General features: G+C 38.1%; 65 protein-coding genes across 65 annotated transcripts; 37 read left to right on the top strand and 28 right to left on the bottom strand.

The window, feature by feature from the left end:
- Positions 1–21,934: 21,934 nt before the first annotated feature.
- Positions 21,935–22,405, top strand: HO173_003343 (uncharacterized protein; the record flags this gene model as incomplete). Its single annotated transcript, XM_037305270.1, has 1 exon — positions 21,935–22,405. The coding sequence occupies one exon, from the start codon at positions 21,935–21,937 to the stop codon at positions 22,403–22,405; it is 471 nt and encodes a 156-aa protein (XP_037168135.1).
- Positions 22,406–39,173: 16,768 nt separating this feature from the next.
- HO173_003342 (uncharacterized protein) lies at positions 39,174–39,524 on the bottom strand (the record flags this gene model as incomplete). Its single annotated transcript, XM_037305269.1, has 1 exon — positions 39,174–39,524. One exon carries the CDS (start codon positions 39,522–39,524, stop codon positions 39,174–39,176), a length of 351 nt encoding a protein of 116 aa, XP_037168134.1.
- An 850-nt stretch (positions 39,525–40,374) lies between these two features.
- HO173_003341 (uncharacterized protein) lies at positions 40,375–41,004 on the bottom strand (the record flags this gene model as incomplete). The annotated part of the gene is made up of 1 exon (XM_037305268.1): positions 40,375–41,004. One exon carries the CDS (start codon positions 41,002–41,004, stop codon positions 40,375–40,377), a length of 630 nt encoding a protein of 209 aa, XP_037168133.1.
- A 968-nt stretch (positions 41,005–41,972) lies between these two features.
- HO173_003340 (uncharacterized protein) lies at positions 41,973–42,410 on the bottom strand (the record flags this gene model as incomplete). Its single annotated transcript, XM_037305267.1, has 1 exon — positions 41,973–42,410. One exon carries the CDS (start codon positions 42,408–42,410, stop codon positions 41,973–41,975), a length of 438 nt encoding a protein of 145 aa, XP_037168132.1.
- Positions 42,411–44,660: 2,250 nt separating this feature from the next.
- HO173_003339 (uncharacterized protein) lies at positions 44,661–45,011 on the bottom strand (the record flags this gene model as incomplete). The annotated part of the gene is made up of 1 exon (XM_037305266.1): positions 44,661–45,011. One exon carries the CDS (start codon positions 45,009–45,011, stop codon positions 44,661–44,663), a length of 351 nt encoding a protein of 116 aa, XP_037168131.1.
- A 5,274-nt stretch (positions 45,012–50,285) lies between these two features.
- Positions 50,286–51,554, top strand: HO173_003338 (uncharacterized protein; the record flags this gene model as incomplete). The annotated part of the gene is made up of 1 exon (XM_037305265.1): positions 50,286–51,554. One exon carries the CDS (start codon positions 50,286–50,288, stop codon positions 51,552–51,554), a length of 1,269 nt encoding a protein of 422 aa, XP_037168130.1.
- A 392-nt stretch (positions 51,555–51,946) lies between these two features.
- Positions 51,947–52,129, top strand: HO173_003337 (uncharacterized protein; the record flags this gene model as incomplete). Its single annotated transcript, XM_037305264.1, has 1 exon — positions 51,947–52,129. The coding sequence occupies one exon, from the start codon at positions 51,947–51,949 to the stop codon at positions 52,127–52,129; it is 183 nt and encodes a 60-aa protein (XP_037168129.1).
- A 716-nt stretch (positions 52,130–52,845) lies between these two features.
- On the top strand, positions 52,846–54,066 carry HO173_003336 (uncharacterized protein; the record flags this gene model as incomplete). Its single annotated transcript, XM_037305263.1, has 6 exons — positions 52,846–52,981; positions 53,039–53,269; positions 53,436–53,649; positions 53,703–53,766; positions 53,814–53,974; positions 54,021–54,066. 6 exons carry the CDS (start codon positions 52,846–52,848, stop codon positions 54,064–54,066), a joined length of 852 nt encoding a protein of 283 aa, XP_037168128.1.
- A 315-nt stretch (positions 54,067–54,381) lies between these two features.
- Positions 54,382–55,653, top strand: HO173_003335 (uncharacterized protein; the record flags this gene model as incomplete). Its single annotated transcript, XM_037305262.1, has 4 exons — positions 54,382–54,933; positions 55,020–55,056; positions 55,109–55,331; positions 55,380–55,653. 4 exons carry the CDS (start codon positions 54,382–54,384, stop codon positions 55,651–55,653), a joined length of 1,086 nt encoding a protein of 361 aa, XP_037168127.1.
- Positions 55,654–56,067: 414 nt separating this feature from the next.
- Positions 56,068–56,244, top strand: HO173_003334 (uncharacterized protein; the record flags this gene model as incomplete). Its single annotated transcript, XM_037305261.1, has 1 exon — positions 56,068–56,244. The coding sequence occupies one exon, from the start codon at positions 56,068–56,070 to the stop codon at positions 56,242–56,244; it is 177 nt and encodes a 58-aa protein (XP_037168126.1).
- An 11,547-nt stretch (positions 56,245–67,791) lies between these two features.
- Positions 67,792–70,514, bottom strand: HO173_003333 (uncharacterized protein; the record flags this gene model as incomplete). The annotated part of the gene is made up of 2 exons (XM_037305260.1): positions 67,792–69,875; positions 69,926–70,514. 2 exons carry the CDS (start codon positions 70,512–70,514, stop codon positions 67,792–67,794), a joined length of 2,673 nt encoding a protein of 890 aa, XP_037168125.1.
- A 15,731-nt stretch (positions 70,515–86,245) lies between these two features.
- Positions 86,246–86,591, bottom strand: HO173_003332 (uncharacterized protein; the record flags this gene model as incomplete). Its single annotated transcript, XM_037305259.1, has 2 exons — positions 86,246–86,502; positions 86,558–86,591. The coding sequence occupies 2 exons, from the start codon at positions 86,589–86,591 to the stop codon at positions 86,246–86,248; spliced, it is 291 nt and encodes a 96-aa protein (XP_037168124.1).
- A 1,706-nt stretch (positions 86,592–88,297) lies between these two features.
- On the bottom strand, positions 88,298–88,954 carry HO173_003331 (uncharacterized protein; the record flags this gene model as incomplete). Its single annotated transcript, XM_037305258.1, has 1 exon — positions 88,298–88,954. One exon carries the CDS (start codon positions 88,952–88,954, stop codon positions 88,298–88,300), a length of 657 nt encoding a protein of 218 aa, XP_037168123.1.
- A 4,484-nt stretch (positions 88,955–93,438) lies between these two features.
- On the bottom strand, positions 93,439–95,102 carry HO173_003330 (uncharacterized protein; the record flags this gene model as incomplete). The annotated part of the gene is made up of 3 exons (XM_037305257.1): positions 93,439–94,749; positions 94,819–94,996; positions 95,065–95,102. 3 exons carry the CDS (start codon positions 95,100–95,102, stop codon positions 93,439–93,441), a joined length of 1,527 nt encoding a protein of 508 aa, XP_037168122.1.
- Positions 95,103–102,155: 7,053 nt separating this feature from the next.
- Positions 102,156–102,617, bottom strand: HO173_003329 (uncharacterized protein; the record flags this gene model as incomplete). The annotated part of the gene is made up of 1 exon (XM_037305256.1): positions 102,156–102,617. One exon carries the CDS (start codon positions 102,615–102,617, stop codon positions 102,156–102,158), a length of 462 nt encoding a protein of 153 aa, XP_037168121.1.
- A 330-nt stretch (positions 102,618–102,947) lies between these two features.
- On the bottom strand, positions 102,948–103,739 carry HO173_003328 (uncharacterized protein; the record flags this gene model as incomplete). Its single annotated transcript, XM_037305255.1, has 1 exon — positions 102,948–103,739. One exon carries the CDS (start codon positions 103,737–103,739, stop codon positions 102,948–102,950), a length of 792 nt encoding a protein of 263 aa, XP_037168120.1.
- Positions 103,740–105,301: 1,562 nt separating this feature from the next.
- Positions 105,302–106,094, top strand: HO173_003327 (uncharacterized protein; the record flags this gene model as incomplete). Its single annotated transcript, XM_037305254.1, has 3 exons — positions 105,302–105,485; positions 105,548–105,900; positions 105,972–106,094. The coding sequence occupies 3 exons, from the start codon at positions 105,302–105,304 to the stop codon at positions 106,092–106,094; spliced, it is 660 nt and encodes a 219-aa protein (XP_037168119.1).
- Positions 106,095–110,337: 4,243 nt separating this feature from the next.
- Positions 110,338–111,441, bottom strand: HO173_003326 (uncharacterized protein; the record flags this gene model as incomplete). Its single annotated transcript, XM_037305253.1, has 1 exon — positions 110,338–111,441. The coding sequence occupies one exon, from the start codon at positions 111,439–111,441 to the stop codon at positions 110,338–110,340; it is 1,104 nt and encodes a 367-aa protein (XP_037168118.1).
- Positions 111,442–113,203: 1,762 nt separating this feature from the next.
- HO173_003325 (uncharacterized protein) lies at positions 113,204–113,566 on the top strand (the record flags this gene model as incomplete). Its single annotated transcript, XM_037305252.1, has 2 exons — positions 113,204–113,302; positions 113,456–113,566. 2 exons carry the CDS (start codon positions 113,204–113,206, stop codon positions 113,564–113,566), a joined length of 210 nt encoding a protein of 69 aa, XP_037168117.1.
- Positions 113,567–113,804: 238 nt separating this feature from the next.
- Positions 113,805–114,898, top strand: HO173_003324 (uncharacterized protein; the record flags this gene model as incomplete). Its single annotated transcript, XM_037305251.1, has 2 exons — positions 113,805–113,918; positions 113,975–114,898. The coding sequence occupies 2 exons, from the start codon at positions 113,805–113,807 to the stop codon at positions 114,896–114,898; spliced, it is 1,038 nt and encodes a 345-aa protein (XP_037168116.1).
- Positions 114,899–114,946: 48 nt separating this feature from the next.
- On the top strand, positions 114,947–115,494 carry HO173_003323 (uncharacterized protein; the record flags this gene model as incomplete). The annotated part of the gene is made up of 3 exons (XM_037305250.1): positions 114,947–115,119; positions 115,174–115,287; positions 115,353–115,494. 3 exons carry the CDS (start codon positions 114,947–114,949, stop codon positions 115,492–115,494), a joined length of 429 nt encoding a protein of 142 aa, XP_037168115.1.
- A 6,370-nt stretch (positions 115,495–121,864) lies between these two features.
- HO173_003322 (uncharacterized protein) lies at positions 121,865–122,740 on the bottom strand (the record flags this gene model as incomplete). The annotated part of the gene is made up of 1 exon (XM_037305249.1): positions 121,865–122,740. One exon carries the CDS (start codon positions 122,738–122,740, stop codon positions 121,865–121,867), a length of 876 nt encoding a protein of 291 aa, XP_037168114.1.
- Positions 122,741–124,655: 1,915 nt separating this feature from the next.
- Positions 124,656–124,997, bottom strand: HO173_003321 (uncharacterized protein; the record flags this gene model as incomplete). The annotated part of the gene is made up of 1 exon (XM_037305248.1): positions 124,656–124,997. One exon carries the CDS (start codon positions 124,995–124,997, stop codon positions 124,656–124,658), a length of 342 nt encoding a protein of 113 aa, XP_037168113.1.
- A 767-nt stretch (positions 124,998–125,764) lies between these two features.
- On the bottom strand, positions 125,765–127,741 carry HO173_003320 (uncharacterized protein; the record flags this gene model as incomplete). The annotated part of the gene is made up of 1 exon (XM_037305247.1): positions 125,765–127,741. One exon carries the CDS (start codon positions 127,739–127,741, stop codon positions 125,765–125,767), a length of 1,977 nt encoding a protein of 658 aa, XP_037168112.1.
- Positions 127,742–127,982: 241 nt separating this feature from the next.
- Positions 127,983–128,414, bottom strand: HO173_003319 (uncharacterized protein; the record flags this gene model as incomplete). The annotated part of the gene is made up of 1 exon (XM_037305246.1): positions 127,983–128,414. One exon carries the CDS (start codon positions 128,412–128,414, stop codon positions 127,983–127,985), a length of 432 nt encoding a protein of 143 aa, XP_037168111.1.
- Positions 128,415–131,556: 3,142 nt separating this feature from the next.
- HO173_003318 (uncharacterized protein) lies at positions 131,557–132,054 on the top strand (the record flags this gene model as incomplete). The annotated part of the gene is made up of 1 exon (XM_037305245.1): positions 131,557–132,054. One exon carries the CDS (start codon positions 131,557–131,559, stop codon positions 132,052–132,054), a length of 498 nt encoding a protein of 165 aa, XP_037168110.1.
- Positions 132,055–138,092: 6,038 nt separating this feature from the next.
- On the bottom strand, positions 138,093–138,968 carry HO173_003317 (uncharacterized protein; the record flags this gene model as incomplete). The annotated part of the gene is made up of 1 exon (XM_037305244.1): positions 138,093–138,968. One exon carries the CDS (start codon positions 138,966–138,968, stop codon positions 138,093–138,095), a length of 876 nt encoding a protein of 291 aa, XP_037168109.1.
- Positions 138,969–139,022: 54 nt separating this feature from the next.
- HO173_003316 (uncharacterized protein) lies at positions 139,023–140,484 on the bottom strand (the record flags this gene model as incomplete). The annotated part of the gene is made up of 6 exons (XM_037305243.1): positions 139,023–139,129; positions 139,186–139,325; positions 139,593–139,918; positions 139,975–140,182; positions 140,247–140,413; positions 140,464–140,484. The coding sequence occupies 6 exons, from the start codon at positions 140,482–140,484 to the stop codon at positions 139,023–139,025; spliced, it is 969 nt and encodes a 322-aa protein (XP_037168108.1).
- Positions 140,485–141,043: 559 nt separating this feature from the next.
- HO173_003315 (uncharacterized protein) lies at positions 141,044–141,250 on the bottom strand (the record flags this gene model as incomplete). The annotated part of the gene is made up of 1 exon (XM_037305242.1): positions 141,044–141,250. The coding sequence occupies one exon, from the start codon at positions 141,248–141,250 to the stop codon at positions 141,044–141,046; it is 207 nt and encodes a 68-aa protein (XP_037168107.1).
- Positions 141,251–142,418: 1,168 nt separating this feature from the next.
- HO173_003314 (uncharacterized protein) lies at positions 142,419–144,613 on the top strand (the record flags this gene model as incomplete). The annotated part of the gene is made up of 2 exons (XM_037305241.1): positions 142,419–143,113; positions 144,163–144,613. The coding sequence occupies 2 exons, from the start codon at positions 142,419–142,421 to the stop codon at positions 144,611–144,613; spliced, it is 1,146 nt and encodes a 381-aa protein (XP_037168106.1).
- A 609-nt stretch (positions 144,614–145,222) lies between these two features.
- On the top strand, positions 145,223–146,123 carry HO173_003313 (uncharacterized protein; the record flags this gene model as incomplete). Its single annotated transcript, XM_037305240.1, has 2 exons — positions 145,223–145,635; positions 145,691–146,123. The coding sequence occupies 2 exons, from the start codon at positions 145,223–145,225 to the stop codon at positions 146,121–146,123; spliced, it is 846 nt and encodes a 281-aa protein (XP_037168105.1).
- A 218-nt stretch (positions 146,124–146,341) lies between these two features.
- HO173_003312 (uncharacterized protein) lies at positions 146,342–146,821 on the bottom strand (the record flags this gene model as incomplete). Its single annotated transcript, XM_037305239.1, has 1 exon — positions 146,342–146,821. One exon carries the CDS (start codon positions 146,819–146,821, stop codon positions 146,342–146,344), a length of 480 nt encoding a protein of 159 aa, XP_037168104.1.
- A 318-nt stretch (positions 146,822–147,139) lies between these two features.
- Positions 147,140–147,562, bottom strand: HO173_003311 (uncharacterized protein; the record flags this gene model as incomplete). Its single annotated transcript, XM_037305238.1, has 1 exon — positions 147,140–147,562. The coding sequence occupies one exon, from the start codon at positions 147,560–147,562 to the stop codon at positions 147,140–147,142; it is 423 nt and encodes a 140-aa protein (XP_037168103.1).
- Positions 147,563–153,011: 5,449 nt separating this feature from the next.
- Positions 153,012–155,611, top strand: HO173_003310 (uncharacterized protein; the record flags this gene model as incomplete). Its single annotated transcript, XM_037305237.1, has 2 exons — positions 153,012–153,186; positions 153,234–155,611. 2 exons carry the CDS (start codon positions 153,012–153,014, stop codon positions 155,609–155,611), a joined length of 2,553 nt encoding a protein of 850 aa, XP_037168102.1.
- Positions 155,612–159,202: 3,591 nt separating this feature from the next.
- HO173_003309 (uncharacterized protein) lies at positions 159,203–160,124 on the bottom strand (the record flags this gene model as incomplete). Its single annotated transcript, XM_037305236.1, has 3 exons — positions 159,203–159,412; positions 159,714–159,831; positions 160,012–160,124. 3 exons carry the CDS (start codon positions 160,122–160,124, stop codon positions 159,203–159,205), a joined length of 441 nt encoding a protein of 146 aa, XP_037168101.1.
- Positions 160,125–160,797: 673 nt separating this feature from the next.
- Positions 160,798–161,139, top strand: HO173_003308 (uncharacterized protein; the record flags this gene model as incomplete). Its single annotated transcript, XM_037305235.1, has 2 exons — positions 160,798–160,905; positions 160,963–161,139. 2 exons carry the CDS (start codon positions 160,798–160,800, stop codon positions 161,137–161,139), a joined length of 285 nt encoding a protein of 94 aa, XP_037168100.1.
- Positions 161,140–161,416: 277 nt separating this feature from the next.
- HO173_003307 (uncharacterized protein) lies at positions 161,417–162,130 on the top strand (the record flags this gene model as incomplete). The annotated part of the gene is made up of 2 exons (XM_037305234.1): positions 161,417–161,768; positions 161,817–162,130. 2 exons carry the CDS (start codon positions 161,417–161,419, stop codon positions 162,128–162,130), a joined length of 666 nt encoding a protein of 221 aa, XP_037168099.1.
- A 198-nt stretch (positions 162,131–162,328) lies between these two features.
- On the top strand, positions 162,329–163,246 carry HO173_003306 (uncharacterized protein; the record flags this gene model as incomplete). The annotated part of the gene is made up of 2 exons (XM_037305233.1): positions 162,329–163,025; positions 163,077–163,246. The coding sequence occupies 2 exons, from the start codon at positions 162,329–162,331 to the stop codon at positions 163,244–163,246; spliced, it is 867 nt and encodes a 288-aa protein (XP_037168098.1).
- Positions 163,247–166,936: 3,690 nt separating this feature from the next.
- Positions 166,937–167,451, top strand: HO173_003305 (uncharacterized protein; the record flags this gene model as incomplete). Its single annotated transcript, XM_037305232.1, has 2 exons — positions 166,937–166,950; positions 166,998–167,451. The coding sequence occupies 2 exons, from the start codon at positions 166,937–166,939 to the stop codon at positions 167,449–167,451; spliced, it is 468 nt and encodes a 155-aa protein (XP_037168097.1).
- A 248-nt stretch (positions 167,452–167,699) lies between these two features.
- HO173_003304 (uncharacterized protein) lies at positions 167,700–168,290 on the bottom strand (the record flags this gene model as incomplete). The annotated part of the gene is made up of 1 exon (XM_037305231.1): positions 167,700–168,290. One exon carries the CDS (start codon positions 168,288–168,290, stop codon positions 167,700–167,702), a length of 591 nt encoding a protein of 196 aa, XP_037168096.1.
- A 187-nt stretch (positions 168,291–168,477) lies between these two features.
- Positions 168,478–170,643, top strand: HO173_003303 (uncharacterized protein; the record flags this gene model as incomplete). The annotated part of the gene is made up of 2 exons (XM_037305230.1): positions 168,478–170,119; positions 170,258–170,643. The coding sequence occupies 2 exons, from the start codon at positions 168,478–168,480 to the stop codon at positions 170,641–170,643; spliced, it is 2,028 nt and encodes a 675-aa protein (XP_037168095.1).
- Positions 170,644–171,971: 1,328 nt separating this feature from the next.
- On the top strand, positions 171,972–173,337 carry HO173_003302 (uncharacterized protein; the record flags this gene model as incomplete). The annotated part of the gene is made up of 2 exons (XM_037305229.1): positions 171,972–172,923; positions 173,027–173,337. The coding sequence occupies 2 exons, from the start codon at positions 171,972–171,974 to the stop codon at positions 173,335–173,337; spliced, it is 1,263 nt and encodes a 420-aa protein (XP_037168094.1).
- Positions 173,338–174,307: 970 nt separating this feature from the next.
- HO173_003301 (uncharacterized protein) lies at positions 174,308–174,823 on the top strand (the record flags this gene model as incomplete). The annotated part of the gene is made up of 1 exon (XM_037305228.1): positions 174,308–174,823. One exon carries the CDS (start codon positions 174,308–174,310, stop codon positions 174,821–174,823), a length of 516 nt encoding a protein of 171 aa, XP_037168093.1.
- A 493-nt stretch (positions 174,824–175,316) lies between these two features.
- On the top strand, positions 175,317–175,610 carry HO173_003300 (uncharacterized protein; the record flags this gene model as incomplete). Its single annotated transcript, XM_037305227.1, has 1 exon — positions 175,317–175,610. One exon carries the CDS (start codon positions 175,317–175,319, stop codon positions 175,608–175,610), a length of 294 nt encoding a protein of 97 aa, XP_037168092.1.
- Positions 175,611–183,314: 7,704 nt separating this feature from the next.
- Positions 183,315–184,013, top strand: HO173_003299 (uncharacterized protein; the record flags this gene model as incomplete). Its single annotated transcript, XM_037305226.1, has 1 exon — positions 183,315–184,013. The coding sequence occupies one exon, from the start codon at positions 183,315–183,317 to the stop codon at positions 184,011–184,013; it is 699 nt and encodes a 232-aa protein (XP_037168091.1).
- A 1,343-nt stretch (positions 184,014–185,356) lies between these two features.
- Positions 185,357–185,920, bottom strand: HO173_003298 (uncharacterized protein; the record flags this gene model as incomplete). The annotated part of the gene is made up of 1 exon (XM_037305225.1): positions 185,357–185,920. One exon carries the CDS (start codon positions 185,918–185,920, stop codon positions 185,357–185,359), a length of 564 nt encoding a protein of 187 aa, XP_037168090.1.
- Positions 185,921–190,184: 4,264 nt separating this feature from the next.
- Positions 190,185–192,056, top strand: HO173_003297 (uncharacterized protein; the record flags this gene model as incomplete). The annotated part of the gene is made up of 5 exons (XM_037305224.1): positions 190,185–190,392; positions 190,442–190,712; positions 190,771–191,212; positions 191,256–191,424; positions 191,494–192,056. The coding sequence occupies 5 exons, from the start codon at positions 190,185–190,187 to the stop codon at positions 192,054–192,056; spliced, it is 1,653 nt and encodes a 550-aa protein (XP_037168089.1).
- A 655-nt stretch (positions 192,057–192,711) lies between these two features.
- Positions 192,712–194,766, bottom strand: HO173_003296 (uncharacterized protein; the record flags this gene model as incomplete). Its single annotated transcript, XM_037305223.1, has 1 exon — positions 192,712–194,766. The coding sequence occupies one exon, from the start codon at positions 194,764–194,766 to the stop codon at positions 192,712–192,714; it is 2,055 nt and encodes a 684-aa protein (XP_037168088.1).
- A 5,085-nt stretch (positions 194,767–199,851) lies between these two features.
- Positions 199,852–200,373, top strand: HO173_003295 (uncharacterized protein; the record flags this gene model as incomplete). Its single annotated transcript, XM_037305222.1, has 2 exons — positions 199,852–200,049; positions 200,095–200,373. 2 exons carry the CDS (start codon positions 199,852–199,854, stop codon positions 200,371–200,373), a joined length of 477 nt encoding a protein of 158 aa, XP_037168087.1.
- A 3,222-nt stretch (positions 200,374–203,595) lies between these two features.
- On the top strand, positions 203,596–207,457 carry HO173_003294 (uncharacterized protein; the record flags this gene model as incomplete). The annotated part of the gene is made up of 6 exons (XM_037305221.1): positions 203,596–204,414; positions 204,467–205,592; positions 205,668–205,798; positions 205,859–205,909; positions 206,003–206,212; positions 206,267–207,457. The coding sequence occupies 6 exons, from the start codon at positions 203,596–203,598 to the stop codon at positions 207,455–207,457; spliced, it is 3,528 nt and encodes a 1,175-aa protein (XP_037168086.1).
- A 4,828-nt stretch (positions 207,458–212,285) lies between these two features.
- On the top strand, positions 212,286–214,136 carry HO173_003293 (uncharacterized protein; the record flags this gene model as incomplete). Its single annotated transcript, XM_037305220.1, has 3 exons — positions 212,286–212,355; positions 212,403–212,566; positions 212,628–214,136. 3 exons carry the CDS (start codon positions 212,286–212,288, stop codon positions 214,134–214,136), a joined length of 1,743 nt encoding a protein of 580 aa, XP_037168085.1.
- A 2,524-nt stretch (positions 214,137–216,660) lies between these two features.
- HO173_003292 (uncharacterized protein) lies at positions 216,661–217,845 on the bottom strand (the record flags this gene model as incomplete). Its single annotated transcript, XM_037305219.1, has 1 exon — positions 216,661–217,845. One exon carries the CDS (start codon positions 217,843–217,845, stop codon positions 216,661–216,663), a length of 1,185 nt encoding a protein of 394 aa, XP_037168084.1.
- Positions 217,846–220,781: 2,936 nt separating this feature from the next.
- HO173_003291 (uncharacterized protein) lies at positions 220,782–221,588 on the top strand (the record flags this gene model as incomplete). The annotated part of the gene is made up of 2 exons (XM_037305218.1): positions 220,782–220,953; positions 221,218–221,588. 2 exons carry the CDS (start codon positions 220,782–220,784, stop codon positions 221,586–221,588), a joined length of 543 nt encoding a protein of 180 aa, XP_037168083.1.
- A 1,115-nt stretch (positions 221,589–222,703) lies between these two features.
- On the bottom strand, positions 222,704–223,913 carry HO173_003290 (uncharacterized protein; the record flags this gene model as incomplete). The annotated part of the gene is made up of 3 exons (XM_037305217.1): positions 222,704–223,161; positions 223,214–223,804; positions 223,898–223,913. The coding sequence occupies 3 exons, from the start codon at positions 223,911–223,913 to the stop codon at positions 222,704–222,706; spliced, it is 1,065 nt and encodes a 354-aa protein (XP_037168082.1).
- Positions 223,914–224,184: 271 nt separating this feature from the next.
- Positions 224,185–226,535, top strand: HO173_003289 (uncharacterized protein; the record flags this gene model as incomplete). The annotated part of the gene is made up of 5 exons (XM_037305216.1): positions 224,185–224,487; positions 224,536–225,595; positions 225,744–225,893; positions 225,945–226,138; positions 226,350–226,535. 5 exons carry the CDS (start codon positions 224,185–224,187, stop codon positions 226,533–226,535), a joined length of 1,893 nt encoding a protein of 630 aa, XP_037168081.1.
- A 3,280-nt stretch (positions 226,536–229,815) lies between these two features.
- HO173_003288 (uncharacterized protein) lies at positions 229,816–232,203 on the top strand (the record flags this gene model as incomplete). The annotated part of the gene is made up of 2 exons (XM_037305215.1): positions 229,816–230,719; positions 231,929–232,203. The coding sequence occupies 2 exons, from the start codon at positions 229,816–229,818 to the stop codon at positions 232,201–232,203; spliced, it is 1,179 nt and encodes a 392-aa protein (XP_037168080.1).
- A 7,837-nt stretch (positions 232,204–240,040) lies between these two features.
- Positions 240,041–240,292, top strand: HO173_003287 (uncharacterized protein; the record flags this gene model as incomplete). The annotated part of the gene is made up of 1 exon (XM_037305214.1): positions 240,041–240,292. The coding sequence occupies one exon, from the start codon at positions 240,041–240,043 to the stop codon at positions 240,290–240,292; it is 252 nt and encodes an 83-aa protein (XP_037168079.1).
- A 228-nt stretch (positions 240,293–240,520) lies between these two features.
- On the top strand, positions 240,521–241,122 carry HO173_003286 (uncharacterized protein; the record flags this gene model as incomplete). The annotated part of the gene is made up of 2 exons (XM_037305213.1): positions 240,521–240,926; positions 241,055–241,122. The coding sequence occupies 2 exons, from the start codon at positions 240,521–240,523 to the stop codon at positions 241,120–241,122; spliced, it is 474 nt and encodes a 157-aa protein (XP_037168078.1).
- A 354-nt stretch (positions 241,123–241,476) lies between these two features.
- Positions 241,477–242,991, top strand: HO173_003285 (uncharacterized protein; the record flags this gene model as incomplete). Its single annotated transcript, XM_037305212.1, has 1 exon — positions 241,477–242,991. The coding sequence occupies one exon, from the start codon at positions 241,477–241,479 to the stop codon at positions 242,989–242,991; it is 1,515 nt and encodes a 504-aa protein (XP_037168077.1).
- Positions 242,992–244,138: 1,147 nt separating this feature from the next.
- Positions 244,139–244,957, top strand: HO173_003284 (uncharacterized protein; the record flags this gene model as incomplete). The annotated part of the gene is made up of 3 exons (XM_037305211.1): positions 244,139–244,181; positions 244,337–244,471; positions 244,635–244,957. 3 exons carry the CDS (start codon positions 244,139–244,141, stop codon positions 244,955–244,957), a joined length of 501 nt encoding a protein of 166 aa, XP_037168076.1.
- A 5,275-nt stretch (positions 244,958–250,232) lies between these two features.
- Positions 250,233–250,914, top strand: HO173_003283 (uncharacterized protein; the record flags this gene model as incomplete). The annotated part of the gene is made up of 2 exons (XM_037305210.1): positions 250,233–250,681; positions 250,731–250,914. 2 exons carry the CDS (start codon positions 250,233–250,235, stop codon positions 250,912–250,914), a joined length of 633 nt encoding a protein of 210 aa, XP_037168075.1.
- Positions 250,915–261,881: 10,967 nt separating this feature from the next.
- HO173_003282 (uncharacterized protein) lies at positions 261,882–262,451 on the top strand (the record flags this gene model as incomplete). The annotated part of the gene is made up of 1 exon (XM_037305209.1): positions 261,882–262,451. One exon carries the CDS (start codon positions 261,882–261,884, stop codon positions 262,449–262,451), a length of 570 nt encoding a protein of 189 aa, XP_037168074.1.
- Positions 262,452–267,805: 5,354 nt separating this feature from the next.
- HO173_003281 (uncharacterized protein) lies at positions 267,806–269,709 on the top strand (the record flags this gene model as incomplete). The annotated part of the gene is made up of 2 exons (XM_037305208.1): positions 267,806–267,838; positions 267,901–269,709. The coding sequence occupies 2 exons, from the start codon at positions 267,806–267,808 to the stop codon at positions 269,707–269,709; spliced, it is 1,842 nt and encodes a 613-aa protein (XP_037168073.1).
- A 4,471-nt stretch (positions 269,710–274,180) lies between these two features.
- HO173_003280 (uncharacterized protein) lies at positions 274,181–275,423 on the bottom strand (the record flags this gene model as incomplete). The annotated part of the gene is made up of 2 exons (XM_037305207.1): positions 274,181–274,861; positions 274,911–275,423. The coding sequence occupies 2 exons, from the start codon at positions 275,421–275,423 to the stop codon at positions 274,181–274,183; spliced, it is 1,194 nt and encodes a 397-aa protein (XP_037168072.1).
- A 229-nt stretch (positions 275,424–275,652) lies between these two features.
- Positions 275,653–276,607, bottom strand: HO173_003279 (uncharacterized protein; the record flags this gene model as incomplete). Its single annotated transcript, XM_037305206.1, has 3 exons — positions 275,653–276,269; positions 276,332–276,502; positions 276,571–276,607. The coding sequence occupies 3 exons, from the start codon at positions 276,605–276,607 to the stop codon at positions 275,653–275,655; spliced, it is 825 nt and encodes a 274-aa protein (XP_037168071.1).
- Between the last annotated feature and the right edge of the window lie 9,966 nt (positions 276,608–286,573).

Genomic DNA, 286,573 nt, shown 5'->3' with positions numbered 1-286,573 from the left:
GTATATATATTATAATTATTATACTCGAAATTATAATTACTATAAAATCTAATATAAATATAATTTTTATATTCGATTTAATTTAGAAAAGACTTAAACGTTATAAGAATTATAAGATTATTTTTATTAGAAAATAAGAATATAGTAAAATAAAGCGTTTTATCGTTTAGAAAGATTACTATTTATTTATAATTATTATAAGAAATAAAGAAAGACTCTTAAAGATTATTATAGATTAGATTATTCTCTTAATAATCTAATATTATATAATACTTATATAATTTAACTTTTATATTAATAATACTATATAATTTATATATATTCTTAAAAAATAAAATAAATATATTTATTTCGATATATATTTTAATAATTTTTTTTAGATTTTAATATTCTAAGTAGTTATAACGAGCGTATTATATATATAAGATTTTTTTATTAATTTAAGAATCTAAGATATTAGCGAATAAGAATAAGAATTTAAATTTAAATATAGATATAGATATAATAAACTTATTATAGATAGAAATATTTTTATTAATAATTATTAAGTATATAAGAGTTTCTATTTATATATCTAGCGTATAAAGACGATTACGCTGGTATCTAAAAATAATATTATACTTCTCTACTTTAATATCTTCGAGTATAAATTAAAAAGAATAGTTTAAATCTTCGAGTTATTTTTAAAAAATTAAATTAAAATTACTATTAGAGATATATTAGATATCTTTTATATATAGAGTTTATTTATCTTCGAGACCTTTATATTTAAGTTTAATATACTCGAAATTAATAGCTATAGCTAAGCTATTAACTTTATTAATTAAATAATTTAATTTAAATAAAATAAAGATTTAAAAGATTAAGAAGTTACGGGTAATATATTAAATATAAATAAGTAAAGGCCTATGAATTAAATTCATAGAGTTGAATTTTTCTAAGTTAAATCGAACTCTAATCGCTTACTATGCGTTTTTAACCTATATATAGATATATATATACGAAGAGAGGCGCGCTAAGGTCTAATTGAAAAGGTATATTAAGTGTAAAGAATTAATCCGTAATAATTACCTATAAAAAATAGAGAAAGGCTATATCCTTATGGTAAGAAGTATTGAAATATCGGAAAGAAATGAAGACAACATGTCAATTAGTGGTGTGAATCCCATATTATCTCCTACCGCAGTGAAATCTTTCGAATAATAAAATAGCTGTTAGAGCAAGATATCGGACGATTTCAATTCGTCTAAATATGTATCGTTCCGGAGTGATGATTTAATATAGAACCGTGGAGAGTATATAACGTGAGATCTTGAAGAGTTAAGCCGTATTCTTAACGATAATAGCCTTATTGCCGCTTAATTTCTCCGCAGTATTCTCCGCATTTACCTATTATAGTTCCTTCTCTTACTTCTTAATATAGTAGAGATAATAGACTAAGTTATAGTAATATTCTTCGCTTACTAAGTAATAATTTAATATAGAATCGTAGAGAGTATATAATATAGGATTTTGAAGAGTTAAGCCGTATTCTTAGTGCTGAGAGCCTTATTACCGCTTAATTTCTCCGTAATATTCTTTATAGTATTCTCCGCAGTATTCTCCGCATTTATCTATTATAGTTTCTTCTCTTACTTCTTAATATAGTAAGAATAATAGACTAAGTTATAGTAGTATTCTCCGCTTATTAAGTAATAATTTAATATAAAATCATACTTAGTATTAAGAGTCTTATTACCGCTTAGTTTCTTCGTAATATTCTCCGCATTCGCTTACTATAGTAACTTCTCTTATATTAGCTAAGTAAATTAATATAAGATCGTAAAGAGTAGATTTATTATATTACTACTACTAATAACTATCTTTATAATATTCTTCGCATTTATCTACTATAGTAATTTCTTCTCTTACTAAGTATCGAACTAGTATAAGATCGTAGAGAGTAGATCTATTATATTACTACTACTAATAACTATCTTCGTAATATTCTTCGTAGTATTCTTCGTATTCGTCTATTATAGATTCTTCTCTTATTTAACTAAGTGCGAGAATATCGAGAGTAAATATATTTATATTAAAATTAATAGAATTAATAGAATTAATAGAATAGTAAAAGAAGAATAATTATATAAATAGGTGGAAGGATTATTATCCGATTCCGAACGCGTCTAATATAATTATTATATTTTTAGAAGCTTCTTCTTAACGATATTTAGGATCTAATACGCGTTAAGAGGCTTCAAAATAGAGTTAAAAAGGAAAACGCGTCTTAAGAGATAGTATCGCTGGGTTGAAAGACACTATCGCTGGCTTGAGAGGAGTATATAGAGGAGAACGTATTCGTTCGAACTCTTTTTAAAGGTCTTTCAACGCGTTTATGAGTAGTAGTAGGTAGCTATTAAGCTCGCTTACGGCCTCGATTGCCAGTAGTAGCGAATTCGCTAAGAAGTAGTCTGAGGGCGTTAGTAGAGGCTCTAAAAGGGGGGCAGAAGGGGTGTATGTGCCTTACAGACCTGGCAATATAAGAGCGAGGGGTAGAGAGGGTGAATGTATTCATATCGGTGGAATTAATAGAATTAGTAGAGTAGTAGAGAAATAATAGTTATATAAATAGATGAAAGGATTATTATCTAATCTCGTTCCGAACGCATTTAATATAACTACGATATTTGAATATTAGTTTAACTTATTAATAGTAGATTAAACTTTATTATTTTTATAGCGTTAGAAAGCGTATATTAAGCTTTATAATTTACGAAATTATAAAGTAATAGTATACGTAGAAAGCTAGTTATTTTAGAGGGGAAGACTTCTATATATAGATTTTTATAGATTTTTAATAATTATAGACGCTAATTTATTTATCTACGATATCTAATTAAAAAGCGTAGATCTAACGAATTTATAATTAACTATATATATAAATTCAAGGTTTTCTAGTTTAGTTCTATCTTATTCTATTATATATACTAATATTATTAATAAATTATAAATACGATAGTACGGCGGCTATAGATACTAAAGAAGTTTAAATTATAATCTTTAAGTCTTTTTTAGTAAAGAAATAATAAATTTAAATTTTATAAGAATTAAGAATTAGTAATAAGATATATAATATTCTTTAAGTTAAAATTAATATATATTATAAAACTATACGCTATCGCTAATTAAATATATATAATAATAATTTTAATATTACTAGACTAGCGATCGATAGTAAATTTATTATTTTAAATATTTTTATCTTTATTATTTAAGTTAAAGAAATTATTACTATTACTATTTTTATTATAATCTTCGTAATTATTATAATCTCCTCTATTATTATTATTATCTTATTTCTTAAATTCGAGATATAAAATAATATATTTAATATTATTATATTAATTCTTTTTATAATAATTATAATATTTATAAATCTAAATATAAATATAAGAGTTATTAATATAAACTTTTTATTAAATTTTATATTTAATAGCTTTATCGATAATAATTAATATAATAACGCTTTATAAGTTATATATAAAGAATTTATTAATTAGCGTAATTAATATATAGACTTTAATATTAATCGAGTTAATAAAATTAATTATAATATTAATAAATCGAGTAATTATATAATTTAAATTAAACTTTACGATATTATTATTCTTAAAGACGTCGTAATTTTAATTATATTATTTATAACGAGTAAAGATTTATAAATTAAATTTATAGTTATTTTTTTAATTAGAGTTTAATAGGCTATCGAGTAACTAGATAAGCGATCTTTAATAAGCGAACTTTAGTGAGCGATATTTAAATTCCTTGCGCTTTAATAATTATAGGATAAATTTTTTAAATTCTTAAAATTTCGAAAAGCTTAAATAGCGTTTTAAAAAAAATAAAAAAAAATTCTTTTAATAGAAAATAAAAAAGTTATTACTATTATAAATAATATATATCTATAATTTAATAAGAGAAGCGCGAGAGAACGAGATTTTAATAATTATAAATATTAATTTATCTATTCGCGATAATTTAGCGAGTTTAATTAAAGAGCGTAGTAATTCTAAATTAATAATTAGCTATATATATAAATTTAAGATTTTCTAATTTAGCTCTATCTTACTCTTTTATATATATTAATATAAATTATATAAAGAAATAAATCTAAATAAAAGCGATAAATCTTTTAATTCTTATTAAACTTTAGCTTTAAGAATAAGTTATTAAACTTATTTAAAATCTTTATAAATCTATTAATATAGAATTAGAAATTATTATTACACTTTATAAGAATAACGTTATTTATTTTTTTAAATATAGAATTAAGAATATTTAAACTTTAAAATTTAAATTTATTTAAAGTCTCTTAGATTTCTTTAATATTAATCTTATTTTTAATTTTAAAATATAAGTTTTTTTTAGCGTAATTTTAATATAATATAGATTTGATTTTATATTTATAATTAGCTATCGATTTAAGCTTTAATAATAATAATATTAATTATTAGTTTCAAATAGTTTTTTTTTAATATAACGCTATAATCTAAATAGTTCTAATTTATTTTTAATTTATTAATATTATTAAGACGATTTAAAGAAATCGAGATTTTAGATTTTTTAAAAGATATAATACTTAAAGGCTTAATAAGCTTTCTTTATTAGAGAATAAACTAAATAAACTCGCTTTATTAAAATCTAAATTTAAAAATAGAGTTTATATATTAATAAGGCTTAAAGATAATTAAGATAAGTAATATTAGCGAAATTAAACGCGCTTAAAAATTAAAAAGATCTTTATTAAAGATTAATTTTAATAAAGATTTAGAGATTAATTATTTTAATATCGAGTTAAAATTAATAAGAGAGCTTAATATATACTTACTCTCGCTATTAAAATATTCTCTATAATATATTAAAGATTTAAATATATAAGAGAAGTTTTATTAAACTTTAAGATTAATTTAATATAGTTTAAATCTTTATTTATAAAGATTTATTATTTATTAATACTCGAAATAGTGAATAATATTCTATTAAAAAATTAAAAAATTAAATTTTTTTAAAGATATTAAAATAGTTTAAAAATATCGCAACGATAAGAATCTATCTCTTATACGTAGATATAATATTATATTATTAAGATTATATTAATTATCTTAATAACTAAAAGCTTTATTTATCTTCTCTAAAATTAATTTAATTAAAGTTTAAAACCGAGATTGATTATAAGATTATTTACTTATTATTAAGATATTTTATCTCTAAAGTGAGTACTCGCGTTAAGACTTCTTTATAATAATAAAAATTTCTTTTTTCTTTTACTTTTAAGATTAAAATTCTTACTTTTTTAATTAATATATCTCTATTAGCGATAGCTAAAAACTATATAATTAACGTTAAAACTAATTTTTTTTTTTAAATTATACTTCTTCTAGCGATAGTTAAGATAATTAATTTTTAATCTTTATTATAAATATTTTATAATTAAATAAATATAAAGTCTAAATACTCGCTATTTAATTCTTTAATATTTACGATATATAAATAAGAGTAATTTACTTCTTTATTTAGCGTATCTTATATAGAAAAGCTAATAATATTTTAAAAATCTTAATAATAATATAATTTAATTAATTATATAGCGATTTTAATAATCTTAATTAGATATAATATATTTTAACTCGCTTTATATTATCTTAAATAAAAAGTAAAAATATCTAAGCGATAACTTTTAGCTCTTAAATTATAAGCGAATTATAACTATTTAAATTTAGAATAATTATTTTAAAATAGAAATTTTCTATATTAAGAAGATTAATAAAGTCTTTTATAGTTATAATTATCTTTATTATAATAAATATAAATATTTAAAAATAATTATAACTATAGCGATAAGTTATATTATTACTAAAATAGTTATTAAATATAGCTTAAATTTATAATCTATTAAAATATAAAGATAGAATACTTAGTTATATTAACTATAGAGTTACTATAAAGAAAAGAGCGATTAAATATAAATACGCTAAGACGTACTACGTAATTATATTACGTAATCGTTAAGAGTTACGTAATCTGAATTTTAATAGTCTTCTTTATTATAATAAACTACTATAGTATTTCATCTACGATACTTATATAGTTATCGAAAGTAATAAACTTTATTAAATTAAAAATAAATTGAAAAATTATTTAAGCTAATATCTATTAAGTAATAATTAATATTTATATTAATAAAGTTATTATAGATAATTAGACTAATAAATAATATATTATTCTCTCTTTCTTCTATTAAGAAAACTTATAATTTATAAAATAACTCGATTAAATTTTTTTTTTTTATTAAGTTTAATAAAATCTAAATATCTTTATAACTTTTCTCTATAATCTAAAATAAATTAAGATTATTAAAAATCTTCTACTCGATGAATATACTATTAATCGATTTAATTTAATTATTAAAATATTTAAATTAAAGCTAAAGATTTTTATAAATAATATTCTAAAGAAGAAGATACTAGATATACTTCTATTCTTCTTATCTTTTATTATAATATAGTAGCTCTTCTTCTTTCTATTTAATAGAAGAATCTTTTAAACGATAAACTAATTAGATAATTAATATAAATAATAATCTTTAAGAGTATTTCTAATATAATCTAATTTCTATTAATTAGCCTTATAATATCGTCTAATTTTTTTTTTATTCTTATAAAGACGAAATATAATTAATTAAAATATCGATTAGTTTTATATCTAATTAATCGAGTTTTTATCTATATTTATATTATAGAATTTTAAAAACGAGATCTATTATATACTTATATTCTTATTATATTATATTTTAAAAATTAATTCTTTAATATCGCTAAGATAGATATCGCTATTAATATTAAAATCTCTAATTAAAATCTATTTCTTAATCTCTATATAGTTATTATTAGATATATATTTTATAAAAACTATAATTAATATATTATTAATAAAACGATTAAAGGCCTATAAATTAAATTTATAACTATTTTTTTTAATTAAAACTATCGAGTAAATTTAATAAGCGATCTTTAATAAGCGAACTTTAATAGACGATATTTAAATTCCTTACGCTTTAATAATTATAAGACTAAATTTAGATATTCTTTTTTTATCTAAAAGCCTACATTTTATTCTATAATTTAAAAAAGAAATCTCTAAAATTTAATAGAAAACTAAAAAGTTATTCTATGTGTTAATAATGTATATCTATTTTTAATAAGAGAGATACGAGAGAGGGAGATTTTAATGGTTGCGGACGCTAATTTATTTACTCGCGATAATTTAGTCGATTTAATCGAAGAGCGTAGATTTAATAAATTAATAATTAGCTATATATATAAATTTAAAATTTTTAAGCTTAGCTCTATCTTATTCTATTATATATATTAATAGATATTATTTTATATTATTAAAACTTAGATAAAAAAATATATAATAAGTAATTTTCGAAGAACTTTAGCGACTATATCGTCTTTAAACTAGACTTTAAATATTTTATATATTATTAATATAGATCTATTAAGATATTAGATAATAAATCTAAATAGAATTATTAGATAATATTTTATAATCTTTATTTATTAATTAAATATAACGCTTATATTAATATAGAGATTTATATTAATATTAAAATCTATAAATATATTTTTAAATATATTTATAAAAATAGCGATTAAGTTAGTTTTTAAATAAAGTATAAAAGCGATATAAATTAAGATAATATAGACTTAAATTAAATAAACGAGATTTAAGAATATTAAGATATAAAATACATAGACTCTATAAAAGTCTATTAGAGAATTTTTAGCTTTAAATTATATAATTATAATTCTTTTATTAAATAATTATCTATTTATCTCTTAAATTAATATAACGTAATATTTAATAATAATAATAATCTAAATTAAATAATCGATATAGTATATAAACGCTAGATTAAGCTAATAGCTTTCTTTTAACTAAATTAATAAAGTCGATAGCGAAGATAAATAGAAGATCTCTTCTATATTAATCTATTAATATAATATATCTAAAAAAAGAATAAGCGAGATATATTTAAATAAAGTCTATATTAGAGGCGTAGAGATATTATTAAAAGAATATATTATATTAAATTAAATATTTAAAAACTCTTCTATCTATAATATCTTCTTTTAAATACATTAAGTTTCGTATTCTTTAAAAACTTATATATAGTAATTTTTTTTACTATAATATCTATATAGTAAGAGATTTACTTTATAATAATATTAAATAAAATTAAATATTAAATAAAGTAGCGATTTAAAAGAGAGAATATTACTTATAAAGTCTCTTTATAATAATTCTATTATAATATAAATTTAATAATTCTCTAAATTTATAAAATAATTATAAATTAAGATATATAGATAATTTCTTTTTTATTAAATAGAAATACTTTAAATATAATATAAATAGCTTATCGCGCTAATAATAATATTAAAATATTATAACTTTTTTTAATATAATATTTCTTTTTTTATATATTAAAACTTTTCGCGTTAGATATATTTTTTCTTAATAATTTTTTTAATAAATTAAAGTACTTTAAATTATAGAATAAGAAGATTATCGCGCTAACGATAATTTTAAAATATCGCGATATTTTTTAATATAGTATTCTTTTTTTAGCTATTAAAACTTTTCGCGTTAGATATATTTTTTATTTTTTTATTTATAAATAATTTAATTCTCTATTTATACTTTATATATATCTCTTAATTAATACTTATTATTTTTTATTTAAATTATTTAATAATCTTATTTATATTCTTTAGACTTAGTATTATACTCTTTCTTTATTAAATAATATATAATATAAATAAATTATCGCTAAAGACTTCTATCTTTATTTAATTTAAATTCGCTTAAAAAAATACTAGCTCTATAAAGAATATTAATCTTATTATTAAATTTAATTTACTCGTAATTTAATAAAATTATAAATAGTATTATATTAATAATTAAAATTAACTTCTACGTAAAGTATATAGCTATTAAACTAATATCTAAAATTAGATATAAACGAGTTTTAATAATAATTAAATTATTATAGCTAACGCTATTTAGAACGCGATCTCTTATTTTAATAATTAACTCTTCTTTTTTAATAATTATAAAAATATTAATAAGATTATATTTTAAAATATTATATTATAAAGAATATAAAATAACTCTAAAATAGCTATTATTATAGCTTTATCTAATATTACCTCTATTTTTTTTTAAAATAATATTATTATTTATTCTCGCTTTAAGATTTCTCTTAATATTATTATTTAATTTAATTATAATATATCGATAGAATTTAATTTAACTTAATTATTAAAGATAATTAAGCTTATTTTCTAGAATAAGATCTTTATATAAAATTATTATAATATTAAAATTATTAATTATATATTTTAAGATATTTAAAAAAGTCTTATTCCTTTAATAATATAATTATATACTTTTATAATAACTTTTATTAAATTCTTTTAATTATTAAGAGTATTAAGTTAAATTATATCGCTTAAACTATATTAAAAATATTTTATCTTTAAAATTATATTTAAATCTTTAAATTAATAGAAAATATAAGACTTTAAAACTCTAATTTTATTAATTAAAGTCGAATTAATATAAAGAAATTCGCTTAAAGATTATTAGATATAAATAATAATATCTTAATAAGCTTTAAAGAATAAAAAGCGATTAATTAATCTATTAGATAATTATTAAATAACTTTATTATTTAATTAATTAATATTATTTATAATAATCTTAATCTATATTAAATAATTAATTTCTATATATCTAAAATAATTCTTTATATTCTTAATAAAAATATTATCTAATTTAATAGTTAAATTCTTAATAGATTTTCTAAAATTAAAATTATCTATAACTAATAATAAAAATTAAATTATTAATAAGAAAAATAGTTTTCTTCTATTTACTAAGATAATAAATACCTTTAAATTAATCTCGCTTTTATCTTATTACTTGAAATTAAAATAAAATTATATAATAATATTATTAAAGAATTTTAAGTAATATATAGATTTATATAATAAGATATATCTATAAATTAAATATATTAAATCTAAAATACTTAATTATTATATTCTTAAAAGCGAATATAATAATAAATAATATTATATATTATATATCTCTTTAATTTCGCCTAATTTAAATAATCTATATACTCTTTTTCGATATATTTAATTTTTAATTTAATTAGTCTTTAATATAACGATTAATAAATTCTAAAACTAGTTATTATAGTAAATCGATTTATATTTATACTTCGAGGTCTTTATTTATAATTAACTATATATAACTCTAAATTAAATTATTAATAAGATTAATCTATTAATTATAATTCTAGATAATCTATTAAGAAAGTAACTTACTCGATTAACGAGATATATTAAAAATAAGATTATTAAATAAATACTTTTTTTTTAAATAAGAATATAATTAATTAGCGATTTATAATAATAGAAGTAAATTAAATAAGTTAAATATTATATAAAAAGTAAGTAAAGTTTAATTTAATTTAGAGTTAAAGCTTTTATCTTCTTTATCGATTTTATAATAATAAAAATAGATTAAAAACGTATAGTAAGCGATTAGAGTTCGATTTATACTTAGAACTAAGACTAAAATTTAATTTAACTTAGAAAAATCTAACTTTATAAATTTAATTTATAGATCTTTACTTATATAAAAGAATAAGATAGTCTTAAATTTATATATATAGTAAATTATTAATTCGAGGTTATTACGTCTTTTAGCTAGATCGACTAAATTACCGCGAATAAATAAATTAGCGTTCGCAATTATTAAAATCTCACTCTTTTACGTCTCTTCTATAAAAAAAATAGACGTATATTATTAACATATAGAATAATCTTTTTATTTTCTATTAAAATTTTAAAATTCTTTGTTAAATTTTAAAGCGCTATTTATACTTTTCAATTTTTTAGAATTTTAGAAATTAAGTCTTATAATTATTAAAGCGCAAGGAGTTCAAATATCGCTTATCAAAGTTCGCTCGATAGTCGAATAGCCCTAATTAGATATACATTATTTAATTTTAAAATAACATTTTTATTTTCTATTAAAATTTTAAGATTTTTATTTTAAATTATAGAACGAAATATAGGCTTTAAGAAGGAAAAAATATTATTAAATTTAGTTCTATAATTATTAAAGTGCAAGGAATTCAAATATCGCTCACCAAAGTTCGCTTATTAAAGATCGCTTACCTACTTACTCGATAGCCCTAATTAAAAAAAAAATTATAAATTTAATTTATAGACCTTTACTCTTATTTATTAAAAGAATAATATATTATTAATAAAATTTTATATATCTTTATTTATATCTATATATTATTGAATTATAATTTAAAATTATAAATTAATTAAAAAATTAATTGAGATAATAATTAAGATAAATGAATTTTAAATAAAAACTTAATAAATATTAATATATAAAATCTAGCTTAAAGAATACTATAATAATATTCTTAAATATTTATATAAGTATAACGAGTATTATAATATTATTTCTAGAGACTAGAAAAATATAATATTTAATATAATATTAGAAAAGAGACTTATAGATTCTAAGTAAGAGGATTCTAGATTGCTTAACTTATTCGATAATCGTCGAGCCGAGATAACATTTTAGGTTCAAAAATTGCGTCTTTTAAGAATACGACTTTTTTATATTCTTTTTTACTATTTTACTAAATCTAGTCTAATATAGCTAAAATTATTACTCTATCTTAATTTAATAAGAATAAATTATATAAGATTTAGAAATATTAAAAAAAAGAGGTTATAATCGAGATAAAAAGAAAGAACTTAAATAATATAATATTCTTCTTTAATGTATATCTATATTATCTAAGTATTAATTATTATAAACTAAGTATTATATACTTATTAATTACTTTTTAAATAACTTTATAATTCTTTTTTATATAGTATTTTATTTTATATAAACTAATATTATTTAGAATATACTTTATAAAAATATAAATTTATATACTTTTCGATAGAGTTTTTTAGATTTTTATTAAGTATTTATTTATATTTCGAAGCTAAAAGTCTTCGTTATTATTATAATCTATATAGAAATCTATCGCTTTTTTACTATTTATAATTATTAGAGTATTAATAATATTACTTCGATTTCTTTAATTCTTATTAGAGAAGTATTATATAATTACTATATACTTCTTCGAAGAATAATTTATTACTTAAATTCTAACGAAGAGAATTCTTTTATTATTAAAAAGAATAAATATAAAAAATCTATATAATATAAGAAGATATCTTTACTTATCGATAAGATATAAACTAATTAAAAGAAATTATATAGTTTAAGTAATTACTATATAATCGATAAATAAATAATTAAAAAGATAAGATATATTTATTATTTTACTATAACTTTAAATAAGTTAATTAAGAAGAAATATAAGATTTTTATAATTAGCGATAAGAATTATCTTTATAATTATATATAATATTTATCTAAATAAAATCTTAAATATAGATTTAAAATTAAAGATCTTGAAGATATAAGCGTTATAGTCTTTAAATTAGCTATTAATATATTACTCTCTAATTTTATTCTCTTTATAGATAATTATTATATTAGATTAAAGTTTAGCTAATTAGAAAGTTAAAGATTATAAAAATAGTTATATATAAGACTATAAAGTTAAATTTAATAAATCTTCTAAAATTACTTATAAAGATAAAATAGCGATTTATTAAGAATATCTTATATAATACTCTTACTATAGTAATTTAAAATAATATTTTTATAATAGTCTAATAGAATAATAATCTTATTTTAATTTTTATTATTATCTAGAATATTAGAGAGATTAATAATATTATTATTAAAGAAAGAAAGCGTTTTAATAGAATAAGTATTAATAATTATATTATTTTATCTACTTTTAAAAGAGAATAGAAATAATATTTAATAAAAGATTTTTAATATTTCGAAGATTTCTTTCTATTATAATAAATATATAGAGGAGATTAATTAATTTAATATATTAATAACTATATATTCTTCTTATAAATCTTATAATCAAATATAAATACTCTTATTTTATTAGAAATTAAATAAAAGTTTTTCGAATATTTTTAAACTCTATAAATCTATAGAAATATTCTATTAGAAATATTAGATATTTCTTAAATAGATAATAATAGAAATATTTAAAAAAGATAAAAAAGATAAGCGATCTAAAGAATCTTTTACTCTATCTGATCTCTACTCTATTAAAACTAATATAAAATATTTATAAATAATAAAACTTAAAGATTATTTAATAATATCTTATATATTATTTAAATTATTAGAGAAAAGAATTTTAAAGATTTAATAAAGAAATAAGTAGTAATAATAAGATAGTATAAAAGATTAGAGAAGAATACGCTATTTATAAAATCTCTATATATAAAAAAAAAACTTATATAAAATGATTTTATTATAAAAAGAATTAGAGAAAGTTTATATAATAAATTATAATTATTTAATATAAATTATATAGAAGTTTTATAGTAATAATATAGATAAGAATAATAGAGTTCTTAAATGTTATCTTTTAACGATTATCGAATATATATCTAATATATATTTAGTAAAGTCTTAGCGAATAAGTTTAAATAAATATTTTCCCTCGAGTTTTCTTTATTTTTTTAAAAATTAATTTTATTATTAAATTAATATATAAATATATCTATTTTTCTAATTTTATATTTCAAAGCTCTTTAAATTTAATAATTCTAATTCTTTTACTCTTTTTAAAAATAGTTATTTAAAATTAATATAATAATTATAACTAAAATATAATTATAACGTTTATAAAATAGATTATCGTTAATTAATATAATATTAAAATAAAATATAATTATAATATAATTAGAGATATTAAAGCGTATTATAAATCTTAATAAAAAAGATAATTTAATAAAAAAATTAAGTAATATTAGAAATAATAATAATAATATTTATAATTAAGAAAGTATCTTTAGTAAAAAGCGAGATATTAATAAATAGATTAATTAATCTATTTATATTCTAATTAATAGAATAGAGTATATTATTCGCTATTAATATATATTTATATAAACATATAATCTTTAATTTCTAAAAATAAATATATTTTATTTATATAAGATAAAATATTTATAATTTATAATTATAATAGTAATAATAATATATTAAAATTAGTAATAATTTTAAAAATAAAGAGAGTTATATATAAGATTATTTTTAAGTATAATAATATTATCTAAAAGTTTTAAAAGAAAATTTAAATAAAGAGATTATTAATTTATTATAAAAAGAGTATTTATAAATATTAAGTTTTAATATAAAAGATAAACGAGATATTTCTTTTAATTTTAAAAAACTTTTTTGTTAAAGAAAATAAGATTCTTTAAATTCTTAAATTTTTTAATAATTATTAGAAAAAAAAATTAATAAGAAGAATAGATTTTTAAATTATAACTATATATAAGAGAAATTTATTAACTTTTTATTAATTAAATTAAAGATTTAATAAATTATAAATTTAATATTATCTAAATATATATAAATATTAATTAAAAATAGAAATAAATTATATACTAATTTAATAACTATTTTTAATTATTAAAAATTTAAATAAATCTCTATATAGAGAATTAATAAATATATTATTTATTTATAAAGCTTTATATAAATTTTCGCTATTAATTAATTAATATTTAATTTATATTAATTAAGCGAGATAAGCTTTTAATATTAATAATATATCTAAAAAAATAATAAAAATACGTAAGATTTTTTTAGAAAATATAAAATAAGTATTAGTCGAAAAGATATAATATGATATGAGATATTAATCTACTATATTATACTCTAGTATAATATAGATTATTAAGATTTATATAATTCTATATCTAATATAATATAGAATCTTAATAATATATATTACGATATAATATATCTATGAGATTATATTATAATATAATATATATATAGAATATCTTAATTAAGATTTCTATATTTAGAAGTAACTATTTTAAGTATTATTCTAGTTAATAATTACGCTAAATTAATAAGATATAAAATTAAATACGATTATATTTTATTACTCTATATATATAAAAAGAGAGTAAGCTATATCTATTAATAATAAAAAAAGTTTATCTTTCTCTAGTATTAGCTATACGAAATTCGCTAATACTTTATAATTAAAATTATTAATAATAATTTTATATATCTATTATATATTTTCGATATTACTATCTAATATAAAATTATATATATTATAATTATAGCCTTTTTATTAAATCGTTAATTTAGAAAAGTTAATATATTTCTTAATATTCTTTTAAAAGTATCGTAGTTTAATATAATAAGTTATATTTCTCTAAGCTATCTTCTTATAATATATAAAAAAAGATTAAATATAGAAAGTATATAAAAGTATATTTAATGATTCTAAAATGAATTAACGATATCTATAATAATAATTAAAATTAAGAATTAGATATACTTAAATAAGAGATAACTTTATATTATTTATATAATAGCGATAGTAGTAGTTAAGATTAAAATATTAATTTAGATAATATAGCTTTCGTAGTAGACTTTTTATAGTTATATATTAAATTAATTATATATAAATAAAGATTTATAATTTTATCTTTTAGATATAATTATATTTAATATTTTGAGATTTCTATAATAGCTTACTACTTATTAGTTAACGCGTTAATACTATTATATCTAAGCTACGATAGCGCTTATCGTTAAGTTCTATATTACGCTTTTAAGTAATTTAAAAAATAGAATTTACTTAATTATTAGCGTATATAATAAAATTATTCTTAATATTTATATCTTATTTAACTTCGATATTATTTATTTTCTCTTAATTCGAGCTTTTATCTTTATCTATATATATAATAATTCGCGCGATAAGCGAAACTTTAAACTTCTTCGTAATTACGCTTATATACTTTTTTTATATAATATTATTAAAATATAAGTTTATTAGAATAATAATTAGAATTAGAAATTATTTATCGCTTATTTATTATATTTTATCTAATTTACTTAAAAGCTTACTTTTATTTTAATAACGATATATTAATATATTTAATTTTATACTTTTTAATAATTATAGCGTAATTAATAATTAAGATATCGATTTTCTTTACTTTCTTAATTAATTTCTTCTTAAATATAAATATATTTATTCGCTATCGCGATTTCTTAATATTTTTATTTTAATTAAATTTATTCTTCGCTTTTTATTTTAATTAAGAATCTAATTATCGTTTAATTAATTTATATTAAGACTCTTTAATATTACTATTATTATTAATATTTAATATTTATTATAATAAATTATTAAATTTAATTTTTTTTACTTTAATCGCTATAAAAATATAGATTAGTAGATATATATAAAAGAATTAAAGAGTTTATATAAATATCTATAAATATTAAGCTATTCTTAATTTTAATTAAAGCTCGTTTTATTAAAAAGTGCGTTAATTCTAATAAGTATCGATATTAGAAATAAAGAGGATATATATTATATACTATTTTAAGTATATTATTATAGAAATTAACTTAAAGAATAATGATTTCTATAAAGATAATAAGACTTAAAAAAAGAAAGTAAGAATAAAATATATGAAAATTTTAATAAGTTATAATAAGTTAATATTAGCTAAATTAGATAAAAATAATTACTTATTAACTCGCTCTTTTAAATCTTTTATCTTTTAATTTATATAGATTATAATAATAATTATAATTATTATAGAAGTAATTAAGATTATATTAGATAATAGCGCTTAATAAACGTAATTCGCTTAAGCTTAAATCTTTAAAATTAAAAAGAAAATATTTTATTAATATCTAATTTAAGCTAGATAATTTAAAATAATTTAAAAATTTAGTATACGCGATAGATATCTAAACTTTTCTTTCTCTTTAAGACTTTCTTTTTTATATTAATTCTTCTTATTATAAGATTATCTTTTTTATATATTAGACTTCTATTTAAATAACTTAATATTATTATAATAATATTAAAAGTATAACGTAGTTATTAAGTCGTATATTTATTTTTTATCTTTTAATAACTTTAAGCTAATATATAGATAAATTACGCGAAGAGCTTAATTTATATATACTTAATTTATTATTAATAGCTCTTTAAAAAAGCTAATATTATTCTAAAGTATTAAATATAATATTAAAATAAAGAATTTATTAGATATTATTATCGCTTCTATCGCCGTTATCTCTACTTTAATAAATATCGCCTTTATTTTAATAGATATTACTTTTATTTTAGTAATATTAAAGCGTTAATAGAAACTAGATAATACGTTTTTCTAATTATTATTATATTTATTATATATAATTAACGTAAACTATAACTTAAGCTTTACGCGAGATTTATTATTATTAAAAATTAACTAATTTTATAATCTTAAAGCTTCTCTTTTAGTATTTAGTTTATTAGATTATCCTTAATTAAGATCTATTAAAACGCTATTATATTTAAAGATTTACTTTTAAAGTATTATATAAGATAATAGAAGTTTTTCTAATTCGTTAATTTAAGAGTAAATCTTTTATTATTATACTTTATAATTAACTCTAATAATCTCTATTTAAATAGATATTTATCTTTATACGATATATAAAAAGTAAATTATATTATAAAAAAAGAATCTAGATCTCGCGATTATTTTAGCTAAGTCGTTTAAAGTAAAGAGAAGAGTATATTTATTTTTAATTATTAAATTAGTTAATTATTATATATATAATTATAAGATATAACTATATATTATCGATTATTCTAATAATTATAAAAAGTATAAAAGAAATAAAATTATATAATTAAGTATTTATAAACTTTTTTCTTCTAAGTATTTATTTTAATTTAGAGTTTAATCGTTATTTAATTAAAAAAAGAGTGAGATATAGAAAGTATATAAAAGTATATTTAATAATTTTAGAATAAATTAACGATGTCTATAATAATAATTAAAATTAAAAATTAAATATACTCGAATAAGAGATAATTTTATATTACTTATATAATAGTAAGAATAATAATTAAGATTAAAATATTAATCTAGATAGCGTAGCTTTCGTAGTAAACTTTTTATTATTATATATTAAATTAATTATATATTAATAAAGATTTATAATTTTATCTTCTAGATATAATTTTATTTAATATTTTAAGATTTTTATAATAGCTCGATATTTATTAGTTAGCGTATTAATATTATTATATCTAAATTATAATTAAGTTTATTATTAAATTTTATATTATACTTTTAAGTAGCTTAAAAGATAAAGTTTATTTAATTATTAGCGCGTATAATAGAATTATTTTTAATACTTATATTTTATTTGATTTTAATATTATCTATACTCTTATAATCTAAAGCTTTTATCTTTATTTATATATATAATAATTTATATAAAGAGTAAAACTCTAGACTTTCTCTAAACTACGCTTATATTTTTTTTATATAATATTATTAAAATATAAATTTATTTATTAGAATAATAATTAGACTTAAAAGATATTTATCGCTTCTCTATTATATTTTATCTAATCTATTTAAAAGCTTATTTCTATTTTCTTATTAAGTCTATTAGTTAAATTAAAATTTATATCTTATTTTTATATAAATATTTAATCGCGTATTAAATAATATTTTATTATTTAAGACTTTTAAATATAATTTAGCTAAGAAAAGAATTTATTATATAAAAAATTATAAATTATAATATATATTTTTATAGCGATAAAGAATTCTAATTATCTTTTTAATTATTATTATTTAAAGATAATTATAATAGCGAAAAATATTTTTATTTTTATTTTTAATTTAGAATTAGAATTATATAACTAGCTTATTAAGATTTTAGATTTAGATAATTTATACTTTTATAGAAACGCTTAAATCGCTTAAGTATATTAGCGATATTCTTATATATTAATTTAATATTAATAAGCTTAAAAGTCTCTTATATCTCTTCGCTCGCTTTATTAGATATAAATCTATATCTTACTATATTATAATTTTTAAATTATTATCTAGCTAGTTTTAATAACAATATTTATTCTTTTTTATTCTTAAGTATCTATATTATATAGTTTCTAAGAATTATATATTTTATTCTAATAAAAAATATATATAAGAGAAGAAGATAGTAAACTTTCTTAGACTTTATAATCTAAGATAATTAATAAGTAAGTTTAATATAAGTAAGATTAGTATATAAATAATAAATCTATTTAAATATAAATTAGAATATTAAAATTAAAATTAATATAGAAAAGAACTTATATTAATAAATATTATTTTAATAATTCTTTTTTTTTAATTCTTTTATAAGTTATACGAGACTCCTACGTAATAAAAATAAATATTCTTTTAAGAGTTTACTATATCTTCGAAAATTTCTAGATATTTAATTTTTTTTCTAATAGATTTAATTATAGTTTATTATACTCGTTATTATAATAAAAAAATATCGACGAATATTTAATTTTTTTATACTTATATCTTATCTACTAACGTTATTAAAAAATTTATATTCTCTAAAAAAAATTAAGAATTTTTAAATTACTTAATCTTTTAATTAATAATATTTAATTATATATCGATAATTATATATTTATTTTCTTCTTTTATATTAAGTTACTTATCGCGCTTTATATTAATATTCTTAATAAAATTTAGAATTAAAATTATATCTAATAAATTTAATTATTTATAAAATTTATTATCTTTAATATAATATATAAAATATTACGCGTAAATACTAGTTATAATATTAGAAAAATATTAAAATAATTAAAATAATAATTAGAATTTATAATAAGTAAGTTAATTATATATAATATATTCGATAATTCTCTCTTCTATTTTCTTCTTTTCTTTAAAAATAACTTTTTAATATTTTAAGAAAGCTAGAAGTCTTTTTTTAGCTATAGATTTCGCTATTATATTCATATTATTTTATTTTCTTAAAATTACTCTTAATAGTTTATATATATTTAAACTTATTAAATATTAACGCGACTTTACTATATTCTTATTTCTAAAATATTTATCTATTATTTTTTATATTTTACTATTACTTAAATCTTTAAAATATTTTTATTTTTTTAGAGGTAATATAATAAAGCGAATTAGAGATATTATCTTTATTAATAATATTAATTTTTATAATATTAAGAAATAATAGAAAATTTATAAATTTATTTATTTAATTAAATTCTTATTTAAAATAATTATAATAATAATTTTCATATAAAAAGCTTATTATAAGATATTAAAGAATATATTATAAAGAGTATATTAGTATTATAATAGAAATAATAAGAAAATTTAAATAGAATTATATTACTATCAGTATATATAATAGAATAAGGTAGGGCTGAACTAGAAAACCTTGAATTTGTATGTGCAGCCAATCATCAATTCGTCAGGTCTACGCTTTTTGGTTAGACACCGCGGGTAAATAAATTAGCGTCCGCAACCATCAAAAATCTACAAAAATCTATGTGCAGAAGTCTTATCCTCTGAAATAACCAGCTCCCTACGAATGCTGTTTCTTCATAATTCCTCAAATTGTAGAGCTCGCTTTGCGCTTTCTAACGCTGTAAAAATTATGAAGTTTGGCCTACTATTAGTGGATTAAATGGACATTCAAATATGGTAGTCATGGTAGTCACACCAGACGCGTCCGGGATCGGATAATAATAATCCTTCCACCTGTTTGTGTAACCATTCTTCTTCCACCATTCTATCAATTTACCAATATGAACACAATCGTCCTCGATACCCCTCGCGGAAACGTTACTAAACGCTTCAGGCACGTATCCCTTCCGCCCGTCTTTTGAACCCCTTACTAACGCCCCCAGGCCACCCCTCGACAAATCCGCTACTGCTGGCAATCGAGGCCGCAAGCGAGCCCAACAGCTACCTACTACTGCTCAAAACGCGTTAAAAGACCCTCAAAAAGAGCCCGAACAGCCGCTCAGTCAATACTACCTACCCTATCAGCTCAGCAATCCACTCAGTCAGATCGTCAACCAGTCACTCAGTTATCCACTCAGTCAGCCACTCAGCTAGCCACTCAGTCTGATACTCTACAGGAGGAGGAGTAAGAGGAGGAACTACAACAGGCAAATGCGGAGAACACTGCGGAGAAACTAAGCGGCAACAAGGCCACCATCGTCAAGAACACGGCTCAGCTCTCCAAGATCCCACGTCACATGCTCTCCACGGTTCCACATCAAATCATCACTCAGCAAGCGGAGAACACCACTGCAACTTGGCCTGTCATCCCCACTGCATTGAGGAGCAAGAGGAGGAACTACAACAGGCAAATGCGGAGAACACTGCGGAGAAACCAAGCGGCAACATGGCCACCATCGTCAAGAACACGGCTCAGCTCTCCAAGATCCCACGTCACATGCTCTCCACGGTTCCACATCAAATCATCACTCAGCAAGCGGAGAACACCACTGCAACTTGGCCTGTCATCCCCACTGCATTGAGGAGCAAGAGGAGGAACTACAACAGGCAAATGCGGAGAACACTGCGGAGAAACCAAGCGGCAACATGGCCACCATCGTCAAGAACACGGCTCAGCTCTCCAAGATCCCACGTCACATGCTCTCCACGGTTCCACATCAAATCATCACTCAGCAAGCGGAGAACACCACTGCAACTTGGCCTGTCATCCCCACTGCATTGAGGAGCAAGAGGAGGAACTACAACAGGCAAATGCGGAGAACACTGCGGAGAAACCAAGCGGCAACATGGCCACCATCGTCAAGAACACGGCTCAGCTCTCCAAGATCCCACGTCACATGCTCTCCACGGTTCCACATCAAATCATCACTCAGCAAGCGGAGAACACCACTGCAACTTGGCCTGTCATCCCCACTGCATTAAGAAGCAAGAGGAGGAACTACAACAGGCAAATGCGGAGAACACTGCGGAGAAACCAAGCGGCAACAAGGCCACTATCGTCCAGAACACGGCTCAGCTCTCCAAGATCCCACGTCATATCAGTCATCCACGGTTCCACATCAAATCATCACTCAGCAAGCGGAGAACACCACTGCAACTTGGCCTGTCATCCCTACTACATTAATATGGTATATCACTGCAATGACGTCACAAGAGGAGGATCTACTGCGACGATCACAGCCAATTGGGCCTCTGCAGGAGGAACATCGGACGATACATATTTGGACGAATTGAAACCGTCCGATGTCTTGCTCTGACAGCTATTTCATTATTCGAAAGATTTCACTGCGGCAGGAGATAATGTGGGATTCACATCACTAATTGGCATGTTATCTCCATTTCTTTCCGGTATTTCGATACTTCTTGCCATAAGGACATGGCCTTTCTCTGTTTTTTGTGGGCAATTATTACGGATCAATTCTCTACACTCGATACACCTTCCTAATTAGGCCTTAGCGCGCCTCTCTCCGCACATATATATCTATATGTAGGTTAAAAACGCACAGCAAGCGATTAGAGTTCGATTTAACTTAGGGCTAGGGCTAAAATTCGATTCGACTTAGAAAAATCCAACTCCATGAATTTAATTCATGGGCCTTTACTTGTAGAAGATAATATAATTAAAAAAAGTATTAGAAAAGATTAAAATATAAAAAAATATAAGAATACGCTAATTAAAAAACAGGCTAGTTTACTAGCGCGTTTTCGCGTTTTTTCAAATTCTTATTTATAAAGAAATTTAACGCTAATTTTTAATATTATAAAGCTAGCTTTTAATCGATTTTTTTTAAATTTAATAATCTAATTAGAATAGTTAAGGATTATTATTAATAATAAACTTTTCTTAGCTTTTATATAATAATAAATATTTATTTTAAGCTTTTAAGAATTTAAATCTAAGAATCCTATAAAATAAATTTATCTTTTTTTAGATTTTATTTTACGCTTTCGATTTATTATACGCGTTTTCTCTTTTAAAGAATAATTAGAAAGATAATTAGAATATTAATTAAGCCGCTTACTTTTAGAATATTATTTATTTTATACTTATATTTAAAAAGATATAATAATAAATATAGAATTAATAAACTCTTAACTAGCTATCTAATTTCTTAATAATAAAAAAATATCGAATAAATTAGAAAGTTCTAAAGATAATTAATTAGAAAGTTCTCGAAGTAGTTAATTAGAAAGTTCTAGAGATAATTAATAAGAAAGTTTTAAAAGTAGTTAGTTATAAAGTTCTAGAGATATTTAATTAAGAAATTCTAAAAGTAATTAATTATAAAGTTCTAAAAGTAATTAATTAGTAGATTTAGATAGTAATTCGTTAATAAATTTAATTATATTAAAAAAAGAAGAGATAGACTTTATTATAAAAGAAGCCTAAGATTAAAAACTTCGAATATATAATAAAAATAATAATATTACGATCTAGCGATAAGTTTTATAATATATTTATATAAATTTACTAATTTTAATATATAAGTAATTGATATAACTAGAAGAAGAAGAAATAACATTTATAATTCTAATTATTATAATAAAAAAGGGTTTAAATATAATCTTCTCTTTTTTAATTATTATTTTAATTATCTAACTTTCTAAATTAGATAAATTTAGAAATAGATTAATAAGAATAAAGAGTTAATATATATATTCGATAACGATATATTTAATAATAATAATATAACTCTATTTTAAGATTAGACTATCTCTTAAAATCGAGATATTATTTATAAAAATAGAAATTTTAATAATATATATAATGAAAATATTAAAATTATAATAGTTAAAGAATATTTATCTACGAGTAAATTATTAAAAAAAAAAAAAAAAAAAAAATTAGAAAGAGAAAATCTATTATATTTTCCGCGGTAGTTATAATAGATAAAAGAGTATCTTAAATACTATTAATAGTAAAAGTAATTAGAAAGTTAAGTAATAAGATTTCTAAAAAATCTATTATAAGCGAAAAGAGTATAAATAAGAGAAAAAGTATCGCTAATTATATATTTAAAGTAAGAAAATTATATAGATTTTATCTAGATAATAAATTTAGCTTTATATATATTTCTAATTATCTTTCTAATTATAATTTACTAGCTATTATCTTTCGCGAAATTAAATATTTTTATAAATCGATTACGCTATTAATTTTAAAAGCTTTATTTTAAAAACTTATTTAAGAAATTTTATTAAGTATAATAAATAAATTTAAGAATAATATTAAGTATTATTAATAGAATTCTACTATCGAGACGATATAGAAGACGATAAAATCTTTTCTATCTAATAATTTTTTAAATAAAACTTTTTATTATTTTTATATAAAATTTACTAATAATAGAATATAGATATTTAATTAATAACAATTTATAATAAACGCGTAATATTATAAATTAAGAATATACTATTTTTATATAGACTTCTAAAATTATTTAATATTAAATTATATATAAGTATAATAATAAGTTAAAAGCTTATAGTTTAATTTAGATAGATTTTTAAACTACTATAAATAATAAAATAGAAAACTTTATAACTAAATTATTAACTTCTTTAATTTATAATATAACTTTTCATTATAATATTACTTATAAAATTATATTCTACTTCGAATTCTAATTATCTTTAAAATTAATATTATATAATATATTTAATTTATAATTTAAAAGATTTATATTATATTAAAGAATTAAAGTTATTTATTATTATAAAATTATTTATATTATAATTATAGTTTTAATATAAATATATATTATATTTTCTTATCTAATTAATAATAATTATATATTTTAATAAATTCTTATTATTATCTTAAAAATAAAAGATTTTATTAAAATCTATATATATTTAATTATTATATTAATTCTCGACTTAGAATTCTAATTATCTTTATAATTAATATTATATAAGATAATTAATTTATAATTCTAAAAAATTATATTATATTAAAAAATAAAAATAAGCTATTATTATAAAATTATCTCTATTATAATTATAGTTTTAATATAAATATATATTATACTTACTTATTTAATTAATAAATACTTTATTTATATAATAGATTCTTATTATTATCTTAGAAAATAAATTTTTTTAATTAAAATCTATAAGATATTTATTTATTATATTAATCTTAGATTCGTATTTAATTTAGAATTCTAATTATCTTTATAATTAATACTATATAAAGTATTTAATTTATACTTTTAGAAAATTATATTATATTAAAAATTATATTCTATTAAATTATAAAAAAAATCTATTATTATAAAATTATAAGTATTATAAGTATAGTTTAAATATTTTATTTTCTTATTTAATTAATAAGTATTATATTTAATAATAGATTTCTATTATTATCTTGAAAAATAAAAAATTCTATTAAAATCTATAAGATATTATATTTTTTACGAGTAAAGGTTTATATATTAAATTTATAATTATTTTTTTAATTAAGACTATTAAGTAAATATATAAGTAATCTTTAATAAGTAAACTTTAATAAGCGAGCTATTCGACTATCGAGCGAACTTTAATAAGCGATATTTAAATTTCTTATACTTTAATAATTATCAGATTAAATTTAGAAATTCTTTTTTTATCTAAAAGTTCTTATTTCGTTCTATAATTTTAAAAAAAAATCTTAAAATTTTAATAGAAAATAAAAAAGTTATTCTAAAATTAAATAATATATATCTATTTTTTAATTAAGACTATTTAATTATATTTTTTTTATAATTATAAATATTAATTTATTTACTCGCGATAATTTAATTAATCTAATTAAAGAGCGTTGTTACGAGCGTACCCTTGACACACCACTCAGCCCTATGGCTAGCGGGCCTTGGCGGAGGCATCCCCTATCATATCATGCCTCCTTCCCACATACATAGTTCGGTAGCCTTATTATCCTAGTTCTACCTCACCCATACTGGTATCGTACCTATGCTGGTCCTGACATTATAATAAGGCTCCTTCGTACACCCGGCGAAGAGAAACACATACGGGCCAATCAACGCACACTCACGCCCATTCGGATTAGCGGACGAATGGTTAATAAACAAACGCGCTGGCAAGGGCTTTGTCAAGATACTAACTTGAGATCAAGACACCACGACCGGTTGAGGTCAAGACAGGAACTTGAGGCATCGTATCCTTGGGTCAGCCCACCAAACGGGTAATTCGTTTCGGCATGACGGAACGGCCTCTGGACAGCAGGAGGGATAAAGCACCGCTGGACCATTCGTACTGCAAGCGAATCAGAAAGAAATTGACAGACAAACACCACCCCCCACACCATAGTGAGCCTGCTACAATGGCGACGGGAACAGCCCCGAAACGACTACGATTCGACCTCTTCACTGAGCATGTCGGCAACACACATAGTGAGCCTGCTACCAAATGGCATTCACCACATTCAATTCTTTCCCTACCTCCCTACAGACCTACGAATCGACAAGTGCGTTGAGACAAAGGATGGAATGGAGGATGGATTTTTGATGGCAAGAGTATGGGAGACACAGGGCAAATCTACAGTGAAGCTCCCAGGCCAGGCTGCCAACTGGTGTTGAGGGGGTTTCATAACACATGCATGCGTTGGATTTTCTTCAATTCTATCGAAGGACTATGGCAAGAAGACTGGGCAAGGAGAAGAACTCGGAGAATCTTGCTGGTACGCAGGCAAGATATAGCTATATCTCCAGGATCTCTAAAGGACAATGTGGGCATGGTACAGTCAAGACCAATGCGATCCGGCAAAAATCGCCAAGACTCGGATTTCGACTACTACCGCTACACCTCGGCAAATCTTCTCCAGTCAAGGCCTGCAGGGACTATAGATGTTTGGAGAAACAGGGCAAGCAATGGGCGTGCATCTCCGGTCTACCAGCCATGGGGGCCATGGCTATTTGAGAGGGGGGGGTAGTGTTACGAGCGTACCCTTGACACACCACTCAGCCCTATGGCTAGCGGGCCTTGGCGGAGGCATCCCCTACCATATCATGCCTCCTTCCCACCTACATAGTTCGGTAGCCTTATTATCCTTAATCTACCTCACCTATACTAGTATCGCATCTATGCTAGTTCTGACAAGCGTAATAACTCTAAATTTATAATTAGCTATATATATAAATTTTAAAATTTAAAATTTTATTTTATTTTATTTTATTATATATATTAATAGAATTAATTATTAATTACTAATTAACTTATTAGCGTATAATTAAACTCGCGAACTTTTCTTTAAATTTAAACTTAAATTCTTTTTTAAATTTTTTATTATATCTATTTTATTCTTCTTTATCTAAAAATCTTATAATTTTATATTATTAATTATTATCTTAAATTTTACGCGAGCGCTACGAATTAAGATAAAAATAATAAGCTTTTTATATACTACTTCTTTATTTTTTTTTTTTTATATTTTTTTATTATAATATTATAATAATTAGAAAAATACTTAGAATTTATATTTCATTTTCTTCTTATAGAGTATCTTTTAAATACTATCGTTTATAGATTTAATAAATATATATACTATAAAATTAATATAATAGTAATTTTATATAGTAAGAAGATAAATAATAATAGAATTATAAATAATTTATTATTAAGAATAAAAGATAAGATTCTTTATTATTATAAAGTAAAATTAAATTTATAATTTTAATTATATATATAGAAGTAAATAATATAAATAATCTTTAGCGAATACTTCGCGATAATAATCTTTTAATAAAATTCTTCTTATTTTTATCGCTATTAAAATCTCGTAATTATTTAATTAATATTAAAAATTATAAGTGTAAAGCGATAGAAGAGCTCTTATAGAATTTTTATATTATTAAATCTCGTTAATATACGATAGCTTTCGAAGTATATAACTTATTTAAAGCTCGCTTATAAAAGTTATTTATTATTAATCTTAATATAATATTAATTATAAGAGATAAAGTTAAAAATATAGATAGATTTAAAAGTATAAATTTAGAGGAGTAGAAAAAGATATTATAAGAGATTAAAGATATATACTTCTATAAATAATAAGATCGATTATATTATAGTATTATTAGATATTAATATATATAATTTTTTTATTTAATATTCTAAAGAGAAAGTATATATCTATATTAGCTATATAATTAAGTCTAAATAATTAAAAATAAAAAAGCGCTATTAATAATAATAAGAGTATAAATTTATAATAAAAAGATTTAATAGAGGAGGAAATATTAAATAATCTTATCTATCTTATAATTTTAAAATAAATAAAAAAAGAGAAAGAATAAGAGATAAGTATATTATTAGATAATAACTCGAAGCTATTAGTTAGATTATTTAATATAATTAAATAATCTTATAAATAGAGATTACTTTTTATTTTTATAATAATTTAAAAGTTTTAATAAAGGGCTTATTAATCTCTATAAGCGAAAATAACGTATATCGACTCTTATAATTACGAATTTTATTATATAATTAAAAAATATAAATATAGAGATTTTACGATATAAGACTATTCTTCTAAAATCGATTATACAATACGCTATTATTATTTCTCGCGTATATAAAATTATTAACTTATAATTTTTAGATTAAAAAAATATATAGTTATATATAGACGAATTCTATAATAAATACTCTTTTTATTTATTACTCTCTCTTTAATAAAAGTATACTAAAAATTATTTAAACTAATTAATTAAAATTCGATTTATTATCTTTATATATTTATTTTAATAAGATTAAGTATATAGTATAAAGAAATTTAGTAGTATAATAAATTAATATAAATAATAATAATTTTCTAGATTTATTAGGCTCGACTAAATAGTAATTAAAGAATTATAATTATACGCTAAATAAATAAGAGTTAAATAAAGATAATAATAGAGTAGAAAAGACTTTTTAAATAATAGCTAATAACTATAATAGTAAAGTTTTAAATCGCTTTTTATTTTTATTATTAAAATATAAATATTTAGATATAAAAGCTTAAAAGAAGAGATTATAATAGATTTCGCTATCTATTAATTAAAAAGATACTTAAAATTCTATATTATAAATTCTTTCCTCTTATATTAAACGCTAATTCTTATATTATATATTATACTCTTTATTCGAAATCTAAATTATTTTAACGCTATAATAGATTTAGAGTTTAGATAAAAAAATAAATTATAGCGTTAAAGAAAATTAGAATTCGTAATAAATATAAGAGAAGATAAATTTTTTTTAAATAATTATATTAGCTAGAAAAGATATCTACTATTAAATAAAATAGATATTTATAAGTTATATATAAATACTAAAAAGCTATATAATAAGAATCGCGAATAAATTTTTTTATTAATAATATTAATTTTATAGTTATTAAATAATATAATAGCTTAGATTTATATATTCTAATAATATTTTTTATCGAGAGATAGCGGATTAGCTAGTATTATTAAAGAGGTATTAATTAACGCTCTTTATAGACGAAATTAATAGAGAATAAAAAAAATCTAATTAATAGTAAAAGGGCTATTATCTATTTTTAATTAAATCGATTATTATTAGAGTCTTATTAAGATCTATAGCGTTCCCCTTTAGAGTTTTAGAGTTTATAAATCTTTTTTAAGATAATTAAGAGATAGTAGACTTACTAATATACTATCTAATAACTCTTTATTATTAATCTCTTAATTCTTTATAAAAGCTATTTTTTATACTTAGTAATAGTAAAGCGATAACTTTATATTATTAAATTTTTAATCGTTTACGCTATCTATCTTATAAGCTCCTTTAATATTTCTATTAAAAATTATAATCAATTTTAAAATATAGTTCTTTTCGACTATAACATCTTTTTTATATAATAAGTATTTTTTATTTATAGATATATCTAGAAATAGATAATACTAATTAAAGAGCGTAGCGAACTCGAATTTATAATTGACTATATATATAAATTCAAGATTTTTAAGCTTAATTCTATCTTATTCTATTATATATACTAATTATTATACTAATTAATATAGATTTTATTTTAATATATTTAAATATTTTTATACTTATCGAAGCGACTTAAGCGAGCGTTATAGAATTTAGAATTATATTTAAAAGTATAATAAATATTCTTCTCGAGAGAAGATAGAAGATAAGTAGAATATATAATAATTAACTACTAAGCGAGCTATAAACGCGTTAAAAATACCTCTATAATCTTAACTATTATATTTATAAGAATAGCGAAAACTTAAATTTAATAATATACGAAGAGAATATAAAAAGATAATATTATTTATACGCTTTAAATTAACGAAATAAATAATTAATATAATATCTAACGAAGTATTAATAAAAGAAAAACTTTAAATAAAATAAAGAAATTATATTTAATAATATTTATAAACTCTAATAACTATAATCTTTAGATATTTATAAACGTACTCTACGCGATAATATTATTATATACGCTACGTAACGAGACGAGATAGAGCGAGGTTGAAGATACTTAACATTATCTCGCTTCGAATAAAGATTTTAACGAGATAGAATTAAGATAAAGTAAGATTTTTCTACGAGAGTAATAAGAGTATCTCGTTACTTTCGTTAAGTTTATTAATTAGATTAGCTCGAGACTATTATCTTCGTAATATTTTTATAACGTCTTTATAATACCTCGTAAATATAATCTTATATATCTTCTAATTATCTTTTTAAATATCTATATCTTATACTTTAACGATATTAAATTCTATATTATATCTTATCTTAGTTCTCTATATATAATATTAAAATTTAGAGAGATTACTTAGAGATACTTAGAGTTTATCGAGATAATAGAATATACCTCGAAATCTCGCTCTTAGATCGAAGTAGGGTCGAGGTTTCGAGCTAGCTCGAAACCCCGCCTCGAAATTCTATCTCGATCTCGACTCTCGTTACATAGCGTAATAATTAGTATATATAAAAGAATAAGATAGAGCTAAGCTATAAAATCTTGAATTTGTATATATAGTTAATTATAAATTTAGAATTATTATACTCTTTAATTAGATCGACTAAGTTAGCCCGCTAGTTCTTTCGCGCCTCTCTTATTAAAAAAATAGATATATATTATTTACATATAGAATAACTTTTTTATTTTCTATTAAAATTTAATTTTTTTTTTAATTATAGAGCGCGACTTACGCTTCTCAGTTTCGAAAAATTTTAAAATTTAATCTTATAAATATTTAAAGATAAGAAATTTAAATATAACTTATTAAAGTTCGCTTATTAAATTTACTCGATAGTCGATAGCTCTAATTAAAAAATAGATATATATTATTTAATTTTAGAATAGCTTTTTTATTTTCTATTAAAATCTTTCGATTTTTTTAAAGAATTATAGATCGTAACTTAGGTATTTTAATATTTAAGAATTTTAAAATTTAGTCTTATAATTATTTAAAGATAAAGAATTTAAATATCGCTTATTAAATTTACTCGATAGCTTTAATTTAAAAAAAAATTATAAATTTAATTTATAGGTCTAAACTCGTATAATATAATTTAATAAAAATAATAATTAATTTTAATAAAAATAATAAATGAATTTTAATAATAATAATAAATAAATTATTAATAATAGACTCTATATAAACGATTACTCTATAATATTTTATAGAAGAAAATTAAAATTATATATATTATATAATCTTTATACTTTAAATTTTAATATTTTAATATTTTAAGAATAGAATTTAATATTTAAAAAAAGTATAAGTTATATTATATTACTACGAGTTTATTATAAGATATCTTAGAGATACTTATAGGGCTACTAGCGTAGGCTTGACATTATATATATATCTACTCTATAGATTACATAGATAATTAATAACTTTACGCTATATTAATATTATAATATTAAGAACTATTTCTTAATAAATAATAGCAACACCTAAAGATTACTTAATAGAAGTCTATTAATTTATTTCCGCTCATTTATAGTACTAGCCAGTCACGCTACGCCTCTATCTACCTCAATACTTATATCGCTCACCTATCAGCAACTTAGCTCGTTACGCAGAGTCACTACACGTAAAACAAGCACATAAGCAAGTAAACCTTTCAATAGGCCATCACTATGTCTACTTTCAGCTCACTTATCCCCGACATCTCAAACGATCAGCTTTAGAGTATAATGGCTCTATTTCAAGGCATAATAAGAACTGAAATGGGTATGCTAAGGACTGGAATGGATCAACTACGTAATGAGTTTCGTCAGCAAGCCACTCAGTCAGTCACTCAGTCAGCCACTCAGCCAGTCACTCAGTCAGCCACTCAGTCATTCACTTAGTTAGCTACTCAGCTAGCCACTCAGTCTAATACTCTATAAGAGAAGGAATAAGAGGAGGAGTTACTATAGGAAGGTTTAGCAAAGTGATTCAAAAGAATGATTCAGAACGAAAAGGGTAATAATTCAATAGGCTAACCATATAGAGTAGTTATTAGCCTCGTCGATCACTCATAAACTAAATTACTATTTTATATTATGAAATAGTAATTTAATTGCAAAGTTACCCTATACGGCGTTAGCGTAACTGCTTATTTAGACATATAAAATTGAGAGAATATTACGGAGATAGTAGACAGGTTTAGCAATGTGATTTAAAAGAATAATTCAAAACGAAAAGGGTAATAATCTAATAGGCTAACCATATAAAGTAGTTATTAGCCTCGTCGATCACCTATAAATTAAATCACTATTTTATATTATAAAATAGTAATTTAATTGCAAAGTTGCCCTATACGGCGTTAGCGTAACTGCTTATTTAGACATACAAAATTGAAAGAATATTGCGGAGACAGTTCAGCAGCAGCAGTGACACAACAGATCTGCTCTCCACGGTCTCACACCAATCTACTTAGTCAGCTACTTAGCCAGTCACTCAGTCTGATATTCTGCAAGAGGAGGAATAATGCACTACGGAGAGAATTGCGGAGACAGTCAGCAGCAGCAGTGACACAACAGACCTGCTCTCCACGATCTCACATCAGCCCGATACTCAGTAAGAGGAGGAACCACTGCAGCAGGCAAATGCGGAGAACATTGCGGAGATAGTCAGCAGCAGCAGTGATACAACAAGTCTACTCTCCACAGTCTCACATTAATCCACTCAGTTATCCACTCAGTCAGCCACTTAGCCAGAGCACTCAGTTAAGCAAGAGGAGGGACCACCGCAGCAGGCAAATGCGGAGAACACTGCGGAGAGACCAAGCGACAATAAGGCCACCATCATCAAGAATACGGCTCAGCTCTCCAAAATCCCACGCAGGGCTGGCAACGGTGGAAATAGTTGGTTTTGGAGGGCAAACTGCACTAACTACTAGATTTGGAAATCGAAACTGCACCAACTACCATATATTGAAAACCAACTACTCCACTATCAGTGCACTGATAGTGGAGCAGTTGTAATAAAAGCTAAAATATCGCTCAGTGGGGGGGGGGGATAATACCTATATCAAGTGTTAAGCCCTATCAGCCCTATCAGCCCTATCTCAGCCCTATAAATGTTGGCCTATTAGCTCTTTTAACTCAAAAAACCGACTTTTTAAAAAGATTATTATAAACTACTCCACTATCAGTTGAACCAGTTGGTTTTGCGGTCAGAACTACACCAACTATCAACCGGTAGACCCCAAACTACACCATCAACTACGAGAAACTAACGGTTCCACTGGTAGTGGACCAGTTAGTTGGTCCACCATTGCCAGCCCTGATCCCACGTCATATGCTCTCCACAATCCCACGTCAAATCACCACTCAGCAGGCGGAGAACGACACTACAATTTGACCTGCTATCTCCGCGTGCCTAGGCAATATCACATTATGATACATAACTGCAATAAGCACACAAGAGAAGGATCTACTGCGTCGATCACAGCCAATTGAACCTCTGCAGACAAGGGTCACCTACCGAACGATGCATATTTGGACGAATTGAGACCGTCCGATATCTTGTCCCGACAGCCATTTTAGCTATTTGAACTATCGCAGATATAGAGACGTCCCAGTTACTTCAGCTACTTGGGCTACCGCAGCCGTGGGGATGTCTCAGTGATTTCAGCTATTGGAGCTATCGCAGCCACAAGGATATCTCAGCTATCGAATTATATAAATAGAAAGAAGATATAATATAGTAGAAGATATCTTCGCTAAGATATTAGATTATAGAATTAAATAGTATATTAAGAATACGTTTATAATAAATATCTCTAATTAAATATTACTTTTACTTATATAATCTATTTTATAAGTTATAATAATAATTAATATATAAGATATATTTATATATAAATTAGTATTAAATATATTTAATTTATTATATAAGAAATAAGTAATCTTAACTTTAAGAGTTTAAATCTTTAATAGATTTTCGATAGATCTTTAATAGATTATAAATAGATTCTTAATTTTTAATTAAAAGATTAATTACTATTAGTTAAATATTTTATTTTATTAAATATATATTTTTATAGAATAAATTACTACGTTAAGCGATTTATTATATTTAATATAAAGTTTTTTTAATAATATTTTCAACTCTTTAATTATAATAATATATATTTATCGAAATAATCTATTAATTAATTAATAAAATATCTATTATAATTAAATAATTAGAATAATATATATGAGAAATTAATTATTTACGCTATATTCTAATTTATAATTAAATATAAAAGAAATATCGTTAATATAGCTACGACTCTTACTTATTTAAGAAAAGTAACATTATAAATAGAGATTAAGAAATACAAATTTAATATCGAGAAGATCGTATTCTTAGAAGTTATAATATAAATTATATTTATAAATAAATCTTAAAACGATTATATTAATTATTAACTAGACTATATTTATTAATTTAAAAAATATTTAAGACTTAATAAATTTTAATAAATTTTATTAAAATTTTATTAATAAGTTTTTTTAAATAGTAAAAACGTTAATAAATCTTATTAAAAAGAATATTTAATTTCTATAAAATAAGATCTATATTAAATTATTCGAAAATCTTAAATAGTAAATTATAATAGTATTAATCTTAAAGTACTTTATCTTAAAATAATAGATTATTCTTATAATAAAAGTAATTTACTATATAAAAAAGATATTCTATTTTAATAATTTAATAAAAGAGTTTTTTATTTAATAGCTTTCTATAATAAGATTATATTTCTTATTAGATATAACTATTATATTTATAGTAAAAAATTACTCGCTATTATTTACTACTTCGAGTATATATATTTTAAATTATTTTAAATTAATTATTTATTTAAGTCTTTATTAATAATTAAACTTTTAAACTCTTTATAAAAGATAAGAAGCTTATTCGATAATAGGCTCGATATTTAAATATTCTATGTAATTTTAATTTTCAAATAATTAGTATATATAAAAGAATAAGATAGAATTAAGCTTGAAAATCTTAAATTTATATATATAGTTAATTATTAATTCGAGGTTATTACGTCTTTTAGCTAGATCGACTAAGTTACCGCGAGTAAATAAATTAGCGTCCGTAACTATTAAAATCTCTTACTCTACTTTTAACCCTTTAATAACTTTACTATTTTCTATTAAAATCTTAAGATTATTTTTTTAAATTATAGAACGAAATGTGGGCTTTCAGATAAAAAAAGGATTTTCAAATTCAGTCTTATATTTATTAAAGCGTAAGGAATATCAAATATCGCTTATTAAAGTTCGCTCGGCAGCCGGATAGCTCTAATCAAAAAATAGATATACATTATTTAATTTTAGAATAACTTTTTTATTTTCTATTAAAATTTTAAGATTTTTTTTTTAAATTATAGAACGAAATATAGGCTTATAAAAAAATAATTTTTTTTAAATTTAGTCTTATAATTATTAAAGCGTAAGGAATTTAAATATCGCTTATTAAAGTTCGCTTACTAAAGTTCGCTCACCTATTTACTCGATAGTTCTAATTAAAAAAATAATTATAAATTTAATTTATAGGCCTTTACTCGTCTTATAAGAAAATAAGAAGAATATTAAAGTAGACGCTTTAACTCGAAAATCTAATACTTATTCTACTAACGTAAATAAAAGATTAACTCGTTAATAATATTAGATTATTCTTATATCGAATATAGTATTAATCTTTATATTAATATATATAAAAGAATAAGATAGAGTTAAATTAGAAAATCTTAAATTTATATATATAGCTAATTATTAATTCGAGGTTATTACGCCTTTTAGCTAGATCGGCTAAGTTATCGCGAATAAATAAATTAGTATTCGTAATCATTAAAATCTCTTATTCTACTTTTAACCCTTTAATAACTTTACTATTTTCTATTAAAATTTTAAGATTATTTTTTTAAATTATAGAGCGAAGATTGCGCTTTTCAATAACGTAAAAACTTTAAAATTTGATCTTATAGTTATTAAAGAATAAGAATCTCAAATATCGCTTATTAAAGTTCGCTTACTCGCTCGACAGCTCTAATTAAAAAACAGATGCATATTATTTAATTTTAGAATAACATCTTTATTTTCTATTATAATTTGTTAATTCTATTTTTTAATTATAGAACGAACTGTAGGCTTTTAAATAAAAAGGAATTCTTAAATTTAGTCTAGTAAATATTATAGCGTAAGGAATTTAAATATCGCTCATTAAAGATCGCTTATTAAATTTACTCGACAGCCCTAATTAAAAAAAAAATTATGAATTTAATTTATAGACCTTTACTCGTAATTAATATTAAGATAATTCTTTTACTTATATTTACGAAGTTAATATAAAAAACTCGATTTATAATAAATATTATATTATAATTATTAAAAAACAACTAAATTATATAAAATAAGTTTAGGCTTATAAATTAAATTCATAAAAAGTAATTAATTCTTAAATCTAATTTCGAGACTGAATTCGACTCTCGAAGAGTGAATTTTTTTAATTTAATATTTATTTAGAATTATAATATTAAATTTAATAATTCTTAAATTATTTAAAAGTATAAATTACGTTCTATAACTTAAAAGAAAATTAAAAGCTTTTAATAGAAAAAAGAGAAGTTATATAAATAATAAGTTTTTAAAGAATTAATTAACTTTAAATTAATTTAAATTTAATTAATAAGAAGTTAATTTTAATATTAGTAATAGTTCTTTTATATTAATTATTATAATTTTTAATTTTACGAATTTTACGAATTTTATAATTTTATAATTTTATAATTTTACAATTTTACGATTTTACGATTTTACGATTTTTATATTTTAGCGAGGGAGATTCATGAATTCGAATCGAGAACGGAGCGAAATAGATCCGAATATTAGTATATATAACAGAATAAGGTAGGGCTAAGCTTGAAAACCTTGAATTTGTATATGTAGCTAATTATAAATTTAGGGTTACTACGCTCTTTGATTAGACCGGCTAAGTTATCGCGGGTAAATAAATTAGCGTTCGCAACTATCAAAAAAATGTAGTCGGACAGCCCTAACCAAAAAATAGGTACACATTATTTGATTTTAGAATAACCTTTTTATTTTCTATTAAAATTTTGAGATTTTTTTTTTAAATTATAGAATAAATTGTGAGCTTTCAGATAAAAAAAGAATTCTTAAATTTAGTCTTATAATTATTAAAGCGCAAGGAATTCAAATATCGCTCACCAAAGTTCGCTCGACAGCCGAACAGCCCACCAAAGTTCGCTCACCAAAGATCGCTCACCTATTTACTCGATAGCCCTAATCAAAAAAAAAAATTATGAATTTAATTCATAGACCTTTACTCGTTATAACTACTCGACTATCTAAGCTTATATAAAAGAGTATTCTTAATAAAGTAAATAAATTTTTAATAAGCGATATTTAAATCCTCTATTATTAAATATTTATAAGACTAAATTTAGAAAACTCTTTTTTCATTTAAAAGCCTATATTTATTTCGTTCTATAATTTAAAAAAGATATCTCAAAATTTTAATAGAAAATAAAAATGTTATTCTAAAATCAAATAATGTATACCTAATTAGAGCTGTCCGACCATCGAGCGAACTTTGATAAGCGATATTTAAATTCCTTACGCTTTAACAATTATGAGACTAAATTTAGAAACTATTTTTTTATCTGAAAGCTCATATTTCATTTTATAATTTAAAAAAAAATCTTAAAATTTTAATAGAAAATAAAAAAGTTATTCTATGTGTTAATAACGTACATCTAATTTTTTAATAAGAAAGCTCGAGAGGGCTATCGGGCTGACTTAGCCGGTCTAATCAAAGAGCGTAGCGAACCCGAATTTATAATTAACTATATATACAAATTCAAGGTTTTATAGCTCAGCTCTATCTTATTCTATTATATTGTGAGGATGGTTCGGCTACCACTAGGCCATAAGGCCAAAAGGATCGGGGGTATCGCGCTTCATGGCCGATACGCCCTATTTGGCTCTATAAGAGCCTGCTATACCCCCGCTGTAGATTGTCGAGCGATTACGCCCTGACATATATATACTAATAAGAAATTTATAGATAGAGCTGAGGCGATCTCTTATCTGACTCGAGAGTTGAAAGCTTAATGTAGATCGTGCGCGGGAGGCTGCATTAGTGTGGACGGGGAACTGTCGGAGGGGGATTGTCCGAAGATAAGTTGGTGTGTGTAGCTCACAATAATTGTTTGTTTAGATTGTTTGTTTACTGGACTTAAGCCGAGGCAAGTCCGAAATTATGAGGCTACCTAGAATAGGATAAGTGTCCAAAGATTAAAAACCGCCCTGAGTATGGTATGACGTGACATAATATCTCCTTGCACATCGAAGACCAACGTTTTCCGTGGCACTGACTAAAAAAGTATCTGATCCCGAACTCGTTTACGATGAAATCTACAAACCCTTCTGCGTCAAATCCCTTGTCGTCTTATCTAAGGAACAATCTATGGTGCCATATTATAATCAGGCCATCCGGGATAGGCTAGTAGATCAATCCTCTGTGTTCAAATACTGGTAGCACGGCGGACAACATCTAGCGCGGCAACTTTGGCAGTATAGAAATCTCGTGGGCCGAACTCCAGAGCAATCAAATATGTCTGCCTTGCCTCCGGCGAGAACCAGAATATGTCTTGAGCTGTGGCTATAGCGCGTGTGAGATGTGTGTTAGGATCTTTGGTCGCCCAGTATTGGGAGTCGGAGTATACGTATGAGCTTGAGAGTTGCCTGCTCTGCTTCTCTGGGTGGCTTACGTTTGCTTCGAAGCCGCCCACGGCCGGCGTGCGAATATTGAGTATTGATGGGGGTGGAATCCGCGGATTCGTGCTACTTGAATTTTTGAGAATCCTGTAAAACATCGTCGGGCCCAACTATCCGATCCGAGACCTGTTCGACCTTGCTTTTGGGACAAGTTCCGGTGAGCTGTCTCGGTTCATGAAATGATTGTCGCTGACGGCTTTAACAGGTGGATTCATTGTACTAGGTCTCTTCCACCATCAATGGGGCATTTCTCAGTGTATTCAGACGTTTGACAGTCTGACCCGCAAGTTCTTCGGTACCCGCCTTCGTGCTGGAGGAAGTCCTTGGTAATTCTTTCGCTACCTACTACGATGCTGATATCGGATGGCTATTCTGATGCCGTCGTTCTAGAAGCCACACTGAAGAGATACTTTGGTCTCCGACAACGAATGTTCAAATACCTGCCCGTGAAAATTGCAACAAAAACAGCCGTGACAGCTACTACGATCTCGGATGCTTCACTAGGGTTTTTATCCAACTACAACGGTGTTGGTGTCCGGCAGGCCGGTTGCGGTAAGCTGATTCGAAGGACACTGTAGCTCGGCGCTGACACTATGTAGGCTACCGGCATCTTCGTCCGGTGGAGGTTGCTGACGAGCCTTACGTGTGGGAAGCGGATGTTCAACGCATGCTGCTAGGGGAAGGGCAACTTCGGCGGCGCCAATGTAGCGTCTTTCTATGACATACACGTGCACCCTCACTGATGTGTCGTAGGCTTTTCAACCGCTTCAGATATCCACATTAGGTACCTTTCAGGACGGAGGTTTAAAGCACAGCAATCCGGTTAGGGTTCGCACTTTGCAACTATCCATGCTTCCTACAGCCAGGTTATAAACTAATAACAAGATCGAGCGTGGCACTACTCTGTATTATCTTCCCGTCACTGCCCGCTTTATGTAATCTAGCCATCTATTCTGGAGAGGTTGTCTTTTGGCCCTTATCCTCTAGCTGCTGACGCGCCTTGAGCAAACACCCCGCCTCGCCATCCAAGTGCACCTGCCATTTCTTCTGCCGAGCCATTTCGCATATCAATCGCCACGCCTCCTGGGTGAGCATAGCCTCACTAACCTTTTTACCAACGATAAGATGCAACTCCTTCAGCCCCGTGGCCCTGTTCTGTAATGCGCGGATTCCCTTCGTAATCGCCTTTATGCCACCTGTATAACCACCTTTCCAAACGACCTGGATCTTGTTGATCATGTGAACATGTCTGACATCTTGTAAGAAATTCTCCAGGTCGTCGAAGTCCAAGCACCGAAAGAAGTTCATGCTAAAAAAATAGCAGATCGCCGTGTTGTAGATTGCCCTCGACACCATGCAGAATCCCACATTCCTGAAATTGTAGACATCACGCTGCATTCCATTCAGGTTGACGCTTCCATACCAACGCTCCTCGTCCTCAAATAGTTCCTCCATGTCAGCGTCCTTCGTGTCGTCCGGGGCAACTGGGCCGAGAGTGTATGCAGTCGAAAGTGTATGGTTCTTGAAGCGAAGGAGCAGCACCCCATGCTCCTCCTTTAGGACCAAGTGGTAGATCATTTTCAGAATGTCGTATGGCAGCTCAGAGATAAGATTAGGAATGAGTTCGCGCTCGCCTACAGTGCTAGGAAAGTCAGTAAATCCATCAGAAATTGCTCGAGGTACGGCTTAGATTCATCTTACTCCAAAGACCGTTCGTCTAGTCTTGTCTTCGAGTTCACCGTACTGGATGGATCTCTTCTCTTCGCACGTCGGGCCATGTCCTCGGATCGAGCTGGCTGGATATATTTGGTATCGACTTGCTGTAGCTATCTGCTGAAAATGGCTAGAAATCTACGCCAAGAGTTTCAGACACGCTAATTTCGGTCAATTGAACCGAAGATTAGCCGAGCATTGAACTAATCGTACTTTAAGGTCGGCAGGGGGGTTTTACTAATCATACCTGGAGAGTGTTAGCAAAATTGTAGGCGGGGAATATTTCGACCCGCATTAACAAGGCTTAGGGTAATATGTGCTGGGGCGCGGGCTACCCAGTAGTGAAAAGCTAGCCAAGCATTGTGGGAACACTGAGAACATCGCTACAATTAAACATGTTTACGGTACTGCATTTGATTGATTCTCCGGATCGTTCCTATAACGATATCTAAGAAATAGATTATATCGTCGGTTAATCTTAGAATATATAAGACTCTTTATAGCCTTATGATCACCGTATCGAATTATAGTAGATATTGTCGAGTAGATATATATGTTACGATTAAATGCTAATCGTTCTAAGAAGGCTAAGCGAGACTCGTTTTATATTTAAGAGTATATATCGTCGAGAGCGTTAAGTAACTGCTCGTAATATACGTCGTCGTTGTCCTCGTCGTCCTTATCCTCGTAGTCGTCGTCCTCGTCGTCCTTATCCTCGTAGTCGTCGTCCTCGTCGTCCTTATCTTCACTCGTAGTAACGATATCGATAATATCGTTATATAGCTTTAGAACAGTATTGTGTTCGTAGAGAATCCGAGTATCTTCCAGCTATTCTACCGTACCCCGAAGCTCTTTATCTCGCTCTGCTTATTGAATACGAATAGAATTCTCCGGATAATAAGTATCGTAGTCTTGTTAAGTGGGAAGACTGTGATCTCGATGTAAATCCTATACGTCAAAGGTTGAACGTTATGTAGGATCTTGACAGCGAAATTGGAGATTATCGTATCGATGAGGAGGATTGGGGAGAATTCTAGTAGATGATTTGTTAAAGCCTTCGAATGTGTATTGAGGAGGTCTATGAGGTGTTGCAGGCTGAGGTTGACAGCGTATTGTTTTGTTGTAGAGTGTGGAATCTCGACGTTGGCATGGATTTTATTGATTTCTCTAAAATTGTAGCTGATTTTGGGAGCGTAATTGCGAGAGGGCTGGATTTTGTTGATTTCTCTGGAATTGTAGCTGATTTTGGGAGCGTAATTGCGAGAGGGCATGCTTATTTTCCTGTTGTTGACGCTTTTTTTGATGACGATTCGCAGTACGTATGGCAGCAGAAGAAGAGGTACTATAATCGAAAAGAGTTAACTGAGATATAATTTGTAGAGACAGAATTCTTTTGGAGAAGAAATGGAGAGAGACGGAGATAAAGTTGAGATTACTAACAAAATTTGATGTTCGTAGCCAAGAAATTTAGTTACTTCCCGAATAGGTACCTGGCTTTCTCGATTCAGATCTTGGCAGTACTTTTCAAAACTTGTCGATAGGAAGAAAGCTAGCTTTCCAATAAGTAGCTATAGTGTAAAATAATATCGTATTTTACAGAGATTCTAGGAGTGTTTTTAAAAATTAGAAGAATTTTCGCTTAGGATATCCCTAAATCAGGAGATCTTCTCAGTTCTACCACTAATGACTAAGCCGTATTTTACACTTTAACGTAATACTACTTTACAGCCTACACCCCATCCCATCACACCCCATCCCATCACACCCCATCCCATCACACCCCGTTTCATTACATTCCATCACCCCCCATCACCCCCCGTAAGACCTCGAGAATATTACCCCTACGAGAACTTTAGCTAAATCGCTTAAATCTAAAGTCAGAAATTAAAAAGCGTGAATATAATTTACAGTAGCCAGATCCCGAAAACGAGGCTTAGTATTCGTATTTACGGAAATAATTATAGAAGACTCGCTTTCTCAGAAGACTCCCGGAAGGAATCTTAAATCACGATATCATGAGATTGAAAAATAATTGATAGGAAAAGATTCTTTAAGAGGATTTAAGAGTAGATACGTTAAATCGTGTAATAAATCTTTATTTATAAATAATACTTATAATATTCTTATTATCTAACTAGCCTATATAGATTATTATAAAAAACCCCCTACCGACCTTAATATATCTATCTCATTTACATCTTTTTCAATAAGTTTCGATAGATATACATCTTCTTAAACTACATGTATACCCTCTTTTAGATTTAAAGATAAGTCTTTCTAATAAATAGAAGTTATTAATTATTTTATAAAGTAGAAAGATATAGCCCTACTAAGTAAAGTAGCTATACTATATATAAACAAGCTATAAAAGCCTATAAAGAAGTTATTAAGAAGCTCTACCGCATTAAGCTACCTTACTAACCTCCTAAGCGAGAACTCGAAGAAATAAGTTAGTCGGAGGGTTAATTAATAGATAAGAAAGTGACTAAATAAAAGGGTTAGAAGAGAGGGTAGAAGTAGCTTCATGAGTGATTTCATGAGTAGAAAGTAGGAGGTCCGCGTAGAATATGAATTTGACTATCTAAGTGCCCTAGATAAGAAAAAACGATAGAGCGACCGTCGTATGTAATTCTCCGGCTTTGTCTCCATCGTCACCTTTCAGAAATCGGGTAGAACCTCGGTGTCTAAGGCTAGATGAGAAAAATTAGATATGGAATATAACGACGGCGATGCTCTATAATTACACTCCCTGTACGTTACGCGTTAGACGGTCGAACTATGCCAGAAACACGCCCTAATCGACTTATTAACAGATCTTTATATACGAGACTTATTTAGAGGTAATATAATATAATAAGATTAAGGTTTCGCCTAATGCCCGTAACTTAGTCTCTATCCTACTCTTACTAGCCCACGCTATCCAATATATCTAAAGAAAGAGAAGAATAATGAGGAGAAAGATAAGGTGAAAGACGAGGTAAACGGTCGAATATAGAAGGGTTATTGCTAAAGGACGGTTGGCCGTAGAGTAAAAGAAAGAAAGAATTATATACTTAAATAACTTAAAAACGCTACTCGTATTCACTAGAATTTGCAATCTCTAAAACTTAATCATTATAATTTATTATTTCATAATATTACGAGTAAAGGTCTATAAATTAAATTCATAATCATTTTTTTTAATTAGAGCTATCGAGTAAATTTAATAAGCGATCTTTAATAAGCGAACTTTAATAAGCGATATTTAAGCTCCTTAGTTAGTTTTATAAGAAAACGCGAAATACTAGAAAATGCGAAATTTTTAAAATCGATAAATTCGATTTAATACTTAAATGTCTACTTCTTATTAAAATTATATGACAACACCGCATAATAAAGATAAAAAATTCTAGTTCTTTCTTACTATTAAGGCTTCTATATCGAAAAACTAATTTATCGTTTTTTAAACCTTATCGATCTATTACTTCGTAAAAATCGTATCTCTTCTTCTTCTACCTCTTCTTCTACTACCTCTTCTTCTACTACCTTATCTCTTCCACCTCGTCTACCTCGTCCACCTCGTCTACCTTATCCACCTCGTCTACCTCATTCACCGCTTCCACCTTTACCACCGCTTCCATCTCTTCCACCTTGCTATTGTTGCTGCGGTGAAGCCTGCGGGGGAGCCTACGGGGAGCCTCCGGTACAGCGAAGGACAGTGATCTTAATAGGCCTGGTGTAGGAGGTGCAGTAGCCTTTTTTTTGACTGGACTTCTACCTCTCTTTGTGTCTTCAAAAATAGCTGGTCCGAGGTGACACATGCTTCGAAATTGCTGTTCAAACTGCTTTGCAGCGAATTGATCCTTTCGCTGCTGGACAACATCAAGATTCATGATCTGTGCTTCGCCCCAGTGTGCTTGTCCACGCTTAATCTTATGCTTTTTTCGTTCATCTATCTTGATAAGATCGTTGTTGATAGTCTTGAGTAAGGTGTTAGCAGCGAGAGCTGAGCTGGCTGCTTTACCAAGCTTTTCTGATATTGTAGGGCAGGGACACCTACTATGCTAGGCCTATAGGCGGCGACTATGGTACCGTAGCATTGGCCATTATAGTAGACTATAGTAGTAGACCATTTGAATGAGTGGTAGTGATAGCCATGATAGTAGTAGCCATCTAAGTCGGATTTATCGGATTTAAAAATTTCGCATTTCCTAGTATTTCGCGTTTCCTCATGAAACTAGCTACTTCTTAATAATTATAAGACCGAATTTTATAACTCTTTCAGCATTGGACAGCGTAAACTACCCTTCATGTTTTAAAAAAGAAATCTCAAAATTTTAATAGAAAACAAAAAGGTTATTTCATTTGTGAATAACGTATATTGTTACGAGCGTACCCTTGACACACCACTCAGCCCTCAGCCCTATGGCTAGCGGGCCTTGGCGGAGGCATCTCCTACTATATCATGCCTCCTTCCTACCTACATAGTTCGGTAGCCTTATTATCCTCGTTCTACCTCACCCATACTGGTATCGCACCTATGCTGGTCCTGACATTATAATAAGGCTCCTTCGTACACCCCCCGGCGAAGAGAATTGACGGGTTTTCACTTTCTGCTCGGAGCAAGCGACCGAGCCTGATAAAGAAAACGCTGGGTATTTCTACCATACAGAAGCCCCACCACACATTCAAATCATCAAATACCTACATCATTCGAAAGAACCTACATCAAACAACTTACATCATCAACGGTAGCCCAATCCATCAAAAAACGAGTCCCCTACATCGAATACAAGAAATCCTTCTCCGCTCCACTCCGTTATTACCTACATTCAACACATCATGAATTCCGACTCAAATCCACCTACATCAACACCAAGATACCTCCCTCCGCATCGCCGATCACCTACACACCGCGGCCAGCCCTACCTTACATACGACGACCTACATAACAAACAAACACCTCCACACACACAGTGAGCCTGCTACAAGGGCAGCAAACGTATGACCTCTTTACTGAGCATGTCGGCAACATCATAGTGAGCCTGCTACAATGGCGACGGGAACCGGCAAACGACTACGATTCGACCTCTTCACTGAGCATGTCGACAACACACATAGTGAAGCCTGCTACCAAATGGCATTCAACACATTCGATTCTTTCCCTACCTCCCTACCAGACCCTACGAATCGACGAGTGCATGAGTTTACGGAAGTGGTCCATGTCAGTCAGGTCATTGGCTGCTGAGTACTCGCTATGGCAGCTTAGGACGGGTAGGCCTACGGGGTACCGGCAGTCGAAGCGGTAGGCTTACAAGGCGGATGGATGCAATAGATAGCACTACGGAGCAAGATGGCTATGAGTCAAGGCAAAGGAGATGGAACGGAGGATGGATTTTTGATGGCAAGAGCATGGGAGACACAGGGCAAATCTACAGTGAAGCTCCCAGGCCAGGCTGCCAACGGGTGTTGGAGGTGATTAAGACACATGCATGCGTTGGATTTTCTTCAATTCTACCGAAGGACTATGGCAAGGAGAAGAACTTGGGGAATCTTGCTGGCACGCAGGCAAGATATGGCCAATATCTCCAGGATCTCTGCAGGACAATACCACGTACACCTCTGCAAATCGTCTCCGGTCGAGGCCTACACGGACTATGGATGTTTGGAGACACAGGGCAAGCAATGGGCGTGGATCTCCGGTCTATCAGCCATGGGGGCCATGGCTCTTTGAGAGGGGGGAGTAGTGTTACGAGCGTACCCTTGACACACCACTCAGCCCTATGGCTAGCGGGCCTTGGCGGAGGCATCCCCTACCATATCATGCCTCCTTCCCACATACATAGTTCGGTAGCCTTATTATCCTCGTTCTACCTCACCCATACTGGTATCGTACCTATGCTAGTCCTGACAATTTAAACAAAGCAAAAAATTATCCTACCCTAAGGAAACAGCCAGCCAGTCAACCAGACAATACCCCACTCGCCTCGCTTCAGAAATAAATGACACAAATGATAGAAATGATGAGATTCATGTGTATAAGACTAGAAGCATTGGAAGCTCGATCTAGGCCTACTCAGCCAGCCGCTCAGTCAGCACTACCTACCCTATCAGCTCAGCAATCCACTCAGCCAGCCACTCAGCCAGCCACTCACTCAGCCACTCAGTCTGATATTCTATAAGAGAAGGAGCAATGCAGTACGGAGAACATTGCGGAGACAGTCAGCAGCAGCAGTGACACAACAGACCTGCTCTCCACGATCTCACACCAGCCCGATACTCAGTAAGAGGAGGAACCACTGCAGCAGGCAAATGCGGAGAACACCACTGCAACTTGGCCTTATGGTACATCACTGCAATAACGACATAAGAGGAGGATCTACTGCGACGATCACAGCCAATTGGGCCTCTGCAGGAGGACATCGGACGATACATATTTGGACGAATTGAAACCGTCTGATGTCTTGTCTCGACAGCCATTTCATTATTCGAAAGCTTTCACTGCGGTAGGAGAAATTGTGGGATTCACACTACTAATCGGTCCGGCATCTCCATTCCTTTCCGGTTTTTCGAAAAACACACATGCATGCATACTTCTTGCCATAAGGACATGGCATTTCTCTGTTTTTTGTGGGCAATTGTCATGAGATGCCTTAGGGACACTCATAAGGCCACTAGCGTAGGCTTGGCACCGCATATATCTGCCCTGCAGGTATATAGAATAATCAACAACTTTACACCACACACATATATGAGGTAAACCATAATGATTCCTTAATAATTGATAGTGTGTGTGTGTAATTCCTACATCGGAGGGCCGTGCCTCTGTTCGTACCCCTTCCCATTGAAAGGCGTAGCCCAGAGTGCAACCGTTTTTACCCACTCGGCCTTACGGCCATGTCCGGCATCCGTACCCCATTTGAGGTACGGCAGATAATCGTGGTCCCGTAGAACCACGGCTATGTACATTATGTTGGGAATTCCAAAGCCTCCATTGCAACCAGACACCATTACACTCTGCAATGTACCCCAAAGCTTTTTCCTCGTTTCTCCGGGCCGAGCTCTAGCCTCTCTGTTCTATATACCCTCAGACACCCAGTACTCCATTGTATATCGTCACGTAAGAGAGAGAATAGTAACATTTGTCAAACCGAAGCCGGGAATACCCGAATTAAGCTCTCCTCCGATTCCCGTAGGGATACGAGACCTAATCAGGCCTATTCGCACGTCGATAGCTGGCTGGGAGGTATACGGCCATCACTTATTGCTCACTGACTCCGCTGTCAAGGGGGTATTTTCCAAGCACATTAGATTCAGCTCTCTTGTCTGGTCTCTTTCCTCTAGAAAACCTCTATACAATTCTCGTAAACGAGCTCGACTCGTCTGTGGCCGGAGTCGGGTACTTGTAGTATTTAGGGAAGAGTTACCGATCAGCGAGGGAGGGAGGTATCATCCGACCGAGAGGGGTGGGGCTCGCCGTCATGTCGATAATACCGAATTCTTCGAGGGGGACGCGTTAACCCTCGATCTGACGCGTCTCGTTGTCCGATTTTCGCTCGTACGTAGTTGACCGTTGTCGTAATCGAAGAATCCGATCGTACACCCATGTGTAAATGTACGCTCCCTTGAGATCTCTTGGCTCCTCATCTGCAAATCTGAAAAGTTCCTGCAAAATTTGAAATTGCTGATCGCGCGTTTGTCGCGGAAATCACAAAATCCGCCGGATCAGCAAATCTGATTAGAATCCGCCCAAATTCTGCCGGTTCAGCAAATCTGATTAGAATCCGCCCAAATTCCGCCGGTTCAGCAACTGTCCCAACCTTTTCCGCCAGTTCTGCTAGTTTAGTAGCAATACGCACGAAAAAAGAAAAGTTCTAATAATCGACGTTGCGACGGTAAGGTTCTACGGCGACGAGTATTAACGCCAACTCAAATTTGGTTACGGAATTAGACGATTTAATGAAATTAGTCGCGTGGGTGATGCTCTGGTATGGCGCATAATGATGCGTATGTTGATAATAATATATATTGATGCCATATATATACCAGTGTAGAATAGTACTTATAGTGTATTAGAGTGCATTGCGTAAAAATTTTTAAGTTGTTGAAATTTTTTGAAGTTGCTAAACTGATAGAACTGGCGGAAAGGGTTGGGATAGTTGTTGAACTGGCGGAAAGGGTTGGATATAGGTAAAGTCTGCTGAATAGGCTAAATCGTGCTAAATCGTGCTTATGGTGCGGACCCGGCGGAAATCGTGCGGAAAGGAACTTTTCAGATTTGCAGATGCTCTGACATGCCGGACCGTAAGTTTACGCCCACTGCAGCTGACGAGTTGGGACCCAATCAACGCGTAGCAGCTGCTAAACAGGTGCAGAGCAGACTCCCGAAGGCATAGGAATCTTTGTCAGAGGGTTCGTAGCCGGCACCACGTATAGGTGGATCTCGTTGCCAGCCAATTGGTAGCGTATAGTGGCGATCACAGCCCAATAGCCTAGCAATATAACTATAAAGATCGTTATAACGAGATCCCCATCATTAAAGGAGTTCATGATATATATATGTGGTGAAAGAAGAAGAATAAGTGAAATTCAAAGAGATTTGTGACTCTTCGGCGTGATATTGCCCAATCGGGTTAGCGGTAGAAGGGTAGGGCTGTTCCCGCTTTGAATCATTCTTTTGAAATTCGTTGCTAAACCTGTCTAATGAGGCGGTGAAAGCTATTGAACGTGTGAAGCATCGACTTCACACTTGTAGTACGAGTGAATCAATATACTGAGTGATGCAATCCTGTCATCGATATCATACTTCACCGAGCGATGAAGTATCATCAAAAATGAGATGCAGTAGTATTGAGATCACGACGGGGAGAACACTTCACATCGAGCAAATCAAGTGTTTCACTTTCTCTAGAGTGAACTAAAGCGTTGAGCACCGTCAGTACAACTAAACGACCAAAGACCAATTGGCTACCGAGCGACTACACACACACGGCTTGTAACCCAAATTCTTTTCCAGATTCTCATCTCACGACCCCAACCTTCTTCACCTTTCTCCATCCTTCATACCCAAGATTTACGCTCTGATACTTCATACATCCCTTAAAGCTCTCTCTAAATACCTCAAACATATTCATATCAACAAGTCACGTACGGCTTGATACCAGGGAATGGTATCTCCTTCGCGTCTCGAGACCTCTTCGGTCACCAAGAAGACGGCATCGCCCCCTTCTGTCGGCAGCTCTCCGAAGCAGCTGGCCGCTTCATCTTCTCCTGTCTCAAACCGTCGTTTGGGAACTGCTGCCATGTTGCTTCCCAACTGTGATGGTACGGTCGAGGCATCAAGGGATGATACCCCTCTACCAACACCTCCAGCACGCGTCTCACCGGAGCACATCTTGAGCCCTGAGGACAACAACCATAGTGATTCGGATTCAGCAGACTCCAGCTTCTCGGTCGCTCAAGGCCTCGTCGAGGGTGGCACCAATTCGGGCTCCACGTCTGCATCTGTCAAGGCTAGCAACTCCAATGGAGTCCCTCTGCGTCCAAAGGCCAAAGCACCAAAGAAGACACTCGGCAAGCGTCTCCGTGGCGACTCGAATGCCAGCTCGACTAATTCAAATGGATCTGCTGTTGTACCAACCAAAAAGCGCGTCCGTAGTAACGCGTTGATGAGATCAGCACCTCGTGCAACCTCTACCACCACACCCGGCGGACTGGCTGGCAACTCGGGTTTTATGAACTTCACATCCACCATCTTCATCATCCAGCTCGGCCCAGGCGGCCCTCAGTTCCACGCCCACGAGTCAGTCCTCAAGCGCTCCCCCAAGCTCGCAGAAGAGATCGACAAAGCCAAAGCAAACAAGCGTGCCACCAAGCAGAATACTCTTCCCCTAATGACCCACGACGCCATTGCCTTCGAGCAGATGCTTCAATTTCTCTACAAAGACCAATTCTTGATGTCCAACACCAAGAACAACCCTCTTGCACGCCTCGAAGAAATCAAAGAACTCATGAGCCTAGCCAAGCATTATATCCTGCCCGGCTTGCAGAAGCAGGTCGTCACGCTCTTCTCGAGCTCTAAGATCTTGTCTAGTATCCCGCCTGGCAAATTCTTCGATTGGGCTGAGGACATGTACTACGAGGAACTTGACCATGAGAATGGACCATTCAAGGTGTATTTTTCCAAGGTAGCGCCGACGTTCATGAAGGGAGTGGATGAGGCGATTAGGAAAGATCTGGTTCGTATGGTCAAGCAGGGAGGCGGGTTCGCTGAGCAGATTTTCGTTGCTGCCACTACTGCATTAGATATGCAGAAAGATTTCATTGCAGTCAAGAAAGAAGAGGTGGGGGAGGAGTCCACTCCCGCTCGTCGTCGTACTGTCAAAAACAAGAGCAAGGAGCCTGTGCGTCAGACTGCCCCTGAGGAAGCCGCCTGAGGACGATCTTATGGAGGATAACGAGCACATCTCCGTTGAGAACTAATCCCAGTCCCTTCAATTCACGAATGGCAACATTGTTGGCTCATCATTATTCTTAGTCACCAAACTCAAGTGGTATGAACCTTCAACATGCTCCTGTCACTTGGATCCTTGACACAAACTTGCCACCAACATAAGATTAGGGTTTCGCGATTCGTACTTTTTCAATTTTATCACCAAATGGCATTCAACACATTCGATTTTTATCACCTACCTCCTTACTAAACCCTACGAAACAAAGGATGGAATGGAGGATGGACTTGATGGCAAGAGCATGGGAGACACAGGGCAAATCTACAGTGAAGCTCCCAAGCCAGGCTGCCAATAGGTGTTAGGGGTGAATAACACAAATGGAGGACTATGGCAAGAAGACTGGACAAGGAGAAGAAGTCGGAGAATCTTGCTGGCACGCAGGCAAGATACGGCCTACATCTCCAGGATCTCTGAAGGACAATGTGGGTATGGCAGGTGTGGATGGCATAGTCAAGACCAGCATGCGATCCGGCAAAACCTCGGACATGATGCACCGATAGTCAAAGGCTTAGAGATGCTGGTCTCTTAGCTGGTCTCTTAGGACATTATACTTTACTTTATGAATCCCTAACTAGTCTATCTCGTATGTATAACCAGACTGATCACGTCGTTTCGATGTTACCGCACTTGATCGATCTGCATTTGAATATGGCGTAAATTTAGAGACCACCGCGGAGTATTTAACTGATGCACTTACGTTTTAGTATTGCTCCATTGCCTTGTGATAACCTTCCCACTTTTCATTTCTTGAGACATTGAGATGAAACCTAGCAATATTGTATTATGTTCTCCATCGTCGCCCCCTTGTCTCGATGCTTGATTTTCATATTTGGAGGTACTCTACTCACGCGGTTCGATCGTTAAAGAGTTTCATAAGTAACCGGGCAATGATTAGTAGAACAATAACTTTCATGAATCTCGAGTTATTGTTAATATGCGTTTCGTAATAGATTCATTTATTTATTGTCGTGACATCTAGATTATAAAGGTTTACTCCTCATTGAAGCAAATGCTAGATTTTCCACGAACTATGCGTAGCCAATAAGGTATCAAATGAGCTTACTTTGCTTCACTTCACTTCACTTCAGTGTACTTCACTTCACTTCAGCCTAATGGGCAGCCGCGCTAGTTCTAATCAATCTGTATGACTTTAGTTTTCAACTTACAACACCCACCAAAATCCACTAATCAACATCACTCAACTATAGAGTCAGCTATGACAGGCCTCTGCGAGACCATCAAACTGCTCCAACTCGCCCGGCTCCCATGGTCATGTGCATTACAAGAAATGAAATCCAAGACTGCGGGACTCCGAGATGCCGCCGTACAGGCAGCCTTTGAGGCAGAGCTGAGTGAGCGCTAATGCTGATGCGTAGTTTCCACAGCGAGTGACTGACTATCGGCTACAGCTGAATTGACATCTCTATTGGAAGCTCGCACACCCGAAACCATTGTAGGCCTTTTTGGAGGAACGGGCCATGGCAAGAGTGAGGCCTTGGTCGACCACTCCGCGGCGCTGCTTACAAGTTGGTCAATAGGCACAACACTCAACGCGCTGTTCCCCAGCATACGACTCCCAGCCTCGGACTCTAATGCATGCACACCTATCCCGATCAAAATCCGGGGAAATGGCGGGGAAGGTATTGATGTTCGCGTGGTCTTCCTCGACGAGGCAGAATTCGCGGCAGAAAGAAAAGCAGTACTGGAACATTGTTTCTCGGTCAAAGAACAAGGGTACAGCAAGGAGACCGGACCAGCAAGCCACGGCTCGATCTAGACTCACTGCGCTGCACCCGAAATTAAAAGTGGAGGACTTTGATCGCACGTCGGATGAATTGGAAAGGGAGCTCTCGCGTCTCGACGTCGAATGTGGCATTGACAAACATATTAGAGATGGTGAGTTGAGTTTTTTCTGCCATACGGCGGTTGAATTCGCGGAGAAAGCTCAGAAATACGGGGCAAGCGCGGAGTTGGAGAATGAGGACGCGGTAGTCCTTTGGCCAATAACCAAGGAGATGCAGTAAGTTGGCTGGCGGCCCTGCTCATGTAGATGGCTTTGACTCACGGGATTAGTGTGCAAGTCAACAGCAGTATCTTGAAGCAAGGGTTTGTGCTTGTTGACATTCCCGGAACAATGGTACCTCAACCCCCTCTCCTAGAACGAAGCAATTGCCCTGCTTTTAGGACACAGAAGTAGCGAGAGCCGATGTTGCCAAGGGTTGGATGCGCAGGCGTACCTCACCAGTGATTGTGGCAGGCTGTGATAGAGCGGTTGATAGTCCTGACGTATGGGATCGTGTTGGAGACATTATTTGGGATAACCAAACGACCGGCAACAACTCCAGGTAAGTAGTCCGTCAGCATTTCAAATTTGCTGCTAAACAGTCACAGGTTCACGATAGTTCTTACCCAAATCGACAAGGGTCTTAAAATGTAGGCCGAGAGACATGTTGCAGGCAATCAGACCTACGCGTCCTTGAGTTCCGATCTCGCCATCGCAGAGATAGAGCTAGCCCAGCTATATGAGCAAGAAAAGATCCAGGAAGCAAAGTCTCAACGAATTCAACGCGCATGCCAAGCTTGCTCAGAACTCCTAATTGTTGCGATAGAGGGTCCCGTCAAGGAGCCATCCTGGTGGTCGCAAATCCAAAACCAGGGATGGGCGGATGGTTCACCTGTTATATTCGATACGAACACCATCGAGGACATAGACCAAAATAATCGACTTGACAGCAGGGTTGTCGCGGATTAGATGAAGCAACTCTCTGCCTCATTGAAGGAGATATTAGTCCTATCTGAGTCTTCAGATCTAGTCAAAAAGGAGATTCAACGACTGAAACGAGAAATGCATAGATTTCGGACGGACGCGAAAGTGGCTGCAATACGTTCCAAGATAGTCGACAAGGTTGCGGATAAGATGGCCGAGCAAGCGTTAACACGGTCTCAGGCTCGCGGAGACAATGACTTCGACTCCGAGAAATTCCAGACAGCAGCACTCGGAGAGTTAGCTAGAGAGTTAACCACTCTAGTGGGTGTATACGGTCCGGCTGCAATAGCTATGCTGGCTAGAGACTCTCGGAAGGATATGGACGAGCGCTATCACGTGTGGCCAGATAGGGAGTCCACGGGCTTGGTGACACAGGAACGTTTTTTCGCGCAATTGGTGAACGAGACGGTAGCGCCGCATGAGAAGAGCTGGTTCAACGGAACAAAAGAGAACCTTCTCAGACTCCAAATCATGAGCTCATATGATCAGGAGCTGGTGAAAGGGAATGGCATAAGGTTCTGCGCCACTATATATAAAGTGGGTCTAACCTTGATCTATCGGCCGATGTATCGACTAAATATAGTTGCAGTCAACACGGAAGGAGCTCACTATACGTACGGAAGAGCTTGAAAAGACCCTTCAGGGTATCAATGACTCCGCGTATGATTAAAAGAACTTCATCTAGCAACGAACGGAAGCTGACAGCGGGTAGATAAGGGTATCAAAGATACGTTACTGGGGGTCCAGAAAGCAAAACGGAAGGATGATGTTATACTGTTGGACCCAGAGTATATCGTTGAACCCCTCCAGCTCAAGGTCGAAGAACTACAAGATCTAAATTCGGCAACTCTTCGCGCAATCCTTAGGCATCGCGGAGTCCACCTGGCGAAACGCAAGAAAAAGACTTCTCAAGCGTACAATCTCAATACTGATCTGTGAGTGCCGCGCATCAGGCGAGGTTGATCTACCATTGACATCTACAGGGGAGCTCATATTAGAGAGGTCGCCGAAGGATTTCTCGAGTGTGATTTAAGGAAACAGGTCTACATTGCTCGCAACCATATCGTCAAATGCATCAAAGACTCCTTCTCACAGCTCCATCAGAACGTTCAGAATACGTGTACTACCCCTAAGACCCGCAACAACCAGGTACTCCAACTATGTTACACGGCCAACAAACGTGAACAGGAGCGGTGCATCCTCCACATCGACAGTTTATTCAAGGCTCTCATTGGGGAAGCCGCACGCTTACCTTAAGGAATCATTCAATCCGGTATCAAAAGCTACATGAGCCAATTCTACGATGAAATCCAGCTCTATTTCGCGGATCGGAAGGCCACCCAATCCCGAGGGGAGAAAGTTCCAGGTCGAGTCACTGAGATCGTGCGAGGAAAACTCGAAAGCTTTTTAGCTAAAGAGGCATCGACTATGCTTCGTCACGCCCCAAACGCTCTTAAGACTGCATTATCTACAGTGGTTACTGATACTATCAGTCGCGCGACCTCAACAGACAGGGAAAGCACGCTCGATAAAGCTATCTCAAACCTACAACGAATATACTAACAAGCATTCAATTCCGGTCAACGCAGTGGTCGCACCTCACCGAAGGACATAGTACAGCTCAGAGCCATCTATGTAGATGCGACAACGGAGTTAGCCCGACTCCAAGACATGAAATTGCAGATCGAACAGAAACCGGTTCTTGGGCTGAAAAGAGCCGCGGATATGGGGTTGCATCCGCAGCAGAAGATTATGAAGATGAGTAAGGACTCTCAGGCTGAGCAAAAGCGCTCTCTATTCCAGACGATGGATCTCACTGAGTTCGATTGGCGACGGGGACTTCAATAGTTCATATTTCAATCACACTATCGGCGTGAGGAAGGAGAACTGCAAAAAGCTGTCGAACTTGGCTCAAATAGCAATCTATCATGTAGGAACGATAGCATAGAAAGACAGTGAAGCTCAAGAATTGACAAAGTCATCTCTGTCGTGCCTTCATATGCCTTGGCCTCTTATTATGCTACTGATGCCGTAGTAAAGCCTATAACTTGGAAGGACCTGCTCGACGGGACGGTACCTCGACGGTTCATATTATGCTGAAGACGGTATCTCTGTATATCGGGTAGGGCACGATTGATAGATACACGACCCGAAGCCCGAGTCGGGGAATTCAAGGGCTTTCATTTGGATCAAAGGCATACAATACAGACCTTCCAGCCCTGCGAATCCCCATCACGTGCGGAGCTTGCTTTTGAAAAATCTGCACGCGAAAATCGTATTTTCAGTCTCTATGTTAATATCATCATCTATCAAAGGTCGATCTGATGAGCATCGTCGCGCATTTCCGGACGATATAAGACTCCCGGTGACACAAGCAGAGAATTTCTTGCGCTCAAAAGGAGCTGGCTTCATTTTGGATATAGCGTGATCCAAAATTCAAAGACAAATTTATCATCAGATCTGGCATCTTTCAGCACCTCGAGATAATCTTCCTACACTCATTGCACCACACATTAAGTACGTCGCAACAACGACCAAGTAAGTAGCCTACCCTCTGATCGCTTAAGATAACTACCGAACGCAGGCTGACTGCGAATTACCAAGGAACACTGGTGGTGTCTCTTCCCAAGCACGTCCGGACGCCTCCACCAATAAAGTTTCTAGAGCCCCGAAGCCTGTGGTCCGAGCGCACTCTAGGTCTCCAACACCAAGCTACTTTATATTTGCTAGCGAAAGCATTCAAGCAGCCGTCCACGGCCAATGGAGCCACGCCATTCATATGCATACATGAGATCAAGTCGACTGTGCAGGTAGCATCCTTGTGTCCAATTCTCGTCAAATCTGAGCATCCCTACCCACTAAGACCTCTTCCCAATATCCCATTCACAACCGCCCAATCAAATTGGCCTTCAGCATCGTCAATGGCACTAAAGAAGCATACTGGCAATGCTCTCTATGCCTCCTCAGAGCGAACGAGATTGCCTGCAGTCACACAGTGAGAATCTCAGACCTTTGAAGCTCCAGTTAATTGCAGACCTCCAACAGCCGGATTTACTCCTTCCGTCGACTGTGGGCCCAAAAAAGATCATCAGATACGCCCGGATCGGATGGTGGAGTGTTGGGGGCTACCAGACGAGACCTAGAAGATTTAGAAGATGATCGTTCTCCTTCTACGTTCTTCTTACACCGTTCAACTACTCACTCGTCACCAAGCCAACTCCTCATTTTTTCAGCCAGTCACGGCTCCTTTCTCTTCCTTCATCTTCCTGTCCAGCATCGATTGAAGTCACCACGGGCACCATGAGCTGGCAAGAGAGGCCTAGCGACAACGACAGCTAGCCATTACAGTAAGCCAGGTAGCTGAAGAGGAGGAAATTGCTACAGCGGACGCATTCTTTAGAGCTACACGAGGCGATGAGGCTGGACCAGACGAGGCTGCTGGTACTGACGCTGCGCCGAGGGTTGCACGGCCTCTACAGCAGCCGGCCGGACGGCGGGGTGAACGTGGAGGGGCTACATCAAGGGCTACAGCTAAACCAGGGGCGACAGCTACAGCTGCATGGGGTGGACGTGTACGTGCTACACCAGCATTCATGCAAGGACACAAGGCGATGTTTGGTTCTTTCCGGCTGTAGAATGGCCATCTAGCTATACAGTGGTGGAGTAGCAACGAGATGCCTGTGGGATGGCTTGAAGATGGTAGGGCTCTGAGGAAAGCTTCGAGAGCAGTGTGCCACGACTTCGTCTAGTGCAGAAGAACGGCGTGTGCTAGACTTCAGGATATGAATGAAGACTTAAAACGGGGGACGTGAGGGTTTTCGTAGCAGGCTTCGGATTGGCATGAAGAAGTGGTGTAAAATTGAGTTACAGGAACAAGCCAAAAAGCCACGTTCTCAAAGAATGGTACTGGAATAGGCTTCATCAGAATCACGAACGAACGAACGAATCGATCACTTGTAAGGCCACAGGATCCGGGCAAGACCTCCAAATGTATGGTGGTGCACAGTTCTGGCGGAGAAAGTGGCAACAATGCACTGGAAAAGCGCATTGCCGAACTACTTTATCATCAACTCTAGATGTCGGGCCTTATGTACCTCAGATCTGCCAGCTCCCTCTCCCAGCGCTTATCGAAACGAGCAGATTCCTTTGCTTTCGCCTGCTCATATTGGGGCCTTCGCGCTTTTGACTTCGCAATTGCCGGGCCCACCAGTACCTCAATGATAGCCCTTACTGCCTCGCTCAGGCGTTCTGCGCGTCCCTCATTCTCCTTATCCTTCTTCTTCATTTGAATTTCCCCTTTTACCCAGGTCATGATCTCCTCGAGATTCTGCATCTCTTCCTTCCGTCATGGAAACCGCGGTTTTGGGGGCGTTGTGATCACGGCGTCAACATTTGGTAGCGGTGACGGAAGTGCTCTCGGCTGAGAGGGAGATAGGGTGAGTATGGAGTGTACGGGAACCCTCCTGCTATCGAAGACAGCGTCAACCGTACCCTCAACCGTACCAGCAAGGCTGGCGGAGGGCGAGGGAGTCATGCTGCTGTTGTGACTCGGTTTCCGAGCGGCAAGATATGGGCAGGCGATAGTGAGTCGTGACCTCGAGGACATGCGGTGGCAAGTACTGCTGATATACGGAGTAGACGTGTTTACAGTTGCAGTGTTCGAACGTGCAGCGGCCAATACCGAAATTCGTGCTGAATAAAAGCACTTGGAAGGACCACTGAAATAGTTATTGGCGGACGATCTCGTGGCATTTTGGTCAGGGACCTTATAGACGAGAATGGCAGTATGTTCTGTCTCCTCTGCGAAGTACGTGATTCGGATGTCGTAACCGGCGTTGATGCGAGTGGTTATGAAGGAGTACAGATACTCTCAAATGGACTCGAAACTGTGATGGACTGGTGCGTCTGACCGATGCATCAGGAAGGTCGCGAAGGCTTCTTAGAGCATCAGAGCTACCGTCCAAAGGGCATGGAAATAAATGGTCTGGCCGTAGACCCTTAAAGCAACGGAGAAGCTTATGGTCTGAGACGATGTCGTCCCTTGTTCTTAGCCTTGTCGACACTAAAGTACGATCGAGGCATTGGGTAGTGAATTTATGGGCTAGCCTCAGGAGATATTAGGGCCTAAAGGTCCCTTGGCAGATCTGCTAGAAGATCACGGTTTATTGTGTATAGATTGATAGCTACATGTACATGTAGGCTGCCTTTCGTCGTAGACTCTGCGGATATAACTCTTAAACGTTTACTTCAATTCCTAGGAGCTTGCCAGATTATATGAAAAAGAGTGAAATGATGTGTCCGTTGTCCCTGTTACACCTCTCAACAGCGCCTTCTAGATGGGTACGCAATCATCTCGGTATGTGGTAGAAGAACGCAATTGGAGTAGCATGGAGCACCAGCAGCATCGGCATCCAGCTTTGAGAATGTGATGAAGAGTTGTTGAGAGATGACTTGTCCATTGAATCTAGGTTACACGTGCTGGAGCCTAATGAACATGCGCCCCACAGTGATCAAACAAGTCTCATCACTTCTCCACAATAGGTCTGATGCATTTCCCAGTGGCCACCACCTGTACCGCTGCATCGGAAGGCAGTATGTTAGATCGCGGCTGGAAACCCCTGATTGGATGCTGCGTAACGAGTCCAGAGATGAAGAACATGGGCGAGCGAACAGGGTGCTATAGCTGACGTTAGCACTGAATACGCGTAGCGGGGAGTTGACATACCTTATAGAATCTCTACCTCGATTCCAAGGCCTTGGATCGCGCACGTGTCATGTGTCTAGATTGGGCCGGTCGCTGCACCCTTTCACGGATGAGTTTTTGTCGGCAAGAGAGGGGCCTGGTAAGAAGTTTGAGGTTGCGCTTGAAGTCTGGCAGGTCCGGGTATGCATTTTTATAAATTCGGCACATAGCACTGCGACATTGAAAGGTCAAGTTGACGAGACTTAGACCGCGGAGCAGAAATAGGTTCCTAGCGCCCTGGAGGCGCATTAAACAGTTACTGTACATTTTCGGAAGTAGGTAGACAGAGGCTGGAGCCAGGATGAGTTCCAAGGTTCGCAGGTTGATTTTCACTGCAGCTTTCCATGCTTGCGCAGGAGCAACCCCAGAAAAGACGACCGTGACGTGGTGAGGATGCTGGAGTGTGAGTGATGTTCGGGTCTCGATATATTGCTTGAACTGGTCAAGGGATTGAAACGAGACTTCAGAGACTTTTGAGCGGTAGAACCGGACTTCTGCATATGCCTGGCTGCAAGTCGCTGAAAGACTCTGGATGGCAATATCGTCTGACTGGAGCTCTTCGTACACTTGCAGCCTTAATTCTGGAGGAAGCCACGAGAAGAACATCGTCTGCGATGATTGAGTGGTACTTCACTAGAGGAGGCTTCTCTCAGCTTCAGATATTCAAACAGACGAGTAAAGCTTACCTCAGTGTAGGTACGCGAGTCGATCAGTGCTGCATGTTGACCAGTCCTTCCTGACCTCGTGAGTTCACATATTTTGTTGTTGCTCGAGACTGAGGTCACAAAAAGTTAAAATTTAAGGTTGACCAATCAGATCTTTAGTTTCCATTTCATGATTTCGACGCTATAACTCACCTAAATTCTTCGATACCAAGCTAAACACGGGTATGAGCGGGTACGTCCCAGAGAGGAAGCTGGAAAAGAACTACATTATAAACGCCAGCGACGAGATCAACCTGTACGTAGTGCTGGCTACGAACTTTTCATCTTGCGATGAGACAGCTAATAGATCTCAACCCGACGCAGTTCGAACGAGTTCGAGACGTTGCGTGGTGGTGAAGCTCCGGTGCAGAATTTTCACGACCGTGCGACAACACCCACCTCGAGCCCATTTCGGCTTCAGTACAACGGGCAACGGTTACTGGGTTAAGAGATGGAAGACATATCAGTGGAAAAGTCTGAGAGATTGACGTAATCAATGTTCAAAGGTGACTGCGAGTAGGTAGTAACTCCACACTCTGCGTAAGACTAAGGACGGTACGGGCTTCGTCCACCTGTACCTTACTGTATGACCGGCGGCATGTGCACCATCCGCCTTCTCCTACGAGCAATTGGTTACACGATTGACGACGACGACAGTGATAACGCGATAACGGCGATTGCATCCTCATATCGACCGTGTTCTCCTCATGTCGACGGTGTTTTCCTCTCTCCCCTAATCAAGCTCCCCTGACACTCTTCGCCCAATGTCTTCCTACGAAATCCCACGAGAGACAACAAAAGAGAAACCGACAGGGTTGTAGCCACGGGCACAGCCATACATGAGAGAAGGGAAGATTCTACAGCTACAGACAGCTACGGGCCATAGGGTGGATGAACGACTTGGAGCCATGTGATGTCAACTACGAATAGCGGAGGGCGTACGAGACGGCAATAAGACAACACAAATAACAGTCCTCAACGTGCACACAGCAGAAAGTACCCAACTGGGGAACGAATGTGGCACCGCAAATCATATCTGCAAATCTGAAAAGTTCCTTTCCGCACGATTTCCGCCGGGTCCGCACCATAAGCACGATTTAGCCTATTCAGCAGACTTTGCCTATATCCAACCCTTTCCGCCGGTTCAACAACTATCCCAACCCTTTCCGCCAGTTCTACCAGTTTAGCAACTTTAAAAATTTTCAGCAACTTCAAAAATTTTACGCAATGCACTCTAATACACTCTAAGTACTATTCTATATATATATGGCATCAATATATATTATTATCAACATACGCATCATTATGCGCTATACCAGAGCATCACCCACGCGACTAATTTCATTAAATCGTCTAATTCCGTAGCCAAATTTGAGTTGGCGTTGATACTCGTCGCCGTAGAACCTTACCGTCGCAACGTCGATTATTAGAACTTTTCTTTTTTCGTGCGTATTGCTACTAAACTGGCAGAACTGGCGGAAAAGGTTGAGACAGTTGCTGAACCGGCGGAATTTGGGCGGATTCTAATCAGATTTGCTGAACCGGCAGAATTTGGGCGGATTCTAATCAGATTTGCTGATCCGGCGGATTTTGTGATTTCCGCGACACACGCGCGATCAGCAATTTCAAATTTTGCAGGAACTTTTCAGATTTGCAGATATGATTAGGGAGGTTTAGCAACTGATTTAAAAGACTGATTTAAAACCAAAAAGGGTAATAACGCCACCAACTAACCATATGGGGTAGTGCTTAGTCTGCAACTTAACCGAGCTTTTAAATCAGTGATTTATAATTTAAATCACTGATTTAAAAGCTCGATTACCTGATTAGGTCTTAGTGTAACTGCTTATTTGAACATAGCAAAAATGAAGAAATAATCTACCCACCTATCTAGATGTCATTATACATACCTCTCGGAGGCCTTACAAGCCACTCAGCCAGCTCACCAATCCACTCAGTCATCCACTCAGCCAGAGCACTCAGTTAAGCAAGAGGAGGAACAATACACTGCGGAGAACATTGCGAAGGAACCACTGCAGCAGGCACATGCGGAGAACACTACAAGGCCACCATCGTCAAGAACACGGCTCAGCTCTCCAAGATCCCACGTCACATGCTCTCCACGGTTCCACATCAAATCATCACTCAGCAAGCGGAGAACACCACTGCAACTTGGCCTGTCATCCCCACTACATTAATATGGTATATCACTGCAATGACGTCACAAGAGGAGGATCTACTGCGACGATCACAGCCAATTAGGCCTCTGCAGGAGGAACATCGGACGATACATATTTGGACGAATTGAAACCATCCGATGTCTTGCTCTGATAGCTATTTCATTATTCGAAAGATTTCACTGCGGCAGGAGATAATGTGGGATTCACACCACTAATTGGCATGTTGTCTCCATTTCTTTCCGGTATTTCGATACTTCTTGCCATAAGAACAAGGCCTTTCTCTGTTTTTGGTGGGCAATTATTACGGATCAATCCTTCACACTCGATACACCTTCCTAATTAGGCCTTAGCGCGCTTCTCTCCGTATATATATGCCTATATGTAGGTCAAAAACGCACAGCAAGCGATTAGAGTTCGATTTGACTTAGGGCTAGGGCTAAAATTCGATTTGACTTAGAAAAATCCAACTCCATGAATTTAATTCATGAGCTTTTACTTGTTATTTATAGAAAGATTATTATTATAATTCTTATAACTTTCTATAATTTTATTAATTTTATTTATTTTCTAATAAGTAATTAAGAGAGATTAATAAATTAAACTTAAACTTAAAATTAAAGTAAAATAGTTTTAAATCTTATAAAAAAACTTATTATTCGATTATTTAAATTTATATTAAAAGAATATCTTTAATTAAATAAATAAATACTTAATTAAGTAATATATAATTTTTTTATCTATAGAAAAAAATATAAGGTTAAATTTTATATATTTTATAATCTAAAAAACAACTTTAATAGAAAATAAAATCGTTATTTTAATCTTAAATGAAATATAATAATTCTTTTAATTAAAGCTATTAAGCGAGTTTAATTAATAATATAAATTTTCTTATCTTTAAAAAACTAGAAAGTTAACTCTTATAGATTTTACTTTATTATTTAAATTCTTTTCAAAAGTATATAGAAAACTTTTTATTTTTTTTTTTTTTATCTTTTATTTTTTTATTTTTTTAAAAAGAAAGCTTAAAAGAGCTATCGAGTTAATTTAAATACTTCAATTAAGTTATAATTAATTATATTTCTAAAAAGTTTAACTTAGATTTATCTTATTTCTTTTTATATATTAATAGAATAAAATATAAAAAATCTTTATTATATACTAACTATTAATTATAAAATCTATAATAATATTTATTATAGTTAAACTATTAAAGAAAATAAACTCTTAACTTATATTAGTATTTTTTAAAATAGTTATTACGTATATAATTTATTTTTACTATATATATAATTTTAACTAATAAATATATAGCTTTATATTTACTAGAAATATAATCTCTTTAATTAAACTAATATTTATTAATATTTAATTAATTTTAATTATTTATTTAAGATTATTACGTATTATATTATAGTAAATAATATTTAAATAAATTAAATTCTTATAACTATTAATACTAGTCGAAAAGATATAATATAATATAATATATTAACTTATTATACTATACTCTAATAAGATATAGAATATTAATATTTATATAATTTTATATTAGTATATATAATAGAATAAGGTAGGGCTGAGCTTGAAAACCTTGAATTTATATGTGCAGCCAATCATAAATTCGGGTTCGCTACGCTCTTTGGTTAGATCGGCTAAGTCATCGCGGGTAAATAAATTAGCGTCCGCAACCATCAAAATCTCCCCCTCCCGCGTCTCCCTCATCAAAAAATAGGTGTACGTTATTAACTTTTTTGTTTTCTATTAAATTTTAGAGATTTTTTTTTTAAATTATAGAACGAAATGTGGGCTTTCAGATAAAAAAAGAATTTCTAAATTTAGTCTTATAATTATTAAAGCGCAAGGAATTCAAATATCGCTCACCAAAGTTCGCTCACCAAATTTACTCGACAGCCCTAATCAAAAAAAATGGTTATGAATTTAATTCATAGGCCTTTACTCGTCTAATATAATATAAGATCTTAATAATATATATTATAATATAATATATCTATAGTATTATATTATAAAATAGTATATATATAAGATATCCCGTTAGAATTTCTATATTTAGAAGTATAAAGTAGCTATTTTAATTATTATTCTAGTTAACAATTAATCGTATTTACTCTTATTCGATAAATTCGATATAATAGCTATTACTATTATAACTGTTATTATTATAACTACTACTATTATAACTACTATTATTATAACTATTATATTATTATAATAGATTACTTTTATTTAAAGTATTTAAACGAGTTTAGATCTATAAATTAGATTTATAATCTATTTTTTTAAATTAGATCTATCGAGTAACTTTAATAAGCGAACTTTAATCAGCGATCTTAAACTAAGACTAATTTTTTAAATTATTAAATTATTAAAATGTATAATCTATATTCTATAATTTAAAAAAAAAAAAATTTTAATAGAAAATAGTAAAGTTATTAAAGGGTTAAAAGTAGAGTAAGAGATTTTAATAGTTAAGAACGTTAGTTTATTTATCCGCGATATCTAACTAAAAAGCGTAGTAATCTCAAATTTATAATTAACTATATATATAGATTTAAGATTTTTTAACTTAATTCTATCTTATTCTATTATATATATTAATAAATAAATTTTAAAGTTTTATTAAAATAGATTATTATTTTCTTATAATTTAATTTAATTAAAAAAACGTTATTTTAAAGTTATATAATATCTATAAAATTAAAATTAAAAACTAAAATAATATATTTAAATCTTTATCTTTCATATAAGTTTTATTATAATAGTTATATATATAAGAGAATTAATTTATATATATAAATAGAAATTAGCGAATATAATAAATTAAGTCTCTCTTCTTTAATAAAAGATTATTATAGTAAATTTTATAGTATAATTTAAAGATATTAACCTTAAAGGCGATATATAAAATTATTACGAGTTTCTTTATTAGATTTTTTAATTAAACTTAATATCTTAATATCTTAATACTATAAAAACTTCTTTTACTATAAATCTATATAATTTATTAATTATTATATTATATATATACGAGTAAAGATCTATAAATTAAATTTATAATTTTTTTTTAATTAGAGCTACTTAAGGCGATTTTTAATATTAGATTACTAAGCTACTTTCGTTTAGATATGCGACGCTATTTAGAAAAGAATAAGTAGCCTAATATTAAAAACTGACTTGAGTATCGTTGGTGAGCGAACTTTGGTGAGCGATGTTTGAATTCCTTACGCTTTAAAAATTTTGAAATTTTAATCTTATAATTATTAAACGATAAGAATCTTAAATATCGCTTATTAAAGTTTCATAGCTTTAATTAAAAGATAGATACATATTAATCATATAGAATATACGCTATACTTATTTAATTTTAGAATAACATTTTTATTTTCTATTTAAATTTCGAAACTTTTCTTTTAAATTATAGAGTATAATGTAAGCTTTTAAATAAATAAAAAATCTTAAAATTTAATCTTATAGTTCTTTAAAGATAAGGAATTCAAATATCGCTTATTAAAGATCGCTTATTAAAGATCGCTTATTAAATTTACTCGATAGCTCTAATTAAAAAAAACGATTATAAATTTAATTTATAAATCTTTACTCGTATATTAATAATTAATTATAAAAAAGTTAATAGTATAATTAATTAAATCGAAAATCTAATATTAATAAGTTTATCTTATAATTAGAGAAAGTTTTTAGATCTAGTAACTAAGATTAAGAACATCTTTAATTAATTAAGAAGCTAGCTTAAATATTATAATATTATTAATTATCGAAATTTATTAATAAAGATAATAAAAAGAAATTAAAAGAATATTAAGAAATTAAAGAATTCTCGAAGAAAAGTATAATATTACTTAAGCTTTCTAAAATAGAAGATACAGCGAGATTATTAATTTGGAAAGTTCGAAAAACTCTCTTAAATAGAATTAAGATTCTTTAAATAAGATTTAAAGATAATAGCGAGATTATTATTATAAAAAGTTAACGAATTTTTAAAAAGAAGAGAGATTCTTAGAATAAAGAAATGGTTATTTTAAAGAAAGATACTTCTTAATCAATAAACGACTTTTAATAATATAGAAAAAGATTTTCTAGAAAAATTTAGATTCGACTATTAAAGACTAATACTTATAAAAGAATAATTAATTAATTATTAAATTTAGTTATTAAATAAGAGATAATATTAATATTAATATAACGTCGCTAGAGGAGTAACTCCTTTTCGGTTACCGTGTCTTAATTGTAAAGCTATCGATTATGAATGAATATAATAGAGTGGGAGTTGAAAACGCAAAGGGATCGTGAAGCGGTCGTAAGGAAGGATGTTGGAGCATCACCAGGCTTCATGAATGAATGAGGGACTTACTTTACAGCAGGAGGTAAAGCTTGAGATAGATGTAGGGTGAAGGATCTCTCCGAGAGCCGCGGGGTCGTATCAAGGCGCAATAGCCTATCTTGATCGGAGACTGCCACTCATTTCACAGGCTTTGTGACTGACTTTCCATTTACCCATCTGCTTCATAGAAAGGAGTTAATTTCTAAGCGGTATGAGGAATGGTGTCCCTGATGGTTATGCAACAAGTCACCAGGGATTACAGAGCTTCTTTCCGAGTTCTTCCATCACTTTGCGGGCGACGTAGTATGAATCTATGGCGTACTTCAATATTTTACTTTACAAGTTGAGTGAAAGCTTGAGCTACAGGGTAGATAAACACAAGTAGACTCTATGGGCTCTTTAGCTCCGTCAGTCGTATGTAATGTCATCACTGTCTCCTAGGTCTGCCGATAACGCTCGGAATCTCCTGATGATATTCTCTTTCTGTATGCAGAAGGCTCGAATCTTACCAGCCGTATCCTTTATCGCGGCACTTTTCAAAGCCTCCTGCTCCCTTCTACGGGCTTGCTCTTTATCGCAAAACATCTTCGTGCGCTCCCACCTCGCGACGAAATGCTTATGTTTGGCGACCTTGCCGGCAAAACGCTGATAATCCCTCTCGAGGCAGCTTACTGCAGCATTGAGACCGTCGATGGCGCTTTGTATAGTGAAGTCCAGTTTGCTATAGTCGTCCAAGATCCTCCTGTGTGCATCGAGGCGTGTCTGCAGGAGATCTTGGCCGGCCTGCGCTTGTGAGATCATTTCGCGACTTTGCGACAGCAGAGCGGCCACTATGGCTGCGGTCTCCTGCGCGACTGATGCGCTCCTCTCTGCGGCAAGCTGTTGCTTACGCTGAGAACGAATCAGTTCTTGTGTATCTGCAAAAAAAGACTCTTCATCTCGCATTTCGTCTGTAAAGATGTCCACTCCTTGTGGGCCTGGACTTTGGAGATACAGACGGCTTCTGCAAGCTTTTTGAGAATTTGCTGGTACTTTCGTGTCTCGATCTTCCATCTGAGCCTCGATGTCAATTTGATTCGATAACTTTCCATCGTCGTCCAGTGAACAGCTCAAGGCTTTCCTCCACAACACAAGATCAAGGGAAACAGGAATCGGCAGGTTGAGTACCCTACAATAAGCGAACACGACAGTGTAGACCCCACAGTCATATCCATTGGACTGTTCTGGACACGGCATGCCGCGGAACTCCCATTCCGAAAGATCTTTGAATCCGCTGGTTTCTTCCTTCTCTGCCAGAGATGTGATGAAGTTCTCCAGTGCCTCTAAGCGGTTGTAGACACCCGGAGAGAGTGGATCGTAGTGATCAACGATAGCAGCCTCAGTGTCCAGAATGGCGAGTGTCCAATGCTTATTGTAGTGGTTCAGGGGGCAGAGCAAGATGCGCTCCCCGCGAAGCCGTAGTCTGCGCTTAGTCAACATTTCCTTGGGATTTTCAATGGTAATGTAGCTGCAGTCAACCAAGCGGACCCCGGACGGACAACCCGCCTCGAGTAGCGTCCATAGGGCGATGCTGCCGACCCATTGTTTGTCTCCAAGGGTCTCTAGGGCGGCCTGTATCTGATTCACTGACTCATGCGCCTCCCCTCCTTGGAATACGGCTTCTTGGTCACTGTTGGGCCCCGAATCTGTGGTTCCGTCGAGCCGGGCGCGAGAGGGTAGGTCGTCCGTTAGTAGGTCGAGAGGCTCTTTCATAGTAGCCATGTCTTGAGAATTAGATATAAGATCTAGCGGAGGCAGGGATGACGAAGAGGCAGGTTCTGAGACGGCAGGTGTTGAAGCACAGGCAGTGTTCGCGGATTTTGGCGGACGCGGCAACACAACTTTTGGAGTATTAGAGCGCATCTCCCTCGATACGGTAACATTTTCCTTGGATGACTTTGACTGAGGTTGCTGCTGATGCGGAGGACCATTCCCTGAACGCAGCTGCTGTAGCGTCTTTGGCGACAGAGATTCAGTATCTTTTGTGTCCATGAGCTGCTCAGGTGATGTATGAGAGAACTCGGGCCGACACGACACCCATTGGCGACCACTGAGTGTGGCAACAGCGCCTAGAAGATCACTATCGGGTGCCATTCTCTTGTGGGTATCTACAGATTCAGGAGATTCCTCTTCGTGAGTTTGGGTACCGTTGTCGAAGTCATCATGAATCCTATGCTCGAAGTCTGCTTTAAGATAAAATGACGTGTCCAATTGACCTGGTGATTGGTTGTTAGATGTGCGAGTCGAGAGGACGTCCGTCCCATGTTGTGTTAAATCAGACACTTGACTAAGTGCTAGGGCGGATGGAGAGCGGATTGTATCGTCTGGATAGTTGTTACCAAGTCCACGTCCAAGTTCAGGACTCCTGTTCGGGGATACTGTCAAAGGCATTGCTAGTTTTGGCTTCACCCTTCTAGGTGCACCACCCTGAGGCCCCTTACGCTTCTTAGTAGCTAATAAAGCGTTAGCGCAGAACTCAAAAGCCGAGCGCAAGAGCTATTACACGTCGAGAACTCGCATTCAGCACTTGACTCGGTGTACTTCTCCAGGGCATTGGTAACATCTGATTTCGTAAGGACGTCCTCCCTGGTTGTACCCAAGCGACGATCACTATAGTCGCGGCAGGCTCGATCAATTCGCGCTTGAGCTAAAAGATCCGTAGCCTTGGTCTGCTCGCAGCCCGTTTTGGCTAGACGAAGGATTCCATCGAGAATTCCCTTAGACCAGCAGTGTGGTTGATGTTGGTCCTCGACCAGTTGCCATGGCCATACTCCCCATGCTTGGTGGATCTTACTCGAAAGGTCCATGCATTTTCCTTTATGGGCTCGCGATTGGTCAACGGCAGCAGTTGTGTCAGGGCCCAGGCTCTTAAGCCATGCTCGATGGCTGAGGTGTTGCACGATGTAGAGCTTGTTCGAGGTGACCATATCGATGAGTGCATCAAGACGGAGATAGTGATGCTCTAGATTATCACAGGCGACTCGTATTTCCTTTTCGACAAGCGCTAGCTTCTCCTTGGGTTGAAGCTTGTCGCACTGCCCTCTTATTTCCGCAACGTATGAAGCATCTGCCAAGGGAATGGGCAATGACATTTCGTTGGCACTACTGGCACGTAGCAAAAGTGGCTTTGACTTGCAGCAAAGACAGGCCTCGTAGCTATACTGGCAGTGCAGACTTTGCGAAGGACACTCAGTTTAGGTGCTCCTAGGAGTGGAAAAGGCGAGAACGACAACTCCGAGAGGTCTGAAGCGTTTCGGTATGCCGTGAGGAAATGATGGAAGAGTGAAAGCAGGGAGCAAGTATATCCTTGAAGTGCCATGGCGAGTTTCATCAACGAACCAAAGCGCTGCTCTTGCCTAATTCTGTCAAGGTTAGGTCCATCGATGTCTTACGTAATACCCTAAACATGTGAGTACACGGCCCTGGCGTCGCTGCGTCGTTGCACCTGCTTCATTTGGATCGCTTGCGTTGTTGCGCCTGCTCTGCTTCGATGGGGCCGTGGTACTACATCGGACATCGGACATCCCTCAGCGGCTGAGCTACCCATCCCGCCATCTTCAACAAAATCAAACTTCTGAGGTGCGAAGGGCTGCGTTGATGTGTTGAAGTTTCGGAATCAGGCAGCCTCGCAGCGGAGAAGAAGAATGTCTGATAGAAGCAGTTGGATCCCTGGAGGATTGATGATCTATCATGAGGTAACCAAAAGTCCTGCACCATGCCAAGAAAAGGGTCCACATGTCGGATATCACCCGCTTCGAGGGTTGCCGGGACAATGCGCTTGAAACTGTGTCGGAAATGCACCTAGTTCTCGCCCATCGTGGGGTCTAAGGAGCCTATCGCACCCACAAAGCTCCCTAAAGTGCAGCGTATGGGCTCCCAAAAGGTAATCCTAGGGTTCCCCACTACAGGGTAACCTATCGAAAGTAGGGTTAGGGCTTGTGCTAACGCGGGTATAAGACTTTCAAAAGTAGTAGTAGCTAGTAACTTGATACTAGTATCTTTCTTCTCAGATAAACTAATAATAACTATTACTTACTATACTTTAATATATAATAATTATTCTATAATATTATAATTATATTATAATTATATAAATTTACGTATATAAGTTAAACTTATTAAAAGTAAATAACTTTTAAATCTAATTTTAAGATTAGATATATCTCTTAAAAAGTAAAAATACTTTAACTTAAGATTTATTTAAACTTATAAGATTAAATTTTATAAACTTTACGTTATTAAAAAGTAAAAGTTATATTTTATAATTTAAAAAATTAATATATATAAAAGAATAAGATAGAATTAAGCTTGAAAATCTTAAATTTATATATATAGTTAATTATAAATTCGAGGTTATTACGCCTTTTAATTAGATCGACTAAGTTATCGCGAATAAATAAATTAGCGTTCGTAATTATTAAAATCTCTTACTCTATATTTAACCCTTTAATAACTTTACTATTTTCTATTAAAATTTTAAGATTTTTTTTTTAAATTATAGAACGAAGTATAAGCTTTTAGATAAAAAAATAATTTCTAAATTTAGTCTTATAATTATTAAAGCGTAAGGAATTCAAATATCGCTTATTAAAGTTCGCTTACTAAAGATCGCTTATTAAATTTACTCGATAGCTCTAATTAAAAGAAATAATTATAAATTTAATTTATAGGCCTTTACTCGTTAATCTATTAAAATCTTAATAAGTAATTAAGATATTCTTATTCTTTACGTCGATTATTAAGATCTTAATTTTCTTTAAAATAATAAAGATTATATTAGATAAGAGATTTAAGATTTATAATATTAATATTAATAGATTAGGAATTAATAAGTAACTCGATATTAATATTAGCGAATTAGAGATTAATAAATAACTCGATATTAATATTAATAGAGATAGTATTAATATTAATAAATTAGAAGTTAGTAAGTAATATAGTATTTATAACGCTAATATTACTAGATTAAACGATAATAAAGAATATAATTTAAAGTTATTTTATTTTAAATTCTAGTTAATATATAATAGTTTCTCTAGACTATATTAGACGTATTAAAGTACTTTATTTATTTTTTTAAAAATAATTTATTAAAAACTTAAAAATTAATATAGCTAAAAGCGATTCTCGAAGTAATATTAATTATTTCTCTAGAGTAATTCGAGTCTTAATCTATTTTTAAAATTAAGATCGATAGTACTTTATAGCGAATTTTTAGATAATTATTATAATTTAAAAATAAGAAGTTCTTATCCTCGTTTTATAGATTAATATCTCTCTAGCGATTTCTTAAATAATAAATATAAAAAGCTTTTAAAGTTTTTAGTTACTTTAATACTTTTATACGAGTTTTAATTTAAATTAGCTAAAAAGTATTAAATAGAGAATAATTATTATAGTTAAAAGTGTAAATAAGTAAAAAGATAAAAGAATAATAATTAACGTCTTTCTTTATCTAGTAAAGATTTTCGCTAAAATTTAAAAGTTTAATAATATTATTAATAATTGATTAAGATATTTCGTTTATAGTATAATAAAGTAATTCTTAAATTAATAGTTATAAAGTATTTTAGATTAAAAAGTAGAGATATCGATTATTTAATATTATAAAGATTCTATTATAAGTTTAAAAAGGTTTTTAAATTTAGATCTAGCGAGATAATTAAGAAATATTATATTACTATATTATATAATTAATATTAAAAATTCTTTTCTATTATTTATATAAGAAATATTAGTTATAATATTTATCTAAATATCGAAGAGTATAAAAATATTAAAAAGATATTTTTAAATTTCTTTTTAAATAAATTTTAAATAGTATTAATCTATAGTAGAAAAATATTAATTTAAACTTTTAATAGATAATATTAATAAAAAATTGCGGAAATATCGTTACTTTTATAATAATATCTATTTATATAATATTTATATATTAATAAAATAAAATTAAAATAAAATAATATAAATTTAAATAAGATATAAATTTAATATAAGTAAATATAAAAGTATAATAATAATATAGTAAATATAAGTTTAAATAGTTTAAATTTATCTTAGTTTATTTTTATTTAATAAGTATAAATTAAATTACTTAGAAAGTAAGGATTTAAAATCTTATTTTCGAGTTCTTAACTTTTCGAATTTCTTAATTATTTCTAATATATTCTCTTAAAATATATTTATAGATTTCTAAGTAATTTCGAAGTATCCTTTTTAGCGTACTCGATATCTATTCTTTTTCTCTTATTTTTCTCGATATATAATCTTCTCTATTATATACTTCTCTTATCTCTTAATAACTATAGATATAAAAAAAGATATCTCTCTATTAAAAGAGTTTAATTTAATTTACTTTAAATAAATAATTAAAATAATTAAATAGACTTTAGATATATTAGATAAAAATTTAAGCTTATAAATTAAAGCGCTAATCTTTTTAAAGATTCTATATAAATTAACTTTCTTAATAAATAATAAGAAATTCTTAGAGATATAATAGTTTACTTCTTTAATTCTAGCTAATTTAAGATATATATTATTAATTAGATTTAAGATTTTATATTTAATATTATATTTAATAATTATCTTAATTTATATAAGCTTAATAATATTAAAAATAGTTTTTTAAATTATTTTTTAAATTTTAATAAAGTTCGTAGATATCGAGTCTCTATCTAAAATTATACTTATTAGAAAATTTCTAGATTTAACTTTATAGAGGGCTTCGAAAGAGATAATAAAAGTCGAGATATTCTTTATAATATTTAGAGAATATTTAACTATCTTAACTCTAATATATAATTAAAGTTAATATTTATTATAAAGAATTAATTAATAAAAAAAGCTATAAAGCTAGAAGTAAAATTATTAAAGAATTTATTAATTAATAATATTAAAGTCTCTCTAATTTTAAATTATTAATTATCTTATAACTATTAATTATTTATAATAATTCTAATCTTTTTTATTAATATTAATTAATAATAATATAAGATTCTTATAAATTTTAAATATATTAAAGATAAATATATTAGCTAAAAATTTATAAATATTATTAATCTAATTCTTATAGAATATAAGATTTAAATTTATATATTTAGATTTATAATTAATAACGCTAGTAATAATAATATACTCTTCGATAATTTAATTAATTATTTTTTTATTTCTATAATAAATAACTCGCTTAATATTAGAGAATTTAAGTCTTTAGATTATTTATAATATATTCTTTATATAGCGTATATTATTTAACTAGTCTTAAAAGAACTTTTAAATAATATTAGAATTATTTTAATAAATAATTTTTTTTAGAGAAGCTAAGATAATAAAGAAGATAAAAATTAAATTTGAATAAGTATAATTAATTTATCGATAATCTTAATAAAGATATAATATTTCTTATTATTATTCTAGTTATTATATTATTAATTATATTAAAATTTAAAAAATCGTTATATATATTAATATTAGCGGCTAGCGTAAAAAGATTTTTTTTATATTATAAATTAAACGACTTTAAAATAAAAACGTTTTAATATTAGATAAATATTAATCTTTTAAAAAAGAGTAATATTATTAAAAACGCTTTTTTAAGCTCTTTTAGAATATTAAGACTCGTTAAAATTTAATTTATTAGATATTAATCCGCGCTCTACTTCTTTATATTAATATTATACGCTTTTTAAAGAATAAATTAGCTATCTATTTAAGATTAAATATTAAAAAATAATTATAAATAAGAATTATAATCTAGGCGTTTAAATAATTTTCAATTAATTTCTAATAGATTTAATTTTCAATTTAATTTATTAGATTTTTTTATAAAATTATAAAATTAATAAATAGAGAAAAGAAGGCTATAATTTACTATATTTTTAATATTTATAATTATCTATTTAACTATATAGATAAAAAACTCGGAAAATTAAGAAAAAAGATAGTTTTTTAATTTTTTTTTAAAGCTTTTAAAATAACTCGCGAGAAATTAACTATCTATTATAATTAAACTTAATTAAATTTAAGCTATCTATATAAATAAACTATACTTTTATATTTAAATTATAATAATATAAAATAAATTAAATTAAATTAAAAGATTAATATTAAGAAGAAGCTATAGATAAAGATCTATTAGAAAGCGCTTAAAAAGATATTTTAAAATTATTAAAATATTAATATAAGTAGTTAATTATAAAAAGCTAAGCGAATAAATTAATTAAATAAAAATACGTTTAATTAAATAATAGAATCTAAGATTAAAAATTTAGATAATAAAAATAAATATAATTAGCTTTAATAGTATAGAAGAAATAATAAATCTTCTAATTATTATTCTAATTATAATCTTTATAAAGCTTTTTTTAATAATTTAGCGAATCTCTTAATTCTAGAGTAATAGAAGAAATTAAAATCTAAATATATTATAGTCGCTTAAATAACTTATAATATTCTTTATTCTCTCGCGGAGGTTATTACGTATAAGCGATATTTTTTAATAATTAAAAAATATTATAATACTTAAAAGTATTATATATTAGCGATATTCTATACTCTAATAATAATTTTTTATATAAAGTATTAAGAAAATAAGCTTAAATAGAGTAGATTTAATGTTAAAGAAGATCTTAATATATTAAATTAAATTAAAAGAGTTAATAATACTTTATATAAAAACTTACTTAATATTTATAATAGCTATATTAGTAAATATAATAAACTTATAAAAAGTATTTTAATAAGTTTAATATTTATAAGTTTATTAAAATATATTATTAATACTCTATAATATATATAAAAATAATCGATAAGCTTATAATTAGAGATGATTAATAATAATAAATTTAATCTTAAAGAAGAGATCTAAGATAATTTAAAAAGCGAATTTATCTATAAATGATTAATAAGTTTAATTAGATAGAGATAAATTTAGAGTATTTAAAAGAATTAAGATAAAGTAGAATAGAAGAGTAAATTAGAATTCGAGAGAAGAATAAATATAAAATCTATTAAGCTTATCTAACGCGTTAAGATAAATATATAAATAAAGATAATTATAGAATTTTATTCTTATAATATTTAAAGATTTAAAATTTAGAATATTCTTTTATATTATAATTTTAAAAAAAAAGAATAGAGACGCTTATAGTTCTAATTATTATTTTAATTATTACTATTAATAAGAAGATAAATAGCTATATTAGATTACTTTTTATATTCTCTCTCTCTTAATAAAAAAGAATAAATATATTCTATATATCTTAGTTCGATTATTCTATAAATATAGAAATCTTAATCGAGATATTTTATATATATATTATACTATAATATAATATTATAGATATATTATATCGTAAGATATCTCGCTAAGATTTCGAATCTATATTAAAAAAATAAAATAGTATTTAATTCTATTTATATTATATTTAAGTATAGTATAATATTACTTAATATGAAATATCCTATAAAATATATTATATCTTTCCGGCCAGTAGCTAGATCTTAATAATTTTTAAACTTATTATCGTTCGTCTTATACTAGACGAGATTATTATCGAGATCTTTTTACTTAACTTTATACTTAAGACGACTATAAATTAACTTAAAGATAAATATTTCTTTAATAACTTATTTAATCTAATTGTCAATAGTAACGTATTTTAGCGAAGAGTTTATCTATTTTAATAAGGGGTTATTTATCGCGAGATTTAAGAGATTAGAATAAAAGATATCGTAGATTCTTATACTTAATAGAAGTTTTAGATAATATAAGATTTTTATAAAGCCTATAATCTTAAATAAGCTAAGTCTCTTATAGTTTAATTTATAAAAAGAGCGATTAAAGATAATATTCTTTTTATTTACAAAGATTTTATCGTCTATCTAAAAGATAATCTTTTATTAATACTTATTAATTTATATAATTATAACCTTCTAAATATAATCTATATTACTTCTAATATACTTAAGAATCTATTCTATATAATTTATAATATTCTCTATTTAAATAGTATTAAGATATATATAAATAGTTTTATAGTTAATAATATTCGAGTAGAAACTTATTTAAGAGTGAAATCTCTTATTTATAAGAAAAGATAGAATATTAATAATCGCTGAGATAGTATTATTATCGACGAACTCGATAATAGATAGCTATTTTATCTAGTTATTCTATATATAATTATAGTATATTTAAAGATAACGCTTTATATTCTAATTTACTCGCTTAATTTATTTATTAATTTTAAAGTAAAAGACTATTAATAGCTTAACTATAATATTTAATCTTTTATAAAAAGATATCTATATAATAGCTATAAATTAAGAGTTTTAATTCGATATTATTAAGATCGATAGATTATATAAATAAAATACTTTTTTAAATAATAAATTAATTATCTTCTTAGTAGTAATATTTTTATTAATATCGAAATAGATTACGTAGTAATATTTCTTAATAAATTAATTAATTACTATTTAAATAGCGTTATAGTTATTAAATATAAATAAGTTTATAATAAAGTCGACTAATATATTCTATTATTATTTCTATAAAATTAATAGAGATTAAAGTAAATTATATTCTCGATTATAAGATAACTTAACTCTTTAATAGATATAGTAATTTTAAATATAAATAACTATTATCGCCCTTATTTCTCGCTAGTAATATTCTCTTTTAAGTAATTTATAAATATATATTACTCTAAAATAGTCGTAGAATAATTAATTATATATTTCTCGAATAATATCGATATATATATTATTGAATATCTATAAACGATTCTTATAGTAAAGTACTTTATCTTAGATAAAGTACTTATTAAGAGTAATCTCTTAAAACTTATTCTTATTTTCGGCGATAGCGTTACGAATTTCTATATAGTAGTTATTCTTCTTATTAGTCTTTATTATTTTATAGTAGATAGAGTTATTAATTATATATATATTAATACTTTCGCTATTTAATTTCAATCGATTAAGAATAAGAATTATTTAATATTATTAATATAATCGTTTATTATCGAGATTAATTAATTTATATCTAGCTATTTATATAAATATATTTACTTTAATATTCTAAGATCTAGATTAATAAATAATCTTTATATTAAATTTAAATAGTATATCTAAATAGCGGGCCTAGCGATAGCTAAGATCTCTTTTTTTAATAAAGTATATTAAATCTTTATAATTCGTAGAGATCTTAGTAGAGATATTAATATATTCTAATTTAAGATATTAATATTTAAAATAGCGAATAATAGTTAGTAACTTCTTATTATAGATTTAATAGTTATACTTAATTAGAGTAAAGTTTTTACTATAAAAGATTATTAAATAAAGTACTCTCTTATTATTATATTAAGAAAAAATATCTTTATTAACGTAGTTAAAAGAGTTAATCTCTAGAATAATCTTCTTTATTCTATCGAAATATTATAAAATTAAGATTTCTATAATAACGACTTTTAGAAAATAGAAGATCTCTTAATATACTGAGAATTAATTAAATATAGTTTCTTTTACGATAAATTTTATTATAAATTTAATTATTTTAGAGAAATCTCTAATAAATCGTCGATAAAAATTATAAAATTTAATAAAGGCTTATATTTTTTTAAGGTTAGTAGATATAATTTATTTAATAATAATCTAAATTTTAATAGAATTTATTTATAACTTATCTATAAATACTAGTAAATCTAGAAACTTAATTTTTTAAATATAGAATTCGCATTTAAAGATATTTATCTAAAGGTTAGCGTTTTTTAATTTCTAGAGAATTTATCTAATATATTAAATATATTTCTTTTTTATTTTATTATAAATAAGTATATTATTGAAATAGATTTAGTAGAAGTTATTTAGATATTTTAATAGAATATTATTTATATATTATTAATATATAATTAATTTATTAATTAGATCGAAGGAGAGAATTCGATATTTATATATTTTAAGAAAGATAATAAAAGTAGTAAAATTCTCGCTATTAAAATATATATATAGTTTATTAAATATGACTATAATATTTAATCGAGTAAGATATTTATATTTCTAGATTTTTATTAAAATCTTATCTATTAATAAGATTAGATATTAATTTCTTTTAATAATAGCGTTTAACTTTTAATAGTCTATATAAAAACGTAATTCTTTATTTAGTTTCTTCGCGAATAGAATAGATGAGGCGAATAGTATATAGTTTAATATTATAAAATCCTTCTTTAGATATTAATCTAAATACTTCTTTATCTATTCTAGTTTATATTCTAATATTAAATAGATTCTACTTTTAAAAAGTTTCGTTTTATTAAAGCTATTATTAAATTTTAATTTATAATTATAAGAATAGTATAAGAAAAGTATATTCGTCTTAGTTCTATCGAAAATATTTAGATAGTTATAATACTTCGTAAATAGTTTATATTTTATCTTCTTAGAATTAATCTTATTAGTGCTATTAATCTAAATAGAATAATTAAAATTATAAAAATTTTTATATTTCTTTTCTAAGTTATAGAGATAGGATTTATTAATTAATATATAGAGATCGCGAGATATTCGAGTAATAAGAGATATATATAATATTAACTAGTTATTATAGATCTTATTTATTATTAATATAAATAATTTATTATTATTTTTATAAGCTAGTTAATATATAATCGCTGTATTAATCTTAGTAATATTAATAAATTTAGACTTCTTACTATTCTTATTCTTATTTAATAAAAGAATATTCGAATTAGTTTTATTATTATAAGTAGATAGAGAAGAGCTTTATTATTTTAATATAATAGATAAGAAAGTAGGTAATATAAGTGATTAAAGCTTCGGAGTTAATAGAAAGAGAAGTTCGTTTATTATTAATATTTAGTTATTATTATAATTATATCGATTAGATAGAAAGAGTATCTTATCTTAATAATAAATTAAGAATTACCTCGTATTTATATATTTAAGACTTTTTAATTATTATATTATATTTTAATAATATAATTAATATTAGATATATCTCTTCTTAATAATCTTTTACTATTATTATTAGAAGTAAATAGTATATAATTAGTTATTTTATAATCTAATTATTATAACTTCTTAGTAGTTTAGATTATAATAGTAGAAGTAATTCTAGATATAAGGCCTTATATATCGCTAAAACTAAGAACTTATTTATAACTATATAAATATCGATATATCTATTATCTATAAGAAAATTATTAAGTAAGTAGATTCTCTTTTATAAAGATAGCGTAATTTATATATGAAAAGAATAACGTACTAGAGCGTTATTAGAAGTATCTATTAGATATACTTTATAAGTACCTCTTATCGTAACTTTAAAAGAGGCTATTCGTTTCTTAAATTTAAAGAAGAATCGTCGCTATCTATAGTATCGATATTATTAATTTCAAATTCTTCGTTTATTTCTATCACGTAGAGTCGCGCTTTCTTAGAGATTTTTTTATTAGTCTCGATTTAAATAATTATTATATAGATACTTTAATAATAGTCTTTTTTATTATAATTATAGTATATTAATTTTTTTAATTTTAAATTAATCTTAATATCTAGAGATATAGCGATCGTAGTCTTAATAATAGATATAAGATATATATTAATTGTAATTTATATTATAATTAATTTAATAGTAGTCTTTATAAACTCTATATCTTTATATCTAATACGATATAAATTATTTAATTTTTAAAGATATTCCTTTATAGCCTTTAAGATATTAAATCTTTTTATAATTTTCTATAAATCTCTAAAGTTCTTTCTTAATTTATTTAAAAGATAATACTCTATTCTAATAGTTTTATTAATATTAAAAATAATATCTAATCGAATATAGTCTAAATAGAAGTTAATAAAGAGCTAGATTTCTTATTATAGAGTATATATATTATAATAAAAATTATTATATTAATTTAAGTTCTTATAGATATCGATTAATTTATCTATAATTTTAATAATAGATTAATATAGAGTAATAGAGTTTCGAAGTCTTCTATATATAGTATACTATATAATTTTATTACTAAATTATAAGACTATATAAACTATCTTAAAGTTTTTAATAAGATAATAATCGCTATTAGCTCTAAATTTCTATTCTATTCTAAAGAACTAGTCGTTTTAGATAAAATCGCTATTATTAATAAATAGAGATAAATCTAGAATCTTAACTAATTTCTCTTTTAAATATCTAGATATATATTCTTTCTCGATTAAAAATAGCTATAAATTCTTTATTAATAATAAATTAAAATTATTAACTTTTCGCTATAAAGAAATTATATTCTTTTAGAAGTCTTAAGCTAGTTAATTTATCTTCTCGATTATTCTATAAATCTAATAAATATCGTTTATAATTAGATTCTTTTTTATTATAATAGCGTAATATTAAGTAATAATCTCTTAGAAATCGTCTCGCTTCTAATAAATTTTATTTAATATAATTATAAATTTATTAAGTTAATACTTAGTCTAATATTATAATTATAAATTATTAGCGATATTTTAAAATATTTTTATTAAGTTTATTTTATTAACTATATTATCTAATAGAATTAATATTTATTAAAACTTAATTTACTTAAATAAAGTTTTAATTTAATCTTAAATTTAATTAATAAGAAGTTTATTTTAATATCTATTATAGTTTTTTCGTTCTAATTATTATTATTATTATTTTTATAATTTATAGAATTCTTCTTAACTTTTACGATTTTTACGATTTTTACGATTTCTACGATTTCTACGATTTTTATAGTTTTACGATTTTTTAGCGAGGGAGATTAATAAATTCGAATCGAGGACGAAGCGAAATAACTTCGAATTTTATTAAAATTGTTATTACTCGACGATATAAGCTTGTATAAAAGAGTATTCTTAATAAAGTAAATAAGTTTTTAATAAGCGATATTTAAATTCTCTACTTTTAGTCTTTTAAATAATTATAAGATTAAATTTAATAACTTTATCTTTATTTAAAAGCGTAAATTACGTTCTATAATTAAAAAGAAATCTTAAAATTTTAGTAGAAAATAAAAAATTTTAAGCGTTTTAAAAAAAAAAATTTCTAAAATTAAATAATATACATCTGTTTTTTAATTAGAGCTGTCGAGCGAACTTTAATAAGCGATATTTAATTTTCTTACGCTTTAATAATTATAAGACTAAATTTGAGATTTTTATTTATTTAATAGCGTAAACTACGTTCTATAATTTAAAGAAAAATCTTAAAATCTTAATAGAGAATAAAAAAGTTATTCTATATGTAAATAACGTATATTTACTTTTTTAATAATAGGTCTTAAGAGAGCTAGCGAGCTAACTTAGTTAATTTAATTAAAGAGCTTAATAACTCTAAACTTATAATTAATTATATATATAATTTTTTTTTTACTTAGTTCTATTTTATTCTTTTATATATACTAATTAAAAAGACTTATAGAAGAACTATATTTATTTCGAATAATTTAATTCTTTAATAGAAGAAGTAAATAGTCTCTTAAATTAATTAATATCTATATTTTATAAATTAAAATACTTCGCGAGAGAATTTAAATAATAATAAGCTTAATTATAATACGTAATAAGATAAGATATCTCGATAAGATTTCTAGAGAAAATAAAAATAAGATAGAGTTTCGAAATAGAGTCTTTAATTTTCTAAAAGTCTTATTTTATCTCAATCTCGAGATAATATTTTAAGATATATATTATTATTTTATTAAGTTTATTAAGTAGAATAATATTAAGAAAATAGTTTTAAGTGAAATCATATATATGAATAATATATATATGTGATATAATAATAATGATAAAATATAGAAGGTCTATAGTAGAAGAAGTCTCTATAGTATCGTAGTATTAAGGTACTAAGCTTAATCGAAACGCCTAGTAAAGAAATTCGTAATAAATAATTTAGAACTATTATTATTATAATTTTTTTTAAATATAATCTATTATATCTCTTTCAATATTATTTTAAATATCTATACTCTAAGATTTTTTTTAAATATAATATTATAATTTAAAGTTTATTTTATATAATTTTCTATACTTAATATATAAATTATTAAAATTATTTAAATTAAATTTCTTATAAAATAATAAAATAATCTTATTATTTTACTAAGAAAATCTTATTTTAATTCTATCTTATCTTTCTTAAATCTCGCTTTGAATTAAGATAAGAGAATATATCTTAAATCTCGTTCTATATTATCTTATTATATAGCGTAAGCTTAAAAATTATTTATATAATTTATCTATTAATAAAATTACTTCTACTTTATATAATAAATTAATAAATTAATAAAAAAGTACTATTAATAAATTAAAGATTATTATAAAAATTATTAATTTAATATTTATAATTTAATATTTAAACTATAATATTACATTTAATAATAATAAAATATATCTTTCTATTCTTATTAAAAACTTTATTTTTTAAATTTATATATTAAGTTATTATATATATATAAATATTATAGAGTATTATATATTAAAGAGAATAAAGATATTATTATTTTAAGATATTTACTCTTATTAATAAGTTAAATAATTAATAAATCTATTTATACGCGTAACGCGATATTATAAAAATTAAAATAATTATAATTATTACGAGCGTATTCTATATTCTTAATATATTACTTCGCTCTCTTATCTATTCGAGTCTAGTATATCTAAATAGAGATATTTATCTATTACTTAATATCTCTCTTCTATCTATATAGTTCGATATCTTAATTATCTTATTTAATATATCTATATTAATATTATATCTATATTAATTTTAATACTATAATAAAGATTAATCTACTTATTTTATTTAAATTAGCGAATAAATTTAAAGAAACGCGCTAGTAAGAAATTAAATTAAGCTATTATACTTTTAAATAAGTCTATTAAATAGATAACTCGATTTTAAAAAGTCTAAACGAAATAACGAAACGGCTTTAATGAATAGTACTTAAGAAATAAAGAAGATATTAGATTATTCTTATAACCAGCGAATCGAAAGAAATCGCTACTATTATTTTATTTTCATTTATATTTTTATATTTAAAATATATATTAGTAATATTATTTATAATCTTAGTTATTAAGTTATTATAACGTTTAAGATTTAAATAAGATCTTAATTAGATAAGAAATAGTCGAGTTATAGTTAATTAAAGATACTCTTACTTATAGCTAATTATTAAGTATTCTTATATAAACTTCGTAATAAAATAAGAGACCCTCTAAGGAAAGTAAGTATACTCGAAAAATAACTATTTAAAGTACTTATAATCTTCTTAATATCTTAAACGATTAAAGAATAAGTATATTAGACTCTTATAAAGAATTAACTCTATTTTAGACTTTATAGTAAAGAAAAATTCTTAATATTAACTACTATTAATATATTTTAAAGAGATTTTATTATTCTCTAATTAGTTTCATATTTTTAATATCTAATCTTTCGAAATATTTAAACTTCTCTTTATTCTCTTTTAAATCTTCTTTTTTCTTTTACTATAATAAAGTTTAATATTAAGAAAATAGATTAAGTTAAGATCTTACTAGATCGAATTAAATCTCGATAAATATTAATACTTGAAATTATATTCTAGATAAGATAGACTCTATAAATATATTTTAAAAGTCTTTAATAGTTTATAGCTATAATATTAGACTATTAACTAACTCGATAAATTTATATTTATATTAAACGGAATCTATTAGAAATAAGACGAGTTTTAGAAAATTATTATTCGATATTACGCTATTATAATAAAAAAGAATTAAGCTATAAATTATTTACTTTAAGTAAATAAATTAATCGAGAAGATAAGTTAGCTAGCTCGAGAGTTTTAAAAGAATATAACTTTATTATAGCGAAAGATTAATAATCTTACTTTATAACCTATAAAGAATTTATAAATATTCTTAATCGAAGAAGAATATATATCTAGATATTTAAAAGAGAAGTTAATAAAGAGCTTTAATTTATCGATATTTATCGATAGTAGTAACTCTATTTAAGATAATTAATTCTCTAGAATAAAATAAAATTTAAGATTAATAGTAATTATTATCTTATCGAAAACTCTAAGATAGTCTATATAGTCTCGCGATTTAGCGATAAGACTATATAATATACGAGTAAAGGCCTATGAATTAAATTCATAATCATTTTTTTAATTAGGGCTATCGAGTAAGTAGGTGAGCGATATTTGAATTCCTTGCACTTTAATAATTATAGAACTAAATTAAATAATTCTTTTTTTTCTGAAAGTTCATGTTTTTTTCTACAATTTAAAAAAAAAATCTTAAAATTTTAATAGAAAATAAAAAAGTTATTCTAAAATCAAATAATGTGTACCTGATTAGGGCTGTCCGACTGTCGAGCGAACTTTGGTGAGCGATATTTGAATTCCTTGCGCTTTAATAATTATAAGACTAAATTTCAAAATTCTTAAAAATTCGGAAAGCACAAACAGCGTTTCAAAATTTTAAAAAAAAAATTCCAAAATTTTAATAGAAAATAAAAAAGTTATTCTATATGTTAATAATGTACACCTATTTTTTTGATGAGGGAGGCGCGCTCGCGCGGGAGGGCGAGATTTTGATGGTTGCGGACGCTAATTTATTTACCCGCGATGAGTTAGCCGGTCTAGCCAAAAAGCGTAGAGGACCCGAATTTATGATTGGCTGCATATACAAATTCAAGCTCAGCTCTATCTTATTCTATTATATATACTAATTATATATAAAAGACTTTAAAACTTTATTAATTTATATTTATCTACTCAAGCCGGTTTTTAATATTTGGCCACCTTACTACTTTGAGAATGCCTCGGCTACCGACTAGTCCGGATTCTTCTCCATCAAGGCTTCGAATTGCATTGAGATCTCCGGCACGTATCCAGCCTAGGAAAAGATCCTGGGCTTCAAGAGCGTATCCACCACCCTGTTTCATAGTATCGGACTGTCTGTACTGAATTATGACGTTGTCATTGAGTTGGGGACGGCGGTGCGCGAGAGGAAAGTTATTTGGAGCGTCTGAGAGTGTATTTAGTTCTGAATAGCTTCATAATTTCCGAATCGAGACACTTACAGATGAAATGGACAGTGATGGTATTCTCGGTCATGACTTGCAGGATATAGAGTGAGGATTGTATGTAGAACAGGTGTGTGTGGGGCTTGAAAGTGTGCCGAGGCGTTTTCAAAGTAGTAAGGTGGCTAAATATTAAAAACCGACTTGAGTATTAATAAGATAATAAACGAGTTAGCTAATATTTATATAAATTTAAATTAATATAATAACGTTATATATAAGTTTAATACTTTATAATAGAAAACTCGAGTCTTTATTAACTTATATTTAAACTTTATTCGAGTAAGATCTATTCTTAGTATTAAGAAAACTTTTCTATTAAAAAATTATTTTTCTTAGAAACTAAGAAAGAGCTTAAATAAGATATAAGATATTTAAAAAGAATTTATTAAGTTATATATCGTTTATCTTACTTATTCTATTTACGATAAATTTAAATAGAGAATTATATTTTTATATAAACTATTAAAAATTAAATATTATTATTAAAAAAAATTAATATCTAATCTTATTAAAAGATAAGACTTTAGTAAAGATTTAAAAATATAAATATCTAAGTTAATAAGAACTTAACTCTTTGTCAGGACCAGCATAGAGGCATATTATATGGGTGAGGTAGAATAGGATAATAAGGCTACCGAACTATGTATGTGGGAAGGAGGCATGATATGGTAGGGGATGCCTCCGCCAAGGCACTAGGCCATAGGGCTGAGTGGTGTGTCAAGGGTACGCTCGTAACAGTACTCCCCCCTCTCAAAGAGCCATGGCCCCCATGGCTGGTAGACCGGAGATGCAGGCCCATTGCTTGCCTTGTATCTCCAAACATCCATAGTCCGTGTAGGCCTTGGCTGGAGATGATTGAGATCCCGGAGATGTAGCCACATCTTGCCTGCGTATCGGCAAGATTCTCCAAGTTCTTCTCCCGTCCAGCCTGCCTGCCATAGGCCTTCGAAAGAACTAAATAATTCCATCGCATGCATATGTGTTGTGCTCGCTGAAAAATCCATAAATCCATAAAAACAAAGAACTTTTGGTGTTAGTATGCCAGGCCAAATTAGTACCTTTCTCCGGCGGCGACGGCGGCAGCAATATCGCGTCCCGGAGATTCCGCTAGCGCGTCGTCGATAGCACTTTATTATAGCGTCAAGGGGCTCCCAATTTGATGAGAATCCATGAAGAATTGAATGGATAATGACCGAAAAAGGATTTGCTATGCAATGGCCACCTGATATGGCGGAGAAGAAATCGATGAAATGATGCAATCTGATTGGTCGATGCCTCCCGAACCGAACCGAGCCGCAGGCGCTAAAACTTTAAATCCAATATCAAGTGGATTTGGTGTGAGCCTCTCCATGGAATGCCACATAGCCGATATCGATCGAGGCTACCAACGGCGACAGTGAGGTCCATAGGTGACGCACCATGGCTTCGGAAGACCTTGAGACACATGACAACAAGGGGAGCCTGGTTGGTGGGCCTGACATGAGGTTATTGTTCAGCAACATGAGTCTGAGGAATCGATTTGCGAATGTGAAAAAATGAGGCCTTTCTGAAGACATCGGATGGTTTCAATTCGTTCAAAAACACGATGTCCGAGGATTTGCCGGTGCCCATGCTGATTTCGACTGCATTTGCAGGGCTGCTGCGTCCTTGACTGCATTCGCCTGCTGCGTTCTCATGACCATATCGTTCGTAGGTCTGATGCGTCCACATGGCCCATGCAGGCCTGGTGCGTCCGGCCTATCGCCTATATTCCTCTGGATCAGGGCGAGGAATAATAGCATATTTGCCACGTGGTTTGCTTGCATCTTCGAGTCTCGCCTTGGCATACTGTTTAGCAAATACCTTTGCTTTCTTGTCTGCCAGCCGTTCGGCATACATCAGATCACGGTATTCTAACATAATGAGGTGTTCCTTCAGGTCTGGCAATGTCCACTTTCTTCCGTACATAGCATATTCGTCCAGGAGACGGAGGTTTGCCCTGTTCCTCAAGTCGATTATGAGATCTGGCTGAATGACATTGATCTGATATTCTTTATCGCCATACTCCTGCATGTACGCGGCATGTTTCATGAACTCTGTGTAATACTCGGAAAATGACTGACTATCACGTCTTCTGAAGGTTGAATAGTCATAAACATTCCTTTGTCGAATAACGTCTGCTGGAGTCTCATAAAGATCACTTAGTTGATCCAGGAGGTCGTCGACTGAGAGATAAGGATTTTTTGTAGTCTTTCGGCGTCTAGGTACCGTGTGCTCGACAGTCTTCCCTCCAAGGCGTGATACGACGTAGTTTATCTGAAAAGCGTGGGTAGGATAGTGATCTTTGTTGAGGCTGATTTTGTCCATGATTCTCATTTTCCAGTCCTCAAATTTGGATCTGTCACCGTTGAACATAGGTGGATCCGGTAGCCTCGGGCTAAGTGGCTGTCTGACTGGCTGTGGCGAGATTGGTCGATGTCGATTTGCTCTGAGTGCCTCGAAATCTCGTGACTTGGGTGGAGGTGGGGATAGGGGTGGAAGGGCAGAGACGCTAGCCGAGTTTTAGCCCTGCGTCTCCTCTCGCTGTCCTGGTATCTCCTCTTGGTTGATGTGGAATCGCTGGTAAAGATCCTCAGCAGATAGAGATCGCTGCACACGTGGCATACGAAGTCGTGGCGAATGTGGAGGTGAATATCTCGCATGTAGGTCTTCGTATGTGAGATATGGCTGGCCACGGTGTGTAGGAGATCGTGGTCTAGAGGAGGAGGAAGTGTTCTCATAACGACGGTGTGGAGGGCGATATCTTGGTGTTGATGTAGGTGGATTTGAGGAATTCATGATGTGTTGAATGTAGGTAAGAACGGAGCGGAGAAGATAGGCGTAAAAATGGCGATTTTGGCTGGGCTTCCCCGTCGAGGGTTACTGCAAATATCGATAGAATGGAGAGATCTCTGTGTTGAGTGTTGATATTTGGCTGTGACGCCCGAAATACTCGTTTCTTGACCGATGAAGTCGTCGTAAAGACTATGAGTACTCTGAATGGTGTCCTTTCGAATGGTAGGAAGTCCGCCGGGGGTCTGTTGGCCGGTGATAGATTTTTTGCGGGGAACGGAGCGGAGAAGAATTTCTTGTATTCGATGTAGGGAACTCGTTTTTTGATGGATTGGGCTACCGTTGATGGTGTAGATTGTTTGATGTAGGTTCTTTCGAATGATGTAGGTGTCTGATGATTTGAATGTGTGGTGGGGTTTCTGTATGGTAGAAATACCCAGCGTTTTCTTTATCAGGCTCGGTCGCTTGCTCCGAGCAGAAAGTGAAAAACCCGTCAATTCTCTTCGCCGGGGGGTGTACGAAGGAGCCTTATTATAATGTCAGGACCAGCATAGAGGCATATCATATGGGTGAGGTAGAATAGGATAATAAGGCTACCGAACTATGTATGTGGGAAGGAGGCATGATATGGTAGGGGATGCCTCCGCCAAGGCACTAGGCCATAGGGCTGAGTGGTGTGTCAAGGGTACGCTCGTAACACTCTTATTAAATATAATTCTTAGATCTATAATAAGAAACTATTAATAATTATTTATTATCTAGAATATTAATATCTTAAATTAAAATATATAAATGTTTCTATTAAAATCTTTATCGATTATAAAAATCTAGATATTTTATTAAAAGAAGAAATCTTAATCGATATTAAACTCGATATTTAAATATATTATTAAAATTTAATATAAAGATTATTTATTAATTTAGATCTTAAAATATTAAGATAAATATATTTATATATATAACTAGATATAAATTGATTAATTTTAAAAATTAATAATTACTCTAATAATATTAAACGATCTTTATTTTTAATTAATAGAAATTAAATAATAAAGATCTCGTTATATTTATAATTAATAATCTTATCTTTTATAAAGTAGTAGAGGCTAATAAGAAAGATAACTGCTATATAAATATTTATAAGACTATCGTTAAAGATAAGAATAAGTTTAAAGAAATTACTCTTAGTAAATAATTTATATAATACGATATAGTTTATTATAAGAATTATTTATAGATATCTAATAATATATATATTAATATTATTTATAAAGTATACGATTAATTATTCTACGACTATCTTAAGATAATATATATCTATAAACTATTTAATAGAAAATACTATTAGCCAGATATAAGAATAAAGATAACTATCTACGTTTAGAATTACTATATATATTAAAAGATTAGAATATCTTATAATTAAAAGTATAATTTACTTTAGTCTTTATTAATTTTATAGAAATAATAATAAGATATAGTAGTTAATTTTATAGTAGATTTATCTTTATTTAATAGCTATAATACTATCTAGATAATAATCGATTAATCTATAAAGAAACGTTACTATATAATCTATTTCGATATTAATAGAGATACTATCGATAAAAAATAATTAATCGCAACAGTGGGACTGTGGGTTAGTGGGTCCATTATGAGGCCATAGCGTTGGTGGCTTTTGATCAGCCGTCCCATTACTATGCGATATCCGATATGCGATATCCGATATGCGATATGCGGGAGACAGGGGGACATGGCGAGTACTATTTGTATGGCCGCTGCACCTATAGTGGGCTCTTCATTCGAATTATTCTCCTTAGAGCTATATCATTGTTCTCTCTCCCACTCACACCTATATATAGCTATAGCTTTATTTTCACTTCAGGGTATGTCGCTTAGATATGGGAGTTTTCTAGCGCTGAGGGGCCTTTTTTTGGATTATTTGTATGTCCAAAAAGGTCTTAGCTACCCCAGTGTTGGATATGCCCAATCATCTATCTACATATCTACTTGTGCATACGTTATTTTATATATGACCTCACTGTTTGCGAGCACTAATTTATTATTTATAAAAGTATTTTATTTATACGACTTATTAATATTAATAATATCGAATTAGAGTTCTTAATTTATAGCTATTATATATGAATCTTTTTATAAATAACTCGATATTACGACTAAGTTATTATTAATCTTTTATTCTAAAATTAATAGATAAATTAAGCGAGTAAATTAGAATATAAGACGTTATTTTTAAATATATTATAATTATATATAAGACGATTAAATAAGATAATTATTAATTATTAAGTTTATTAATAATAATATTACTTTAATAATTATTAATATCTTATCTTTTCTCGCGAATAAGAGATTTTTTTAAGTTCTTTAAATAAATTTTAATCTAAATATTATTAATTATAAGATTACTTATAAATATCTCGATTAGATAAGATAGATTAAGAATAATAAGACTATCGAACTATATAGGTGGGAAGAAGATATAATATCACCTCGTGAGGTAGTAAGTCACATCCTCGGGCACTAAGCCCTATAGGACTATATAGACAAAAAAGTAGCATTTCATTATTCTTCGGCTTCCACTACTGTTAACTATAATATCCACACAATTCTATATAAACGTCTTTCTACACTATACGCGTCGACGAGTATAAGATTAAGGGACTCTCGGACGATATCAAGTGGACTAAAGACCAGAAAGCGGCCTATGGGAAGCGTTCGCTACTAGAAGCGATTAATTGTAGGCCAAATGTAGGCCAAAGGTCATGATATTGAATGTTTTTCCCCGGGCTAAATGGGTTATCTCTGATTTAGATTATTTGCATGGAGGATTAGAATAGGTTGCTATAGTGGTACCTAAATTTGTAGATAAATTGCTTTATTTGTTATGTATCTATGTAGCTATATAATAAGATCATCTCCGTTCGCTTAGCTGACCCTTAGTGTGAGAATCGAGGAGTAGCGTCGGAAGTCGGTATTTATGTAGGATTTATACTATATTAGGCTTAGTGCCCGAGGGTATAACTTACTACCTCACGAGGTGATAGTAGAAGATTTATATTTAATATAATTAGTATATATAAAAGAATAAGATAGAGCTAAGCTTGTAAATCTTGAATTTATATATGTAGCCAATTATAAATTTAGAGTTACTACGCTCTTTAATTAAATCAACTAAGTTATCGCGAATAATAAATTAGCGTTTATAATTATCAAAAAAATGTAGTCGAATAGCCCTAATTAAAAAACAGGTGCACATTATTTGATTTTAGAATAACTTTTTTATTTTCTATTAAAATTTTAAGATTTCTTTTTTAAATTATAGAATAAAATATAGGCTTTTAGATAAAAAGAATTCTTAAATTTAGTCTTATAATTATTAAAGTGCAAGGAATTCAAATATCGCTTATTAAAGTTCGCTCACCTATTTACTCGATAGCCCTAATTAAAAAAAAAATTATGAATTTAATTTATAGGTCTTTACTCGTTTAATTATAAAAAGATTAACTAGTTTAAAAATTAAAAATTATAAATAATTAAATATAATAGATATATTTTTAATAATAAATAAAGAGAATAAGTAATTAATAAACTATTATAATAAATAGATAAAATAATAAATTTATTAACTATTGAATTAAAATTATTTAAAATTATAGATTTATAAAGAGAAGAAGAGACTAGATTAACTACTATTAAGTGTTTTTATATAATTCTCTTTAAATTCTTCTTAAACTCTTTATTATTTTAAGTTAAAACTCGTTAGCTTTTAAACGACTATTAATTTAATTAAAAGAACTATACGTTTATTAAATAAAAGCTGTACGCGTAATAGCTATCTATTTTGAATAATAGTATCTCATAGATAGGTTAATAGCAATGTGATAGTAAAGTAGTAAGAAGGTGTCTATAGCAAGATGCGTGGGCATGCTACTATATGCTTGACTCATCGTTTCTAATATCGTAGCGAAGACAATCTAACGTACAACGACCATGTGTGGCATTTTCTCCCTCCAATTCGGCCCTTCTACTACCCGGTCATATTATCAGCAGAGAGCAAGAGCTTCCTTGATATGCCCCGTTCTTTTTCCACAATCTTCACAACCACTAAGCGCCACGATGTATTCTTCTAGCGCAGAGTGGAACTCACTTGCCAGCATTTCACTTTCGCGTCTCATTTGCACCATCCCGACCTCCGCGCCTTCGATCTTGTTTAAATATACTTTTAAGCCCTCCAGACTGTCGCCTGGGAGTTGTGACCCTGTTGTGGGAGACATATCCAGGGCTTCGCGAAGGTGTTGGTCAGCTCTCCTACATGCGGTGGCGGCTGCCTGGTATTTCAACTTGGCGTTGTTTAGAGTAGATTCTAGGTCTTGAACTTTGATCTCAGATGCCGTGAGAGCGAGCTGTAGGTGTTCTTCTATCGACATAGTTTCGTTGCTAGGGACTTCGGCTCGGAGCCGTCTGGAGCCCATTCTTTGTACCGTGGCACGTAGTCCGTTGAATTCACTATTGAAGCTGTCGTCGCTAAGGTGATCGCTTAGGTTCGGTTGTCTTAACCGAGGGGTTGTAATGAGAAGGGAGTCGTCGTCAGACTGATCGCTTAGGTCCGGTTGCCTTGACCGAGTGTCTTCGATGGAAGGGGAGTCGTTGTCAAAGTGATCACTTAGGTTTGGTTCTCTTGACCGAGGGTTCTCGATGGATGGGGAGTCCTCGTCAAAGTGGTGGCTCAGGTCCGGTTGCCTTGACCGTGGGTTTTCGAAGGAAGGGGAGTCCTCGTCAAAGTGATCACTTGGGTTTGGTTGCCTTGGCCGAGGGTTTTCAATGGGAGGATAAGAGTCGAGAGTTTTGCGTCTCTTCCTTGGTTGAGTCTCAGCGTAATTTGCTTGAAGATGCTTTGCTGTACGCTGGGGAAGCCGTTGAGGATTTGCGGGTTGCGTATCACTGGCATCGAGCGACGAGCTGGCGGTATCCTTGTTTTTGAGCTGCTGGAGGAAGGCTTTCAACTTTGCCTGAGTAGGCTTTGTGCCCCGGAGACCAGTAGATGCTTTGTACCGATCCTGCAGAGGGCCGTTAACGGCGAGATCCAACTGTTCTCTGATTTCGCGCGTCGGCTGGCCCTCGAGATACTGTACAAACTCTTCAATGGTAGACAAAGTGCCTACAGCCAGGGTTGTGATAGTCGCTGTGGACCACTGTTCGAAGATCTCGCCGATATCACAGCCTAGTTTCGCTTTAATGCGTGTCACAGCCCTTCTCTGTCGCTCCTCGGTGGTGTATGTTACAAATCGTCTATTGCAGAGATTGATACTGTCCAGCGTGGAGGGTTCGGAGATTTTGGCGGTCAAGTCTATGGACTGTCGCCGGTACAAGTCAGTACGATGCTACTGCTTCAGACAGTGCAATCTTATGACACGATTACGAACCTTTGAGTGCAGCCACGCGGTGGTGCCATAGAGCTGTCCTGATGTCTTACGGTCTTCTTCGTGAAGAGTCGTGAGTCTGGTCAAAGCAAATTCGATAGCTTGGGTGGCGTTCTGATGGTATCTCTCATTCAATCGATCATACTCTGGCTGCGCGATACTTCGCTCCGGATGTTCAAGCCTATCGAGTGAGCAGAAGTCGACGGAAGGAGCTTTTAAAGGTTGTTGCGCAGCCACCATCCCATCTACCGTAGATATTCGCTGCTGCTAGTGTGATACTGCTTCATATTGTTGTAGTGCTTATATTGAACGCGCTTCCGAAGTGCTGTAAGTAGCGACGGGAGAGCCAAACTGGAAATTCGGTGCAGTGTCAACTGTCAAGATTTTGTATTTTTAGCGTCGCAGCTTACTTGGAAAGAAGCAAGTGAGGCCGTGATTTGCTTCCAGAAGCACAGTCGTGATCTGAGCGAGCCGATGAGGGTATAGGTACTAAGGGACTCGTCTTCGGTGAAGGAATGACTTTGGTCACTGTGAAGTCTTCAGACTTCTGGAAACGAGTGATACCTTAGTTCGTAGGACGAATCATTCTTTAGTGTCTGCCGTCTGGAAGAAGTTAAGCCTCCTCATCCTAGCGCCATTGTGCCGGCATATCTTGGCTAGGACATTGATTTTCTCCGTTCCGTCGGCACATTTGTTACGAGCGTACCCTTAACACACCACTCAGCCCTATGGCCTAGTGCCTTGGCGGAGACATCTTCTACTATATTATACCTCCTTTCCATCTATATAGTTTAATAGTCTTATTATTCTTATTCTATCTCACTTATATTAATATTACATCTATACTAGTTCTAATAAATTTCTTAATTTATTTTAATTTATAATTAAAATATTTAGATTATATTAAGTAAATACTTAAAAGATTTAAGAGATTTAACTTATATATAAATCTAAAGAAATATAAATTCTTTATTACTAAAGTCGAATTCCTAGACTTTATAGTTTATAATATCTATTATTAACGTTTTAATAAATAAATATAAATAGAAATAATTCGAGATTAGTTAAAGTTTAAGATCTATTATAAAATATAGATCTTCTTAAAATTTATAAACTTCTATTAAAGATTTATTTATTATTATTCTTAGATTACTAAATCTCTAATAAAGTTATTAAAAGAAAGTATTAAGAATATTAAATATATATTTATATAATTATATAATATTTTTGTAGATATATTTATCTTATAATACTTTAATTTTAAAATTTTAATTTAAGTTAAGATAAACGTCTTAGAATTTATCTTAGCGAGTATTTTAATTTAACTTTAGATAAATAATAAGTAATAATATTTAATAATCTTTTATTTTAGAAAGATAATAGACTTAATAGTAATAGAGCGAAATTATAAAATTTATAATTAAAAACTTCTCGCTATTATAATAATATTTAAATATTAATATTACTAAATTTAAAAGAAAGTTTATATTTTATAAAAGTATTAACGAATTATAATAATTTAAAATACTTTATAGAATTATTTAATTTAAATAGTTATTATAGAGGTCTATATCGAAAGTCCTACACCTATACTAGTATAGCCCTAATTCTACTTTCGAAAAGCGACCCTATAGAGGGGAAGCCTAAAAATATCTTCTTATAGCGTATAATAGGACTTAAGATACTTCTTTTAGCCTTAATAGAGGCAGTAAGCCCCGAAACTTGACTAGGGCTAGGTGCGATTTCGAAGAACTTTAGACGTATTATTTAGGTAACTCTTTAGATAGGGCGTTATTCGAAGTCTGAGCGTAAGAGTCTTAGCGGGTATAGAACTTTCGGTATAGACCTCTATAAATTAGATAGATAATAAAGTTATTAATATTCGACTTTATTATTATATATAAATCTAATAAGATAAACTTATTAATATATTATTAAGATATCTTAATTATAAGAATAAGAATAAATTATTAAATCGATTTTTATCTATATTATAGTAAAAGCTATTAATAATAAAAAGTCTAATAAATTTTATTTTTATCTTTATCAGTATATATAATAGAATAAGATAGGGCTGAGCTTGGAAACCTTGAATTTATATGTGCAGCCAATTATAAATTCGTTAGGTCTACGTATTTTGGTTAGACACCGCGGGTAAACAAATTAGCGTCCGCAACTATTAAAATCTCTTATCCTATCTTTCACCCTTTAATAACTTTACTATTTTCTATTGAAATTTTTAGGGTTTTCTTTTAAATTATAGACCGCAATTTGCGCTTTTTAAATCTTAAATTTTTTTAAAATTTGATCTTATGATTCTTCAAAGGCAAGGAATTCAAATATCGCTCACCAAAGATCGTGTTAGCAGCAGCCCTACGGGGGATCTGCGACAGCCCTACGGCAGGTACGGGGGCCCTACGGGCAGGTATTTAGGTCTCACTCATCGAATTTTCTCGACAGCCCTAATTAAAAGAAATGATTATGAATTTAATTTATACGCCTTTACTCGTTATTATTAATATAATATATAAGTAAATTAGAAGTTATAAGAATACGAAGTATATCTCTAGCGAAGAATATTCTTTATTATTATATAGTCTAGACGAGTACGGAGGTCGATATTAAAAGTCCTGAACAGCGCTAAAATACTTGGCACTCTTAATATTCTTGGCACTTTCTATATAGTTATATTTATTTAACGATAATACTTTATATAATTACGTATATACTTATTAGCTCGCTCGACGAAGTCGTATAATTATATATTACCTCTCTTACGATCTTTTCTATACTTATTATTATCTTTAAGACGTATTATCTTCGTAATATATCTCGATATTTACTCTATTTACTTCTAAATTCTCTTTTAAATAAGCTTATAATTTTAATAATATAGCTATTATCTTTTAACTTTATTATAAATTCTTAATATATCTTTTTAAGTAGTATAGAGGTCTGCACCGAAAGTCCTGCACCCGCCAAGACTCTTGCGCTCAGACTTCGGATAACGCCCCACCTAAAGGGCTACCTGGGACAGTGCGTCTGGAGTTCTTCGGAATCGCACCTAGCCCTAGCCAGGTTTCGGGGCTTAATGCCCCTATCAAGCCAAAAGAAGTACCTAAAGTCCCATCCGTGCGCTGTGAGAAGATATTTCTAGGCTTCCCCTCTATAGGGCCGCTTTCCGGAAGTAGGGTTAGGGCTGCACTAGCGCATGTGCAGGACTTTCGGTGCAGACCTCTATATAACGTTTTATTTATAATTAATAAGACTTAGTAAATACTTAAATTCGAGTTTTATTATTATAATTAATACTTTAAGTATTAAATATATTAATAAAATATAATTAAAATAGAGAATAATAAGAAGATTTCTATTTATTATATTATATAAATAAGACTTATATATTAGAAGTCTTTATACTCTTTCTCTATTTCTTTACGCTATAATTAATACTTTAATATTATTACTATTATATATTCTATTAATATCGCTATTATATATATACTTCGCATATTTATACTTCGTATATATATACTACGTCGCTATTATATAGAGTACTAGTACTTATTAAAATAAAGAATAATAATACTATTCATGAAATTTGAAAGTATGCCAAGCACTCAGCCCTACCTGAACCCTTGTCTTGGCATGTTTAGGACTTTTAGTGCCGACCTCCGTAAAGGCCTATGAATTAAATTCATAATCATTTTTTTTGATTAGGGCTATCGAGTAAGTAGGTGAGCGATCTTTGATGAGCGAACTTTGGTGAAGCGATATTTGGTGAGCGATATTTGAATTCCTTGCGCTTTAATAATTATAAGACTAAATTTCAAAATTCTTAAAAATTCGGAAAGCACAAACAGCGCTTCAAAATTTAAAAAAAAAATCTCAAAATTTTAATAGAAAACAAAAAAGTTATTCCATGTGTCAATAATGTACACCTATTTTTTTGATGAGGGAGGCGCGCACTGCCAGGCTGGCTGTCAGAGGCTAAGTCAACAATGAAAGGATTTATAAACTTACTTTTACTTGTAGGAATATAGGTAATACTAATCGTACCAACTTTGTAATTGAAATAATCTTCTTGAAACCTCTTCTTGTTGAGTTCTCGTCGATAACTCGAAGCGCCAAGACTGCCACTTATTCTGACAGCCAGCCTGCTGCGCGGGTAGCGATGTGACCAAAAGCCTTGCAGTAATTACACTTTCAGTAATTACACGTGAAATTACTGCAAAGCAATTGGTCTGACGGTCACGCTAGTAGGGCACTAGTAGGTACTTAAAATTTGGCCTGGAATCCACCTGTTGAGAGGTACCATTTCCGTGTAATCTAGTCCTACTGAGGGTACTCTTGCGAGTCAAGAAATGAGGCTATACAGATCCGAGGTACGTGCAGGAGCCATGGGAGGTAAAGGCCCTCCAGACCGTATGGTCTCTTTGGCTATGTGTTCTGATAGGAGGCATGCTTGGTGGGAGGTCAATTGATGAAGAAACGGTAGGTTTTGAAGAATTTTCTCCGCAAGATATTGCTAAGACTATGGATTTGGCCAATCAGAAGGCCTACATTTGGATTACTAAGCGCATTTCACGAATTACATGCTGTAATGCTCTAGAGGCCTGACATACGGTAATTACTGTAAAGCATTTGCTTTGCATGTAATATCACATCGCTATGCGCGGGAGGGCGAGATTTTGATGGTTGCGGACGCTAATTTATTTACCCGCGATGAGTCAGCCGGTCTAGCCAAAAAGCGTACAGGACCCGAATTTATGATTGGCTGCACATACAAATTTAAGGTTTTCAAGCTCAGCTCTATCTTATTCTATTATATATATTAATAATACTCTCTAGATATTAATAAAATAAAAGAAGTAATCGCTTAAAGAGTAATATTTATAAGTTTAATAATGATAGCGATATAAAAGATATATTTAAATTTAATCTATTTTTTAAGACTTAGAGAATCTTAATTTGAAAATCTAGAGAGTTTAAGCGAAATATTTATTTATTATTATTATAATATAGTTAAAAAGTAGTTTAACTCTATTACTAAGACTATTAGTTATAAATAATTTATTCTATATTTAATCGTCTAGATAGCGATAACTAATAAAATAATATATAATTTAAATAATAAATTTATATTTAATAATAACGCGATAACGTAATATAGAATAAGTAAAAGAGAAATATCGAAGTTTAAATAATAGATAGCTAGAGATTATTAAAGTATAAGAATATATTATATATCTTTAAAGAGGTTTTTATTCGCGAAAAGCTATTAAGACTTTATTATAATAACTTCTAGCGAAATATTTTAAACGAGTTTTAAATCTAAGAGTTAAATTTATAGTCTATTTTTTTAATTAGAACTATCGAGTAAATTTAATAAGCGAACTTTAATAAGCGTTATTTGAAATCTTTATCTTTAGATAATTATAAGCTTAAATTCTAATATTTTAAACTATTAAAATATATAAGTTACGCTTTATAATTTATAAAAAAAATCGAAAGATTTTAATAGAAATTAAAAATAGCTATTTTAAATTTAAATAATATACTTATTTTTTCGATTAGAGCTATCGAGCGAACTTTAATAAGTAATATTTAAACTTCTTATCGTTTAATAATTATAAGATTAAATTTTATAATTCTTAAATTAGAAAATTTAATAGAAAATAGTAAAGTTACTAAAGGATTAAAAGTAGAGTAAGAGATTTTAATAGTTACGAATGCTAATTTATTTACTCGAGATATCTAATTAAAAAGCGTAGTAATTTTAAATTTATAAAGATAGATATAAAGTTATATATTAATATATATAACATCTATTAGCGAATAAAGATAAAAAGATATTACTCTTATAGTAAGTTAAATATACTTTCTTAATCTAGCGAACCTTAAAAAGAAATTATAATAAATTTTATTATCGATCTATCGCTAAGTAAGCGTAATAAATCAGTATATATAATAGAATAAGGTAGGGCTGAACTAGAAAACCTTGAATTTGTATGTGCAGCCAATCATCAATTCGTCAGGTCTACGCTTTTTGGTTAGACACCGCGGGTAAACAAATTAGCGTCCGCAACCATCAAAAAAATAGGTGTACGTTATTGACATATAGAATAACTTTTTTGTTTTCTATTAACTTTTTGAGATTTTAAATTTTAAATTTTGGAGCGCAGTCTGCGCTTTCCGAATTTTTAAGAATTTTGAAATTTCGTCTTATAATTATTAAAGCGCAAGGAATTCAAATATCGCTCACCAAAGTCCGCTCACCAAAATCCGCTCGACAGCCCTAATCAAAAAACAGGTGTACATTATTTGATTTTAGAATAACTTTTTTGTTTTCTATTAAAATTTTAGAATTTTTGGTTTAAACTATAGAGTATAATGTGGGCTTTTAGAAAAAAAAGAATTACTAAATTTAATCTTATAGATATTTAAAGGTAACGAATTTAGATATCGCTTACCAAATATCGCTTACCAAAATTTACTCGACAGCCCCGATCAAAAAAAAATGATTATGAATTTAATTCATAGGCCTTTACTCGTATATTTATAATATAATATTTATTATAATAAATTAATATATATAGATAATAAGATAGACTAATAATTTTAAAAATAACTCGAAGAATTATAAATAGTAAGATTTAATATACTCGAAGATATAGTAATAATAAATATATATAAAAAATTATAAATTTAAAGATTTAATATAGTTATTAAAAATAATTACTAATAACTTCGAATTTATAATTAACTATATATATGAATTCAAGATTTTTAAGCTTATTTCTATTCTATTCTTTTATATATATTAATTATAGATAGTAGATAAACTTAGTAATATAATTTAAAAGAATAATTTAAAATAAAAAAGATAATAATTTAATAGACTAATTATATAGAATAATACTTAGCGTCGTCGATTACTTATAAATTAAATTACTATATTATATTATAAAATAGTAATTTAAATATATAGTTATCTAATTAGATTTTTATATTATAAATTTAAGAAATATTATCTCTAATTACGTTAATAGATTTTTAAGTTAAGAGAGATTTCTTCGAAATATAATCCTTTAAAATTCTCGAAAGTTTATTTATTAGATAATTACGTATAATATTCTTTAAAGTAATTTACTTTCTTATCTTATTAAGTAAAGTCGTAGAGCTATAAGACTATTCCCGCTTTAAATTATTTTATTAAATCACATTGCTAAACCTGTCTAGTACTACGCTTCTTTTTGCAAGGTCTCCTCCAGCCTCTGTAGCTCCTATATCTTCTGCAAAAGGGCCTCGAAGCCTACTACAATCTCTGCTCCCTGATCCTATATCATCCTCCGTTGCTTGTACAGTTCCAGCGCTTTTTGTTTCTCCTTCCTCTTTAGCTCTATATCGCGTATTAATTCTTCAGTACGCCTGTCCTGTGCATCAGCACAGTCCTTGCGCTTCTTTACGTCGATGAATGATGGCGGGTTGGATGACTGAGGGTGAGTTTCGAACTCCTCGGCAACCCTTCTGATAGCGGTCTGGTGCTCGGACTCTTTTAACAAATTCGCTTTCCATTCCTTTTGGAGCTCTGTTTGACGCCCCAGGATCATAGCGTTCAATTGGTCAATGGTTTTGCGAAGGTCATTCTCAAGATCCTGATGGTATGTACCTTGCCAGTCCGACATTGTCTGGGGAGAGGAGTCGTATGTGGCGTCGGTCTCAGGGAAGGAGACGAAAGGGACAGTGCTAGACTGACGGCTGCTCGGAGGTGCGATTAACTCATCGGTACCGGTCGTCATTTCATAGCCGGCCAATCGATCAAAGTGACGGTCTTTAGGAGCCTTCTCCAAGTCACTGGTGACAAGCCGATGTGTGGGATATTGAGTGTCAGGGTCCTCGCCCTCGACCAAATCCAAAGGGCTATCGCATTCGCCCAGACCGGTCACATTATCCCAGTGACCGTGCGCACCTGTGTTCTCGTCGTCCTCATCGAATGATCCGCAAGTTAGATGTCGATCGGGTGAACGGTCCGATAGTGTAGTTACCGCGTAGCGGCCCCGCTCTGGAGAGGGCGATTCGTGGGAGGGCGAGTCGTGGGTGGAAGTACACTGTCTCTTGCTTACTGGGGTTCACGGTGACGAAGAAGTCTGACGTTTTTGCCTCAAAAAACGTTGGAGGCGGGGATTGACTTCTCGCGCGTTGCTGTCAATGGGCGTACGAGTTGAGGTGGTCTGTAGTTGGTGGCAGAGTGCTAGAATTAGAGTCTGACTAGGCTTCTCACCCAGCTGGTCAGTGGTGATACCCGGACCATTTACTGCTGTGTTGAGAGCGATTGAAACCTCGTCGGGTGTCAAATGTGGGGAGAGTGCGACGGCACGTTCAATAGCGGCAAGCGTACCAACCGCCAGCTGTGAATGATCTGAGGGCCCTTCGGGCGTCCAGCAATTGAAGACGTCCGCAAGAGGTCTCTGAAGCGACTTCTCAATTCGGTCGAGATGGTTCCTTTTCCTGTCTTCAGTCTTGTAAGCCTTCTTGGCTTCTTTTGCGGAGGCAATCAGACGCTTGTTGCTGTCGTTGATAGCTTGTAGTGTGGAGTCGGGGCAGACGGAGGAGATATCGAGACCCTTAATCACGAGTTGTAAGTTAACTGATGGCGTAGTCCGTAGTAAGGTAGTAATGTGACGTACCTTTGCCTGAAGCCAAGCAGTCGCGGCGAATACTTTTGAAGGTGCGTATAAAAGCTGTTCGCTTAGGAAGTCGACGATAAAAGCTGAATCACATATTTGGGATCGAGTTCGGCGCTGCTGCGAGCCAGATGGGAGGGTATTTTCCAGGTGCTGGAAGACGTTGTGTACAATCCCACCTGCTTCGTGTGCGTCAATGACAGCTTCGACGTGGCAGGGAATTAGTTCTATAGGCATTGGCGGAAGATCTTCATCATCGATGTAGAAGCCATAGATAATGTCCGTCTAGCATTTACTGAAGAGCAAAGATCTGAAGTGAAAATTGGAAGTGAAAACGGAAGGCGCATTGTTTTCGGGCAACTTATAGTAGAGAGACCATTCGAAGAGGGTAATATCGTGGAGTAATCTGCGCGATAGAATATTACAACCTAATAAGAACGTCGTTATAGAGCATTAGGGCCAGCGTCGTTGTATAGCCGATATAAAATGTAGTTGTTGAAAGAGATGTAGAGAGTCCAACTCTGAAGCTATCCCTCAGCTTAGACCCTGCCAAGCTGGCCAAGCTCACCCCTACGGCGCTAAGCCCTTTTCAATCCTGCATGTGCAGAAACATTCCTTATAACGCGCCCGGAACCCTAGAGACCCCCAGCCGCCGCCGTGAGGGCGAGCGTAATAGAAAGGCAAACGGCAGCAGAGTCAGCACCGCCTCCATACGGCGCTGAGAGGCAATTCGGCCTCCGTGCCCCGGGAGCCTCCGTATTTGTTCCCCTATTGCCGAGACGCAGGAGGCTGAGAATTCTCTCTTACAACTGCTATAGATTAAAGGACCTGGTCATGGCAGACTTGCTTCGCAACTCCAAAGTGTGCGACTACGATCTAATCGCTATTTAGCGTATTCAAAAACGTCTGGAATGCTTGGCACCGGAGATCTTTTCACACCACACACCCAAATTCGTACTGTAGCATAGAAATCTCACAGCAAAATCATTCAAATCAAGTGCAAACAGTCGCATCTAATCAATTTTGAAGCTATACAAATCTCAGCTATATCTTCTAAACGCACCAATAACGCTTAATTACTTGCGAAGGCTTTTGATAGAAATAAAGAAGATGCTTAGCCTTCGCCTGAGTAGAAGTACTAAGGGAAAGAGGCATAGCGATTAAGAGGCTAAGGAACATATCAAGACTTCAGTATAACTTCATCTTTTTCATCTGGGACCTATACTAACGATAGCAGTGTTATTAAATGATTTTTCGGAGAGATTTCTATGCTACAGTACGAATTTGGGTGTGTGGTGTGAAAAGATCTCCGGTGCCAAGCATTCCAGACGTTTTTGAATACGCTAATTCCGTCAGCAATTTTAAAGTTTTGTCCACCTTTTACGCAAGGGTGCGTCTGAACTACTCACATAAGCCAGCATCTAAATCTCCGTTGATATTTCATCCATCTCCAACGCAAGCACAACGCTTACGCTGTTTGTCGGGATAGTCGCTATTCTCACATGAAACTTTAAGGATCTCATCAACTTAGTCTCGGACCATTATCAGGATTGGGTTGACATCGGCAGCCGGCGTGGTGGAGTTTATATCCGAGCCAGATGCCGAGCTTCAGATCTTCGCACTGAGGAAATTGAACGAAGAGATCGACTTACTATGGACAGAAGTCGTTGGATCCGTGGGCGATTGGATCCGTGGGCGAGGTCGAGGCTTTATACGAGGATCCTCAGTTTCCAGAGTGGGAACTGGCCGCTCTTGTCGCGGCGAAAGTCTACTACAACCTCCAGGAATATAATGAGAGCATGGTACTTGCCCTCGGAGCCGGCAAGCTATTCGACCTAGACCACGAGGGTGAACTCGAGGATACTATCGTATCTAAATGCGTGGATACCTACATCGCTCTCTCTGATGCAGCTCTCACAAGCGATGTAAATCAGCCAACTCAGCTCAACACTGCCTTTCCTTCGACAGCAAATGGAGCCACAAGTACATCAGCTTGTCTCGCTTCCCCTACGATGCCATTCTCACAGGCAACCCTCCCGTCGAAGTCCCTATTTTCACGCCAAGACAGTACAAATACGTTCGATCCGGCGGGTGCCCCGCCCCCACGACCGCTCTACCTCCGTCATTCGCACAGCAACGAGGGATCCAGAAACCTTTGCAAGCGGTAATAGACCAGTTGTTCGAGCGATGTTTCCGGGACAGGCGTTATCGCCCAATGGTAGGAGCCGCGGTAGAAGCACGCGAGTTCGATGTCATTCGACGGGCTGTACTCCGTGCGAGCGACGATGAGAAGGGCAACAAGCCGGCCAAGGATGGCATTGGACAAGTTGACGAGCTGCTGGAGTATCTACTGGGTATCTGTATGGACGTAGTCCAGGAGCGCGGATTGCGCCAGGAGGTAGGAAGCTCACCTTTCCTTCGTCAGATTTAAGGCCACATTTCCTAGCTAACATCGGGTTTTCAATCAAGCTACTGCGTCTCATCCTCTGTCTACTACGATGTTCCTCTCCAGATGTCTTTTCGATAGCAAAATGCATCGTTTATCTAAATGAGCATTCGATGGCATCGAAGCTACTGGCTGTGGAAATATGAGGTAAGACACTTAGTTTTTAACTATAGAGTTACTATGAAGGAAAGAGCGACTAGATACGGACACGCTAAGGCGTGTCACGTGACCAAGTCACGTGACCGCCAAGACGCCAAGAGTCACGTGATCCGAATTTCAACACTCCCCTTCGCACGTATCCTCTCATAAGCGAAACCCAGTGGACACGAAGTTCAACGCTGACGGGGTCCAAAACCGGGTAGCCAAGGTGAGTTAGTGCCGGGTAGCTAGCGTGAAAAGCACACCCCCCCCACCCCTACCCCCCCCCTGCGGACGAGATTGAAAAACACGAGATTCAAAGTTCGCGACGTCCAAAACAGGGTAGGTAAAGTGAAAAGTCGAAATCTGAAAACGACTATGTCAGACCAGGCCCCTACCAAAATTCGACCCAAATTCCACTTTTTGTCAAAAAGCGGTTTTTTGGAAATTTTATTTCCAGGCCATCTGGTGCACACCAAAAATCGATCGATTCGAGGCCGGAGGATATTTGTGGGGGTGACTGAATGGAATGATTGGAAGAAATCCTCCTAGCTGTATATCGCCGGCTGCAAGGTCTCTGCGGGGCCGTTTTAGGTAACTGGTCCTTGGCAATAGTGGCTGCGGCAGCGGCAATTTAGAGGTGCAATATCCGAGGCATTGGTGACGAATAGGTATGGGTCCCCCGAAAGAGCCCTAGAAGTTTGGTAGCGATAGCGGCAATAGCGCTGAAGAAATAGCTGTTCCGATATAAAATGGCGAGTCCGCAGAGTGCCAAGTCTGATATGGCGGCTCGGCGGGCGGCTCGGGTAGATCACCCGTAGTATAGGGACTAATAAAATGGCTCCCCTGGAGTAGTCGGTAGCAGGCGGCTCCCCTGGATCCAGGTGGCTCCCCTGCAAAATGAGGCTATACTGAGGTAGCAGTGAGATTAGCGGCTGCCGGGGGGTGAGTAGGTGCAGCTTCCACCCCAAGGGCGTCCCGAAAAGCAACGAATTTGTCCAAGCAAAGGGCCTTGGTAAGCCCATCGGCTACCTGTTTATCAGTGGGAACATACCGCATGTCCACAGTGCCATCATTGACCTTTTCGCGCACGAAATGGTGGGCAATGTCAATGTGTTTGGTGCGAGCATGGAACTGAGCGTTCTTTGCGAGGGCGATTGCGCCCTGATTGTCACCGAAAATGACGGTGGCTTTGGGGTCCACATCGTCGGGGCGAAGGAGTTGATTAAGCAGGTTCTTCAGCCAGATCGCTTCTTTGGTAGCCTGCGTCTGACCGATATACTCTGCCTCACAAGTGGACAATGCCACGGTGGCTTGACGCTTAGATGACCAACTGATCGCGCCGCTCCCCACATTGAAGAGGTAGCCAGATGTAGACCTTCGGGTCGTGTCGCCAGCCCAATCAGAATCGGTGTAACCGGTGAGTTCTTGAAGGGAGCCTTTGTACACGAGTTCGTAGTGAACTGTGCCCCTCAGGTACCGGAAGATTCGAATAACCGCATTCCAGTGTGCTGGAGTCGGGTTGGCTGAGTAGCGGCTGACCAATGATACCGCGTAGGCGATGTCGGGACGGGTGCCGAGCATGGCATACATGAGAGATCCGACCGCGGATTGGTAGTCCTCTTGCAATTTCCTTGGGGCGACATAGCCCTCTTCGGCGGGAGCCAGTTTGCGGCTGGTTTCGAGGGGCGTCGATGCCGGGGTGAGGTTCCAACAGTTGAAATGGTTCAAGAACCGAGTGACGTAGGCCTCTTGTCCCAGGCGAAGGACACCGCTACGGCGATCCCTCTTGACAGTCATACCCAAGTAGTAGGCACATGGTCCCAAGTCCGACATATGAAACTTCGCGTTGAGACCCTTCTTGATCCGCTGAATCCCGGCTTTACTGGGGCCGGTGATCAAGACATCGTCGACATAGAGCGCCACAATAGTACCCTCCTTGGGGTCCATGAACACGCTGTCGTCCGATTCGATAGGGAGGAGGCCCAGCTCCTTCATGTACTCCGAGAAATGCTGATACCAGACTCGAGGGGACTGCTTCAGGCCATAGAGTGCCTTATTGAGCTTACAGACCTTGGTACCGTCTTTGCTGAAGCCATCGGGTTGGCGCACGTAAATCTCTTCCTTCACGTTGCCGTACAGAAAGGCAGTTTTGACGTCCATTTGCTCCAGGTCCCAATCCAGGGCGGCCGCAAGCGCGAAGATCGCCTTGTAGCTCATGGGCTTTACCACCGACGCGAAAGTGTCATGGTAGTCACGGCCCTCCTGCTGTTCGAATCCTCGGACAACCCAGCGTGCCTTGTAGCGGGTGATTTCCCCATCGGGGCCCCGTTTCAAGGTGTAGACCCATCTGCCTCTTAGGACATGAGCTCCGGGAGGCGCCTGGATAAGGCATTAAGTGTTGTTGTTCATAAGAGATTTGTACTTATCCTTCATGGAAAGTTCCTAATTTATTCGGGACAGCTGGTTAGATATGGCCTGCTCGTAAGTGGTAGGCTCGAAAACATCCGGCTTATTGGTATGGTCAGCAAGCAGGGCGAATGCCGCAAAGGCCCCCGAAAGAGGGTTAGGGGATAGGTCCCGTAGATCCGGAACTGTGAGATCCGGGTGATCGTGTAGCACCCTTTGAATAGCGCTTAACTTACGGTCTTCGCGGATAGCTTGTATAACTTCGATAATAGTGGATGGTGAATCTGAGCCTGAGGAAATTTCCCGCATAGGTGGCGTAGGTCGAACTACCGGTGTAGGTGCAGGTGCAGTATTTGATCGAGTAGCCCGTATTGGGGGCGCTTGAGCTGAGGGCTCTCGCGTAGTTGATTGGGTTCGCCGTATTGGAGGCTCTTGCGTAGGTCTCCGCGAAGGCGCTTTCTTATTAGCTGGTCAGGGGAAATTTGGCCTTGGCCTTATAGGTGCTGGAGGTCTTGAAGCCGCCGAAGGTTTAGTGGCTGTTTTAGTTATAGGTGCAACGTCTTTAGGTTTAACGTCTTCCGAAATGTTAGTGATACGCTGCTTATTCAGTGCCTCCCCTGCAGCGGATGCTGGTACTGTCAGACGTTGCCGTTTGTTCGAGGGCTCGTGGGCCTCGGTTTCTTCTTCCGGGTCTACGACTAGGGGCCGTTTTTTTACGAAGTGTACGCTATTAGCGCGAACAACTATCTTCTTGGTGAGATTGTACAGCCGGAAGATGTGCTCCCCTTCGTACCCCAGCAGTACACACTTTTCGCTTCGATCCACAAGCTTCTTCTGAATTCGTTTTATCGCGTAAGCGATGAAACCGACTATGCGCAAGTGGGAAAGAATAGGCTTTCGTTGATAGAAGGCCTCGAAAGGGGTTGCGATGGTCCTGACGTTAGGCGATCGCATCGTTAAATAGTTAGCGGTGGCAACGATTTCAGGCTAAAAGGATTTGTTAAGGTTGAAGCTTAACAGGATGGGATGCATCTTATGTAGCAGGGTTTGCCTAAAACGCTTAGCCGCACCGTTTATCTGGGGGTTACCAGGGACGATAGATTCCTATTTGATATTCGACAGAGCGAGATAGTTAAGAAAGGCTTTAAACATGTACTCGCCTCTATTATCGAGGCGAATACGAGAGATCTTATAGCTATACGACTTAAGACGGGTTTTAAATCGTAAGAATATAGTAAAGGTCTTACTCTTATAGCGGATGCAGTAGACTTTAGAGTAGAAGGTGAAATCATCCTTGAATGTCACAAAGTATTTATAGCTATTGAAATTAGTAGGGGACAGAGGCCTTACGAGATCGCTATAAATGAATTCGCCCGGTCGTGTGTCGGGCGCAGTGGGACTGGTATGGGGGACAGCCTTCTGGCGCCCTATAACACAGCACTCGTAAGTATACTCATCCGCGATATCCTTGGTGAAATTTATATCTACCGCTATGGCGGGGAGCCTATTTAGGTTTTGCTGACTTAAATGGTTTATGCGAGTATGCCAGAGTTGATGAATCGGGTTCGAAGGAACACTGTATGTCGTTAAGGCACTATTTGGACTGTCCTAGAGGTCGAGGAAGAACAGATCTCGATTGCGAGTGCTTGTAAGCTTTAGGTCGTCTTTGGTTAGAGCGTAGCCAGTCTTGTGGAAGGCGACTGCGATATCGGAGTTCAAGAGTTTGCCGACGGAAAGAAGGTTGACGCCTATATCGGGTATATGTAAGACGTTGAGTAAAGTGATATTCACACGCTTGCCTTGAACGGAGCAGTTTAAGCTGATGGTATCGCGGCCGAGGGGTTAAACTTGACTGCCTTCGATACCGCGGATAGGGCGAGAGTAGATCTTTTCGTAGGTGATAAACATCGAACGATTGGCGAAGGAATAGCGAGAGTAGCTAGAGTCTATTACTATATGAGAGTATAGGTCGGCGGAGTCAGTAGCTATCAGGTTGTGCTCCAGGCTAGAATCGACGGCTATCAAGTTAATAACTTCCTCATTATCAGCCGTATCGAGGATATTAAAATCGTCGGGGCTGAGATCCATATAATACATGGTCGAATCCAGTTCTTCCAAAAAGGCATAGTTGGCATTAAAATACTCATCCTCCCCTAGAGCAGAGGCATTAAAGAGCGCCTCTTCGATACGCTTGCGCTTAGTGCTGGGGCCCTCCCCTACATTATTAAAATTGATCGCGGCGATTTGAGCCTTCTTCTTCTTTTCCTCATCCGACATAAACTTTTCGGGCTTCAGGTAAGAGAACTTGGTCCAGCATTTGGCGGGAGGATGCCTGAACTTGCGTCCGGCGGCCTTGCATAAAAAGCAAGTTTCGCGATTGGCTTCTGAGCCGCCGGTTTTATGGTGTCTGGCGGACTGCTTGCCTTTACCCTTGTCGCTGCCGTTGCGGGCAGTGTATATAGCGATATCGCCGTCTTTGGATGAGAGCAGGCGGGTTTTTTTATTTACCGCGGTATAGATGACCTCATCGAATTTGACGGCCTTGTCGTCGTATAGTTCGTGGGTCTGGATATAAGTAGTCACGAAGATATTAAAAGAGTCCCCGAGTCCTATGAGGAAGAGCTGAATTAGGAAAGGTTCTGGTAGAGCGAGCGACTTGTGTAGGCTGGCGATTTCGGCAGTGATCTTGCGAAAGTCCTTTTCGTATTGGCGAACGCCTCCCTCGGAAGTAAGGGTGATGCTGAGTAGTTGGCGAATCAGCTCCGTGTAGAGCCCGGAGCCCTTAGGCTTATAGTATTTGGCGATGGCGTCCAGTATCGCCTGAGGATCCTCGTTATCGTAATTGGTCTCGGTGAGCTGGCGACCACTATACCCGAGGCGTTGGAAAATAGTTATATAAGCCTTGAGCTTCGTGGTTCCGGTAAAGGGCAAAAGGTTGTTGAGCATTAATCAGCCCTTGATGTCTTGCCTTCATCTGGTATATCTTATGCTGGATTCCAGAATGGCGATGGAGGTCAGAGGGAAACTGTTTTCGCTAGACTGGGACTGATTAAGAGCATCAGCCGCAGGGCGCTGTAATTGATTATTCGGATCTATCGTCGGTGGAAGATAGTCTAGACGGAGGTACGTAAGATGCTGATAGAGAGGGCGATGGCGGCGATAGTGACGGTAATTTAGCTACTGTTTCAGGCGAAGTAGTGGAGTCAGAGAAAGATTCTAAGAGTGGCTCCGAAGCGAGTATAATAGGCTCTTTAGCACGAAGGCCGAATAGTTCGGTATCGCTTAAAGGGCTAAAAGTATCTTCGCTGGCTTCGGATTCGAGATCGATAAGACTATCGTCCGGTGAAGCAGCGGGAGTAGAATAGATACTCTGATCGTCGTCAAAGTCCTCGAAGGTCTTACCGGTACTGGTTAACTGTCGCCTTTAAGCTTCGAGTTCTTACACAAGAAATGGGAAGTGCTTATATATAGAGCTGCGATAGATACGGGCGATATAATTAAAATGAAAGGTACTTAGTGGTAAGGATGACTTATAGACGAAGGCTGGTTTCTGATAGAATTATACGAAGTGCAGTTGTAGGCGTGCGGACCTCCTTCTTGGAGGGGGATTGGCACCCTTCTTATGCTGCTCGTTCAGGGACTTAGACCCAGAATATCCACGTCGCTGGCTACTACCATAAGACTTCGAAGATCGTTCTGGCTCTATAATCACGGTGGCAGGACACAGGCGAACACGGAAAAAGAATTCGGTGGCAGGGCCCCAACCCCCTTCTTCAAGGGGCTTCTGGAGGCCTAGAAGCCAATATCAACAAGGTATCCTTATTATTTTAGTCTCAACAGACTTATAGGCGCACTGGGAGATAGTAGTGCCAGCTCTAAAATGCTCTGGACTGCGGTCAGACTGTTGGTGCTGACATCCAGCCACTTTCAGTTAATAGCCATTAATCCGGCAGTTAATATATAATTTTAAAGTTGATGTTGGTATAAAATGGCTCCACTTTTAATAAAGTCAAGTGTCCTAACTCAGCGGAAGCTGGCAAGATTCAGAGGGGCCTTAGCGGTGTAACTCAATCGCACGGCGATACGGTCGTATGCTTAACATACTTAGCGAGTTCGGCGTTTCGGCTAGAGGCGGTATACCTCGGCTCGCTTAGGGCAAAGGCGATAGCGGCTCCCAGCCCCTCACATTGTTGACGAATCATACTCGCTTAGGCCCACGACCATTTTGAGAGGGGGAAATACCCCCATCGAGAAGGTTGAAAGAATGCCTTCACAGCTGCTGCTGTCTTTATATAATGGGCTTCAGATATTATAAGATAGGTGCTGAAAGCCTGAGGGCAGTCGTAGTTATAGAGGCGAATAGTAGATATGATGTAATAGTTGCCGGGCAGAGCCCGGGCTTATAACCTGTGGAAATATGAGGTAAGACACTTAGTTGTTAATTATGGAAAAAAAAAAAAAAAAAAAAAACCGAAAGGGTTTTTTTTTAACAAAATAAGGTGACCCCAAAAACCCAAAGAGTCACGTGATCCGTATTTCAACACTGGAGATTTAGTCGAGACTGGCGGGCCACGCCGCCTACGAAGCCTACCAAATTGCCTTCGACCTGTACGACAACAGCTCCCAAGAATTTTTGAAGAAAGTTCGGGAAGGCCTTCCGAAAAACCCAGAGCCCACAGCCGCTCAGACTACTGATGGCGTAGACAAGATGGATGAAGACAAAGTCAATGATGCTCAAGAGACTGATAAGCTCTTGTCAAAGTCGGACGGCAATGCTGCTGCTCCTAGTTCTTCGCTGGATAACTCTGTGGAAAACCCCCAGCCATCAGTCCAGAGGCGGAGAAAGCATTTGACTCGATACGCGAGATTCTATCAGGGACAAAAAAATTCAACTGAACCTCGAATTCCTCTACCGAAACAACCATGCCAATGTTGCCATACTCAACAAGCTCAAGGATAGTCTGGTAGCACGGAACTCGATTTTCCATACCCAGTTACCTTGTCGTGTGGGTTCATGAACACCAACTTCTTCCGCGACAATCTGGACTGGCTCGATAAAGCGGTCAACTAGTCAAAATTCACCGCCACTGCTGTCCTTGGAGTTATACATCGCGGTGATCTTGGCAATGGGCAGAGACTATTAAAGCCATACCTGCCAAAGGATACTGTCGAGGGTGCAAACACTGGCTCTGTCTACAGTCAGGGAGGCTCACTTTATGCCATGAGTCTCATCTACGCTAACCACGAGACGTTTGCGCTGGAACTTATTCGTGACCATTTCAAGAGGGCCACGGAGGAAGTCGTGCAACATGGTGGGTGGTGGCCTAGGCTTAGGCGTCGCTGGCATGGCTACTGGCGATGAGGGCATCTACGATGACCTCAAAGGTGTTCTCTACACGGACTTAGCTCTGAACGTTGAGGCTGTAGGCATCAGAATGGGCTTGATAAGCTGGGGACTGGCAACATTAAGACCCTCGAGGATATGATCCAATACGCTAATGACACACAACACGAGAAGATCGTCCGTGGCCTCGGTCTTGGAATGGCACTCATAATGTACGGCCGGCAAGAGGGAGCTGATGAATTGGTGAATGGCCTTTTGGATGACCCTGATCCAATTCTCCGATACGGAGGCATCCAGACTCTCGCGCTTGCTTATTGCGGCACTGGCAGCAACAAGGCTGTTCGCAAGCTGCTTCATGTGGCCGTCGGCGATGTTAGTGATGACGTACGGAGATACGCCGTCATGAGTCTCGGCTTCATCCTCTTCAGAAAGCCCAAGAGTGTACCGCGTATGGTTGAGCTACTGTCAGAGTCGTACAACCCACACGTCCGATACGGCGCAGCAATGGCACTGGGTATACCTTGTGCAGGTATTGGTCTGGACAAAGCCATCGACATTCTGGAGCCAATGATCAAGGACCCAACTGACTTCGTGCGCCAAGGAGCACTCATTGCCCTTTCCATGATCATGGTACAGCAAAACGAGGCCATGAACCCAAAGGTTGGCACTATTCGAAAGACACTGCAAAAAGCCATCGGTGACCGGCATGAAGATGCCATGACCAAGTTTGGCAGTGCCATCTCCTTGGGTATTGTCGATGCTGGTGGCCGCAACTGCATGATAAGCCTCCAGACCCAGACAGGTAACTTGAACATGGCTGGTATTGTCGGAATGGCAGTGTTCACTCAATACTGGTACTGGTTTCGTCTGACACACTTCCTGTCCCTGAGCTTCACTCCAACGTCAGTCGTTGGTCTTGACCAGGACCTTGAGGTTCCCAGCTTCAAGTTTCACAGCGCGACTCGACCTAGTCTGTTCGACTATCCTCCGGAGCAAGAAGCCAAGACGGAGGATGCTCCAGAGAAGGTCAACACCGCCGTACTCTCGACAACTGCCTAAGCAAAGCGTAGAGTGCAGAGAAAAGAAAAGCTGCAGAGACGCGAGAGCATGGACATCGACCAGACCCCTACCGCGCCAAAGGCAGACGCTGGGGACAAGATGGACACTGACGAGTCCGCTGTCAAGACCGAAGGTGACGGCGAGAAAAAAGCTGAAGAAGAAGCAAAAGCATTAGATAAGCCTGAAGGCTTGAAGAGGAAGATGGAGAAAGAGAAAGTGGGGTACGGTCTCGAAAAAATGTCGCGAGTACTACCGGCATAGCTGAAATTCGTCAGCTTCCCAGATGAATGCTACGAGCCTGTTAAGAAGCCCACAGTTGGCTTGATACTGCTGAATGACACCAAGCCTTCAGAGTCAAAGACGCTCTTGGAGATGAAGGAAGCCAAAAAGTCCGCTCAGTCCGCTGTCCTACCAGGTTCATTACAAGATCATGTTGAAGCTGCGATGGCTCAAGGGGGGCGACTAGGGAGGCGAATAGGGAGGCAAGCGGTGTAGCCGACGCAGCCGGGGTTTTGACCGCGCTTGATGAGGGTGGTGAAGGGGAGAAGGACGCAGAGGTGCCGCATGAATTTGAAAATCAGTCTGACAATGAGTGAGCATGGCGATGATTAGGAAACGCTCTTGACCGCCATCTCCTCGTTTTATTACCATCAAATACCCAGCTGTTGATGGCCACCGGCTGTTGTATTATTATATTATAGCAATAATTACAGAAGTATCAGCCTTATCCCATACAACTGACCATTCACCTGGGTCCCTTGAAGTAGAGACACTTGGTAAGCGTTATCTTCAGATTAATTGGCAAGTACCGCATATCAAGTTTCCCATTTCAACCAGTGAATAATGAAAAATACAGTTACCACGAGAAATGCTTTACAGTATTCCTCACTCAACCACTCCTCAATCACTCCTCACTCATTCGGAACTCGCACGCGCATAGCCCAGATTGAGATCAGTTATCAAGTATATATCCAGAAGCGGTCCGCAAAACTGTCCTTCGGTAACCTTTTAAAACGCCAATTCGCAACAGTGGGACTGTGGGTTAGTGGGTCCATTATGAGGCCATAGCGTTGGTGGCTGTTTGATCAGCCGTTCCATCATTATGCGATATGCGATAGTAGGGAGACAGGTGGACATGGCGAGTACTATTTGTATGGCCACTGCACCAGTAGTGGGCTCTTCATTCGAATTGTTCTCTTTCAGAGCCACATCATTGTTCTCCCTCCCACCCACACCTATGTATAGCTTCATTTTCACTCGAGGGCATATCGCTCAGACATGGAAGTTTTTCTAGCGCTGGGGGGCCTTTTCTGGGCTATTTGCATGTCCAGAAAAGGTCTTAGCTGCCCCAGTGTTGGATATGCCCAATCATATATCTACATACCTATCTACTTGTGCATGCGTTATTTCTGTATGGCCTCACTGTTTGCGAGTACTAACCCGGGTTTGAGGGTTCTAGCTGTGGCAGTCAATGTAATGCAATGCGTCAATACCTTTGGAATCAGTCTTTAGAACATAAGCTGCTAAAATTCGCTGGCATCTTTCTTTCTAGTATCAGCACTGCCTGCGACTGCGCCTGCCACTGCGGCGATGGTGTGGTATGGCGGTGGCGGCGCGGAAGGATGAAAGATCTCCACAGTATTTGCGTGCTGGTATATCGTCTCATATCCATTTGTATGCCTTTCTGTTGTTCCGTACTTCAGCAGCAAAGCAATAGATGCAGGGTTATCACCACGTCTTCCTTCCCACTTGTCAATACAATCTGGAGCTTGGAAGATGTCCAATTCCCTCCATGGCTGGGTGGATCAGCCAAATAACCGCGGGACTTTTGACATCATTTCGAGTTGCTCTCTAACCGTACATTGGTGCACATGGACGTGCCTCCATCTTAATGTCCCCGCTTCAAAAGAGGGCACTTGGAGACCCGTCTTGAGGAAGTTTCGCTGGATGGTGTTGACCATACTTGAACCCGAGTTCGCCGTTGCCTTCGCGGCAGGGCAACGAGCCAACGCAAAACGCGCACTTGACACTATGAGAGGGATGGGTTACTCCGAATAGACTCTACGTCACGGCTTTTATGCCAACATGGGTGGATTTATTCTGCAAGCACATGACAGCGCACCATTTCCCATCCATGGGTTACACCTTATTTACCTACTAAAAGAGGGTCATTTGGATCTCCCAGAGATCGCTTCGGAGGAGATCTCGGATAAGAGCAAGGCCAATTCACTTGCTAAAGTTCTGGTGTGTCTGCAAACTGGCTGGTTCGTGGTGCAGTGCCTCGGTCGTCTGGCTCAACGCCTTCCATTAACAACACTGCAACTCGTGACAACGAGTTACGTATGGTGCACATCGGCTATCTATGCACAATAGCTCAAGAAAACTCTGGACGTCACAGCGCCTACCGTTCTCAGGATCCAAGCGAGTACCGCAGGAATTCTGCTCATGGCCGGTCCTGCAGCTTCCGAGCCATATCGTCAAACTCCCCTCGACTTTGTCTGGGACGGTCGCGTATCGTGGACTCTGGATGTGCAACCGTTCCTTCATTTCCGTGTTGATCATCGCAAGAGACCTATGCCACGTATACTGAACGATAGCATTCCATGGTTTGACACAGCTGTTGATGCTACAGTGTGCATTTTCGTGATTGTGTTCTATGGTGCCATCCACATGTTTGGCTGGAATCTGCCTTTCCCAACTCGAACGGAGAAGACTCTGTGGCGTCTAGCCGCGCTCGTTCTCTTACGCATTACAGTGATATTGTGCATATGGGAAGTACTATAGGGTATCTTTCGTACGGCGTATCTTCCACAAATCAATAAAAGAAATTTTACTTTTAGGTCTGTCTAGTATATCTACGCGGACAAGGTCGAGAAGATTAGCGGAGCGGACCGATTGCCTATCCATGACAAGGACTTCGACGAAGGCGTCATTACGTATTGGCACAGGGGGGTTTATGTCCCCCTAGGGGTGTTGTACGTGTTCTCTCGACAATACATAATTGCGGAAGCTCTTGCTTCACTTCGAGCTCTTCCCAGCGGTTCCTTCTAAGATGTACACTGGACAACTCTCATTCCGCACTTTTAGGGGCAAAATCTTGCATTCGGAAAGCTTATTTGCTTCATTGCTTCATTGCTTCTTCGCCTTCCTACATCGTCCTGCTTGTAAAGATTGTGAAGATATGAACGGTCATGATAGGTTAGTGCTCGCAAACAGTGAGGCCATACAGAAATGACGTATGCACAAGCGGATATATAGATAGATGATTAAGCATATCCAACACTGGGGCAGCTAAGACCTTCCTGGACATGCAAATAGCCTAGGGAGGCCCCTCAGCGCTAGAAAAACTCCCAAAACAACCCAAGACGTCATCTAAAGAGGGCGAAGGTCTCGAAGAGGACTCCTGACGGTACCTACTGCAGCAAGCAGGGGGTACTGACAGCACTAGTGCGGACGGGCGGGAAGGTACTGGTGCCGTAGTGATGCTCTGAGTATGTGGGCTGGGTGAGTGACGATGTAGAGGCGGTAGGAATCTGACTTCCAACGGCCTAGCAATTGGATCTCGTCATTGCTAAGGCCGGCGTCACGTGCTGACGTTGCAGCCCCTCTGCGGAAGGAATGGCCTGAATAATGGCCCTCAACACCAAGTGACGTCAGCACCTCGCGGAGGTTGCTGGTGACGGCCTTCCTAGTGAAGGAGGAGCCCCCCAGCTGGAACAGCGGCGCATCAGGTGGGGCTTCCCACCTGAAGAGGTGACGTATGGCTTTGATTGCGCATGCGTCATCGCCAGATGCGGCCACCGTGAGTGTGATCCCACGGCGAAATGGGTCCGTTTTGGACGCTGGAAGCGTGAGTTCCAGGTGATCGTCGAATAGCCTCACCGAGCGACGTGTGAGGAACCATTCGCCGAAGTCCTCCTGTTGAAGGTCCCGCTTGCTGTAAGTAAACTCACCTACGCGTAGGAATGCTGCGAAGGCGAGGCAAAAGGAGGCATGTAGAGTCGCCCCGGCGTGGGTCGACTTATCGAAATAAGGAAGGATTTGAAGCAATAGATCCTTGGTGATTGGACGTCTTTCTTTGGTGTCAGCTTCGCCACGAAGACGGCGACTACCTGCAAAAATGCGTTGTAACTGGGGGCGATGAAACACTGAAAGATCATCGAACCCCATATCCACATGGGCTGACCTAAGGCCGGTGAGGTATGCCTTCATAGACTTCGACTTGACGCGGTGAGTGCTCAAGTCAGCAATCCAGCCCGTGAGGGCATTCATAGTTGCTGGAAAGGGAGGTTGGACCCCCCTAAGTGCGCAATAGCTAGTGTAGAATCTCGCTGGAGTCGCGTATGTCTTCCTGGTTTTGGTAGCAAGCCCCCACCAGAGAAGTCGTGCGGCCTCTCGCAGCAGTGCGGTCTGATTGTACCAATATCCTGGTGGGTCTCGCCCTATTTCAGCGGAGACACGAGACCTCTCAGCTGTAAATATGCGTCAGCGATTTTTCGGTACCGAAAACGTGAAAGGTCATCGGCCAGCTGGTTAGCCTTCGTAGAGATCCAAGTAAGAACCCCTATGATGTCATGAGTAGCTGCCAGCATAGCTATATCGCGCAACTGGGCCATGGCTGGCCCATGCATGGAGGATTTACGTAGTCCATTGACGCATGCGTCGTTATCGTAGTAGAGAACCAAGCGAGATCCTCACTGATCTAGCCACAGCTCCATCGCGTGATGGACGGCCTTCATTTCTTTGAATTGTATGTCTTTGGAACGATGACGTGTGGCTGTTTTGGTGCTGAAAACGTCCTTAGGTAGAACCGATTGGATGTGGTCGGGATGGTCTAGAACGTAGCCTCCCATACCGAATTTTCCAGACGCATCAGTCCATATGTGCCACGTGACCCGACTGTCGACGTGGCGTATCAAGGCGACGCCATCCCAGTGCTTCAGGAAGGTGTCCCACCATAGCAAGTCTGCCCTCATATTGCCTGTGATCCGCACGATCACCGCAGGCCTTCGAAGGGCATCAAAAAGTCGCCTCAAGGATGCTCTTCCTGGAATTACGACTTTGGCAGCGAAAGAGAGGAAGCCGACCGCTGACTCGAGCTCCTGATGTGAGATAGTTGTTCTTTTTAGGAGGTCTTCCAGCGTGGTTCTCGCCCTGGCCAGCTTGTCCGGGGGGAGTCTCGCCTGCATGCGAATACTATCAAATTCGATTCCTAGGAACTCGGCTATGAAACCCAAAACATCCTTCGTGTGATTGATCTGAAGGCCCAATCCGCCACATAGGTGGTTGAATTGCTGGGTGTATGCAGTTGCGTCATCGCCTGGTGAGAGGATTGCGAAGGAATCGTCCAAGTAGTGGAGCACTACTCCCCATAGAAAGATCGCGATCAAGATCCAAGTGAGGGCCTTTGCGAAGAGATCGAATAGGAACGGTGACATGCGTAGTCCGAATGGTAGATATCGTTCTTTCCAATAGCGTCCATCGCAGTTCAAACCAAATAGCCATTGATCAGATGTAGCGACCGGTATGTGCCTGAAGGCGTCTTTGAGGTCTCTTTTGACGAATTGGGCCCCTGGGCCTTTCTGTAGCAGTGCTCCTACTGCGCCATCGTATGTAGCATATTCCAGTGCGCCCCAATCCTCCTGGATACCGTCATTGACTGAGTGGCCGTGTGGGAATGAGAGGTCGTGAATTCGCCTCCAACCTCCATCGTGTTTCGGTACCAAACCGAGCGGCGACCGGACGTACTGGGGCTCGTTTTGAGGGACAAACGGGTCAGGCGATGCTGTTGTAGCTGTTTTTGGAGGTCCGCCGGTAGTATTTGGGGTGCTTGACGTGCTGATAGGTGATAGTGGTTGCGGTAGGCTGGGATATGGCCTCGAAAACCTATTTATATGATAATGTGCTCCTCTTGTTAGCTTAAAATTGTAGAGTACTACTCTTGTAAAGGTCATAGAAGGTAAGGTTTGTTGTTTACGTAGTATTTCATTGTAATCTTTTATCAAGTCAATGCTAATCCGTTCAAATACCTAAATTTCCGTCAAATATAGCCTGCAGTGCTCTAAACATCAAATCTATCAGCACTAATCGTTGCATGTAGAAATCCTTAATCGTTCATAGACCGCCATTGTCATAAGCCACGGCTTTACCTGGTATAAGAAGAGCGTCTAAACACAGGTGGCTCATCCTATAATACCTGTCGAGAAATCCGGTGCTAATACGTTGATCATACGCCGTATGAAAGGTCACTAGTTCAGGTCGATGAATGAGCAAAGTTAGCCGCGGCGTAAAGGATTTATGGATGTATCGGGGCTGGGTGGGCTATTAACGTAGGTCAGAGCAAAACATTAAGTGTTACCATTAGCTTGATTAGAATGTCCAACATTAGAAACAGTGCTATTGCAAGAGTGGCATTACGTTCTCTACAATTTTCTTGAATGACGCTAACAAAGTCGGAGGCGGAGTGAATCAGCTTTCAACATCTTATTTAATTTGCAATCCATAAATCTTGGCGCCCTTCCGAAGAATAGCCGAAAGCGTCTTGGCAAAATTCAGGTCCGGATGATCCTTCAACCATTTGGACCAACCATTGACTATCAACGGTCCTTGATAGAGCAGACCCGGGTCCAGTGGATCGTACAGCGCGTATGGGAACCCCTCAGATATGCACTGCACTTGGAAACACGATTGCCCAGTGGCAATTGATTGGAGCTACTCACAGCTGAGTTTTGGGCCTTAGGGCACTTATCTGACGAGTGATTTTGCTGACAGATTCAACAGATATGTGAGTAGATGCAACGCTCGCGAAAACAGCTACCTCTATTGGAATTCTTGCAAATGCCAGTTCCTTCGGCTGCAGCGGGCTTGTTGGGGCCAGACCCACCGGAATTTGGCTTGCTATTGCCCGCATGAGTCCTTTTGGGCACGAGAAGGTCTCTGCAGCTCGGATCGTCCGCTTCCCAGGCCTTAGGATCGTCCTGGCCACCCTGAATGCGTGCAGTAACAAAGGCGAGGTGAAGTTACGAGGATGGAGTCAAATCTATAGGTGATGGGCAACCGCAATAGGCGAATAGCATACGAATGAAGGGCCTCATTCAAGTCTTCCTTCACGCTCACGTGCGCAAAGCGGCCAGCGGCTACAGAGTACACATGGAAGCAGTGCATCATGTGGTTATGGCCATTGACGTCCTTATCCTCCTTGGCCGGGGTAGTATGCATGTGGGCCAGTTTGGCGAAGTTTTTGGTCTTGAAGGTCCCGAAGAAAACTTGCTTGAAGTACTTGACGTCCACACTTCGGAACCTTTCAGCAATACTAAGAAAGGGCTTCTTACCTTCCGAGTGACGAAATGGGACCCCTCTTCTTTCCTCCCAGCCCGACTCAGAGTCGGACGAGTCCGAATCCGATGTGTCCGAGTGACGATGACGATGGCTGCGGCTGTAACGGTGGTGGTGGCGGCGTGACTTATGAACCCGGCCCTCGTGACGATGGCGATGATCTCGCTCCTCTTGGACCTTGGATAGCTGGGCTATCAATTCCTGAAAATCTACTTTGGCAGTAGGCGGGGGCGTTTTTTCGATCTCGTCCGGGCTAATGGTACTCGGTGACGTTTCGTGTACGACGATCTCCTCGCGGGGGGGAGGTGTTTCGGCCTTGGGGGCCTTGTTGGCCGCCTTGGAGGTCTTCTTGGTGACCTTGGAGGCGGGGGTGACTCGTTTGGCCGCGTTCTTGGACCTGGGAGCAGCCGCGGGAGCCATTATGAAGTATGTAAGAGTATGGAGTGTGTTTGTGGTAATTGGATAGTGCGCTTGTGGTAGTTGAATAAAGGCTAATGTGTATCCCATCGGCTGGCAGCGTGTAAAATCAGGGGTTCTGCCCGAACATCAAAAAGTCCCTTCTTACAACCTATCGCAACTCAACAACGAGGACACCCACGAAAAAATTTATAGTTTCGCAATTGTTAAGCTTATCATTAAAAAGTTAATGCGTTGCAAAGGTATGGCATTTTTGATGTTCTGCCAAGACATTTTACACGCAGCTTGCCAGACGATGGGATAGACTCAACTACGAAAAGAAGAACAATGATATGGCTCTGAAAGAGAACAATTCGAATGAAGAGCCCACTACTGGTGCAGTGGCCATACAAATAGTACTCGCCATGGCCACCTGTCTCCCTACTATCGCATATCGCATATTGATGGAACGGTTGATCAAACAACCACCAACGCTATGGCCTTATAATGGACCCACTAACCCACAGTCCCAGTGTTGCGAATAGGAATATTTCGGTTTCTCATCAAAATCAAGAGAACCGATGTAGTCGAAATAAACCGCAAATTCCTGAGGGAGATCCTCGCACAGATCCTCTGTATTGATCCTTCTCTTTTCCTCTAAGATAAGTTCTTCCTTTTGCGTCTGATCTGTGGCCGTGAGACCTTGCCATGGGAGAGAGCCCCGGAGGAAGTAGAGAAGCATGTACAGCAAAGATCTACCCAGCAATCTAAACCAACAGGCCCCAGTAGCACTCTTCCCTTCGTCAATGTTTGGACCCACTATTTCACGGTCGTACGTTGTCCGTGGGATTTTCTCATCGGCTCCCGACAAAGAGTACGACGCTTTCTGAGTTCAAGTTAGCGATGATCGATATGTTTAGTTTCCTAGATTTATCGACTGACAGCATTTTGGAAACTAGCTGGGGAAAGCAATACTGTACTGCTTTTTTACTAGGTATGATTTCCTTCTGGTGAATTGTTGCGTCTTCGCTTTTGCCGTTTTGGCTATTATGAGATTCCTAGCCCTAAACATCAATATAGAAATTTAGTTGGATGAGGAATCCAAGCGATTGAACGAAAATAACCTTGCCTCAGTATCAGGAATGACTCTGCTTGTTGCTAGGTATCTGCTTGGGAATATTCTGCTTGGTTTCAGCTTTGAGAATTGCTTGGGAATATCAATGATACGATAGCATTAGCTTCAGCGTAGATAAATTCAAGTATTCCAACCGGCCACGAATAATTTATTCTTCAACTACGCATGACCTTATGGATAGTCAGTGAATCGCCAGAGCTGCAATTAGCCACAAGAGTGTTGTATCGCTGATGGTGTGAGCCACTGCCCGTGGTGTGAGCCATTTTTGGTGTACCCCATTACTCATGGGGTGGACCACTTTTGGTACACACCACATCTCGAGGTGTGGACCGTCCCTCATGATTTAAACCACTTTCATTCAGGTAGGAATCTGGATCTGAACCTATCCTCCGACATAATGTCACCTCCCTATAGCTGCTCTGAGCGCTCATGCAGGCCACCATATAGGGATACTTGGGCCGGACCACATCTTCGGATCGTTCGGAGACGGGAACTCCATTGCGTTGATTTTATCAGATGTCTTATTTGATGCACATTTCGCTTGATCTTGTTTGACATCGAGAACCCTGTCGCATCATTACAAGTTCATAGGTACCATCAAGCGACTGAAAGCGCGACTCCAAATCGACCTTGCCATCAAGACCTCCTACATTATACCCATTGTCTGTTTAAGTTCTTTCAGTCATTTACGCCACTGCGGCCTTTGTCCCTCCTGCGCGAAGGCAAAACCTACCTCTTCAGCATCGACGTTCATGGGATTCTTCGCTTCCGAATTGCTCTTGGATCTTGCCCTCTCACTTCGCTTATGAGCCTTGACATTAATCTAACTGAGGCTCACAAGATAGCAAGATGCCGTCTTCCCTTCTACGGGTTCGCAAATTATTACTCACCTCAACGGTACCACCAGACCTCACTTTCGATTGTGAGGAATATGATGTTGGATCTGATTCTTCTTTTGACGACCACCTGGCCCTTCTGAAATTGCCAGAGACTGTCGGCCATAACCCTTTCGAGCTTGAAGAGATCCGCACGACGCCACTTTTCTCGATGTCTGTGAGGCATCATGACAGGGAAAATAACTGGATTTCCTCTCCCGGAAAGCTCATTATTGTTGACCTTAGCTGTCCGTTCGTGGATGCTGATACAGCATGTGCGTTGTTTGATATATGTCTGGGAGTGTTTCTCGAGCAGAAGATGGACACCCGGCGAGTTGTCGCTCTTGATGAGGCGCATAAGGTAGGCGACACTCTTGACCCGAGCCGGATGTTAAATTCTAATATGTGATATGATTTCAGTTTTTGAGAGAATCGCCCGCGGCGCAGAGGCTGACAGAATCGTTGATTACGGCTGTTCGCCTCAAAGGCATCTGGCTTGTCGCGTAATCGTTGCCACTCAGGAGCCCACCATATCTCCGAGGCTCCTCGACCTCTGATCCTTCACTTTAGTTCATCGATTCACCTCTCCGGACTGGCTAAAGGTTCTTAGAAATCATCTGGTAGCCGCCTCATTGGAGACATCCACGAAGACCGCTAGCGAGGTCCTCGAACGAATACTCGTCCAAATTATTAACTTGAATGCAGGAGAGGCCTTGCTTTTTGCACCTTCGGCCATCCTTGATGTTGAGAACGTGGCTGATCGAGGTGAGACGGCCAAATGGAGACTCGGAAGATTAGGAATTTCGTATCTCAAAGTCCGCATTCGACATCGATTGACATCCAATGGAGGAAAAAGTGTTTTGGCTATCTGACCTCATACATTATATATATTCTTATTGGCCTAGGTGCCAGTGTGAATGCTCAAGGCGGAGTATATGAAAACGCCTTTGCGTCAGCGAAGCAAAGAGGTTATGATCACGATCCAGCCTTCTCACTTCGGTCAATGTCCAGACCTTTGTCAGGGAAGGGAGGCGAGTAGTAATAAGCAGAGAGGGATGTCAGCGGGTGAAAAGATTAATAACACGCGTGTGATGTCCACAACTGCTCAGACTTCATCATATCTCCTTAAGATCTCTTTGAGGTCGTGGATTCGGAACTTGTCTGCACCACTTGATCATGACCTCCTTGTGACGCTGCGTATAGAGCGTTGTCATAGTCTCCACCCTGAGCGTTGACATCAGCCCCTTTGTCGAGTAGCATCTGCACCACATGATCGTAACCTCCTTGTGAGGCTGCCTGCAGAGCGTTGCCATAGCCTCCACCCTGAGCGTTGACATCAGCCCCTTTGTCGAGCAGCATCTGCACCACTTGATCGTAACCTCCTTGTGACGCTGCCTGCAGAGCGTTGCCATAATATCCACTCTGAACGTTGACATCAGCCCCTTTGCCGAGCAGCATCTGCACCACATGATCATGACCTCCTTGTAACGCTGCGTATAGAGCGTTGTCATAGTCTCCACCCTGAGCGTTGACATCAGCCCCTTTGTCGAGCAGCATCTGCACCACTTGACCATGACCTCCTTGTGACGCTGCCTGCAGAGCGTTGCCATAATATCTACCCTGAGCGTTGACATCAGCCCCTTTGTCGAGCAGCATCTGCATCACATGATCATGACCTCCTTGTAACGCTGCGTATAGAGCGTTGTCATAGTCTCCACCCTGAGCGTTGACATCAGCCACTTTGTCGAGCAGCATCTGCACCACTTGATCATGACCTCCTTGTGACGCTGCCTGCAGAGCGTTGCCATAATATCCACCCTGAGCGTTGACATCAGCCCCTTTGTCGAGCAGCATCTGCACCACATGATCGTAACCTCCTTGTGAGGCTGCCTGCAGAGCGTTGCCATAGCCTCCACCCTGAGCGTTGACATCAGCCCCTTTGTCGAGCAGCATCTGCACCACTTGATCGTAACCTCCTTGTGACGCTGCCTGCAGAGCGTTGCCATAATATCCACCCTGAGCGTTGACATCAGCCCCTTTGTCGAGCAGCATCTGCACCACTTGATCGTAACCTCCTTGTGACGCTGCCTGCAGAGCGTTGCCATAATATCCACCCTGAGCGTTGACATCAGCCCCTTTGCCGAGCAGCATCTGCACCACTTGACCATGACCCTCTTCCGCAGCAACGAGCAGAAACGTATACTCATTTCTTCCCACTTTTCGGCTGCGATTCAATTCCATAATGGAAAGCGCGTGTTCTTTCAGAAATTTTGAAAGCCCAAAAGCACACGCTACACTGATATGTGTTTCAGGTGTAGATGCTGCAAAAAGTAGTTTATAGCCGAGACGATCGCCCCAAGCAAGCCCCAGAGCCTGATTTAGAAAAGACCCATTCTCGTTGTCAGGTTTTGATCGGATACCTGACGCCCATTGTATATAAAAATGTGACGTTCTTGATCCTTTCATCAAGAAATGCGACACCTTTTCTTGGATTTCTTGGATTTCTTGGATTTCGTGGAACTCACAATCCTCTATATACTTGTAATGTACTGGCCAGTACGCGTCGGCATAATCTTTTAGAATATTTCTCTGCGGTACAGTCCTTGGAACCCTAGAGCTCGATGATGGCTCGGTCAGATACACGTCGAGGCATCTCTTCGTGGCTAGAGCATGCTGTCCCATGACGGTGTATTCCGACTTCCCTAAAAGGTACTCTCGAACCGATTGGTGCGCAAATCGGAACGTCTTCTGTTCAGAATCAAGGACGACTAGATTGCGGCAAAGTCGAAGAATATCGTTCTCTGGAGAGCCTGCTTTCCCATTGTCGTCGTCCTCGTCCGACTCTGATGACGGTTCGATGTCGACGGCATAAACCGCGGCCAGAAGTTCCTCTGCTCTCAGTAGACGCTGGGCACATAGCAACCATGTCAGTGTCATGATAGCCACACTCCGTCCGTAGGTCTCAGTCTGATGGATCTGTGTATGGATGATATCATACAGACCAGATAGCTTGACAGGGAGTTGACCGAGGGTTTCCTTGAAATCTGGCGCATACTTGATCCGGCTTAAGGCCTCGAGCGACATTTCCACCCACCGAAACATACCCTGAGCACCCTTGATGAGAGTCTCAAGTATTCTCTCTTTGAGCTTCTTGGAAACATTGCCGTCTAGAAGTAATCGTTTCGAAATCAGACGGTCCACCTCGGACTTAATAAATCGTGTAATGTCGGCGCTATTCTTTTCCACACTAATAGAGATGTTTCTCGGACCTTCCAGATGCAGTTTCTGGAGGAGAAATATTCGTTAGCGGACATGACTTCGCTCAGGTGCGTTTGTGGAAATCCTAAGAACTAATATGACAGAAGGTACTCACGATATCGATATCATCGCGACTGGAAACGAATATTTTCACGACGTTCGCAGACTTGCTAATTATACTATCAAATGCTTCTAGAAGCTCAGGACGTGTGCCCTCGTCACACTCGTCGAGAGCATCGAGAATAATGGTGGCCGGATGATCTTTGGTAAGCTCGACAATCAATCTGGTGCAGTCTTCAACTGTCAACCTCTTAATTGTGGAACAATCTTCTTCCGCCTTCTTCTTCCGAGCCTCATATTCCCTGGCGACAGGGTTCTTGACAGGTTGATCTGGGTTCGAAGTGCAAAGCTGTCTGAGCAGGGCGCACAAAACTTCAACAGGTCTCGCTCGTGCTGGCTCCGCCGTGCTTCGTGCACAGTAGAAGAAAGCGGCCGAAGCGGAGTCTGCATTAAGCATTAGATCGATGACGGTTGACCTAATCCATTAGTCCGATATCAGCGTAGGCAACCTTGTGAGCTGCAACAGGATTTGGAAAAGCGATCATGTTCTCAGGATATTGATAGCGAAACACTCACGTAAGTCTTGTCTTTCCCGATCCAGCTATGCAAAAGTCATCTATAAAATCCCTGAATTACAGCGTGATTACTTACGTATGCCGTGGAGCCAGAGAATAGAAGACACACTCGATTGACCCCATTCAATGAAGTCCTGGCTGTCGAGTAACCATCGCCCGGAATTATCAAGTAAACCTTTAGAAAGGTCCTCATGGTGGCTTCTGTACTCGATCTCCGACATCCAGCGGAATATCCTTTTCCGCTCTTCTCCTAACAAGAGATGGGGATCAACGAGTAAGGCATGGAGATAGAATAGATCTTACTGTTAAAGGTGTCGTGGATGATCGATATCTGATCGCTCATCTGTGTAATAGGGTTTTTGAATTCAGCAAGGGTTTGTCTGAGCCTTTGGTCGTGCTCAGTAAAGTCTTCTCTCGCTCTCTCGCGAACTTTCATTTCGTAAGCTGAAGCTCATACGATTAACAAATAAACATGCTCACGCTCTTCTTCGACCAATTTGATCCATCGTTCAACGTCAGTCTCTGAAACTTTTTCCAATAATCCTATGTACTCATTTCGCATCGTGTCGACAAACGCCCGACCGAGACGTTCTTGATGCATACATCAGTAAAAATCAAACGCCATTGATCAAACGCAGTTAAGTACTTACTCAAAGTACTGCCTGTGAAGTAAGCCTTGACTCTTGCTAGGTAAGTGAGAATGTTTGCGTAGAGGTTTCCGATAGCTTTCTGCAGTCCGGGTGCTGCTTCACACTCATAGCGTAGATATAGTTTTTCGACGATGACATATCGTGCCACAAGGCTAGCACTAGATTCAATGCCTTCAACAAGACTGCTGAACACATCAATATCTGAGATGCCAATCTGTATTCTCTAGTATTAGTAGGCTTGGGGACTCTAACCGCATGATCTCTTACCGTCGTGAGATATTTGACGATTCCCCACGGTAAAGCTGCGTGACCACTCTGATCGAAAGAAACCCCTATATCAACAATGTTGATAATTCCTTTTACCCATACAGAAATATTTTTCAAGGACATGTCGGAGCTTGACTTCTTCACCCTGCTTGTTTCGATAAACTTTCCACCTTTCAAAACACAATCTTGCTTCTTGCTCTCCGTGGCTTCTTGAACCTTATAAATAAATCAAATGTTAACAGACTCGGTCCTAGACGAAAATAATGCACATTCGCATGATTAAGCGATAGTCGCATACCGTACCTGCTTCAAGACGTCAAGCATACTTGAGGAGCTCGTATTGCTTTTGATCCTCGGCGCTGAGAGTGGCCAAAGCTTGTTTCTACAAGTCTGGCTTAACGGCTTCCTTAGTCTGCATAGGAGTAGGCGTTGTGGAGGCCATAATAGCAGGGATAGGTACGAATGTTCTTCACTTAATAGGGGCTATCAAAGTTACTTCTGCTATTGCAAATAGTAACTATTTGACCCCATTTGCCACCCGTCAGCCCTACGAATAGTAGATAGCAAATAATTTTGAAGTAGCAGGTCCGGACCTGCTATTTCACTCAATAGTTACTATTGCGTCTTAAAAAACACGCTCTAACGTAGTGTTATATACATATATCGCGCTATCGTTAAGTCCTTCCTCCTGTTAAGTCCTTTCTCTCTATCGCCATGGCTAGAAAGAGCTTTCTTGCGAGACGTCTTTGGGGTAGATATGATGACGGTGATGAGAAATAGCGATAGTAATATTAATGGCTATGGGAAGAGGCAGTGGCTATAGTGCATAGATATAGGCATGCGCATGTGTTAGCAGCAGCCCCCACGGGGGCCCTGCGACGTCCCTACGGGGCCCTATTTAGGTCCAAATAGGGGTGTCTGGCTGTCAAGCAGACACCCCCGGGATTAGGCATGGCATTTGTGCGGAGAAGATTTCTCCGTCGCCAAGGCCCTATGCATCAAAACGGTTAATAGGTATTTATGATTACGAATCAGATTTGAATAGTTACTATCTAATAGTAAGGTGCTATCAAGGAACTAGTAACTACTTGCAATATCAGATAGTTACTATTTGCAATAGCAGAAGTAACTTTGATAGCCCCTATTAAACGCACCCGCAGGGACTGGTATCTGCGTACTGACCTGCACGCCGGGCCTTCTCCAACCTGTGTACACCTTCTCCGCCCTCGTTCAAACCTGCACTGTCTGCTGTGCGCTTGGAGGAGCCTCGAATGTCGGTGGAGTCCATGGCTATCACAGGCTCAACGTCTGTAGGGCTCATTGGGCTCCACATCCATGCGGAGCCAGCCGGATCTGCCACTGATCCTACGGCGTCTTCTCGGAGCGGAGACCGCCACGAAACCAGTGGTGGTTCAGGATTTGGCGACGCAATAGGCGATCGGAGAGAGTATGGGATGATGTTGTCTGTACTGTAGCTCGCCTCTTTGTCCACTTTCTCTCTCCCCCACAAAAGTGACAAGGCTTGATATTTTTGAAGCTGATTTCTTTATCTTTTGTCGACGAGGAGAGGGTAGTAGGGAGTGGAGGAGGACCAGAGACGGGATCTTCTGTCTTCTCGCGGAGGATGGAACATCTAGATAGGCGCTATCTATTAGTACTAAGATCTGCTAACGGGGTTATAAGGGTCGTACCCAGCCTCTTAGCCTGCTACAGAAGTCCGTAGAGTGTTGAGGGAGTAGTGCCAAGGAGTAGTTGCCTCCCGCCTTGCTCAGAAGTCGAGCCGTCGCTTTTAATTAATGACTAGAAAGACGCGATCGTGATCGACAAGATAGATAATATCGATGATAACTTAAGCGATCTCGATTTCGCACGGATCTGATCGCAATCTAAGTCTGTCTTCAAACGGCCTCCCTTTTCGCGGAAATTCCAGCAACACAAGAAAACAACAAGCTCAAGTCGATCCAGTGAAGTTGGTGACAGTCACGGTGTGCCCCCCAGTGCATTTCTGACCAGCACCCGGGATTTCTTCTAACATATTTCAGATGACCCTCTCGTGGTGGAGGATAACGACGAAAAGACAGGCGAACTTGACGCTTCTACCAGGGCCATGAGCATAGAGTCTAAGATTGATATTATACACCTCCAACGATCCCACCCAAAGAAACAGCCAGAGAGACACGGTTGCTTGAGTCCTAGTACCACTGGACCTACTACCGAACCTACTACCGAACCCTTCGATCGCCTCATCTCTCTCAGTATCGCACTATCCCATAATCGAATGAAGCAGGCTACCTGTGGAGGTAATCGCGGAGCAGCAGTGACCGTTCATCCCCCTCACGCCATCACCGTCCCCTCATCACTTGCTAAGCGGCCTCAGGATCAAGGAGGTTCAGCATTGGATGAAGAGGAGTGGGAGATCGTAAAGATCGTTGACAAGAGACGGACCGGAAGGGGCTATGAATACAAGGTGTGCTGGCAGAAAACATGGCTGCTTGAAAGCGAGTTAGGAAATACGCAGGAACTGTTGCGGGAGTTTGAGGCGAAACACCAGGCGCAGCAGGGAGGCAAACGGGGAAGACCGGCACGTGCAGACAAGGGTCGGTGATCGCTGATTACTTTTGTGTTCGTAGAAGGAGTCTGTATGTTCTTAAAATTGTAGGAATTAAGATTATTCTAGTAAATTTGAGACACTACTGCCATTTGCTACGTCTTTTCATTTCATTAAATTGATATGCTTAAGGAGACAAACACCACAGCCAGCGGCGCACGGTTCTGACGGACGTATGGAATGATTCTGTGCATCACCCACTCCGCCCTTGGCTGTTAGTCCTCCATGTTAGTCTCCAGGCCTTCAAACAGCTGCTCCACAATTCTATCAGGAGATTGTTCTTCAATAGATATATCTGCCTGAGACCAAACTTTGTGTAATCCTTGCTCGCTAGCTCCTTTAAGGCGGGAGCAATCTTTCGAAGTCCAAATGCAATGGGCAGAAAGGCTGATTCGACAGTTAAGTATTTCTGGCAAAGGTGTTGCCTTTTCTGGGTTCACTGGTAGAGGCTCTGTCTTCGTCTAGTACCTTCGTTGGACCCACGCAAGGTTTCTTCTTTGGGACCGACGAAAAAAAGTGCAACGTCCAGCTACTGGAAAAATCAGACCCAGACAAAAACAACAAATACGGGATAAGTAGACAGCATTTTCGCATCGACTTCAAACCGGGAATCTGGATTCTTGAGATTGAACAACATGTCGTCAACGAATGGTACCGGGGTGAGTGCTCCTTCGTTCAAGAATGGTTTTCAGTCGCTCAAGTACAATAACATGCACATGTTACACTCGGCGGAGCAAACCGAGATCCATGTTGGCACACTTGTATTCGAAGTCTTTCCATTCCGAGGACAGTGTCAGCAGTGTTTCTGAGTATAAAGACTCAATCGTCCGCGTTGCCACAATTGCTTCATCATTTCCTTTGTATGGAATTCGGGTCAATACAACAACAGGTTAAACTCAAATCAACAGATATTAGTGAAACTCTCGTACGGCGACGCTGTCCCACTACGCGACTTCAAGTCCGGTTTGAGCAATGACAACCGCGAATGTTGAGGCTGATAGTCCCGACTGTTATAGAATGAGATTATGGCGGGTGGTGACTGAGGCTCTGTTTCCTTGAGGGAATACTGTGTATGCTATTGTAATGGAGCGGCTTTCGTTCCAAGGCGGATGGATGAGGGCTCGCTTTCCCGTTCTATCGAGGTTTCACTTGAGTTGGTGCTAGATTCTAAGGCTGCGTTCGAGATTGGATATTCCTCTCGAATATCATCATCTGAATCGGAACTGCTAGATGGGACCTCGACTCGATCCGTTAACTGTCTCTCCGCTCTCGTGGCAAGGCCGAGTCTAGTCTCATTGACTCACGGATTTGGCCGGCGGCATCGCTAGGATGCACTTCGAAATTTGTTCTTTCAGGAATTGTCCTTTGGAAAACCTGCTACTCTTTCAAACGGAATCCGCGATTCCAGTTCGGCTAGACCGTACTTGCGATATAGATGAATTGCTATAAATTTCAGCCGGGAAGCAGTGCACGTGGAATAGGCAAAAGGGCTTAGGGAATGAGCAACGCTTGGAGTTGAAGAAGAAATCCAGGAGTCGTGCTGAGAATTCACTTGCAAAAGGAACTTATGCACCGTTATGTGGTTCATGAAAACGACGGCACTCAAGAGTGTTGGTGACAGAACTCAGGAAATCAGCGGGTGTTCCCCACTCTTAGTGCTCGCAAACAGTGAGGCCATACACAAAACAACGCATGCACAAGTAGATATGTAGATAGATGATTGGGCATATCCAACACTGGGGCAGCTAAGACCTTTTTGGACATGCAAATAGTCCAAAAAAGGCCCCCCAGCGCTAGAAAACTCCCATGTCTGAGCGACATGCCCTGGAGTGAAATGAGGCTATATACAGGTGTGGGTGGGTGGGAGAAAAATGATATGGCTCTGAAAGAGACGAAATCGAATGAAGAGCCGTTGACAGGTGCAAAACAGGTGGCTATATAGCTCGTACTGGACACCTGTCCCCAACCCCTTGCCGGGGTACCAACAGGGGTACCAACAAGGGTACCAACAGCACCCCCAGTCCCACTGTGGCGAACGGCTGATCAAACAGCCACCAACGCTATGGCCTCATAATGGACCCACTAACCCACAGTCCCACTGTTGCGATTAGTGCTCGCAAACAGTGAGGCCATACACAAAACAACGCATGCACAAGTAGATATGTAGATAGATGATTGGGCATATCCAACACTGGGGCAGCTAAGACCTTTTTGGACATGCAAATAGTCCAAAAAAGGCCCCCCAGCGCTAGAAAACTCCCAAAATCTAAGACGTCGTCCAAAGAGGGTGAAGGTCTCGAGGAGGACTCCTGACGGTACCTACTGCAGCAAGCAGTAGGGACCGGCAGCACTAGCGCGGACGGGCTGGAAGGTGCTGGTGCCGTAGTGAATGATAGGTAGGCTGGGTGAGTGACGAAAAGGCGGTAGGAATCGCCGGCGTCACGTGCTGATATTGGAGCCCCTCTGCGGAAGGACTGGCCTGAATAATGATCCTCAACACCAAGATGCAGCCCCTCTGCGGAAGAACTGGTGTGCATAATGGCCCTCAACACCAAGTTGCAGCCCCTCTGCGGAAGGACTGGCCTGAATAATGGCCCTCAACACCAGGTTGCAGCCCCTCTGCGGAAGGACTGGCCTGAATAATGGCCCTCAATAATGACCCTTAATACCAAGATGCAGCCCCTCTGCGGAAGGACTGGTGTGAATAATGGCCCTTAACACCAGGTTGTAGCCCCTCTGCGGAAGGACTGGCCTGAATAATGACCCTCAATAATGACACTCAATACCAAGATGCAGCCCCTCTGCGGAAGGACTGGTGTGAATAATGGCCCTCAACACCAAGTTGCAGCCCCTCTGCGGAAGGACTGGCCTGAATCATGGCCCCCGGTGGGGCTTCACACCTGATGTAAGGCTTTGACGCGTATGCGTCATCGCCCGATGCAACAGCCCAAATGGCTGGAATAGATGAAACATCTTCATGGCTGCGGTAGCCCAAATAGTCGGAGTGACAAGGACGTCCCATAGCTGCGATAGTTCAATTAGCTGGAATGGCTGGGATATTCCAATGGCTGCGGTAGCCCAGTTAGCTGGAATATGGCAGTGATAGTTCGACTGAGATATCCCCATGGCTGCGATAGCTGAGATATCCCTGTGGCTGCGATAGCCCAAATGGCTGGAATAGGTGAAAATCTCCATGGCTGCGATAGCCGAGATATCCCCAGGGCTGCGATAGCCCAAATGGCTGGAATGGCTAAGACATCTTCATGGCTGCGGTAGCTCAAATAGCTGGGATAGCTGAAATATCCCCATGGCCGCGGTAGCTCAAGTAGCTGAAATAACTAGGACATCCCCATGTCTGCGATAGTCCAAGTAGCTGAAATAGCTGGGACATCTCCTTGGTTGCGATAGCCCGAATAGCTGAATTGGCTGGGACCTCTTCAAGGCTGCGATAGCCCAAATAGCTGAAGTAACTGAGACATCTCCATGGCTGCGGTAGCCCAAGTAGCTGAATTAACTGGGACATCCCCATGTCTGCGATAGGTCAAGTAGCTGAAATAGCTGGGACATCTCCGTGGTTGCGATAGCCCGAATAGCTGAATTGGCTGGGACATCTCCAAGGTTGCGGTAGCCCAAATAGCTGAAGTAACTGAGACATCTCCATGGCTGCGGAGCCAATTAGCTGAAGTAACTGAGACATCTCCATGGCTGCGGTAGCCCAATTAGCTGGACTAGCTGAAATTCCCCCTGGCTGCGATAGCTTAACCAGCTGAAATAACTGAGACATCTCCATGGCTGCGGTAGCCCAATTAGCTGGAATCGTTGAGACCTCTCCATGGCTGCGGTAGCCCGATTAGCTGAAATCCTGAGACATCTCCATGGCTGCGATAGCTGAGATACCCTTGTAGCTGCGATAGCCCAAATAGCTGAAGTAACTGAGACATCTCCATGGCTGCGATAGCCCAAACGGCTGGAATAGCTGAGACATCTCCATGGCTGCGATAGCCCAAATGGCTGAAATAACTGGGACATCCCCATGTCTGCGATATTCCAAATAGCTGAAATGGCTGGGACATCTCTATGGTTGCGGTAGCCCGGACAGCTGAAATGGCTGGGACATCTCCATGGTTGCGATAGCCCGAATAGCTGGAATGACTGAAACATCCCCGTGGTTGCGATAGCCCGGACAGCTGAAATGGCTGGGACATCTCCATGGTTGCGATAGCCCGAATAGCTGGAATGACTGAAACATCCCCGTGGCTGCGATAGCTGAAGTAGCTGGATATGACTGCGGTAGTTCAAATAGCTGAAATGACTGGGATAGCCCAAATAGCTGGAATAGCTGAGACATCTCCAAGGCTGCGGTAGCCCAAATAGCTGGAATAGCTGAGACATCTCCAAGGCTGCAGTAGCCCAAATAGCTGACTGACTGCAATAGCCACATGGCTGCAATAGCTCAAATAGCTGAAATAGCTGAAATAGCCACATGGCTGCAATAGCTCAAATAGCTGACATGGCTGCAATAGCTGACATAGCTGAAATAGCCACATGGCTGCAATAGCTCAAATGGCTGAAATAGCTGAAATATCCACATGGCTGCAATAGCCCACATAGCTGCAATAGCTTAAATAGCTGAAATAGCAAATACTCAATAGCCCTCATAGCTGCAATAGCTGACATAGCTGAAATAGCCACATGGATGCAATAGCTCAAATAGCTGACATGGCTGCAATAGCCCAAATAGCTGAAATAGCCGCATGGCTGCAATAGCTCAAATAGCTGAAATAGCTGAAATATCCACATGGCTGCAATAGCACACATAGCTGCAATAGCTGAAATAGCTGAAATAGCCACATGGCTGCAATAGCCCACATAGCTGCAATAGCTGACATAGCTGAAATAGCAAATAGCTGAAATAGCTGACATAGCTGAAATAGCTGAAATAGCCACATGGCTGCAATAGCTCAAATAGCTGAAATAGCCACATGGCTGCAATAGCTCAAATAGCTGACATAGCTGAAATAGCCACATGGCTGCGATAGCCGAAATAGCTGAAATAGCTGCAATGATTGAAAACATCCACATGGCTGCAATAGCCCAAATAGCTGAAATAGCCACATGGCTGCGATAGCCGAAATAGCTGAAATAGCTGAAATAGCTGAAATAGCTGAAATAGCTGAAATAGCGACATGGCTGCGAGAGCCGAAATGGCTGAAATAGCTGCAATGATTGAAAACATCCACATGGCTGCAAAAGCCTAGATAGCTGAAGTGACTGAAATATCAATGTAGCTGCGATAGCTGAGGTGAATAGTTACAGGTGGAATGGCTGAAGTGTGTATCCAAATGGTAGTTGCATGGTCGCATGGCCGTACGGCTGCAATGGCTGGAATGGCTCCAATGGCTGGCATGGCTCCAATGGGTGAATAGCTGCATGATCTCTATGTGACTGCAATAGCCTCAAATAGCTGGTATGCTGGACAATTCCATATGGCTGATATGGCTGGAAATGGCTGAGTAGCCTCATGGCCGCATGGCTGCAATAGGGCTGAAATAGGGCTGAAACAGGGCTGAAATTTCTATGTGACTGCAGTGGCCTCAAATAGCTGGAATGGCTGAATAGCTTCATGGCCGCATGGCTGAAATAGTCCAAATATCCTTTCGCAATGACAGAAAAATGATATGGCTCTGACAGAGACGAAATCGAATGAAGAGCCGTTGACAGGTGCAAAACAGGTGGCTATATAGCTCGTACTGGACACCTGTCCCCAACCCCTTGCCGGGGTACCAACAGGGGTACCAACAAGGGTACCAACAGGACCCCCAGTCCCACTGTGGCGAACGGCTGATCAAACAGCCACCAACGCTATGGCCTCATAATGGACCCACTAACCCACAGTCCCACTGTTGCGATATGTGCTAGAGCTTTTCAAGTCGTCAAAGTATGGAGATAGAAAAGTTATAGAACATTTACTCTAGTATACACAAATCCGTAAGGCCAGACAAATCAACAATTAAACCAAAGATCCATAAGGCATGCTAAACCTTATCAGACATATAGATCCCGTGAACCTTCGCCGCATGGTTCTTGAAATGCATCACGCTGTTGAGCGTGACTGCTGAACATACAGAATGGGGAAAAGGGCAAGGTTCGCCTGGCGGAAAAGGGTGACGCCGGTCGAAGTGCCGCTGCAAAGAATATTTACTGCCAAGGTTGTGGAGTCGCTCCTCCAAAGGTAGATTGGCATCGCCCAGACAGTAAAGGCACTGGTAGGGTTTGCATCTCGCAGGAAAGAGGTGGGGGCCCGGAAAATCCGACTCGGACGTGGACTCAGACTTGACGGCGTTCGACGTGCATTCTGTATCAGCATCTCGTGGATGGCTTTTTCTCCCCTGTATTCTCCTTATTCGGCGGGCTTTGCGGAACACTCCCTCCTGCCGGATACAGAGCGACACCATATCATCGACAATGGAGACCCGGCAATCCACATCGCCCTCGGGGCCACGTGTCGACGGTGGATCGAAAAAGGCCTTCGCAATGCGTGATCGTTCCACAAACGCGAATTCATCAGGCCCTGAGGCGGGAAGAATGAGACTGAGCAACTCCACATCTCCCTCGAGCTGCGCTCGCATGTCTTGCACGGGAGCGATGGCGTCGTATTCTTTTTGGATCTGCTTCATGAGTTCCCGCTCTCGCGCTTTGATCTTTCGATCCACAGCTCGTTTGGCCTCCTCATACTGATCGTAAATGGCGTGTCCCTCTGCACGGTAGATGAACGTGAATTGGTGTCGAATGCGCTGGAACAGCTCATCTCGGCGGCCGCGAAGCTCCTGGATTTCTTCCTCCTGGCGGATACTTGCACTCTGCGCCTCGGTCAGCTCTTTGGGTCGTCGGGGGTCGATCCGTCGGCTCATCCGGTTGGCCGCTTGGATCAACTCCGTCCGAGGCGCCGTACCCCCGTATGCGGCCTAGGTGTCGTATCGGATCATGCGGGACAGGTAGTTGCGCTGGAAGATGGCTGAATTGATATAATCCATGACCAGATTGCGGACGGCCTCATTGGAATTGGGATCATCTGGTGAATGATCGTGTTAGCTCAGGCTCCCTGGGACCAGAAGCCTCAGGGCTCACCATTGATGGCATTTCCCGTCGCTCGCCGGAGACAATAGGTCGTGAAGACCTGTACGAAGCCAGTCTCTTCTCCTAACCGTTTGATCCACTCGTGATACTTGTCGTAGGAGAGCGCCATGTCGGCCGCGATGGCACAGCCCCTGGAGGATTACATAGGCGCACGAAACAACGGGACGTCCAGTATGTCCTCTTTCCACGGGATTGGTTGGCAGTTCAGTCCCTTTAGGACGCCCAAAGTCAGAACTGTCCTGGGGTTTGTGTTCGGGAAAAGGTAGGCATCGTCGTCGCAGGCGAGGCCGATGATATGGGATATTATACAAAAGAGGGGATTGGTATCGATAAAGAATGTGTAGGTTTTCCTGCATATCTGTTAGATTGATGGACCCGATCTCTTGGCGGTCACTTACGGTCTCTTGCGCTTCTTGCGAGACTTGGTTCGGGTGAGCTTCAGCTGCAAGGTGAGCGCCACTTCTCCCGTGGTCTTGTCGCGCTGAACGAACAAATCCAGGTCACGATAGGTGATTCCGAGAAGGGCTCCGGGTCGGGATCCAGTGAACGCCGCGACCAGCAGGATCGTTGCCAGCTGAACCCGTTGCCGTTCGTGAGGGAAGGTGTTGGTGTCCGTCACCCAATGGCAACGCAGCAGCTCCACGAAATCGACCGCATCCAAGAGAGGCTTGTCGGTTTCGCTGTCGTCCAGCCTGTGTTCTTCCGCCAATGGACCGTTGATGAACTGTTTCAACGTTACTCGTGTGTGTAGGAACATCAACGTGGGGGCCTTTCACTTACATTGTAGATTTGCTTCAAGGTCAAGGGACTGATCCGTCGACCCTTCCATTTGATGTAGAGCTGGCTCAGTTGATGCCAGTAGGTCTCGACCGAACTGATTTTCTTGACGGAGTAGTTGTTACACATCCAATGAAAGAAGTTCTTGATTCGACCCTCCATTGACCTTTTGAGTGTGTAATAGGGATCGATGTCGACGGTGTCGTAATACCTAGAGATTAAGGATTAACAACGTGAGCAAAACGACTGTAGAATTCATACTGTAGATGACTCACTCTCTCCATAAACCTTCGAGACGATCGATGTGTGAGTTGGTGACGTCGGCGTAAAGAGTCGTTGATCGGTGGCATTTATCAACCTTCTCGTACCGTGCGTTATAGTATTCTCGAGCTGAAAGCTGGCTTCTCTTGAAGGGAGAGGCGTAAGGCGAGTAAGATGAGTCCTTGAGAATAGCAGTGAGAAGAGGGAAGTAAGTCGGGAAGACAGGAAGACAAAGAGGGGGAGGAGGGCCATCTTTGTAGGCGCCTGAAGCAGCTTGAGGGTCCCAGTATATACGCCTGACCCTTCTCTCTCTATCTCTCTCTTCTCGCCTTTTCCCTCCCCATCTCTACACTGCCCGACCATGCATTGAGGATTCAATGAGCGACTCTTAGTGAAGTAATGAAGATAACCAAGAAGATGATGATGCAGGAACGTCTTGACTCGATGCGATGGACTAGCGCGCAAGCCTGCATATTGGCTGAGATCGTTCCAGCTGTGGTCGTATGTTTCGAAATACTCGTCAAAGCTGTCCGCCGACTAACTGAGGTATGCGCCGGCCGTCGCTAGTGCCAATGGCAGCTCATCAAGGCGTTGGGCGAGTCGTTTAGCTGACTTATCTTAGGAATAGTAGAAAGGTTAGCCACCGCGATCGCTTTTCCTTATCTACTGTCCTTCTCTCACCTCCGTCAACCTTACGACCTGACCGCGTTGCCAGAATAGCTAGGCTCAGACCGACATCCTGCAATTTTGTTATCCGAAGTTGCTTTGCAAACGTCAGTCGCGGCGAGCGCGTCGTGATCAGGATCGAACCCTATGCTCGGGATGGGAAGTAGGCGCGGATATCGTACCCTGTTGCGCTATCTATTCCCGGTAGACGGAGATTGTCGTAATTATCGTATACGATCAACCACTTGTCGTTGCCCTGCTGTGACAGCCATTGTCGTGCTTTTTGCACCAGTTGCTCTTCCTTATGCGCGTTGGTGAGGGTGGAGGACGCAGATATCTGTGTCACCTCCATCGCTAGTATTTACCGCAAGCCCAGCCTTCAGCGTATTCTCATCCTTCGCGTTAAGCCAATAGATCGACGAGTATCTACTTTCCGATCGCTTGATCATGTGGATGCTCAGCTGCGTTTTGCGGGTAAATTACAAATTCATACCCCAAAACCTTGGATCCTTACAAATTCATACCCCTAATTACATTTTCATACCCCAATGGGGTATGAATCGGTAATTTGCCATTCCTTGGGGTATGAAAATGTAATTTACCATAGTGCGCTGAGGTTAGGTCTTCGGGGGTTGCGAAATCAGGCCGGACCGGCCCCGGGAGCCCCGAACTGAAGACCTCTAGGGTTCGCCGTGTAACTCGTCGAAATCTCGCTTCGGGGCTGAGGCGAGCTCTTAAATCCCCAACTCACCCCAATCCGCGATAAATTTAGGGTTCAATTTTCTAGGGGCTTTTTAAGGCTCCCGGGGCTTCTTTAGGGACGTTAAGTGCCGGGCACTTAAAGACGTAGTTTAATCAATTACAAATTCATACCCCAAAGAATGGTAAATTACATTTTCATACCCCAAGATTTGGTGGAGGGGTATGAAAATGTAATTAGGGGTATGAATTTGTAAGGATCCAAGGTTTTGGGGTATGAATTTGTAATTTACCCTGCATTTTGCCCATCCATCCCATTCCATACAGCGCCACTATATTCTGCCGTCCAGGACGTGTAGTGAGCCATATTTGTAGCTGCTCGGTTCGTGATCGCGGCCAATGAAGTGGTCCTCATCAATCTGCGGGGAATCATGAAGAAGTCGGACGCCAGAGTCGTAGTTGTATGAGGCTATTCCAGAGTAGGGAGGCTATTACCCCTCCTTGCAACAATTCGCGCCTCATAGACAACTGGCTTCCTAATTGGGCTAGATTTGGTTGCATTAGCGTCCGGCTGAGCGCTCGAGTTAAAGTTGACAGGGGTCGCCTAGCCAACAACACTAGTGGGCCTTGGCCATGGTAGATATCTGGCTCTGCACCAGCCATACATAGTAGTCATCCTCTTCTACCCACACGAGCCGTGGTCATTCTTGTTCTTTGGAGGTCCTTGCCCGGATTTCTTGTGGCCTTGAAGAACGATCATACTTCTGTCATTCATTGTCTTTCAGTTCAGTCACATCATCACATCAGTCACATCATCAGTCATGCCGAATCAGTCACGTCCGACATTCGATTTTTGTCGTACTTATGACGGTTCAGAACCAGCCTCCCGTTGGCTGAAGCGTCTTGAGTTTGAGTTGCGAGGAGATTCTCGGAGTGGAATCATTGCCCCGGAGCACTATTTGAGCTCTGTGGATCTACTTCTTATGGGGGACGCAGCCGATTGGGCAGAGTCTTCACCAGAAATCAGTACGCTTTTCGCCGGATCTCATACCAGCGAGTCATTGGATCGATTCCTCTCGCTCTTCAAAGAGCGCTTTCCTACCAAGTCTATCGAGACAATTCCGACTACCTTTTCGGAAGAACTCGAAGGCTTACATCAGAACACCGAGGAGTCACTCACTTCGTACTATCAGCGTACGATACAAATCACATATCGTTTCGGGGCCCGTGATCGTCTTCCCGGAGGCCCACCCCTATCAATCCTCGAGTCGTCAATACTGGACTTGATCTACAGTGCGTTTCTCAAAGGTTTACAAGATCTCGAGCTCCGGCGTAAGGCCATTCGGGGGACTGTTACTGGGATATCTCTACACTCGGCATTTGTGTCTATGGAACAGGCACACAAATCACGATTGGTTATCAGGAAGATCGAGTACGAGGAGGTTCAGTCACGAGAGGCCATATTCTACAAGGACGTCGTGAAGAGAAATATGTCTACAACTCAGCTGGAATCCATGTGGGCTTCTTATTCAGCGGGGAGCAGGTGTGCCTGAACAGAGAATCCCACCACAATTTCTACTACCGTCTCCGAATCCTAAGCAAGTTTCTCAGTCAGCAATCGATTCGAAATCAGTCACCTGGGGTATCAGTGGTTTAGGTCCTACGGAGCCTCGATCCATTTTGAAGAAGAATCATTACGAGTCTGGGGCTACTGAAGCTACTGGGGCTGGGGCTGTTGTGGGTGCTGGGAGTGTTAGTGCGTCTGGACCGGTCTATGGATATGAAGGATATCATGAAGGATTTGGTGTGGATCAGGGTGTTGGCTAGGCATGGTCGCGGGGCTCTTGTTGTTTGTTTGGTAGTAGTTGATAGGGGCTGCCTAGCCAAAAACACTAGTGGGCCTTGGCCATGATAGATATCTGGCCCTGCACCAGCCGTACATAGTAGTCATCCTCTTCTACCCACACGAGCCGTGGTCATTCTTGTTCTTTGTTAACAGGCGTGACTTCCTTGCAGGCTTTTGCAGCTAGTCCATATGTAGTATAGCTTGGCCTGGTGGGATAAATATCCTGCTGCCGTAGGCTTCCATAGATTCTACATCCTTTGCTACCCACATAGTAGAACTGTTTCGTTCAACTAAAGGTCTTGCCCAGATGGTAATCGTGGCCTTGCAAAGTAATCATTGTTCTTCTTGTTAGGCTTGTTGTGCCTATTGTTTTTATACCTCATTTCACTTTTATACCATCCACTGGCGCCTTCCGTGTAAAATGTCTTGGCAGAACATCAAAAATGCCATACCTTTGCAACGCATTAACTTTTTAATGATAAGTTTTCCAGTAAAATAATCTGCTGTGAAGTTTGATATCTGCTTGAGAAGAACAATTGCGAAACTATAAATTTTTTCGTGGGTGTCCTCGTTGTTGAGTTGCGATAGGTTGTAAGAAGGGACTTTTTGATGTTCGGGCAGAACCCCTGAATTTTACACGCTGCCAGCCGATGGGATAGCCCTTCAGATCGATCCGAAGCTCAGTTATGAAGTCTTTCTCGCCCTTATCTTAATCCCAGTGACGCCTTTTACGGTAGTGGAAGCTCAGCAACTCAATGGCTACAACACTATAACACCAAGCTATCCGATCACGTGTATACACCAAAGCAGTATCTTACCTGGCTTCAAGTACTTCTTGCAGGTGACGCCGAAGCTTGGGCCAAGACCTATCCAGATATAGCACACTTGCTAGAAAGCACACCGACCCAGCAAACTGTTGTCAGCTTTACGAGCCTCTTCTGTACACGATTCCAATCCTTAGAGGAGCAGTCAGTCATAGCAAAGCCTGTCGTACCAGAGCAGCCTGTCGTACCAGAGCAGCCTACCTTACCAGAGCAGCCTACTCCACAGCTACCAGAGCAGCCTACCCTACAGCTACCAGAGCAGCCCGTCATACCACAGTCAGCTCCATCAGTACCAGAGCAGCCTACTCCACAGCTACCAGAGCCTGCTCCAGAGCTACCACAGTAGCCTACCATACCACAGCTGTCAGAGCTACCACAGCAGCCTACTCCACAAGTACCAGAGAAGCCTGTCCTACCACAGCCTACTCTACAGCTACCAAAGCCTACTTTACAGCTACCAGAACAGCCTCCCCTACAGCTATCACAGCAGCCTATCACATCAGTCCTACCACAGCAGCTACCTCAGCCCGATTTCACATTCACATTCACACACCTCACTCAGCAGTCCGGTACTACCCCACACTACTGGTTCTAGCCTATCATAGGGGTTGGTTAGCTTGCTATGCTACGAAAGCAGTCTTGTGCTTGCAGAAGGCTTCATGTGCTTGTTAGTCGCGGGGGCTCCGTCTTGTTTGTGTGGGAGTAGTTAACAGGCGTGACTTCCTTGCAGGCATTTGCAGCTAGTCCATATGTAGTATAGCTTGGCCTGGTGGGATAAATATCCTGCTGCCGTAGGCTTCCATAGATTCTACATCCTTTGCTACCCACATAGTAGAACTGTTTCGTTCAACTATGCTGAAGCTTTTTCACTTCTTTACCACATTATATATATATAGTCCCCTACAATTTCTCCAAAGTATCTAAAAGTGCTTGAAAATACTAAACCTCAACCCTAATGGCTGAAGCGATTGGAGTCACAGCCGGTTTACTGGGCATCGCAACATTCGCATTCGAGACAAGCAAGGCTGTCTACGACCTTGTGATCAGCATCCAAAAAGCTCCTCAAACGATCCGAGACTTGAAGAGCGAATTGCTAGCCCTCGATCCGGTTCTCAGCTCTATCCACAAGACAGTCACGAGCGATGCCTCGAAGTTTGAAGACATCCGCTACCCGCTCCATCAGTGTGGCATGGTCTGTTTCAACCTGAGGTCGCTCATTCAACAGTGTACCACGCATTCAGCCGATGGCAGCAGAAGCGCGAGAGATTGGGTCAAAATGCAGTATAAAGGAAAGACCATTGACGGATACAAGGGCCAGCTCGCATCGTACAAAGCTACCATTGCAATCGCACTAGACCTTTTCACGCTGTGAGTGGTCTGATATTCAAACATTCCGATCTTTATTAATATGTCTTGGTTCTAGAACTACTTCTAACTTGACCGCCGAAGCCATTGATGGAATAAAAAAGAAGCTTGACGATAAAATCAGCGAAACGGAGCCGGACCTTGAGGTGCATATTGAGGAAATTACTAAAGGCCTCAAAAGTCTTGCCGTTAAAGTCTCCGCCATATCTCATGATCAACACAGCCAACCTGATGGGGATAGCAGTCTACTGGTTCGGGAGGGACAGAAAAGAGTACTCGAGGAGGACCAACTGGCTCTAGAAGCCGAGAAGAAGGCTATTGAGCAAAGCCAGCAGGCCTGTACAACAGCAAGAAAATGGCTAGCAGAGACCACTCCGCAACTTGATTCTGGGTCTGTTCATGTCAACTTTTCAGGTGCAAGCAATTCGGGTTTCCAACTAGGTCAAAATACGGGCTTCATTAGCAATTTGAAATGGGGTGCTCAACCTTGAGTTCGGAATCGGTAGTCTACGGTCTCAAAGGTCCACGGTATCGAAAGGGCCACCGTTGAAGTCGTCTGTGTCCAGGTCGTTTCCTCGTCCGAGGGACTCAACCGGTCTCGAGTCCATGTGTGCACGAGCGGGTGAATGGAAATCAAATGATCTTTATTACGATTGATGAGAGAGAATGATAGCAAAATTGACACCGCTGCTCGAAGAGGGTAGACACTTCATTTCTGACTTGATTTGTCAAGTAGTATGTCCGATTGATGTGAGAGCGTCCATTCCGAAGGCGGGTCGCTCCGTAAAGTTTTCCATGCTCGGTAGAATATCTCTTCAGAAATCCCATCGTGGTGGAGGTAGCTAAAGATCTGGAGTAATTCTATAGCGTCTTGCCCGGCCTCGCTCGATATCTCCTCAATTATTTTCAGCGAAACCTCCCAAGTCGTGTACACGGTGTATCGATAATCTTCACCATCTTGCACAGCTTTCTGACTCAGAAGTTCGCGTCGACGCTGATAGTAAATAGTGCAGTGTTCCTCCATCCTACAATGACCTTGTCGAATCACCGCCTCAGCCTGAACAATCGCTAGCGCCAAATATCCCAGGGTCGTGACTACCCGCTCCGCACTCTTCCGTATCGACTTGTCTAATTGATCACTGAGACCGGTCGTCTTGAGGATCAAGGTAACAGCTTCATCAGGTTCCATCGCGCCCAGCTCGTATGACCCGACGGTAGCATGAATCTGGCAATCCGGGAGTCGTGATCAAGACGATCCCTCGATTCCCCACCGGAAAGAGATATCCAGACGAGCAGCATTATCTAAGATCAGGGCCCATGACTCGGATATATTCGATAACCATCGTTTGACAGCATCCACGTGAGGTTCTAGACCGCAGACCTTGGCAACCTGTAGATAACCTCGCTCGAAACTTTCTATACTGCTCGCATCGATCCAAAATATACCCCAAAATCTGAAGCACCGTCAGTGCAGACCTGAAATATAATAATAAATAACACCTACTCTTCACGATAATCTTCCGCAAATTTGAGGCATACCTGCGTCTTGCCTGATCCACCCAGCCCGTAAATGACAAATCTCTTCTGTTGTTGCTGCAAGTTCAGGGTGGTGGACGGTAGACAGTGACTTTGTAGTCATTTGCCTATTTCTTCTCGTCCAGTGAAGACAGAGCTGGGGTTGCGGGGCACCTCGAAGTGTTTGTTGTGGAATCGAGAGGTCGGAGGTGTTCGATCTAGATCCCCACGTGCTGTTAGCAATTGTAGCATCTTCACCAGCTGTATAACTAGCAGTATCGAAAAGGGTTGACGAACCTCCTGGCTGACTCCCAACCCTGACGTGGACGTGTCCCAGGTTCGACCCTAACTGAAAGTCTTGATTGTTGTGGCCCGCAAAGCTTGTCATGGGATTGGCAGTTGTCATGCTGAGCATGTCGGGCCTGATGCTACGGTCTCAGGTGGCATGTCACCATGTCCGCACTGACTCATCGAGGTAGGCAGGTTGAAGGCGTCGAAGATGGTCGTTGGACGGAGCAGGCTTCGCTTATCCTCAGCCTTGCTTGTTGCTCTCGCTAATGGGTGTGCTTTGAAAATTGCTTGATCCCACTAGCTCAAGCGTTTAGGTCATCAGTTCGTATTCGTACCCCGCCCTTACCCCTATTTTCGTAATCATTGGGAAAATATGTGCTGGGGCGGGGCTTCCAGTAGTGAAAAGCTTGCCGAGTACTGGTTTTACCTAATTTTGATTCTCAGGGAATCCCCTAAAACCCCTCGGACCCTTCGGGGGCTCTTTAAGGGCTCTCCGAGAGCTTCTGTCGAGGGGCTGTCAAAGCAAGCTCGAAATTTGATTATTTTAGTGATATTTGATTGATTTCGAGCTTGCTTTGACAGCCCCTCGACAGAAGCTCAACCCTAAAGAGTCAAAGGGTTAAGGGAATTTTAAAGGATCTATCCCTGAGAATCGAGAGAGATAGTTGATATACTGGGAGACCCTGAAACCCCCTAACCCTCTCCGAGGTCCCGGAGGGGATCTTCTCGCAAGCTCGATAATTTGAATAAAAATCTTAGTTTTTAGTATATCTTTACGAATACTTTATCAAATTTCGTCTTCGCTACTTTATTTGAAAGCGTTTAATTAACTCTATAACTCTATAAATTTACTTTATTATCATTTATTACGTAACGTTAAAGGAATCAAATAGAATAGATTAACAAAGTTGATGTTCGAGGTTCAGCCTTATGGTGCTTCCTCTTTGGATGTACCCGTGTTTAGAACGAAAATGAAGAAATAAGGTGTGTTTTAGACTCGAAATCGTGAAATTCGAGGATCTGATTGGCCAACCTTAAATTTATGGTTGTCGAACATTTTGTGATTTCAGTCTTGAGTAATGAGAAAGCAAGCTTTCCAATTAGAAAATTAGCATTGGGGCTAGCATCCCTCTTATCTAAAATCCTACTATAGGTATACTTACTATATTATTATTCTTATAATTCTTCTTATATCTCGCTATCGCTAAATTAAAATTAAAATTACTCGCTAATATAATTTTTTTTTTAAATCTTTTATTAATATACGAGTAAAGGCCTATGAATTAAATTTATAATTACTTTCTTAATTAGGGCTATCGAGTAAGTAGGTAAGCGATCTTTGATAAGCGAACTTTGGTGAGCGATATTTGAATTCCTTACACTTTAATAATTATAGAACTAAATTTAATAATTCTTTTTTTATCTGAAAGCCCATATTTTATTCTATAATTTAAAAAAAAAATCTTAAAATTTTAATAGAAAACAAAAAAGTTATTCTAAAATTAAATAATGTGTACCTGATTAAGGCTGTTACGAGCGTACCCTTGACACACCCCTCAGCCCTATGGCTAGCGGGCCTTGGCGGAGGCATCCCCTACCATATCATGCCTCCTTCCCACCTACATAGTTCGGTACCTTAGTTATCTTATTCAACATACCTACATTGATATTACATCTGTACCGGTCCTGATAAGGGCTGTCCGACTGTCGAGCGAACTTTGATGAGCGATATTTGAATTCCTTGCGCTTTAATAATTATAAGACTAAATTTCAAAATTCTTAAAAATTCGGAAAGCACAAACAGCGCTTCAAAATTAAAAATTAAAATCTCAAAATTTTAATAGAAAACAAAAAAGTTATTCTATATGTTAATAATGTACACCTATTTTTTTGATGAGGGAGGCGCGGGAGGGCGAGATTTTGATGGTTGCGGACGCTAATTTATTTACCCGCGATGACTCAGCCGATCTAGCCAAAAAGCGTAATAACCCTAAATTGATAATTGGCTACACATATAAATTTAAGATTTTCAAGCTTAGTTCTATCTTATTCTTTTATATATATTAATTAAATATAGATAAGAGTACGAAGAGTAATATTAAAAGTCCTACACATGCGCTAAATCTCTTGATATACTTGGCAAATATTCTAAATATCTTAAATATTCTTAATATCACTGCTTTTTACTTAATAGCGACGTCAATACTATATATATAAGGTGTATATATACGAAGTGCATATATAAAGCATCATCACTAGAATAAGAATATGATCTTTCTCTATTTGTTATGGGCAATTATTACGGATTAATCCTTCACACTCGATACACCTTCCTAATTAGGCCTTAGCGCGCCTCTCTCCGCACATATGTGCCTGTATGTAGGTCAAAAACGTATAGCAAGCGATCAGAGTTCGATTTGACTTAGGGCTAGAGCTAAAATTCGATTTGACTTAGAAAAATCCAACTCCATAAATTTAATTCATGGGCCTTTACTTGTTTTAATAGAAAATAGTAAAGTTATTAAAGGGTTAAAAGTAGAGTAAGAGATTTTAATAGTTACGGACGCTAATTTATTTACCCGCGATAACTTAGCCGATCTAGCTAAAAGGCGTAATAACCTCGAATTAATAATTGGCTATATATATAAATTTAAGGTTTTCTAGTTTAGCCCTATCTTATTCTTTTATATATATTAATATCTTTTAGCTATAGAAAGACTAGATAGCTAATACTCGTAGATAGTAAATATTCGAGTTCGATGAACGTATTTCTAGTAGTAACGAGAGGGGATAGCTAGTTAATTAGCTATCGCCATAGAAGAATAATCTAAAGACCTTACTATTCGACGATTTGAAAATATTTAATCTTTTAAACTTTATTAGAAGAGGTTTAAAAAGGCTTATCTTACTACAATTAAGAGTCTCGATAATATTTCCTAGAAGACTATATACGAGATTTATATCTTATATGACTAGCGGCCGCGCGAAAGCTAATCGAATTTGAGAGGGAGTATATATGTATTAAAAGAGAGTGTACGTATATTACATCTCCTTTTTTAAAATCTACTTTCTTCGATTTCTTTATTATCTGAATAGTATATGATTGTTAGCAACTCAGCTAAAAAAGCTGGTTCCGGGGGTGTCTGCGCTTAACAGTCAGATACCTCTATTTGGACCTAAATACCTGCCCGCAGAGGCCCTATAGAGCCCCCGTGGAGACTGTTCCTAACAATAATAAAAAAGCGAGTTAGTAGATTTATAGATTAGATCGTACGCTTTTAAATAATTCTATATTATTAAGAAATTATTATGGTTTAACTCATATATATATATGATATAAAAGATATTAATTGTTCTATGAGCCTATAGGGTAGATATATGCGGTGTCAAGCCTACGCTAGTAACTCTATGGGTATTTCTAAGATATCTCATAACATATATAGACGAGATTAAGTAGAGTTCTTATAAATATATTTAGAAAATAAGAAATGATTGTAAGATTACTACGTAGAGTACACTTAGTATTTCGATTAAAGTTCGATTACACTCGAGCTTGCGTCAGAGAGCCCTCGGAGGGAAGGAGGATTTAGGGGGTCTCCCCTTGGAAATATGTCTCTCAATTCTCAGAGTAAGACCACTCAACCCTTCGGAGCTCTCCGTGCGCTTCTGCCGAAGGGGTTGTTAAATCAAGCTCGAAGTCCATCAAATATCACTCAAATTATCTATACTTCGAGCTTGCTTTAACAACCCCTTCGGCAGAAGCCTTCCGAGAGCCCTCGAAGGGTTAGGAGTGATCACCCTAAGAATCATACTCGGCAAGCTTTCCACTAATCGTATCTACCCCTATTCGCGTTATACCTCTATTTACGCTATCTTAAATCCGATAATTTCGATCTAATATTAAAATGCCTATCTTTTATTAAATTTATATAGCAAACTAGTATAATAGTATTAATCTTTATTACTATTAAGGCTTCTATATCGAAGAGTCTAAATTACTATTTTTTAGACTTTATCGGCCTATTATATCTTGAAAAAACCGTTACTACCTCTTCTTCTACTATCTCTTCTTCTTCTACCTCTTCTTCTTCTACCTCTTCTTCTATTACTTTTTTATCTCTTTTATCTCTTTTATCTTACTATTATTACTATAATAGAGCGAGGTTTAATAGTAGTAATAGATTAGTCTCAGTACTTAGACTCTATTCGAAAGGGTTGGTGGTAGTGATAGGTCGGAAAAACCTTTTTTCCGGGCCGAAAATTCGTCATACCCTTCCCTTAGAGTCTGAGTAGAAAACCCTGGAATCGCTACATTAACCGTTATTTTGTATGGGATCCTCACCAAAATTGACCGAAATAGAAAATAAACAGTTTCTTTTATATATAACTTTTTATTAAGAATTCTAATAAAGAAATAAATAGTCTTTTATAAAATAACTATTTAAATACCGTAGAATTAGATTTTTTTTTTCGATTTTTAATAAAATAGCTTAATTAATTATTTTTAGAAGATTTAAATTAGAGTTTTAAAAACTATATTTTTAACCCCCCTCTTATTTTTTAACGTGCACCGGCAAAACTCTAAAAATAATCTTAAAATACTCGTTATATTTATAAGTCTATTTAAGAATATTATTATAGAATTCTCTGGGCCAGATTTTACACATTAATATTTCTTATATTTTTATTTAAAATTTATTTATCTAAGCTATTATCTTAGATAATCTATTAAATAATTTATAATTTTAAATTACTATTTAATAATTTATAGATATAAGTAAAGATATATAAAGTTTTATTAATATTATTTTTTAATTTATTTAATTTATTTAATTATTTTAAGATTTTTAGAAAAAAAATTAAAAAGCTTAATAACTTTAAAGACTTCGAACTTCAAATTTAGAAAATTTAATATATTATTATTATATATATTAAGAATATATTTATAAATTTTTATAAAAAGTGATGGTTCGGTTATCGAGTAATAATATATCGAAGTTATAGATTATTAAGTCTTTAAAATAGTTTCGGGGTAGCTTCGGGGTAGCTCGCTCCGGGGCAAAGCTACCCCGGAACTTACTAATGCTGATATATACCCAGGGGTAAATATCTCATATCAGCCAAACTACCAAAAAAACGAGGCTTGGCAGGGTTTCCTACTCAGACCCACTGCGTGGGGCCTTTTCTGAGACTAGTAATAGATCTAATGTGAGAGGCGTAGTAGTCTTCTTCTTAATTGGACTTAAGTAAGTCACATTTGAATTTAGGGTAGGAATACCTACTATAATAGATCTATAGACGGCGACTATAATATCGTAGTATTGGTTATTATAATAGACTGTGATAGTAGGCTATTTGAATGAGTGGTAGTGGTAGCTATTTATGTCGGATTTATCGGATTTAAGATGGCGTAAATAAGGGTATGGCGCGAATGGGGGTAGATACGATTATTGGCCAAGACAAGCGAGAGCAAAAAACAAGGCTGAGGATAAGCGAAGCCTGCTCCATCCAACGAACATCTTCGACGCCTTTCAATCCTGCCTACCTCGAGGAGTCGGTGCAGACGCGGTGACATGCCACCTGAGACCGTAGCATCAGGCCTGACAACTGCCAATCCCATGACAAGCTTTGCGGGCCACAACAATCAAGGCTTTCAGTTAGGGTCGAACCTGGGACACGTTCACACTGGAAATACCCATGCTTCCAACAGCCAGATCTTCCAGGGTAGTTTCCAGGGACTCACCATCAGTTAGACACCCACCAATACGGACAGAACACAAGCTGATAGTGCTCAGATCCGACGGCGGCTGCTCAGATCCCTCCGAGCACCTATGAGGGCCACTATGCCCGCTCGTCCCTCCAACCAGTCCCCAAATTCGTCTCGCGACCGCGATTGCACCAAAAGATCAAAGAACAGTTACACGACCTCAAGGATGACAGGAGGGAAGACGTGCGGATCCTGGTGTTGTGGGGGCTCGGTGGAGCGGGTAAGTCGCAGCTGATGCTGAACTACATCCGCGAATATCGACGGGACTACGCTGCCGTGTTCTGGATCGAAGCTGGATCGAAGGAGTCGATCGAGCGCGACTATGTCCAAATCTACCAACTCCTCTATGGTCGGCAGACATATATGGGTCAAGAGGTAGTGAAGGTGGAGGACGCGGTGCCTGCGGTTAAGCGCTGGTTCCACGGTCGTGAGGGGCGATGGCTGGTGGTTCTGGACAGTGCGGACACCATCGACAACGATCGAGACAAATCCTATATCGACCTGGGATATTTCATGCCTGATACGCCCGGAGTGCATGTTGTTATCACCTCGCGGAGCTCGACAGCTAAGGAGATAACAACGCTGGACGCGGTAGAAGTGGCGGATATGGAGCCGTCGGAGGCGGTAGAGCTGTTCCAAAGGTACGCGAAGCTGACGGAGGAAGGGCCGGATGTGATAAAAGAAGTCGATGGAATCGTGAGAGAGCTCGGGTATTTGGCCTTGGCGATCACCCTGGCTGGCTCGTATGTGTCGGTGACGGCTCGCTTGTCGTCTGATATCAGGAGGTATCTCCCCGAGTACCAGCAGCGGCGAAAAGAACTGCTTCGACGGCCGGCCAAGCGGCATATACATCAATACGGAGAAAGCGTTTTGAGCACATGGGAAGCATCGTTCGAGGCGATTGAGAATCACAATCCAGCCGCGGCCCGCTTGCTGAGTCTGTTGGCGTTTGTGAACTTTGAGGATATCTTTCTGGGTCTTTTCGATCGGGACCGCGCCGGTGTCCTCGCGAGCGCTCCCACTCGTGTTGCGGAACCATCAGAGGCCATGACATCGTCTAATGAGACGTGGCAGTTATTCCTCTTCTCTGGGCAGCAAAGGACAGTATATGAGCTTGAATCGGCGTTCGAGACGCTTCAAAGCTATTCTCTGATTCAGTGGAAACCGGATCAAAAGAGCTATGCGATACATAAGCTCGTACATGCATGGGGACAAGATCGGTTGGAGGCGGACGGGCAACGGCAGCTGAGCAGTCTGGCCCTAGAGCTTATGACGGATGCCATCGCTAAGGATCAGATGGACCCTAGCCATCAACTCCGGTTGGTGCCACACGTGATGGCTAGCTTTGATATGTTTTCTCCCCTGCATGAATCACTGGACGAGCTTGCGACGGGTCGACTCGGTATGATCGATGAGATGGAAGGCTTCCTGGCCAGGATAGGACGATGGTCCGAGGCGTACAAGATGCAAGTGTTTCATTTTAGAAAAACAGAGAAGATGCTAGGCAAGGAGCATCCATCTACGCTGACGAGTATGAACAGTCTGGCCTTGATGTTGAGCAGGCAAAGCAGATACGAAGAGGCCGAAGAGATGCTTCGACAAGCACTGGCGTTGAGGGAAACGGTGCTGGGGAAGGAGCATCCTGATACGCTGACGAGCATGAACAATCTGGCCTCGGTATTGAGCAGCCAACGCAAATACCATGAGGCCGAGGAGATGCATCGACAAGCACTGGCGTTGAGGGAAACGGTGCTGGGCAAGGAGCATCCATCTACGCTGACGAGCATGAACAATCTGGCCTCGGTGTTTAGCAGGCAAGGCAAATACGATGAGACCGAGGAGATGCATGGACAAGCACTGGCGTTGAAGGAAAGGGTGCTGGGCAAGGAGCATCCATCTACGCTGACGAGCATGAGCAATCTGGCCTCGGTGTTGAGCAGCCAAGGCAAATACGATGAGGCCGAGGAGATGCATCGACAAGCACTAGCGTTGACGGAAACGGTGCTGGGGAAGAAGCATCCATCTACGCTTAGGAGCATGAACAATCTGGCCTCGGTATTGAGCAGCCAACGCAAATACCATGAGGCCGAGGAGATGCATCGACAAGCACTGGCGTTAACGGAAAGGGTGCTGGGCAAGGAGCATCCTGATACGCTGACGAGCATGAACAATCTGGCAGAGGTGTTGAGCAGGCAAGGCAAATACGAAAAGGCCGAGGAGATGCATCGACAAGCACTGGCGTTGAAGGAAAGGGTGCTGGGGAAGAAGCATCCTGATACGCTGACGAGTATGAATAATCTGGCCTCGGTGTTGAGCAGCCAAGGCAAATACGATGAGGCCGAAGAGATGCATCGACAAGCACTGGCGTTGAAGGAAAGGCTGTTCGGGACTGACGAGTGGCAGTAGAGCTTTGTTTGACAAAGACCTTTGCGCTAGAACTGGTTAATAAATTCTTTCCTATCGACTTGAATATTCAAAAGTTGATAGTACTATTGGGTGAGGCGGAAAAGAATTCTCCTCAATGTGGCTCTTTACGCCTGGATCGACTTATCAAGCTCGCAAACTTCACTTGCAGTCGCTGCAGTCTTCAGAAAGCGAGTGTTCTCTTTCCAACCTCAGCTACTTGCGGTTTAAGCTTTTCTGCTTCTTCCCATCGTCCTTGATAATACTCCCACCCAGCAGAACCTGCCTTCGGCCACTTCTACTACTACTGGCTTCTACGATACTGGCTTTTACGGTGCTGCTTTCCGCGATGCTGCCTTTCGCTACGCTTCATAGGGCTATCTCTGCCAGTGCTAGCTTCATCCTCCTACTATTTATATATTTGAAGTTTCATGTGACTGACGGTCAAAATAGGAGCCTCTTTTTTCGGGGTCAAATGCATGCCCACTCTTTTCCCATCTTTCTGCTTCTGCCCTTTACTGCTTCTTCCCCCACTCAACCACAGTATAGCCACATGAAGGTGCTACAGGAGCTTCAATATATTATTAAGCGCAACTGGTCGGTCAAAAATAATTCCTGGCGACTAGCCTACTCCGAGAATGCTTCTGTCAAGAGAGCAGGTATCGGCATTGTTATCTCAGCTTCCTCAACGTTTCTACCGTATAGCATTACCCATACTGCTAAATACATGCGGTGCGACATCAGATCCCTTAACACTCATGTGCCTTCCGAAGTCTCGACTGAACCAGACCTCTCATTCGACAGGTCCTCCACCTTTGAGTTATGCGGAACCTCACGAATAGTGTAATCAAAGTCTTTGGACAGTAGATTGACAGGCAACGGGTACGAGGCTTCCAAAGGTCGATACATCGGATTCATACGTACGATCTCTGTCATGCTGGGAGGCCACCGTTCGTGATCAGTCGATCGATAAGTATAATACCTTCCATTTCTGCGGATGATCAATGCAACGTCCGCGTGACATAATCGCGCTAGCTGATCTGCCTTTTTCATCAAGTTTGGTTTCCTTCTGGTGAACTGCTGCGCTTTTGCTTTTGCTGCGTAAGGCATTTTCTACCTTTCCTGTTAATTCGACGACACGTCCTTAGCAGGGAACGGGCGGGGAACATATTATAGACGAGCACCAATATATCTCTGAACTTCCTGCTCCACTTCTGGATCCCCTTTATCTCGTCTTCCTCGCCCTTTTGTGTTCCATTTTTGGACCGTCCCTCCAGCTCCATTTTTGGAAGAGCCCCCCCAAAACCCGGCAAAGCTCCAATTTGGCCCCCTTCCTTAAGCTCCGATTCTGGCACTGGGAGAGTAGGGACACCCTCTGATTCCCTAGGTTCGTCTTTGGAAGGCTACACACCCTGAGACAGTGTATTAACTCGAAGGTTGTATAAACTTCGAGGGCAAGCAAGCTCAAAACATCTGTAAACACGAAGGCTACACAACTTAAAAGATATGCAAGTCCAAATACTATAGAGAACTAGAAAGTACAATATTAGAAAGTTCAATACATTTAGAACTAAGAGTTAATACACTGTCTCAGGGTGTAGCCTTGTGGAGACGAACCCAGGGAAGCATAGCGGGGCCCCCCGCTCTCCCAGTGCTAGAGCTTTTCAAGTCGTCAAAATATGGAGATAGAAAAATCGTAGAACAGTTGCTCTTGTATACACAAGCAATCCGTGAGGCCAGGAAAATCAACAATCAGCCTAAAACTCCACGAGGCATTCTAATTCTTGTCAGACATGTAGATTCCGTGAACGGTCGCCGCATGATTCTTTAAAAGCATCACAATGTCAAGCGTGACTACCGCACATTCGGGATGATAAGGGACGGCGGTCGAAGTGCCGCTGCAACGAGTATTTATTGCCAAGGTTAGGAAGTCGCTCCTCCAAAGGTAGGTCGGTGTCACCGAGGCAGTAAAGGCACTGGTAGGGTTTGCATCTTACAGGAAAGAGATAGGGGATCGAGGAGTCCGACCCAGAATCGGACTTGAAGATATATAGCAGCTCAAATCTCCATCCTACGCCTTCCAGACCAACGAGCGCAGCTCGAGGAGCCGGCTTCGAACATTTCATATTAATCTCGGCGAAGATATTGCAATCTGCAAAATCAGGATCCGGTCGAAAAGATGCGGTATCCAGTATAATGCCGCCATGAGTGTCTAGCCCATGTCATTCAGCTGGCGGTTAAGGATTTGTTCGACGGGATCCGGATTACTCCTACGAACGAGGAATTTCAGAATACATGGAATGAGGAGGTGGACTCTGACGAAGTCCGAAAAAGGCAAATCCGGGCGTCCCGTTGACATTAGCGAAGGTAAGATTTCTAATCAGCTTTATAATCAATTCCCATCGCTGACTAAATACTATATTATAGGTTCGAAAGGCTGCTGTCTTTGTCAACTCCAGTCCGCTTCGAAAAGAGAATTTCAATGATATTCAGAAGGAAAGGGTTGAGCGAGATTAGTGTTCGCAAACAGTGAGGCCATACAGAAAAAAACGCATGCACAAGTAGATATGTAGATATATGATTGGGCATATCCAACACCGGGGCAGCTAAGACCTTTGCAAATAGCCCCGAAAAAGGCCCCCCAGCGCTAGAAAAACTCCCATGTCTGAGCGACATGCCCTGGAGTGAAAATGAAGCTATAGCTATATAGGTGTGGGTGGGAGGGAGAACAATGATATGGCTCTGAAAGAGAACAATTCGAATGAAGAGCCCACCACAGGTGCAGTGGCCATACAAATAGTACTCGCCATGACCACCTGTCTCCCGCCTATCGCATATCGCATAATGACGGAACGGTTGATCAAACAACCACCAACGCTATGGCCTCATAATGGACCCACTAACCCACAGTCCCACTGTTAGGCAGAAGCAGATCGAGAGTTGGCCATCTCGGAACAGCGGTATGTCAGATACGAGTACTGGGTTCCGCACTACGACGACCGTACTATCGAGGAAAACATCTTCTAGCTTTGGATATAGCGAGACGTCTGAATCATCAAGATTGGCAATTCAGAACGGATCCTCGTGAACATACCGCCTCGTGAGACCTTTTCCCCCAATGCCATACCAAGCCAATACAATGTCACTGCCAAATACGGATATGTCTGACAGCAAGGTATCTACAAAGTCTACTCCATGGCGTGCAGAGACGAGTACATTCCTGTAATGAGCTATTTCCGTAACGTAGGGAGCGGCAACCCTCACCACTGGGGGCTGAATGTAACCGTCATGCATGACGGGCTCCGAGAACTGAGCTAGAGCTTAGATCTAAGATGCGTACAGAGGTAGTGAGGGATTAATAAAGTAGAAACGGCGTTAGACACGACCGAGGGCAGAAAATAAAGAACGCTAGATACGACGGTAGAGAATGCAAGGATAAAGAGCGCTAGACACGACGGTAGTAGGGTAAAATAGACGGGTGCTAGCTACAAAATACATTGGATAACTCGGAAAATGGTGGAAGACGGCGCTTTGTGTTGCATTTTGATATTGCACTGCACGTCTTCTGTACCTAGGATAATCTTCGTGTCTGATCTACACCTGGGCCAGACGAACATCCACGTCAATAGTCCTCTGAATAGAGCCCTGGTTCGTTGGCTGAGTATGTCTTTGGAACCCTGCATTTCCATTGCGCTTTACAGCGTAAACCCTTGACAAATTACCAAGTTCGATACGGTCCTCGGTGGACCCAGATCGTCGATACCCTTTTGTGCGCCTTGTCAACCCGGCGCCGGATAATAGCGGCTGAAGTGTGGGTATACAGGCAGCGACGATGATAACGTTGATCTCGTTTCTATTCGTCTTTCGTCAGGTGATATCATACAATTCAAATGTGTCGACTCACACATTCCACACCAGCAAATCAACCGTTGCCCCTTTTTGATGTCAGCACCTCAACGTTGATATTGATCTCACATATTTACAGGTAAAATCACTGCGGAAGCTTTCTCTAACAAGCTTTGTTATTTTGATGGCAGCACAAACAGCGGCACTGCGACTCATGACTTAGGGATGTCCCTTCGAACAGGTTTGTGGGTAGACGTACAATACCCCCAAGCCCAGAACGGTACTCAATACCATCTTTCTTTTCCTTTCCCTTTGGAGGTCCTTGATGATGATAAGAGGTAGAAGCGCTAGGAGTAGATCGACTACGGTAAAATAACCTATGATTATTAGCAGCATTCATTCCAGGTATCTGGATCAACTTACTAGAAACGATCAATGCGAAGATTGTCAAAATAGTAGGAGAAAAACATTTCGCGTGCGAAGCCACTGAGGGTATCCACAAAGCCCTTATAGGTATGCATTGAGTGAATGTGACGATGATGTCGGCCGTAGCACACAGGAAGACGCTGTAGATAATGAAATGGAGAAATCGTCGTTTCCAGATGCTGACGACTCCAAGTATCCGTAAGATAGGGAAGGCCACGGATATCTTGCCGGTGGCGATCGCCATGATGCAGAACGGCTGCGAGATCCAGTTGATCTTAGTGAGCAGAGCTTGGCGAGCTGCAGACAGATAGTATACATGCCGACAGCCTCCCTTGCTCGCGTAGAATGTCCAGATGCCGGAGAATGTGAGAGGGAAGACCTGGTCCCATCAGCCATTGCCTGAACATTGAAATTAAAATACTGCTCACCAGAGTGACCACAATGAATATGTCATCCAACCCTACGTGGCGAACGATCACTGCCCGCGTAAACATACGAAGAGCGACAACAATGAGAGAACTAGAGCATTCAATCCAGGTGAGTGCGAGAATGCCTGGCGCTCTGTTTTGATTGCCACCTGCGGGAGCTTTAAGAACGGCCATTTTTGGGATACTTGGAACAAGGTTAGCACTTTCATGGGCAGGCACATATTTAAACACACGCTGCCTTCATGTTAGGCCCAGATTGAAAGACTATTTCCACCCTCCGACCCTCCTCGAATAGCGTGGATATGGTGCTCGATTGACCACCATAATGGTTTTTCTCCACCGGCAGGGGCTAGATTGAGAAGGTCCAATTGAAAGCTCGGCACAGATCATCCAGGGCGGTGCTACCAACCTAATCGAGTGAGTGGCCCCGTGGCTACACCCCAAGCACCCTCAACTTTCCTGAAACCCAAAATAATTCTCACTCTCACAATGGCACTCCTTCTCGACAACGCACGTCGTCAAGTCCGCGCGGTCGCGCAATGGCTGAATCTTGCCCTTGAGACTTCTGGAGAAACGCAAGCAAGGATTTTGTACCAGGTTTTTACGTCCCCGCTTCCTCCCGGCCCTGACAGGGAAAAGCTAAGGCCCTTGTAGCCTTTGGAGACGGCATTGATTCGGGTAGCCGTCGACCTGAGAATCTTCAACGCCCTTAGCGGAGGCCAGAAGGGATCAAAAAGCCTGGACGAATTGGCGTCTGTGACGAAGGCAGATCCTGCATTGCTAGGTACGCTGATATGTGTTTCTACTTCTACTCTGACGGTCAGAAGCTGATGACTTGATTCCAGCACGAATCCTTCGCTCTCTCGCTGCTTTCGGGGCAGTCAGACGAACACGCACCAACGAATTCAGGGCGACATGGATCTCCGAGACATTTACGCAACCGTCTCTGAGAGATGGCTCAAAATTCTGGTACGTTCCCGCCAGAGCTCGACCACGTTCGAGCTGACATAGCTTTGACGTTGTGGGGATGACATGGCAATATCTTCCGGAGTTTTTGAGAAAGACGGGCCATAAAGAGCCTTTCGACGGTCGAAATTGCGCGTTCAACATGGCTTTTTGTACCGATGAGCCATTTTTCGACTTCTTGACCAAGAACCTCAAGTTCCTGGAGGTTTTCAATAGCTACATGACGAGCCAACGCCAAGGTCGGCAGAGCTGGTTGGAGTTCTTCCCCTTGGAACAGGAATTGGTGACGGGGTTCTCCGGCGAAGGCAACGCGGTCATGTTTGTCGACATTGGCGGCGGTTACGGCCACGAGATTCAAGAGGTCAAGAAAAGGTATCCTGATCTTCCCGGACGAATAATTCTTCAGGATCTTCCGGACACGATCAATCAGATCACTGCGGCCCCGAACACAGAGGCCATGGCATACAACTTCTTCACCCCGCAGCTGATCCGAGGTAAGGAGCTCGACCTGTTTTCAACTGCATGCTGACCGGTCCTTTTAGGTGCTCGGGCCTATTATCTTCGTAATATTCTTCACGACTGGCCGGACACGCAATGTCGAGAGATACTTCAACGTACTGCCTCGGCGATGAAGAGGGACTACTCGAAGCTTCTCATCAACGAGTGGTGTCTCCGAGATCGTGGGTCTAGCATCTACGCTACCTTCCTGGACATCAACATGATAGCAGTATGTGCGGGCATGGAGCGGACCGAGATACAGTGGGAGGAGTTGCTGAAGTCTGGCGGACTCAAGATCTCTAAGATCTGGTCGGCGTCACAAGATGCTGAAAGTCTAATTGAAGCGGTGCTGGAATGATCTCGGAGGCTGCTCGCGTTGCTAGCAATCTTCTCTGTGTAGCTCATAGGAGTCCTTTCGTAGAGGGACTAAATTGAGAGTTTTCCCTGTTTGACGTTTATGAGACGCGCATCGGCCAGCGTTTCATGTCATGAGGAGGATCCCCCCAACAATGCAACTTGCTCCTTCCATCTATCTTGGAGCCAGCCAGCCACCACAATGTCTGAGGCAGACCTGGACAGCTCTCTCATCAGGCAAATGTTTCGCACTCTCTCCTCGTACTCGGTCTCGGGTAAAATTGCAGTGATCACTGGAAGCTTCCATGGAATCGATCTTGTTGTCGCCCATGTTTGTGTGTACGCGAAGGTGTCTCATATCATTCTCGTCGGTTCTCGGGAATGCACCTTAATGACAGCCAAGGGGCATCTGAAAGTATCTGTCGAAGAGTGCGGTGCATCAACACGCATTTATATGCATACGGCGGACATCACGGACATCGATCGAATTGCTTCCATTTTCTTCGGAGTGCGACGAAGAATCGGCATCCCTGATCTATTGATTCTCTGCACGCCTAGCAGGTGCCCGAGCAGACCCGTGCACGAGTATACGATCGAAGACGTTACTCAACACTTGGATCTTAACGACAAAAGCAAGAAAGGCTTTATACGCAACTTCTTAACGCCCGGCACCCGCAAGAGAAAGACTCTTATCGACCTCTCCATCATCGCCAATGAACATCTGCCCAATTTGGTCTCTGGGCAGGAAATTAAAGCCCACAGCCATTTTTTGGCTTACGCATGGAAGAAAGATAGAGATTGGTTCCTTACCTTTCAAGACATCCTTCACGGCCTCGTCACGACAAAGAGACTCGGAGAGAAGCTCAACAGGCGAAGCCAGGCTTGGGTTGTCGCTGATAGTAAGTTGAATATTTGCCAGCTGCAGAGCAAAGACTAATGAGGTCGAGCAGTAGATCCTGCCTATCGGCTCGCGCTGTGGCGCCTGCCTGAAAAGACCGCTTCAACATTTGACGGCATGATACTTGGGAGTGAATCAGTACTGGAGCAAGCTAAGGCTGCCCAATTACTCAAGCAACGGGCACGAATAGTGAATGTTCTACCAGAAGGAGGGGGAAACTGAGGTTTAGAGGAGGGTGTTCGGTAGGAGTAATAATACCGGAGGGAGTTGGTGAGATAACGTACAACACATGCATTTACGGTTGCACACTTCAATTCAACGACGCGGAAATGAAAGGAGACAAGTCTTGAACAGCGCATAGAGCTGAAACGTTGCTATAAAATCCTATCAAAAAGGGCTCCTGGAGTCCAGATATTCAACGCTAGCCTATTCAAGCACTAGCCGCCGCTTTCGCTTTGTGTTGTTGGTTTTGACGGCTTATAGCCATTGGCCACAATGTGGCTGGGGGCTACAGCCACATAGCCATGGCCCAGGTGTGCCGTGGTAACTAACACGCCTGGAAGGCTGAGATGTGACCCCCGAAGCAATCCGATTTACTATGGGCCACAAGCCAAAATCGGATGACTCGGAGGGACAAATATCCAGTGATTTGGCAAGCGACTTTTCGCATTTATATCAGGCCCATGCCCACTTGCATGAAGTTCTTTCCTTATGTTCTACCTATCATATGTACTCAATCTATTTGGCATAGCCTACCAATTCTATTGCCTTAGTAGGGCCAATTGCCAACAGGTTATGAGCCCGGTCAGCCATTGACCGAGGTTTCAGTCTTCCGCTACACCTACCTACCACCGCTATGGCCCACCTGAGTACCAGAGGACGCAGCCGCCTCGAGGATCCTACCGAAGGACACTCGGGGGCAGGGCTGCAGCAGGCTGGGGGCCGAGACCGTTCATCCGCTGAACAGACAGCGTCACCAACTGGGGACCCTTACCATCCAAAAGGTAAGGGAAGGGAGGAAGAAGAGGGGGAGGAGGACCTCCTACCCGATTTGGACAATCTACTAACAGTCGATTTGTTGGAGGAACTGGATAAGGGACTCATCAGCAAACCGCACGTCAAAATGGAAGTTCTGAAGGACTTGAACTACCACCTATGGGCCCAGGACCATCGACAGTTCCTCGAGGGACGTGGCATCTTTGAAATAGTGTCAGAGGACCTATTGATGCCCACACCATTCGGTAGGGAGCCAGCTAAACGATGGACCGTTTTGGACAGGTGGATCGCTACACTGATCAGGGGTAACGTTGACCGAAATCAGAAGAGTCATATTGCCCACCTTACCACTTCCAAATCCATGTGGGACAAGCTTCGAAGAATTCATGGATTGAGTGGCAAAGGACGTCTTCCTATCATGCTGCAGAAGTTCCTCGGGTACACCAAATCAGCAGACCAAACGATCGATCAAATGGTAGCAGATTTACGAAACCTACAGGACGAAGTCACGGACTTAAATCCAGCCTGTGCACCACACGATCTCACCATGGCGACGGTAATTATGAACGCTTGCCAGGGGAATGAGTTCGATGTGGCTAAATACAATTTGGGGATTAACGAGAATCTCACCACCGAAATGGCTGTGGAATGCCTACGAACCGTGGAGCAAGACAGACAGGCCAAGGACAAAGGCCTACTTGCACGCAATGGACGAAAGGGCCAGTCAAGCCAAAAGCCTCCCAGGGACATGAGCAAGGTAGAATGCTATGGCTGTGGGAAAACCGGGCACTACGAGAGGGAGTGTCCGGATGAGAAGGACGAAAAGGATAAGAACCATGGGGCGAAGGACTCAGATGGGCGAAATCGTGAATCAAAGGATCGACCAAGGGGTTCAAAGACATCCAAAGGTAGTGGGCGAGGACGCTCAGACCATGCTGCAGCAGCAGCAGACAAATCAGACACCGACGGTGATGCTAGCGATGTAAGCGATGCATACAGTCGAAAGGAAGGCTCATGGATGGCTAGGGAAAAGCCAGAGCCCACCGACAGTGGACTATCAGTGAAGAATTCTTCCATGATAGCAGACTTTTCAGGAAACAGTAGCTGGCTAATAGACTCCGGAGCGACTCGCCATATGACACCAAACAAGGAACTATTTACCGACTGGCAGCCTTATTCGAAAGCAGTGGAATTCGGCAATCAAAGCGAGTTGATGGCGACAGGCAGGGGAACCATCTGAATTCGTATGGGCAACCACATGCAGACCATGACAGATGTTCTGTATGTCCCAGGAATGGGTGGTAACCTGCTATCTATCATAGCACTGGATCGAAAGGGTTTTGAGGTACGATTCGGAAGCCTGGGTGTTGAAATCATCAACACATCCACAGGCAAGACGGTAGCAAGGGGCTGTGCGAGGAATGGCCTATATCAGTTGACCACATCGACATCTGATAGAGCATTCGCTTCTAGGGAGTCGGGACCTCCCATTGGAAGCACACCTACACCTACGAAACAAGCAGGACAAGTCGATCATTTTCGACTAATGCATCAACGATTGGGCCATACTGGAGCGTATCGCCTGAAGGACCTACATCTCTACGCAAGAGGTGTAGAGGAAATGAAACCATCGGAAGGATTCCAATGTGACACATGTGACTCCACGAAAATGGTTCAACAGATCAACAAGGACCCCAGGCCAAAGGAAACAGTACCAGGAGCTCGGATGCACACCGACTTCTGGGGACCATATCCCGTGGGCAGCATTGTGGGGGGCAGCAAGTGGTTTGTATCCCTCATCGATGAGGCCACTGACCAATCGAACTTCGAGCCCATTACATCAAAGAAACAGATCTACGCCTTCATCCTTAGGAATGTGATTATGATTGATAAAATGGCTGGGGTAAGAGGAGTGGTGTCAGTCAGAACCGACAATGCACAAGAATACAAGTCAGTCGAGGATACACTCAAGGAACGAGGTATCACTATGGAATTCACGACTACCTACACCCCATACCAGAATGGTATCGCAGAACGATTCAACAGGACGTTGACTGAATTCATGAGACCCATGCTTAGCCAGTCAGGCCTACCCATGAGCTTCTGGTCAGAGGCCGCAATCTATGCAAACCATCTGAAAAACAGACTACCACATGGTAGCAGAGGGAGCAAGTCACCCTACGAACTATGGTTCAACAAGAAACCGGACCTGAGTCACGAAAAAGTCTTCGGTTGTCTATGCTTGGTTTACCTACCAAAAGAAAAACGAGAAAGTAAGCTACATGCTGTGGCCTACCAGGGCATATATACCGGTTACCATTCATCCACTCAGTACCGGATTTATGACCCTCGGGACAATCGATTCGAATGGCCTACGAATGTCATTTTTTATGAGGACCGCAAGGGAGTCCAACTAATGACTCAAACTTCGTTCCCAATGGCCTACAACTCCATGCGAGCAGACATCGCCCCCACTGGTGTCCGGTGTAGGCCTTCTATGGTCCTCCTCATCATCGTCGTCGCTAGATATGTCCGGTTTCTTGTTGAACCATAGTTCGTAGGGTGACTTGCTCCCTCTGCTACCATGTGGTAGTCTGTTTTTCAGATGGTTTGCAAGGTTGTAGTGGTAGCAATAGGCCACTCACAACCATGTGTGATTCATCGCTTGAGAAAGCAGATGAACCTGGAGGTGTGTCTTTATGTGCCGCATGCCTTTCTTATCACTATCACAGAAGGGTTTACGGACCACGGAAGATCCGGTGGTGCAAGACTGTGGAGAGCCAAAAATGGATCGTGTGACATTTCAAAAATAAAACCCCACTCTGCGATCTCTTTGCATGCAAATAAAATACTAGCTCAACTTCACAAGGTCAAACGTGGCTATCAAGACCAATCATGATAGTTTGTACATTTGCAATGTTACTTGTGCGGTATGATACACTCAAGGTCCACAAACTCTTACGCTCACATTCATCAGGGTCGTCACTGCATACGCAGTCCAAGGATCATTGCGAAGTAGCATAAATCACAGCCACCCAGACCCCGCATCCAATCAGACCGTTGTTCCAGCCGGTCCAAGCTTTGTAGGTCCTCAAAGTATCACCTCATCGAGCCCTGACGACATGAGCACGCAAAGCCTCTCCGGCATCGGCACCATCACGACCCCAGCCCCTTTTCTCGCCCTCAGCATGTGTCCTGAAACCAGTGCTCAGAGGTGTGCAGCACAAGAATCCTTTCCGTCGACCAGATCCGAGGTATCGACCATCGTCGGCGTTCTTCTGAGGATGACAAAAGTGTCGCAAGGTAAAGGGCTGCGAGAGTTCATGACTTATTTCGCGAGCGCTGACCTTTTCAAGTTGCCCGGGAATCATCTTCAAAGCAGTACGAGACGCAACCCGAACCCAATCGGACGCGTCATGTATGGCCTCTAGTTCCTCGGCCGGCGACGGAGCTCACTGTGCGGTAGCTTCTCAAATTCGTCTGCGTGCAAATATGTCCGCAGTCTAATGCGACTGCTTTCCTGAAATCATCCTCTTCTCGTCTACACTCGTTGAAGTAAAGTGTCAAGCACCGTTGGGTTTTAGCAGACCCTTAGAGAGTGTGGACCTTCGCTGCAATAAATTGCCCGCGTACCATTATTTCCATGACTCCGGTATTGTGATGTAGCTTTCGGCCATTTTCAGCAGCTTCGTGCAACTCCTCTTTGTGATCTAAACCACTTCCACCCTCCTGCTAAAGTCGTGTCGGTTGAGACGGTATAAAGGGGGTCTTCGAGGAAATAATAGAATCTGCGATTCGGGCTCGATGGCTCATCTTTGCTCGCTCGATATCCTGATAGAGTAAGTACTATAGCATATTCGGGGTACATTTGACAAACGTAATGTCTCAGATATCTTTCAAAGGTCATGGAGATATTCTTCGTAGCTGACCGACAGACAACAAAGCCTTTACGCCGATAGTCCAGTGATACACAGTCGATTCCGTACGACCGAGTGATGGGACGACGTGGCGAGCTTGAACAGGGTTTGCTCTGCCGAAGATTCACGGAGGAGCTCTTTCTATCATTTCGCTTCAACAAGGAGTTGTGGGCGACATGGGCGGAGGGGGCGTGCGAGGTATTGCTGATATCGCAATGGCGAGTCATAGACACCGGTGTAAGGAGTCCGTCAAGGTCATCTTCCTCATTAGCCTCGTCCGAGGACGACACATAATGCCAATCAGGCGCATTCAAAAAGTCTTCGCGATATTGATGGTATTTGGGATGATCCATGGCTGACAGCGAGTGCTCATTGCTGTTAGTGAAGTGTCTCAAAGATATCTGAGCCTCTTGCGCCTCCGGCGTCCGGCAATAAATTTTTCCGGGGTCGCTCGAACACGTACCAAGGTACTCTACTCCGTACGAGTCTACACACCCCAATTATCAATCCTCGACAAATTCTTGCGAGTAGAAGCCTGCGATGAATACACACATCGTCGCAAGAGCTAGTGGATCAAAAGATCGAGCTGTATCCCGTGTCTCTGCCCCCACTGTTGAGAGAGTTTCGGAAACGGCCGTGAATGATATTTTGAAGATCACACCGAAAGGAGGGCCAGCTGCGGTCGCCTTTCATGAGCTGGCTGTGAGAAAGCGCAACGGCCATTTAGACGAGCATCATGCGCAATTCATCGTTGTCACCGAAAAGGGGCTCCTCTCCGCCACTGAGGGATTCGATTCTGAGCTTGATGAAGGCGCGACAGTGGACACCACAAGCGACGAGGAAGTGCCCATCTACCATGGTTACTTCCGTCTGAATTTTGACTGTACACCACTAAGCAAAGGGGTCAAGTGGGTCCTCGGAAAGGGAGTGGGCAACAACGTCCGCAGTCGAAATGTCGATATTCTGCTCGCCGCACCAAGTTCTAGACACCGAAAACACCTCGCCAGCGCCCATGCTTTCTTGAGAATGAATATCGAATCCGGGGCCTGGATTCTCCACGCCGGCGAGGGTCATCATATGAAAGAGCTCGAATCGACGGCTCAAGCCAGCAGTGGTCCCGACGGCTTTGCGCAATGTCGTCACAAGCCCGTAGTTCTCGATGACGAGTTTATGAAGCATGGCTCGATGCAGTGTTTGCATCGTCCCCGAACGTCTTTCCTTGTGGGAGGTATGCGCTACGATATTCAATTTTGTGTTACTACGTCGGCAAAGGAGCAGCTCTATCTCGAGGAGAGAAAGGCATGGCTGATGGCACGTGAGGCGCAAGTGCCCGAGACACGCATATCAGCTATTCCCTTCGACTCCGACATCCATACCCCCTGGGCTGTGTTCAGACAAGGCATGGGAAGCGGCACTTTCGGGGTTGTGCTGGAAGGGTTCCACCCGCGAACTGGAGACCTCAGAGCGGTCAAGAAGCTGGTCATCAGATCACATATCGAAGCACAGACCGTCAAAACCGAGATCGAAATCAGTGGAGCACTTGGTCACTCTCCAGGTATTGTGCATTTTTACGGTTGGTGTAACTCGCAAGCCGAAAGTACTCTAACGGGCTTCTATCCGTTGGAAGTATATCTATTTATGGAAAGGGGAGTCTCTTTCAAGGAGCACCTATGGCACGAGGAACTAGAGGCGGACTGGGCTTTGCGCACCCTACTGTTCAAGCAACTTCTAGAAGGCCTTGTCGCTATTCATAGCCGTGGCTGGATGCATCGTGATATTACCCCAATGAATGTCTTATACTTCCCACGTGAACCGAGGCACGCTGGCATATGCGATTTTGGAAAATTACACCAAGCGACAACTAGTACTGTTGAGGAAATAGCAGGGTGGAAGTGGCTCCCTCCCGAAATCCAAAAAGGCAAAAATCAAAAGTACGACCAAAAAATCGACATATGGCTACTTGCATATACGCTTCTACAGTCTTGGTTCCCAGCTGATTGGATCATTGGAAGAAGTCTCCGTTCAGAGAGAGATCACCGAATTGTCCTTCAATTTCTAGCGCAGTGCGAGACGAGTGTGTCCTCTGTATTGAAGACTATGCTTTCGTGGGATTCCCATACCCGACCTACCGCCGCTGAAGCTCTGATGGATCTGGTCCGCGCAGATCGTCCTCCTCCGGACGGTAGTTCATTAGGTCCCGTGCATCTTGATGAATAAATCCCCATTCAGATTATTCAAATACGCCCGGCAAGTGGGACATGTCTGAGTGGCCCCTTTGGCGCCTTGCTCCTGGTACCAGAGATAAAAACAAGAATCGCAGAACTGGTGTCCGCACTGCGTAATCCCGCAACACACCACCTCTCGACATATTGGGCACTCAGGTACCTGGCGTTGCTGAAGGAGTCTTATCGTCGTTTCGGCCGTGGCAAGCTCGCTGCTCAATCGACGTCCCAACGCCTCGGCTTGCTCTTTTTCCTGTATCAAAAGATCGAACGGCTCTTTCTGTTGAAGCCAATCTTGTCTCTCGGCCTCGTCGCAGGCGCCGACGCTCTCGTGTTTCTTCCGCTCTTGTGCATCAAGAAGATTTTTGTTCTGTCTGACAAGCTTATTTTTCTGCCGGAGAAGATATTTGTTGTTGTCCTGCTCGACCTGAAGTGCACGCTGCAACTCATCGATGTCGTGCCGTGGATCATCGGCTCTGCTTGACGGGCCTGGATCTGATAGATCGTGAAGATCTGGAGCCCTCTCACTGTCGTCAACTACGATAGGATTCACTGGCAACAGGTCAGAGCAGTCTCACACGTAGGGAATATCCTTCGATTACCTGCACTACCCGTCAAGCCAATCGCATTGAGTTCAGAGCGAATTTCAGGGCTTAAGTAATGATTCGCTAAGATCAGATGAAAGTCGCCATTGGATGGGACAACAGTGACAAGCTGGGCTGGAAAGCTGTCAGAAGTATATGTTAGGCCGAGCACTCGTTGCGCCATGAGGTCAGGATATGATAGGTGGGGGAAATGGTGGATTTCGAGAACGGAAAGATAGGGTCAGCTGGGGGGTTTATATGTTCGTCGCCGCCGGCTAATCATGCACCCTGCAGCTCTCATGCCGTCACATCCCGCACCTACACACCTACGCCATACCCTCTTCACATTTGGCGTTCAGGCGAAGCAAGCCTCGCCAGTCAGATACATGAGAGTAGACCAATATCCACCGTACACTGAACAACGCCAAGTCTCGACTTGTCCCTTTCAGCTTCATCTGTCTCTCGCCGCCGGAAGTCAGAGACATAATGGCCGCACGATGTTGACCAGCCAGGGGCTTGAGGGTAGAAGAAAGACAGTCCTTACATCCTTTGCATAGCGCCAGCATTCTGATTGGGGTTCCTCGATGCACATGTTTCTAATTGTGGCATCCACCAGTCGCTTAAGAACATCCCTGTCCACGATGCGAGGCTCAATCCTTTTACGTAAAGATAGCGGAAGTGTCTCACCGTCTTCGGCCATTGCTCTGATTACGATAACGTCAATGCCCTGATGATACGGTATGCTCTTGATGTCGAAGGGAGCGGAACTGCCAAAGCTCACCACCTTAGGCAAGACGGCTCTCAGGGATCGTATTTGCAGTGATGCAGACGAAAGGCTGAGTGCTGCCGTACTCACATACACCAACCCAATCTTACCGTGATTGATCGGTGCACAATCTTGCTACGACAACTCGTTTTACGAAGGGCCGAAGGACACTAGGTCCAATGGCAGAAGGCAAACCCGGTACATAGCTGGCTGCAAGATTGCTCCATTGGGTTCTAGAATCCTGATCGTGGCCTGTTGGGTGAGATAAGACTAGAGCACCCTCCTGATCAGCCTTGAAAGCCCATCTCCTTTTGAGCTTAGTCGAGGCGTGGTAGGCCGCAACAGAAAGTACATAAAGCGGCTCCTTTCCCCATTGCTTCTCTTTCTCTAAAAATTCTTTCTCCCCACTCAAATTCCCAGACCGACAAGAATTTTGCCTCGCTGCCGAGAAGCCTTGCAATCATGGATGATCAAACAAGCGCTTTTACCTATGACAACGGCTTCTTCGAGTCATCAGGGGTGGGAGATGATGATGTTATCCTCACCGCTATCGACGCATTGCCGCCCCCCGATGCTATGAGAATCGACGACGACATATGGACAAGCAACAATGCCATCGACCATCACGGAAGCAACATCCTTGCGACGACATTTCGTGACGAGTTCTCTGTTGAGGCCAATGTTCAGGGTGCTGACTCGTACCGCGAGACTCTCGCGGACACGTTTTCGTGCGAAAAGTCTGACCGTGATTACGTCGCACCTGTGAGCAGGAACTTCTCCGAGATCGAGCCTAAAATCAACGACGAACGGAATTCGGCCGAACCGGATACCGCAACCTCGCCGGTTGGCATGACCGAAAATCTTGATTTCAAAGATTCAGAGCTTGGAATTAGCCAGGATCCCGTGTGTACGTCGGCGCTTGATGAGTGTCCTGTGAAGGCCACACCTGTGGCCGATTTTCTGGCCTGCGAAGCTGCTCAGGATATTCAAGGCGAGGCCGAGAGGGCCGAGAAGGCCGAGAACGACTCGGTTGAAGCAGCTCTCGAAGGCAAAAATCCCGCTTCAGATGTTGTCTGTCCTTCTTCGCCTCGTCGCAACATCTGTCGCTCAATGCGACCTTCTCGTGACGTCCATCCCATCGACGACTCTCTGTCCTTTGTATCTGCCAAGCGGAGGCACGCCCCGTCACTTCAACCTTCTCGTGGCGTTCAGCCAATCATGAGCCAGACGCTTGCTCTGTCGGTTGTCATTGAAGTCGCCAGTGGTCCCCGTGCCGCTCTTCCGAGAGTCGCAGAGTCGACTGCGTTAGACTTTTCGTTGGAGAGTGTTCATGTGCCACGTCCTGAATCTCGGAAGCGTGCGGCAGCGAAGGAAATCTTGAAAGAAGCCAAGAGGGTTAGACAGTCTGATGAAGGTATATCTCTAGTGTTGATCAGGCCTGGTTCTTTGCTAATGGAGGGAACAAGCTCTAGTATCTCAAAATCTCTGACCTCGACGATCGACAAGACCTTCGACAGAAGACGCTCAAATTTTCGAATACGACTACGGATCAGTCCAGCGGAAATGCACCGATCTTGAGCGTGACATCGATGACCTAGACATTCAGCTCAGGAGAGAAGCTAAGGCTCTACAACGTAGATTCAGAAAGGAAGCCCAAGAGGCCGAAGATTGGTTCAAAAAACACTATCGCGACATAGCCGAGAAATTCCAACCAGAGGTCCACGATCTGGAAGACAAGCTTCAGTCGACTACGGAGGCCTTGCAGCAGCAGTTGGACACGTTCAAGGTTGATCTCAGAGACGCAGGACTTGTGAATCTCGATGCATAGTTTTATTCAAGGCAGCCTACACTCTACTCGTCTATTGGAAGAAGCGTATCTTGATAAACATATTATGCGCTTGTACATCAAATTTTGCAGCAACACAAATTTAAATCATATTTTCGGGGGACACTACATGGCTATGATACTGTTGACACCAAGCGACAGCGCACCTCGTCCATGTTCCGACACAGGCACGACAAGGAGTCTCTGAGTATCCTGGGCGTCTCGTCGACAGCAGGACACTGACTCTTGATGGTCGATCTGCACAATATTACACCGAACCGGCACATCACCGCCTCGGCATTGCGCTAAAAGACTACTAGTTGGCTGGCTAGAGGGCAGAGGGGAAATCGCTTACTTACAAGTCTTACATCACGATTGCTTTCGAAAATCGCAGTATCTTTAACGTCTCGCTAACACGTATTTTAATTCAGTTTTTAGACTGCTACCAGAATGGAGAAATGTGAACGACTCGTATGAATGACCTTTCTGAAGACTAAACCTTAAAAGACCTTTTGTTGCGCAATACTCGAGGCGCCCGCAGGGTACCCTCACCCCCTAAGCTATCCGTGTCCTACCGGATTAATTGGCATATAAAATACTACCATATAGCCGAAGCGTCCATCTGATCATCGTTTAGAATCGTATTTTATATGTAAAGGGGCCTTATAACACTGTAGTATCGTATGGCCTGAGGCGCTAGTCCATAGCCTTACTAAGCTTACTATCGCCAATCGGAGAGCTCGAAGAGACGCCCTATCAAAATAGAAGCTACAGAAGCATATAGAGCATATTTCTCCTATCGTATCTCTAGAACCAGTTAATTAATTATAAAGTATATCTTATTAGATAGGAGAATACCTCTAAAAGGGAGATACGCGCCTATAATAGCTATATATACTATTCCAATATTAGTTAAACGAGCAATCATCTCCTATTCGCTCTTCATCTTTATTCTTTTATTCCTTCGTCCCCAATGGCTTCCCTACACATATCCCAAGGCCAATCGTCAGTCCAGCAGCTCCGCAAGCCTAATGCATTCGATGCACTCATGAAGAAGCCTAGCTCGGCTACCCAATTGAGACCTGGCCCTCTTCCAAAGCCCATTGAGCTCCGTAGCGTTCGTGGAGCCCGCATATCGAAATCCAGCCTACTTCGGTCTCCCAAGCATCAGCTTCTTACCCACATCCCTCATATCGATGAAGAGTCTCTTTTTACCGAGTTTGAAGCTCAGCGGGCTGCTTATGCCAACGCTCTACCTGAGCATGAGTCACCTCAGAATAGAAACGACGGCTGTCATGAGGAGGATAGAAGACGGGTCTCATACACCAGGGAGCAGAAGCTGGCTGCTGTCAGCTATGCTATGACCACAAGGAATCCGGATTTACGCACTGGTGAGTTGAAGCCTATCAGCAAGTACCTTGCGGCCAAAAACCTCAAAATCACCATACCCATGCTCAAGAACTGGATGGCCAATCAAGTGGATATCTAGAACATGAAGAAGGGTACCCGCAAGAACCGGTCATATGCAGCTGGTGCAGCCAAATACCCTGAGTTAGAAGCCCGTCTGATTGAGCTTTTCAAGACGGCTCGAGGCCATGGCAGTAGTATTAGCAAGCGGTGGTTTATCCAGCAGGCTAAGGAGGTTTTTAAAGCTATATTCCCTGAACAGGTGCATAAGAAGGTCGATTAGCTAACTAACTATATAGGTTTTAGATTTTTAAATAGCTAGTTTTAAGTATTTCGCCAGAGAAATAGAATTTTAATTCGTCGTTCTACGAAGAGAGCTTAAAAAGTTCAACATCTTCTTTTGAGAGTCTATATAGATTTCTACTATAATCGCTAATATATCTATCTAAACTCCCGAAGATTACCGCGAGTAAATCGTTCTTTAATTCTAATTCAATAGGCGTAACTCGTAGCCTCTCCTCGGTCAAATACCTCTACACGATAAAGGTCGTTACCTCCTCAGCGACATTGGCAATATGGATCAGACTCCTGTACCCTACGAATTCTTGAATGGAACGTCCTACGACTTCAAGGGTGCAGAAACCGTCTGGGTCAAGGAAACCAGATCCGGATGGGACAAGAGGTGTGCCACACTCATGGTTTACGTTACGGCCGATGGATTTCCTCACTGCAGACCTCTTCTGATCTTCAAGGGGACGAATGGTCCGAAAAACTCTACGATCAGGAGCGAGATGAAGCAATACGATGAGAGGGTCAAGGTCCAATGGAATCCGAAGGCCTATTATAATAGCGAGGTTATAATTAAGTAGCTAAGAGAGTAATACGCTTACGCTATATCTACGTTCTTTGATTATAAAAAGCCTTATCCTCGCCTTCTTAGTCTTAATATTTTCAAAGATTAAAAGACGCCGAAGGTAAAATAAGCCTTAAAGGATCTTAATATTATACCTTCGTTTATTCCCTCAGGCTGCACCGGCTACGTTCAAGTACTCGATGTGGCCATCAATAAGCCTCTAAAGATCCGTATCCAGAGGCAACAGGACCTCCACTATCAGGACCATTTCAGCAAGTGGAAGGAGGGTAAGTATACCGTCGGTGATCGCCGAATTTTGCTCACAAAATGGGTGGCTCAGGCTTGGGAGGATCTACATAAAGAGCTTGGTGGAACAATTCGTGGCACATTCAGGAAGCTTGGATTAGCCGACCTACCTGAAATCCAGGTAGGGGACTAGCATTTAAATCTACCTGTCGGTCAGAAGGAGGATATCTTCAATGCCTTGGATCCTGATGCGAAGAAGAAGAGGAAGAAGGACTCTGATGTGGATTTGGAAGCCACATATGTGATGAATGATGAGGAGGATGCTGATAGTAGCGACAGCGAGATCCATGACGAGGATTTGGATGGCGAGGGTGTGTGTGTGTGTGTGTAATTCCTACATCGGAGGGCCGTGCCCCTGTTCGTACCCCTTCCCATTGAAAGGCGTAGCCTAGAGTGTAACCGTTTTTACCCACTCGGCCTTACGGCTATATCCGGCATCCGTACCCCATTTGAGGTACGGCAGATAATCGTGATCCCGTAGAACCACGGCTATATATATTATATTGGGAATTCCAAAGCCTTCATTGCAACCAGACACCATTACACTCTGCAATGTACCCCGAAGCTTTTTCCTCGTTTCTCAGGGCCGAGCTCTAGCCTCTCTGTTCCATGTAGAGTACACTCAGACGCCCAGTATTCCATTGTATATCGTCACGTAAGAGAGAGAATAGTGACATTTGTCAAACCGAAGTCGAGAGCTCGCTTCGATTCCCGTAGGGATATAAGATCTAATCGAGGCCTATTCGTATATCGATAGCTGACTGGGAGATATATGGCTATTACTTATTATTCGCTGACTCCGCTGTTAAGGGGGTATTTTCCAAGCGCATTAGATTCAGCTCTCTTGTCTGGTCTCTTTCCTGTAGAAAACCTCTATATAATTCTCGTAAACGAGCTGACTCGTTTATAGCCGGAGTTGGGTACTTATAGTATTTAGAGAAGAGTTATCGATTAGCGAGGGAGGGAGGTATTATTCGATTGAGAGGGGTGGGGCTCGCCGTCATGTCGATGATAGATTACCGAATTCTTCGAGGGGGACGCGCCGATTTTCGCTCGTACGTAGTTGACCGTTGTCGTAATCGAAGAATCCGATCGTACACCCATGTGTAAATGTACGCTCCCTTGAGATCTCTTGGCTCCTCTGACGTGCCGGACCGTAAGTCTACGCCCACTGCAGCTGACGAGTCGGGACCTAATCAACGCGTAGCAGCTGCTAAACAGGTACAGAGCAGACTCCCGAAGGCATAGAAATCTTTGTTAGAGGGTTCGTAGCCGGTAACGGCGATGAATTGGACGCTGCAAGGGAGATGGTATCAAAAGTCATCATCCCCCGAGGTTTACCCGGCCACTGCTGGCTTCCCACCAAAATACTACCATACTCGTGCTGTCCAGAAGTGAGTTCTTTGATAGAGCGAGGACACCAATAAATCCTTCCACTTAGCCGAATATCGGTTAATCTATTGGTGTCCTCGCTCTATCAAAGAACTCACTTCTGGACAGCACGAGTAGATACTTCTAAATAGTGACTAATGAAGTATAGTATACTCTCTTACACCTCTACACGCAGTTTATATCGTTATAAAGCTACTACGCGTAAGAAAGCCAAGTTCTTCGAAGCCGTCGATATCCGCGATAGTGGAAAAATAGTTAAAGATATATATTTAGAGAAGAATATTCTATATAATACGAGGAAGACTTAGCTACGAATTAGAAAGCTTAAGAGCTCTTTCGATACTAGAAGACTTAAAAAATAGCGTTCTAGACGTCTTTCTAAGGTTGATTAATCTATATACGATATCCTACGTGACGTCAATAATCCTATACGTAATTAGAAGCTCGAGCGTCAGCTTCAATATCATAAAATTTCAGTTAATCCCCGAACCATACATCGCAATACTTAAAAATATATTAATAATGCTTATATATATAAGTAACGTACGGCTAAACAAATATCTAAAAAGAATATCAAGAAGCGATTAACGTACGGAAATGATTATAAGAGAGATATTATTAAGAATTTTTAATGCTGTTTGTCACGGAAAACGTGCCTTATCGCTAACCGCAGGGCCAAAAGAGCGTGGACCCCTGCCTGAACAGCAAGAATCCCCTAAAGCACACTAAATCCGTAACACTGTATTAATTAAACGAATGAGAAGCATTAGAATCCAGGATTTACAAAATCTAGCTATATATTCCGGGACGTAGATATTTCTACAGAGCCTGAAAATACGCAGTCGATGCCCTCCCTTTAGGACATTAAGATTCATATCTCGGCGGATATCTCGTAATTGGAAAGCTTGCTTTCTCATTACTCAAGACTGAAATCACAAAATGTTCGACAACCATAAATTTAAGGTTGGCCAATCAGATCCTCGAATTTCACGATTTCTAGTCTAAAACACACCTTATTTCTTCATTTTCGTTCTAAACACGGGTACGTTTAAAAGAGGAAGCACCATAAGGCTGAACCTTTAACATCAACTTTATTAATTTATTCTATTTAATTCCTTTAACGTTACGTAATAAATGATAATAATAAAATAAATTTATAGAGTTATAGAGTTAATTATACGCTTTCAAATAAAGTAGCGAAGACGAAATTTGATAAAGTATTCGTAAAGATATACTAAAAACTAAGATTTTTATTCAAATTATCGAGCTTGCGAGAAGAGCCCCTCCGGCAGAAGCCCTCGGAGAGCCCTCGGAGAGCCCCCGTTAGGGGGTTTCAGGGGGTCTCCCCTAATCAGTGAAATATAACATCTCTCTCTCGATTCTCAGGGTTAGACCACTTAAAATCCCTTAAGCCCTTCGGAGCTCTTTAAGGGCTCTCCGAGAGTTTATATCGGAGGGGCTGTCAAAGCAAGCTCGAAATTAATCAAATACTACTAAAACAATCAAATTTCGAGCTTGCTTTAACAGCCCCTCCGATATAAGCTCTCGGAGCCCTTAAAGAGCCCCCGAAGGGTCCGAGGGGTTTTAGGGGGTCTCTCTGAGAATCCAATATAGTCAAAAACCAGTACTCGGCAAGCTTTTCACTACTGGGAAGCCCGCGCCCTAGCACATATTATTATAAAGGTAAGCTTTAATTCTATTATAACGAGCTCGATCGACCTCGAATTACAATCGAAAAGCCTTTAAAGCCACGTCGATGTTCTAAAAATAAAAATAAGAAGGAGTATAAAGAGCGTATTCGTTAGTGAGAAGCGAGTATTCCTCATAATCCTAATATTCAGTCGTCTGAAAATAGTATAATAATGAAACACTATATTAAACACCAGCTTTCGGATTATTATAAGTCTATTAATTAACTACGAATTATATCTAAACGTGGAATTCTATAGAAGAATAATGATAAGAGTTACGAAATTATTCGTAGCAAGGAGAATAAGACTTTGAAAGTCGAAAATATCGCAATTTAGCTTAAATATAATAATTAAATTAAGACTCTAATACACCCCGCTTAATCGCCGGATCTAAATCCTATCGAGGGTATCTAGAATCTTCTTAATAAACGTGTATATTAAAGATACTAGTACATATAATGAAAGCTTCGCACGGTAGTCTAGAAGAAGTGGAATCGTATTACTCTCGAGGAAATTAAGGCTAGAATTGCGGAGATACTATAACGATATCGAATACTACGAGAGGGTAACTCTTCTAAATTAATTAAGTCGGATTTGTGGTAAATTCTCCATAGAAATGTATATAATAATCGTGGGAAGCCAGCAGTAGCCGGGTAAACCTCGGGGGATAATGACTTTTGACGGGGACTGTGGCCTATACTAGTACCTACTCCGACTACTTATTATTCTTAATCGATTATCGATAGATTTAAATACTATAGAGAGGGCTACGAAGAGGATACTTCTGATTTTACCCTGGGGGCCTACTAAAATTAAGTACCATTACTTAGCAGACTACTAAGACCCCTATCTTACAGTCTAATTATAGCCTACGTCTGAAAACCGTTATTTTAAACGATATCTTATATGCAAAGAGGCCTTATAACGATGTGGTCTTTTATATGACAATTAACCCGGTATCACAATTTGACTCCGAATCTTCGACAGCCCTTCGTTCGTATTAATGCAGCCTTTCGCATATAATCTATATATTAAGCTTTTAATTCTCGAGCCATCTAATCGAGATAAAAATTAGATTTTAAATAAAATTCTTTTATTCTATTAAATATTTAAAAATAATTATTTATAGCGATAATATAATATTTAAATAATTTAAAGATAATATAATTATAAATTTATAATAGATAAAAAATTATTATAATATATTAAGATTATCTAGTAATAAGATAATACTAGTATAACTTAATATTATATACGAGTTTAAGTTTATAAATTAAATTTATAACTTAATTTTTAAATTAGAGCTGTCGAGTAAATTTAATAAGCGAACTTTAATAAGCGATATTTGAATTTTTTGCCATTAAATAATTATAGAACTAAATTTTTAAATTCTTAAATAATTAAAATATCTAAATTACATTTCATAATTTAAAAAAAATACTAAGAAATAATATAATGTAACTTATATATATAATATAATATAAAGATATTAATTATTCTATATAAATAGCGAATAGATATATATGATATTAAGTTCACGCTAGTAATTCTATAAATAGTTCTAAGATATCTTATAATAAAAAACCTCGAAATTATTTAATAGAAAAAGGAGTTATTCTAAAATTAAATAATATATATCTATTTTTTAATTAGAGCTATCGAACGAACTTTAATAAGTAATATTTAAGTTTCTTACTTTTCAATAATTATAAAATTAAATTTCGAAATTGTTAAAGCGTTAAAAAGCGTAAACTACGCTCTATAATTTAAAAAAAAATTAAATAATTTTAATAGATAATAGAAAAGTTATTCTATTTATAAATAACGTATATCTATTTTTTTAATAAGAGGTCTCGAAAGAACTAGCGAGCTAACTTAGTCGATCTAATTAAAGAGCGTAGTAATTCTAAATTTATAATTAACTATATATATAAATTTAAGATTTTTAGATTAACTCTATCTAATTCTTTTATATATACTAATATCTATTCTATAGATATATAGAATAATTAATATCTTTATATTATATTATAAATTAACGAGTAAAGACCTATGAATTAAATTCATAAGTTCATAATTATTGTTTTCGATTAGGGCTGTCGAGTAAATTTTGATAAGCGATCTTTAGTAAGTAATATCTGAATTCCTTATCTTTAAATATCTATAAGACTAAATTTAGAAATTCTTTTTTATCTAAAAGTTCACATTACGTTCTATAATTTAAAAGAAGAATCGAAAAATTTTAATAGAAAATAAGAATGTTATTCTAAAGTTAAATAATCTATATCTGTTTTTTGATTAGAGCTGTCGAGCGAACTTCGAAGAGCGATCTTTAATAAGCGATATTTGAATTCTATGCATTTGAAAAATTATAAGATTAAATTTTATAACTTTTTTATTATTAAAAAGCGTAAGTTACGGGCTATAATTTAAAAAAAAAATCTAAAAATTTTAATAGAAAATAGTAAAGTTATTAAGGGGTTAAAAGTAGAGTAAGAGATTTTTTAATAATTGCGAACGCTAATTTATTTACCCGCGATAACTTAGTCGATTTAATTAAAGAGCGTAGATCTAACGAATTTATAATTGGCTGCGGCCCGCTGTATATATAAATTTAAGGTTTTCTAGCTTAGCTCTATCTTATTCTATTATATATACTAATAACTTAGTTATCTATTTTCCTTAATAAAAATCTATATTATATATTAATATATCTATTATTAAATATTTTAATATTATTAAGTTAAAAGTATATTATAAGAATTAGATATAGATAAATTAATAGTATATAATTATTTAAAACTTTAATTATTAAATATATTACTAATTAAATTAGTTACTTAATAAAATTTAATATTTTTAACTTAATTTTATATTAATTATATACGAGTAAAAATCTATAAATTAAATTTATAATCGTTTTTTTTTAATTAGAGCTATTAAGTAAATTTAGTAAGCGAACTTTAATAAGCAATATTTAAATTATTAGAAAATTTTATTCAAATAAATTTTTATTAATATTATTTTATATAAAAAGAATATTAAAATATATTAGTATATACGAGTTTAGGCTTATAAATTAAATTTATAATCTATTCTTTTAATTAGAACTATCGAGTAAATTTATATTAACGTACGCTAAGGTCTTCTTTAGAGCTATTACTTAATTAAGCCTAGCGTGGCTTAATATTATATATATCTACTCTATAGATATATAGAATAATTAATATCTTTATACTTTACTATAAATTTATAATTTAGTTATTTATTTTCTTAATAATTAATAAGCGAACTTTAATAAGCGATATTCAAACTCTTTACCTTTAAATAATTAGAAGACTAATTTTTAAAATTTTAGATTATTAAAATACGTAATTTACGCTTTATAATTTAAAGAGAGAGAAATTTAAAAAATTAAAAAGAAAATTAAAAAGTTATTTTAAGTTTAAATAATATATATTAATTTCTTTATTTAGAGCTATCTATAAGAGCGTAGTTTACTAACGATTAGCTAGCGGGCATAGGCTATAAAAGACGTAGAGTCGTTATAGAATTTAATAGTATATTTGATAGTAGAACTAATCTCTAAGGGATACTAAAACTTCGGGGCATGCGAGGTAGATCTATGTCTGCTAAGCCCCTAAGCATAAGGGGCACGTTATTGAAACTGGACGCTGAAAGAGACCCCTAACGTAGCATATGCGATGTCGGCGCCTTGGCGCAAGCAGCGTTAAGGCCTATGACAGCATCAGGTCTAACATATCGCGCAAATTTGATAAGCGAACTTTAATAAGCGATATTTGAATTCCATACCTTTGAAGAATTATAAAACCGAATTTTCAAATTTTATTATTATTAAAAAGCGTAAGTTATAGATTATAATTTAAAAAAAAGTTAATAAATTTTAATCGGAAATTATAAAGTTATTAAATAATTAAAAGTAGAGAAAAAATATTTTAATAATTACGAACGCTAATTTATTTACTCGCTATTATAAACGTAAGATACTGTCATGAGATGCCTCAGGGATACTCATAGGGCCACTAGCGTAGGCTTGGCACCGCACATATCTGCCTGCAGACTACATAGATAATCAACATCTTTTACACCACACACATATATGAGTCAAATCATAATGATTCCTTAACAATTGGTAGCAACACCTGGCCCTACTTCATAGGATATCCAGGCGTCATCAGACGTTTACGCAAAGCCCACATCAACACCTAATAGTGTGACGCTCCAAGCCGGACCTCCAACACACTCGCAGTCATCGAGTACCTTTTGACACCGTCCAAATCGATCCTTTCAATAGGCCTGTCGATATCACAATGAACTCATACGCTGCAAGACTTGCCTCATTCACGTCATGGCCACACGTATATCCAAGTGCCTCTGACGTAGCCCGTGCTGGCTTTCATCGAGAATTCGACCCTACTTTTCCATCCCCGGATCTAACGGTGTGCTCACTATGCGGTCTTGATCCTTGTGACTGGGATAGTGATAATCCATTCGATTTCCACGCTACTCGATCACCGGAGTGTCCATTCGTCCGTGCAACACAGCAGAAGAAGAAGCACCGGAATCAGAAGACTCGCCAGCAATATACGAGAAGGTCTCTACAGCCAGTCACTCAGTCAGCTACTCAGCAAGCCACTCAGTCATCCACTCAGTCAGCCACTCAGCAAGCCACTCAGTCTGATACTCTACAAGAGGAGGAACTACAACAGGCAAATGCGGAGAATACTGCGGAGAACACGGCGGAGAACACGGCGGAGAAACCAAGCGGCAACAAGGCCACCATCGTCAAGAACACGGCTTACCTCTCCACAATCCCCCGTCAAATCGCCACTCAGCAAGCGGAGAATGACACTACAATTTGGCCTGCTATCTCTGCGTGCCTCGGCGATATCGTATTGATATGGCATATCATTGAGTTGACGATACAAGAGAAGGATCCACTGCGACGATCACAGCCAATTGGGCCACTGCAGGAGGAAGATCGGACGATACATATTTGGACGAATTGAAACCGTCCGATGTCTTGCTCCGGTACTATTCAAAAGTTTTCATTCCAGCAGGAGATTTCGTGGGATGCACACCACTAATAGCACGGTGTCTCCACTCCTTTCCGGTTTTTCGAAAAATCATGCATGCATACTTCTTGCCATGAGGACATGGCATTTCTCTGTTTTTTGTGGGCAATTGTCATGAGATGCCTCAGGGATACTCATAGGGCCACTAGCGTAGGCTTGGCACCGCACATATCTGCCTGCAGACTACATAGATAATCAACATCTTTTACACCACACACATATATGGGTCAAATCATAATGATTCCTTAACAGATACTCTTAATATACTATTTAGTTCTATAATCTAGTAGCTTAGCGAAGATATCTTCTACTATATTATATCTTCTTTTTACTTATATAGTTTAATAGTCTTATTATTCTTATTCTATCTTATTTATATTAATATTATATCTATATTAGTTCTAATATTCTCGATATTTAATTAAAAAGCGTAGATCTATCGAATTTATAACTAACTATATATATAAATTTAAGATTTTCTAGCTTAGCTCTATCTTATTCTATTATACAAGTAAAGGCCCATGAATTAAATTCATGGAGTTGGATTTTTCATTTTTCTAAGTCAAATGGAGTTGGATTTTTCTAAGTCAAATGGAATTTTAGCCCTAGCCCTAAGTCAAATCGAACTCTGATCGCTTGCTGTGCGTTTTTGACCTACTTCCACCACTACAAAATTGATTTAATCTATGCGATAAACAGGCACATATGTGCGGAGAGAGGCGCGCTAAGGCCTAATTAGGAAGGTGTATTAAGTGTGGAGGATTGATTCGTAATAATTGCCTATAAAAAATAGAGAAAGGCTATGTCCTTATGGCAAGAAGTATCGAAATATCGGAAAGAAATGGAGACAACATGCCAATTAGTGGTGTGAATCCCACATTATCTCCTGTCGCAGTAAAATCTTTCGAATAATGAAATAGCTATCAGAGCAAGACATCGGACGGTTTCAATTCGTCTAAATATGTATCGTCCGATGTTCCTCCTATAGAGGCCCAATTGACTGTGATAGTAGATCCTCCTCTTGTGACGTTATTGCAGTGATGTACCATATTAATGCAGTGGGGATGACAGGCCAAGTTGTAGTGGTGTTCTCCGCTTGCTGAGTGATGATTTGATGTGGAACCGTGGAGAGCATATGACGTGGGATCTTGGAGAGCTGAGCCGTGTTCTTGACGATGGTGGCCTTGTTGCCGCTTGGTTTCTCCGCAGTGTTCTCCGCATTTGCCTGTTGTAGTTCCTCCTCTTACTCCTCAATGCAGTGGGGATGACAGGCCAAGTTACAGTGGTGTTCTCCGCTTGCTGAGTGATGATTTGATGTGGAACGGCCAAGTTGCAGTGGTGTTCTCCGCTTGCTGAGTGATGATTTGATGTGGAACCGTGGAGAGCATATGACGTGGGATCTTGGAGAGCTGAGCCGTGTTCTTGACGATGGTGGCCTTGTTGCCGCTTGGTTTCTCCGCAGTGTTCTCCGCATTTACCTGTTGTAGTTCCTCCTCTTGCTCCTCAATGTAGTGGGGATAACAGGCCAAGTTGCAGTGGTGTTCTCCGCTTGCTGAGTGATGATTTGATGTGGAACGGCCAAGTTGCAGTGGTGTTCTCCGCTTGCTGAGTGATGATTTGATGTGGAACCGTGGAGAGCATATGACGTGGGATCTTGGAGAGCTGAGCCGTGTTCTTGACGATGGTGGCCTTGTTGCCGCTTGGTTTCTCCGCAGTGTTCTCCGCATTTGCCTGTTGTAGTTCCTCCTCTTACTCCTCAATGCAATGGGGATGACAGGCCAAGTTACAGTGGTGTTCTCCGCTTGCTGAGTGATGATTTGATGTGGAATCGTGGAGAGCATATGACGTGGGATCTTGGAGAGCTGAGCCGTGTTCTTGACGATGGTGGCCTTGTTGCCGCTTGGTTTCTCCGCAGTGTTCTCCGCATTTGCCTGTTGTAGTTCCTCCTCTTACTCCTCAATGCAGTGGGGATGACAGGCCAAGTTACAGTGGTGTTCTCCGCTTGCTGAGTGATGATTTGATATAGAACGGCTAAGTTGCAGTGGTGTTCTCCGCTTGCTGAGTGATGATTTGATGTGGAATCGTGGAGAGCATATGACGTCCGGACGCGTTTGGTGTGACTACAATATTTGAATGTTAGTTTAACCCACCTATCGCTGGCTTGGGAGGAGTATGTAGGGAAGGACGTATCCGTTCGAGCTCTTTTTGAGGGCTTTCTAACGCGTTTATGAGCAGTAGTAGGTAGCTGTTAGGCTCGCTTGCGGCCTCGATTGCCAGCAGTAGCGGATTTGTCGAGGGGTGGCCTGGGGGCGTCAGTAAGGGGCTCTAATTGGGCGAGGGGTACCGAAGACGATTATGTTCATATTGGTGGAATTGGTAGAATTGATAGAATTGGTAGAATTGGTAGAATAATGGAAGAATAACAAACAGGTGGAAGGATTATTATCCGATCCCGGACGCGTCTGGTGTGACTACCATGACTACCATATTTGAATGTTCATTTAATTCACCAATAGTAGGCCAAACTTCATAATTTTTACAGCGTTAGAAAGCGCAAACTGAGCTCTATAATTTACGAAATTATGAAGAAATAGCATCCGTAGGGAGCTGCTTATTTCAGAGTGTAAAACTTCTACACACAAATTTTTGATGAGGGAGGCGCGGGAGGGCTACCGGGCTGACTCAGCCGGTCTAACCAAAGAGCGTAGCGAACCCGAATTGATGATTGGCTGCACATACAAATTCAAGGTTTTCAAGCTCAGCCCTACCTTATTCTATTATATATATTGATTATTTGAATTTAATAATTTTTATTTTAGATTATAGATCGCATTTTACACTTTTTAATAATAAAAAATTTGAAAATTTAATCTTATATTTTTTAAAGATATAGAATTTTAAGTATCGCTTATTAAATTTACTCAATAGCTCTAAATAAAAAATATATATATATATTATTTAAATTTAAAATAACTTTTTTATTTTTCTTTAAATTATAGCGCGTAAATTACGTATTTTAATAAATAAGAATTTAATCTTATAATTATTTAAAGGTAAATAATTCTAATTAAAAAAATACTTATATAATCGAGAAGTCTATTATCTTAATAGTTCGGCGCGGAAGTATCTAATAATTAAACTATCTCGTTTCTTCTTAATTCAATACTAGATTATATCTATAATCTATAGCGCTAATCTATCTAGACTAGACTATTAAAATAGTAAACTTCTTAACTATACGACTAGATTACTAGATTATAAATTTAATTTATAAGTTTAAACTCGTATAATAGAATAAGATAGAGCTAAGTTAGAAAATCTTAAATTAATATATATAGCTAATTATAAATTTAGAGTTACTACGCTCTTTAGTTAGATATCGCGAATAAATAAATTAGCGTTTATAACTATTATAATCTCTTACTCTACTTTTAATTCTTTAATAACTTTACTACTTTCTATTAAAACTTAATAATTTTTTTAAATTATAAAGTATAAATTACGCGTTTTAATAATTTTAGATTTTTAAAGTTTAATCTTAAAACTTTTAAACGCTAAGAAGTTTAAATATTACTTATTAAAGTTCGCTCGATAGTCGAGAGCCCGAATCGAAAAAATAAGTATATTATTTGATTTTAGAATAGCTTTTCTATTATCTATTAAAGTCTTTCGATTTTTTTTTTTAAAATTATAGAGCGTAATTCGCATATTTTAATAATTTAAAAATCTAAAAATTTAATCTTATAATTATTTAAAGATAGAGAATTTCAAATATCGCTTATTAAAGTTTACTTATTAAATTTACTCGATAGTTCTAATTAAAAAAATAGATTATAAATTTAATTTATAGATTTAAACTCGTATATTATATTAGAATATCTATTAAAAAAAATTATAAATTCTTTAATTAGTAATAAATAGATTATTCGAATAGATTTAATCTCTTTTTACTTTTTTTTCGCTATTAAAACTTAATTATTATAGTACTTATACTTATTTATAATATTTACTTAGTATATTTACGAATTCCTTTACTAGGGGTCTCGATTAGGCTTAGTGCCTTGGTACTATAATACTATAAAGACTTCTTCTACTATAGATCTATATAGTTTATTATTATTATTATATTATATATATATTATTTATATATATAATTTTACTTAGAATTATTTCTTAATAATATATTTAATAAGAGTATTAAACGAAGTAGTAGGTTAATAAATAATATACTTAATAAGTAGATTTCTTCTTATTAATAATAAGTTAATCTTATATACTTAATAAATAATAATAGACTATCTTAATATTAACTTTAAATTATTATAAGATATCTTAGAAATACTTATAGGGCTACTAGCGTAGACTTAATATCGTATATATCTATTTATAGATTATATAGATTAATTAATAACTTTTATATTATATATATATATAATTTAAATTATAATAATTTCTTAATATAAATATAATTATTATAGCTATTACTATTACTTATTTAAATAAGTAATAGTAATAATTTATCTTTATAACTAATATTATAATATTATAATCGCTATCTTCTATTAATAATATTACAAATATTTCTATTAAGAATTTAAGTATAATTTGTCTTTTAAATAATCTACGTCGCGGTGAAATGTCCGCCCTTTCCTGCTTCCAGGCCAAGCGCGGCCCTATCGGGTTTAGCGCGGCCTCTTCGGGCAAGGCGCTCGGCATCGCCCCACCCGCCGCTTTCTCCAAGGTATAAAGACCTGCACCCCTCGCTGTTTTCCCACTTTCTCTCCCATTCTCCCTGCCGTCTCCTCGCTCCTTCTCGTATTGCAAGGGTCTGCGCAACGTCGCCCACCCCCTGCTGCCTAACTGGCTTCTGCCGACCATCGCCGACCATCGCCGATCTTTGTGCTTTGACCCTTGCATAAGGCATTTTGCTGAATAGCCTTTCCTTTCGGGATCACTTTGCTGTACCTCTCATCCTTGCCGTCTCTTGGCCTACCCACTTTCGCCTACGGCTGGAGCTAGCGATAAAGGCGAACCCTCTCATTCGCTACCTCGTATCTTGTCGCCCGCGCTGCAGCTCAGCTCCGCTCCCAACGCACGGAGATGATTCCTTTTTCGACCATGCTGGAGCGCCTCATCATTCGGATCTGCCGGTCTGAACCTTTCTGCCTCGGCCTTCCCGTGCCAGCCACTGTTTCACCACCGCTCAGCTGATCTGCGACTCTGCGACGACATTGGTGGGAAATTTCAGCTTGCGGCGAGCATTCCAGGGCGAAGCAACTATCTGACCTGAAGATGGCTACCACATGACCAATGAAAGAAATGCCTCCCCACACGTCTGCCTGGCTGCGTGGACAGGGATCGCCCCTCGGCCATGATTGGGTGACACAGCATCAGGGGGGGCTGAGCATTAAGCCGAGCAGCGGCTGTGAGCCAAACCCAAGGAATGGAATCTGCTTGCCTTGATCGACAGTGCTCTTTCCGTGTCTGCCTGACTGCGCCGACCAAGTTCCCGCATTCACCTCGTTCTGGTGACGTGGCCTTGAGACGGTGATCTCGCTTTTCTCTGTGGATCGAGGAGGATGTAAGGCCTCTGATCTGTTGCAGAAGTCCCAGCGCGTAAGGCCTAGGCAACTGCAGCTGACGTGGCTCGATAGTTGGATATCTCCGAGGGGCGCAGTGAAGACTTGGCCGGAATGGGGTGTGGATTGATTACGAGGCAACAATGGTCGAGAGACTGCGCCAGCGCGTGCCGCAGGGTGTGAGGCAGATGAATGGTGACCAAGCTGTGATGGCCAGAGATCGGCGATTGAGGCTGTTGGAGAGGAGCAGGCAGCAAGTGCGAGAATGGGGGAGACGGTACTGAGGGGATGTTTTCGGTAGTTCATTGGTTCGAGAGAGTGCAGGCACGGTACCGCCGCTGTAGGCACGACTCAGAAGCGCATATATTCCTCATCTCGCCCCACTCTGAGCGTCTCGGATTTCCAACTTCAGACTCCACACACAGCTCCTTTATCTGCATTTGAGACACAATGACATTGATCGATTTGGATTCCATCCATTTCTACCAACCCCAGCAAAGCCGATTTGGCTGGCAAAAGACCATCGATGGCGTCGGTTGGTGATGTTCCCGTCATCTGCGGAGAGGGATATACTCCTACGGTTCCTAGATCCAACGGCGGATGGGGTGGACCCCTCAACGACTACGATCTGATCGAAGTCCTTGATTCGACTGGCTCGTCGTCGAAGGATCCTCTCGATCTATTATCCTACAAGCATACACTGGATCTCAAAGGCACTGAATTATATGCCGGAGGTAATATTCGCCGTCTTCGCTTCTTGTAGGCCTTGAATAACAGCTCCAGCTCCCTCAAACGGACTCGATCTCAGTAGCAGCCGCAGTAGAGGCGGTGGAGAGGAAGACGAAAACTTCCCATCCTTCGAGGAACTGGTGCTCGGTGCCGGAGCAGCACAAGAGTCGCAACAATCGGGCTTAAGACTAGGTGAAGACAAGGGTGCGAATACCGACAGCAGCAGCAGCGTCCACTCTAGAAGCGACGGCTCGACTTCTGAGCAAGGCGGGCGACACTGCTCCCTCAACACTCCACGGACTTCTGTAGCAGGCTCAGAAGCTGGGTACGACCCTCAAACCCCCGCTAGCAGATCTTAGTACTAATAGATAGCGCCTATCTAGATGTTCCATCCTCCGCGAGAAGACAGAAGATCCCGTCTCTGGTCCTCCTCCTCCACTCCCTACTACCCTCTCCTCGTCGACATACATTACAGGAATCAGCTTCAAAAATATCGAGCCTTGTCACTCCTGTGGGGGGGAAGAGAAAGGGGACAAAGGAGCGAGCTACAGTACAGACAACATCATCCCATACTCTCTCCGATCGCCTATTGCGTCGCCAAATCCTGATTCATCACTGTGGCGGTCTCCACTCCAAGAAGACGCCGTAGGATCAGCGGTAGATCCCGCTGGCTCTTCATGGATGTGGAGCGCTACGGACGTTGAGCCTGTGACAGCCATGGACGCCACCGATATTCAAGGTTCCTCCAAGCGCACAGCAGACAGTGCGGGTTTGAACGACGGCGGAGGTGTTCAACGGGTTGAAGAAGGCCCCGCGTGCAGGTCAGTGCGCAGATACCAGTCCCTACGGGTGCGTTTAATGACTCTAGAAAGACGCGATCATGATCGATAAAACAGATGATATCAATAATAACTTAAGCGACCTTGATTTCGCACGGATCCGATCGCAACCTAAGCCTGTTTTCAGACGGCCTCCCTTTTCGCGAAAATTCCCGCAATACAAGAAAACAACAAGCTTAAGTCGATCCAGTGAATTTGGTGACAGTTAAGGTGTGCCCCACAGTGCATTTCTAATCAGTACCCGGGATTTTTTCTAACGTATTTCAGATGACCCTCTCGTGGTGGAGGATAACGACGAAAAGACTGGCGAAACTGACGCTTCTACCAGGGCCACGAGCGTGGAGTCTGAGATTGATACCATACACCTCCAAAGCTCCCATCCGAAGGAACAGCCAAAGACACACGGTTGCTGGAGTCTTAGTACCTCTGGACCTACTACCGAACCTACTACCTCGCCCTTCGATCGCCCCAACTCTCCCAGTATCGTACTATCACATGATCGAATTGAGCAGGCTATCTGTGGAGGTAATCGCAGAGCAGCAGTGACCGTTCATCCCCCTCACGCCATCACCGTCCCCCCACCACTTGCTGAGCGCCATCAGGACCAAGGAGGTTCAGCATTGGATGAAGAGGAGTGGGAGATCGTAAGGATCGTTGGCAAGAGACGAAGGGGAAAGGGCTATGAATACAAGGTGTGCTGGAAGGAGACATGGCTGCTCGAACGCGAGTTAGGAAACGCACAGGAACTGCTGCGGGAGTTTGAGGCGAAACACCAGGCGCAGCGGGGAGGCAAACGGGGAAGACCGGCACGTGCAGATAAGGGTCGGTGATCGTTTATCATTTTTTGTTCGTAGAAGGAGTCTATATGTTCTTGAAATTGTAGGCATCAAGATTATCTAGTAAATTTGAGACACTACTGCCATTCGCTACATCTTTTCATTCCATGAAATTGATCCTTGAAGCGAACACTCCACAGCCAGTGGTGTACGGTTCTGACGGACATAATGGAATGATTCTGAAGTTTATCAGAAGAATCTTCTCCAATAGGTACGTCTACCCGAGGCCAAACTTTGTGCGAATCCTTGCTCGCTAGCTCCTTCAAGGCGGAGCTATCCTTCGAGGTCTAAAAGCGATGAGTAGAATTGACAGTTATATAGTTCTGGCAAAGGTGTTGCCTTTTCTGAGTGGCCCTCAGGTTCACTGGCAGAGGCTCTACCTACGTCTAGTACCTTTGTTGGACACATGAAGCTTTACTCCATTAAAGGCCTGTCTGCGTATTCGAATTCTCTTTTCGATTTCCGCATTCATCTTGGTCCTCTCGAGGCGCCAGTAGTGCCAAATTCTCCAACCCAATATATAGGAGGATCTAACATCTGTCTGCTTGCTCGGAACGGGGATTGAACCAGGACACTAGATGATAGTATGACGTGACACTATATCTCCCTGCTTATCGAAGACCAAAATCGTCTCGAAATGACCTCATCCTTAAGTATGGATCTTAGTCCTCTTCTGTGAAAGATCCCTTCCTTGCGTCTTCGATATTCCACGCGGTTTCCCCCATTTCCTGTCTGGTTTAGTGCCTGCAACGCGACCTTTAGGTTTGGACCGTGGGAACGGAGCTGTTTGCAAGATCACGACTGAGCTCAACGCCGCACTAGAAGTTGATGTGCTCATCCTCTCTTTCTGTTTCGATATCCGATCGCTTCTGCGCAGCATGACCTCGGTAGGTTGGGGTTGTGCATTCCTCCCCAGATCGGCAGCTAAATCCGCTTCCAATGCACCGAACCTCTTTTGGTTGGTAGATAACCGGCGGCTTCTGCGCGGAGCAACATTGGCAGGCGGAGGTGGTGATATGGTTATGTTAAGGCCTTGGTTTTGGACATCGTCACGCTCTGCGGGGATCTTTGACGGTCGTCGGGGGCGGGGTGTCTTCCTTCCGGCGGCTTTTGATACTTTTGATGAATGGATTGGACCAAGCACAGAATTTGCTGAAGCACACTTTTTGTTTTTGTCCGGTTTTTGATTACCTCGCAGGGTCGATCTGCTAGATCGGTTGGATCTGAGATCCTTGAGCGTGGTTTGACTTGACTTCGATGCTCTTTTCGGTGGCATGGCTTGATCCTCGAGAGGATTTGATGTAGATACTTCTATTGTCGAGACGGCGCATTCGGCGAGAAGGGCTGAAAGCTGTTGTTCTACCCATTTCAACCGCGACTCTGGAGGTCCGACTTGCTTTCGCGCTTCTTCGACATAAGATCGGGCGTCTTCAGCCTCGAAATGGTGTCGCTCGGCTGTACTTGCCCACCCTTGTAGTGCGCAGTTATCCTCTTCTTGCTGGAAGTGTTTCACTTGCCGCTGCCAGAATTCCACCCACTGCTTAGTGTTTTCGACCTCCATTTGTTGATAGGACCGATATTGCCTCCAAAGGTCCACTTGGGTCGGGCCCTCTGCACATTGTTGTTGTTTCAGCTGCACCTCCGTTTTCCCATCCGCTTCTTTCTTCTGCCGATAGTCCAGAAATTTCTTCCATTCCCTCAATTCTTCCTCGAACTGGCTATATTCACCTTTCCAGTGGCAAAGGGCGTGAATATGTTCATCCGTACGTTCGGCATCATGGATGTCAGGCATAGGCCGGACCGGACGGCTTGGTCTCCCACCTGTATCCACCAAAGTAGTATAGACTTGTTTCGCTTCCATCTCGCTCCTCTCCTCCATCTGACGACGAGATTCCGGCAATTCCATCAGTGACACAGCGCATTCCGAAAGAACCGCTGGAAGCTGCTTCTTGACCCATTCCAACCGTTTTTCCTCCGCTGCGAGCTTTTCCCGCCGTCTTTCTATACTATCCAGCCAGCCTTCGTGGCTCAACCCACGGAATTTTCCCAGTCCCGTGCTCCAATCCACTTCAGGATCTTTCCGCTGTATTGCCTCCACCGCTCGTCGGTCCCCTTCCATTCCTCTCTTCAACCGGTCGATTCCCCTTTGAAAATAGGCCTGATACTCTTTCCAGTCCTTCAATTTTTTCAGGCTTGCTGTGAGCTGTGGATCGTGCGGGTACCGCTGTAGTTCCATGTCCTCCTCTCTTGCAAATTCTGGATGATGCTCACGTCTCCATTGCTGAGTATCGAGAAAATCCTGCCACCGTTGTAGTTCTTCATCGAGTCGCTTTTTTTCTGCTGCCCAGTGCGACACAATAACGCCAGCCTCCGTGGGATGAGGAGCGCGACGTGGTTTAACAGTGCCATAGTAGAACAGCTCCTCGTCTTCTTCAGTATCTTGGTAGAATTGCTCTCCACCGAAAAGGACGGTCTTCCAGTGTAGGTTGCATCGGATCGGAAGAGTCGGTCTCCCACCCATCTGTGTCAGGGTATCGTAGACTTGCTTGGCTTCGAGTTTACACCGCTCTATGAATTCCTCATCGTCTTCGGTTGGGGTTTCGCTCAAGCTAGGGGAGCAATCAGGGGGAGGGGTTGGAGGTTCGTTCAATCTGGGGGAGCAGTTTCTGGATTTTCTCGAAGCGTCAGTAGGATCGTCCATCATGAGAAGACTGATCGAGACTAGGAGTTTGAAATCTTCTCACCGAAGTTTCGCTTCAAGATCTTCTGGATCCACAGGCTGGGTGTGATACACATTACGGGTCATGTCTCTAAAAGTAGAATGGAGTGTTAGTTTCACGATCTCGGGTTTGAAAGATTCAGGTCTCCCAAATCACACTCCTTACAGGAATTTCTCCCACATCTCTGTAGTCACGTTCGGCCTATCCTCTATTTCAAAGAACCTAAGAAGAAAAAGAACATCAGTACGACTATCCAGTGGTGAGAAAACCCATCTTTCTCACCTGATTCTCGCGATCGCCGCAACGACTTCCGGCTTGCACAGATCTTTTGCCAGAACCTTCATGGTGGAGGAGGAAGAAGAGGACGCCGTCGTACTCAGAGACGTGAAAATGAGAATCGGTGGAGCAGAGGAAAATAAAGCTGCTGACAAAGCGATCAGCGCACGGGTAACATCTCAGCCAATCGTCTTCTGCACTAGAGAGCGATCCTGAAACGGGCAACATCCTCTGACTCAAGTGCGGGGTGTTTGCAGCCAAGCTTGAAAGATGGTGTGATGACCTTCGATCCAGACATTTAGGGCCCCTTCGGTAACCACATATTTTCAAAATATGACATTTGACTTTTCGTTAGTCAATTACCATTCAATACGTGCATGGAAATATTATGCAAGCTTGGCGCCAAGACCAAAATTTGACAATTGAGATTTCAGCCCTAAGGGCCAAATATTTGAAAATATCCAAATTATGGGTCAACCCATAATTTAAGTCTGGAAAAGGCGATATCTGGATAGAAAATCTTTAAAAATTAGAAATCTTAATATAATAGCGATTTAAATTTTGCGCTTTTCGTCTAAGTGAATAAGAAGACTTATTTCTATTAATTATACTCTTTCGAATAGTATTAATCGGTGGTGATGTTACTGTCATATTATGGGGTTTAACGGTCCCTGAAGAGATCCTCGAGGAAAGTGTTACGAGTGATTACGGGGTGTACTCTTAGCATGATATCTTACCCCTGTTTGAAAACCAAAGTTGAAAATATGTTGGCATATTTTGAAAATATGTGGTTACCGAAGGGGCTCTTATTAATAAAGTGTGGTCGCATATTAAACTCTGGCTATTTGCACGGGCTTAGATTAGCTCGAGGGTGAAATCCTTCGATAATCGTATCTACCCTCTTTACGTCATCTTAAATCCGATAATTCCGACGTAATATCAAAATGTCTACCTTTCACCAAATTTGTATAGCGAACTAGCACAATAGTATTGATCTTTCATTACTATCAAGACTTCTATATCGGAGAATCCAAATCACCATTTTTTAGGCCTTATCGACCTATCATGTCTTGAAAAAACCGTTACTACCTCTTCTTCTTCTACCTCTTCTTCTTCTACCTCTTCTTCTTCTACCTCTTCTTCTTCTACCTCTTCTTCTACTATTTTCTTACCTCTTTTATCTCTTCTACCTCACTGTTATTACTGTAATAGAGCGAGGTTTAATAGTAGTAGTAGGCTTAATGTGAGAGGTGCAGTAGCCTCTTTCTTAACTGGACTTAAGTAGGCCACATTTAAGTCTAGAGTAGAGATATCTACTATATTAGATTTATAGACGACGATTATAATATCGTAGTATTAGCCATTATAATAGACTATAATAGTAAGCTATTTAAATAAGTAATAGTGGTAGCTATGGTAGTAGTAGCTATCTATATGTCATGGTTTCAACCGGCATTCCTTCTCCAGACTTGCGCTAGGCTCCATTCGGGCTAGCTCCTTGGCGGCTTGGCACTCTGATGACTTCGGCACACATGTTACTTAGCAACCTTCATAGTTAATATTCCATTCATATGACACCACTAATATCATTATTCGATACACGGTTCATTCCCTGACATAATACTATCTATCTTTCTTCTGGAGCGGTAGCGACCTGCTCACTAGTCATACTGAATGTGTAGCCAAGAAGGGAGTGCACCACCAAGGAGTCAGTAGCCACAGCTGAAGGAGCTTGCTACTCCGAAGATCATTCAAAAGAAAGTCTTCCACTTACACAAAGGCCAATCTGGCTAGATTGAATAAGAACCTGAAGGAAATGGATACCTTCACTACACCAAAAGGAACAGACCCCAGACCGAACCTCCTCCGTACTCCCACTGGCTCAACACCAGTGAACCCATCAAACCCAATTCCGAGGCAACCCAATGCTTCATCTACCGCCAATCGACCCCCGACATGTCCCCATTGACTTTCCTTCTCAATATGTTGACGACCTCGAAAAGATTGAGAAAGGCATTGCCAAATGGGTAAAGGAAGCAACTACAGAAGGTCACAATGTGAAAAAAAGCGACCTCTGGCTAAACTCAACGAAAGCAAGAGCAACCGGATGCTATCCGGCTTTGGGTCCCATCGCACTGTCGGGTGTTGCTAAGTTGACCTGGAGAGATTATATATAATATGGGTGGATGAATCAGTGGAGAAAACCGTCCTCGATATCCGAGAACCCATACTATAAGAACTTTGCGGAGATCCTGAGGAACAGCCCTTGCCTTGACTTCATCGTAAGCATTGTGCAGGAGCTTGGAGATATGTGGTACAAAGGGGCAGCTTGCGAGACGGTTATGCCCTGCAGTCCAGCAATTCTGGGAGCAACGAGTGGATGAGAAGGCCGGGAAAGAGAAACGGGACTCGACGAGCATACACTGTTGGAGATGGAAACATCTACAGTAACACCGAAGACGAGCATGTTCAGCACATAGGAAAGGTGTTGGAGAAACTTCGACAAGCTGGCCTCTACCTTGACATAATATTAACTATCCAACATAGCCGTGAGCTAAGCTATTGTTGCCTGCCTGCTCCTGCCTGCCTACCTGCCCTGCCCTGCGGAGATCTCTCGAATATCGACTACTCAATCGCCTTGTTGTGGAGGAGATATCCGGACGATTCCCTGCCTGCCTACCTGCCTGCCTGCCTGCCTGCCCTACCTCTGCGGGGATCTCTCGAATATCGACTACTCAATCGCCTTGTTGTGGAGGAGATATTCGGACGATTCCCTGCCTGCCTGCCTGCCCTGCCTCTGCGGGGATCTCTCGAATATCGACTACTCAATCGCCTTGTTGTGGAGGAGATATCCGAACGATTCCCTGCCTACCTACCTGCCTGCCTGCCTGCCCTGCCTCTGCGGGGATCTCTCGAATATCGACTACTCAATCGCCTTGTTGTGGAGGAGATATTCGGACGATTCCCTGCCTGCCTGCCTACCCTGCCTCTGCGGGGAGATATTTCGACTATCTCTCGCTTGCCTTAACTGTTACCCGCCTGCATCAGTGGAGAGATCTCCACCTGATCCGTTATGGACTCGGATCAAGCCTCTGCGGGGAGATATTTCGACTATCTCTCGCTTGCCTTACCTGTTACCTGCCTGCATCAGTGGAGAGATCTCCACCTGATCCGTTATGGACTCGGATCAAGCCTCTGCGGGGAGATATTTCGACTATCTCTCGCTTGCCTTACCTGTTACCTGCCTGCATCAGTGGAGAGATCTCCACCTGATCCGTTATGGACTCGGATCAAGCCTCTGCGGGGAGATATTTCGACTATCTCTCGCTTGCCTTACCTGTTACCTGCCTGCATCAGTGGAGAGATCTCCACCTGATCCGTTATGGACTCGGATCAAGCCTCTGCGGGGAGATATTTCGACTATCTCTCGCTTGCCTTACCTGTTACCTGCCTGCATCAGTGGAGAGATCTCCACCTGATCCGTTATGGACTCGGATCAAGAAGAAACCCGTCCTGAATCGTCATTGACGATTCAGCATTACCAGGCCCAGATTCGTGGCCTCAACACTACTATTCAGAATCTCAACACAACCGTAACACGACTTCGAGAGTCACGGGACCTTCATCGTTCCAATGCAAAGACTCTCACTGCTACGAACACGGAATTGCAGGCCAAAATTCAGGCCTTGACTATCAAAGAAGAAACGGTCACTCCAGCAGAGCCTCTGGATTCCGATGTGGATGAACAACCGTTCCGCCTAGCCGCATGCGGCTAGCGCATTCAAATCAGTTTCGATTCGGCAAATCATCGGACTTTGCGTTTTTGAACGAATTGGCCTCATTCGATTTCGATTTTTTTTCGCTTTTTTCGGCAATGCGCCAAAACCACGAATCCACCACACCATGCTACATGAGATTTGGCTCAATGCCACGGTTGGACACTGAGAGTGTCTGCGAGAAAAAGTTCAAAGTTGTTGTTTCAGGGGGTAGCAAATATGCTTCAGGCCATAAAGGCCAGTGCACCATGGATCATGACGATCGTCTCGCTGTTGCCACCTCGCCGTCGCCATGATTTGGACCATAGGGACATGGCCATTTGAGGGGGGGGTAATGTCATGGTTTCAACCGGCATTCCTTCTCCAGACTTGCGCTAGGCTCCATTCGGGCTAGCTCCTTGGCGGCTTGGCACTCTGATGACTTCGGCACACATGTTACTTAGCAACCTTCATAGTTAATATTCCATTCATATGATACCACTAATATCATTATTCGATACACGGTTCATTCCCTGACACTATATCGGATTTATCGGATTTAAGATGGCGGTATGGCGCGAATAGAGGCAACTTATCTTCGAATAGTCCCCCCCGATAGTCCCCCGTCTACGCTACGCAACGAGGCGGGGTGGGGCGAGGTTTTAGATACCCAACACCACCCCGCTCCGGGGCGGAGTTTCAACGGAGTAGGGTCGGGTCGGGGTAGTGTTTTTCCATCGGGGTATCATGCATATGATTCCACTTAGAACTATTCCTTAATAATGGTAGCAACACCTCGGTCGATTCAGGCCTAGCACTAGCTGTCCTCGTTACATTCGCCTACCTCGCCTTCGTCCAGCACCTACACGAACCCTACAACACTCACTATCAGAGAAATCTACAGAGAACACCACTCCCACCGAGTGCAGCATCTCTAGAGTCTCTTAGACGCCCACCTCGCCTTAGTTCAGCACCTAATCGGACCCTACAAACACTCGTCTACAGCGATCCTTTCACTAGGCCATTCGTCCTACCACCATGGCGTACAATAGCCACATTTCCAGCCCTATGCCTGGCTTTACAGCAGAGCAAACAGCCTCCCTACAAGTTATGATCACTACGGCAATCCATGACGCAGTCACTCAGGCTATCAGTCAGGCTATCAGTCAGGCTATGACAGCCTTCAACACCAGACTGGCAGGCCTTGAAGCCAAATTCCGCCCTGCTGAGTACCAAGTTACCGCTCCTCAGCATAGGCCATGGCAATAATCAATTGTGGAGAAAACTGCGGAGAAAACTGCGGAGAAAACTGCGGAGAAAACTGCGGAGAAGACTACGGAGAACAAGAGCACGGGCAGCAGCAGCGACAATGACAATACGGGCACGCTCTCCACTATTCCACACCAGGCTACTATGCACTATTGCAGAGAGTCTTCCATTCGCCTTAGTAATGCTCCACTTCTCGCCTCTCTTCTCGCCTCTCTTCTCGCCTCTCAACTCGCCTCTCCACCTGACTACATTCACTACGCGAAAGGCATGGAGGCTACAGGTCAAGGATAGGTGTTTCAGAGAAGATTCAGGGGGAAGCAGGCCTACGGCATATGGTGTATCTCTGACGTCTCCATGTCAGCAGCGAGGACGCTGTTATTTTTCTTCTTCGGTGGCATTTGTTACGGATTTCTCCACTAGGCGTCCCGATTGGGCTTAGTGCCTTGGCACTGCGGCACTGCAGAGACTTCTTCTACTGCAGGCTTCTTGTAATTCATTATTATCACACCATATACACATTATTCATGCATATGATTCCACTTAGAACTATTTCTTAACATAAGCGATATTTAAATATCTTACTTTTTAATAATTATAAGACTAAATTTCGAAATTTTTAAAGCATTAAAAAGCGTAATCTACGCTTTATAATTTAAAAAATATATCTTAAAATTTTAATAGAAAATAATAAAGTTATTAAATGATTAAAAGTAGAATAATAGATTTTAATAGTTACGAACGCTAATTTATTTACTCGTGATATCTAATTAAAAAGCGTAGTAATTTTAAATTTATAATTAGCTATATATATAAATTTAAGATTTTTTAACGTAGCTCTATCTTATTCTATTATACGAGTAAAGGCCTATGAATTAAATTTATAGTCATTTTTTTAATTAGAGTCTAGTGGGCTATCGAGTATCTAAATAGGTGAGCGATCTTTGGTAAGCGAACTTTGGTGAGCGATATTTGAATTCGGTGCGCTTTAATGATTATAAGACAAATTTTTAAAATTCTTAAAAATTCGAAAAGCCTAAATAGCGCTTCAAAATTTAAAAAAAAAATCAAAATTTTAATAGAAAATAAAAAAGTTGTTACTATTGTAAATAATGTATATCTATAATTTAATAAGAGAGGCGCGGAAGGGCGAGATTTTGATAATTGCGGACGCTAATTTATTTATCCGCGATAACTCAGCGAATCTAACTAAAGAGCGTAGTGATCCTAAATTTATAATTGGCTGTATATACAAATTCAAGGTTTTTTAGATTAGTTCTATCTTATTCTTTTATATATACTAATATACTAATATCTACTTTAAACGTTTTTTTAGATAATATATATTATCGATTTATATTATTATATAATTTAAGTTTATAAATAGATAAAATAATAGCTATTAAGATTTAAAAATAATATAAAGTTTATTTATATAAATAATATAAAGTTATATTAAGTTTTATTAAAAATCGTAATATTAAAAGCTATTTAAAGCTAGAATATTATTATTATAAAATTTATAAAAATTTATAAAATTTAAATATATAATATAATTATATATACTCTTAATCTTATTAAATTTAATTTAAGATTAAAAATATTTATTTAATATTATTATAAAAATTAAAAAAAGTATATAATTTAATATAATTTAAATTATTAATAATAATCTTAATAAGAGAAAGTAAAAAAAAGAAACTTAATATAGATAAGTATATTAAAATAAAAGATAAATATTATTTTTACTCTTTTTAAAGACAATTAGATATTATAAAAAGAATTAAGAGTTTCAGTAAAAAGATATTATGATATTTATACTTTCTATATTAAATTATTAAGAGTATCGCTTATAATTATAATAATAACGAGATAATTTAATATATACTTAAATATAATAAGATAATAGAGATTTAAAAAGATAGAAAAGATTAAAGTAATAAAAGAAATAAGAGAGTTAAAAGAAATAATAGAAAATAAAAATAGAGATAAAATTAGATAAATTAAATCTAGAAAATAATAATTTAAATATTTTCTTATAGAGTCTTAATAGAAATAAAAGATTATTATTATTATATTAATTTATTATATAGAGTTAATAAATAATACTCGTACGGTCGATCTTTTAATTACGTATTAATTAGATAGATTAATCTTATAACTAATTATTTCATTAATTAGAAGATCTAGATTCTATATTTTCTTAGTATTATCTCTCGTCGTAGATTATTATTTACATGTAAATAAATAATTATTTTTAAGATTATATTTATAGTAGTTATGTTCGATAGAAATTAAGAGCGTCGACGAGATACGCGCGATATATATATGGGCCTACGGGCTTATATCGTCACTATAAGAGTTTTTTATTAAGAGAAATACGAGAATATAGAGCGAAAAATAGTTGTATGCGTAGGTGCGGAGAGTGTGCTGAGAAAAGATCAAATTCAATCTATTCTATTAATTGAAACGATAATTAGATAAGATTCTTCTAATTAGTACGTAATTAAAAGATCGGCCGCACGAGTAGGCATTTTAATATTACGTCGAATTTATCGAATCTTAGAGCGTGCAAATAGAAGTAGTATGTAAATAAGAGTGAAAACGATTATTCGTAAGAAGATCGATGTCTATAGATCTTATAAATAGATAAATACTTATCTTTCTTTTATATCCCCGCATTTTATTTAAACTTAACTTCTAAGACTATTTATAATATTTATCTTCCTCTATTTTATCTATCTATTTATATATTATAAATTCTATTAAGTATACTACGACGATTATAGATAAGAAGAGGCGTAGTTTCGCTACCTTTTTAGCTATTTATAAGCGTATCTTTATTAATAATAAGATCTTTTCTAATAAAAATAATATAATCCTACGTCTTAAGGACTAATCTTATACGTAAGAATTTACTATAGTAACTAGTTATAGCGAGTATAAAACTCGCTAGATTTAGACGATACTCTATTAACGTTATAAAAAGAAGACTCGAAATACTCGTAAGCTTAGCGAGAATATTCGGTATCGGCCACACAATAACGTCAACTACAACTATTGCCTCGCTGAGTACCTATATTATAAGGCCTCCCTCACTCGTTAAGGTCTAACGTTCTAGTTGAATATCGTGGAATGGAAGAAATATCGATAATATACCTACTAGTCAGATACTCACTATGTCAAGGCCTATATCAAGCCGGGTGGCTGCGGGTATAGCCGGTAGCCACATTAGTGTGGACGGGGGACTGTCGGAGGGGGACTGTTCGAAGATAAGTTGGAATGGGGGTAGATACGATTAATCTTATGGTGGGCGCTATAGGAACCAATCAAAACCTCCATGCTCGTACTGTGGTGTCGTGGCACCTGTCGTTGCCCTCTACTAAATACAGCGGGAAGGTTGGGTAGCATACGAAGGTTGGGTAGATGAGATATTTCTGATCAGAAGAACTCTTCCTTTAAATAATCATCTGCTGAAGGTTTATCGCTTCATTCTTTCGATTGGAAATTCTCAAGATGGACGTGAATGATCCCAGGCTCATCATAACACTGGAGGCGTACGGTACAACGGCCGAAAGAGCGTGGAATAGACCGCAGAATCAAGATCGATGCCTGCCTGCGTCTGAGTCTATAGCGGATATTTCAAGTCGAGAAAGTACCCCCGCTGTAGACCAACCTAGGTCTCAAATACAACTGACCTTTGACGACAAGCCGAAGAACCTCGAGAAAGGCTTTGTGTTCGGAAGTGATCCACGAATCTGCGATGTCTTCCTGGGCGAGCGAGGTGCCGGCTTCAGCGGTCAACAATTCTGCATCACATTCAACGAGCGAGGAGAGGTTATATTCAAGAATACATCTCGAAAAGAAGCACAAGTTGATTACAATGGCGAGAACCCTTCTCGTCGAACCCAATTCACCTGGATCCTCTTCGACACATACAAGAATATCGAAATCACGGTCGGTGATAAAAATGATCTGATCTTCAAGGTCAAGTGGCCAGAAAACCGCGATTCTCGTCGGGCCGAGTATGAGGCACATCGTGACGCCTACTTTGAAGAGCGCCGAAACGCGCTCCCCCCACTCAGCCAGCTAGGCATGGAAAGCCAGCAAACGACCGCGATGCCCACTGCACAACATTCTCCTGGACAAGAGTCTCCCAGACCAAAGCCTCCCGGACAACAGCCTATCTATCTGTTGGAAGAAGAGCTCGGACGCGGTGGCTTTAGCACGGTCTACAAGGCCGTCGATGTAAGCACGGGCGACGTGAATGCTGCCAAAAAGTTTCATCACGGTAGTTGGAAGAAAGAGGTTGACACCTTGATGAGTCTTTCACACGTGAGTGTGATTATTAACCTAATGAACGATCCCTGTCTGACTTTTCGCAAAGGAGCATATTGTGAAATTCGTGAAGTTCTCGGAGGAGCAGAAACCTCTGCTGGTGATGGAATATCTGCCTCTTGGAAGCTTAGCCTGCCAAGATTTCATCACCGAAGAAGAGAACCTCCAAATTCTTTGTCAAGGACTCCAGGCTCTCGAGTACCTGCATTCTCATTCTCCGCCTCTAGCGCATCGGGACATCAAGCCGGCAAACATCCTCCTTCGGTCCCGAATACCCTTCGTCATCAAGCTCGTCGACTTTGGATTGGCCAAGAACGATTCCACCTTGAAAACCTTCTGCGGATCAGATGAATACGCCGCTCCCGAGATCTGGGGACGTCATCATTACACTGCTATGGTTGACATATGGTCACTAGGAGTGGTCGTATTACAATACGGATACGGTCTCCCTTGGGCAAGTCAAGAGCCCAAGGGCGAGCCGTGGTGTCGAGATATAGTCCGAAAAGCCAAGGATATGGAAGGGGAAGGGGACGCTTTGATAGATCTCATCTCAACCAAGATGCTGAGGATGGATTATCGACACCGGCGATCAGCAAGTGATTGCTTAGAGGAAGTATATCGTCTAGGATTTCACGAAATCCCAACTATCGACACTAGACGTACAACGCCTACAGGGAAGACAGCCGGTCAAGACGACGTCACGAGGATCACATCCGTCATAACGCAACCCCTTCAAAATGCAGGATTCTACGACATAGGAGGCGCATCGGAAACGACTGAAGTTGCTCCCTCGAAGCGTGATCGTCGAGAAGGAACTCACTTTTACAATCGTGCATCTCTGCCATCACTTGACCGGCACCCTCAGGGACCTACACAGATCTGGAATCCTAAAACTGAAAACAGTCCCACGTCAACGCTAAGTAAGCGGTGGCGGTGGCGGCCACAGACGACCCAATCTCCCACGGCTGACACTTCGGGAAGAGGACGATCAAAACGGTCACGAGCTTTAGTCTCGTGCGAAGCCGGTGAAGATCTTTCGAAGCCGTCAAAGCGTAAGGGACACAACTCAGCAGCACAGCTTCGTCAGATACCGCAGCTGGACCCCGGCAAGGAACCATTAGCAGAAGACGTTGCGAGCTTCACTCAAGCTGTGGAGCCTATTCCGAGAGTGCCCCGTATCACGAGACAAGTCGCGCGAAAATCCACAGAAAAACGGACGAGGTCTCCTTTGTAAAGGGCGTCTGCCCCAGCAGCGGAAGGGAGTCCAAGGGAGGTCGAGACGCCTTCGTCAAAGCGCAATGTTCACGACAATGTGGGGGCAATACTGGCAGAGAACCTGGACGGAGGAAACCTGGACGGCGAGAATGAGGGTAAAGCTAAAGTACACCATCCTCAATGAGCCCGTCAGACATGTCGCGCATGCTGACTGGTCCTTGTCAAGGTGACGGATTTTGACGGGAGATATATACAGATAAAGATTGATGACAAAATTGTGCTCATGCGAAAAGAAGACTGCCTTCTCAACGCAAGTTAGATACTGACACTGACTAACAAGAATTCCGGTGATATTGAACATCTTCTGTAGCTGATGGAACAAAGTATCAAGGTCGAGGTCCTTCCACCTATAGCAGGTATTGCTTCTTCATGCTCTTGGGTTAACTTCGAACACGGACAAATACTCTGCAAGCATTTCGGACTGGAGCAGGAGCTGCAGCCATTAATAGATCACGGACTTAAGCTCCAGCGTGATAACTACAGCAAGCCTGTGGAGTATGTCAACAACTATCCCGCCAAGGTATGACACCGCCCTATGTTTGTATATGGACTTATTCACAATTACTTCGCCTAGCAGCTTTTTCCATTTTTCGTAACTAACGTGCTTCCTCAACCTGTCACGGTGCGAAGGTCAGACTTTCGAATTAGAGTTCATGATATTTGTCGAGTATCCAGTCAGCCAAACACCGAACTATCCAAGATCAAGCGAGAGTTTAGGCGGAGCTTCGACACAGTTTTTGACTTCAACTACAGAGGTATATATGTGGACTTCTGGGTTGGGGTAGAGTTGTGTCGGAGGTACGGTCTGACTAAGTTGGAGGAGGAGCTACGTACTTGGAAGGGTGTCCCGCAAGAGCCAGTAAAGGAGCCAGAACTTTCAGAGCCAGAACTTTCAGAGCCAGAACTTTCAGAGCCAGTAAAAGAGCCAGCAAAAGAGCCAGTAAAAAAGCCAACAAAAGAGCCAGTAAAAGAGCCAGAGCTTTCAGAATTCATTGAAATCACGGGTTTTCCTAGCCCTGTTATGGTTCGAAGGTCAGACTTTAGAATCAACGCCTCCCACATTGCCAAACTCACTGGCCGTTCAAGACATACAGTGAGGGATCTCAGAAAGTGGTTAGGTTCTGAGAAGTACAAGATCTTGCGGGGAAGTAAGAAGCATCAGGGTACGTATGTGAATTTCGAGATTGGAATAGGGCTGTGTCGAGACCATGGACTATCCGAGCTAGAGAAGCGACTCTATAGCTTAAAGCGTACTTCGAAAGGGCCGGTATTAGAAGCAGAGCCCGGTCATGTAGAAACCCGGCTCCCGCAATCGGACACAGTCTCGGCGCGAAATGAGAGCACCCAGTCTAGGAGTATCTGGAACCGAGATCAACCCCCGACATTACCAGCAGGGTGTATTTCCGATGGGCCAATCGAAGCGGAGGACGCAGATGAGATGGTTTCAGGCTCAGACGTAGCAGGTTCTGGGGATAGCGTCACATCTCGCGAATCTTGTTCGATACAACGAAACCCTCAACCGGTGCCATCAATCCGTTGTGCAAAGGACGCTGCATCGTCGCGCCAGTCAGGACGTGACATTAAGCGGTCTCTTCTTCAGCTTGCAGACCCTCGTTCACCTTCCGCCAAAAGTGTACAATACGAGGTTTGGGATTCTCGGCCTCAGCTCTCGGAATTGACAGAAGTAGAACCTCAGTTGAGGCCATCCAGTTGGAAAACGGCCTCGCACTATGGCAGCTTGGCTGATCTATTCCCATCAATATGATTGGGGTTTAGTGCTAGGATTCCGCCCGGGCTGATCTTGGTGCCAAACGTCGCATCACGGACCAACAATGTGCACCGCTGAGCTTCTTTGTGGCAAGCCCAGCGTGGAGATAGCTAGAAAGAGAACATGAATGGATTCGCGGAATGGAAATAGGGATTAGGAGCAGTAATTGGACAAGTGGAGCCAGAAGTGGATGCTACTGCAGAAGGATGAGGCGCAGCAAGAAGGTTCGAGAATATGGAATGTCTACCATGTGAGATCAGGCAACGGGAAGTTCGGTTGTCGAACGACGCTAACCTCACCCTTCTTGTCATAGCTGCGGAGAAAATTTCAGGGGCGAGGTGTAGAAATGAGATACAGAAATAGGAAAGGCAATATGACCAACAACCAGAGTTAGGCGGTGAGCTCCTCACGGAGCAGTGTTGGGGAACGCAGCATCGGGAAAACCAGTGAAGACAGTGCTGTAGATTTTCAACGTATCTTTCTCTTCTTCTTGGAGGAAGAAGATGGCATCTATGCCAGCAAAGTCTATTTGATGCGTTGATGAGCGCTAACAAGATCCATTAACCGAGATACTGGGAATGACCCGTCTCTAGACGCATCCTGTCTTTAGACATAAGATGTCTTCAGACTAATGTTTGAAGACATGCCAGGTCTGGCGACATGTGTCCGGAGACGTAATTTGTCCCAAGAAATATCAGGTCTGGAAACAGCTGGCTTGAGACATATTTGGTCTTGAGACTAGCGTCTGAAGAATAAGTGTCGGAAGACACGTGAGGTCTAGAGACGCTAGTCACAAAAGAGGTCTTGAAACTATTTCCAAACACATGGTGAAAGCGAGCCATATATGACTTGAGGCCTGTCCCTTTGCCGGAGGTCTGTCCCTCAACTCGTGGGTCTATCCCTTAACTTGTGGCCTATCCCTTGGCCGAGGCCTGTCCCTTTTTTCGAGGGTTGTCCCTCAACTCGCAGGTCTATCCCTCAACTTGTTATGAAACCCTATTTCTATAGTCGAACTTTCAAAATCAAGGTCGAACCTATGCATTTCATAAATCTGCACTTAGCATTGATCCATCTTGGCACCTGCAAACCAGTCTATAGAGTCTCTAGCGTGCAGAGGAAAGCAAACGCCACCGAGACAACTATTGCATACTAGTGCAGTACAAGGTAGCACCGTAAAAGGCAGCACTGCAAAAGCCAGTACTGTGAAAGGTAGTACCGCAGTTAAGCCGGCACCGTGCATGAAAGTCCCTACGCATAAAGTCCTTTACTCCCTAGGACGAGGGAGTGCGGCTTCTAAATTTATATAATTTCCGAGCTTGCGGTGATTGGAGGGAAATTGCTCGGGAAGTAGGCTCTTTGAAGGAGTAAGCAAGGGGGTAGGCACCTGGCACACACTTTTTAAGACCCCACATACTTAGAATCCCTGCGGTATAATATCCCCTACGGTATAAAAGTCCCTGCGGCATAAAATCCCCTGCGGTATAAAAGTCCCTGCGGCATAAAATCCCCTGCGGTATAAAAGTCCCTGCGGCATAAAATCCCCTGCGGTAAGGGCATCAAAAAGTCCCTGCGGCATAAAAATCCCCTGCGGTATAAAAGTCCCTGCGGCATAAAATCCCCTACGGCATCAAAGTCCCTGCGGCATAAAATCCCCTACGGTATAAAAGCCCTGAAAACCCCACGGCATCAAAGTCCCTGCGGTATAAAATCTTCTACGGTATTAAAGTAAGTCCCTACGGCATAAAATCCTCTGTAGTATAAAAGTCTCTACGGCATAAAATTCTCTACGGTATAAAAGTCCCTGCGGTATAAAATCCCCTGCGGTATAAAATCCTCTACGGTATTAAAGTAAGTCTCTACGATATAAAATTCCCTACGATATCAAAGTTCCTACGGTATAAAATTCCCTACGATTTCCCGCTACTCTACGGCTTCTAATCGCCCTAAGAGTTTCTCTATTCTACGGTTTCCTCTTCTCTATACTTTTTAAGACTTTATATATTTAGAATCCCTGTAGTATAATATCCTCTACGATATAAAAGTTCCTACACTTTTTATTGGTAATATCTGGGTATGCAGTTACTGCTATAATGAGACTTATTACTAGATATAATATTCTTAATAATATCTAAGAAAGAAGAATTCTATATATAGAGAAGGCCTTTATATATCAATAACTAGGCCGAATGAGTACTAGTGGTAGCGAGTGTTGAGTTACCGACACTTTTAAAATCCTTATACTTTCAGAGTCTCTATACTTTCAGAGTCTCTATACTTCCAAAGTCCCTATACTTTCAAAGTCCCTCAGCCCTCTACTTCCAGAATCCCTGCAGCCTTAGAATCCTCATACTTTCAGAGTTCCTATACTTCTAAAGTCTCTACTTTTTAGAACCTTATAATTTGATAATCTCAATAGCATAAAATTTCCAACACTTTTTTATCAAGTTCCTCTCAAATTCTTCAAAGTCTATAATTTCAAAAATATACTCAAAGATTCCTACGTTATAAAGGTTCCTATAAGCCTTTAATCGACGTTCTATATCTATACTCTTTTAAGAAATAAGAATATATCTTAATGGTTATTATTATCGGAGGTATTACAATAGTAAGAAATCGAGTTTACTAGAAGGATATTTAGAAGATATAAACTTATGTGGTATATTATATCAGCGATAACGTATATTAAAAATCGTTCATTTCATTAGGCGTAGTCCACCCCATTAGTCGCGGAATTAAGGCACTCAGCAATTAGAGAACATTCTATTTAAAGTGCGGAAAATTCTAGAAAACTTCCCGGGTAGGAACGTTTCCTAGAACGTCTTATAGATAGAATATAAAGAGTAATAAGAAATGTATATCGGGTAAATAACATAGGCACGACTCAGCTTTGCTCTATTCGAAAATTCTATAGACCTTAAGCAGATATCTAGTAACAAGTAGAGTTTACTTCTAATATTATATCTAGAAGAGTGTAGGTCCTAGGAGATCTAGCTTGGGAGAGCCAGTCTACACACGATTGTTTTTTAGGGAAGCGGGAACCTATTCTTAAGGTCTTTTTAGAGGGTGGGAAGGGGGGAAACCTATAATAGGTGGGGAGTCCTTAGAATAGGAGGGTAGGTTCTATAGGAGTAGGATGCCTAAATCATATAACATATAACCACGAATTTCGCTCAATTGGAGGGAAGGTCATTTTCATTCAATTGCCTTCTCAACTAACAGATTTTATTATACCTGTATTTGACGCCAGGAATCTTATAATATGCCTGACGCGGCAAAAGCGAAGACGTAACAATTCACCAGAAGGAAATCGAACCTTGTGAAAAAGGCAGATTAGCTGGCACGATTGTGTCACGCAGACCTTGCCCTGATCATCCGCAAGAACGGTAGGTACTACATGTATCGATCGACCGATCATGATCAATGGCCTCCCACGATCACAGAGATTGTGTGTACGGACCTGACAGATCCATCCACCTTGCGCTGACTCGACCATAGAAAGAATCGTGCCCTTTGCCAGTGAATCTGCTCCCTCGAGACTTTGACAAGCATGATCCTGAAAGTCGGCAAAAGTTGGAAGGAGCCGTTGACAACAACGTTGGAAATGGTAGGGCTCGAGTCTGCAGGACACGTCGCTTTGCGAGATTTTCTGCTGGGTTGTATAGCCAAGTCGGAGGAAGACAATCGCATAAGAGAGGTATTACGCTTTTCTCTCGAATCGCAAGGTAGTCTGGACCACCGTCTGAAAGGTATCTTTGCGATAGTCATCGAGAACGTATACGGATGTCAGCATAGAAGGCGTGGTATGATATCCTTCGAATTGTCAAGTTGTCCTTTGCCAATACTCACCCCCAGCACATGAGCCAAGGTTGTCATATCCCCATCCTTGAGCCTTCAGATCCCCATACTAGACAAGCCACCACTTTATTCTGATCCAAGCTTGCACGTTTTGGCCTGTTGCGAAATGTCTTCTGCTCTTCCATCTGACTCAATAACCCTTTGTCCAATCGACCATATCCCTCAATTCTTATAATACTAAGACTCCCTCGCACCTGGAGCTTTTGATGTTATTCATCCATTTATCGACCCACTTTGGTACCAAACTTGGAGCCCGTTGATCACCCGTCAGAATCTGGAATGGGTCTGGGGTTTGGGGGTTACAACCTCGACAGGACCTGTCTGGCGAGATTGCAGCGTGGGGTTGGGAGTAGACGTCTGGGAATCGCAAATAGTAGTAGTAGTAGTTGTTGTTATTATTATTATTATTATTATTATTGAGATACCTGAGGTTCAACCGGATTAGAGAAAATAGGAAGGTGTAGATAAGGTAAGTCTCACTAAGGGAGACATCATCTTTGGACCGAAGCCATTTGAGTGTCTTCACCTGGACATTGAAAGTTCTCATCAATGCACCAGCCTTTGTGGTATACAGCTCTCCATCCTGGGTAGCCCAGCATTCCGCACGTTTGTTTCTATGCTTGCTCTCGCTGTCCACGTCGACCTCTGCGTTTGCGTGGTCTGAAGTGGGGTGCGCTGAAAAGCTCGTCGCGGAACTGCGTAACTCTGGAAATGGTTCTTTGGCAGACTTAGGGAACTCTAGCTATCCAAAAACGAGCTGAAGCGGGCAGAAAGGATTCATAGAAATTTGTAAATACGTGCCTATGACTCATGAGCTTGCCGCGGGGTCAGGGTAGGCGCTAATTTAGCATGAACCTTGCCAAGACTTTCGAGCCCTTTGACCAACACTGTCTTCTTTCCAATCACCTTACACCATGTTTCAAGCCAGCGCCTATATGAAGACATCTCCTATCCCCTCGTTGCAGTCGACATGGCCCGCAGTCAAGCAAAGTCAAAAATCAAGAAGAATTGGCGGCAACCTCCAGTACTAAAGGACCAAGGTGGAGTATTCAAGTCCACGCTGCGTGTTTAAGCTGACCGTCTATAGGGAAGCAGCCTCAAGGCATCAACAAACAACAAGCCGTTCGCAAAAGCGCACGCCTACGGGCAATACAACAACTTCGCAAGCAATCCATATCCAAGAGTGATCTTATCCTGGGAGTACAGACACTTCCCTCCCCTCAAATAAACAACATCCCCAAGGGCAGAAGAGTATGTGCCTCCACTGCTCCTTATGCTCTGTCATACCGTTGACCTGATCGAGGCTCCATAGCGTCCACAGATTCTTTACCTACCATCGGAAGCGCCGCGCAAACGGAAACGAGGGCAAGAAGCTGGACATTCTTCTCCTCAAGACGGAGACCGGCCTCGTTCGAAGCGACCGCGAACCTCGCCTCCGAGCTGCACTGCTGAAGAAAGAGCGGCAAGCGATACCGGTGAGAAGAACGTTGGTCCGCTCGAATATTGGACCTGGACCAAAAGGTGGCCTAAGGAATACTTCGAACAAGACAGCCAGGTCAGGGAAGACTTCGAACAGGACAGCTGGCTAGAGGAACAAATGGATTATTCGACCCAGGTTGTCCAGTATGTAGAGATTAATGGATTTAGATACCCGCGTCCTATCAGGAAAACTCCGACCTCGCTCCGTCGGAAACAATCAGACTCAAGCTTGACTGGCTCTAGCGACCAAACGAAGAGGGAGAGCATAAGTGTTGCATACCGAGATACACGTTACACCACGTTACTTGAGGGTAAAGGAAGCTTTATGGACAAATCAGACTTGGGTATTACGGATGCAAGTAAGAGTCTTTGCCGTCGCCTTCTGGACTCGGAACAGGACGTCCCAAAGGATTCATTGTTTCGAGATGATCTGTTTGAAACAACTTGCCGAAAGATCCAAGACAGAAACGAAGCGAGGGTTATTCAAGACATCGCTCGGTTAATACTTCCTTCTGCGGAAACCCTCGCTACCTACGGCGCTACCAATCTCAATCATCTGATTGAAGGCGTCGATGAAGGCTGGATAGGCAACATACCAGTGGAGGGTCCACGGCCGCAACCGGATTATTCTGTTGGATTCAGGCGATCCGCATTTACCGACGAGCAGCTCAATAAGCTTGATCCGCTCATCGGCAGCGTTTATGAGAACTCCTTTTTCGTCGCAACCTACCGGATGTACTTCCCGTTCCTGACGTGCGAGGTGAAGTGCGGTGCCGCAGCCCTTGATGTCGCAGACCGACAGAACGCTCACAGTATGACTGTTGCCGTAAGAGGTGTTGTCGAGCTCTACAAAGCTGTGAAGCGCGAAAAGGAGCTTCACCGGGAAATTCTTGCCTTTTCGATCTCGCACGATCACAGGTCGGTGAGAATCTATGGCCATTACGCTATCATCGAGGAAGAAAAGACCACCTTCTATCGCCACCCCATCCATGAGTTCAGCTTCACCGCTCTAGACGGCAAGGACAAATGGACGGCTTACAAATTCACGAAGAGCGTCTATGATATTTGGATGCCGATTCAGTACAAACGGATCTGCTCGGCTATCGATCAGTTGCCGTCTGACATAGACTTCGACCTCTCACAGTCAGCTTCTTTCTCACAATCAGGCTGTCAGAATTCTCAGCTATCAAACGCGGAGTCCGCATGGATGCTGGTGGGGGCTAACAGCCAGTCAAGCATAGCTAGCTCGCAAGGAGTTACACCGACCACCTCCTTTACTCAAACAACCGAGCGAGCGTCTAAGAAGCCAAGGAATGAGAGTGCCGCGGGTCAGCAGAGCTGAAATGTCGTGAGGAAGCCTGGCAATTTCAAGCAGTGTAATAATTTGTGATGTGATGATCGGACGTAGCAAAGATTAGGTATCCTTAAGCGTATATATTCTCCTTGGTCTGCAACTGCATTTGTAACAGGCCTATTTCGGAAGGGTGTAAAGCGCTATCTACACAGTGAAATAGAAAGGCAATGCGTGAGAGCAAAGTCTCACCGTAGTGCTCAGGTAGTTACACCCTATTTTCCACTGATCCTTTTGCTGAGAGCCAGTAGATACTCCTCAAGGTTAACGCCTCTGCGTAACGTTTCATGATCTGCTCGTTCGATAGCTTAAATCAAATCATGGACATGATGTTCCGTCCCCAATGCATTCATCTTGTCGGCCTTCGGCCCAGAACACCATCTCAGCTTCTTCACGTCCATACCACCAATGATCAAACGAAGAGTATAGTAAGTGCGCAAGAGTCGTTTTAGCGAGAACGAGGGCGATTTCACCGAGATACCGAGAGAAGAGCTGACAATCCAGATGCTGTATTATCCACCCCCAATTGCTGAATTTTGATTTCGGAGAATTAAGAGCAATATTCCAACTGCTCGTGTTAAATATCCGCTGTCCCTTGGTCCATGAAATTATTTCTATGGCGGTTCGCTTTGTGAGCATGGACGAAGGACACATTCGCAACTCGACGACCAGCAGTTCTACAAGTGACGATATAGTGAAGCCTCTTTTTCGAATGCGGATATTCTGAACTAATCTTTTAAAACACTTCTCATTGCATTCTAAAGATGGGATCAAAGTCAAGAAAGCTGGACGGATAAGCTCCCATTGCCAACAGCTCAGAACCGATGATCGAGGTATTTTAGCCCATATGTACCTCTCACAAGTAGACGTTCCGGCTTTATTAAGGCCAAGCCTCCGTCGAAGAGGGTTGACTGCAGTGCTTGTATTTCTCAAAAGTGACCAACCATCAATCAAGACGATTCTAATATCATTGTGTCCCCACATACGAAAGTGTTCCGCGAGGCTGATGGCTCGATTACACCATTCGTGAGGTTCCGCATAACTCAAAGGTGGGGGACCTGTCGAATGAGAGGTCTGGTTCAGTCGAGACTTCAGAAGGCACATGAGTGTTAAGGGATCTGATGTCGCACCGCATGTATTTAACAATATGGGTAATGCTATACGGTAGCGACGTTGAGGAAGCTAAGATAACAATGCCGATACCTGCTCTCTCAGGAGCATCCTCGGAGTAGGCTGGTCGTCGAATTCTTTTTGACCGGCCAGTTGCGCTCAATAATATATTGAAGGTCCTGTAGCACCTTGATGTGTCTATAGCACCTTGATGTGTCTTTGCTGTGGTTGAGTGGGGGAAGAAGCAGTAAAGGGCAGAAGTAGGATGGGCAGAAGCTGAAAAATGGGGAAAGAAGTAGGCATGCATTTGACCCCGAAAAAAAACGGCTCCTACCTTGACAGTCGGTCACATGAAACTTCCAGTATATAAATAGTAGGATGAAGCTAGCACTGGTAGAGATAGCCCTATGAAGCGTAGCGAAAGGTAGCATCGCGGAAAGCAGGACTGTGAATGCCAGTACTGTAGAAACCAGTACTAGGGAAAGCAGCACCGTAAAAGCCAGTACCGTGAATGCCAGTGGGCGGCGTTGCCAGAATTGGAGCGGGTGCTAGAACTGGCGGGGCGATGATGGAGGATTGTGGCTGACGGAAGGCGGCATCATCTTTGTCGCCCATTCATTAGAGGGTCTAGTCGTCAATCGCGCCCTAATCTACGCTTCGGCCACAGAGATAGTAGTGATGTTCGATGTATGTCGAAGGATGACTTCGGTGGCAAAATGCGAGCAAAGGTAGTCTTTCATCCACAAAAGGACACCATAGATCGTTTCTTGCCTCAGTCCCTCAGACCTGCCAAGATCGCTAAGCCCCTTCGGGGTGCTTCCTTCAGGTTCCGTAGTAAGCAGAAGGCGCTAACCCGAAGGGGCTTAGCGATCTTGGCACGTTCTGAGGGACTGAGGCAAATTCTCGTTATCCGATCATGAACGTTACATTATTAACACATAGGATAAATTTTTTATTTTCTATTAAAATTTTGAGATTTTTTTTTAAATTATAGATCGAAATATGGACTTTTAGATAAAGAAAGAATTTTTAAATTTAGTCTTATAATTATTAAAGCGCAAGGAGTTCAAATATCGCTCACCAAAGTTCCCTCGACAGCCCTAATCAAAAAACAGATGCATATTATTTAATTTTAGAATAACTTTTTTGTTTTCTATTAAAACTTTAAGATTTTTCTTTTAAATTATAGAAGATAGTATAGGCTTTTAGATAAAAAAAGAATTACTAAATTTAGTCTTATAGATATTTAAACACCAGGTGTCGACAGAACTCTGAAACCCGGGGTTTACCCGGCTACTGAGAAAGCTGAGAATCTAATGTACATATTCCACCACAATATCACCATAATAATAATTCAATACGTTTACCACCTGTTTCTACTAGCTGTCGATATCGCCAAGGCATTTCAAGCGATACGAGCCCGGACCTCATACATGATAATCTCCTTAAATTCCTCGAAAATAACCTGTATCAACTCCGTCAAGTTGTTTCGACGTCTGCGGCGATGAACTCTGGCCTTGTGCATATTCCAAATGCCCTCTTTCGGGTTCAAGTCGTGTGATTGGGCAGGGTGCTCAAGTGTTTCAATCCAATTGGCCTCACGTAGTTGATTAGCACGTCCGACTGGTCCAGATTTCTTGCCATGACTTCCATCACCATCCTCCATTAAAATACCTCGGCCGAATTGCGTACGTAAGTGATGTACCTTCTCGATATGGCCTGGTAGAAGCTTATCGACATAGTAGTTCTGAGTCATTGAATTGCCCGATTCTTTGATTTCCGGGTCGTGTGGTAGCGATTCTTTCCAATCCTCGACACGTTGCTCGTATTCTGGAGTGGTTTCACGTTTGGGACGTCTTATGGGCTTGCGAGGCTTCGGAATCTTCACATCGGGGGGGTCGTTCTCGTCATGGTAGATAGTAATCTCTTTGTGGTGCCAGGAGATACTCCCCGAAACATGAACGGAGCATGGTTCGAGATTAGGCAATTCTTGAAGGTTCTTAACGTCATATCGAGTACCCCGTTCTCGTAACACACGGTCTTGCGGTATTGCATTACGAGAATAATGAGCCTCATCCGTAAACACCACGTATTGCCAAAGATCCTCCACTGTTTGTCCGAGATTCCGTGCACCGTATTCCCGTCGCTGTTTCAAATTTGACTCGCTAATTGTTTTAACCTGAGCACATTTGTATAGCTGAGCGTCATTGGTCCGAGCTCGTAGTGATCGTTGAAGGGTACGTTCGCTTGTATTGACTCCGAAATGTTCCAATTGGACAAGAAATGGCTCTCTGCGTACAGGATTCTCCGCTGGATCGACCATTTTCTGCAAGGGTTCTGTGGGAATCTTCGGAGTACGTCCAGGGCGATGCTTTCCGGAACGTCTTGTGCTAGGAGATCCCTGTATTCTTCGTCTTCGTAGCCATGTTTTGCCTGTACTGTATTCGATTCCCTTGTCATAACATACGTCTTGAAGCAATCGACCGGGGGCTCGGGAGTCAAAGGCTTTAAAGAATTTGGCCTTACGACGAGTGATAGCTTCGTGATTGGCTAGAGGAGGATTACGTGTAGGAGTATAAGGTACTTTCATAATGTAATATCGATTCTTAAGAGTAGTCAAGAATATGATTATTTGTTTTGGTGGGGAAGCGCGCAGTAGCCGGGTAAACCTCGGGTTTCAGACTTCTGTCGACACCTGGTGAAAGGCAAGGAATTCAATACTCGTTTCCACCCCCATTTGCACGTTACCCCCATTTGCACGCTCTTAAATTTGTCAGGACCAGCATAGGTACGATACCAGTATGGGTGAGGTAGAACTAGGATAATAAGGCTACCGAACTATGTATGTAGGAAGGAGGCATGATATAGTAGGGGATGCCTCCGCCAAGGCCCGCTAGCCATAGGGCTGAGTGGTGTGTCAAGGGTACGCTCGTAACACTACCCCCCCCTCTCAAATAGCCATGGCCCCCATGGCTGGTAGACCGGAGATGCAGGCCCATTGCTTGCCTTATATCTCCAAACATCCATAGTCCCTGCAGACCTCGACCGGAGAGGATTTGCCAAGGTGTAGCAGTCAAACATCGGATGGTTTCAATTCGTTCAAAAACACCATGTCCGAGGTTTTGCCGGATCGCATGCTGGTCTTGACTGTTCCATGCCTGCCATGCCTGCCATGCCTGCCATGTCCTTTAGAGATCCTGGAGATATTGGTTATATCTTGCCTGCGTGCCAGCAAGATTCTCCGAATTCTTCTCCTTGCCCAGTCTGCTTGTCATAGTCCTCCACTTTTTTTTTCGCTTTCAACACCTACTGGCAGCCTGGCCTGGGAGCTTCACTGTAGATTTGCCCTGCGTCTCCCATGCTCTTGCCATCAAGTCCATCGGTAGAATTGAAGAAAATCCAACGCATGCATGTGTCATTCTCCAACACCTGTTGGCAGCCTGGCCTGGGAGCTTCACTGTAGATTTGCCCTGTGTCTCCCATGCTCTTGCCATCAAGTCCATCCTCCATTCCATCCTTTTATCGATTCGTAGGTGTGGTAGGGAGGTAGGGAAAGAATCGAATGTGTTGAATGCCATTTGGTAGCAGGCTCACTATGTGTGTTGTCGACATGCTCAGTGAAGAGGTCGGATCGTAATCGTGTTGCCGGGTCTGTTCCCGTCGCCATTGTAGCAGGCTCACTGTGGTGGGTTGGTTTGATGAGTTCTTTTCGATTCGCTAATCCTACGAATGGTCCAGCGGTGCTTTATCCCTCCTGCTGTCCAGAGGCCGTTCCGTCATGCCGAAACGAATTACCCGTTTGGTGGGCTGACCTAAGGATACGATACCTCAAGTTCCTGTCTTGACCTCAACCGGTCGTGGTGTCTTGGTCTCAAGTTAGTATCTTGACAAAGCCCTTGCCAGCGCGTTTGTTTATTAACCATTCGTCCGCTAATCCGAATGGGCGTGAGTGTGCGTTGATTGGCCCGTATGTGTTTCTCTTCGCCGGGTGTACGAAGGAGCCTTATTATAATGTCAGGACCAGCATAGGTACGATACCAGTATGGGTGAGGTAGAACTAGGATAATAAGGCTACCGAACTATGTATGTGGGAAGGAGGCATGATATAGTAGGGGATGCCTCCGCCAAGGCCCGCTAGCCATAGGGCTGAGTGGTGTGTCAAGGGTACGCTCGTAACAAAATTCGACAAATTCGATATAGGTAGCCACCATTACTATAGCTACCACTAATATCTATTTAAATAATCTATTAATATATTCTATTATAATAGCTAATACTATAAGATTTAAATAGTTTTTTATTATATTTTTATTATAATAGCTAATATTATAATATTATAATTATTATTTAATAGATTTAAAGATTTTAATATAATAGATATTTTTATTTTAAACTTTAATATAATATTATAAATAACTTTATATTTAAACTCTTAATATTATTAATATATAAATTAGATTAATAAATTAATTTTATAAATTAAAAATTAAATATAAATTAAATACTATTAAGAATAAAAATAAAGTATATATTTAATATTAATTAATAAGTTATTACTTTAAATAACTATTAATAATTTATTAATTTAAAGTAATTAGAAAAGAATAAAATCTAATATAAATAAATATATTAAGATAAAGAATAAGTTTTAATTTAAATCTATTTAAAAGTAATTAAGTAATATTAAGAAAGATTATTATATCTTTTATATCTCTTATATAAAATATATTACTTTTATTAAACTTTATATTATTATTATACTAATAGCGAAATAAATATAATATTATTTACTATAATAACGAGCTTTATTAAAGATTATATTAGAGATTTTAATATAATAAGATATAGAAGAAATATAAGAGCTAATAGAAGAAGAGATAAAGAAAGAGAAAGTAATAATTTTTTTAAAATATAATAGATTAATTAAATTTAATAAATAATAGTTAAAATTCTTTAATATAAAGTCTTAATAGAAATAAAATATTATTATTATTATATTAATTTAATAAAAGGTAGGTATTTTGGTGTTGCGTCGGATTTATCGGATTTTAGAGCGTGCAAATGGGGGTAACGTGTAAATGGGGGTGGAAACGGAGTATCGCTTACCAAAGTTCGCTCACCAAAGATCGCTCGACAGCCGGACAACCCTAATCAAAAAACAGGTACACATTATTTGATTTTAGAATAACTTTTTTATTTTCTACGAGTAAAGGCCTATGAATTAAATTCATAACCGTTCTTTCTTATTAGGGCTGATGGGGCTGTCGAGTAAATTTGATGAGCGGTCTTTGATGAGCGATATCTGAATTCCTTGCCTATAAATATCTATAAGACTTAGTTTAGAAATTCTTTTTATATCTGAAAGCCCACATTACGCGCCATAAAGGTTCCAACAAACCTCTAACCGGCGTTCTATATCCATGCTCTTTCAAAGCCGGAATTGGAAACCAGGGAGGAGTCCTACACTGCTTACCATTACCTGGGCATGTTTTTAGTAATCAGAACAGATTAGCGTTGGCGGAGACGATGTATCGACGAGCGTTGGATGGATACGAGAAAGCATGGGCCCCGGAGCATACATCCACACTCGATACCGTCAACAATTTGGACAATCTTTATGCAGATCAGGGCAACCTGGCAGAGGCCGAGAAGATGTATCTGCGAGCATTAACGGGTTATAAGAAGCTTAGAGGATTAAGTCATCCAACGACGAAGTTGATTAGTCGCAATTTGAGCAGCATTCAAAAGATATGAGGAGAGTCAGTATCTGTCTAGCCCAAACAATCCTTTTAAACACCCAATTAGAGCCGTAATCTCTAATGAGGTCTCTGCTCGGTATTTGTTTTAAGATATCTTTGGTCTATTATGCTTTTTGCCATCAATCTTAGCTGTCTTCCACGCCCGTCTTTGATGTTCCTTTCCGTCGACGATCTCTCTTTCCCAACTCTGACAAAAGTGGAAGTCCAGGACCTTTATAAGCAATGCCAAAAAGCGTCCGAAGAAGTCGCAAAGGCGGTGTGCCAAGGAGATGAAGAGAAAGTGGAGAAGTCCGAAATGTTGGAAGGGAATCTGTTGAAGCAGATGGAGCAGAGCCAGATTATTGACGAGTTTCGCAAGAAGATTATGGAGAGAAGGGAGCGTGAAGGAGAATTGAGGGAGAAACTAGCGAAGACGGAAACAAGGCATAAAGTGCGGGAAGCTATAAAGACTGGAAAAGAGAAGCCAGTCAGTAATGGCTCGAGCTCGGCAGAGAAGTACAACACGATAGGGAAGGGTAAGTCAAAACATTTAAAGACCATTACGAAAGCAAGCACAGATAGGGAATTTCGGTGACATTGTTGTCTCATCTTCCTCAACGTCGCTACCGTATAGCATTACACATACTGCTAAATTCATGCGGTGCGACATCAGATCCCTCAACATTCATGTGCCTTCCGAAGTCTCGACTGAACCAGACCTCTCATTCGACAGGTCCTCCACCTTTGAGTTATGCGGAATCTCACGAATGGTGTAATCAAAGTCTTTGGACAGTAGATTGACAGGTAACGGGTACGAGGCTTCCTAAGCTCGAATTAGCTCATATATCGATACATCGGGTTCATACGTACGATTTCTGTCATGCTGGGAGACCACTATTCTTAACTAGTCGATCGATAAGTATAATACCTTCCATTTCTGCGGATAATCAATGCAACGTCTGCGTGACATAATCGCGCTAGCTGATCTGCCTTTTTCATTAAGTTTGGTTTCCTTCTGGTAAACTGCTGCGCTTTTGCTTTTGCTGCGTAAGGCATTTTCTGCCTTTCCTGTTGATTCACAACCTCTTTAACACACAATCTTTGTGATCGTGATCAGTGGATCGATACATGTTATACGTGACCCTGCTGCTAAGCTCTGAAAACGGCTTTAAGTCAGATAGATCACAGCGGCAACAGTATGTCCTAATGATATCAGCTTTCGCATGCGGATCCCTTCAAATATAATGTTCTCATTGCGCCTATAGATATGACATATCAAAGAGAAGGGAAGTGAGAAGATCTTACGCAGGCAATCGAGTGCAGTCAAGAAGTTATCGATCTGACACCAATAGGAAACCCTGATCGCGCTGAGCGACTCAGCAATCTCAGTACTTGTCTCATGAGCGCACCCGTTCTGTTCCAACATCTTAGCCTAATCAAGGGCCTTTCGGTACTGGTTAAAGACCGAAATGAACGGCGTATGAATCTTTCCTCAGAGTAGATGGCATCGTGCGATTAACCACATCGCCGGCCACGAAGGATCTTCTCCCAACATAAACCCACTGGCAACCAGGCCGCCACTATTTGCCTAGTGGGTGACCGGCGGTGGAGGAGCGTAGAGAAACTGGATTGTGGAAAGCTGGGATGGATTAAGAGTTGGGATTGGACCGGTGTCATTCATCCAAAGTCTTTCAGTGATCGATGCAGCTTTCAGCTAAGCCGAGCACGTTGTCTCTTTGTATCCATACCGATCTGCCGTGACCTTATAGCTATTGCTTTGTCAACCCCGATAAGCTCCCTTCTGAACCTCCCTCCGGTAAGGCATCTCGCCTTACAATTCCTTCTCAGATATTCGAGGATGGTCCAATCATACACATGATCATAATCGAAGCCCTCGCGCACGAAGAGATCACGGAAGATTTTGCGTAGATTGGAATATTTCGGTTTCTCGTCAAAATCAAGAGAACGGATGTAGTCGAAATAAACCGCAAATTCCTGAGGGAGATCCGCGTACAGATCCTCTGTATTGATCCTTCTCTTTTCCTCCAAGATAAGTTCTTCCTTTTGCGTCTGATCTGTGGCCATGAGACCTTGCCATGGGAGAGAGCCCCGGAGGAAGTAGAGAAGCATGTACCCGAGGGATTCCAAATCATCGCAGCAATGTTGCACTTGACTAGGCGTTAGTCTTTACGCAGCAAGAACCGAGGATATCACACTTACCAACACCTAAATGACCGTTGATGCTGGCAAAACGGGCCGTGCCAATTAAATGTGGATTCCGGGCACGACCGGCGTTGATCTGAGCAGTAAGGCGTTCCGTGGCGAGGCCCAAATCCGTCACATAAACCCGATTCCCCTGCTTCCCCACACCCATCAAGAAGTTCTCGGGTTTGATGTCTCGATGAATGACGCTCTTGGAATGGATATATTCGAGACGACGAATGAGCTGGTCGACGAGGATCAACACAGTCTTGAGAGAGAACTTGCGACCGCAGAAGTTGAAAAGGTCTTCCAGACTCGGCCCCAGAAGATCAAACACCATAGTATTGTATTCACACTCCGTCTCATAAGCGTGGACTCGTGGAATACCGACACCGTCAGAAAAAGGATCGATAGGTATCGGCTTCGCCTTCCAGTAAGGAGGGATCGATAGATACGTGTTCGAGTTTGATAGCGACGTCTTCACCGGTATCGATGTTGGTTCCTTGCGTGTGATGAGCCTCAAGAAGTGGCTTGGGCTATCCGCATCTGTTACCCATGTACACAGTGCCGAAGCTGCCCCCACCGATCCTCCTTTGCAGCCGACATTTACTGGCGATACATAAATCCTGATGAGGTGTCAGTACATCGTGGCAATGTCTTGTCAGGGATAGGTGAGAGGCAAGATCGAAGAGCACAACCTACTCACCAAGTTCCCCATTTGTGAATCCGGTAGACGTGGGTGCAGGCTTGAAGCTGCAGTGCACAAGGTGCCCACACTATTATTTCGAGCAATCAAAAGGTCTGGGTGGTTATCCGGCGCATACAGCGTTTTCCAGGCAGCAGTCACTCCATTGATTGGCGAAATGACTCATACGCTAGCGTGGCTGTCGGAGACGCGCGCTATCTGCATCTCGTTCTTGATTGTCCATCATCCACTGGAAAAAGACGTGTCATAAGTCTGAGATTCATTGCCTTTAGAGAAAACTCCAATGCCCGGCAGTCGAAAGCGACAGCTGTATGTTGAAGCAGAGTCTACGACTGACTCTTCACCACCGCCCGTCGCTAAACGGCGAAAGCTCGAGAAGCAGCAACGACACAGGACACCCAGCTGGTTTTGGGATAATTTGTCACGGCAGTGGCTTACTCCTCGCACTCTTCGAGAGTTTGATCGAAGAACAGAGTGGCCTGCTGCTTCTTTACCGCCTGATCGGACTGGCAAGGAAGACATTGACCTTGCACAGCTCAAGCGCTTCGCAAGACACGGTGGACCAAGCCTTGAGAATCTGAGAGCTGTAAGTTCCATCCAATCCTTTTGAAATTGCCTTCTGACTGTATGCCAGTATCCAGAACCCCAAACCGCCGTTCCTTCCAATCGAACGATGTCGTCAAGTCAATCGGGTTCTAGGAAACGAGCTAAGACTGGAAGAGAATCGGATATTTCCTCGAAGACGAAGAAATTCTCTGCATATGACCCTGCCTTCGAGCAGCATCTCATTGATCATGGCATTTATCCTTATGGATACGACTATGATGATGACGATGGCTCCGTATATCCGGATAACTGGGAGGAAATAAATGAGAGGCTAGCGCAGCCACGGCCTTCTCTTTCGCCATCACGCTTTCCTCGTGAAGCGTTTCGGAAGTTTGAAAAAACGAACATGCAGGCTTTGACTGAAAACACTGTGATGAGCAAAGCATTCCCGATCATTGCTGGCACCGCCGACATTCCCTCGCAGGAGAACCTTCTCTTCGGAAACCTCAAACACCTGACCGATGGCTCTATCACCAAGGCCAAGCCAGACTTCTACGACGGAAGCCGTCCCGCGGAATTCAAAAAGCAGATCCGGGAAGAGCTAGGGCCCTACATCGTGCCGTCGACGAATACCGCCGCACCGTGCTTGCCCAACTTCTTCACGGAGGCGAAAGGTCCAAAGGGGACTACAGACGTATGCAAGCTACAAGCTTTATATGACGGTGCTGTGGGTGCCCGGGGGGTACACGAGCTGCGGTCATACATCGGTCAGGAGACGCTATTCGACAACAATATGTATACGATCACATCAACCTATCATCATAGTGGCCTCCTCACCATGTATACAACCCATCCCACTGCGTCCGAAAGTCCTACAAATTCTATTGAATACCGCATGACCCAGCTCAGGTCGTTCGCTATGACCGATGCTACGGATACCTTCCGACAAGGAGCTGGCGCATTGAGAAACGCCAGGGACTGGGCAAAAGAGAAACGGGAAGAGCTCATAACTGCGGCGAACGGCAAGACGCTAGATCCGGGACAATCAAGCTTGGTTTCATCCACAGATAGCTTCGTGTCGTTGTCATCAAACGAGGCCACTCACCCAGAATCTGAGACGTCAGCTGACGAGCTTGCCCTGGACGTTGGTACGTTTACTAGCTCCAGTCACAGAACTCCGGTCAGAGCCCAAACGAATCTTCCACCTAAAGTCTCCTTGAATCGGCAATCCAAGAAAGCGTCTCAAGTTAGCAAGAGGCCAAGCAGGAGACCTGAAGCCTCACAAGTCATCTATAGAGAACCCAGGCTCTAGTGCAAAGAGGCACATCTGCGGCGATGATGGCGTGCGGAAACTGGTTTACCAGCACAACCCCATCCAGCTGTCGTGCATTACCGATAACACGGATTCTGCCGCAGGATCATGCAGAAGTGATGCGCAATCTCCGAGTATGAGACGTCCTTGACTCCTCTTATCCGGACAGGCCACTAAATTGCTAGAGCCACCGGCATCACCGCTACCCCCAGGAGTTCATTATCGCTACTCATCACCATCTCGTATCATCTACATATTTGTCTCCAAAGCCATTTCTCGGACTCTTCGTCTCCTAATCCCTTCGAAACTTTCGTCTCCACTGCTTCGACGCCCCAAACAACCGATGGGCTTTTCGGATTTTCTGTTAGGAGCCTTATCTGTAAGGTCCCCAGACTATCTTCACCCTCGCAGCTCAACCTCGCAGCATATTTTCTTTCGGCGAAGACCTTTGCCCTCGCCTGGTCTCCGTGCGCTATAACGGTCTGGAGTGCATCGTAGTATGCCCTTGGAAGCCTAGCATCCGAGATTTGCTCCGCTTTCAGTAGCCGTATGAGTGTATGTACCCTTTGGAGATGCTGCTGAGGATGCAGCATGAGATGTGCGCCGTCACCGATGACGTCGTCAAGATGTTCGACCTCCTCCAATCTGTTGTCACTAAGCACGCGTTTGGTTGCTGGGAGGCTGCAAAGGCTGCAAAGGCTGCAGGTACAATCGAAGCCGAAATTCTTTTGGAGGTGCCCACGTCGAGATTTCGAAGGGCCGGTATGGGAATATGAGAATGTTATTTCCTCGCCCTAAGCTATGTCCCTGACAGTATGTATCGTTTCTTCGCCAATGCTCGCGGTCCATGTGTGTTGGCAATTCGGGAGGCAAGCGTGATCGATTCTCGAGGGGGAGGGCATTGGTTTTGACAATGCCGGGGCTAATTGCTAGCCATCACTTCTTAAGGAGTGATTTTTTGCTCTTCTTGGTGTTGTCAACATGCTTCGGAGCAGTCCGACCCTTTGCTGTAAGCGCTCGGCGAAGGTTCTTGTAGTAATTCGATGGTCGTTTGGTAGTCTTGCGACGTGCCTGCGCTGTTTTGCTGACCGCTATGGTGTCCCGCTGCTGCAACGGAGGATGTTCACGGCGAAACAGTCAAGGATAGAGGGTGGAGGGCGTTTAGGATGTGAATGTGACGCGACGTGGCTGCAGGAAGGGCGATGACGGTAGACGAGATGAGTAAGTGAAGCCGGCTTCACTTGGGGACGGTAGGAAAGAAAGGTGGTGCTGATATTCAGCAGCAGCAGAAGCAGAGGGTGCCATGCCTCTATTTATGTTCACTGCCCTCCCACCAAGGGCGAAGTCAATGCTAAAGATGTGACAGAACCTTCGTGGAGGACAGCTAAAAAAGAACCCTGTCGCGGCGCCATAGATCAGATCCTGATTCCTGAAGTTCGGTCCGACGGTTGATCCGGGGAAGGGTCCAAGGGCCCTCAGTGTTCTGGCAAAACCAGCTCCTTTCGGCTGCCCTAACACCGAAAAGTTACTATCGCTGCGATAGTAATAGTATCGAGTTCTTAGATACTTAGCCTACTTAAAACCTCGATTAACTATCTTCTAAAGATCATATTAGAACCTCGAGTTCATTTATATTAGAATTATCCTTAAATAATTTTACTAATATCGACGATTTTAACGATTTTCCTCCTCTCTCTCTCGTAATTACTACTCTATCTCTTTTATTATAATCTAATTAACGTAGCTAATAATAACGACTTCTAATACTAGAGAATTCTAATTCTACTTCTTTAATAATAACTAGGATTAAGCGAGGGATAGCTTCGAAGATCGATAGATAGGCTAGATAAAAGTCTTAATAACGACGCGAGATAAAGGGTAAGATAAAGCGAGCGACTAATAGAAAGAAGGCGGTAGCGAGAAAGAAGGCGAAGGCTATAAAGTCTAGGAAGGAGAATACGAGTTAATTAACTAATTATTTATTAAGTTCTTTACTATAGAATTAATAAGTAGTAAAAATATATAGTAAGTAAGTAGTATTAGTATTTAAACTCGCTTAGCGAGGTACCCTATGGCCAGCCCTACACTCGTTCCTCGCTTCGAGAGTCAATCACATCGCAAGCTCATTACGATATACCCTCTCTCTAGAGTCTAAGTAGAAAATTCTAAAATCGCTATATTAATCGTTATTTTATATAGGATCCTTATTAAAATTGACCGAAATAGAAAATAAGTAGTTTCTTTTATATATAACTTTTTACTACGCACTCTAATAAAAAAATAATTCTCTATAAAATAACTATTTAAATATCGTAGAATTAGATTTTTTTTTTCGATTTTCAATAAAATATCTTAATTAATTATTTTTAGAAGATTTAAATTAGAGTTTTAAAAACTATACTTTTAACCCCCCTCTTATTCTTTAACGTATATCGAGAAAATCTTAAAAATAATCTTAAAATGTTCGTTATATTTATAAGTTTATTTAAGAATATTATTATAGAATAAGCTAGATTAGTTTTTATAAATATTTATTTATTAAATATTTACTTAAATTTAATTTATCTAAGCTATTATCTTAATTAATTTATTAATTAATTTATAATTTTAAATTAATATTTTATAATTTATAGATATAAGTTAAGATATATAAGGTTTTATTAATATTATTTTTTAATTTATTTAATTATTATATTATTTTAAGATTTTTAGAAAAGAAATTTAAAAGCTTAATAACTTTAAAGACTTCGAACTTCAAATTTAGAAAATTTGATATATTATTATTATATATATTAAGAATATATTTATAAATTTTTATAAAAAGTAATAGTTCGATTATCGAGTAATAATATATCGAAGTTATAGATTATTAAGTCTTTAAAATAGTTTCGGGGTAGCTTCGGGGTAGCTTCGGGGTAGCTCGCTCCGGGCCAAAGCTACCCCGAAAGTTACTAATGCTGATATATACGCAAGGGTAAATATCTCATATCAGCCAAACCACCAAAAAAATGAGGCTTGGCAGGGTTTCCTGCTCAGACCCACTGCGTGGGGCCACTGAGATTAGTAACTAAGCGACGTAACACCGTGCCAAAATTTAGTGGGGGCTGCATCAAAGGGTGGCGGGAGCTAAAGCGTAGTTGCCCGGGAGGCTTATTTTAGCTGCAAATCATTGACGGGGGACTGTGTCCGCAGGTAATCGTAGTCCGACTATTCGCTTCGCTCATAGAAGCGAATAGTCGGACTACGATTAAGTTGTTCCTTGAAATACCACATAAAGGCGCTGGCATGGCCCTTCCAGGACAGATAAAGTCTCTTTTCGGTTTTTGGAAAGGTTTAAGCAATATTCTACTTGAGATTACTAAACCTGGATCGATCATTAATGAAAACCTATACAAGGGATTCATGGCATACCTTAACAACGTGGGGCCAAAGATAGAAAATACTGTGTGCGTTTATAAAGCCGTAAAAATACAAATTTGGGGCATGCCGATCAATATCATGCATATAAGCGCTGTAGTCCCATCTTAAATCTTAGAGCGATACTAATACTATTTAACCTTCAGGTCGTTAATAAAAACTCTACAATCATCAAAAGATCTCAGCGGATAGGTTCTGAGACAGATCATCGTAATATGCAAAGATTACCCAGTCGGGAGGATCAAGATTATCGGGATAACTTTCAGTGGATCAACAAATAGGCGAAAAAAGCTAAGGGAGAAGCCGATGGTAAGTGTCGGTGATAACGGCAATACTATCCTATATCGGACTTGCCTGAGTTTATTTTACGATTAAGCTAACGTGTTTTCTATCAAAACAAAATACCCTGAGGGCGCGGGAGAAGACTCAGGATGAGCAAGGTCAGATTTCACAGTATGGATACGCGGTTTCCGCTTTATGCTAACTTTGAGAATAGATTACCTCAGGTCCCTGTCCTTTCAGAATATAAATCAGCGACAAGCAAGTGTAGCAGACGCAGCCACCAAAACATGTGCATAGCTGTTGAAACATGAGAACTATACAGATTGGCTCGCTCAGCCTCACACACTACTCTGGATTATGGGAAAGCCTGGGGCAGGGAAGTCGACGCTACTCAATTACGCTCTTGAGAAAGCTCGTGAGAAAGCTCGTGAGAAAGCTCTTGAGAAAGCTCTTGAGAAAGCTCTTGAGAAAGCTCTTGAGAAAGCTCTTGAGAAAGCTCTTGAGGAAGCGCCTCACAGCAACGATGTCATAGCTTCCTTCTTCTTCTTCGGTCGAGGTAGTGACCTTCAAAAGAGCTCATATGGCCTGTTCCGCTCGCTTTTGCAGCAGCTTCTAAATCAAGACCCCGACATGCTGTCCGCTTTCATTCCGATACATAAAGAGAGATGTAAAAAGGAGAGATCAGACCATGAATGGGCAGAGAAAGAGCTACGAAAATTCCTGGAAATTTGGATTCCCAATCCCTCCAGAAATCGCTCGATCCGGATTTACGTCGATGCGCTCGACGAAGCCGGTCAAGACGTTGCTGCAGAGTTGGTGAAATACTTCAAGAAGCTAACTGAACTGCCGTCTTCCACCGGAGCCAATTTCCAAATATGCTTTTCTTGTCGGCATTACCCCGTTGTGGTACCGAAGGATGCTCTGAAAATCAGCATTGAAGACGAAAACAAGGAAGATATAGCAACCTATGCCCACGAAAATCTGAAGGATCACTTTTCGGACACAGACAAGGCGGAGCTTGAGAGAGAGATCAAGGGGAAAGCCTTAGGTATTGTTCAATGGGTTATTCTTGTTATCCCAATCATCATCAAATCGCAACAGGATGGTGAAAACGTAAGAAAAATCCGCCAAGAGATCGAGAAGATACCGCGCGAGTTGAGTGATCTTTACGAACATATTCTGTCTCTGATCAAAGACCAAAAGCAAAAGAGAGCAGTGCAACTGATGCAATGGGTATGCTTCGCTGAGAAAGGCCTCTATCGTTAGAGGAATTACGCTTTGCAATGATTGTGGATATTACCAACGAATCCAAGTCACTTCGAGACTGCCAGAAATCGATGGACTTTGCAGAGGACGATGAACAGATGAGAAGCAAAGTGACCAGTCTTTCCGGGGGATTGGCTGAAACCGTGGAGTATCAAAATCGACAGACCGTGTAGTTCATTCATCAATCCGTCAAGGACTATTTCATTAAGAGCGGACTGCAAAAGCTTGATAGCTCCAACTCTTGGTTTCGTGATGTCAACTGCTATCTAGAACAGAACAAATTGCTAAAGCTTCCCGAATCTTTGTCTGAGAATGTGGTCGGCCTAGCGCATTTCCGGATATCAAGGTCATGTGTCAAGTACGTGACCTTGGAGGAAGTGCTCGGCGATATTAAACGATTTCCCCGCGACGACAATATAAAAGCCCGGCGAGAAGCCGAAACAGAGATTCATAGACGCTTCCCTTTCCTAAGTTACGCAACAAAATAGACTTCACATGCTGAAATTGTGGAGAAACAGCGATACCTCAAAATGACCTGCTCGGCCTTTGTCGATGGCCGTCAGAAGATGTTATAGAGTCCTGGGCTCAATATTTGGTCGCATGCTTCTCTCGTGATTCACTTAAGCAGGTACCCATTAGCGGAGGCGAGACGTATGGGGCACGAAAATATAGTTCAGTTGTTGATTGAGAAAGGCGGTGTCGAAATTGACTCGAAAGAGAGCTAAACTTTTTTTAATTAATTAATTTTTTTTTTTTTTTTTAATTTTTTTTTTTTTTTTTTTTTTTTTTTATTTTTTTTTTTGTGGGGGTGGGTTGTTTTTTTTTTTTTTTTTTTTTTTTTTATTTTTTTAAAAAAAATTTTTTTTTTTTTTATTTTTTTTTGTTTTAGAGAGAGAAAAAAAAAAGAGGGTTAATTGGGTGGGGGGGAAGGGGGGGGGGGGGGGCTTTTTTGAAGAGAAGGTTTTTTTTTTTTTTATTTTTTCCCCCGGGAGGGGGAGGTGGGGGTTTTTGGGGAAGGGGTTTTGGGGGGGGGGGGAAAAAACCGCCCCTAAAAATTTTTTCTTTTAGGGTTTTTTTTTCAAATTCCCGGGGGGGGTTTTGGGGGGGTATTAAGGGCTCTTCTCCATTATTATCTTTACCCGTTTTTTCCCACAATTCGCGGAGACTTGATGGGCTTACGGGTTTGCAATCGCCGAAGTCCTAGGTTACAAGCCCCGAAATTTTTCGAAGATCACGCAGGATCAGCTCGCATCGATTCTCAGGACTCTACGTGCTTCCTACGTTAGGGGAACTGACGGCGAGCCTCTTGTCGACCTGGTCTCGAAGTTGCTCATATGGAGGCCTCAGGATCGGTGGTCGGCCGAACAGGCTCTGGAGCATAACTGCTGGCTTCCAATAGCGCTAGAGCAGGACCGAAGGTATGACGATCCTGCAGAAGCTGCAAGGTCCAAGAGAGCTCTGCTGGAAGATCGGGTTTAACGGTACCTGTACTCGGCGCAGCGGGATTTGAGGCATTGGGACCTGCAGCCGGCACAGCAGCCGCGTCTTGGCAAGGATTATTCGGGTTGGTCCAGGCAGGTAGCCTGTTCGCCTGGTGTCAGAGTGCGGCAATGGAAGGAGCGGCTGTAGGCGGCTTGACGATTGCGTGCACAACCTGGACAAGCGTGATTGATATGCCAAGACTAAAAGGGGAGATTATGCTTTTGTTCCTTACTAACAAAGTCATTGCTCGTGATCTATCTAGCGATGTGACCAAAAGCCTTGCAGTAATTACACTTTCAGTAATTACACGTGAAATTACTGCAAAGCAATTGGTCTGACGGTCACGCTAGTAGGGCACTAGTGGGTATTTAAAATTTGGCCTGGAATCCACCTGTTGAGAGGTACCATTTCCGTGTAATCTAGTCCTACTGAGGGTACTCTTGCGAGTCAAGAAATGAGGCTATACAGATCCGAGGTACGTGCAGGAGCCATGGGAGCTATGGGAGCTTCCAACAACGCGTCTACCTCGTAGTCAGGCCCCACATCATCGTCATGCTTGGTGGGAGGTCAATTGATGAAGAAATGGTAGGTTTTGAAGAATTTTCTCCGCAAGATATTGCCAAGACTATGGATTTGGCCAATCAGAAGGCCTACATTTGGATTACTAAGCGCATTTCACGAATTATATGCTGTAATACTCTAGAGACCTAACATACGATAATTACTGTGAAGCATTTGCTTTACATATAATATCACATCGCTAGATCTATTACGCGCTGTTATTAATCTCTATTAAGTTAAAATACTTAACTTTATTAAAAGTAGAGCTACTTTATATTAATATTAAGTTTAAAATTATATATTAATTATTAAACTAATAATTATTAATTAAAAATAATTAGATATTAATATTAATAGTTTAATTATAATTTAAAGTATTTTAGAGCTAATATTACTATCTTTTATTATACTTATAAGTTTATTAAAGATTAAAATAATAAGAATTCTTTATTAATATTAATTTCTAAATCTTTTAAAATCTTTCAAAAGAGAAGGCTAAAGCTCTATTATCGAATATTTTATTCGCGATTATATATATTTTATTATCGTAATTATAAAGCTAGAATAATTTTTAAGATTTTATAATAATAGCTAGCGATATAGATATTCTAAGTTTAAATTTCAAAATAAGTAATATAAAAAAAAATTTAATCTTTCTTTAAGAAGAAGATTAATATATCTATAATAACTATATTCGATATAATTTTATTATTAAATATCTTTTATTTTAATTATATTATCTATATTTATTATAGCTTTATATATAAATATTTCTTATTTCTTATATAAGAATTTAAAGTTTAAAAGCGATAATTAATTAATATTAATAATAAGATCTTTTAAAACTTTAATAATAATTAAAAAATATATTTAATTTTCTTTACTTTATTAAATGATAAATTTAATAAATTTAAATTCAAAGCTAGTAAAGATATATTTAATTTATTAAGCGATATTAAATTATATAACCTTTATATTAAGACGTTTATTTTACTCGATTTAAAGTTACTCTTATAATTATTCTTTAAATTTATTATTTTATCTAAAATAGTAGCTAAATCGTTATTATTATTATCGCTATCGCTCTCTTTATTAATATTCTATATATTATTATCTAGACTATCTTTTAATAATATTAGATTTAAATAATTAGTTATAGATTTTTATAGCTAATACTTTTAATTAATCTTAATTTAATAAAAATAGTTTTTCTCTAATCTCTATCGCTATGTTAAAATTTAATATTCGATATATTAGATAAAGATAAAATTTTAAAAACTAGTTATATTTAATAATTCTTTACTTTTTATTAGAATTATTAAGTTTAAAACTTATATTATTAGTTTCTAATGTTTTAAATATAGTAGTTACTAACTTACTAATTTATTAATATCGATTATAATTAAATAATATTAAACGCTATTATTAAATATTATAAATCTAAAAGCTTTAATCTTTATATAAAGCTAATTTACTAATTAGTTAATATTACTCTTTTTTTAAAGAAGATATTTATTAATATAAAAAGAACTTTTATAAGATTATTATCGAAGTTACTAATTTATATAAATTATTTATTTTATTAAAGCCTTTTCTAATTTAGCTTCTTTTTATAAAATTTAAAGACTTTTTAATATCTTTATAATAACTTATATCTAGATCTATAAGCTATATAATAATAAAATCGTTAAATTTAATAAGATTATTTATATTATAATAAGTAACGAAATTTATTTACTATTATTTAAAGATAATAATATCGCTATATACGCTATTTATAATAATAGCGATAAGAGTAAAGATATATAACTCGCTAAATACTATAAAATTAATTATTTATAAATTAATTATAAAACTTATCTTTTATATAAGATCCTTATATATAATTTTAAATATCTCTTCGCTAAGTATAAGATTTTTCTTATTTAAAGCTTAAAAAGTTTATATTAAATAAGAAAAAGAAGAAGAAGACTTATATCGTCGTAATTAATTTTAATAATATTATAGAGAAGAGCTCTAATAGTAAATATAGACGTATCGAAAAAGCGCTTTTTAACGCTTTAACTTTAGAAAAGAATTAAATTAAATTATTATTATATTAATTCTAATCTCGATAATTTTAATATATCTAATATATCTAATAATAAAGAAGTTATTTAATATAGTAGTTATCGATTCTAATTTAAAATATAACTATTACGAGCGTATCGTTAATATATTACTTAGTTCTATAGCCTAGCGAGCCTTAGCGAAGATATCTTCTATTATATTATATCTTCTTTTTATCTATATAGTTCGATAGTCTTATTATTCTTATTCTATCTTACTTATACTAATATTATATCTATATTAGTTCTAATAATAACTTAATAATTACTAGTTTTATAGATCTATGTATATTTTTATATAATAATAAATTCTAGTTACTCTCGTTATTTATTTATTAAATATCTAATATTTATTATTTATAAAAAGATTTACTCTTATTTAATTAGAGATATTAAAAATAGTTAAATTTAATCTCTTAATTATAATATTTATAACTTAAATTACTTATTTTTAAATAAATATATAAGTATTATTCTATTTAACGTTTTATATATATTTAATATAAATACTAGTTTTCTTTCTATTAATAAACTCTTAGATATTAATATTATAATTATTTTTTATAAAATTAATTATACTCTAATTAAAGATAACTATTACGAATTTCTTTACTAGGCGTCCCGATTGGGCTTAGTGCCTTGGCGCTGCGGTACTATAGAGACTTCTTCTACTATAGACCTATATAGTTCATTATTATTATATTACATATATATATTATTCATATATATAATTTTACTTAAAACTATTTCTTAATAATAACTTCATATTTATAAATACTTATAATTAAGATTTAATCTTTTTTAATCTTTAGAATAATTGAAAAGCTAGCTTTCTTTCTATCGACAAGTTTTAAAAAGTACTATCAAGATCTGAATCGAGAAAGCTAAATACCTATTCGGGAAGTAACTAAATTTCTTAATTACGAACATCAAATTTTATTAGTAATCTCACCTTTTTCTCCGTCTCTCTCCATTTCTTCTCTAAAAGAATTCTATCTCTATAAATTATATCTTAGTTAACTCTTTTCGATTATAATACCTCTTCTTCTACTATTATACGTACTGCGAATCGTTATTAAAAAAAGCGTCAACAATAGGAAAATAAGCATGCCCTCTCGTAATTACGCTCCCAAAATCAGCTATAATTTCAGAGAAATTAATAAAGTTAAAATTCATGATAACGTGAAGATCTTATACTTTATAATATTATAATACACTATCAACCTTAGTCTATAACACCTCATAGACCTTCTTAATACATATTCGAAGGCTTTAATAAATCATCTATTAGACTTCTCTTCGATCCTCCTCTTCGATACGATAATCTCAAATTTCGCTATTAAGATTCTATATAACGTCTAACCTTTAATATATAAGATTTATATCGAGATTATAATCTTTCTACTTAGCAAGACTACGATACTTATTATTTAAAGAATTCTATTTATATTCAATAAGTAGAGCGAGATAAAGAGCTTCGAGATATAATAGAATAGCTAGAAGATACTCGGATTCTCTATAAATATAATATTGTTTTAAAGCTATATAACGATATTATTAATATTATTACTACGAGTAAAGATAAGGATAACGAGAATAAGAATAACGAGAACGACGACGACGAGAATAACGACGACGACGAGGACGACGATAGAATACGTTATAAGCAGTTACTTAACGCTCTTAAGAATATATACTCTTAGATATAAAGCGAGTCTCGCTTAACCTTCTTAGAACGATTAATATTTAATCGTAATATATATATCTACTCGATAATATCTACTATAATTCGATACAGTGATTATAAGGCTATAGAGAATCTTATATATTCTAAGATTAATCGACGATATAATCTATTTCTTAGATATCGCTATAGAGAGGATTTAAAGAATTAATTAAATATAGTATCGTAAATATATTCAATTATAGCGATTTTCTTAATATTCCCACAATACTTAACTAGCTTTTCACTACTGAATAGCCCGCGCCCCAGCACATATTTTTTATACTATTTTAATAATATATAATACTTTTTAAACTTAATTTATTAACTCTAGTATACTTATATAAATTATTTAAATTAGTAGAATCTAAATAGACTTCTTATAATAGCGATAAATATAGATTTTATTAAAAATATCGCGAATAAATATATTTATAAGTATTATATTATAGAATATTAAAAGATTATACTCTATATTAATTCTATTACGCTTAATATATAAATAGATAAATTTATTTATATCGATTTTATAGAGTCTTTATCTTTTACTAGTTTCAATAATTATAGATATTTTATTTTAATTAAAAATAATTTTATCTTCGGCTAATCTTTTGATCTGATAATAGGGAGTTTTAGACTACTTTTTTTTTTGCTGTGGAATTGTGAAATATTTAGACTTTCAGCTATGATAAAATAGATTAGTCTGAATTGGTTTAAATACCCCCACTATTAAATAGGCTTCTTTGGTGGATTTGTGATAAATCCGCTTAGTTATTGCCCGAGAAAACCGTGTAATCTTCCCCGTACCTAACCTTAACCCTAAGCGTCCTGAGAGCTTTGTCCGTAACACATATAGAAACTGTGCTTCTTCGCCCGCTCTTGCCCCAATTGAGAACTGCTGGCAGCCTCCCAAGCAGAATCTACGAAAGTTCCCACATTGGGATGATCGGACTACGAAGTACTATATTGTGGATGGCTGGGAGGAGCATATAACTCAGAAATTCATCAACGAGCGTGTGAATAGTATGCCTGAAAGGCTTCAGGCTGTGATAGACGGTGACGGTCAAATGACAGGTTATTAATGGAGAAAATTGGAAGAATAGGGGCTATCAAAGTTACTTCTACTTATGAAATAAGTCACTTATTTACCCCTGCAGCCCTATTTCAGCCCTATGATGAGTAGAAAAAAAACGACTTTTGAATAACGTGCTTGATCGGTCAACGAGAATGACTGGGCTTCGAGACTCTTGGCATACTAACATTAGCGCATGGAGATGATTGGTCAAAATTGGTAGGGCTACCGCAAGGGTTCTCCAGAATAACACCGTCACTGTAGGCCTTTCTCCAGAGCCTTCACGGGGTATTCTACGAATATTGTTGTTTTGTAGAAAGACCCTGATCGACAGATCTATGCTACATTCGGTTAGACCGCTAAATTTTTGGTGTGTATGCCAAGAGTCTCGAAGCCCAGTCATTCTCGTTGACCGATCAAGCACGTTAGCAACTCCGGACCTGCTATTCAACTCCATAAGCTACTTATTGCGTATTCTATTACACGTTCTAGAGTAGCCTTCTATATATATAACACGCCATCTCTTGCCAAGCCTGATCCTACAGGCGTCATAGCCAGAAAGAAGCCTAAACGCGCCCTAACAGACGCCTGTGTCGAAATGTGGCCCCCGCGCATCCCAGCCACCATGTTTTCCCGCTACCTGATTTTGTACTGTATTTAGGATCTGGCCCCGGAGAGGTTTTGGAGAATCAATCCGTCTGTTCTACATTAATTTATTATCACATACCTGATATTCTAACAGCCTGTACAGAGGTCTGCACCGAAAGTCCTGCACCCGCCAAGACTCTTGCGCTCAGACTTCGGATAACGCCCCACCTAAAGGGCTACCTGGATAATACGTCTGGAGTTCTTCGGAATCGCACCTAGCCCTAGCCAGGTTTCGGGGCTTAATGCCCCTATCAAGCCAAAAGAAGTACCTAAAATCCCATCCATGCGCTGTGAGAAGATATTTCTAGGCTTCCCCTCTACAGGGCCGCTTTCCGAAAGTAGGGTTAGGGCTGCACTAGTGCGGGTGCAGGACTTTCGGTGCAGACCTCTGTACTCCGTATATCGAATGTAGTTAACGCGATACTACTATTACGAGGCTATTTAAGAAGAAGAAGAAATAGTTACTATCTACAGAGGTCTGCACCGAAAGTCCTGCACCCGCACTAGTGCAGCCCTAACCCTACTTTCGCAAAGCGGCCCTGTAGAGGGGAAGCCTAACAATATCTTCTCACAGCGCATGATGGGACTTAAGGTACTTCTTTTAGCCTTGATAGGGGCAGTAAGCCCCGAAACCTGGCTAGGGCTAGGTGCGATTCCGAAGAACTCCAGACGTATTGTCCAGGTAACCCTTTAGATAAGGCGTTATCCGAAGTCTGAGCGCAAGAGTCTTGGCGGGTGCAGGACTTTCGGTGCAGACCTCTGTATAAGTAGAAATGATTAGGGTGCTATCAAAGAACTAGTAGCTTATTGCATTTTCCACTAGAAGAAGTAGAAGTAACTTTGATAGCCCCTAATTCTGGTAAGGGAAGGCGCTTATCTCCATATAGTTAGGGTGTACGGGCTTTTTTGCTACCCGCGTGGGGCTTTCTTTCGCGCCATTGAGGGGGGGGTCTACGACGGCGTAGTAGGAAGGACGGTAGGAAGGACGATAGTAAAGACGTAGACGTGTGGGAGGTGATAGCAATGGGAGGTAATAGTAGTAGTGGTAAGAAGGAAGGCCTTCTAATTAAATAGATTTGCTAAGAGATATAGAATATCGACACGAGAAATCCACCAAATAGGCCGATTTTCTTCACTAAAGGCACCCCACCAGGTGTCGACAGATTTCTCCACCCCGAGGTTTACCCGGCTACTGCCGGCTTCCTTCCCCCACTAAAAATAAGTCCGGGCCCGTATCGCTGAAATGCCTTGGCGATGTCGTTAACTAGTAGAAATAGATGGTAGACGTATTAAATCTGATTTATAGTGATATTCAGAAGGAATATATGTGGTAGATTCTCAGTTTTCTTCAAATGCGTGCAGTAGCCGGGTAAACCTCGGGGTGGAGAAATCTGTCGACACCTGGTGCCCCAGGGTACCTTTGGTGGATGGCCGAGGGTTGGTGACAAAAGTCGTTGCACACTTTGGTAGGGCTTAGCGGGGATCGGTGTGCAACGACTTTTGTCACCGACCCTCGGGCGTTTTTTCAGGTTGTGGGAAAATGAGCGATTTGCCACCAACGGTCAAATCGCTGAAATTCCCCACGACCTGAAAAATCCACGCTTAAAAAAGTGGTCTGAAACTCCCTACTATACGGAGTAGATTTAATATCTTATCTCATCTCTTACAGGGGCATGGTCTTCGTTTCAATACTCTCTGGTGTCTCTTCACTACTCCCTCATAATGAGTCGTTCTAAAAAGACCCCAGAAGAAAAACGCGCCTCCGCTCGCGAGGCCACGGCTAGAAGTCGAGCCAAAGGCAAAGCTGAATATGAAGCTCGATTCCCGCAAGCAAATGCAACTATTCTATCGCAATCCTCCAATGCCGCGGGTCCTCCACTCTCTACAGTTACAGCTAAGCAACAAGAGGTGGCTTGGACGGAAGATAAACAGCTCATCGATACCATAGAGGTTCTTGCTCACCAAGAGAGTTGAGGGAGAATATCGACCTGGTCTCGGCCAAAGTAAGACCGCAGCTGCGGCAATCCCCCTCCCCGACTACAACCAATCTTCTAGTCAGGTCTCGAAGCAAGAGCAGTATGGCCACTCAATCTTCGACCAATTTACCATCTAAAGACGCTCTCCCAAATTTTAGTCGACCGCGCAGACCAAGAAGACAACCTCCCAGTGCCATACCCACCCAGAATCCGACTAAGACCTTAAATGCCTCACCTGCGGACACACATCTACAATCGGGGCCGAGAGGTAGATTTCCCTATGGTTATCGTCATAATTAAATACTTACATGTTCACAGAGACCCCCAGGTTCGCTCCCTCCTCCACAACCCTCTCTTTCTCCTCGGCCTGAGAGTTCCCCATCTACACTCCCTCCTACATAACCCTTCATCTCTTCTCGAACCTGAGAGGCTTCCGGCGCTGAGCGAAGACGAGCCTAGCCTTGTTGATCCCGATGCTCCCTATCTTCCAACAGTCGATCTTCCCTCGGAACATTCAGGCGAGCATAGCGACGGGTTAGAATATACACACAATCCCGGCCCTGGGCCAGAGCGACGCGGCCGCCTTTCAGCTTCCACGGTTGAATCTAGAAGAGCAGGAACTATACCCGAAGGTTCTGCCTCCCCCTACAGGCTTATACGATAACGCCGCAGAGGTCCTTGGGGCTAGCTGGAAGACTTGCTGGACCTTTGGCATGTTGTTACCAAACTCCCCCCTCGGAATTTGACTGACGTTGAATAGCGGGCAATCCCGATGCCATTCCCGAAGATGCTCTTTCCCTCCGCGAAATGACCGACTACTGGAACTAGCAGCTCCCCGCAGAGTTCTCCTCCATTGACGCTCCACGCCCCTTACATCAGAATAAGATCGTCGAGCGGGATGGAGCAGCGAACGATTTTGAGGCCATCGATTGGAATGCTCTTCTTGCGGGCGGTGGGAACCTAGCGACCATTGATTTTAGCAGATCGGAGGACCACTTTCTACGCCAGGCTCGAGAGGAAGACCCTACACTTCAGCGCTTTTGGGATATCGATAGCATAATCTTCGGTATTTCGAGCCTGGCTATCCACCGACGTGGGTTCCACTTTGCACTCCAACCACCATTTCTACAACGGATCACCTAGAACCAACGGGTAACTATTCATGGCCTGAAACTACACAAGATGAAGCAACTTCGCTTGAGCTACGGCGTCGCCGACGGGGGCTTGGGGGCCGCTACCCATGTTTTCTTCCCTCACCTTCCAGTGGCCAACTCCGGCGTAACGCATCTAAGCAACGACGAGCAAAGCAGTTGGGTTGATAATATCATCCGGCCTGCGCTTCGGGATACCTGTGGTCATCATGTACGGCAGCACTGGCCGAGGAGCTTTGCTGATGCGAACCATAAGGCACGCGTAAAGGAAGAGCAGAGTATAAATGGCGCTGGTCATCCGATCGACATCAATTATCCGCTGCCTGCCAGCCTACTGGAACAATACTGGGATTGTGTACTCCGCAAGAGCAATGAATACCCCGAGTTCGCGGGCCCAGTGTTGATCGTCATGGCCCACAATCTCAAGGGCCCGACTCAACGCAATAGCCCCGCCCTGATGAAACATGACTTCCTCGAGCTTATGGAATCCTGCTACGATATCCATAGTGAGGGTTATCTAAGTCGAGGCGACGCGTGGCTTGATATCGGAGTCGAAGATGTTCCCGTCACCGACGGTGTCACACTGCTGCGAAAGACGTGCTGCCTTGAGCAATGGGCACAAGGGTTCTGCGATCCCCGACAGGCCGCCCGTCACCTCACAGCCTTACGCCATCCTTTCATGCTAACGCGCGACGCGGGTTCAATCTCCGTTGAACTAGGCCCAAGCAATCTGTTACGAAGCGAAGGGAATCTCGCCCACAACAAGGCCTACAATAGCAACAAAGATCTATTCGCCACACCATTTAAACCCTATTCCGCATTTGGCAACGACGACTTTGAAGGCTTAGGTTTCTCTCAAACCCACATCGACAGATGCTTTGAAGTGAACCGACATGGCCGAACTGCAGTTGGTACTCGAGAATCCCACGTAAAAAGGCCCGACATAGTTAAAGGATACGAAAAGAGCAAGCAAAGAGTCGCCGTCGCATTGGAAGATTCGACAAAGGCAAAGTCCTCGTTCGGCATACGGTCGGAATGCCGTGCGGGACGGTTGTTCTTTGTGCATTGCGAACTCAGTGTCGACGGTCACTCCATTACCATCGCGCAGGCCGCCGCTCCTCCATCGAGTTCCCAGGGACTCAGCAGTCCGATGTTGTCTATAGACAACATCGGCAGCCATCCACCTGCAGACAATCAGGCGAGGGTCTCAATTGCCGAAGGCCCTCATCGCTCTTACTGGGTGCTTCCAACTGAAGAGGTTAACAAGTTCACATCAGCCTATCCCTATCTGAACAGGTGGACAGTATGCGTGGAAGCGTCGGCAACAAGGGCTCGTCCAGGGCCAAACAACCGCCCCATTGCTTCGGAAACCCAGCAACGTCTCCACGGGATCACGATTAGCGCTTGTCGCCGTATCCTTGCACTGGCTATAGGAGGAGTCGCACCGTCACGAAGACCTGAGTTGATGCTGGAAAAAATGGAAAGCCGTGAACACCGACAAGAGCGGCTCCGACGCCAAGCGTTTCATGATGACTCGAGAGTCTGAACGGCACGACCTCGTCGGCCTCGGTTTCAAGCAAGCAATCAAGCGATATGGGACTGTGTGGCTTCAAGCGGATCAACTTCTATGGGAGATATTGCCAATCTTTCAACCGCGCCTTCTAGATAAGCTTCAATTAGCCAACAATGCGTTTTATAAATCCTTCCACTGCATCCGAAGTACAGTCCACCTGGGCTATAACGATTCGCTACATAACGATATTCTGGTTGTAACGATTGCACAGCCATGCAATGATTATTTTTGGTGTAGAATAACGATAACTTGTCTACAACGATATCGTTAGCATTTGCCTAGTAAATCAGTATATATAAAAGAATAAGGTAGGGCTGAGCTTGAAAACCTTGAATTTGTATGTGCAGCCAATCATCAATTCGGGTTCGCTACGCCCTTTGGTTAGACCGGCTGAGTCAGCCCGGTAGCCCTCCCGCGCCTCCCTCATCAAAAATTTGTATGTAGAAGTTTTACACTTTAAAGTACTCAGCTTGCGATACATACAGTTACTTTATAATTCCTCAAATTGTAGAGCTCGCTTTGCGCTTTCTAACGCTGTAAAAATAATGAAGTTTGGCCTACTATTGGTGGATTAAATGGACATTCAAATATGGTAGTCATGGTAGTCACACCAGACGCGTCCGGGATCGGATACCCCTGTTTTCTTAATCATTGGGAAACTAAAAAAAATCTGCGATTTTGGCACCCCCCCAATGATCAAATATCAAAAATTTGAATTTCCTATATAACCTCACCACCACTTATTTTTACAGTCTAAAAACTTTACGAAATCTACTTACTATATTAAGGAATCTACCTCTAAATTTAGAAAGATTTTAATTCTAATCTTATAAGTGAAATGTAAAAAGCGAGAATATATCGCGAACTTCAAAAATTTACCTCGGCTATTTTTTTACCGCCAAGACTATCTCGAGAAAATCTAAGAATTTATTAAAATTTTATTCTATAATAGAACGAATAATTAAGATCTTCTATAATTTAATATTCTTAATCTCTCGTATAATTATTAAAATCTATAAAGTTTTTAGAGCGTTGTAAGTTATCGTTGTGAGGCTATTCAAGAAAAGCACTTTTTTTGTTTTTTAGATGGGGGTGCCAAAATCGCGATTCTAGTTTCCCAATGATTAAGAAAATAGGGGTAATAATAATCCTTCCACCTGTTTGTGTAACCATTCTTCTTTCACCATTCTACCAATTCTATCAATTCCACCAATATAAACACAATCGTCCTCGGTACCCCTCGCGGAAAGGTTACTCAACGTCTCAGGCACGTACACTCCTTTTGCCCGCCTCTTAGAGCCCCTACTGACGCCCCCAGGCCACCCCTCGGCGAATCCGCTACTGCTGGCAATCGAGAGCTACCTACTACTGCTCATAAACGCGTTGGAAGGCCCTCAAAAAGAGCCCGAACGGATACGTCCTCCCCTACATACTCCTCCCAAGCCAGCGGTAGGTGGGTTAAACTGACATTCAAATATTGTAGTCACACCAAACGCGTCCGGGATCGGATAATAATCCTTCCACCTATTTGTGTAATCATTCTTCTTCCACCATTCTACCAATTCTACCAATTCCACCAATATAAACACATTTACCCTCGGTACCCTCGCACTCAGTTGAACAAGAGGAGGATCTACAACAGGCGAATGCGGAGAACACTGCGGAGAACATTGCGGAGACAGTCATCAGCAGCAGTGACACAACAGGCCTACTCTCCACGGTCTCACATCAATCCACTCAGCCAGTGCAAGAGAAGTCAATACAGCAGGCGAATGCGGAGAACACTGCGGAGAACATTGCGGAGACAGTCATCAGCAGCAGTGACACAACAGGCCTACTCTCCACGGTCTCACACCAATCCACTCAGCCAGTGCAAGAGAAGTCAATACAGCAGGCGAATGCGGAGAACACTGCGGAGAACATTGCGGAGCAGCAGTGACACAACAGGCCTACTCTCCACGGTCTCACACCAATCCACTCAGCCAGTGCAAGAGAAGTCAATACAGCAGGCGAATGCGGAGAACACTGCGGAGAAACCAAGCGGCAACAAGGCCCCCAGCACCAAGAACACGGCTCAGCTCTCCAAGATCCCACGTCATATGCTCTCCACGGTTCCACATCAAATCATCACTCAGCAAGCGGAGAACACCACTGCAACTTAGCCTATCATCCCCACTACATTAAGGAGTAAGAGGAGGAACTACAACAGGCAAATGCGGAGAACACTGCGGAGAAACCAAGCGGCAACAAGGCCACCATCGTCAAGAACACGGCTCAGCTCTCCAAGATCCCACGTCATATGCTCTCCACGGTTCCACATCAAATCATCACTCCGGAACGATGCATATTTGGACGAATTGAAACCGTCCGATGTCTATAGCTATTTCATTATTCGAAAAATTTCACTGCGGCAGGAGATATTGTGGGATTCACACCACTAATTGGCACGTTGTCTCCATTTCTTTCCGGTATTTCGATACTTCTTGCCATAAGGACATGGCCTTTCTCTGTTTTTTGTGGGCAATTATTACACCTTCCTAATTAGGCCTTAGCGCGCCTCTCTCCGCACATATATGCCTGTATACTACATAGATTAAATCAATTTTGTAGTAATGGAAGTAGGTCAAAAACGCATAGTAAGCGATCAGAGTCCGATTTATACTTAGGGCTAGGGCTAAAATTCGATCTAACTTAGAAAAATCCAACTCCATGAATTTAATTCATGGGCCTTTACTTGTTAATTTATAAATTATAAACTTTATAGTATTTACCGAGTTATATATTTTTATTCTTATCGCTATTATTTTAAATAGCGTATATAGCGATATTAGTATCTTTAAATAATAGTAAATAAATTTCGTTACTTATTATAATATAAATAATCTTATTAAATTTAACGATTTTATTATTATATAGCTTATAGATCTAGATATAAGTTATTATAAAGATATTAAAAAGTCTTTAAATTTTATAAAAAGAAGCTAAATTAGAAAAGGCTTTAATAAAATAAATAATTTATATAAATTAGTAACTTCGATAATAATCTTATAAAAGTTCTTTTTATATTAATAAATATCTTCTTTAAAAAAAGAGTAATATTAACTAATTAGTAAATTAGCTTTATATAAAGATTAAAGCTTTTAGATTTATAATATTTAATAGTAGCGTCTAATATTATTTAATTATAATCGATATTAATAAATTAGTAAGTTAGTAACTACTATATTTAAAACATTAGAAACTAATAATATAAGTTTTAAACTTAATAATTCTAATAAAAAGTAAAGAATTATTAAATATAACTAGTTTTTAAAATTTTATCTTTATCTAATATATCGAATATTAAATTTTAACATAGCGATAGAGATTAGAGAAAAACTATTTTTATTAAATTAAGATTAATTAAAAGTATTAGCTATAAAAATCTATAACTAATTATTTAAATCTAATATTATTAAAAGATAGTCTAGATAATAATATATAGAATATTAATAAAGAGAGCGATAGCGATAATAATAATAACGATTTAGCTACTATTTTAGATAAAATAATAAATTTAAAGAATAATTATAAGAGTAACTTTAAATCGAGTAAAATAAACGTCTTAATATAAAGGTTATATAATTTAATATCGCTTAATAAATTAAATATATCTTTACTAGCTTTGAATTTAAATTTATTAAATTTATCATTTAATAAAGTAAAGAAAATTAAATATATTTTTTAATTATTATTAAAGTTTTAAAAGATCTTATTATTAATATTAATTAATTATCGCTTTTAAACTTTAAATTCTTATATAAGAAATAAGAAATATTTATATATAAAGCTATAATAAATATAGATAATATAATTAAAATAAAAGATATTTAATAATAAAATTATATCGAATATAGTTATTATAGATATATTAATCTTCTTCTTAAAGAAAGATTAAATTTTTTTTTTATATTACTTATTTTGAAATTTAAACTTAGAATATCTATATCGCTAGCTATTATTATAAAATCTTAAAAATTATTCTAGCTTTATAATTACGATAATAAAATATATATAATCGCGAATAAAATATTCGATAATAGAGCTTTAGCCTTCTCTTTTGAAAGATTTTAAAAGATTTAGAAATTAATATTAATAAAGAATTCTTATTATTTTAATCTTTAATAAACTTATAAGTATAATAAAAGATAGTAATATTAGCTCTAAAATACTTTAAATTATAATTAAACTATTAATATTAATATCTAATTATTTTTAATTAATAATTATTAGTTTAATAATTAATATATAATTTTAAACTTAATATTAATATAAAGTAGCTCTACTTTTAATAAAGTTAAGTATTTTAACTTAATAGAGATTAATAACAGCGCGTAATAGATCTAGCGATGTGATATTATATGTAAAGCAAATGCTTCACAGTAATTATCGTATGTTAGGTCTCTAGAGTATTACAGCATATAATTCGTGAAATGCGCTTAGTAATCCAAATGTAGGCCTTCTGATTGGCCAAATCCATAGTCTTGGCAATATCTTGCGGAGAAAATTCTTCAAAACCTACCATTTCTTCATCAATTGACCTCCCACCAAGCATGACGATGATGTGGGGCCTGACTACGAGGTAGACGCGTTGTTGGAAGCTCCCATAGCTCCCATGGCTCCTGCACGTACCTCGGATCTGTATAGCCTCATTTCTTGACTCGCAAGAGTACCCTCAGTAGGACTAGATTACACGGAAATGGTACCTCTCAACAGGTGGATTCCAGGCCAAATTTTAAATACCCACTAGTGCCCTACTAGCGTGACCGTCAGACCAATTGCTTTGCAGTAATTTCACGTGTAATTACTGAAAGTGTAATTACTGCAAGGCTTTTGGTCACATCGCTAGATAGATCACGAGCAATGACTTTGTTAGTAAGGAACAAAAGCATAATCTCCCCTTTTAGTCTTGGCTTATTATCAATCATCGCTTGTCCAGGTTCTTTCTTACTTAACGATATAAGATTTAATTCTTCTATATTAGTAGCCTCACGCCTAGTTAATATATATTGTCTACTTTCATTCTTCTTATATTATAAGCCCTTATTATCCTTTTTAATAGTCAAAAACGATTATAGCAAAAAAAGTTTTCTTATTATACTTTTACTTATAGACTCTATTCGACCCCTTTAAATAGTCTTCGTTATCTCTCTTATATACTCTTTAGCGCGATAACCTTCTAAAATCTTCTTATAAAACTTATATATCGAAAAAGTACTCGCCTTTAGTAAGTTTAGTTCTTATCGATTATATCTTCGATTATATAAATATCGAAGATAGATAATCAATTATCGTTACCGCTAGAATAATTATTAAATTAACTTTAAATATTATTAATATTAATTAAAGTTATATAAATAGCCGTTATAATAATTAAATTAAAAGTTATTTCTTAATTTATTATAACTTTCGATATCTTATTAAGCTATCTTAAATATAAAAGAGAAAGAGAAATAGAAATCTTCTCGATAATATAGCGAAATAGCTAATATTTATAAAATAAACTATATTATTTAAGAAGATAATATACTTATTAATACTTATTCTTCTTAGATTCTTAGAATACTTTATTCTTTAATATTAAAAACCCTATCTTTTTATCCGTAATTAACTTTATATAGATGAGTTCGATTATCTTAATAGATAATATAATTAAGAAGATTTTATAAAGAATAATCTGCTAGCATATTAATACTACGAGGATTATTCCTCTTTTAATACTTTAATTTATACTGAAAAGTATAAATAACCTTATTTATTTCCTTAAGTAATCTTTTTACTAATTATTTAATAGATATATAACGATTTATAATAGCCTTAACTAGAGAATAACTACTCTTACCTTATTAAGTAGAATTATAATCGAGATTTAGTTACTTTTTAGTATATATCGTAATAAATTAATACTTTTATTATTAATAGAAATTAATTAAATAGTTCTATTTTTTTTAATATAGATAATTAAGTAGAATACTACGATTTCGCTTTATATTCTTAAGAATTTCTAATTTAATCTACTTTCACACCAGATTAGTTAATAACTTTCTTATTAAAAGCGAATATCTCTCGCGAGTAAATCTCTTTTTAATTATTTTAGTTATATATTAATAATATAGCTAAAGAAAATAGTCGCTATCTAATTTATTTAAATAATAACTAAGTATCTAAGTAACCTCTATATTTACTTAAGTAATTATATTTATCTAATTATTCGATAGTATAAGTAGATTCGTTCTTTTCTTAATTATTATTACTATTAATCCCGTCGTAAAATCATCTAATAGAATCGCCGATCCTCTATAATTATCATAGAAAAATAAGTCTCTTATATAGTCGTTTATGAATAGAAAGACCTCGATAAATTCGAACTCGATAAAATAATAGTCGATCGAAATAGATCTTAAGATATTAATTATATAAATAAGAACTAATAGAGATAGATTATTCTTATTTATATTAAATATAGTATTTCTGTAATAACTATAAAATAACTAATAAATTACCTCGCTAAGCGAATTTAATTAAGACTAATAAAGAAAAAGAACTCTACTACTTCTTATAATTCGCGAGTATTATTATTTACTATATACTTTTTCTTAATATAAATCTTAAAACCCTTAGTTTTAAAGTGTATAAGGAATATTATAATTCTTTATAAGCGATTCTCTTACGACCTTTATTATAAAGGATTATAATATTCTTTAGAGCTAAGTCTTAAACCCTTAGTTTTTATTATTCTTCGAGCTGGCTATCGTAATAGAATGGAACTACTCCAAAGGCTTCATTTGACGCTTTTAGGCTTTTCAAGATTCCGCTGCAAGAAACGCATAAAATGAAATATCTTATTCTCTTCGACATAAATATGGGTTGCCGAGAACAAACGTTGATGCAATTTGACTTGCGGGGTTAACAAGCCTGGCAAAATCGCCATTGAATGTATCAGCCATTCGAGCTTGCTCTCTATTATTAGTTCAAAATTTCCATGCCGCAGAGATTTGTTGAAGAAGGTACATCATTGAAAACCGCTAGTGTGATATCGGCTTAGCTCATTTTAGGCAGCTGCGGCTCTGCGCAGCGTCGCCAACGGCGCTAATCATACAGTAGGGCTGAAGTGGCGGGAGGATCAATCTCCGCCCCTTCACTTCCTGGCTCACATGCCAATCATCATCACCATCATGCCTATAACACGGGAGGAAAGCGACGCGTGGCTTATCATGCAAGGAGATACTCAAGAGAGACTCGATAGGATCCACGCAGAAGCCGACGCAATGCGCGCAAGGCTTGAGGCTGAAGGACGAGGACCTTCTACTGCTTGGGAGCCAGTCTCTTCTGATGATGAAGAATTCGAGGCTATACGGCCGATGACTCCGCCTATGTCTCCCCCGTGCACTCCACGAGGTAAGAGCCTTACCTATCCCAGAGTGCCTTGGGATCAAGATTTGAACTTCACAACAGGCGCCACATCTAAGGAGAATGAGTCCGTCAACATGGAGATCCAGCGGCCCAAAATGGGTGACACGCCTTTGCAAAACATTCATCCGGCCCCCTCCACTTCACCGCAATTACGGGCACGCAAAGTACAACGTCAAAGACAACGTCGAACTCTACTACCGGTCTCTGGGCGGTAAATAGGAATCAGTCACTACGAATGTAGATACTAATCATCTTAGTAGAGCTACCCGGTCAAAAGCTTCGAAAACTGTCACTTTCTACGAACTCACTCATGATAACAAAACAAGCCAACGCGTCTCCAGTATTGCTCCGATGGGTCCTCCAAAGTCCCGCGGCTTAAAGCAGCCAAATAAATCATCTCCACAACCAAAACCTCGATCCGCCTATCGAGTTCAGAAGAGATGATTTGCTGTGGAATCAACTTTTGGTTGTCTCACTCCTGAGGGTACCGAGTGCGCTCGTGAGGGAGAAGATTGCGTAGTCCAACCTGAAGGACTACATATTCCGCTGACAGACATAAAGAGAATTTTATATCCTCCGTCGGTAGCAGGATATTGCCCAAGGCCTAGTGCTCTACTTTAGATATATGGCGGCGGATCTTCTCTTTGGCAACATCTTCACAGGACAACCTCGAGGTAAAAGTCTGTTATCGAAGTTATTGCCCTATGCTTTGCCTGCAGCCTTAAGCATTTCAGAAGTACCCGAAGCAGGGAAACCAAACGATAGCCAGACGGTCTCCAGCGTAAGTAGCATTAGTATGATATATAGAATTGAAGTTCATATCATAGATAGTCATTCTATCTAGCTTAAATTATTAGTTCTAAAACTTTAATTAGCTATATATCTATAATACTTCTAGAATCTCAACTACTAGTTCTATTTACCTACCTTAGCGTATATTAATTATTTTTAAAATATAATCTTACTTTAAAGTATTTATTTATTTCTTACGCTTATTTTAAAGTCGAATATAAATACTCGAATATTATACGTATTAAGTATATAGAGATCTTATTAAGTTTAAATTCGAAATTATTAATTAATATTTATTAGAATAATTACTATTATAAGTAACGTTAATAAGCTTATATATATATACGAGTTTAGATCTATAAATTAAATTTATAATCTATTTTTTTAATTAGAACTATCGAGTAAATTTAATAAGCGAACTTTAATAAGCGACATTTGAATTCTTTGCCTTTAAATAATTATAAGACTAAATTTTAGAATTCTTAAATAATTAAAATATCTAAATTACGCTTTATAATTTAAAAAAAGAATCGAAAGATTTTAATAGAAGATAAAAAAGTTATTCTAAAATTAAATAATATATATTTTTTTTTTAGTTAAGGCTATCGACTGTCGAGTAAATTTAATAAGCGAACTTTTAATATACGATATTTAAATTCCTTGCCTTTAAATATTTATAAGATTAAATTTTAGAATTTTTTTAATATTAAAAAGCGTAAGCTACGCTTCGTAATTAAGAAAAAAACTTTTAAATTTTAATAGAGGAAAACAAAGTTATTCTATTTATAAATAACGTATATCTAATTTTTTAATAAGATTACTCGAAAAGACTAGCGGGCTAACTTAGATAGTCTAGTTAAAAGACGTAATAACCTCGAATTTATAATTAGCTATATATATAAATTTAAGATTTTTTAACTTAGCTCTATCTTATTTTATTATATATACTTATATTATAAATATATTAATTTAATTTAAAAAGAACTCTTTCTTTTATATCTTCGCTAAAATTTAAAAGATTTTAATAAAATTTATAATAATTATAATTTAGATATAGTATAGATTTAAAAATAAACGCTCGAAGAGAGAAGATAGTACTAATTAAGATTTTTAAAGATCATTTGATTATTAAGTAAAGTTTTAATATATTTAAGATTTTTAATATATATAAACTTTATATAGAAGCTTAAAAAAGCGATATCTCTTATTTTTTCTATTACTTTCTTAAGAATTAGTCTTATTATAAGATTTATATACGAATATATATATCTACGAGTAAAGGCCTATAAATTAAATTCATAACCGTTTTTTTTAATTAGGGCTGTCGAGTAAATTTGATAAGCGATCTTTAATAAGCGATATTTGAATTTCTTATCTTTGAAGAACTATAAGATCCAATTTTAGAATCCTTTTCTTTTTATAAAGCGCGAAATGCGGTCTATAATTAGAAAAAGAAATTATCAAATTTTAATAGAAAATAGTAAAGTTATTAAAGGGTTAAAAGTAGAATAAGAAATTTTAATAGTTGCGAACGCTAATTTATTTACCCGCGATAACTTAGTCGATCTAATTAAAGAGCGTAGTAACTCTAAATTTATAATTAACTATATATATAAATTTAAGATTTTCTAGCTTAGTCTTATTCTATTCTTTTATTAATATATAAGTTTAAGTCTATGAATTAAATTTATAAAAAGTAATTTATTTTTATATCTAATTTCGAGATTGAATTCGACTCTCGAAGAATTTTATAAATTTTAAATTATTAGAAACCGTTAAAAAAGTTCTATAATTAATTAAAATAATAGTAAAATTTTAATAGAAAAAAGAAGTTATATTAATAATAGATTTCTAAAGAGTTAATTAATTTTCAAAGAGTTAATTAACTTTAAATTAACTTAGATTTAATTAATAAGAAGATAATATTAATATCTACTATAGTATTTTTATAATAATAATAATAATTATATTAGTTACGAGTAAAGGCCTATGAATTAAATTCATAATCATTTTTTTAATTAAGACTATAGATATCGAGTAAATAGATAAGCGAACTTTGATAATCGAACTTTGATAAGCGATATTTGAATTCCTTGCGCTTTAATAATTATAAGACCAAATTTTAAAACTTTTTTATCTAAAAGCCTACATTTCGTTCTATGATTTGAAAAAATAATCTAAAAATTTAATAGAAAATAAAAAAGTTATTCTATGTGTTAATAACGTACATCTATTTTTTTAATAAGAGAGCTCGAAAGGGCTAGCGAGCTAACTTAGATAGTCTAGCTAAAAGACGTAATAACCTCGAATTTATAATTAACTATATATATAATTTTAAGATTTTTAAGCTCAGCCCTATCTTATTCTTTTATATATACTAATTATTATTATTACTTTTTTAACTTTTACGATTTTACGATTATTAGAATTTTAGAATTTTTTAGCGAGGGAGATTAATAAATTTAAATCGAGAATAGTATAGAATAGTTTCGAATTTTATTAAAATTATTACTACTCGACCATTTAAGCTTATATTAAAGAGTATTCTTAATAGAGTAAATAATTTTTTAATAAGCGATATTAAAATTTCTTCTCGTTAAATACTTATAAGATTAAATTTAATAATTCTTTTTTTATTTAAAAGCTTAAATCACGTATTATAAATAATAGAAAAAATAGAAAAAATAGAAAAAATTTAATAGAAAAAAGAGAAGTTATATTAGTAATAGGTTTCTTATAGAGTTAATTAACTTTAAACTAAATTTAGATTTAATTAATAAGTTAATTTTAATATCTATTATAGTTTATTTATATTAATTATCTTTATTTTAATATCTATTATAGTTTATTTATATCAATTATCTTTATTTTCATTTTTATAATTTATAGAATTTTTATTAGTTTTACGATTTTTACGTAATAGAGTATATAAGTTTTTAATAAGCGATATTTAAATTCTTTATCTTAAAATATTTATAAGACTAAATTAATAATTCTCTTTATATCTAAAAGCTTATATTACGTTTTATAATTAAAAAAAATATTAAAAATTTAATAGAATATAAAAAAGTTATTTTAAATTTAAATAATATATATCTATTTTTTAATTAGAGCTATCGAGCGAACTTTAATAAGCGAACTTTTAATAGACGATATTTAAATTCCTTACTTTTAAATATCTATAAGACTAAATTTAATAACTCTTTTCTTATTTAAAAGCCTATATTACGTTCTATAATTCAAAAGAAAAATCGTAAAATTTTAATAGAAAATAAAAAAGTTATTCTAAAATTAAATAATATACATCTATTTTTTAATTAGAGCTGTCGAGCGAACTTTAATAAGCGATATTTAAATTCCTTACACTTTAATAATTATAAGATTAAATTTTAAATCTTAAAATTTTAATAGAAAATAGTAAAGTTATTAAATGATTAAAAGTAGAGAGAGAAATTTTTAATAGTTGCGAACGCTAATTTGTTTACTCGCGATATCTAATTAAAAAGCGTAGATCTAATAAATTAGTAAAGTATATATAATAGAATAAGATAGAGCTAAGCTTGAAAATCTTAAATTTATATATATAGTCAATTATAAATTTAGAGTTACTACGCTCTTTAATTAGATTAATTAAGTTATCGCGGGTAAATAAATTAGCGTCCGTAACTATTAAAAAAATAGATGTACGTTATTAACACCTAGAATAACATTTTTATTTTTCGATTAAATTTTTGAGATTTTTTTTAAATTGTAGAACGAAACATGGGCTTTTAGATAAGAAAAGTTAAAAGAATTTCTAAATTTAGTCTTATAATTATTAAAGCGTAAGGAATTCAAATATCGCTCACCAAAGTTCGCTCACCAAATTTGCCGGCAGCCCTGATAAAAAAATAGGTGTACATTATTTAATTTTAGAATAACTTTTTTGTTTTCTATTAAAATTTTGAGATTTCTTCTTTCAATTATAGCCTATAGCTTACGTTTTTCAAAAATAAAAAAATTTCGAAATTTAATCTTATAATTCTTTAAAGGCATAGAATTCAAATATCGCTTATTAAAAATCGCTTATTAAATTTACTCGACAGCTCTAATCAAATAAAATGGTTATGAATTTAATTTATAGGCCTTTACTCGTTAATATATATAAAAGAATAAGATAGAGCTAATCTAAAAAACCTTAAATTTGTATGTGCAGTCAATTATAAATTTAGGGTTACTACGCTCTTTGATTAGACCAGCTGAGTCAGCCCGCTAGCCCTCCCGAGGCCCCTTATTAAAAAAATAGATATACGTTATTCACAATAGGAATAACTTTTTTGTTTTCTATTAAAATTTTGGATTTTTTTTTTTAATTTTTGAAGCGCTGTTTAGGCTTTCCGAATTTTTACGAAATTCGAAATTTAATCTTATAATTATTAAAGCGTAAGGAATTCAAATATCGCTCATCAAAGTTCGCTTACTAAAGATCGCTCACCTATTTACTCGATAGCCCTAATTAAAAAAATAATTATGAATTTAATTTATAGGCCTTTACTCGTATAAAAGAATAAGATAGAGTTGAACTAGAAAACCTTAAATTTGTATATGCAGCCAATTATAAATTCGTTAGGTCTACGCTTTTTAATTAGATACCGCGGGTAAATAAATTAACGTCCGTAACTATTAAAAATCTCTCCCTCTACTTTTAACCTTTTAATAACTTTACTATCTTCTATTAAAATTTTAAGATTTTTTTTTAAGTAAGTTATAGTCCGTAACTTACGCTTTTTAATAATGAAAAAATTTCAAAATTTGATCTTATAATTATTAAAGCGTAAGGAATTCAAATATCGCTTATCAAAGTTCGCTCGACAGCCCTAATCAAAAAACAGGTACACATTATTTGATTTTAGAATAACTTTTTTATTTTCTATTAAAATTTTAAGATTTTTCGTTTAAATTATAAGAAGTAATATGAGCTTTTAAATAAAAAAAGAAGTATTAAATTTAGTCTTATAAATATTTTAAGACAAAGAATTCAAATATCGCTTATTAAAGTTCGCTCGACAGCTCTAATTAAAAAATAGATATACATTATTTAACTTTATAATAACATTTTTGTTTTCTATTAAAAAAACTCGATTCTTCTATTAAATTATAGAACGTAATGTGGGCTTTCAGATAAAAAAAGAATTTCTAAATTTAGTCTTATAGATATTTAAAGGCAAGGAATTCAGATATCGCTCATCAAAGATCGCCCACCAAAATTTACTCGACAGCCCTAATCAAAAAAACTAGTTGTAAATTTAATTCATAGGCCTTTACTCGTAATTAATTAAAAGAATAGTAGAATTTTAATAGAAAACGAAAAAGTTATTCTAAAATCAATATCTGTTTTTTAATAAGGGCTGCCGGCTGTCGAGCAAATTTGATAAGAAATATTTGAATTCTTTGCCTTTGAAAAATGATAAGATTAACTTTTATAATATTTACATTATTGAAAAGCGCAAACTGCGAGCTATAATATAATTTTTTTTTTAAAATTTTAATAGAAAATAGTAAAGTTATTAAAGAATTAAAAGTAGAATAAGAGATTTTAATAATTGCGGACGCTAATTTATTTACCCGCGATAACTTAGTCGATTTAATTAAAGAGCGTAGTAACTCTAAATTTATAATTAACTATATATATAAATTTAAGATTTTATAACTTAGCTCTATCTTATTCTTTTATATATATTAATATTATCTTTTAAATAGTAATATTATTATTTTATAGATGTTATCATAGCGAGTAGCTCTTAATTATACGTTTTATAGTTTTACTTTATAAAAATTAGTTTTCTAGATTAAGATGTTATTAATCGCTAATAATTATTTTTATTTAATTATAAAAGTAAGAGTAAAGATCTATAAATTAAATTTATAATTTTTTTTTTAATTAGAGCTGTCGAGTAAATTTGATAAGCGAACTTTTAATATGCGATATTTAAATTCGTTGCCTTTAAATATCTATAGAATTAAATTTAGTAATTCTTTTTTTTCTCTAAAAGCTCATATTTCGTTCTATAATTTAAAAAAAAATCTCAAATTTTTAATAGAAAATAAAAAAGTTATTCTAAAATCTAATACGGAGAGTAATATTAAAAGTCCTACACATACGCTAAATCTCTTGATATACTTAGTAAATATTCTGAATATCTTAAATATCTTTAATATTACTACTTTTTACTTAATAGCGACGTTAATACTATATATATAAGGTGTATACATACGGAGTATATATATACGAAGTATATACGCGTTATAGCGACGTTATAGCTATATATAAATAGTATATTTATCGAATTACGATATTAATATTAAACGTACTAGCCTACGAGAAAAGAGGGAGAATCTTAAGACTTTATATTATATATAAAGTTCTTAATATAGCTATAAAAAATAATCCTCTCTATATTCTCTATATTAAAATATTTATAGATAAAGCTTAAGCTATTAATTATAATAACGGTATTAGACTTTAGATACTTACTTTAATCGAAACTAACATTATAACTAAAATTATTACTACTATTACTGAGATCTTCTACTTTACTATTAGTCGTCTATAGAAATAAGTTCGTAATAGAGAATTTGATTTTAGCAAGTCTTAAAAATTATTACTATTATACGTAAGTGATATATCGAGATCTAGACGACCCTCAATCATTACCCTCGAGGTTGAGAGTGCTATTATAGCCGCTATACGAAGAGATCGCTACGGTTATAAGAAAATCTCATTCATATTAGTTGCTGAATAAGGACTCTCGTCAATAACGATTCTACGAGTACTTAGACGTAACAATTTCCGAGCCTGTAAAACCACCAAAAAACCGTCTCTTATAGAAGTTATGATGGAAGCTCGATATCAATTCGCTTTACGATATAAAGACTGGATTATAGAGAAGTAGAAAAAGATAATTTGAAGTAACGAAATCAGTGTAATCTTGAATTCTCGGCGGGGAAGAGTGCGTGTATGGCGGCAACCCAATAAAGTCTTTATTAAATTTACTGTGCGACGTCGTTTCGTAGGTGCTATAGAGTTTATGTTCTAAGGTTATTTCTCGTATGATAAGAAGAGGCCGTACTATATTTGGAAAGCCGAAACTACAGCTAAAAAGAAGGAGTGTGCCGAGAATCTCGCTAAAATTAATGATGCTCTGAAAGCTGAGGCTAAATAAGCTTGGAAACTTAAGACCGGTATAAGACGTATAGGTCTTCGGAATCTTTTTGGTAAGAAGCCCATATGGAACTTCACTGCTAAGACTGGGAAAGTTACTATTAAGGGGAAGAAGGGGGGAATCAATTAGTATCGCTACTAGAAAAAGATATGTACGCTTATATTTCTCATACTTCTCCTTCTTATCAGATATAGATTCTTATCTTAAAGCTTCTGAAATTCGCTTAGGAGTGCAAACGAGAGCGACTTGATATAATAGTTATGGAAGATAAGGCCTCGGCCTATACATTAAAGTATTAAGAAGTAGTTCACATGTTAATGAATATTATTCGAATGATCTAATACGGCAACTCTCCGGATCTTAATATGATTAAGCCTTATTGACTATAGATAAAACGTTATACTACTCGAAAAGGTGTATTAAGGACTCGTAAGGAAGCCGAGGAACGATGACTATATTGCTAAAATTACGAGTTTATATAGAAGAGAATTTAGAAGTGAATAGAGCGAATATCGAGGCGGGTAAATTATAAATTCATACTCTAAAACCTTAAATCCTTACAAATTTATACCTCTAATTATATTTTCATACCTTAATGAGATATGAATCGATAATTTGTTATTCCTTAGGGTATGAAAATGTAATTTACCATAGTGCGCTGAGGTTAGGTCTTCGGGGGTTGGGAAATTAGGCCGGACCGGCCCCGGGAGCCCCGAACTGAAGACCTCTAGGGTTCGCCGTGTAACTCGTCGAAATCTCGCTCCGAGGCTGAGGCGAGCTCTTAAATCCCCAACTCACCCCAATCCGCGATAAATTTAGGGTTCAATTTTCTAGGGGCTTTTTAAGGCTTCCGAGGCTTCTTTAGAGATCTTAAATGTCGGGCACTCGAAGACGTAGCTTAATAGATTATAAATTTATATCTTAAAGAATAATAAATTATATTTTTATATCCTAAAATTTAGTAAAGGAATATGAAAATGTAATTAAGGGTATAAATTTATAAGGATTTAAGGTTTTAGAGTATGAATTTATAATTTGCCCGAATATCGAGATATATTACGAAGGTTATTCGTCTTAAAGACGATAACGAGTATAGAAAAGATCGTAAGAGAGGTAATATACGGCTCTATAACTCTATAAAGCGAGTAAATAAGTATATACGTAGCTATATAAAGCATTATCACTAGAAAAATAAAGCTATCTAAGAAAAAGGTCAGATTTATTAAAATGCCAAGCACTTTAAGAGATTTAGCGTATATATAAAACTTTTAATATTATTCTTCGTAATATATATCTAATTAGACTTAGAGCTATTCGACTATCGAGCGAACTTTAATAAGCGATATTTGAATTCCTTACGCTTTAATAATTATAAGACTAAATTTAGAAAATCTTTTTTCATTTAAAAGCTCATATTTCGTTCTATAATTTAAAAAAAAATATTAAAATTTAAATAGAAAAAAAAAGTTATTCTATGTGTTAATAATATATATCTATTTTTTTAATAGTTACGAACGCTAATTTATTTACTCGCGATAACTTAGTCGATCTAATTAAAGAGCGTAGCGAACTCGAAGTTATAATTAGCTATATATATAAATTTAAGATTTTTAAACTTAGCTCTATCTTATTCTTTTATATATACTAATAATTTAAATTAAAGTTAAAAGTATTAATTTTAAAATATAGCTTTAAATTTAAATCGTAGTAATATAGAAACGATATAATTATAAAAGTATTTCGAAGCTATTAAAATATTTAGCTCGGCCGTCGATACGCTACGCGTTGAAGAATAGAGCGAGATTTTAACGGAGGGTCGAGTCGAGATAGATTTTTCTTAGCGAAGTAACGAGAATATTCTATTACTCTCGCTAAGCGTTTAATTAAATTAGCTCGAGGCTATTATCTTCGTAACGCCTCTATAACGCCCTCGTTACGATCTCTTAAATATAAGCTTATATATCTTCTAATTATCTTTCTAAGTATCTATATCTTATACTTTAATTTAAACTACGATACTATATTTTATACTCTATTTTTCAAAATTTAGAGAGGTTACTTAGAGGTACTAAGGTAACGAGATATATCTCGAAATCTCGCTCCTAGGTCGAGGGTCTTGGGGCGGGGTCGAGGTTTCGAGAAAGCTCGAAACCCCGCTCCGAAACCCTACCCCGACCTCGACTCTACTCTCGAAACCTCGTCTAGATAGCTCGGCGTTATTTATCTACTCTAATAATCTAGATTTTTTATTATTCTTACTCTCTTTAAATAAATTAATAGATAACGCTATAATATTAAAATAGCTATAAATAAATTATTAATAGAAATTAATAAAGCTTAAAAAGATTTATATATCTTAATTATTTTTTAATTTAATATTACGATATATAAAGTTTATTTAATAAGATAATACTAGTATAGCTTAATATTATATATATCTATACTACTGTTAGCAACTCAGCTAAAAAAGCTAGTTCCGAAGGTGTCTGCGCTTAACAGTCAGACACCCCTATTTGGACTTAAATATCTGCCCGCAGAGGCCCCGTAGGGCCCCCGTGGGGACTATTCCTAACAACTACTAGTATATAGAATAATTAATATCTTTATATTATACTATAAATTTATAACTTAGTTATTAATTTCTTTAATATTTAAGATTAGAATTTATTTAAAACTAATATAAACGCTTTAATACCTAGTTAATATATCGCTAATATTTTATTAATAAATTAACATGAATTATTTAAATATATTATACGAGTTTAGACTTATAAATTAAATTTATAATCTACTTTTTTTTAATTAAAACTATTAAGTAAATTTAATAAGCGAACTTTAATAAGTTATATTTAAATTCCTTATCTTTAAATACTTATAAGACTAAATTTTAAAATTCTTATATTATTAAAATACATAGTTTATACTCTATAAAAAATAGAAGATTTTAATAGAAAATAAAAAGTAATTTTAAATTTAAATAATATTATTACGAATTAATCCTCTACACTCGGTATACCTTCCTAATTAGGCCTTAGCGCGCCTCTCTGCGCACATATGTGTCTATAGACCATATAGATTAATGAATATACTTCCACCACACCACATTTATGAGTTATATTATATTATTCCTTAATAAATAATAGTAACACCTGGCCCTACTTCATAGGATATCCAGGCGTCATCAGACGTTTACGTAAAGTCTATATTAACACCTAATAGTGTAACGCTCCAAGCCGGCCCTTATATACACTCGTTGGTCATCGAGTACCATTTGACCAAAACACCGTCCACATCGATCCTTTTGATAGGCCTGTCGATCTCATCATGTCTACCACTACGAAGTAACAACGTATATCAGAGCTAGAAGCAATGACGTAGCGTATTATTCTCAGCATAACTACTACCATGACTACTACCATGGCTACTCATATGGCTGCTATAGAAGAACGAATGAACACCAGAATAGCCGAGTCAATACTTACCTCGCCAGCTCACCAATCCACTCAGCTAGCCACTCAGCCAGTCACTCAGCCAATCACTCAGTCAGCTACTCAGCCAGCCACTCAGCCAATCACTCAGCCAGCCACTCAGCCAGCCACTCAGCCAGGCACCCAGCCAATCAGTCAGCTAGCCACTCAGTCTGATACTCTACAAGAGGAGGAGCAAGAGGAGGAACTACAACAGGCAAATGCGGAGAAGACTACGGAGAACACTGTGGAGAACTGCAGAGAAACCAAGCGGCAGCAAGGCTCCCATCACCAAGCACATGGCTCAGCTCTCCACGATCCCGCGTCAAGTCATCACTCAGCAAATGGAGAATACCACTACAATCTGGCCTGCTATCTCTGCATGCCTGGGCAATATCACATTGTGGTACATCACTGCAATGAGCACACAAGAGAAGGATCTACTGCGTCGATCACAGCCAATTGGACCTCTGCAGGAAAGGGTCACCTATCGGACGATGCATATTTGGGATGCTTTTAAACCTCAGCCCATGCTAAGAAAAATACCAGTAGCGGGATTACAAGGCCGCGCCAGATTTGTATGGGGGTCACACCAAAATAAGGCGCGGCCTCGTAGCAACCTCGCTGTCACTATCACACCGTTGACCGTCGCTAGATCTCGCTATCACCGATGAGGCTATTCGTACAATAGAGGCTCTCCGCCTTCCCGAGGTATACAGGGCGGAAAGGAGACTCGCCGCCACCGGAGCTGGGGATTTCCACAGGGAAGAGGACTTTATCGGTGGTGTTGTCTATATAGTCTAGTCTAATCCTCTCTACTCCGCCTCGCTGACGCCTCTAGCCGGGCTATTATACCTATCGCCGGCGAGCTCCTTCAAGGCCTCTTAAACCCCTTATTAACGAATAAGCCCGGTTATTTGGCGTAACATCGCCACCCACTGGGCGGAAATACGCTCCCTTACATCGTCCTCCCAATCCACCGTACCCGGAGTGTTTACGGGCAACTTCAGTATTGTTAACGCGACCTCCGAGGGTATCACAGGCGCGAGTTTGCTGCGTTTGATCCCCTTTCGCGGCTCTTTCTGCTCATCAAGACTAATAGAGGCCTTTCGCTTAACAGAGGGGTGATGGGAGGTAGAGAGGATGTTAAACGGTGGCGACGGCGATCTAGACGCGTTAGAGTACGTGTATTGCGGGGGCTGGCGAACGACGCGTTCTTAAGAGGTCATAGTGGGCGGGGCGGAGTTGTGGATAGCTTCAAAAAAATTAATAGACGACAGCGAGGTATGGAGAAGAAGAGTGCAACAGGTAAGGAGGGCTGCCAAATTACTATGGGAGGGCCTTACTAATCCGGCGGGTCGGCCTAATCGTTCTCCGGTAATATTACCGTGGGGGTGGGCTGAGGTTTAAAAGCTCCCCATATTTGGTCGATTTGAAACCGTCCGATGTCTTGTTTCGACATCCATTTTATTATCCAAAAGTTTTCATTCCAGCAGGAGATTTCGTGGGATGCACACCACTAATTAGCCCGGTGTCTCCACTCCTTTCCGATTTTTCGAAAAGCACACATGCATGCATACTTCTTGCCATGAGGACATGGCATTTTTCTTATTTTTTGTGGGTAATTGTTACGTTCACACTCGGTACACCTTCCTAATTAGGCCTTAGCGCGCCTCTCTGCGTACACATGTGTCTGCAGACCATATAGATTAATGAACATCTTTTCCACCACAGAGTGACCACACCACATATATGAGTCACACCATATTATTCCTTAATAAATATATACTAATTTTTTAATTTAGGGCTATCGAGTAAATTTAATAAGCGAACTTTAATAAGTAGTATTTAAATTCCGTGCATTTAAAGAACTATAAGATTAAATTTAATAATTTCTTTATTATTAAAAAGTGCAATTTACGATTTATAACTTAAAAAAAGATTAATAATTTTTAATAGAAAATAGTAAAGTTATTAAATGATTGAAAAGAGAAAAAGAGATTTTAATAGTTAAGAGTATTTATTTATTTACTTATAATATCTAATTAAAAAGCGTAGTAAACTCGAATTTATAATTAAGTATATATAAATTTAAGATTTTTTAGCTTAGCTCTATCTTATTATTACGAATTTCTCTACTAGGCGTCTCGATTAGGCTTAGTGCCTTGGTACTGCGATATAATAAAGACTTCTTCTACTATATACCTCTTATAATTCATTAATTATTATACTATATACATATATTATTCATATATATAATTTTACTTAGAACTATTTCTTAATACTTATTCTATTATATATATTAATAAAAGAAGTCTATATAGTCTATAACGCTAAGATATCGATAACTCTTTATTAATAATATTAAGTTTAATTATATAGATAAAAAATAGATATTTATCTATATTATAATATTTAATTCTTAAATATTAATAATAGCTTATTTCTTTCTAAAATAATTAAGTATAATTCTATAGATAATAAAAATTAGAAAGTTAAAAGAAGTTATTTCGATAATCTAGCTTAGTTTTTATAAAGCTTATTAAACTTTTTATTAATAATATCTTTAAATTCGATATTAAGAGAGTAAACTCTCGCTATCTTACTAATATTCTTCTCTAAAATTAAATTCTAATAACATATATATTTATTTTTACTTCGATTAATCGATAAAGTTATCTTTTTATTAAAGCGTTAAAAATTTCTTAATTACTCTCTTAATAAAAAAATTATTATTATAAATAATAATTATAATAATTATTATTGTTTTTAAAATTAAGTAGAAAAGAGTTATAGAAGTAGAAACTCTAAAGCTTTCGAAAATTTTAGAGCTTTTTAAAATATTAGAATCTTTAGAAATATTAAGAAATTCTATAGAGAATTTAAGAATAGATACTATATTAGAAATTACTATTTTCGCGAATAACGATATTATAGAATATATAATAGTTATTAATATAGTTATAATAAACGAGTAAAGGTCTATAAATTAAATTCATAATTATTTTTTTAATTAGGGCTATCGAGTAAATAGGTAAGCGATCTTTAGTAAACGATATTTGAATTCCTTACGCTTTAATAATTATAAGACTAAATTTAAAGATTATTTTTTTATCTGAAAGCGCACATTTCGTTCTATAATCTAAAAAAAAAATCCTAAAATTTTAATAGAAAATAAAAATGTTATTCTAAAATCAAATAATGTGTACCTGATTAGGGCTGTCCGGCTGTCGAGCGAACTTTGATGAACGATATTTGAATTCCTTGCGCTTTAATAATTATAAGACTAAATTTAAAAATTGTTTTTTTTTCTGAAAGCCTATATTTTATTCTATAATTTAAAGAAAAAATCTCAAAATTTTAATAGAAAACAAAAAAGTTATTCTATATGTTAATAATATATACCTATTTTTTAATAAGGGAGGCGCGGGAGGGCGAGATTTTGATGGTTGCGGACGCTAATTTATTTACCCGCGATAACTTAGCCGATCTAATCAAAGAGCGTAGTGACCCTGAATTTATGATTGGCTGCACATACAAATTTAAGGTTTTTAAGCTTAGCTCTATCTTATTCTATTATATATATTAATATAATAATTATTTTATTATAAATATATTTAATTTAACTCTTCTAATATTTCTTTTTAAATTGATAATTAGTAAAAAAAAAATCTTCGAATATAGTATAATAGTAATTGCTAAATTCTACTTTCTATATAATATCTAAGCGAAGATTGCTAGATATTTTAATTAATTAGTCTAAGTTACTCTTAATCAATATTATAAGTATAAAGTATTAAATTTATATTCTAATAAGAAAGTATAATATATTAATATTTATATCTAAGTATATAAAGAAATAATAAGGGCCCCCGTGGGGGCTGCTGCTAATATCTGCCCTAAGCTTCCAACCTTAATAACAAAGGCAGATTAGCTAGCGCGATTGTGTCACGCAGATGTTGCACTAATCATACGCAGAAATGGAAGTTAATATACTTATCGATCGACTGATCACGAACAGTAGCCTCCCAGCATGACAGAAATCGTACGTATGAATCTAATGTATCGAGATTTGAGCTAACTCGAACTCAGAAAGCCTCGTACCTGTTGCCTGTCAATCTACTGTCCAAATACTTCGATTACACTATTCGTGAGGTTCCGCATAACTTAAAGGTGAAGGACCTGTCGAATGAGAGGTCTGGTTCAGTCCAGACTTCGGAAGGCACATGAGTTTTAAGGGATCTGATGTCGCCCCGCATGTATTTAGTAGTATGAGTAATGCTATACGGTAGCGACGCTGAGGAAGCTGAGATAAAACTGCCAATACCTGCTCTCTTGGTAGGAGCATCCTCGGAGTAGGCTGGTCGTTAGGAACTCTTTTTGACCGGCCAGTTGCGCTTAATAATATTGAAGGCCCTGCTATAACTCATATTCTCAATCCGCAGGGCACAGTCATGGATCTTCCGTGTTTTATATCCGAGCCAAAACAAGTTGAGCATCAAACTTGGAATTCACATTCTAGAAGAGAGACGCAAGGCCAATAACCATGTCGACGTAAAGGAAGAAGTTAAGCGCTAAAGGTTTATCTGCGGAAGAGGGTAGTAAGTAACGAGGCTAATTGAATCTTTTTCTAATTGATAGCTCTTTAGGTTCCGACCTAGTGTACAATTCGATAAGAAATTTTGACTTCCTCAATTGCCACATATCCTTCATCCTAAAGTTATGCTCTGGCTCACTTATAGTATTCGACGTAGACCCCCTTCTGCGCATTCGAACGTTGTCAGGATCACTTAGCGAATCAACCCTTTAGCACTTTCCTTCAGTAGATAGAACAACATAATAACAATGAATACCCACCTGATGTTATGATAGTATCTTCAACGTGTCCGGTCTCCCCGTTATCTTCGACTCTTGTTGTTGGGCTTCAGAGAGGAAAATTTCCAGGAACATTTGATGTCAAGGTGTCTGACGCGAAGAGGCTTCCTAAATTGTGCATTAGATTGTTGGGTTTGGGTCAGCCTCATATTTTCAACTTACAACACCTCACCATCTCATCGATAAGGCTGGGGAACGGTCCTCCGCCATTACAACAAACTTTGCATTTGCCATACGTGGAAGTACGCTGGGTATTGGGATGTGCGCCTGTGGCTTGACAGATTTTCCACGCATCTCTCTTCTGGCACACCGTGCACTTGTGGTAGCTGTGCTCATTGTTCATGTGGCCACAAACCCTGCATGCACCGGCCTTGCCAGAGCTCGTGCTCATGTCCTCCTGAGATACAGTGGGCAATGGCTTGGAATCAAATTATAACCTTGAACACGTTTCAACAAACCGAGTAGTGCAGAACAAGACTTCTCAGTATATGTAGCTCTTGCAAGATTGAAGCGTCTAGGTCCGTTAAGCGTTAGTAGTGGACGTAAAGTATTGAGAAGACAGCGCAGTCTAGGTCGAATTCAGACTCTACTTTTGGGGGGGCCGGAACATTATATTGCCGAGCCGATTCCGTTACATTATACTCCCTTGGTGGAACTACGTCACTCTAAATTAGCGGCTTGCTACGGAATATTATAATCCCAGGCCGATTCCGTCATATCCCCTCGAGCCCCTCTGTAGATAGTCTCAGTAGCCCCACGCAGTGGGGCTACAGAGAAGGGTATGACGAAATTTCGGCCCGGAAAAAAGGTTTTTCCGACCTATCACTACCACCAACCCTTCCGAATAGAGTCTGAGTACTGAGACTACTCAGTAGACTTGCTAGTTTGCAAAGCTCACCGTAACGAACCATTCAATTACAGCACGATCATATTAATAATCTGCTAAGAGACATATTGTTGTCCCTGAAACCACTCTCCAGCCTTGCAAAGATCTCATCTATGGCTTTATGTTCAGATAGGCTAGAGGACCAGGTAAGCTTAGGTCTCTCCAGATCCGTATTAGAGTGCTCGATACTCATTGAAGCTTTTGACAGCCTTTACAACCTGACCCTGCCGAAATTACTGCATTACATAGTCGCGCCAGCAAATACTGGAGCCATGAGGCGCATTCAGCCTTGAGTGAGCTCGAGAGCGGGCTCGACTTCAAAGGTTTCGAGCCTCGCAATATGCTCGGCCGAGTACCACCCCTGCCTGATCGTGTCCAATACGGCCTGTTGAAGCCATCGCTCCTGTCAACAAAATGGCGCGTGACCGGGTCCAAAGATTGCGACGTCATTGGAATGCCTCTACACATGCCTCCAGTTCCTCTGCGATTGCAAACCAGCTCTCCGACTACTGTGTTCCTAAGTGGTAACAGCTTCCGCAACTGGATTGAATGGGAAGGGGATGATCAGCCAAATCTTCTCGCAGTATTGATTTTGGCCTGGTCATACATATTATCTGCTCGCCTGGTGGAATTGCAAGGCAGTGATGTGTCAATATTGAGATTTACGGAAACTGCTGCTCCCGTTTCTCGAGGCGATGAAAATCTGTCGAGCATTTCTGTGGACATTGGGGGCGTCGACTCAAGAACGGTGCGATGGTTTGCAGCTATCCTGGCCCCAGGTGTTGGCTTTCAGATTGCTCTCGATCGAGAACAAGCCTATAGCCGTTACGGCCCTTGGGCATATTCGCTGGCGATGCATGCGTCTCGTTTCAGCATCAAGTGCAGAGATGATCATGAAGATCCGAAGATTAGCAGTGACACACCTCTGACCTCTTATCAAGCACTGCAGAGCTTAATTGATTTCGGCAATCGATATGGTGTGAGCAGCCACCAGCTTCATGCAGCCCTCGCTACGGCACTACTATTCCCCACGCTCAATTACCTTCAAGTCAATCCAGCTCTCCCCTGTCTTGCAGCAGGCAATCCAAAAGCTTCTCAAGCAAGGATCGGTAAGGAGGCTTTAGATCGATTATTCAACGACCTTCCCTATTACATTACACTGAGCTGTGGGGGCGATGTGATCATGTCAAGTCTGTGTGGGGTGTTCTGGAATCCTCACATACGCAGTAACCTCGTCAGTCCCTGGTTACAGCCTCTCCTGGATCTGAAGAAAACGAAGATCTGCCAAAGTGCTCCTGGAAGATACAATGAGATTCTTGCTGTAATGAGCGCCCGGCGCGCCCCAAATATTGCCTATCTATCGGTGGGTGCTGCAATCAGCGGCTTGACATCAACGGTCCTGGAACAGGTTCTCACTGGGCAGCCTCCTCTGGAACGACATGCTTTTGCGTGGACTGGGGTTCCGCAGTCATTCATGGACCTTATTGGAGAAGGCAAGTACTGCGAGAAGCACTTTTCTAAAGCATACATCCAGAGAAGTGATTGCTGGCGTCTTCGGAAGCTTCCTCCAATTATCGACGATGATTTACACTATGGGGTTGGCCCATTCACACCTTGGGCGCCTCCTGGTTATGCGCTCTGGAAGAATTGTCCGCTCAGGGTACAAGTTCATAGGAACTGCGAACAACATGCCCTGGCATATGAAGGTTCGACGTGGTGCTTTAGCAATGGTCTTGTACTGGAGGACGATCTGGGAAGAGACTCAGTGATTCCACATATCCCCGAAGACCGTCTATCTGAAGACCCCAATATCTCCCACGACCTCCAACTTCTTGACATTGAAGATGCGTCTATTGAGGCCACGAGAGCTTCGTTTAGATGGGTTCTAGATAACGGTGAAGGAAGGCCTCCGGAAGATGCATATAAGGATGCGTGGCTGCTTGGCATTGAGGATGAGGACTCAGAAAGCGATGAGATGTCCTCATATGGTGGTAGCTCCGGTGATGGAGGATCTTAAAACAATAAGAATAGCGCCAACAGTTCCGCAGAATCAAAAATCTGTTTTGATCAAATTTCTCCAATTATACAATTGAGTGGATATCAAACCACTTCACTAGCCCCGAATGGTTCGAGGTCCTTCCTCGACACATCTCAACAGGAGAGGGGCAAAAGAACCCTGATGAAGTCTTCCAGCGAATCTTGAATCTTCGAGTGGGCGAAGCGTTGTTTTTCGCCCCGTCGCAATACGGTATTACATGTATTCGAAATATTTAATGAAATGAGCTTTTTATGCTGTTAGTTGAGCGAAACAGTTCTACTATGTGGGTAGCAAAGGGTATAGATCTATGGAAGCCTGCTGCAGCAGGACATAGGTCATTCCACCAAGCTAAGCTATTACTTATGGACTAGCTGCAAAAGCCTGCAAGGAAGTCACGCCTGTTAACTACTCCCACACAAACAAGACGGAGCCCCCGCGACTAACAAGCACATGAAGCTATACACAAACAAGGTAGCAAACAAAGCCATAGCAAAACAAGCCCCTGAAAGATGCTACCTCTAGTAAAACATGCATCATAAACCAAATAGCATCGTAGCAAGCAGCTGAGGAAGCCTTCCGCAGGCAGGGAGATCTGATTGAACAGCCACGTAGAATCAATGAAGCTTCTTACGAGGCTTCCTAATGGTCTGCTGTCGAGGTATGGGAAGATTTGAATCCGCTAGGTAACCGGTGTGGGGTGTGAATAGCTTCAAATGATCACCATGGAACGTGCCCCTGATGCCTCTGCCATTCAATTGCTGTAGTACGAAACTCCTGCCATGTGAGCCTCCATACCTGATGATCCTGAAGGGTCCTCGCCATCGTGGTTGAAGCTTCCCGGAGTGCTCCTGATATAGCATGACGAGGTCTCCCAAATGATGGACAACCTGCTTGACGCCCTTGTTGTAACGTGCTGCCATATCCTCCTTCTGACGCAGCGATGCTGCCACAACAACATCATGAACTTCCGCCCGGTGCTTGAGGTAGGTATAGACTTCGAGCTTGTGAGAATCCTGTAGCTGGATAGCCCAAGCACGAATATCCCTTCCTGGTAGCGATAGCAGAGTGGCAGCGACACATGAAGTCTCTGGCAGAGGACCTAGCACAATGCCCTTAGGTGACGTGCCTAGATAGCTGATGACTCGTGAATTGACTGGACTACCTGCATCTGATAGGTTGATATCCCATTCCTTCCCAAGCTTACGGACAACACCTTCGAGGACCATGTTCATGACTTCGATCATGCCTGTGGATCTATGGGAGGCAGAGGGACTATAGTCAATGGCGATGCCTTCCAGCCGTAGGAATTCGCGGAGTTCTTCGCGGTCGAAATGATGACCGCGATTGCGTAAGGCTTCCGATACATAGCAAAGAACAGTTTCAAGCACCACAGGACATCATCGATGTTGTTGGTCTTACATGCGAAAGGTACATCAAAACGAGACATGTAGCAGCCGAGGTTGAGGATGTACCTATTTCCTGCTTTGGTAGTATCCAGAGGTCCAATGAAGTCCATGCCCATCAGCTGCAATGGATACGTTACCATAACAGGATGGAGCGGCTGTGATCGAGTTGCAGGCCCATGTTGAGCACACACTAAGCAGCCTTCGATATACCGTTCGACATCCTTCGACTGCCCAGGCCAATAGCACAGGTTCCGAAGTCGTGCCATAGTACCAGTTTTCGCCCAGTGCCCACTGTTATCATGTGCCTCTGTAAGGACCGTAAGCACTTTGCTCTCCGGGACACATGGTAGGTAGCTCTCGATGCCCCGACGGAAGATCCACAAGATATCATTATGAATGCGGTGATCATAGGCCTTGCGTAAGAGTGTAGCAAACGGTGTTCCCACATATCGATCCGAAAGGAGCTTGTAGATATCACCATACCATAGGGAGTCGCGGTAAGCTTCAATCCAAGCAAGTCCTGTAGTAGCAGAGGAGGCAAATGCGGGGACGCTATGAATAGTACCTTCATTGATGACTTCATTGCGTTCAGTGCTTGAGAGGGACTTGAGGAAGGCTTCGAAACCATCCTTGCCATCCTTCCATATCCACCTCGAGCCTTGCTCTGCTAGTCTGTTAGAGGCTTCCTGAACAGATGAGGACTCGCTGCAGTCTGTGTCAAATAGCGTCCTTGATAGCGCATCAGCCACCTTGTTTCGAGGTCCTGGGATGTAGTGTATGGTGATGTTCAGGCGCCGTAAGGTGTCCACCCAGTGTCCATAAATCCCTTCATGCAAGTCCGAGGCAAGAAAATGAGTGAGCGGCTTATGGTCAGTGTGAACAATCGTTTGTTTGAATGGGTGCTTGCAAAGGTAATCGTACTTCTTGCAGAATGTGACTATCGCGCATAGCTCCCTTTTGTAGGTGGGATACTTGCGCTGAGTAGGCACAAAGGTGAATGAGTCATACAGAATTGGGACCTCAACATCCCTGGCTGCGATAGGCTTCGGAGGTACTTCATTGGTTGCAGCAGCCTTCCACAGCTTGCTAGGTGTAGCACGGGAAGCCTCCTGCAAACCCGGATGCATCAGTGTACAGATGGACTGTTCGATCAAGGTCGATGCCATGCATACTTGTCCTGGTAGCACACTTGATTCGCAGTATCTCGAATGATAGTTGCTCTGCTTGAGATCACCTCCAAGCAACCTTGCCGGTTAGTCTTGAAAATGGCCTTGCTGCCTCAGCAAAATTCCGGACCCAACGGCGTGTGATGCCTACAACTCCAAGGAACCCGCGCACCTCAGACTGGTCTGAAGGCACCGGCCACGTAGCAATCTTCTTGGTCCGTTCTTCCAGTGTACGCACAAGGCCTCCAACATGATGCATAACGCCAAGGGCCTTGATCTCCTCAGCAAACAATTTGAGCCTTTTGAAGGAGAGCCTGAGACGTGCCCATTCGACTCTAGGTAGGAAGTGCTCTCGTAAGAAATCGTATTTCTCTTGAAACGAGTCAAAGCCGCCAAACAGGTCGTCAGTGTAGAATATAAGCACAGGCAAGTGCTCATGATGTACCGAGTGTAAGAACGACGGCTCATTGTGGGGAGGTGGCAAGGCACCAAAAGCTCTGTAACCAAGCTCAGTCATCGTGAAACCAGCAGACTTCGAACCCTGTTGCATTTGTGTGGGTTGTAGCTGCCCGATGCCTGAGATAGTAAAGGCAAAGAAATAGCGATCATCAGGGTGCAAGGGAATCGTGAGATATGCGTGCTTAAGGTCAGCGGCAAACAGACTCTTGTGACGAGGGTCTGCCAGGTTGTCATGCACCTTGGAGCTTAGCTCCATATATGTGCCTGGTAGATCCTCCTTGACACGTGAATAGTCGAATGTGATCCGAGGCTCGTCTTCCGGGGTGAGGTTCTCGACTTTGTCCACTACCACAGCACGGGCATTCCATTGCGAAAGCCTTCCATTGGCTGCTTCTGTAAGCTCGTAGATACCTCCGTCAAGGCCTTGCTGAATAATTTTCCGAAGCCACCACTCTGTATGTACTGGCCAACGGTTTTGGTACATGTTTGACGCAGGTTTGGTACCGGGGGTAATGCGTACTCGATGAGTGATGAGGTCGGTGCATGGGAGATCGGTTAAGTCAGTGCCATTTAGGTGACGGTAGTGATACAACAATGCTAGCACATGAAGCCTCGCTGCTTCAGTAGGTATGAGTTCTCCAAGCGTGAGTCCTACGGACTCTGCCCAGCATTCCAGGGTCGCAGATGGCACACTAGCCGGAATGCTTGGACGCAGGATTGGCCTGCTTGGATAAGGAGATTTGTTTGGTTTGGGAGATAAGACTAGCAGGAGTTTCCATATCGATCTGAAGGACTCGCGAATGATATGGTGAGCCAGATGCACTGAAGGAGCTGATAGACCATCCTGGTGTGTCAACAGGGAATGAGCTATCTGCTACGGTTACTGAGGAGCTGTTGCGGAAGGCTTCCGAGGTAGCAGAAGCCTTCGGCAGGACGTCCTTGTAGGGCATTAGAGGATGTGATGAAGCTTCTAGCAAAGGCACAGGTTCAGTCAGTTTCGCGTCCTGCTGAGGACTTAATGAAAAGGCGGCACGGGATCATGGATATCTTCGACGTCATCGTCACTCTCCTCAGACGAAGAAGATGAGGAAGATTCAGAGGGAGGATCAGGCTCGTCATCCGACTCAACGAATCCAGGCTCCGGCATAGCAGATTTGGGATACATTAACAAGTTATGGTCTTTGCAAAAGACCAACTCCGGACCCGTGACCTCGCGAACCTGCTCACCAACGGAAGTATCGCCAATCATAATTTTAGACTGACGTATCGAGATGAGACGTCTACCGAATAGAGCCATGGTAGTCCAAGGATCAAACTAAGGTACTCAGTCTCGCCCGATTCCGTGGTATGTGGTAGCTCTGGTGCTACGAAGCAGCGGATGTCACGGAGGATGCATTCCACCATAAGACGGAGCCACACTCAGTACTCTAGCACAGTCTCTCGGTGGTCTGCAGTACGCATAGATAGGCCTTTGAAACCGACTTCCTCAAGCAAGCGGAGTTGCAAACCAAGGAAACGTACCAACCCCATAGAGACAACATTCATATCCGAGCCCTGATCTCCTTGGGTGTACTTCTTCTCTAGCAGCATAGTAGTACCTTCAGGTTTGAAGATGGTAGAAGGAATGCGGAAAGCTTTTTCAACAGCTATCATAGCAGACAGCTGGCGGGTGTGACGCTCGGCTTGTGCCGCTGCTACACGAAATGATGTGATGGACTGCGAGCCTGGGAGGGTCTGTGGCGATGGCTGCTGCGTGGACTGCTGTGTAGCAGGCCCTTGATTCACATTGGTCTGGGGGTTCTGCACCGCACCAGTCATCGTGGGTTGCCATGCTTGCGGTGGCATCATGTAAGCAGGCATGGGCTGCGGGAAGGCGGGCATGGGCTGGGTGAACTGAGGCATCCGGAAGTTGAATTGCGGAAGACTTCCTGCTTGTGCTTGTGGTTGCTGTGAAGCCTTTGGCAGACGCTTCTTCGGCACACGTGTACACAGACGCTTGAGTTCCTTGCATACTGCGGGAGACCATGCTATGAAATCCATCCACGAAATATCGAGCTTGTTGTTTTGTAGCACATGGCGAATAGAGATCGGGGTGTCATACTTGCCAGCAGAATCATTGAACATACCAACCAAAGGTTGTGGGGCCTACACGCTTCTGTCCTTTGCGATTGGTACGCTCCTCAGCCTGGAACTGAAATGGCTGTTGTGGTGGTTGAGGTGCTTGCGGCTGCTGCTGGGGCGCTTGTGGCAAAGGCTCCTCGACATGAGCTCTCTTGTTAGGTCCGGAGCGCTCACCAATCTTTGCTTCAACACCGTTGCAATCAAGGGCATCAGACAAGCCTACTATGCCGAAATGGACTGAGTTCACTGGACTAGCAAAGGACCCCGAAGGTGTGCTTGATGACGATGGAGTGTAGATTGTGGAAGCCTTCGACGAACTGGAGTAACTGTTGCCATAAGGGAGGGTGTTGCTATCGTAGTCACCGAAGCCTGCCGCAGCAAAGCTTACTTGTGGTGGGTTGCCAAAAGACGATCTCCTTGAGGTAAGCTTGCTCCCAAGCAGGGAGCACTTCGTCCATGCGGTGTTTCGAGATGTGGCCAAGATGACCACATCTAATGCATAGGCGGCCATCGGCCCTGATGTCGAACGGCTTCGTGCCATTGATGAAAGGGTTCTTTGAAGTCTTACGGTCAGGAAGATCCTTCGGCAAGGACTGTTGATAGCTGCGGGAACGACCTTGTGGAGCCGAGCCTTGTGGTGGACCTTGATTCGCACGATTTGGGTTGGGTAAAAGAGGTCGCTGTGGGGGTGGTGGTGCTGCTGGTTTAAACACCTCAGGTCGATATGGAGTAGCAGGCTGATAGCTTTGATAGTCGTTACGCTGCCACGGCTATCCTGGGCCCTGTGCTTTGACATGATATGAAGCATGGAGGGCGTCGATTTGGGTAGCTGGCATGTTGCGTTGGGCAAGATCTTTGTAGAACTGAAGCTCATTTTCTTTAGCTTCATCCTCAAAGAGCTTCTGGATCTCAATGTTGACTCGACGAGTGGATTCAGCGACGTCATAGAGAAGGCGGAGTGATCGATCAGGGGAGCCCATGTTCTCAGCACACTTGCGTGTGATGACCTGGTCAGTGAGGCCTCGAATCCATGTACGCAGGAATGTGTCTAGCAATGAGCCCTCTGCTAGAGACAGCAACATAGAATGACCACGATCTTTGGCACCATATTTGTGCATCAAGTTGAGGGTCTTTGTGTAGTAGGCAGTGATGGTTTCAGTAGACTGCTGGCGTATATCTGCCAGCTCAGCATCGAACGTCACAGGGACTACTTCAATGACCTCTGCTGGGAATCGTTGCTTGAAGAGGGATGTGAATTGTTCGACCGTAGCTTGGGTAGGCTCATCGGTATCGAGGAGACGAACGGCTTCGGGGTTTGACTCTGCCCACTTAGCAGCGTCTCCTTGAAGCACGGAGACAGGTCGCCCGAGGTTCTGAGAGGGGATAGCTCATGGTCAAAGGATTTCAGCCATCGTGAGGCTGAATCGGTCTTGCCTGTGAACTTGCCACAAAAGGTGAACGTAGGAGTCGTCATAGTGACTGGCACGGGTGTTGTAGGCGTAAGTGGTATACTGCCGTAGGCTTCCACACTGTGGTGACTGCTACTGAATGAGCTGCTGTTGAAGCCTTCTGCAAGCAGGGGAAGAGGAGCTCTCCGATGGAAATCTTCTTCAAACGAGTCTGAGGAAGAGGGTGATGACGTCAATGGTGACAGCGAGTGAGGTATATTAGTCTCAGAAAGGCCTCACGCAGTGGGTCTGAGTAGGAAACCCTGTTAAGCCTCATTTTTTTGGTGGTCTGGCTGATATGAGATATTCACCTCTGAGTATTTATGAATTGCAAATTAAATAAGAATGCTTGGCAAAGCTGATTCAGCTCCGCCTCCGACTTTTTGTTAGCGTCATTTATAGAAAATTATAGAGAACGTACTTGTCACTCTTGCAATAGCTACTGTCATCTACTACTTTAGTTAAATATTCGTAATACCGAAGCTAGTGGGTATACACGCTTTTCCTGATATTTTACCTCTGACTTAGGCGTGTAATAGCCACATCGCCAGCCCTTACTTCGGACGCGATACCACCATTTAGAAAGAATCCCTCTGTACGCCAGCGTGCCCAACTCTTGCTCGAATTCCATTGGCGACCTGAAGCCGTAGCTGCGGATGCCTGTTTCAGTGTATCGACGGCGTATCGATGGGAGCGGAACCTTGCTGTCTATGGTGACACCGTGATCCCTCATGACAGGTATATTCATACACAAGGGCGATGCCGTAGCCTCTCACCTGCTGCTTTAGACGCTCTTCTTAACTACCAGCGGGATTTCTGAAGCATGTAATCGATGTTAGTGGCTGTGATAGATTTGCGGTGGAGTATTTCAAGCAGAGCACTGCAGGCTACATATTTGACGGCGAAATTAAGATATTTAAACGAGATTTGAAGTATTTGACTATGGAGATAACAGAGTAGTTAATATGTGCTGGGGCGCGGGCTTCCCAGTAGTGAAAAGCTTGCCGAGTACTGGTTTTTGACTATATTTGATTCTCAGGGAGACCCCCTAAAACCCCTCGGACCCTTCGGGGGCTCTTTAAGGGCTCTCCGAGAGCTTATATCGGAGGGGCTGTCAAAGCAAGCTCGAAATTTGATTGTTTTAGTGATATTTGATTGATTTCGAGCTTGCTTTGACAGCCCCTCCGATACAAGCTCTCGGAGAGCCCTTAAAGAGCTCCGAAGGGCTTAAGGGATTTTAAGTGGTCTAACCCTGAGAATCGAGAGAGAGATATTATATTTCACTGAGAATCGAGAGAGACGTTGTAATTTATTTGATATACTCAGGGGGAGACCCCCTGAAACCCCCCTAACCCTCCGGGGGCTCTCCGAGGGCTCTCCGAGGGCTCCTGCCGGAGGGGCTCTTCTCGCAAGCTCGATAATTTGAATAAAAATCTTAGTTTTTAGTATATCTTTACGAATACTTTATTAAATTTCGTCTTCGCTACTTTATTTGAAAGCGTATAATTAACTCTATAACTCTATAAATTTACTTTATTATTATTTATTACGTAACGTTAAAGGAATTAAATAGAATAAATTGATAAAGTTGATGTTCGAGGTTCAGCCTTATGGTGCTTCCTCTTTTGGACGTACCCGTGTTTAGAACGAAAATGAAGAAATAAGGTGTGTTTTAGACTAGAAATCGTGAAATCCGAGGATCTGATTGGTCACTAGCCTCTTAGCGTAGAAGCCATTTAGGATTTTAAGTCTCGAGTATTAAGAAAGCAAGCTTTCCAATAATGAAATACTACGTAATATCAATCAAAATCCTCCACCTTCTCTATGACCTTCTCCCTGACCTAATCGTTTCAGAGTATAAGCATGCTGGTAAGAGTGGGCTGGTACAAGAGTGGCAAGTACGTTCTCTACAATTTTCTATGAATGGCGCTAACAAAAAGTCGGAGGCGGAGCTGAATCAGCTTTGCCAAGCATTCTTATTTAATTTGCAATTTATAAATATATTAGCATTGGTAGGTTTCGGGGTAGCTTTGACCCGGAGCGAGCTACCCGAAACTATTCTAAAGAAACTTAATAATCTATAACTTCGATATACTCGTAGTATCCAGAAGTGAGTAACCTCGCTTAATAGCGCCGGGAGAGTTGACCAATCAAACTACTTAGTTCACCGCGAAAATCGTAGTTTGATTGGTCAACTCTCCCGGCGCTATTAAGCGAGGTTACTCACTTCTGGATAGTACGAGTATTATTACTCGATAACCGAACCATCACTTTTTATAAAAATTTATAGATATATTCTTAATATCAGTATATATAATAGAATAAGGTAGGGCTGAACTAGAAAACCTTGAATTTGTATGTGCAGCCAATCATAAATTCGGCGCCTTTTAGCTAGACTGACTGAGTCAGCCCGCTAGCCCTCCCGAGCTCCCTCATCAAAAATTTGTATGTAGAAGTTTTACACTCTGAAATAACCAGCTCTCTACGGATGCTATTACTTCATAATTTCGTAAATTATAGAGCTCAGTTTGCGCTTTCTAACGCTGTAAAAATAATGAAGTTTGGCCTACTATTGGTGGATGAAATGAATATTCAAATATGATAGTTATGGTAGCCACACCAGACGCGTCCGGGATCGGATAATAATCCTTCCACCTGTTTGTTTGTTTATGTAACCATTATTCTTTCACCACTCTATTAATTCTATCAATTCCACCAATATGAATACAATCGTCCTCGGTACCCCTCGCGGAAACGTTACTAAACGCTTCAGGCACGTACACCCCTTTTGCCCGCCTCTTAGAGCCCCTACTGATGGGAATCCGCTACTGCTGGCAATCGAGGCCGCAAGCGAGCCCAACAGCTACCTACTACTGCTCATAAACGCGTTAGAAGGTCCTCAAAAAGAGCTTGAACGGATTCACAGCCATCGTCCTCCCCTACATACTACTCGACCAGCCGCTCAGTCAACACTACCTACCCTATCAGCTCAGTAATCCACTCAGTCAGCCACTCAGCTAACCACTCAGTCTGATACTCTATAAGAGGAGGAGCAAGAGGAGGAACTATAACAGGCAAATGCGGAGAACACTGCGGAGAACACTACGGAGAACACTGCGGAGAAACCAAGCGGCAATAAGGCCACCATCGTCAAGAACACGGCTCAGCTCTCCGAGATCCCACGTCATACGTCATATACTCTCCATGATTCTACATCAAATCATCACTCAGCAAGCGGAGAACACCACTGCAACTTGGCCTGTCATCCCCACTACATTAAGAAGTAAGAGAAGGAACTACAACAGGCAAATGCGGAGAACACTGCGGAGAAACCAAGCGGCAACAAGGCCACCATCGTCAAGAACACGGCTCAGCTCTCCAAGATCCCACGTCATATGCTCTCCACGGTTCCACATCAAATCATCACTCAGCAAGCGGAGAACACCACTGCAACTTGGCCGTTCCACATCAAATCATCACTCAGCAAGCGAAGAATACCACTGCAACTTGGCCTGTCATCCCCACTACATTGAGGAGTAAGAGGAGGAACTACAACAGGCAAATGCGGAGAACACTGCGGAGAAACCAAGCGGCAACAAGGCCACCATCGTCAGGAACACGGCTCAGCTCTCCAAGATCCCACGTCATATGCTCTCCACGGTTCCACATCAAATCATCACTCAGCAAGCGGAGAACACCACTGCAACTTGGCCTGTCATCCCCACTGCATTAATATGGTACATCACTGCAATAACGTTATAAGAGGAGGATCTACTGCGACGATCACAGTCAATTAGGCCTCTGTAGGAGGGACATCGAACGATGTATATTTGGACGAATTGAAACCGTCCGATGTCTATAGCTATCTCATTATTCGAAAGATTTTACTGCGGCAGGAGATATTATGGGATTCACACCACTAATTGGCACGTTATCTCCATTTCTTTCCGGTATTCCAATACTTCTTGCCATGAGGACATGGCCTTTCTCTATTTTTTGTAAGTCCCAGGGCCAGTCATTACAGCAGGTCGGCCTATACCTATCCCATCGGCTGGCAGCGTGTAAATTTCAGGGGTTCTGCCCGAACATCAAAAAGTCCCTTCTTACAACCTATCGCAACTCAACAACGAGGACACCCACGAAAAACTTTATAGTTTCGCAATTGTTCTTCTCAAGCAGATATCAAACTTCACGGCAGATTATTTTACTGTAAAGCTTATCACTAAGAAGTTAATGCGTTGCAAAGGTATGGCATTTTGGATGTTCTGCCAAGACATTTTACACGCAAGGCGCCAGTGGATGGGATACCCCGAGGTCTTTGCCCATGGCCAATTGTATGTGGCCCTGAGCCGAGTTATCAGCAAGGCCGGCCTGTCAATTGTCGCCTCAGGCGATCTACCAAGACGGCAACCCACTCGGCCGGCGAGGTGTATCAAGAACAAGGTTATCAAGCAGGTGCTCCTTCCTCAGGTAAGGACGTGATTGGTCAGCGATCTGTAGTGATAGGCCATTTGCCGCATAGAAAGCAAGCAGAGTCCGATTTGACTTAGGGTTAGGGCTTTCACCTCCTTCATCAATTTCGTAGTGGTGGAAGTAGGTCAAAAACGCATAGAAAGCGATCAGAGTTCGATTTGACTTTGGGCTAGGGCTAAAATTCGATTTGACTTGAAAAAATCCAACTCCATTTGACTTAGAAAAGTCCAACTCCATGAATTTAATTCATGGGCCTTTACTTGTTATTATTTAATAATTTAAAGATATAAGTAAAGATTTATAAAGTTTTATTAATATTATTTTTTAAATTTATTTAATTATTATATTATTCTAAGATTTTTAGAAAAAAAATTAAAAAGCTTAATAACTTTAAAGACTTCGAACTTTAAACTTAAAAAAATTAATATATTATTATTATATATATTAAGAATATATTTATAAATTTTTATAAAAAGTAATAGTTTAATTATCGAGTAATAATATATCGAAGTTATAGATTATTAAGTTTCTTTAGAATAGTTCCGGGGTAGCTTCGGGGTAGCTCGCTCCGGGTTAAAGTTACCTCGAAACCTACCAATGCTAATATATACTCAGAGGTAAATATCTCATATCAGCCAAACCATCAAAAAAATAAGACTTGACAGGGTTTTCTACTCAGACCCACTGCGTAGGGTCAATCTGAGACTACCCCTTAAGCTTCTATGCTAAGCCTACGTATACTAAGAGTCTTAGCTACGCTACGGCTTCGCCCGATAGTTGAGTTCCCTTTAGAAACCTTAGCTAACATATACTCGTCTCTTAATCGTTTAAAGCGTTGTGAAGATAATAGATACTTTAAATATTACTCTTTCGAGCGTCTTAACATTCGATATAAGATTAGTTATATAATTAAAAAGAAATTTAATAATATATATTTTTATTATATAGAGAAGAAGTTTTTATATCGATAACGGCGATAGTAATATTATACTTTTTAAATTCGCTATAATAATTCTCTCGAGTATATTATTAAAGCGTTAAAGGGCTTTAATTTAAAGAAGAATTATTATTAAATAAGAAAGTAATAGCTAAAGAGATATTTTACTCTAAAATAATAGAAATAATTTTTCTAATTTCAATGTTTTATAGTTTTTATTAGTATATATAAAAGAATAAGATAGAGCTAAGCTATAAAATCTTAAATTTATATATATAGTTAATTATAAATTCGTTAGATCTACGCTCTTTAATTAGATTAGCTAACTTACCGCGGGTAAATAAATTAGCGTCCGCAACTATTAAAAAATCTCTTACTCTACTTTTAACCCCTTAATAACTTTACTATTTTCTATTAAAATTTTTAGATTTTTTTTTAAATTATAGCCCGTAACTTACGCTTTTTAATAACGTAGAGTTTTTAGAATTTAATCTTATAATCATTAAAGTAAGAACCTTAAATGTTACGGATTCCTCCACTAGGCGTCCCGATTGGGCTTAGTGCCTTGGCACTGCGGCACTGCAGAGACTTCTTCCACTGCAGGCCTACATAGTTGATGATGATCACACCACACATACATTATTCATGCATATGATTCCACTTAGGACTATTTCCTTAACATTAAATATCGCTTATTAAAGTTCGCTCGACAGCTTTAAATCTTAATTAAAAAATAGATGCATATTATTTGATTTTAGAATAACTTTTTTGTTTTCTATTAAGATTTTAAGATTTTTCTTTTAAATTATAGAACGTATTATATGCTTTCAAATAAAAAAAGAATTATTAAATTTAGTCTTATAAATATTTAAAGATAAAGAATTTAAATATCGCTTATTAAAGTTCGCTCGACAGTCTTAATTAAAAGAAATAATTATAAATCTAGTTTATAGGCCTTTACTCGTAAGATATAAAATATTAAAATAATACGATTTAATTAATTAAGGTCTCTAATCTCTCGAATTACTTTCGAACCGTAATTATTAAACTTTAAATTAATAATAAATAATTATTAATAATTTTCTTTATAAGATATTAAATAGTTAACATTAGTTAAGATTATTAATAACGCTAGCGAGATTAATAGATAACGTGATATTATCTCGAAAGATCTTTATAAATAGACTAATAAGAGGAGTATACTCGATAAATTCTATATAAAGTAATTATTAAATAGTAAGAGTTTAAATAATCGATTTCTAAATATTAAAAAGTAAGATATAATCGTATAAACGTAATTTCTAGACTTCGAATAAATTTAATTCGTTTAAAAATACGTTATTCGAGATTTTCTAGGATTGTCTATTAATTTACTAAGAAAATAGAAGTCTTATTTATTATAAGAGTAATATACTTTAATAAATCTCTTTTAATATATTTCTATATCTATACTTTATAAGTCTCTTTTAATATATATCTAATAATATATTAGTAATATCGAAATTATTAACTTATTATAGAGCTTCTAATCGTAAGTAAAAGAGAAATAGAAGATTTTTCGAGAAGGAAATTAAGTAAGATAGAAGATTAAACTATTAAGAGCTATATATATATACTTCGAAAACTATAATATCGTCTTTATATATCGATATATCGATTACGTAGTTAGTTTATATTAATAAATTAATTTAAAGCTAAATCGATAGCGTAGAGTTATATCTATAAGTCTTTCTAGATAATAGCTTAGTTTATTTTTTAAATAACTATTTATAAATAATAAAGGTCGTTCGCTTATAGCTATTCTTTATACTAATCTTTTACTATTTATTTTTCTACTCTTTTAAAACGCTCTTCTCTTTCTTATATATTTTTGAGAATCTATTAATTAATCTATCTAGATCTTCTAAAAATCGTATTAAAATACATTTTATTTTATAGAGAAAGAAGCTAATAGAGCGATATAATCTTTTATTAAATATTAAAAAATTAACGAAATAATAATAATAATAACTATATATATATATACGTAACTTTTTAGATCTTTCTACTACTTAATTAACTAATTAGAGACTCTAAATAATTTCTCTATCGAGTATCGTTATTCTCGAGTAAGGAATAATATTATATTTATTCTTCGTTAGACTAATACTTCTTAAACTCCTCTTATTAATATTATAATATTTAATAGAATAATCTTTCTAGAATAGATAAATCGTAAATAAATAAAGAATATATTAAAGTATTATTTAAAGCGTTAAAATGTCGTTATAAGCTATATTATAACTATAAAGAATTTTAAGTAAAATTAGACTAGTAGAAGATACTCTCGAGAAGACATATCTATTCTCTAAAGCTATTATTATCTTTTAGTAAAAGATAGAGCTTTAATTTATTTTATTAGCGGGCTATAACTTACTTATTTCTATATCGATTTATAGAGAATTTTCACTGTTACTCTAATTCTTCTCTAGTCTTATCTTTAAAAGTCTTATTAATTCTCTTAATTTCTTACTATCGTAGCTATAAATCGTTCTTTAAAGAGTTTTATAATAATTTAATTTAATATAGATTCGACGAATTAGAAGTCTAATCGACCTTCTTAATACTACGTCTTTCTTATTCTTCTTAATAGAGTTTAACTACTTTAATATAAATAAGAGTATTATTCTTAATTATTTATATATTCTTATCGAGATTTCTAGCTATAACTTTCTCTACGTATTTATATAAATAAATTAATAGAATATAATCTCTATACTACTCGATATCGATACTATAGTCTTTAAATATAAGAAGAGATATATATTTAAAAATCTGCTCTAGATTTCGATATTTTTTTATATTTTTATTATATTTATCTCTTCTACTCTCTTTAAGAAAATAATTATAAATCTTAATAATACGATTCTTATTCTATAGTCTATTAGTATTTCTTATATAAAATATAGAGTAGATATTATCTTAATAAGAGTATATTCTAATATTCTCGAAATTACTACGAGACGTCTTTTTTCTTTTATTTCTTCTTAAAGTTCGTAATTTCTTAATACTATTTCTACTTTTAATTTATATCTTCTAGTAGAAGTATATACTAGCTAATAATATTATAATTTAACGAGTAAAGGCCTATGAATTAAATTCATAACCGTTTTTTTTGATTAGGGCTGTCGAGTAAATTTAGTGAGCGGTCTTTGGTGAGCGATCTTTGATAAGCGATATTTAAATTCCTTATCTTTAAAGAACTATAAGACTAAATTTTAAGATTTCTTTTATCTGAAAGCCCAATTACGTTCTATAATTTAAAAGAAAAATCTCGAAATTTTAATAGAAAATAAAAAAGTTATTCTAAAATTAAATAATGTGCATCTGTTTTTTAATTAGGGCTGTCGAACTTTGATAAGCGATATTTGAGATCCTTACCCTTTAATGATTATAAGATCAAATTTTAAAATTTCTACGTGATTAAAAAGCGCAATCTACGCTCTATAATTTAAAAAAATAATCTTAAAATTTTAATAGAAAATAGTAAAGTTATTAAAGGGTTAAAAGTAGGCGTAGTAGAGTAAGAGATTTTGATGATTGCGGACGCTAATTTATTTACCCGCGGTGACTTAGCCGGTCTAGCCAAAAGGCGTAATAACCTCGAATTAATAATTGGCTGCATATACAAATTCAAGGTTTTCAAGCTTAGCCCTATCTTATTCTTTTATACGAGTAAAGGCCTATGAATTAAATTCATAACCATTTTTTTTATTAGGGCTGTCGAGTAAGTTTTAGTAAGCGATCTTTAGTGAGCGATATCTGAATTCCTTGTCTTTAAATATCTATAAGACTAAATTTAGTAATTCTTTTTTTATCTGAAAGCCCACATTTCGTTCTACAATTTAAAAAAAAAATCTCAAAATTTTAATAGAAAACAAAAAAGTTATTCTATATATTAATAATATATACTTATTTTTTTAATAAGAGAGCTCGAAAGGGCTATCGGGCTAACTTAGCCGGTTTAATTAAAGAGCGTAGCGAACTCGAATTTATAATTAACTATATATATAAATTTAAGATTTTATAGCTTAGCTCTATCTTATTCTATTATATATTAGTATATATAAAAGAATAAGATAGGGCTGAGCTTGAAAACCTTGAATTTGTATGTGCAGCCAATCATCAATTCAGGGTCACTACGCTCTTTGGCTAGACCGGCTGAGTCACCACGGGTAAATAAATTAGCGTCCGCAACCATCAAAATCTCGCCCTCCCGCGTCTCCCTTATCAAAAAATTTACAAATAAAATAACTTTTTTGTTTTCTATTGAAATTTTGAAATTTTTTTTAAATTATGGAGCGTTATTTGCGCTTTCCAAATTTTTAAGAATTTTGAAATTTGATCTTATGATTATTAAAGCGCAAGGAATTCAAATATCGCTCACCAAAGTTCGCTCGACAGCCCTGATCAAAAAACAGGTGTACATTATTTGATTTTAGAATAACTTTTTTATTTTCTATTTAAATTTTGACATTTTTTTTTGAATTATAGAACGAAATGTGTGCTTTTAGATAAAAAAAGAATTTTTAAATATAGTCTTATAATTATTAAAGCGTAAGGAATTCAAATATCGCTCATCTGTTTACTCGATAGCCCTAATCAAAAAAAAAATTATGAATTTAATTCATAGGCCTTTACTCGTACTAATATATTAATATTAAACTTTATAGAATAGAAGGTTTAGTATATTTATATAAATTATATTAAAGTCTTAGCTATAGCTACGATCTTAATAGATTTTTCTTTCTCTATTATAATACGTCGTCGTTTATAGTTATTACTCTAAATCTT

Source organism: Letharia columbiana (genome assembly GCF_014066305.1).
Source record: "Letharia columbiana isolate WasteWater2 chromosome Unknown Sc0000007_s0, whole genome shotgun sequence".
NCBI lineage: Eukaryota > Fungi > Ascomycota > Lecanoromycetes > Lecanorales > Parmeliaceae > Letharia > Letharia columbiana.
This window is presented reverse-complemented; position numbering and strand designations above follow the sequence as displayed.